The following is a 288,358-nucleotide window of genomic DNA, read 5'->3' on the forward strand; positions in this document are numbered from 1 at the left end:
TGTTTTAAGGTTGTTTAAAGAACTCTCAGATCATAATGTGACCTGGTGGGGGTGGGGAGATGGATGCACCAGCACACTCTTTCAAAAAAAAAAAAAAAAAAAGAGGTGAGAAAAAGCAATAACTTCAGTGTTAGGAAAGCCAGGTATCCACCCCTGGGAGGGATGATCTCTGTAATCCATTTGCTAACTCTCATGTTTCTGAGGACTCAAGCAGTAAACAACATGCTTGAGGGATGGCTCTTGGTGGAGCCTCTAGGAGTGGCACACCCAGTATGAGCTTAGCTCAGAAGCGAGGAGCTGCAAACCATCACAGACTACTAGCTTTTAGCTGAAATGAATGTTTTTTAAGTTGAAAATTGCTTCTTAGCCAGCCCTCTCAATCTTGAATATTAATACTTTTACCACCACCCTCCTTCCACTCCCAGAATCATAGACTACAAATTGTCTCATTTTGGGGGGCATGTTTGTAGGTGGTGGAAGTCACTGTTCTGGATTCCAAGCACACAGAAGCTCTTCCTTCAGCCAGACCTGCTACCAAGGAGCTTGATCTTGCCATACAACATGCTGCAGGGGATTTCCTTTAAAGACACACTGTCCTTCCTGAATGGGAAAAGAGTTCTCTCCTAAGTGAGCAAAACCAGCTGAGAGGAAATAAGATTACTCCACAGATAAGACTGCCAAACTTGCAGAAGACTGGCTGCAAAAACAGAGAGATATCAGAAAAACCCAGGGACTGACCTTGATTTTTTAAATCAACCTTCAGACTCACCTATGATGCATGAGTTTTACAGAATCCCATAAAAGATGTTCTTCCTTTCAATGAGAAGTTTATAGGAAGAGAACATATCTTTTATTAGAGCGGTACAGATAAACTCTGCGTACTCTTGAGAATCTCAGCTCAAGGTAGTGCTTTCCTGTCCTCAGACAGGGTCCATCTCTCAGTCTCTTTGATTAGTGGTGCACACAAGGTCCCAGGTGTGCCAGGCACAGCTCCTGCCTGGTGCCCATGCTGTGAGCTGTGACCCAGAACCATTCTGTTGGGAGCCACATGGGGGCTGTGGTGGCATTCCATTGCTCCTGGTGGCACATCAGAGCAGAGCGCACCACAACAGTGTTCTCCCCGTGCAAGAGAACACAGAGGGAAGCTTTCCTGTCAGAGGAAATCCCAGCTAGCTGATCACAGGAGGGCAGCAGCCTGTGACATCCTTCACAGCACTGATACCACACAAATGACAGAGAGAGGAGGATCCTCAGCGCCATCTGTTTTGACCGACTGTTCCACTCCTGTGTGCTGAATTACAAAAGCAGACAGAGCCCAAGGGGACTAATTAGTTCCCTCCAGAAGAGAGCTAGGAAGTGAATTAACATATCCACAAGCATGCACAATCAGAGAACCAGCAACCAGGTCAGGAAGCTGTGTTATATGACAGCAGAGATAGACCCTTCCCCATCTCTTTTTGCAGTGATATCCACCAGTCCTGTAAGGAAACAGAAACTTACAGCTGTTAGTAACACCAAGGTAGCACCATTTGCTCAAAAGAACAGATGCTATACTACAGTCTTTTTCTTTCTTATCAACCCCTCCTACCTGAATTAAAGAGATATAAAAATTTAGTCAGATCTCTGATTGCTATGAATGGAATACAAAGGCACAAGCAATAAGCAATAGGACATGGGGGTATGACCTCAAGTTGTGCCAGGGAAGGTTTGGGTTGGATATTATGAGAAATTTCTTCTCTGTAAGGATTGGCAACACTAGAACTGGCTGCCCAGGGAAGATGTTGAGTCAGCATCTGTGGGAGTATTTAAAAGCTAGAGAGATGTGGAACTTTAGACATCCTTTAGTGGTGAAGTTGGCAGCATTGGGTTAATTGTTGGACTCAGTCTTTTCAAACCTAAATGATTCCATGATTCTAAGTGATAAGCAGTGAAGGATGAGCAAAGCATCAAAGATGTGGGATTTCTTAGGAAAAAAGTATTACAAGTAGGGAAAACAGTTTTACTTAGCTCCTTGCATGAGAAGAGCATTTTAACTCTTCTATTGACTGATTCTGTAAATTGGAAGCAATACCCAGTAAAAATTGTGAGCCCAAGCATGGTGGGAGCTGAAGAATGAGGAACCATCAAGCAAGTTCCATGAGTTTTCATTGTGTTGTAACTGGTGAGCAAGCCTGTGAAGAAAAAATTATTAATCCCAGATGGAATTCACATTATTTCATATAATCTGGCAAAATACCAGTGTATAATCTAAACAGTCTGGGCCCTTGAGCATTTTTGTTACCTGCCCATCTGATGTACAGGTTGAAGGAGAGAGATCCAAAAACACTTTCCCTCCAAGATTTCTCTGCCCTGGATCTTCAGATAATCATGTTTACAACAGCAATTCAACTGTCTCTGTCTTACAACAACTGTTATAAGCAAAAAAAAAAAAAGTTGTGTATTAACATTTTTATTACACAAGGGTGCTGTATTGACCCAGATTAACTTTTTCTGCATTTTCCCTACTGATTAAAGAGTTTGAAAACTTTATACCCATGTGGTTGTTGTTTTCAGTACTATACCAAAGTTTCAATAACAACACACAGAGAAAGCTAATTTATAGAGAGTTAGCACCACAAGTTTGTTTCTTATATTTCTACTATTTAGAATTTATAAGAGCACTCCTTCTCTAGGAAAACACTGTATCTGTCTCCCCCAAATCTCATTTTGGTTGGTTTACTGTCTGATAATCATGGAAGACATTTATCACACCCTTACATTTTTTAAATACTTAGCTTTTTAGAAAGAGAAGCCTGTAATCCACAAGCTGTAAAAGCTGGTTGTATACTGAACATAAAGACTTTTGGGAGATAAATTACAATACTGAATCCCCCTCAGTATAAACACATACACACCCCCCCCACACACACACACAATAATAAGAACTGTAAATTATATTAAAGTTTGAACTGAATTAGTCAAATATAATTATCTCATATATGACAGCCAGAGACAGTCTTGTCATTCTTAGAAAAGTGAGAGAATTTCTACTCCTTCTTAGGCCAAAGAGGGAACTGGCTTCTGAATATGATGTGTTTCCAAGGCTAAGGGATTTATTTTTATTTTTTCCCCTACCAGGCACTGAAAGTCTTTTTTAGATGTAGCTCTACTTCTTGATTAAATCCAATCTCACAAACAGAAGATAAACCTACTGAGGGGGAAGTTAACTAAACAATTAGATACCTGGAAGTCTCTGTTTGATAGATACCTCAAGTTATTTTATAATCCTGAACTATTTAATGAAATATGGGGAGAAACAAAGGAGTCATTTTGTCTCCAGAGAATGGGAGGCATTCTTGTGAACTATTTACACCAAATTTTGAGCAAAATTAGTGGGAGTTAAAGACTCCCTTCAGCTCCCAGGAAAGCTCAGGATCTTGCAGTAAACCATAAATGAGCAAGAAGATAAAATATCTTCCTTACACTGTATTTCAGTGCATTTAGAACAGTTAAATATAGGCATATTGGCTAGATAGAATAAGAAATGCATGTTACCTCTGCCAGTGGAATGAAGACTGTCAGTTTGGCAGCTTCCAAGGGTATAATTTTGTACATGAACTTTTATCAAGAAAGTTTCCTATCCTAGATCAACAGTAGAAACAGTACACAGAAATACATGTAGTCTCCAGCATCTCTGTACTTTCTTATCTGTGTGACTCATCTCTCAAAATAGAAGATATTTTATGCCTCTGAGATCCTTGGGCTTTCTACTCTGAATTTTCAGCTTGGATGTCAAATACAATTAGTGTCAAACATATGATGGCTGGTTTTGAGACCATGAAGGTCCAGTCAACTGATCCCTAACTTTTAGTCAATTTTTTTCACTGGAATTGTTGGGCCTTTTACATCTTTCCTGAGCATATAAAGCTATTGGCAATTTGTGTAACAGAGGGGTGGTCAGGACCCTCAATGAGGTAACACAATTTATAGGGTACCTGTGTAGAAATAGATGTGAAGGCATGACCATAGCGATCACCAATTTCCAGATGTGGGGCCCTAATTTTCCTCTATATCTTTGCACCAGTCATAGCTCCTCCCTCTGGAGCCGAGAATTTATTTATTCCTGTAAGGTACTACATGTAATGCACATTAGTATATGAAAATGACAAATCTTGTAGAAAGAAAAAAGTGGTTGCAAGAAAATGCATTGATTTTCTACCCATTTCCTTCTTGTCATGGTTTAACACCAGTCAGCAATTAAGCACCACTCAGTTGCTTGCTCAATTCCTCCTGGTGGAATGGGGAAGAGAATTGGAAAGGTGAGGAAATTACAGGTTGAGATAATTTAATAGGTGAAAGAGATAAAGACAGTTTAATAGGTAAAGCAGAAGCCCCATGTGCAAGCAAAGCAAAATGAGGAATTAATTCACCCTTTCCCCTGGGCAGGCAGCTCTTCAGCCATCTCCAGGAAAGCAGGGCTCCATCAGCACAGTGGTTACTTTGGAAGACAAAATGCCACCACTGTGGACACACTTTCCTTCTTCTTGCCCAGCTTTATGTGCTGAGCTGGTGTCTCATGGAATATCCCTTGGATCACCTGGGATCAGCTGTCCTGGCTGTGTCCTCTCCCAGCCCCTGGGGCCCTCCCAACCTCCTTGTTGATGGGCTGAGGAGCAGAAGAGGCCTTGGCTCTGTGAGTAATGGAAACATCCCTGTGTTATCAGCACTGTCTTTGGCACAAACCCAAAACACAGCTCCATACCGGCCACTGTGAACAAAATTAACTTCTCCCAGTCAAACCCAGCAGAAATACATTTAAATTATCGTAAATATCCACTCATTATTAAGTGTCTTCAGCTCCTCAGACAAATCAGAGTGGGAAGGTTGGTTTTCAAGGGGTCAAATTCTTAGGATTTTTTTCACACAGTTACTCTCAAACTAAAATTTCATTACAAAACCCTACAAGCATTGTACTGTTTATTTTTCATTTCTGTTAATTAAAGTATGATCTCATTTTTTACTCTGCCTCTTTCATAGTCTTAATAAACTCATGCCCTGTGGTGCCAGTGACTTTAACAAATCAACTTCTCAACTATCCATCAATCTTTACACAGAGCATTAATGTTTTATTGTTCTTGTTCTGCTAGTAATTCCTTTGCTGATTTTTTTATCAAAAGTAATTTACAGCACTCTTCATCAAGATGAGCCTTTGCCAATTCTACATACATCATATGTGTGTTCTCTGCCACTTGGCCAATCCAGAAATTTGACTTATATCCTTTGCTGGTTTTAAATCAAGCCATATTAGGTATTAAATTTAAAAGGTCCTGTAGGAATTTCCTTAACCATTTATATATAATGAAAAATATTATTTAAGTCCCTTAAAATTCTGGAGGGTTTTCTGTAAAATGTTTTTGTAGGTAATTTATTTTAGTTACCACTGCATGAAGCATCTATGATCTGGAGTTTTTAAATAAAAAAACCAAACAGGTTTCTTAGTGCTTCCATATGATTTGTCACTATAAAACAATCACTTTGGAAATTACTAAGCTGATTCTGAATAACTTGAAAGCTGTTTAGAATCAATATGGATTAACACAAACACTTACCTGTCTTTTCATTTATTACCTATTCTACAAGAAGCAAAAGAGGTCTCTGGGACCTCACTTAACAGGTGATCAGCTTTGCCAAACATTGACCAAATAACTGGCATAAACATCACTTTCAATTCCTTCCTGTGCAATAGAGGTGAGACTGTTTCCTTTCTAACACATTAGTTTGTGTCTAATAAGATCCCTGGATAACTTTTTACTACAGGTATTCCTACAAGTATTGTATATTGTTGTTTGATTGGGAGTGATAGTAAAATTAATATTTATTAGATCTTTCCAGCAGTAATTTATAACTATTTGTTAAATGCTCAGAGAATAATTTATGTCTTTTTTTTTTACATTACAGCAACCAAAATGTCAGCTGGTTACACCCATCTGTGAATTTGAATGTACTTTATAACATTTTTAATGCATAAACATGCAATCAGTATTTGTTAACTTTTCTCAACTTAATATTTAAATTTGAATATAGTTGAAACATTATGTATCTTGGAAGTTTTTTAGAGCTGAAAGCAAGAAATTATCTCGTCCCTTGGCAGGGACATTGTAAAAATGCCCTTTTCTGTCCATCTCCCTGCTGTTTGAGAAATAGGCTGATTAGTGTTTCTTCCTTCAGACCCTCTTGCCAAAAAGCTTCAGTCTACAGAAGAGAGTTTCTTCTGGCAGTGTGTAATCCTTGAATTTTGAACAAGCTTGACATTTATACTATATAATTAGGAGTAGCAGCTATGTTGCTATGCTGCTTTTCCCATATGCTCCAAAAACGCAGCATCAGAGACGGCAAGTTCGTGACACCACGATACATTCAATAATCCACCTTCACTGAAACACAGTATTCCCTTCTCCTTTGTGTCAGACAGTTATCCATTTCCATTGCAGGGAGCACTGCCAGGTGGAGCAGCAGAGGAGCTGGAGAGCAGAGGCGTGTGGGAGAGCAGTGGTGCAGGGTGAACGCTCAGCCCACAAAGTGCAGCACGAGGACACAGAGTGGGCACACCAGACCAAAAACTGTGTTTGAGAAAGAAAAAAGCGAAGCAATTTAACAGAGAACAAACAAACAAGCGAACAAAAGCTAGCCTACACTGTAGCTGTGCACTTTTCTCTGAACGTCAGGCCTCTCAAAGTATTTTATTCAACAGAAATGGAAAGCAAAGCTGCAGCTTTGACCTACAGAGAGCAAAGACCTACAGATCCATATGCTGCCTCAAGCAGCAGCTGAAACCATACCAGTATCAGTCAGAAATGAGAAGAAAAGGAAATAAAGCCCCCATATCATTAAAAATCACCCTAAAAAACATTTGAAAGAACCTGCATGAAACCACACAACTTATCCATTAAATTATTCTGTTGTACATCAGAATGCATTTCTTTTATTTCAAAACTCTGCACAGATTTGCCACAAGGATAGTTATACATGATAAAAATATTCAAATCTCCAGTATTGCATCCAAACATGCTAAACCTTACACTGTGAAGACAATATTGGATATCTATTAAGCAAAAGTTTCATGGGGCATAAATCCTGGGGGAAGAGATAGGAATGCAAATTAGCTTGTTCAAAAATAGTCTCAATTATTCTTTAAAAAAGAATAAATTAAAAGTCCATGGTCAGTTCTCTTAAAAAAACCTGCTCCTCTCAAAGTATTATACCAAGGCCACAACTCAGATAACCTCAACTTTTAAATACTCCCTGAATGCAAAATACATCACTCAAGCATAACCTTGATGTGCAGCAAATGTATTTCTCATGAGCCCTTCGGCCTCCATACAACCCACTAAGTAAAAACATGATCCAAAGAAATAATTTTTTACCAGAAAAATAGAGAGTTCAGGGTATATTTGTAGCATTTGGATTATTTCACTCACTTTTACCACTACAATAATATTTTTTTTTTTTTATTTATTATAGCACTGAAGAATCTCAGCTCCTTTGGAGTGGCATTAACTGGAATTTGGTTTGGAGGACCTAAAACTTTTTCACATATTCAGGACTTGAAGTGAAAAAGAAAAAATAAGTAATTTAAAAGCTAAGATAGAAGGATTTTATTAACATCAGCTGCCCTTTTTCATGGCATACAAGGAAAGAGAGTAGGACTATGTTAAAGGCAAAATAATTAATCTAGCTTCCTTTAATATTCTCAAAGCACCAACAGGGTCTTCAATGATATTAAATGTTAGGGGAAATATATGTTTTAGAGCCTGCCTGTGCATAGAAAAATTGCTTTATTCACACCTCTGAGTATTGATGCAATCACAGCACTATTGTAGACTAATTACAAGATGAGAAGGAAATTGAATTATACCAGTGCAATTTCATTCAAATAACGTTTCACCAAGAATAAGTGAGATGAAGGAGAAGATTTAAAGATCATCCCCAGGAAGACCTTTTGTGCCAGGAGAAAAACTGTGTGCAGACCAAACCTTCAGTACATGGGACTTATAAAGTCTCATTAGTGCTCATTTTCCTTTTTTTTCTTTTAGAAAAATTAATGGAAGTAAATGCACATAAATGAAGATTTTGGTCCTAAAAGTCACCCTGATCTTTGAGAAAGCCATCTTCATGTCTCACTGCAGTATGAAGATGCTATTAAAGGAGGATAATTATTTTCATTAAGTCATATTATTTCATATGCTGTCAGTATCAGGACAGTCACAAGACTGTGCCTGCCTACCATCTCCCAGTGTTTGGCAGCTTCAGTGCTGAAGCACATCCTCTGAGCCTGCTGATATCCCCAGGGACAAGGTAGCACAGCTAAATACATAGATAAATAATTAAGGACACTGAAATGGTGGCACTGAGCTTTCTGAGACTGATGTAGGGTAACCAAAAAGTGACTGGTGTCTGGTAAGTGATGGGAATGCAGACTCAGGGACACCCTACAGTTTGCTGCAGGGTCAGGAATCTCACACACAGATCCAGATCCTTCAGAGACCCTCAGGAAGCCTTTGCGCAGAGAAAGAATGAAATGTAGGGCTCAGTAGGAAGCAAACCCCTGTGGCCAAGTGCTGGCAAAGGTCTTGAGCCCTAGGGACCACTCTGTTTTCTGAGAATTCCAGATACCTGCCTATGCCTCACTCTTGTTTCTCCCTCCCCCCAAAAAGGAGGGAAAGAGAATATGATATTTTGTCTAATGGCTATTGTGGGATGCTCTGGTAGAAAGGAGCACTTAAAAAGAAAACACATGTCAAATGTTTTTCACTGATTAGTGCTCAAAGTCTCACAGGACAGAAGAAAAAAGGGTTTGAGAAGTCTGCATCAGTCAACATCTAATTTATAAAGGGGAGCTGGAAAAATTGATGGAATTATGAGTGGAATGAATAGCAGGGCAGAGAAAGTAGACTACAACAAGCCATCAGTGAGCCAGCAGTTAGAAAAGCACATTACACTGCTCTCACCACAATGGTCTGCGGAGGGACTGAGCACAGAAGTGCTGGAACGATCAGAAGGGGGTACAGTCCCTTCACCAACAAGGTAAATGGGAAAGAAAACACACAATTATTTCTCTCTGAGCACCTGTAGGAAACAAAGTAAACACAGCAGCAGGGAAAAATAAAAAAGCTGCAGGATTGCCTGTGAAAGCTGTGATGATCTCAGACTGTGCCTAGCCTCAGAGAGCACCTGCTGGGTGAATTGCTTGGGCTTTTATTAAAACTTCAATTAATGTAAACAGTTGTAATAATGGAACAAGAACAGAAAAATGGTTCTATACAGCCAATACACAGTCCAATCATCCTGTTTCCTTTCTCAAGCAAAAGCCTAATAAAAACAACAGTCTGCTTGGAAAGGAGGGGCTGAGGGTGCAGCAAAGCGAACCAGGACATGCAGGTGGTCAGACTCTGCATTTGGAGCACACAGGCTCCAAACCTATGTACAGGTTAAAATCAGTCTTAAATCAGTCATGTGGCCAAAAAGCCACCTCTCACTCTGAGGCAGTTTGCTGCTGAATGCAGCTGAACACAGCAATTTGCTGCTGAAATGCAGCTGAACACAGCTGTGTGTCCTGTGCTCCCATGGTATCTCCCTGCCACGACTATTCGGTGTGTTTTGTCACCAGGAACAGGGTCCCAAACTGCAGCAAAGGACCAAATCTTCTGGCAGGTCCTAAACAGAAGAGGCAGGCAATGCCTCTCCACATTCATTCACATTCCTGAATTGCTCTCCTTCTCTAGAGATATTCAGCTGAGAAAGTTCTTCCTGCAATAAGCTCTTCCTTTGTGGTCTCCTGCAAATAAAGCTCTGAAACGGGATGTCAGAGGAGCTGCAAATGTCACAGAGGAAACTATGTCACAGGCTAAAGAACTTGGGATGAAAAACCCTCCAATGTCCAAAGCTCCAAGGAAAACAGAAGCTTCTCTCTGCCATCTCCACAAAATACAGGCAAACAAATTATTTGAGACCTAGCCTAACTTTACTCATCAGCACAGGAGGACAAAACCCAGCTAAACAACTAGAAACATCAGACATCTGCCATATTGTGTTGTCCAGCAGAAGAAGGTGATCAAAATAAAAATATGTGACAATTTCAAGCAATCCATAACATGTTGGGGGATTTTTGTTAGGTTTTTCCCCAAAAAATATAAATATTAGCTGTTGGTTGCAAAGCCTAGTTATCAAAAAAAAAAAAAGCTTTATCTTTCCAATTCATCAACTAAACAAATTAATTCAAGGCAGGGAAGTAATTAAAATGCAAAATTAAAACAGAGACAATGTTCTTTGTGTTCATAGCCCCCAATGTGGATTGGAGTTAAGTTCACATGGGTTTATGCTGGCATGATCAAAGGGAAAAAAATTGTAATTAAAAGTGTGTATCAAATCATAAAGCACACACAACTGGGAACAGCACTACTCAATTTGTATGTTGCCCCAAATAAAATATTCAATATAAAACGTGATCAGAAATCAGTCATGCCATTAAAGGGCAAGACATAAGTATTATTTTTGCATCTCACTATGTCTTCCGCCCCAATTCATTAGGTCCTTTAATTAAGAAAAAAACAAACATAAACAAACAAACAAAATCCCAGTTTCAGTATCTTTCATACCGACATAAACGAAATTGGAGCTAAAATTCATTTTTTTCATTTAGCAGCCAAGCAGGCTCATGAAGCCGTCTCCCCAGTACCTCGGCTGGCAAGCCTGCAGGCAGTTTTTGGAGAAAATCAGGATGAATTTCATAGTGCTTGGCAGTGGCAGCCTTTCCAGAGCCCAGGAAGGCAGGACAGCTTCCTTGGGGCCGTGCTGCAGACCAGGAGTGGTGCTTCTGCCTTCAGGGGGCTCTCAGTGTAGGAAAGGAAAGATTGTCTCTCTGTCTTCCCCCACACCCAGGCACATGCTGAGATGAAGAAAACAAACCCTAATAAAGAGCCCAAACCCACTAGATTATCATGTGCTTTCTATGATATTTATATTTTTACTGTTTAATCCCTGTACACATTACAAGTTTGCAACACATATGTTAAAATTTAAACCTTAAGAGAAGCCACTTGGGTCAGTGTCACCCCATCTCTCTCTCCCAGCCAAACACATTTCAATTAAGAAGAATTTGACATTCAAGAGCTCTCACTGGGATTTATGTGCACAAAATTAATCTTATTGATGGTGCCACGTGGGCCTGTGGCACCATCCTGTCTTGATTAGGGTCACTCTTTAAAAAAATTAGCTGTTTTATACATGGCTTAACACTTGCTCTTCCCAACACTCCAGGGTAATATATTTATTCACCCCTCCTTCTAATTCAGCAATATTGGAAGAAGAAAAAAGAATATTAAGAATATCTTAGGGCAACAATGCTACTATATACCCTAAGTGCTATCCCATAGATGCATTTCAATGTTCCATAAACACATGCATGCATGCTTCTGCCATTAAAGATTTCATTTTATGTCTAAACTTTTCTCAAGATTAACCATTCCCACGATGGTTGAGCAGTAAATATAAATATCAGCTGAGCCCAGTTCTGAAGTTTCTGTTGCATTTTTACATCCAAGATCTTGGCTTGCCAATCACACATTTCAGCTGGATTGTAAATGTGGCTAATCTAGCCTGATGTTATCCAAAAGAGCTGTGAGTAAACTGGAAAAGGGTTTTTTTTAACATTTTTAAGAAATCTTATGTAAGCTGTAACTTTCCTGCATGCATGGAATTTATAAAGTGCTGTGGTAATTATTGCTGTACCTAAAATATAATGAGACAAAAGCAGTTCAAAGTCAGAACTGGTGCAGGTGAAACCATCCTCTTGAACTTCATAAACCTTTACAGGATGATCCAAAGCTGGATGATTAGCAAACAACTGCAACAGTTCTGAAATTTGCTGTGAAAGGCAAATGCTGCTCTGTATTTTGGACATGGATTATGCTGAGAAACCATCCAGCCTAATCCTTCTGTTGCTGTTACGTCAAATGCACTGCTGCTAGCTCAAACTTAGTGCAATTTCCTTTTGCTGAATCTGAAAAACATCTCAAGAATTAAATCCATGCAGGAACTCTGAGCTCCAACTAGCTTAAGTGCACAGCATGGAATTGCACCCATGGCATTGCACAACAAAGAGCACCGAGCACTGAAGAAGCCCAGGAACCTCTGACCCTTGCCTTTCACAGCTGTTAAACTACAAAGCTAACAGGTTTGGAGGTTCCAAACATACAGAACCACAGAAAAGTTTTGTAAAGGTGAAATCCTTGTTTTCTTACTCCCTTCTTCAAAACAGAGGTCTTAATTCACATTACACGACAAAAATCAACAAATTAATTTTTTTTCTATTTCCAAGTCATCTGTTTCTTCTGGTTTTCAGCAGCTGTGATATATATAATCATAAAAAACAGAGTTCTTCACATCACAGATGAAATTAAGAGAAATACCGTGATAAGTACTTTGAAAATGAAAAATATTTTTTTTTTTATTTTGTCTGTAACTGAAGAAAAAAGGGATATTCCGGGAGACAACATACTTGAAAGCAATATGCAAGAACATATTACTTTATAAGGGACAGATATGCCTGTAAAACTTATTTCTCCTAAATAGCTTCAGCTTCTAGGCATAGCTGGACTTCCTCTAGAACTGAAGTTCATGTCCCTGTCCATAGTGACATTGAACCACTTGGAGATAAGAACATATCCATGCAAAAGGTGTCTGCTACCATGAGAAACAAAGCATAAAGTGAGCAGTTTAGAAAGGTTGCCAGGGAAGCAAATATGTAAATGGGGAAATAAAATAGGTTTAATCAGCAAAAATTCAAAAAATACGTTGCAACACTGAACATTTTGTCTCAGGGAATGGCCTGGTACACCTGTAGAGGGAGTGCAAGGAGTCTTTCTCCCTTACCTGGCTTCTTAGCTGCAGAGCTCCTCCCTCTGATGCAGCTGTTGGTGCCACTTGTAGAAAGAACTGGACAGAAACCTGTGGGGTTTAGTGTATTCCAAAACAAGCCATATGCCTAAATGCTTTCCCAAATGGCTCTCCTGGTCTCAAAAGACTATCCTGTACTTGCTGACAGCAAACACTGAGCTACAGATGTAGTACCTCAAATAAAGGGAACCACTTGATGTTGGGCCAATTCTCACTGGATGAGGCTGAATGAAAATAAGAACAAGATTTATTGTTTTATTGCACCTGATGTTTTGTTGGAGACCTAAAAAAACAGTACAGCCAGGTTTCACATTCCATGGCAATGTTTTATTGAACTAATTCATCATTAGTCACTTCTCTTAACAGTTTGAAGAGGTGTGTCGCACTCACTGTGACTCATAATTTGCATATAAACATATCCCATCTTGAAATTTCACTGCACTTCCTCTGCAGCTCACTTCACAGACTCTTGGCTAGAAAACAGCTGAATTTACCAATTGATTGGGACCAACAGCAAGGACAATGATGATGAATCCAGGAAAAACTCCAGAGTGGCAGCAGCAATTGAATAAACAAGTGGATGTTATGGAGTTTTGGGAATTCTTGACCTTGTGCTTGGCAATGGAATTGCTTTGTGCATCTCTTGGGCTTTTATAGGAACAGCTAAAGATCAAGCACCATACACCTCTTCAGCAGAATTGCTGCTGTCATTTCATGTGCAGTACAACCAAGAAAGAGAACTTTGGGTTTCCAAAGAAATTCTCTGTAGTTTTAATCTGTTCCCATTGCCTCTGAACAGAACTGGGAGTTTCACTTTTCCTGCTGTCATCACATTGCGCTGGTTATTTATAGTGGTTCATCTGCACCAGCAGTTGAATGAAATATCAAAACTCTGAGCCTCCATGTCACTGCCATGAAAGCTTTTCATTATGATAAATCTTGTCAAAATTGCATGCCTGGGCAATGTAAGATGATATATGGCATAAAACTTTGTTCTGGGGTTCTTTTCTGCTTTTAAGGTGTTTTCTTTGGTATTTTCTGCATCACCTTCAAACTGAAGCTTCTTGCTGAAAGGAACACAATCCAAAGAAATATTAAGTGCTAATAGGTATTGCTCTTTGTTTATTGTTACTCACATTGCCTGCTTCTTACTTCTTCTTCTTTTTGTTCTGATTGGTACTGGGGGAAGCATTACAAAAACTTGGTGTTGTTATCCTTTCTTCCTTGCTTCAGTTGCCTTTATATACCTAAACAATGTGTCTGAACATTATGCATTACTTTTAAAGGGTTCATAAACAGACACAAAAAGAAAAAAAAAAAAAAGAGGAAAATAAAGCTACACCTATTTAGAGAGCCCCCTGTGTTGAAAATGTGGGTTCAGCAAGAAATGTAGAACAAAGACTGCAGTCTCTCAAAGTATTAATATTATGGCAGTAAAACCACTTCAGAATTGTGCTTGTATGCCAGATGCAAAAATTATTCCTGAGTTTTAATTTACTAAATTAAAAAGGTGCTTTGGGGTTTTGAATACAATATGGGATCATGGATACATGTGCCATTTGTGTACAGTAAGGCATCATGGCCCAGCTGTTCAGAAAAAAAAGAAGAATGAGGGAGTCCTTGCTTAGCATTTATAGTCCTTTCCCAGCAGATAAAACTTGGGGCAAGTCAAGTGATGTCAGAAGGTTGAATTGGCTCCACTTAATTTGATATCAGTGTTCAGCTAATGCTCTGTTTGATTTTCTGTGACATTAGGGTCTCAGATGAAAGCTGAGTTGCCCAGACTTGGAGTCTAATCAGCACAAACAACACTGCAGTCACTAAAGAGAGCCAGCAGCACATCCATAGGGTGGTACACACCACGGAGAAGTGGACCTGTCTCCTTAGACTGCTTCTCTCCACCTAATGATTGCAGAGGAGATCTAGCATGACTCAATTCCTGACACAGAGACCTCAGCTAAATTGGTGATGGTAGGTAGGGTGAGCAGGAGTGGAAATGTCATTGCCTCTGGAGTGCCAATCTCAGAGGGAGTCAGGTTTCATTTAACAGGAGTGGGGAAATCTTTTTAGAAGAGTGGAGAACTAGAGAAAAATAAAATTCTGGCCAGGGCACCACTGTAAGCACAGGAAGTCCATCCAATTGTCTCTGTCCCAAACACTATTCAATCTTTCTCTGACAAATCCAGATGCAGAGAACTAAATCTGTCTCACAGAAAGCCAACAGAAGTGTTGTAATTATCATCAATTAATTCAGAATTTTATTTAGGAAACCAAAGTATGAAATGACAACCAAGGTATAATAAAGAAGTTTTGAGCAGCACTTTCAATGAGGAAGCAGTGTTGAGCAGGGCTTTAAGCAACCTGGTGCAGTGGAAGGTGTCCCTGCCCATGGCAGGGGGGGTTGGAACTGGATGGTCTTTGAGATCCCTTCCAACCAAACCATTCTACGGTTCTATGCTTGAAAAACAAAATGAAAGGGTGGTTGAAGCAGAGAACAGGCATTAAAAGAGCCCTGAGGTACGAAGCAGAAGACAGAATGATAAAGCAAGAGCATATGTGAACAGATGAGCACTGGCAGAAAAAAGAGGAGGAGTGGTTTGAAGTCAAGGGATCACTCCAGACTGACACTCAAATTCTAAGATCAGAAACTGCCTTCTTATTTTGCCTTGGTAACCAGAAAAAAAAAAATTCAGGTTTCCACAACTTGATTATCACAATCTAGAATCAAGTCAAGCTTCTTAATCCAAATAGGCCATGCTTTATATCCAGAGTAGAATGAACAGTGCACAAACTGCTTGTTGAATAACAGATTGTGAGAAGGCAGGTCTGATTCCATTGCTTCCATTATTACCTAATCTCTAGAAAACAGCTAAATAGCAAGACCAGTTTCTCTAAGGAAGCATTTATCACATTGTGTGATCTCATCTTTGAATCATGCAGAAAAGATGTGGGAGTACATTTTTATTGGTATCACTAGCAGATCCAGCTCGGGTTTCACAGGATTTTCCTAGAGCAGCATTTCAGTTCCATTAGCATTGATTAACCTGATATTAACTCAGTATTTACCTGTCACTAAATGAGAATTCTTACATGCCTCATTTAAAGATCACATCATCTCAATTTTTCATATGGTTGAACTCTTCTTGCCTTCTGAAACATTAGATATCGTGTGTCATCTCTTGCTTTACTGACAGTCAACATTGCAAATTCAAATGAAGCAATGTCAAATTATATCAGTTATGAATTTGGCCAAGGTTAAGAGTAATTTAAAATTTCCAAGCTGTCATAGAGCAGGCAACAATTGTGCAGCTGAAAGCACTACCACAAAACCCACCAGCAATACGGGGAAAATAATTAGCTTCACCTGCTTATTCTGGATCTAAATAAATGCACTTACTGGCTGGGAGTGGTAAGAAGAGCTTCAAATCTCAATGTGTTCTTCTTCAAATAGTCATGGAAAAATAATTTAACTCTGCTTTTTTATTTATTTTTTCTTTTTTAAATAAGGATTTCTGCCTTAAGGGGCTGCCATAAAATTAGTACCTTGATAGGCTTCAAAAAGTGGTAGCAGATCACCAGTAATTGTTATCAGAGAGCCTTATGGTAGATATATTCAGAATTATCATACAGCTTCAATTTTAATTTAAGAATTCCAGAAGGAAGAGTTATGCCATATTGCTACAAGAGGCTAATCTGGTCTTCTTTCAACTGAATAAAATCTGTGTTAGGCTGGTATCCTGACATTAGAGTCAGGCTCAATGCTTTAAAGGGAGAAGCTTTTTAAATATCATTATTAAAGTCCATTAGGGTTTTATGGTGAATTTCATTCCCTGCACTTGTTCAGAGCCACATCTGAGCTCCTTAAGCCCTTCATTTTTATGTGGAATGAGCCCCTTCCTTTCTGTATAAAGCAGTAGCACTGCAATATGAAATTCCCTCTTGTGGTATTTTTTGTAGCCAGACACTGAACAGAGAGAATCCAGCACTGTTTTCATTTGCTGTTATTTTCTGTGCCACACAGCTTCATAAAGTTAACCAAAGCAAAACTGATGACATGGAATCCTCTGACATTTCAGGTGTTTTAAACTGTTAAGAGGGACCAGTATTTGCAGCAAAGGCAAACCTCCAGGGAGAAACAGTCCCAGCATCTGAGATGATAGATTTGGAGCCAAATAGCACTTTCCAGCTCCTGAGCCTGACTGCAAGTGAGCCAGTGGCATCTGGACTCCTTGTCATCCTGAGACTCAGATGTATTTGAGTTGCAGAAAGGGAACACCAGGCAATGTGACTGTGCTAAGCTCAACTTATTGAGGGAAGCGAGCAAGGGATGAGCTTTGGCTGAAAAAGCCCTTCACTCATGCACACACCTGTCGCAGACATTTTTTCACAGAAATCCTTTCTTTCAGATTTCTGCGTCTTCTGGAAGGCAGAGGCTTCAGAAGAGAATGTAAACAATTGTTATCAGCTGCCGTGGAATGCAATAGGATGCACCTGATTGGCTCATGTTCCTATGTTTATAATTAAGGGCCAATCACAAAGTGCAAGCTAGGGACAGAGTCCCTGGACACAACTTTGTTATAGATTCTTTCTTTCTATTCTTAGCTTAGCAAGCCTCTGTAACTTCTCTCTTTATTCTATTTAGTATAGTCATAATGTATTATATATCATAGATCAATAAATCCAGCCTTCTGATCACAGAAACAAGATTCACCGTCTCTCTCTCACCCTCAGCGACCCACTCAGGTCGCTGTAATACACGCCAACCAAGACTAACCCCAGTTACCACCCAAGCAGGCTGGCTCAGTCTTGCCTGGGGCAGCACAGCACCCCACTGCATCCAGACCTAGGGTCAGGCTCTGTTCAGTGGCTCAGAACCAACAGTTTCACTCTGTGTCCCCGTCCTTCTCATCCATTCCTCATCCGGGGTGGGTGCCTGCATAGCAATGCTTCCCTGGATCTCACCTGAGGGTTTCACAGCCACTATTTGGCACAGGCTGCCAGTCAGTACCCAGCAATATCCCTGTCCATCTTCCCAGCAGTTTCAAATAATGCGCTTGTATAACATGTTGATCCATGACCATGCCAAGGCTCAACACACCCTGTTCCTGTTTGCACTTTCTTGTCAGCTATTACTCACTATACCCAGCTGTGAAACTAAGCACAGTCATGAAAGCACAGTGACAACCAGCTTTGCCCCTTTTCCCTCTTGATCTTCCCTTTAACAGTCCCTCTTCTGCATGGCAGAATCATTCATAGAAGTAAATCAGGAAATCAGAACAAAGATGTTCCTGCAACACACTCCTGACACCAGTCAATTTGTCTTACCCAGATACACCTCACACATCCAGACTCAGAATGCCTGTGCAAACAATCAAAAAGCAGCAGATCATCTACCTGGTGCTAAATCAAGCAAAATCTGATCATGTACCTCTTCCTAAAGCAAGTTCCTGTGCAAACCCCACCAAACATTGTCCCAAGAAAGTTTTCAAATTTGTCCCTCTTGGAGTAGGGATTTGACCAGATGTCCTCCAGAGGTCCTTTCCAACGGTTTTGCTGTGATATATGATATGATATGATCTCACTTCTACACAAGCTGTTTGCTGCTGACTTTGCTGCCTCTATTCTTTCAGTAGTGGAACCCTGAAGCAGGCCTGAGGCAATTTGCATGTACCAGGACAGAGAAATCCACAGCTGGAAGAGTCACCAGGAGAGTTTTCAACATCTCTTCAAAGTACAGGGTGGAAACAAGCTTTTGGAAAATATGTTTTCAGGGCACCTATTCATTGTAATAATTGAAAGTGTCACTGATAATGAATTACTGTTCTTGCTACTGGCCTAACAAGCCTTTTTTTCTATGGGGTTGCATTCAGCAACTGTAACATGTTGATTCAATGCTGCAACATACTGAAAATAAAAGCAGTGTTGATGCAATGCAAAACCAATCTATTCATCATCCTGACATCCAACAAATAACTTTTCTTCTTTAATCTGGAAATTGTGGCTGTTCCATGTTTTGCTAAATCATAGTATTGCTATTCTACAGAGGGTCCTTATTGTTCAGCTTTAGGGTTTGGAGATTTTTCTTTTCCACTGGTACATATTTCCAGCTTTCTCCTCCCATGTGCTATTCTAACATCTCCTTTACTTGGGAACATGAGCCACATGAGCTACTTACAGCATGTAGATCACACATTTGTTATTATCTACAGTTCTCATGAACTGTACCAGACATTAAAAAATTGTTCTCCTCAAGGACTAGCCAGGATAAAACCAGCACTACCTAAAGAGACCATCAAGTCAGGGCTGGAAATCCTTCAGGGATAAGAAACTGTATCAAATGATTTCAACAGACTGCCTTTCATCTGTCTGCTGGTACTCCTCATCAATACCAGTGAGATGTAACATTGATTGAAGCAATTTTCCCTTCATGCAAATGATCTATGTGCAGATTCTCTATTAACTACTAACTTGCTGCTTTTTGAGATATGAAAAAAATTACTTCTAGGATAAATCAGACCAGAGATTCCCTGCTAAGTATTTGTCATACAATTTCACTCAGCATTCACTGTTTATGCTTATTGCAGCTGTGCAGCTTCCACAGGATCCAATTCACACACCTTACTCAGCAAACCCCAAACATTTTCCATGGAGCATTCAGCTTGCTGAGCTCAACCACAGCACCTTTCCATCTCTCATTGCTAGGTTTCCTTCACCAATGGAAGAAAGGACCAAGGAAAATGTCCAGCATACTCATCTGAAGCTAAAGTTCATGTTCACAACTCCAATTCAAAGTCATGTCTTTTTACAAGCATTAAATGCAATTTCCAGTCCATTGGAATTAGAACGACCCTAGGCCAGTTACATTAGAAAAATAAATATTTGCCAAGAGTTGCCAATGCAACAGTATGAGAACATTAACATCACCAAAGATATTCAATTAGCTTCTAATTAGAAATATGATTTAATGTTTTACCACCCTTTTTTGTTTCCTTTTTAAAACATCCATATGTTTGGCATTTTGTTAATAAGAATATGAACAAAAATGAACAGAAATTAATTCTGGGTCCATGGCTTAGATACATAAGGAGATACAATTTTTTTTGTTTCAAGTGTAAGTCATTTTTAAAGCTTCATTTGTCAAGTAAAAACCAGTAATGTACATTCAGAATATAACCTGCCACACAGCTTCATTTTTAGTAACTAATGCTAAATATCTCACTAAAGAATCCGGTAGAAAAGACTTTTGCCAGAAAAATGACATTAAAATTTTTTAAAAGAGAAAAATTACTTCAGAACAAAATATTTCACTTCAGAAACATTGCCAAAGAGAAGAGCAAGAGGAAGTATCCTTCTAATATTTCTTATTATTAATTTTCCTCACAGATTTATCTTTTAGGTTGCACATTGTGTCACTGTTGCAGCATAATCTTTTGCATCATGGAGAAGCCAGGTATATCATGGAATTCTCTGGTCAGAATACATGAAGAGCAATTCAATGGAGCTTGAAATCTCTGTCTTATCATCTAAGAAAAGACAACCATGATTCCCATTATGCACTGTAGCAGAACTTTTTAATTAAATGTCTTATTATCAGTTCAAATACTGGCCTATGCAACGATTTCTATTTTTGAAAGAAAATAATAAATGCAAGTGAGATACTTGTGAAAACAATTTCTGTCAAAACCCAAAATTTTTCTACAAAATAGCAATATTGACTATGAAAAACCCCCACACTCAGACTATTTGGAGCAAATGGAAGTAAACACAAATAGCTACATTGGTTAGGGAAATTATTTACATATTTAACTTTGCCTTTGTGGTCCTCAACTATTCTATTTCTCTTGTCAAGGCTGGATTTCATGGCACCAGAACAGTGGCAGAGAAGAGCTGGGCTACAGCTTCCTCTGACACTGTGCAGGCAGAGTGAGTGACACAGTCACCTTTAAATAAATATTGCTGAGGAACCTTTGAAATATAGAAGCAAGATAAAGCAGGGAACTTTATTAAATGGAAGTTACCTTCTTTAGCCTCACACTTCTGCATGCAATTTCATTGATTTCTGTGGGATTGACTGCGTACATCTGGTTTGTAAGAACCTCTGGCAGATAACCTATGAATTGGAAAAAACCAAATTAGCTGTCTGAACTGCAGTTTTGCACTCAAAGCAAGTTATGTCTCTGCTTGCCATCTGCCATAATTATTATTGTTTCTTCTGAATGTTCATTGCATTTGAAATGTCTCTGAACAACATTGTTCTTACTAGTTATAAAATGATCCTTATAATGGGTTTACCAAATTGTTGATTCAAAGCTTTTTCATAAGTCAGCCACAGAAAACAACATGTTCCATAAATAATGCATTTTGCAGAGGAGTAGGGAGAAAAAGTAACTAGAAAAAAAAAAATTTCTTGCTTCTTTTACGTGACTTCCTCACCTCATTTCTCTCAACTCTATTGTCCATAGTTGATTCAAAACTATGACATTCCTATGCAAGAAGAAAATATCTGCTCAGTGTCAATTCTCATATCTTGAGTACTACAGTGAGTGAATTTTTGATGCCCAAGTTCCCAGAGTTCTGAGATTATATTAAAAATTAACAAACTTTTTGAGATAAATGGAGAGAGTGGAGAGGCTTGAGAATAAGCCTCACACATTTCCTCATGTTTCAGAGAGCTGAATGCTTTTTGAAAAAGAATTAATGATTTTTACTGACCCTGGAGGGCTTTTTCGAAGTGTAAGTCCATTCTGACAATTTTTTGTTGCAGGAGTTTGATTAGCAGTGCTTCACAAAAGAGCAGTCAGCTATTTAGGGTGGGTCTCTAATGCAGTTCAGAGCCCAGGTCTCATGGCATTACGTCCTGGAAAGGCACTTTTTCCATTCCAGACAAAGGAATGAAATTCTCTGCATTACAGAACATTCTGCTGAAGCAACAGCCTCTCCTTGACTGCCTTGTAATGGGCTTTGGAGGGTGATTTGTCTTGGGCCAGGACGCAGGGCAGGCATAAAGTGCTGCCCGCTTCCATTAGCAGCCCACGGGGTCTGGGAGAGCTGCCTTGGGCAGGAACAGCCAGGACAAAACTCTTCCAGTGATGGAAAGTGCATCAGATTTTAAAGGCTTTAGGAAGCAGGAGGCCAGGAAGGGCTCCCTGGGTACTGAAAACCCCCCTGTAAATCCTGCGTGTGTGCTGCAGCACACAAGGAGCCATCCCCCACCAGCTGCAGGGCTGGTTCCCCTGGGCACTGCCAGAGCCAGCACTGCAGCACCACAGCGGCCATCCTGAGAGACCCAGCTGAGCCACGCTCCTCCTCAGCAGCTCCCCTGGGCTCCTCAGGGCTCCCTGCTCCCACAGGTACTCCCAGCTGGAAGCCAGGGCCTGACAGAGTGCTGAGAATCCGCATTTCCGTCACCTTCCCTTTCCATTTGGGTGACCTGGCACACCCAACATGGATGGATGTGGCAGCCTGCGCCCAGGTTATCAGCTCTGAGTGCTCCCAGCTCCTCAGCATATGAAGAGTTCAGCAAGGCCCAGCTCTTACCAAACCCTGCCTTTCTTCCAGCAACAGATGCTTTCAATTTTTCCATGATCAATACCCTTAGATTGCACACCTGAAGCTAAGGTTGGTTATTTCAGGATACAGGAATTGATTTGCATAAATGTCTGCAGATACAAAAACACTGCATGATTTAGGTTGGAAGGGTCCTTAATGATGATCTAATTCCAGCCTTGCCTTCCCTGGGCAGGACACCTTTCACTGGCCCAGGTTGCTCAAGCCCCAAGGCTCCATCCAGGAGCCAGGGCAGCATGTACTTCTGAGAATCAACAGCATTTCACCAATAAAGCAGCTGTAACTATATCTCACAATAAAGTAAACTTCAAGTGGAAGGGGGCTTTATTTTTATTTATATGACTTTGAAGAATTAAAAAATTTAGAGATATCACAGGATAATTCAGGTTGAAAAGCACCTCAGACAAAAATATAACAACCAGCTCAGGGATTTAAATTTTTGTTTGCAACTGCAGTGAATATTTTTTAAAAAGTTTTATTTTTCCTAGTCTGTGTCTCTAAAATTTTTGCTTACTTTAAATAAGGTAGGAGACAGATATAGAAGCTTACAAAAAGTAATGCACAATGTGGGAGAGAAGCCATGGTGTGCAAGCCAGCACTTTGCTAGGACAAGCCATGTCTTGCTTGGCAAATTAACTGTGTTGAACAAAAGTTGTCTTTAAACAAGGCTCCTGGAATTTTGCAAAGAGATAATGCTGTGCTATCCAATTACAAATGGTCACATTGTCTACAAACATGGCCAACAAAAGGCATTAATTTTCCAAGGGGGAAATTAATGTCCAACTATGGCAGAACCATTCCCTTGCCTTCACTGTCACTACATGAAATAATTGATTTGGACAGATTCAAATGTGGTGTGGGGGAAGAAGATCCCCAACACAGAAGAGAGAAAATCTTTGCCTCAGACTAGCAGCAGTTACTCAGGCATCCACCTTACTGGTGGGAGACTGTTCCCAGGGGTTAAAATGGAAACATTTCTTGGTAATTACATTAAAAAGAAAATATTTGAAGCCAAGCTGATAATGTTTACTTTCAAAGTAATTAATGAATATTTGTTTTCAGGGACTTAAACTGTTTCTTAAGAGTGCTAAACAATTTTACTGTAACAAAAAATAGATGAAACAAGGAGATTGTTACCATAGTACAAAGATATTCACATAATTGTTACTTAATAAAAATTCTGCAAAAAAAAAGTGTGGATTGTTGTTGTATGCATTTAATACTACCATGGGTCTTTAAAGAAGGCTTTAAAAAGCAATTTTTGCAAAAACAAATTGCCTCAAGGACCTTGTAGTTTTAATGAACCAGCTTAATTATGTTCCTTTTATATCTAAAGATGGGGAGTGGATTAAATATTCAAGTATAAGAATCTAAACATATGAAATTAGGTGCTTCCATCCACTTTGAGATGTGCAGCATCTTCACAGACTGTTTATGACCAGACAAAATCACTGGATTAAAAACTTGGAAATGTAGAAAATTTGATGGGATTATTTCATTTAATATTTTTCTCTCTTAGTTTTTGTCTGTTTTTATGTTTTGACGCAAATAGCAATAAGAGATTATGAGATTCTACACATTGTGTGTGACAAGTTTGCTTCTAAGGAGCTTCTTGAGATCAAGATTGTAATCTCCTGAAAAAAAATAATTTGTGCCATAAAAATATCTAAACAGAATCTTAGTGTTTGGTGCAAGTTACTCTCATTAACAAAATTTTTTGTTTGAATTTTAAAACAAGATTTTTGCCATTTTCCTTTCTTTTCTCCCTGTAACTGGGTTTGGTTTTGGAAGCTGATTCTTTCATATTTGTGACACAGAAGTCTTCTGAAATCAAGAAATAGTTTGAGTTGGTTGCACACAACAGGGAAAATGGCTGAATACCTCCAGGAGAGCTTAGCCTAATCCCTCCTCTTTTCTTCCAATTCTCCCTTGCAAGGTGAAGGAATCAGAGAAGGAGATGCCAAGCAGCTTGACAATCACCATGTGTTGCACCCTTGAAGTTACACAGTCCCTACAGATCTAAAACAAGGACAGTTTCTTGCTGAAGGTGATTTCCAGAGTGCCTACTAATTAATTAATTTCTGTACTACCTCAGGTATTGACAATGAAAGAGTTTTTAAATTTTTTTTTCTGATGTGGGTTGTACATAGCCTATTAACATCTTTGTTTATTTCTTCTCAGACTTTTGTTGTAATATTTTCTAAAAATAATTAAATAAACTCCAAATTTAATTTTAAAATAGCAATCCAAATCACTTGCAGCAAATTCAATGGCAGTGACAAATGAAGCACACAGTCTTGAGCATAATTATCCAACTTTTTATACTCACCTTAATGTCTTTTTTTGCTACTGAGACGTCATTGAAAAATGTTCATTTAAACATGAAATTTAATGAATTATAAAATAAATATATATAAACCTAAGACACAAAGGTAAACAACCTCATGTCTGCTATGGTCTGGAAACGATGGATGAGAAAAATCAAAACTCAGAAAGGAGTCACCTACTTACAGGTAATAATTCTGAAGGCAGGACACTCAGATATTGGAGACTTCTTTTTTAAAAATCATTTAAAAACGTACTTTGTTTTAATTCAATAAGCTACTTCAAGGTAACTTGCTAGAATAGGAGTGTAATAAAATACAGCTCTAATAAAGCAAATAAACCCTGAGAAAAAGTTAAACCCAGGAGAAAAATTGCCATCACTATAATTAACTAGAAATACAGATCACAACCAAGATGGGAAAGTCTTTTAATGAATCCTTGGTCTGACCATCAGCTGATGAATAGGAAACAACATTGAAATAAAAAAAAGATGTATTGATTTACACCTACTCGGAGTCAGCTGTGGATCTGACATGATAGACAAGTCTGGTGGTGGAAAATTGAGTCAGAGCTCAGTGGTGACAAATATGCAGAGACAGGATAAGCAGCAAAACCCAGATTGATTGTACCTAGTCCATGATAAAAGACCTAAGGCTTGGATCAGTTAAAACTGGACCAGGACATTATCTACTGAAACATGGTAACCATTTAGTCCTGCCTCTTTTTTTAGATTTTGTTTATAAAAACATTCTTTTAAGTAGATGTATTCTTAGTAGAATATCACGAGTATGGCTACACTACTGTGGATTCTAGAGAAGCCCCATTCCCAAGTAATAGCCCAGAGTGAGTCACAAAATCAGAGAATATATTGAGTTGGAAGGGCTCCACAGGATCATGAAACACATCTCCTTGCCCTGCACAGCACCATCCCCAAGAATCACACCAGGTGAGTCCTTTCCATCTACTTGTCATTGACAAGTGCCTTATGGATATGAGGAAACACATGCTCCTGTTCCCCACTGAAATCTCTGGGAGTTTGGCCTTGATCAAAGGTTAGGAGCTGTGTAGGCAGGAAACAGTTTGGGGGAGAGTTTACCCATGAATAAATGACCCTCTGAACTCCAAAGAAAAGCAGACCAAAGCTGTGGGAGTGCTCTTGCACATCTTTCAGGTGATTATCTCCAGCAACTCTCTTCTGTTTTTCACATCCAGCCCAGAAATCACCCTTAATGCCTGAGGCACACTATTTTAAGGGTTCTATTGAATTAATAGATAAAAGATCACATGAGGAAAATATATCCTGGCATAAGGACAATTTCTAGTTCCCCTGCTGCCAACTGAAGCAATGCAAAGTTCAAGCAAAACAGTCACTGCATCACAGTGGCTTCTGCTGCAGGAACAACTCAACTGTTGATGCAAGAGGTACTGAATCATGGCTTTGAGTCCAAAATATTTAGCAGAATGGGCACTACAGTCAAATTACTTTCATATGCTGGCTTTTAAACTGTGGTAGTTCAGCAGAAGTATTCAGACAGTAAATATGCTCTCTGAAACAAACTACTTAAGTCATCCCAGACTACAGTTGTGCCTGATAAAGGAGAAGGATCTTAAAGCATGCACTAAAGATCTTTAGATAAGGCTGCTCTAGTCTGAAATGTCCTGATAAGTTTGCTGGCAGGGAAGTTGCTATAAGGCACAATTCCACTGAGTTACAGAATAGCTGATGGCAAAGCCTCTAAACAGAAAAATGAGCAATACATATATTTAAAGATGTTTGGCTGTCTATTTCTGTTTTCTGTTATCTCACTGATACGTAAGGTCATTACCCACAGAAATAACAGTTACAGACTAAAAAATGCATAGATCACAATAATGCCCAGACCCAAAGAGGAATATGATTAACAAAATCTAATCCAGTTGCTTCTGATAGCACAATATGCAATAGATCTTTATGGATAAAAATAGCAGTTAAAATTTTCCATAAAGGATGCTCTTCAACATAACCACAACCAAATATTAGTCTGCTTCTCATTTGGTCCTAATTTCCCTGTTCAGAATAATTTTCTAAACCCTCTCTGTTAAACTAAGCAATTCTCCTGAAACTGGCTGTTTCATTTTTATAAGATAAGATTTTTTTTTAAGTATTCCTGGGAGCTCTTTACAGGAGTTATTTATAAGGTGAGGAAATGGGAACATGCAGGTGTGTGGCCTTCAGACTCAGAAAAGAGGTATTCACTTATGAACAAAAGGAAATAGTTGAAGATTTGAGATCCCTGGCTTTGCAAAGAAAATAATAAATAAAACACCACCCAAAAATGCAGATAATCCTCTTGTTCAGTCTGACATTCCATCTTCTTTCACGAGATGTCAAACAATAATGAACATCTGGTAAGATGGGAACTCACTGAGCTCATCCTACTCATTGCCTTGAGTAGGATGGTACTTAGATGTGCTGTTCCACTAGCACACAGACAGGTGACTGGCTCAGGGAATGGGACCAGTTGCTGCTTTTCCCCCAGAATGAAATGACAGGAAAACAGCTACATTTTGAGAGAATTATACTGTACCTCTCAGGACACCTGTTCCAAAGCTGTTCCAGTTGTTGGGTAGGAACTCGGCGTGCTGGTGTTCAGACTTCACTGGCATCAGGCCAGCAGCTCTCCTCTTCATTCATGTTTTAAAATGTGAATGGTTAATTCTTCAACACTGAGACTGTGACAAACACAGCCCCTTTCAGACTGTGAGCTCTGTGGTGTAACTCCAGCTGGCCTCAGGCTGCAGCTCATGCTGGCTCCTCAGGTGCCCCTTTCTCATCCCCTGTGACATGACTGCCCAAGCTGCTTCACCCATCCATTTGATTCCATTTTTTTAAAGCAACTCAAGGAGGGAATAGGGCTCAAAGCATGTTTGTAGTAAACTTATCAGCCTTCAAGTATTACAAAACTACTGCTGAAGAAGAAAGGACTTAAGCCAAATCAAAGTGCTTTTAAACCATGTTGTTTAAGAAAAAAAGAACAGGTATCTCTGCTTGCAAATACTCCATTCAACAATCCTATTCAAAATTACAATTTTGATGAAAAGGCAGAATGGCAAGCATCTTGAACCAGTATTAAATGATAACTCCAAATCCTCTGTGAGATAGTGAGACCCTGCATGGACAGTAAAGCACTAATGGGAAGCAGTTCTTTTCCATGCTAAAAGCTTCAAAAGCTGGCTCTGCAAGGAGCATTAAAACACCTGAACTAAACTTTCCAGAAATTACACAAAGAAATGGAGAAACACTGAAGCAGAGCTTTCTAAGAGACAGCACCACCAAATTCTCTGTGTTGTGTGGTTCAGGTGAGCAAACCAATTCCAGCAGTGCTAGAACCACATGCTTCATTCTTAGCTTGGTGGTACTTCCCATACTGCATACCAGAGAGCAACGACTCCACCTGAACTTTGATAAGATTGGAATGGGAATCATGCCTTAGAGGAGACTGTAAGCCTTTTGATTTGTTGGGGGGCAGGAGGGGAGAGGAAGGTTGAATAATTTCACAGTCTTTATTAATCAATTTACTGCTGCTCTCTTCAACGCAGTCCCCCTTAAGGGAAAATAAGCAGTTCCCGTCCCTTTTCAGGAGCCTGACAAAGTACACATTTGTGTGTGCTTTTGTAATCAATTTAAAAATTCAGATCAGACACAACATCTGGTTTGTGGCAAGATTTCCCTTTCCAAAAGAAAAACTGAATTAGTCTATTATGAATCATTCAACAATATTGATATTACAATCTGAACAGAAATAAATGTCATAAAACTACCCAACAGTAAATACTAATGACAGTAGGGGAATCTAACTTTAAATTTTTTTTATCATTATTTTCATGAATGTTTGGAATTCTCAATTTCCTGCCATATCACTTGAACATACACTGAGGCACTCCTTTCTTCCTCTCACTTTATTTTCCATTTGGCATTTCACTCTAGGAATGCAACAAATGGCCAGAAAGGGAAAACTCCCTCTGCCTTAAGAGTTGCCCAACACTTCAGTGTCTTAGCATAATTCAAAGAAAAATTGTTCTGGGTGGAGGAAGTAATCCCACCAGAAGATCCTCCCAAAACCAGAGTTTACTAATGTGTTCCCTACATTGTAGGGTTCACAACTCTCTCACACACAAGATGACGAGCAGTTCAACCCCAGTGTGCAGTGGGGTGACTAGAGTGACAGTAATGCAGCTGTTATCACTTATTTTACGAACCATTTATTCTGAGAATTCATTTGATGTGTGCCTTTGGTGAAAATTTGTAGTCTGTGCTGCACTAGAGACCCTATGTCTGGGTTGCAAGTCAGCAAATGAGAGGTCAAGTTCAAAAGCTTCATCCAGATACAGCTATTAAGCTTTAAAAATTGAAGCTATTGATCTGAATTATTTCAGTTTAGAGACAGGTCTCATAGAAACGTTATAGGAGCAAGGAGCTCTAAATTTGCCAGAGTACAGCTGGCTAGGGATGTCTATTCCCAGAGACTTGTTTCAACTGAGAAAGAGAAATGCGCCAAATTAGTTTTTTTTCTTGTCTTAGTCTTAACAAGAAAACTTGATTCTTTGGGTACAGTTCTACTAACTTTGGCTTTCATTTCTGAGATTAAAACAATACTAGCTTGCATGCCTAAGCAGCCTTTTATTTTCACAAAATAATGGCAGCAAAAAAAAAACAGTAGATGCTCAAGTAGATGCTCCAAGTTTTAAAAATCTTGGTAACATTCCCTTCTTTTGCCTCTCACTTCCCAAAAAAATATTTCACTTGATGCACAAATCATAAGCTTTTTAAAGAAAAATCTAACAGTAGGTTTTGGTCTCCTCTGATTTTAAAACTAGTCAGAAGCCAGAAGAACTCATGAGAGCCAGAGTTCTTTCCCTTACCACAGGAACTCCTGCAGCAAGGGCAGAGCTGTGCCTGGTGATGGAGCAATGACTGATGGGTGAGTAATGCTCCTCCAGCAGCAGCTCCTAATCTTGTTATATGGGGGAATGTGAGGTGATTAGAACACGAGCACAAGTTGCTGTCAGAGGCACCTCCCAGTACAGGTGCAAACCAAATGTATTGCGAAGAGCAGAATTAATTTCCTTAGCAATGGCAGTGGCAGCTGGGCTGCTCCCAAAACTCACCATGGGCACAGGCTGCACCAAGCAATGCTAGCAGGAGAGACTGAAGCACGCTGAACTTTTCATAAATGCACTCACTCTGATCCAGGCATGCAGGAAAGATTCATCTCTGCCTGTATTCAAAGCCTGATAGATCTAGAGAATATCTGCCAAGATCTACTTAGCTGGAAGCCAGGGGTTTGGTGGAGCAGGCAGTATCAGCTTTCAGCAGCGTGCAGGACCCTGCATTTATATTTGCATGACTATACAAATGTGTGTTAGTATTTAGAAAAAAAACAGTTGTTGTCTGGGGTTTTTTATTTTTAACCTGCTTGCCAATAAATAAACTTATTTTTGTGCATTTCATTTCTTGCATTTATTTTAAGTGCAAGCAAGTGATTAAGTGAAGCACAAATTAAAAGGCAGAGTGGACTCCCAAGAATGTCACTTGAAGCTTGATTTACTGAAAGTTAGCAGGATGTAAGCTCTGATGTGCTTTTCTTCCTCTTGACATTGAAAATATGCCAGCACTTCCACTCCTAAGTGCCATAATGATCTGGCCTTAAATTTACTTTTAAAATTCTTTTTATCATGCACACTAGATGGTGCTCAAGTTAAAAAATGAATGGCAACTTCAATAGACTTTCCATTAGATTAGCAAAATACATTAACATACTTATATCCAGAAATCAGGGAAAACTGACTACTCACCTAAGCCTCTTCCTGATTGCTGATCATTTTACTAAAACTGCCTTTTTGCTGACTCCGTTCACAATCACTCCTGATTTTTAGTTGCATATTTATGGAATTTTTGCTGTGATTTATAGCATCCTGCCTTGGTGAGGGTAGAATGAATTACCTGAATATGTGTACACAGTTCCAAATGCCATGGAAATGCACTTCACCAGCCATCAGAAACTCAGTCTCTGTGTTCATGACAATACTGAGTTTGTGGAAACATTTGAAAACAGAACTATTTCTCTCTCAGTGATCATATTAGATTAACCTATTAGTTTGTGGAAAATTTATCATACTTCTTGACATTTCAAGCAAACTGTACCAAGTGTACCAAGTCACTGACCTTTATCCCAACCACAGTCTGAGTTTTGAGAAAATCAGGCTCTTTTCAAGTAATGCAGAGAGAAGGGACTCAGCAATTCAGAGTCTGACACTATTCAATAGGTATCCAGTCCTGATAGACCCTCCTGAACTGGCAATGTTGGAACAAAGTGGTCACAGACACAGGTGAGAATGCAAAACTGGTGAGGAGCAGACACTGACAGCAATGCTGAACTTGCCACAGGCATGCAGGCAATGAATTAATCTGAAATGTACAGATGCTTGAATCTGGATTATGACATTGCATTGATTAATTGGAGATATTTTCTACTTTTTCAATACCTTAATAGCTCTTCATGGAATATTATTTATTTCTGCAGGGTTGATAATTCCTTGGGCAAACCCAGAGGCTGACTTGGGCTGCAGACAGATGGCCACTTGCAGATCTGGCTGTGCAGCTGCAGATGCTCCTGGACCTAAGCTATTTTTCTTCCGTGGCCATCAGAGGTTTTCCCTACTTCCCTCTCTCATTGGCAGTGGATTTACTTGAATCCTTGTTCTCTCATTTCAGAACCACAGAGTTAAGCCTAATTTTCAATCTAACTTTGAAGCAAACAGCAGTCCATCTATTCTCTCTGCTGAGAGAGGGCAGGGACTTTCAGCAGCGAATTAGTAGCAAGCAGCTGTTTCAGGCTGACATCTCCAGCCAGCATGGCAGTTTGCAAAGTGAACACCAAGCCCAGAAACACCAGCTGGGCTAAAAGGCTTAGCCCAGACCAGATAGCAGCTCCACTTTTGGAAAAATCATGACAAATTATTTCAGAATTGCATATCAGTTGTCTAGGAGAAAAGGACATAAGAAGCAAAACTAATTGAATTTTACAGTACTTCTCAAATCCCCCTAAATATTTGATCACAAAACCCAAAAGTGATCTTGGTTCCTTTTATCCGACACCTGCTGCTCTGTCACAGATCAACATTACAAAACAAATGGCTCCAATCTGCTGGAAATAACAAAAGGTAAGAGAGTGTCAAGTGCTGTTTGCACAAAGAGGACTGTGCAATAAAGAAGTTCATAAAATCATGAGCAAAGTTCACCTTTATCCTCTACAAATAACATTTCAACTTCCCTGTGTGTATATAATGAAAAAAGCAATGTTTCATCACATACAACCACCCTGTATTTACAGTATATTTGCCCATCATTTTTTGCCATGAAAGGAAAAGCATTTAACAAATTGTGAACAGAAATCACCATGGATTTAAATGTGGGGAGACCATTAGGAACTAGAAACCCTCACCCAGCCCTTTATTCAGAGAAAAGAATGCATCTTTTTCTTCCTCACATCAGATTACAACACACATCCTCTGTAGGAACCAGTGACACCCACTGCTGCAGCTGTCTAAATACAGACCCTGTATACACTACCAGCTCCTGAATAGTCTTTTTTTTTTTCACCCCAGACATTGCCATGAGACTATAAATCTAAAAAGCATTTTTAAATAATTACAGGAGGATATTAGCCCTAACCTAAAGAGCTTACAGCTTAGCCTACAATCCTTCTTCAGGATTCTTTATTGCCGTCCAGGGGATTTGCACAGATGCAGCAGTTTGACCAGAAGGCCATTTCTAGAAGTCTACATGATTTCACAGAGATTAATTCTACAGTTCCTATGGTGAGCATGGGGTTGCACCAGAACATCCCCAGGCAGAATAAACTCATCTGCTCAGGAAACCATTTCTGTGACTATGCAACTCTGAGATATTATCACCCTATCACCACATCTGAGCATGCAGAGAACTGAATGGATAAGGAGGAGTTGTTTTTCTATAATCGCTCTGATTCTCTTTCAGGCACAACAGAGAATTAATTGCAAAGTAATGCCCCTTCTCTCATTGAGGATTTTAGCAATAAGAAAACAGAGAGTTGGAGTACACTGCAGCAGACAGTGCTTTCCTGGGTTATTTAGGCTGAGTGTCTGCCTTTGGTTATGTGCACCAGTGAGTTTAGGCACTGGATTTTGAACAGTACACGTAGGTTGGCCCAGATGGGCAGAAGGCTGAAATCAAATCAGCAAAATGAAAAGAGCTAGTGAATCAGATTTTCTCAAATTAACTGCTATTTAAAAATAATAAGCAACTGCAATTGATTCTCGTTAGTGCATCAAGGGAAGATGGAGAAAATCCAGAGCTAGGCAGTCACTTCATTTATATTCTTCTATTGAAATCTTGCACATTTAATCCATATGAGCAGTAAACAGAAGAAAGCTACTCAGCATTTAAGCAGTCAGTGTAATTACAGGCTGCCAAGGAATGTGCAATAGGTGCAGTTGAGCCAAACCCTAGAGCAGAACTCCTCTAAAAAAAAGCCAGACATCTTGAGATTGCAAGTCTGAAGCAGCCCCCATTTTTGGAAGGGGAAAATACAAAACTACTAGATCCAAATAGCCAAGAAACTGAGCAGGTTTAAAATATTTATCCGGATTTGAGTTCTGACTATTTGGCCAGTACACTGTCCAGGCTTATTGAGCTATAAACCCACATCATATGTTTGCTGCCTTCACCCCAATAGGCATAAATACTTTATTTTGAAGACTGTGTAATTTAAAATAAAGTCTGATTACCAGTAAATTAAAGACCAACAGAAAGAACGGTGAAAAGGAAAGCATAATGGAAAAAAAAAATGGCCTTAAATTGAAAAATGAAGGGGTGAGGGAGCAAAAATTTCTAGATGTTAATAGCATCTTGATTATAACCCTCCTTGACATCATTCTGAAACACGAGTTAAAATCCATAGAGATTAGGGTTCAACAAAGCAAAGAAAACATAATATGGCAGCTTAGGGCACCTGAGCATCGATGAAGCAACTTAGAAGGGGAGTGGATCCAAATATACCATTGGGATCCAAATATACCATTAAATAAGAGGGCTGGCAGTGTATTCCAGTTATGCAGCAGTGGAATGGGAGCATCTCCAGAGGGCTCAGCCTCTCTGAACCATTTGTTATACTCCAAGGAGCAGCAGTGCCCTGGAGCTTTCTTTAGCCACACAGTAAGACACTCTCCTTCTATGTGTGCCAGCAGCACCAGCCTGCCAGGCTGTCCCCACACTTAGAACTCCAGAGCAAGAATCAGAGTGGTCTGTAGTGCCCAGGACAGCCTGTGTGCAGAGGGACACCCAGCAGTGATCCAGCCTTTCCTTCTCGCAGGCACTCAGCAGCAACTGAGCCAAACACCTGGGAAGGGGAGCATCATCAGGCTTTCCTTTCCTCTGAACACTTACAAGAAAAAGGAAAGCAAGCAGAGACCATAAAAAAAGGAGAAAATACTTAACCATGCCTGAACTGTTCAGGTACAAATGGCAGGATGGAGCCTGGGCTGCTTGGAAAAGCCAATTAATCAATACTGGACTTACTGCCACTAATACAGAAAATAAACAATGTGGCAGGGTTATCCAACCACTGGGATTGAGTCAGGCTCCTGCAAGCAGACTGGGCAACACAACTACCTTACTATAGAACAAATGCATATCCTAAGGATCAAAGGCATTCAGTGTAACTTTTCTTAGATTCATTGCCTGATAAAAAGATTAAAATTCCAATGGAAATCATGACTGAAGGAAAGTAAAGAAATATAGAGCCTTTCATCAATGTTATAGTCTTTAAATTTTCATTGCATCTGCCCCAGTAACTTATCTTATTGAAAAGTTTAAGTATGAGAAGTTCATTTTGCCGGAGTGATGAGTGGGCAGAGCAGACAGCACAATGGAGGAGTTTGATGAGTACAGCAAAAGCAAGTGCAGTGTCCAGAGAGCAGTACCAGAAAGGACACTTCGAAAGGATGATCCTTCTGTCATGAACAGTTGTACCCATGTAACAAAAGAAAATCACATTCAGTGTCCTAGTCTCCTATATCCCGCTAGTTTAATGTTGTATACTCTTTGCTTACTTCTTAGCTTCCCACAAATGCCTGTGATTTTTTTTTTTTTTGCTATTATTATACAAAATGGATTTTTATGTGCCTAAGCAAAATAAACTAGGGAAAGAGCCACTTTTAACCCAAAAGTGATATGAACTGCCTCCTCCACACTAATAAAACTATTGATCCAGATTACTGAGGAGAAAAACTCCAAAGCAATAATATAGCTAGCCAGCAGGGGAAAAAATCCCTAAAAATAAATCAGAGTTGCCATGTTCCTCCAGACTCACTGGGACTTAGTTTTGGTGAGGAAATTCTGCAGTCATGAACTGACAACTAGGTAAGGAAGAGAATCAGCTCAAAATCTGGCTCTAAACCTTTTCTTCCAATTATATTACCCAAAGCAGTACAGATCAAGATTTATTTCCTGAAGGTGATTCTCTTCCTTAAAAAACTCCATTAAGCCATTTAAAAACAAATGTAGTTTGAATATCAGTGCCAATTTTAATGCTTAAGGAGCATCCCAGCTATACAAAGTGGACTTTGATTTGAGTGTATCTTATATATTATTGGCCACAGACCGTTCTTTGGCCTGGCATCTAGGTTTCATCAACATTTAAATGAGTAATAATTAGTTTTAATTTCCATAAAGATCCCTCTGCTTAGCTTATAAGGAGCACACTTTAGTGTGTACAGAAATAATGTATATTTGAAGAACCTTTGGTCTTGCCACAGGGGTAACGAGTGTCTGTAATACAACAGGGCCCTAAATCTCATGCAGGATTTTTATGCTACTTTGGTAACACTCATGCATCAACTACTTTCCTTGTTTTGTAAAGCAACCATGATTGCATCTGAAACAATGGAAAAGTGTCACCATGCCAGACCAGTCTCACAGAAGGCTTTTTGTATTTACAGTGGTTTACAAAAGTTCTGCATATACCATGGACCAAACCAAAACTCAGCTCTTAGCAAAATGTCTTCTCCAATAATTTCTGCTTTCAAGTAAACAGCAGAGCCATGGATTTTTTGTTTGTTTTTTTGGGTTTTGTTTGGTTGGTTGGTTGGTCTTTATTGCAGGAGTGGTTTTTAAGATATATTTTTTCTTTTTTTCTGACTGCTCATGCAAAGGAAAGAAAAAATGCTTTATGTCCTTTCATTGCTGAGGCTTTATATGTGTGATCAATACCTTCACAGTGAACCAAAGAACTGGGAGACTAAAGTTATCCCTTAGGTACCTATTTCAACTAGACATGGGAAAGGCTGTACAGCCATACTTTGAAAGCAATGAGTCCCTTGGACCTCCTCCTATTTTACTGAGATTCCTTGTGAGCCTGTCCAAGCCTGCTTGAAGAGATTCCCAGTTCCTCAGCTCTGCCAGCAAAGGACTGCTTCCAGAGATTATCCCCTCCCTGATACCAATGCTCCACACCCAGAAGGACTAGTGAATACAACTCATCTTGCCTATTAAATCCAAACACCACAGAAGAACTTGAGCTCTTCTACTTGGATCTACACAGGCATCTCTTTGGGGGAGATGGTGGAGGGAAGGGAAGGAGAAAAAGGTAATCCATTCTAAAACAAACATTTGAAACAGTATTTAGCCTGTGGACTAAACATCCTGCAATCCCCAGGACAGACTGGGGAATTAGGGGATGGAAACAGTTGACTTGAACAAACCTGTGAAGCAGCAGTCCTTACCTCTGTTCAGAAGACCTTTACAAGATTCTCCTCTGGAAAAAAAAATCCAATTAATTTGCAGAAATTAGCTTAGATGTCATTAAAGAAGAGGACTCAGATAATGTTCCATATTTACATAGAAGCCACAAATTCCAGGTGCTACCCAATGAAGATACAAAGTTTTTTGATGCTAATACCAACCTGAGAAGTTTAGATGGGCCAGTTCACTGGAGACTGCAATGCACTGTAGCTTCTAATATTGCTTTTGTGGGCTATGAGTCATCTTGCCTAGATTTCAGTTCAATCCTAAGCAGCCTTCTGGTGCTCCAGTGTAAGGACCAATACCTCATGTCTCACTTTCCCCAAATTCTGAGTCTTCTCATCCCCTCGTTACCTACTTGTGTTTTAAAATCTCATGTAGTTCACCAATCTTCAGTCTTTTGACTATTCAATAGTCTACTCTAAAACACCAATGTAGAAATTTTGTTTCCTGCAAAAAGGGCCAAGAGTCACAGAGTTTGTACACAAAGACACTTTAATGCAAATCAAATAGTACTGTTTCATTCTAAGGTGCTCCACATTCTCAAACACCCAACACTGAGCTTCCCAGTTTTACCATTCCATTGAGAAATTCACTATTAGTCTAAAGAGCAGAAATTTTAAAAGACAACTCTTTAATTTTTACTTTTTTTTATTTAATCAATACAGTTTTTCAATACCAACTGTTAAATCTTTATGAGCAACAGGAGCATATTCTGCAAATTTGTTGATCACTATATAGTACAACCTCAAAACTCTTATCCAAAACCCATGTATTCCAAAATTAGGTTTCCTCCCTCAACATGCAACATTTGAATAAAAAAGTCCTGACTTACTCCAAAAAAATCCACTATGCAGTTATATAAACTCAGATCTTTTGACAACTCCTCTGGCTTATGACGACACAGGTTTACATAAAGAAGCTTCAAAGGAAAATGAAAAATGAATATTATTTTGCTGAAATTTCCAAAGGATTCTAACAATTCCATAGCAGTACACATACATAAAGACACTGTGTCCAGTAATATAGTATTTCTGAAGGACTATAATTGTTCTCTGCAAAAGGTTGTGGCGTGTTATACTGTAACTATATCAGAAACTACTGTGCAGCCATTCCATTTTATTTAAGCCTTCATAATTAGGAAAGTATCTCTGTTGAAATTATATTTATTAAAAAAAATAAATCTTACTTTAGATTACTAAAAAAAGTGCACATTATGTAAGTGCAGGCTCCATTTCACCATTTCTACTCCTTGTTTGTTCTACATTTTACTTCCAATTCCCAGTTTTTCATAATATGCTGCAAGGCTTGGACTGCAGAAACAAAGGCTATATTTACCTTTAATCAAAATACCAGTTTTAAAGATGTTTTCATATGACCAGCACATTTCAGGCAATCTCAAGTATTTCAAAACATTCTTTACCATCCTACAGAATCAAATCTCCACCACTAAGTCGGGGCCTTTAAAAAATAATCTGAAAAGAGTACACACAGTACTTCAAGAAAGCAGAGCAGCTATAAAGTTGAAAATGGCAACATAGACATTTTAAACAGTAAAAAAATCCTCCTACATTCTGCATGAGGCCTCTGGACACAAAGACATTGTGCATTTCACATGTTTTTTTAGCCCCATATTTGTAAGTAGAGAGGCAAATTTTCAGAAGGATTTCTTATTTAGCTAACAGAAAAAGAAATCATATTGTAAATGCAGTGCTGTTGCTGCCTTGATTCTCTCATATCATGACAAGTACCAAACTTCTTGTCCTTATACTCAGTGTTGTTGTTGATGACTGATATATGTTGGCTGGTTTTAAAATAAGTAACTTGGGAAGATTGATAAAGAAGTACAGAGCTCCGATTTTTTGTGGATATACTGTTTCAGTTTACAGAGGAATGTGTCATCTTCGCTCACAGCCAGTGAAAAATATTTTAACTCAACAGAAAGCATGGAATTGCATGATATTGTGATGAGGAGTTTCACAATTCCTACAAAAATTTAAATCATTATGCCCAAACCCAGCAGGAGGAACACAATTTGAGCACATCTTCCATCTACACTCTCAGTCAAAATTCACGGGTAAATCCTGCATCCATCTCTGGAGAACATCTTGAGGGACAGATGAGGAGAGAGCAGGTAAAAGCTAAGGTGCAATGCCTGGTGTGCCGTTTCTCTGTGCACTGTGGGCAGTGTAGGAGAGAGGATGTCCCTCTGCAGCTGCATGCAGAACTGCTGAAGGACAGAGCAGAAGTTGTTCCAGCCATCAGTCTCCTCCAGGCCTTACCCACCCCAAGGCTGGGCTGTTGTGGCCTGGGGAATGGCTCTGCTGGGCAGAGGTGGAAGATTATTTCCAGTGTATCCAGAGGAAGCACCTCAGCTTAGAGCTGCAAAGGATTCTTCCTTACCTTGGCTATTTGATGCAAAAGATAATGGTACCAGGCAGCTGGCTGCTGACAGCTAGCTGTGTTACCAGGCACTCTCTCCTCAGAGGGAAAGAACAAAAAATGACTCCACATCAGACTATTACAGATACTAATACTTTTTGTCAAAAGCAGGAACACACAGATTCTACAAAATACTGTCTAGACACTGGAGCACACTGACTAAAAGAAATCATTTGAGTACAGGCTTAATAAGGCAGGGTAAAAAAATCTACCACCTTACAGCTAACAACACTTGGAAAATGAGTCTGCTGTGTGTGATTTCAGTGATGTCTGAGGGAGACAAAGCTCGTTATGTTCATGTTTTTCATACTTTCAGTCAAACAGATTGCTGAATAATCATGTTCTCTTTATTCTAATGGGTGAGGAAGCTATTATACAGAAGGTGTTTCCATATGTTGCAGTTAATAAAGGCAATTCTTACTAATAAGAGTAGGTTGTCTCCATTCAGCTATCTGGTAAAAAGCCCTCCTGTTTAGAGGAAAATGCAGATCCGGTGCCTAGAAGACTTCTAGAGCTGCACATTTCAATGGCTACTGGAAAGTACTGTAGGTAGATGAATCCCAGGTCTTCTCCAACTGAATCTGAATCAATGACATTCGCTAAAATGTTCAGGGCACTAGGAGCAAGCACTCCATGTCATCAACTTCTCCTGGTATCCATCCTTTTCTTGCTGGTGAAGGACAGTGGACAAGACCTGTATCCATCATTATGGAAAATCATCAGCAAGTCCCTTCAAGAGGTCAGAGTGCTTTCTTCTTTGAGGAAGCATCTGGGTCACTGTCTTAGGAGCTCAAAAAATCCTACATGGAGAGTATGGCTAGTTTTAGGCTGAGATCACAGATGCTCTTTCAGACTGAAACAATAAAATGCATGGGGGGAAATAATTTTTGGGCGAACACCCAGAAGCATGAGATGTCACTTACATCCTTGTCTTTCTAACCACAAAGCTGGGTGCATGCCCACAACTGGATGAAAACCTCACATCTGTACTATGCTGTTGGAGCTATCTGGTAAAGAGAGAGAAAAAAAAAAGTCTTGAAGCTCATCTCAGTTTGCTATGATGTGTTCAGTGTCTCACCACATCTTTAAAGCCATATGGAATCCAATCCTGTTGAAGGACAACTTGCCTCAGATGATTGATATATCCCTAGGTTCACACAGCCGTGCTCCACACTGGATTTCTCTGGATTTTAAAGTAGGGCAGAGATTGTTCACCTGTAAGTACCTGAGTAGAAATAAAAGACCTGCCTCTGTTGCCATTCCCACCTTCAGGGAGACTGACAGTTTCCTACAAGAAGTTACAAAAGGCACATCATCTCTCCATGGTAAGTATCCACCTGTAGCCTTACATTTATGAATTCAAAGCATTCTGCAAGACCTCTTTATCCAGACATATAAAAATGTAGAAATTATTTTGTGGAGAGACATTACTAATAGGAAATAAACTGTTTCTTCATGTCTTCTGGGAATGGTGTTCTGCTGGTTTTCACTATTCAGAATAGGCTTCAAGAAATGCAAAAAATACCCAAAGAAATAGGCAGATGTTTTCAAATACAGAGACAATGGGACCAGTTCCTACACATGCACCTAGTCTGGCTGGATATTTACTGTCACACATCATACTTTTCAGGATTTAAACACAGCTAATATGGCCAACATTTTCAAAATTGGACACTAATGATGGACATTTCCTAATTCAGTCTAAGTTTCAGAACTGCTGAACAATACCTTGTCCTTGTGGACATTCAGTATAGAAAATCAAACCCAAGGTGACTCAAGCCAATACTGAAAAATAAGAACACTCCAAGTTTGCAGTTCTGTTTGAAAATGCAACACCTCAAGGCTAAATCCCATTTTAAAGACACTGCAATGATTTTGAAAGCTGCATATTTTTTGTTGAGCGACAAGAAGGCATAGACAAATGTGATGGGTGGACTCTGCATTCATTCAGTGGGAGCAGTGCAAACTGCCCCTCCCTGACCAGCCAACACCGTTGTCTGGGAACAGAGGGAATCCAGGATAGGCCTGTACAGTGAACCAGAAGTAGCCCTGGCAGAGATGAGGGAAAACAAGGGCTGCTGTTGGATCCTGCCCAGAACACAGAACCCGGCCACAATATGTCCACACAACATTTCTGTCACAGAGATGTGGGAAGTCCTGTTACGTCTGGATTCACAATTAGACATGATTTTGACATTATTATGGTGCTGATGCTGTTATATCTTCAGTGTATGATGGGTCCTGGCTCTGTTGGGGCCTGCCTATAGTTCATGAGAGACTTTGTCTTTGCAAGGATCGGAGAACAAGGTGTTCTGGAAGCTCTTTTCAGCTGTGACCTGGTGAACTTCTTACGGATTTTTCTGTAAGGAGGGAAGGAGGAAAGGAGGGGAGGAAGAGAGAGACAACAGAAGAGATAAATCTCAGTCTTTAACAGAAGACTGCACAAGAGCCAATAACAAACATAACAAATACTCTTACCAGAGCAGGGAGGCTAGTTCATGGAAAAAGAGACTTGCAGTCAACAAGAGTCAGCCCTGTCCAGCAACTGATGATTCAGACTTGTCTGATAATGGTTCATCAAAAAGTGAATTGGTGTCAGATAATACTTGAATAATAATATTTGATTACATGAAATCTTGGGCCAGAATGCCAGGTAGTGAATCCTCACATGTGATATCGGTAGTGGAATGAAGGACCACAGGAGAAAGGACTGTGTTAGCACCCAATGACCATGCTATCTCTGTAAAGGTGGGAGCAATTGTTGTTATTTACACTGTACCTCTTCCACAGATAACACATGACCCACAGCTCTGGGCATTTTTACTAGGGCCATTCAGGGGCAGTAAATTCATTTTCACCTTTGACTTTCAGCTGATAAATGAAACATATTAACTCCAGGTGGCCATGTTGTTTGTATTGTAATCCTAACTATCCAAGGATAGTTAATTTTGAGGCATAAATACTTGTTATGTTTCAACTCCTCTGTCTCTTTACTAGTATAAGTCAATAACCACAATGCTGAGGGTATCCAGAGTATGGTATCAGAAAAGGCACACACAGAGTATGCCAAGAACCATCTTCAGTGGCAGAGACCTGAACATTAGATGCTGCTGGAAAATGACCTATTTTCTGAATTTACTGAAGAATCCCAGCCTTTGTTTTGGTAGTTTTACAAATTATAGGGATTTTGAGCTTATGGAAATGAATTAAAGCAAACTGAGGCCTCTAATACTTAATGAGACCAGGCTTTCTAATTCAAACTTTTTGACTTGAAAATGTGACCTACAAACTACAGGGTGATGAGGTGCCTACCTGTATCAAGGTTCTGAGATGGTAACTCAAGGAGTGGTTTTTCCCTTTCATCTAAGTGGGCTGTTACCTCTGAAACTGAAAAATGGTGGCACATGACATTGAAAATACATGATCAGCTGTAAATAAATTCTATTGAATTCTAAAATAGCGATTGGTATATTAAATTTCAAACATTAGTTTGCTACTAGTTAGTTACAGCTTGAGTGGTCCCCAGGGATGTGAGCTTCCATGTTAACTGGTCCACAGAAGAGCACATAAGGGGGAGAAAAACCAAACATGCAAAAAGCAGAAGAATATACTCTGCTATTAGAAGTTAAAGGGAGCCTGAAAAATACATCTGTTTTGGTTAATATATTTTAAAGGTTCAGAGATGTATTCCATTTTGAAAGAAGGATATCTTCATGTCCTGGAATACCAAATTAGGCTTTGGCACCATTCAGCAATAAGCAAAACAGAAGAAAAGAAGAGGAATCACCAGAAAGTTCGGTTTCAGCTTTTCACCCAATGCCACTGAGGAAAAGAAATTTATTGCTTGAGTATTTGCTTTATATGGTCATCTTAAATTAGGCAAAAAAAGATATTTAATTGATTGCAAAGATACTGCATATCTTCCAGAATGGTAAAAGCATAGAAATGTAATCTTAGACTGGCAGAAATGTTTCTATCTAAAATAATGAGATAGCCAGGCTTTATGAATTCATGTGAATAGACAATAGCTATTACCCCCACCGATCACTAAGGGGGACCATCTCCACAAAACCTTACAGAAGTATTTGTTTGCAAAACTTTATCTTTGTTTACAGAATGTGGTCATTAATCATTTGAGAAGCGTAAGGTTCAAGTAATATCAGATCATTGCTTACCCTGCTGAATTTTTAATAAGGCAACTTTATAAACTGCCTAGAGGTTCCTGCTTATGAAAGTAATTTGCAGCTGACACTACATGTAAGGACAGTAAAGGATTTGAGATTTTACTGTCCATACAAAATAATGACTAATTGTAAAGTAAAAGATACAGGTATTCCCATTAACCACTAGTTCAAAACCAACACAAAGAAAGGCAGGACAAAAAGATCATTACATTATTTTATCAAGCAAGCAACAAACAGAGAAAACTCCTCACTGAGTATAAAAGAAACTAGCTTTATATACTGTCAGAAAAAACTAATCTGCTAGGCACTCTTAAAAGGCAATCCAGCACTTCTGCTTAAACAGAATTGTGAAAATGCTTCCAGAAATTATCTTTCTGGGATACAGCCTTTCAGAAATAGAACTGGAAGAATGGAAATTTCCACTGACTGCATTACATGTTATATTTAAACAATCATTTTTTAAAAGCCAAAACCGTTCTTTTTACTGCAAAAATTATAGAAGAATTTAGCATCTAAATACAGTCTAGCCTTTTGAGACACATTCATCAGGTTTCATAATTCTTCAGAGTCTTTTTAACACTTGAACATGCAGGTTGCAATAATAGCTGACAAAAGACAGGATATTCAAAGATAAAATTGTTGTCACCCTTTCACTCACAGCACATTGCCCTCCCTCAAAGATACACTGAACTAAGGGCAGAGTCAATTTTAATGCTCAATTTCCTGTCCCTCTTTCAGTTAATACCAGCCATATGTTTTAATTACATCAAGCTTTTATCTGGCAATGGCAATAAATGGCTTTAATATCTGTATCGTTGGTAACATCCTTTGCAGTTGTTAGGACAGATTAATTGCCATTTTCCCTTTTTTTTTTCTTTGACTTTTGTACTAGTTCTTGAAGCATAATGCATTACAGGCTTGAAAAGTTAATTCAAAAGTATTTTAAAGCATTTGCTTTGAATTTCCAGTCTTCTTGAGACCAAAGGTATGAGAATGAGCTAAATATTTAATAGGGAATCAGTATGTAAAGCCCACTGTGCTCATTTTGAGGTAAAATGTGATGTACTGGTGTAATGTAGGAATAATACACATTTTTTATGTCTGCATGACACTTCATATAGTAGCTGCAGATAAAGATACACAAAACCCTTGGCACATAGTCAGGGAAATATGGAAATGTACATAAGCCTTACTAGAGGTCTAGATGAAAACCTAATTGACCCTGTTCAAGTTTCATACACAGACTGGAACCTCATGGGTAGAAACAATAGTTAGGCTGTACAGGGCATTTATGCCATGCTTAAATTTAATTGGGAGAGTCATTACAATTAACCAACCCTTTCTCAGGATCCAAGTGTGTTCCATGTAACTCACCATCTGCTGAAGTGAAGCACAATCCTATATAATCTATTCTGTCCAGATTTCTCCGGAATAGAATAACTGGGAGCAAAATTTCACATTTGCAAAAGCTGACTCAAAGTTCCCTTCTCTAATTCTGCCACACACTACAACAGCATCAATTTTTAAACTTGAGTCGCATAAAGAGAGGCCTCCAACTGGCATTAGTCAAGACTGTGTTTTCAAGCCTTTTCTGGTAGGACTGGAAGGCATTGCCTGCTTTAAGTTTGTTGATACAGACTGTTACGGTGTGCTATATATAAACTGTTGTGCATCCATGTTGCCTCCTCTGCATTGGACTCACAGTTGTGATGACTGCACTGACTTTGGTCTTATCAACTGTACCAACAGGATTTAAGAAGCAATATTAAATAAATACAAGTTATGCAAGAAGTTACACAGTGAAAGAAATTAATTGCATGCAAATGCCTGCTGATATTTCAGCAGATGACAAACCTTGTTTTGAAAGAAACCTTTTCCTAGGAAGAGGAATTGCCTTCAACATACATGCACTTGTGAGAAGCCCATAACTCCTCTTAAATATCAAGGTCCAGAATTGCTTTTGGTGCTCTGTTTCCACTAAAAATACACTATTACCTAATACAAACCTGGCTACAGAGTCTGAAACTCAAGGACACAGTTTTGTTTTCCTCACTCTCCCTAAATTAGTTTGATATTTTTGCCTGAGTCTTTCTTAGACTGATGACATTTGAGCAACATCCTCATATGTAAGGACTGGTGCTGTGGAAATGTATTGTTATCCAGTTGCCGGGAGCACAAGGAGCACCCCCAGGTCCGCAGCAGGCATAAGAAAACTGATTTCCTGCACAATCATAGTTGAAATTCCATATAATCTCTCCATTGGGGTGAAGTATTCTGCTACGACTTTCCAAGTGTAAACAGCAACATAAATGTGCTAGATGCATAAATACTGCCAACGCTGGCAGAATTTTGTGTTCTGGCACAAATTATGTGTGAAACTTGCAATCAGTCTAACCACAGAGCCATTCAGAAAGAAAACAAGGAAGAAAACGTATTCTACAGAAATGTTTGTGAAGTTGCTGCTGTTCCAGGGCAATATAAATTTTGTGCAATCTAAATTTTTGGTGCAAAATCAAGGCCACTTAGAAAAAACAAGTATTTAAAACAATAACCATAATTCCTTGGTGGTTATTAGATTAAATAATCACTTATTTCTCTGAAGGCTTCTCTTATCCAGAGGTATATTTTAACTATTCAGTGAATTAAATTACAGGAGGGGGTACTATCCTAGAAAGTTGATAGGCTTTTTATTAATTTCAACAGGTTTTAAACGTAGTGAAATGCCATAATGTGTGCAGTGCTGCCTGCTGAAAGAGAATTTAACTGGGATGAAGCTGTAGGCACAGATCCTTAGAAACCTGACATGTTACTGACTGAAGGACTCACAGCACTTCCTACATTTCTACCTGTGTGCGAATGAGAAGTATTTCATTTAACTCTTTGGCTTGCTGCTTTAGATTTTGTTTTCCCCCTCAACACTTTCAGGATGAAACTTTCCCATATTGCATTCAATTTTAAGCGAACCTCAACATGACAGAAACGATTTAAAAATAGTTTTGGAAGGCAGGAGTGGGTTGACACTGATACACCTTTTAAAAATAAGGGCCTTAGGAAGTGGTAATTTATAAAAACAAAAGGGAAGACTTTAATAAGCATGGGACTATTGGAAGGCTGTTGCCATGAGCCACATAGCTGCATTATAAAACCCATGCAGATGGCAGATAGAGTGATATAACCTTTATGAGATTAAAGAGGTGCTGCTGTAGACACGCCAACATTATTTAAATGTTTTAAGAGCTTATCTTATTTTTCTCCTCCTAGCAAGGAAATGTTTTCCTTTGCTAGTGTTTATCTGCCATTATTTTATCAATATTTATGGAGCAATAGAACACTGTTCTCTATGAACAATAACTTTTAGACACATCAGTTACTAATTACAGCATCAGATCTTCCTAAGCAGCTTAAGATAATGTATTTTTTCAAGTACTGCATCATCTTGAGGGGTTCTCCCATGTTTTGTGTTTCAAAGCAAGAGCTTATAGATACTATGTATGTATAGAAGGTCATTAATAATGGGGTTAAAGCATTTTCTTTATTGGGAGGAGAAATCCCAGGTCAAGGGTTTAAAGCACAGACTTCTATGGCTGTGCCATGCCTGACCTACTGTATGGTAAAAGCCACCTCTGTCTCTTTTTACCTGCTGCTGATTTCAATCAAAATCACCTTGGAGCATAAATCATCTCTTTATGTGCATTTCTAGAGTGCCTGGAACAACAGGTTGATCTACTGTTGAAATATCTACTGTGGAAATTATTTCGATAGAGTTTAATTGCAAACAACTGTCATGACTTTTGGAATAATCAACTAGTTCAATAGATTTTTCCATATTTTCATTTCCCCTGAAAATATTTCATTAATATTCTAAAGTGCTTTGGTAGAGAAGGAATTAAAGAAACAAAGTCCTACTCTCAGCACCACTATTCATTTTTCAGTTGAATACTGGAACTGAAAAAACTTCTAACCCCTAAGAAACATTATGAAGAGGTGCTGTACATCTCCATCCCAACAATCAGCAGTGAGATTGTCCTCACAGTTCACCTGTGAGCTTGGTATTTAGCACCAGGAGGCTAAGGTCACCTACTGCTGAGACAACAGAGGTGACACATCCGTTTGGGTGCAAGGCTGACTTCTCACAGAAGCCAGAAGCACAGAGGCCCTACCAGGGGTAGAAAGAGTTGGAAAACTCCATGATCTTGTTGGTAGGAATGATGGACACCACAGACTGAACATGAACTTTCCCTGTGTTTTGAGCTCACAAAGCTCAGCAGGGACAGCACCTCACACACAGCAGTGATGATGGCAGAGCCATGCACAGGGCTGTGTTCCTCAAACAGTCCTTCCCTCAAGGAAGGGAGAAAAGCCTCTCTTAGAATTCATGGCATTTCACCAGTATCCAACTTTTTAGAGTGCAATAGAACTACTAAGTCCTAGCAAAGGAAGCTTGATGGAATGGGTAAAAAAGTAAATTATTGATACTCCTTCAAACAAAACAATGGCTCAGGCTACAACAGACTTGTAACCTGAGCTACAGGACAGCTGCTCTGCACTTTATCTGAAATTCATTAGCCTCCCCTTAGTTACCTTACCCTGCAGAGCCTGCAAGGCAGGAAGCCTGCTTTATCCAATAAAGAGTTGCTTAACCTCTCCTCCTTGGGAAGGACACACAAATCACTGCAGATGTGTCAATACACTCTGGGAATCCAGGGAGCCAGAAATCCTTCCACAGCTCACAGGCACAAACACCAGCAGATTTCAAGGCAAATCCTTTATTTTTCCTAACTATATCAGCAGGGTGAAGATGAATTCCTACTCTACCAAGAGGAATTTTCAAAATCATCTATTTATTCTGCAGCAGGATGGCTATTCTGTATATTGATTAAACATCACCTGCTATGAGATGAAAAATTTACCCACCTGGAAGCATATAATTTTTCCTGAGACAAGCAAGAACCTAAAGAGAAGGTGCACCAGAGCAAGCTGGCTAACAGTGGAGCACAATGTTGTTCTCAACTACTCCCCAAACACCTTGCCTATTAATTCACAATTACAGCATTATCCCAGACTCTAAGATGTCAAAAAGGTACAGAACATACAACTTCTGTTTCCAGCCTTGAGCTACAAAAATTAAGTGCCATTTCCCCAGCAACATTAAATACTGCATGGAAAACTTTCAAAAATATTGTGTCAACTAAATATGCTTATTTAAGTCCAAGACAACAGAAAACTCCCTATTATATTTTTCATAGGAAAAAAAAAAAAAGAGATGCTATACTTCTACAATATTATTAGTCTTTTTCTGTCTTTCTTTTCTTACCTTGCTTATTCAATGAAGTTTTTGGCCTGAACGCTGTGATTTACAATATTAGAGTACACGGTGATTTACAATATTACAGCTTATAATATTACCTGAGGCTCAAAAAGATTGACAATATGCTTCCATTTTATCAATTATGCATACACTTTTCCTGGAATAATATATGTACCAATAGGGTATATTTGGAGGAGGTTCTTGGCATCCTGGATACTTGCTATTAAGGAAGGGCTGAAAAATAAAAATTATTCAGTCTTACCAGAAACAGTTGGAGAGCCAAATTTCCCTCACAAGCCCATCCCCTGGGGCATTTCTTCACACCATCAACCTCTTGCATAATCAGCATTTCTCTACACACAGAAGCTCCAGTGCAGAATATGGATTAGAAATCTGTAGTGTGACATCGACAGAGGAAAGCTTTGCCATAGAATGATTTGATGCTGATCTCTACCGTCATTTTCATGTCAAAGGTTGAAGATTTTTTTAAATTTTTTAAAAATATTTGTGCGACCAAAGGTCTATTCAAGTTCATTTTCTGCCATTCATCCTGTTCTCCGCATTTATGGCCAGCACTTCTCACATCAGTATCTCATAGTTCTTGTGGGACTGGCTATTTAAAAACTGCAGAGCATCCTAAAGAGTAGGTGTACACCAATATCACTCAAGTTTACAAAATGGTGGAGCTAGAGAAAGGCTGAATTAAATTACTGTCTGGTGTCTCACAACAAGAGGCAACCTCGGAATTTTAAAGTTTGGATCTGTATTTTCTTTACAAGAAAAACACTTGAATAGTATTTTGTCAAGTAAATGTTTTAGCCTCTACTCACAGCACAAGTTACAAAAACAGACAGTCAAATCTCCTTAGATGTTTGACAAGAGCTGTTAGTTATCTCTGTGATTGACTTTCACAGTCACAGTCAATATGTTCTCCATGGTATTTTATATTTAAAATGCCTGTGTAGTTACTTATGCAAGCTTTTTTCACAAAAAGAGACCAACTAATGCTTGTTTTTCCACAGCCTTACCTACATTTATGCCAGAAGGTCATGAGTTTAAAAAAAACCCAAACTGTCAGGGAAAGTATTGAGAATGAATTATTAAATAGATACAATGAAATATGGACTAATTCAGAATTAAATCCTCTATCTGTAATTTGAAATTAAGACTCTGATAGAGGACAACTTAGAAATTAAATTTAGTGGGCAGATCTGTGTGAATTTTAAGAATGTGAGGATCACTGACACCATATTTTTGAACATACCACAGTACAATTTTATAATCTTTTTTGCTATTTAACTTTAGCAACAATGTGTTCACCACAGGACTTACATGATTTTCCTGCCTACATGTACATTATTGCTGTGTATTTCTCTGCCTTTAGATGAAATAATTCTTAACTGTGTGTCCAGCTTCTATGAGTTATTGCTCACATAGCACCGGAATCATAAAAAGTGAAAAATATATCTGAACAGTGATATTGAACAGTATTTGAGGTTTACAATCATCAGTATCTAAGATCTAATGTGAGAAACTAATAGGGTTTATGCATAGGAATGGTGAGAGTGGACTAATTTTAGCCCTAAGCTGATGTTACTCTAGCCTCACTATAGGTAACAATTGTATAATTAATGTTATCTCTATCTTTACTTTGATATTAAGCATGTTGGTCTAACAAGTTTGCATTTTTATTTTGCTTTGTTTCCCAGAGAAATTGGCTTCCCATACAAAGATGCTTATTTATAGAAAAATTTCTTCTTGTTCAAAACCAAATTGGTTTTAACTCCCACAATAGAAGGCAGCCAAATATTACAAGATGACACATTCCCACTGGGTATGTGGATTTAGGAAAAAGCTAAGCAGCAAGCTAACAAAAAGCTAAGCCCAAAGACTTTCAGTTAAAACGTTCGATAAAGAGGATTGGGTTCAGCTACATCAAATCCTCTGTGCAAACACAAAAAACAGCTTCTGAAAAAAACCTTTTGAAACCTTGCCAACCATACTGCAGGAAACTCTAAATTTGTCAAGAACTTTAAGAAAACAGGTTAAAAGAACAGGTTAAAGATGCATGGCATCCCAATCTAACCTCAGACATATAGGGTGTATTGGGGACTACGTGATGTACTCTAGCTGATGGACTGAGCTCAAGATTAGATTTAAGGGCGTTGCTGAATTGGGTCTGGAAGGTCCACCAAAGAAAACATTGGTTTTAGAAAAGTCAAGTGCTTGTATAGGAGCTTCTCCAGCAACATCTATGTTTAAGGCAATCCTTAATGCATTTATTGTCCCTGTATTTCATATAAATTGTTGAGGTTTTGTTTCCCTCCCAAGTTTCCCAAGACAACAAAATTTTACAAAAGGGCTTATTTTGTAAATTGTATTTCCCTTCCCAAATATAAAATTTTCTGGCTATTTCTGCACCTACTGTATGAATGTGAGAGAACATTTGTCAGTGGCAGTGGAGAAGATTGCAAGTGGCTGAGTGACCGTTCTAAATGCACCTTTGTTTTTTAGCTGAGCCATGTGAATTAGCCACATTCAAGCTCTGACCTAAGATGCAATTACAAAGCAAACTTTGGTATCCAAGCCCCCCTGGAGAGGCAGCATATTTGAATTTCTGCTCACAACAGGGCAGGATCATTTCACAAGAGCCAAAGGTGTGACTTTCCAGGCAGCAGTAACTAGGTCATTTACAGCCATCTGTTCCTAGCCTCAGCCTCCCTGCGGTCATCACCAAAGCTCTGTGCTAATTAATTTTCACCTACTAATCAGCGCAGACAACCCTGAAACTAACAAATCATCCAGTTTCAGTCAACAGCTTTTGGATTCCTGTGGGTGGCATTTCCATGAGACTTCATTACCAATAAAGGTAAAGAGTTTTCTTTGAAGGAAGATTCCCTCTAAGGCTTCTGACCTGCTCCATGTGGAGCAGTGCTCTGGAAGAATGAGGAGGCTTCATCTGATTCTTCAGAACAGGTGTTACCTGTTCTTTGCCTCCAAATCTTCTAGCAAGCACTTAAGCACCTTCTTAATTTTGTGTCTGAGGAGTTAGGTATATAAATGCTTGGAGATACAGACTTAAAAGACCTGATTGACTTGTCATGGGAGGTCTGTGAGGAAGCAGGGAACTGGATCATGGTTTTCCAGGTCCTAGGCAAGACTCCAAGCACTGCAACATCCTTCCACTGCCATGTGGCTTTAAACAGGGCAAGCAGCTTACTGCAGTGCCACTGAAACTCCATTTAAACGGTGAGAAGATTAATCCACAGCTCCAAACCAGAATTGGATTGTATTCCATTTGCTCTGAAGACTGATAAAGCAAACCCCATAATAGTCTGTGTTTTTCAAATCTTCCAGCTCTATCCAGCAGCACAACTTACACTGAGCTCTGAGGGGTTTTTGTGAACATGTTTTCCTTGTATATAGCCATGATTCCCTACGTTAAAAAAATATTCACATTCTTCAAATGAGTTGTTTTAGTTCCATGGAATGAACCTGCTTTTAAAAACAAACATTTGCATTATCACAATAGTGCTACTGTGATTTAGTAGGTACTATAAAGGGTCCAACAGGAACAAATCATGTAGGTGAATACTGAAAGAAAAAAAGTCTTTAGATCTGTGAAAGCTGCTCAATGAGAAATGAATGGTAAGAGATTACGATCTAGTTTCTATACTGCTGCTTGTGATTGCATACCACAGTACCTCAGCTGGGGCTCAGAAAAGTATGGCTTAGAAGATGTGAACAGTGCACAGCATTCATGAATAGACCACACGAAATAAGATCAAAATAACATCTCATAGAAACTGTTATGCTCTCTCATGAGCATATAACAGCTTTGAATGGAAGTTAACCAAGTAGGATGGCTCCTAAGCTGTAGCAAGGACAATTCCTCCCCAAATTCTTCACACCCAGTATTGTCACAGACTGGAGAGAGCTGTCAGTTCACCTGGACTCAGACGTGGTCAATCAATAAGATATTTGCAATCCTATCAGCAAGGATTAAATGGAATTCTAAGGGATATATTCTGTAATCCCTGCTTTTCAAGATGCATGACAACTATATAATACAACAGAAGTAAAGGAGATGGAAAATTACATCCTTGGAGGCTGATATGGTTTTTTGTTAGAGAGCTGGTTCATCCCACTGTCAGGCTTGCAGCTGATGCTCCAAGTGCAGCCAGGCATCTTCCTGCAGCTGGTTACAGGACTAGACTACAGGGGTCTAAAGGCCATGGTGCCATGCAGGTAAGAAATGAAAATACACCATGCCCAGTACCCAAGTGTGGTGCAGTTCAAAACCAGGATCAAATCAAAGTGCCTCATCTTTACAAAATCAAAGGCCAAAACCACCTTTTTTTGTTTTGACACACAATTTTTTTTGCACAGTTGGGGCTAACTGTAAAGGAAAGAGTAAACATACCCGTGGACATTTGTGTGATAGGAATTGCACATGTGAAGAGGAAGGAGGAGCAGAACAGTTAGCACTGAACTCTGGCTCAGATGTAGACCTGCAGCTCTGCAGTGTGTAGCAGACCCCAGGCACCAAAGCCTTACTCCCCCAGTTTTCCCTTTTTTCCTGGCAACGAGCTGCAACTCAAGCACTGTGCATGGCCTTGCCTAAGCCTGGATTAAAACCTGTGGGAGAGAGAGGGGGCAGGGGCGGGTCTCCCACAACTCTTAACTTGGGCTTTGGTTCCAGCAGGCTTTCAGTTTGTGTTTCCAGGTACAGGGTGGGTTTTCCACGGACAAAGCTGCACTGCAGAGAGGGCCAGCAGCGCGTGCAGGAGCACGAAGGGTGATGGGCACCAGCGTGGCTCTCCCCCACTTCTGCATGAGAAGCAGACCACTGACAGCACAGCAAGACTCAGCATTCTGCAGCAGCTGGTTGTCAGCCTCACATTCTCTTCTTTCTCCACATGCAACTTTAGATTTTAAGCTTTTTTTGTGTGTGCTATGAGACATGCATAAATAAAAATGAGTGGTACCAGGTAATTATCACAGCAGTTGTAATATCCTTACACAGCACCTCAACAAATCAATGGAAGATTTTGCCTTTTGGAGACAGAACATGAAGTGAGGGATAAGAAAATTGCCTCTATAATGCTGCCACAGGGATGCCTCTCAAATCATTTTATCAGCAAAAAAAGGAAGCCATGTCTGCTGGTACCAGCTAAAGATCAGGTTCTAATTTTAGCAGTTGCAGTTAACTCATTCCCAATGGAGTTGCACTTACCATGAGAAGGTTTCTAACTGCTTCAGCACTGAAAGGAAACAAGCATTGAGTCATTCAACTGCAGATCTATATGCAAATATGCTTTTTGGCCCATGAAGGGGAAGCACATAGAATCCGCTGCTATAGCGCAGGCAGCCAAACATTTCCACACATTTCTTATAATGCAAATGCTGAAAAAAAAATCAATTCATTTACCAGCCAGTGTTTTAGCTGTCCCTACACAAGTGTGATCACTGGCATGCACATGCACTCTGTTAGGGACAGAGCCTGTGTATAGGAAATAGAGGCACACTGCATACCTAGCATTGGTGAGAAAAAGTTTTCATCAACAGATATATTCCCCTTGACATTGAATGGTTCAACAGTAATATTATTAATTTGATTCAAAGGTTATGTTTATATCATATATAACTCAAGATATATTAAGCCAATATATTACATTTTACTAAGGTTCTGAAGATGATAATGATAAATTTTTTTCAATTATTAACTCCCAGAACAGCAATTCTGTATAAAGAATTTAGTTCCTCACCATATGGTAATTCTCTGTTGACCTCTATTGGGCCTACAATAGAATCCACATCACCCAAAAACATTCCTTATAGCAAAGCTGATTTAGTACAAAGAAATGAATAAAATACTTCATAATTAGGAGACTTCTGGCTTATCCTAAAGCATGTGCGTAGTGCTAGGAGAATCCCAGTGACTAATATCTAAGGATATTTTAAAAAAGTAAGGACACTCTTCTGGTGAGCAGTGATAAACATGAGGCTCTTTAAAGAGTGACTTTTTCAATGAATTGTGTAAACAGATTTGCACTTCAGAATAAAATCTTGAGCAAGTTACTTTACAATAGGGAATAGGAATTTCTTTTTCATTTGAAGAGGATGCAAATAAAGAAAAATATAAAAATATTAAATCCAGTAAAGGTCAATAAAATTACCATGTAATATCAAAAGGTAAGTGTTCTCAAACTGCCATGTGGTTTTCTGCCTGATTAATCCCTGCTATGAGCCTGTCTGATCAGGGGCAGGGAAATCCCATGGGAGCTGGTCTCACACAGGCACCAGGGAGGATGTGGAATGAAGAGTGCAGGTTGTCACCAGAGATGAAACAGCAGAACTGGGGACCTCTGTATTCATTGGCAAAATTCACTGAGCACGCTGACAGTAGTCAGAAGACATCCACATACAGACACAACAAAACTCATGAGGGTGATCCCTTCAAGGCTCTAACATGCAGACGGATGGAAAAACCCTGTCTGTCCCCAAGAGCGGCCGTGGGCTGCAAGGACTGGGGCTCAGCACCGTGTTAGTGTGTAGCCAGCTCTGCAGGGGCATCGGGCTGGGAAGGTGGGAAACACAAATGGGAATTCTGCTGCTATTTTTTCCCAGATGTGCAGAAACTGATAAACAATGGGGCAGGAAATGGCTTGCAAATATCTACAGCTTAAAAACAAAAACAAAGCTGAAATGGATGAGGATGTGCATTACAACTGATATAGGATACACTCCTGTTCTACTCAGAAGGGCAGATTAGCACCCAAAAATATGTTCAACTTGAGATGCAAACTCCAGTTCTTGTGTTTCCACGATACACAAGCTCACACTAATTTTTAAGACTACCTGCAGTCATTGTTGAACTGCGGCCTAAGTGTAGAGAGAGGGGCACTGCCCTAAAATTCTAGGGTAACTCCAAGGGTTACCATGGAAAGTTCAGATGATATATAATTCCCATAGTTATTTTCACTGCTCTTAATATTTCACATCCATTGGTGCAAATATCTCAAATATTTGAGCAGTTAGATACAAAAGAGCTATACAGAAATAATACTGCTGCTTAAATTCAGAGAGGAAAGGGTGATTATTAAAATTAATATTAATAAGATTTCTTCTGCAACTGAGTGATAAATATTTAATAAATAGATATTTATAAATAGATAAATAAAAATAGATATAAATATATAATAGATATTTACCTTATATAGATATTTATAGATAATGATGGTATAACATTAATAATATTTATAGATAACAATACATATTTACCTTATCTATTGATAAATAATAAAATTGAGAATTCTCATGTGCATCTTGGGTTTGATTAGCATGAAATAGACTGGTGCCACCTGTTTTAGTCTAGGAGCAATATTATTACTCTTTTTTTTTTTCCTCCACAAATATCAACAGTCTATTATTGGCTTTTTAAGCTAAATTTCTGTGAAAATTTACCCTCTAGACTCCCTGCTTGATATTTTATGGAAATGTGCATCTTAAACATTAATTCACTAGACCAAAAAAAATATTTTAGGACAGAGAAATGAAAATTGTTGTGGACTGTTGCAAACGATACTAATAAATATTTGCTTTTTGCAGACTTCAATTACACTGAAAAATATTTTTCCTTTTTCTGTAATTAGCATGTGTCTCTCTCATATGTATTTTTAATGAACAAATTCACATGATAAAACAGACTGGATCCTGATGAAGTACAAAAAAGTTCCCTAAAGAACCAGTGGTGACCTTAGATGGCGTGATTATTTCTGACCTGAGCGTTCAGAACATGTTCAGAACCTAATGGCTGCTCCCTGGCAGCTTATTCTTATTTGTTGCTTTTTTTGTGGGGTTTCTTTTTCATTCTGTGTCAGGACTGGGTAAATTTTGTGCTGCTTTTTCAAACATCTCCTCCCCGGTCATCTCTTCCCATTGCAATTATATTGCATCCAACTTTGTCCAGGCAGTGCTGAGCTGTGATCTCCTATCACTGCCTGGCAAAGACTGCTGTCTGTCTCCAGCTGCCCTCAAAGAACAGAGCATTTACTTGTTCTCTTGGACATTGGGGCATTCTTAGCAGCAGAACCAGGCAGGGCTTTCCACTTGGAGCTCAAATGGCTGGAGACTTGCAGAGCCCAGAGGAGAACAAGCTACCCCAGATTTAAATAATCACTGAGTAAAGGTGAAAGGAATCAAAGGAAAGAATTGGAAAGGAGACACATGAGAGGGAAGGAGTCAATGGAGATGGTATGAGAACAGGAAAGCGCCAAAAAACAAAAGAAAAAATGGAAAACCTCTGTGAAAGACAAGGAACGGATGTCATGTGAAATAGAGTTTCAAAGGCTGAAAAGCATTCGCTGCTGTGCTGCTCCTGCACCTGCCAGAGTGATGTAGCAGCACATGTTCAGGCACCTCCTTGTCTGAGGAGTTCAGTGAAGTCCAACTTCCCTCTGTTCCCCATACCAGGAGGTTTCAAGTGTTACTTTGAACTGTCCATTATTTGGAGAAGAGGAGCAGACACAGACCGCTGAGCACTAACTGAGGACAAACCTTGTTTGTGCCCACCCTGGCCACAGAGCCAGAAACAGCTCTGCTTTCTCCCTGGCCTGGGCATGGGGTCTGCAGCCCTGGGAGTGGGGAGGGGGATTTCCTAGGATGGGAACAAGCAGAGCTATCACAGATGAGTGATTTGCAAATCCAGGACTCATCCCACTACACTTCAACCACCTACATTTTAAATGTCTAGTCCAGGAAAGTTGTCTGGGCTGCCTCCCAGATCAGTGGAGAGATCACTGCCTATGTAAGACTCTTCTCATCCTTTGACAGGCACTTCGCTATAAAACTGGGGAAAAATTAAATTGAAAATTCCAAAACTTCAAAAGGTAATCAGTCCCACTTTCAGGATCCAATTGCTAGGGATTAGTCTGATATTACTGAAGTCTTTGTATCAAATATCTCAAAATGCTATCAATCTGGGCTGGAATCAGAAGGCTAAGAACTCATCAGCTCAGCAGCCTCTTACCACTCTCTCTGAATTGTTCCTCATAAAAAAATCCAAAAAGTGCCATAAGGAATTATGTTGAAATAGCCACCAGATTATCATGTGCTAGTATGTTAACTTTCCTAACTGAATCTGCCATTAATAGGATTAAATGTGCATATTTTCCATGTTTATCTCTATATTTCCATATGTTCTTTCTCTTCCTTCTTTTTCTTATTTACATTTTTCTTCAACTACCAGATTTTCTAGGCTTGTGAAATAATCATAGAAGTGAGGAACAGTCTGATGTTACTTGCTGTAATTAAGCAAGATATTAAAGGTTTTTAAATAACAGGCCCTTAAAAAAAAAAAAAAAAAAACACATCAAAAAACAGACTGTAACTTCTTGTCTTAGTCTGAATTAAATCAAGGAAGGGCCAGACAGGGGAAGACAAGAACAGAATAGAGCAACCTCCAGAAAAATAGTGACTCTTCCATGATATCAAGCACTTTTGGGGAAAGCAAAAGCTTGTTAAATTTTACCAATTAATCTGTAAATGAAAGGTTGAAGGAGATTATAATCTCAGTTGCTTTTAAAGGAAATCAACTTCTAGCCCGGAAAAGATGCTATCAGCTGTATATTTCTCTGCTGTACACTATTTTTCAGGTTCTGAAAATTTCTGAGGATAACCTACACTGTAGATGCGTTTATATTTTGCTGGATGGTCAGAGGTGCCCTAAACCTCATTGTATATGAACTAAAATGAGTGAAATTTAAAAGTTCTAATCTTTGCCACAAAGAAGTAGCACTAAGTGTTATTAATGAAATGCTGATAATATTAGTAGATAGGAAATGCAAAGTTTGGCATGTGTCAAGCATGGCTCTTTGCTGTAATGCAACCTCAGATAATAATGTCAGAAACTGTTGTTGAAATAGTGGATCAGTAACACGTATGCAGTGAAGCCTCATTCCCTGCTAAGATTTCATGTTTTCTTACCTGGTCTCTTCTGTAGCTATAAAGAAACCATCATCTGAAGCATCAAGCCAATTTTGCCTCTGTCTCTTGATCACTGGAATGGTGCTGGTCTTAATGGCACTTGCACTGGCTTGCAAGGCCTTCCCATTAGTCATGTGGATGTGGGGAGCAGCATGCTGAAATCACAATGAAAGGGAAAGGTGTTTGTCTGAGAATAAGCATAATTCCATTAACGAATTCTGCTGCAAAGGGCAGCCTACACACCTCTCAAAACCCAGCTCATGTGCCTCAATCACTACCTGGGGGCAAGATAACTACCTACCTGTGCCCATTGACATGTTGTATGCATAGGTTTTAAAGCTGTTTAAAAACTGAATTAACTATTGCTAATGCCATTTATACAAAAAGATATTGAGGCATGAGTCGATGCTATGAACCAAGCAATTCAGAAACAGAAACCCATTGATTTTAGGAGAGAATTAACATTTTATGAGCAAAAAAACTAACCTCCCAAGCAATGAGACACAAGACCTATTTTTTCATCCAACTATGGCACTAAACTAATTTCAAAAAAATGCATACTTCTCAGTTTGCAGGTCCTTACTCTGCCTGTTTTTGTTTTTAAGTAGAAGTCACTGAATAAGATAAGTGGTTTGGTCCTGCTGTTCACCTGAATGGAAGCAGGAAAACAAAGGTTTATATCACCATGTTGATGCCATGGTTCTTAGGTTTACTCACTGGTCTTTGTCTAGTTAGAGCTACCTGCAATACATCTGCATTCAGTTCACAGCTGATAACATCAAACTGAAAATCATGCATTGATTTTCCTCTCAACCTTTCCCCAGAGTAATTGTGCAATGAGAGCAAGTACTCAGATCTAACAAGAGAAGCTGCCTTCTTACACATGAGAGAGTGGAAATGTTTTCTGTATCATCTGTAGCTAATGTTTTGGAAGAATACACCATGACAAAAATGTGAATCTTGGAAATCTTAATCTTGTTTCCCACATAATCGATTAGCAGCAGGACTAACAACAATTGGACGGAACCAGTTATGATAGAAGACATTTCACAAAGATGAAAATTTGCTTACTTTAACTCACATGGATTCAACATCATGTTTTCTTAGGAAGAAGTACTATTTTCTTGGTGAAATAACACCAGTATTCCACATTACTAATAGCATTTTGTAACATTCCTCAAGTGGACCCAGTGCTGCACATTCGTGGGTGTAGCCCCTAATTAGGGGACCAACATCACAGTCATGAGTAAGGAAGGGACTTGTAGCACCCACAAAACCAGCAGAACAGAGCACATAACTGATCTCTTAAATCATGTAATAAAAACATAAAATCCAGAAAATATAAACAAGAGCATAATTTTTTCTGAACAATTCTTACACCCACATTCAAAGCATTATATTCACATAATGACAAAACCCTGATCCACACCATTTGCTCTCTCCAGTAGGACAAATTTTATGCATCGGACAGAAAATTTCTATCTATCCATTATGTTATTCTGAGTAACTGAGCCATCTCTGTGATTCCTTAGATCTCATGTAACAAAACCAAACAAGAAGAGCAGAAGCAAGACATCATATTTGAGTGAGTCACATATAAATCTTTCTTAGACCTAAACTATTTTCCTTTGTCTTAAAAACAAAGAAGATTTAGGGTGAATTTAATTGTTGCACATAGGATCATTAATCTATCTTTGTAGCCCTTTAAAAATATTTACTTTTTTCCATTTTTTCAATCAGTGTCTAGACTGCAGTTTAGCTTTCACATATTTTTTCATATTGGCTCTGATGGGTAAAAATACCTAAAAGACATGCTACAAGAAGTAATTCAGCTGTTATTTAGAATAAATTCAGGATAAAGTACATAGCTACTATGAAATTAGAAATTCATGAAAGTTTTTGACTGCTGATCTCTTCTTGTACACAGTGGGTGGTGCTCAAAAAGAGAGTAAGGAGTCATGCGTGGAAAACATTGCCACACATCAGATTTCCCATTCAGTATTTGTATCTGGCAATTTCCTGTGCCACACACTACAGAGGAGCATTCAAGGGCTCCAATGGTATATTTTTGTTGTGCTTCCCTACTCAATAATGGGTTTAAGGTATCTCCTGTAAAGATTCAGATCTTTTCCCAGGCGCCTTTCTAGTACACCATTGAATGTCTCCTTTAGTCAAGATAAGAAATGCAGGCAAAAAACCTTCAGAAAATGTACAAGGTACAAAAAGTGTCTTTCCTGCGGCATAAACTCTGAAAAACAGTAAAGCCTGATGGAAAAAGTATTTGTCTTTTCACAACACTTTTTCCCCTAGCAGAGCCAGATACTGCAACTAATTCTGAACTTCTGTTTCCTTCTACTTTTATTAGCTCCCAACCCTCATTCTGGGCAAGAGATAACATTATAGAAAACGTCACAAGGCTTACAATATCATCTCATTTCTGTTGCACCAAATTGGTTAGAATTTTCTCTTTTATTTCCTTTCTACCCCAGCCCTTTCAAGCTATTTGAAGAAATTAATTACATTTCACAGAAGGACAAGAGAAAATAAGACCATTGTTCTCCAGTCTGTGCTAGGGACCACATTAATTTCAAGTTAATAAAAACAATTGAAGCTCTTGACCAGGAAATCAGTTCATTAGTTCCTCTCAAAAAATATATTCACCAACGCATATGAAAATGAGCATTCAATGGCACCGTCACACTAATATCAACACCAAGAGCAAAATGAACTTTCATACAAAGTACTCATTAAATGCTTTTCTTCTATGATGATGATGAACTCAAATATTCCCTCCTAGAGCACAGTTATGCACAGAAAGGTTATGAAAGCCTCAAGAATAACCCCTGTGCTACCACAGACGTCCTTCTCATTTAAAACTGCTTGCAAAAATCTTCTGTAATTTCCTCAGAACACCACCGTGTGCAATCAGCTGCTCTGCTTTGATTCTGACTCTGTACATCACTAATGAGCTGCCCTCTGAGTTTGCAACACAGCCCCTGGTGTTCAGGGTCTGCATGCCAGGGCCACATCAGAGCAGCACCTGAGCATCAGGAGTTTGCAGTGTGGACAAATCTTCCTCTGGGATGAGTGACTCCTTTCTCCCAAGTTCTTCACCTCAGTCTGAGCACATTCACTGAGATCTCTTGTTCCTCTGTGACAAAACTGTTCCACATTCAAAAGTAGAAAAAACTTTGAGAGCACTCGGAAGAAAAACTTCTCAAGACAAAGGGAGTTCTGATTCAGGCAAACTTCCATCCTTAAAAGAGCACAAATATTTCAGTGATCAGGGGGTTATCTCTGGGAAGAGTCTCACCTGTCAAATGGGTGGTGTCCAAGCTGCACAGTGAGTGCACCCTCACAGACCAAAGGCAATCCTTCCAAGGTCTTCAACTAGGAGCACTTTACATAAAGGCTGGTTGTTGTGCAGCTCCACCTGCCCCTTGCTGATCCATTCTCTGCTGCTTGCAAGTGCTGCTCATCAAAACTCACCTGGCAAGGGCATGAATTTCCCATCTGCACACAGTGGACAACCGAGACACCTCCAACTTGCAAGGAATGCAGGTGATCCCTTCACAAAGAAGCTACATGTCTTTGTCCCTGTGAAATCTTCTGGGAGCAGCAGTGCTGAGTTACAACTGCAAATCAGGTCTTTCAACACAAGCTACACCTGGCATAAGGCTTTGCTGTGGCAGGGAAACCAAGGAAATAACTGCATAGGATCACTATAACCATGATATGTGCTCTAGTGGCAGCTCTGAGTCCAATGAAGTCTGGATACTATGCCAAAAACACCTTAAATTAAAGAGGCAACTCAACATAACGTTTTTATTATCAAGAGTACATCTCCTGTCCTCGCTGGCTCCCAGAGAAGTACAAGGACACTGAGATGCATAATGGTAAGACAAGAGACGAATCCTATACAAATTCAGAAATGGGCCCCAGATCCTAAATTCTAGCCAAGGTTCCTGCCTATAAGTTGCCCAGTTTTTTATATTGCTATATAAGTGGTCAAATATTTATTCATTGAGAGCCACTAAAAATTCTGAAAAGACACTCAGGTCTGAAAAGACATTCAGCTTTGAAATAAATACATAACACTCAGTAATTCAAAGAGTAAAAATTAACAGTCAACCATTGTACAATGGCTGAAGGAATGTTTAACTAGACTACCATAAATTCCTAAGCGGATTTCTATTTATGATTTCTTATTTTTCCCCCATTATTTCTAAAAGGAAAACATTCCCTTTGCCTTAAATTAACATTTTTAGGGTATTTTTGTTGTATCTTTAAACAAAACAAAACAAAAAAAATCAATTGAAAGCAAGCAGAGCAAAAGATGTTCTCTACAAGGAGAAAGAAATCACTAGAATAAATCAGCTATGCTCAGATGACTGGAACTAACCCATATTAATTGGTTCCATATATTTTGCATTGACCTAATTATACAATACATCATTTAAAACAAGTTTAGAATTACCTTAAGTTTAATCAGGTATTGATTCTCTTTTGCCACACCTGAGGTATTCCTATTTCCAAAGGGATTAGCATTATACCTTTAATAAGCATCAATGGTTGGAGCTGGTTTACTTATTCATAGAAGTGAGAGATGAATGCAAAAATTAATACCCAAAATCTCCACACAGCATGAAGTTGCAAATGTTGATAATAGTATGCAGGCACACAACCACTTTGGGTATAGAATTTCATTAAAAAACCCAAGGGCTATTAAAAATGAAAGATGTTCAAACAACAGACCATATACAAGAAAATAAGCAAGTACTCAACACAAGTACAACTTCAGAACCTCTGGATTTGCTGCCAAACCTTTCACGAACACCTACATTAGTTGTAATGCTGAAAATTTTGTGTTTTATGTGAAAATGCTGAAAATGTAATGCTGCAATCACTTTTCTGTGCAAGGGAAACAAGCCCACCAAAAAACCCCGAAAGAAACAACCCTCCTAAAAGATGACTTTCCAAAGCTTCTGGGCCAAAGTACTGCAATGTTTATAGTCCCTGTTTGTCATATATGGCACACAAAACCTATATAACCTCTGAATACATCATGTCATAGAAGGTATAATTTTGAAGTAAACAGTTATTTATGGAAATCAGTAAATTAGTAATGAAAGATTAAGCTAGGCAACTATGCACAGAATAAAAGGAAATTTATTTTATAGTTAAAAGAGAGCATGCTCTCCCTCTCCCCTTATCACACAAATGCTTAAAATATTTTCTGGGTTTTTATTTTTATGAACAAGTATCTGAAACAAAAAACAGGCAACTATCATTGTATTTAAATACAGAAGAAAAATTCTTGTAATGTCCTCAGAAAAACTGGACTTTGTTTTTTAGCAGAGCACACTCTATACCTTGCTGGCTATGACTTCAGCAATAATCTGAATCTTCAAGGAACAAGATCAGATTTAATGCCTTACATTATTTCAACACCTATAAATGCAACTTTAAAGAAGTGCAAAAACTTCACCTTAGTAAGACAAAAGTTCTTTTACAGCAAAGCAGCCAAGGCAGTAACACAAATTTGCTGTGGTACCTCTCACATTCTCATGACTACAGGTCATGCTTTAACTTTTTATGTTACAATATAACTGTAATCAGTCAGAAAGAGAGGACTTCAGAGTAAGTATTTGTTACAGTAGCATTTTACATTGGCTCTCAGCAGCACTGCTTTACTACATCTGTATCAGATGTATCGTCTCATACTGTTTCTAATGCATGGAATACCATATTTCCTGCTTTTCCTGCCAGTTTCTATTTACTCACTGGGGAGTAAGAAATTTTCTTTTACACATTCAGTTATGCTTTAGATGCAGAGTAGAGCAGACATTGCTATAACAATTTCTCACTAAGAAGAATACTTACCTTTATTTCTACCTTTATTTATTTAAGTGCAATGAACAATTACTGCACACTGACTGCAGAATATTCACTTGGGGTCTGAGCCATCTGAGCTGTCAGCAGAGAGGTCTTGAGAGGTTTAAAACACAGGAACCTCAAGAAATCATGTTATTTAAAAACCTTTTCCTTCTCTCTTTAAAAGTTAGAACATGTTTTGGTGTGAGAGAAAAAATATATAGGAAAACTCCTCATTCTTTTGGCTCAGATTTTAGAACTGTTCTGATATATTAGTAGAAAAGAGAGACTGAGTATCTCCAGAGTACAATTAATAGGACAAAAAAGAGTAAAGGTAGAGTCGAGTCAAGGGTTCACCAGCTTCAACATAATTGTCCTGTTCTTTTTCCCAAACCAATGCAGTATGGAAAAAACATTGAAAAGTTTTTCAATCCCTTCCAAAATTTTATAGCAGAGGAATACACTTGAATAACTAAATATCTTCTTTTGAAATGGGTGTACTTAAAACAAATTCATGACCAAGAAGGATTACATCACATCCAGTAGGAAACAGAAACATCACTTTTCCAGACATCTCTACTGTTTTGAAATCTGTTGTGCTCTGTAGTCCTTACCTATTTATAATTCATTTGCACTGGATTATTAATGTCCATTGATGACAAAGGCAATGAACTATATTAACCCTTTATCCCCTGCAGAATGAAGAAATCCATGGGGGAATTTACCCATAAATGCCATACATAAAGAAGATATAAACTTGAAGGGACGCCCTAAAAATTGTAGGAATGGAAATAAACAAGCTCATGTCATGATTTGCTGAGCCTTATTCTAAAATTTCAACACTCCTCTCAAAAACTGATATTTTTCAAAAGCAGAAAGCCCTCTCCTCAAACACCCACAGGACAGGCATCTATCATAAGAGATTGAGAAAAGTTTTCTCTATGAGAATTGGTGTTCAGCCCTTACCTAACTTTATTATGAGTTTGAAAAATAAAAAGATCAACATTTCTCACTCTATAAAAATGCAAGATAGTTACTAACTGCATGACATTTTTTTACATAAAGCTTTCTAATCTCATTTTTGAAGGTGTATCTATCCTCTTAAACATTTCCCATTTCTGGAAACCAAATTATCAAACTCAAGGAGAAGTTAGAAACTAGCCTCTAAGGAATGTTATGCAAAAAATTACTCAACTATTGTTCTATTTAAATGTGCTCTGCCCCATGTGATATAGATACAATGCAAGAAATTTTATTGACATTAACTTGACATAATCAAAAATCACTTAAACATAGAACATAGAATTGTAGTTGAATTTTTCAGCTATTCAAACTGACAGCACTATTACCTCTTAAGCTCTTTAATCTCTGATTTTTTCCCCAAGATTTCTCATGAAATAAATACACTCATTTTATGTCTACAATGATATTGGAATTAAAAAAAAAAAATTAAAAAAAAGCCAATGGCTTAGGATACTACTATATCTACTTCATTTTAAAGGAAAAAATCATAGCTACAGGCAGATCAATACCTATAATTCCCTCTATACTTACCATGATTGTTCTTGTTGTATGGCTGGATGATTCTGGAAAATAAAAGAACCACAGCACATTAGAATGTTTTCTTTATCCACAAAAGCCCTAGGTTCTGATGCTCACCCTGAGGGCTAAGATGCTACTGCTCAGCTACAACAATCAACACATCAAAAATGCAGAGACTGGAAAGATTTCTCATGAAATGAGCATGAGACTCATCATTGGTCCTGAATATATATGGCATGCTATAATATGCTGTTAACTGCACTCGTTCTCTCTGCTTAATTATCCTCTTCTGCAAGAAAATATAAAAATGGAACTAATTCATAATTCATGTTTGAAGAAGTGAGGTTTTTTTCATTTTGCTTTCAACATATGGCATCATGAAGGGGTTAGCTCTGCAGACAAAAATACAGATAGTATCAACATAATTACTGTTCCCATTAAAAAAAAAGCTTTTATAAAACTAGGCAACCCTTTTTCTGAGAATTTTGAGGTGGATGTTCAGTTTGAAACTGACAAAGCTTTTTGAGAAATGCAACATGCACAAAAGTTAATGATTGTCTCCCATATGATAAATCAGGAGTCAATCAACTGAGCTCATGGTTATATTTATACAAATTGCAGAGCAATCACTACTAGGCCAATAATTAACATAGATTTCACCTTGCTGTTTAACTCAGATTACTTTTGCTTTTTACTTTCTCTAAGAACATAAATCACATTCTCTTTGGCTTAAAATGTTACAGTTCACATATTAGAGATCTTGTTCTTTTTCAAAGCAGTGCAACTTCAGTAACAAAGCATAAGTAGTTAAAAAACCCACGAGGAAACCCACTGCTGGTCTATAAGATGAAAGATGATACTACCACCAGTCTCACAGACTTGCTCAAAAATTTGGATAGGACACCTTGTTGGCTATAGAGAGTCCTTAAGGAAGGGACATTCATCAAAACCACATGTTTTTATAAAATGTACACAAGTCTGAATGAATTCAATCAGCAGAGTCTCAGTTCTGCAAGCAAGATAAATTCTAAATAATTACTTTTTTTTAATTCTTGTCTTGATTCCAAATTGCAACTTAGAGGGTTTCTGACTAGTATCACTTACACAAAGAATTCTTGTGAGATTTTATTATTGTTTAAAATTGTATTCGGGAGATTAAAAGGACATGAGAACAGCTGCATATCTCTCTCTCAAAAAAAAAATGTAATTACACCCTTAAAGTGGCATTTCCCTTTCATTTTGAGGAGTCACCTTAGTCTGAAGGTATAGTTCAATCACTGATAGAAAAAAGGTAAACCATTTTAAACATCTCAAACTATTTTTAAACTCCAACATTCAACAGAAAGTATATAGTTTACATTTACATTTGTACAAGTCTTTATCCTTAGTCAGTTTTAAAGAAGAAATATTTATATCACTAAGGTCACATTGACAGTACTGTAATGTGAATACCTACCGAAAGCCAGCAATATCTCAGTTGTGAGCTCCTCTACCAGCCCTCTTTCCCCCTCTTTTTTCATGCAAAAGTTATCATTTATAAATACACATTTAGGTCACTAGTCCTCAAGGCAATTTTTAAACTGGTAGTATAAGAACTAAATATTGTGATAATCTACTGCTTCCTGATACTTGAACATGTTTGGCACTATTACAGAGTAAGAGAAGATCACAGTAGAGTGAAGAACTCTGTAATCTGTTAAATTTTTTTCTTCACAGTAATTTTTGTTATTAAAACTTTTTTTTTTTTTTTTGGCATCGCAGTAAAATAACATTTCAGGACCTGAAAATTCCTGGGAAAACACAGAGACTGCATTAATGGAATAATAAATAGCTGAGACAAAGATTCATTTAATTTATAAGCATAAATATCCAGAAAAAAAAAACCCCACCCAACCACCTTATCTCCAACATCCAACCACCTTATCTCCAAGAGCACAACATTTCCTGAAGAATCCCGAATGTAGGCAGAATTATCCACAAAGTTTAACACAAAGAATGAGGCTTCTTGTCTCTTGAAATAGAAGAGAGATGCATTACAGAGTGCTTTCAGTCGCTCCCAAAATGATCAAAGCCCACAAACAAAAAATCCACTTTTTTTATACAGAGATACTTGAAACCTTCCCTCTTACTCAGGGGTGCTGTGCTGTTGGCATAGCTCTATATGCCAAATCTATAAAAACTGTGCTTAGCCATGATTGTCCCAAAATACACAGACATGCTCTCACTCAGTTGTCTGTGAAACTGAGAAGATCTCCCTAAAATGAGCTGAGGAACAACTGAATTTTCCTGGAAATTGTTAAACAGTGTATTTCTGACAAGAACCTGACAGACGCCGTTAATGCAGTGCCAGCAGCTGTTAACTCCAGGATATTAAAATATTGATAATCTAATAATAAAACCCAGCAAAGGAGTGAAAAAAGATGTTATATTTGTAAATATGCCTGTTATATCATGCAATAGACTCATTCTCTTTTTTTTTGCATGTATTTTCCTTGCTGTAGATACTGAAATATCATCTAAGTTGCCAAACAGCAGAGACTTGACTATATCCATAAATACAAAGGTAGGAAAAGAACTCTTTAATAAGCAGATAGAGTAAAAAGATTCTAGGATTAACAAAGACTACTAATTATGGTGCCATAGTTACACAATTTAAACTCTTATATACTCTGATACACAAATATTCAGACTTTAGAACTGAGCAGACACCAATTTCTTCCAGAAAAAAAATTATACCCTGACTTGGCCGGTTCTGAAAAACACTTATGCATGGACACATCAGCCAATTTTGTGGAACACTTTTAACTAAGGCGACTAAGGAAGGAAGTCCTTGCTTAAAAAGGCAGTCACACAGCATTAGAATCCTTTACATAGGGTCTGCACATTAATGCAAACTCCAGTGCAGCTCAAGGGCATCAGATATTATTGAAAAGCTACAAAATTCTTGGTATTGAACAGAACAGAAGGCGGAGCTTTGGATTTTCATTTTTATCTGCCAAGTTCTACAATGCTTTAGGGAATTGACATAATCTGGCTTGAATTTTAGGGAAACTGGCACGAGTGGACACTCGGTTTATAAGTGAGTTCTTACAGCAAGAACTGCGATCTGTACTTGCACCCCTTCAGTAGGAAGGGAATTCCAGAATGGAGACTGGTTCTCCCCTTAAGGATAATGAGTGCCAGGGAAGTGGATTGCCCATTTTGCAAAAAAACTCTACAAAAAACCACACCAAATATCACAGACCAGACACAGGATCTTTCCAGTTCCACTGCCTAAGCACTTTGTAAAGATGCCTTCCCTATTGCATTATGTACTAAAATTGTTAGGAACTATTGCTCTGCAATCACAGCTTACAAAAAATAATCAACCTACTTGCCAGTAATCATACACAGAAGCATTGTGAATATGAACTCCAGATCTTGAATCAGAACCCATAATTCAGGAGGTAATATGCTGCTAATCCTGTTATCAAACAAACAGGATTCTCTTTCTGCAACTGTATATCTTTAAAATAATACTAGGGGAAAGTAGTGATTCTAGGAATTAAGCTCTGGCTATTTGCATTGTGGTTTAAATGTTAACTTAATTACAGTGTTGTTTCCTGTTTGAAGAGCTGATTCATTCTGCCAATTAGGAAATCCAATGTTACTGCAGCTTCATGTCTACACAATACCTGTATATTAAAACAAGAAACACTGACTCCACAGCAGAAATGGAGCATTTTACCATGAAGCGCCCTTCCCTCCACCTGGGATCCCACTTGCCTTGCTCTTTCTGATCCCTGCTGCCACCAGTGGTACCAGAAACACGTGTGCACTGGTGAGTTCAGGGATGCAACGCCCCTATTTTTCATAAGCATTTATTTCCTTGGCACAACAAAAGCAAAGTGATCTATGGCACTCTCCAAGTAGTGCTTTAAAGCATGAATGTGACTCTAGATTTTTGCTTTTCTTGTGAATCAATTGTAGACAAAGAAGCCTTACAAAACCAAAGAGAGATTTTTGAAAGAAAGGAATAAGTGCCAAAGGAATCAATAATAGTGCTTTATTCAATTTCTAATGTACTTTCACCCTGGGAAATAATACACATTTCTCAAGACACAGTAAACCTGAGCATTTCAGTTGAATGGATATTGTATTTTGACTTTGGCATAACAAAAGTAATCGCTGTCTGTATTTTAAAAAATACACAACGTGCTTAGGAACAGTTCTTTCTCAGAGGAAATCCAAGGCAACCTGGGTTTGCAGAAATGCTTTTGCTCCTCCCAAGCACTCCTGTGGGCAAATTACACTGCTTACCTTTTCTCACTGAAAAATACCCTGCAGTTTAAGCAGTCATCAGACAGAGAAGGGAAGACTGTCCTTTTATTTGTACTCAAAGGAGCTCAAATACTTGGAAGATAACTGTAATGTAAATTCAATGTACATGTGAGATAATGTACATTGTGAGACAAGAACTAATTTTCTCAATTTTAAGAAATTCTAGGGGGAAAAGGTATTTCTCTTCTATTTTTTCAGACAAAAATATTTTCCTCCTACTTGGTTATTGTTCATGTTAAGTCACAACATCACTTGCATCACTGGGTTTGGAGAAATGAAGACCGACGAGGGAAGTGGGCAATCATCAACTCACTGTTTTATAACACAGAAATTTAAATAGGGAAAAAAATTTACTTGATACTTGCAAATATGAGATGCAGAAGCTTAGTTCTACAAATGATTGACAATGTCAGCAGCAACATCCTGGGGTAATTAAGGCCTGTGTCACTTTCCAGGCACATTATTTGGGCTCTGGAAATTGTCAGCAGTTCATCATCTTCAGTATCATGATTTGTATCTCTGCAAAAACAAGTGAATTTACTAACCACAGAAATGTAAGATTTAGAGCATTTTAGTTTCCTAATAAATATTTTAAATTATTGCTTCCAACTGCCTAGTGAAAATAGAGAGAAATTGGCTACTCTTGTGCAAGTTGCAAAATTTTAATGTAAAAAGGTTGTTAGGTCAATCTCTTGAGGGTCAGAGATGGTTTTAATGACTCTGTATAGAAAAGCAGGACTAAGCTCTTAAGTATTTCCCATAATGATATAAGCATAAAAGCAGTATATTTCAGGAAGTAACTAAAAGCCATAAGCACCTTTTCATATTCCTTTGCTTTCCTCAGTAAATGACAGTAACACAGCATCATTTTTTCCTGAGAGATCTATTTTCCACGTTCACATTTCCATCAATACCAGTGCACACATTTGACTGAGAAATCTGTAGCTGAATATTTTAAAGAGTTTTCTGGCTATATCAAAGACCATAGCTAGAACACGCATGAACTAAGCAAACTTCAGAGGGAAAACTGACTGTGGAGCAATATATAGCTTTTGTCTCTCACTTTTGGGAAGAGTGAATACACACAATCCAGCATTAATCATACCTTGTGCTTTAGGATGGAAGAAATGGTAAATTTTCACATAGCAGCTTGTTTGCCACAACTCATTTCTACTCTTTCAGTTGGAAATCACTGGTATGTTAAAGGAGGTTTATAACAATTTTGGTGGGTTTACAGTTTATTAATGTGTAAGAGAAAATTTATGGCTTTCTTTTTTAAAGTAAAAGAACACCAGAGGTTTTTTGATATGCAATCCATGCTGCTCCTCTGCCACCATAGCAGAACATCTGTCTCTACCAAAACACAGTATTGTGATAAAAATCAGACATCTTTGAGAAAAAACAACTCACTCACTGCTGAAAAATTCCAACCTAAAGAGAAACCTCCTTCCCTTTAATGTACTTTCACACAATTTTATGTGCATTCAATTATAATGAACTTAATTATAATAATATTATAACTATTTTCTCTGTTTCAGATAAAATAATTATAACATCATTATAGAAAGAAAATATATTCAAGAAAACACATTCAAGAAAATTTGGGTCAGGGAAGGTTTTAGTCTCCCTGTATGTCTGTCAGACTGCTGATGTCTTCATCTGTTTGTCATAAACTCCCCATGGAAAACTAGAAGTGAAATCTAAGGCTTTCTCCTTGCTCATCTCCTGAATAGCCAATAGTATCAGTCATAAGCATAGAGAGAAGGATTGACCCAAACAGTATCTAAGAGAGAAGGAACATCTTTTTGAGGTTTTTCTCCATTTGCCAATTTCTCATGTCACCTTCTCATCCTGCCAGGCCAGACACGTGTGGGTTCCTAGGAAAGCAGACCCCAAAAATTGTTGCCTCATTCCTAGGTACTTCATATATCTGCTGTGCACTTCAGTAAATTCCAGAACAGAAACTGGACTGTTGAAAGCATCCTCTTGAAGGCAGCAGGACATGTCAGACTGAAATACAGCACTAAAGGTATGGCAGGGAAGAAAGGAGGATCAGGGCTGTTAATTCAAGCCTCTTCAGCTGTGAAAGGCTGGCTCTTTTTTTGTCCAAAATATGAAAATGGTATCAACAGGCACAGACAGATTTCTGTACCTCATCAGTGACGCTGATGCCTTGGACATCCTGTGGATATTCTGATTCTCATGCATCTTTCCAAAGGTAAGGAAACGCATGCCAGATGACAGAAATTATTCTTGTGTAAAATGCCTCTACCTGATGTTTCCAAATATTATAAGCAAAATTATCATTACTCACCCTGCCAAAACAATAGGCTGACGTAAAATTTGACTACTTGGATGCACTGTTCCTCACAGTTAAGCAGCTTGTGGGAGAAAGTAATTGCTTGGAATAATTTCAGATGCTGTAATTTAAAGATCAGATTCAAAATATCTAGAGCACTTTACAGTCACACCTAAATCTTCCCATCATCAACTCCAGTAACAAAATTGGATACATGTAACCTTCTGCAACATCGTGATTTTCTGAAGATGGAATTTTCCCACTTGAAAGAGGCTATCTTCATGGCAGAGAACCACTTAAATATCTTATGCTGACTTTAATTTCAGCAGCAATTGTAATGCTGCATCTCAGAGTAGTTAAAAGCTCCAGTGTGTATATTACACAAAAGCTTCTCAAAGTACCTTGAGTTTTCCAGAGCAGCAAAATGCCAGTTCACTGGCACTTTTTATTACATCTCACGGAATGCAAGATTTGCTGTTGTTGGAAAATAAAATGAAAAACACTTTTCTAAGACCATCCAGCAAAACTCTTCCTCCCAATCAGGGACACAAAAACCTACAAGATCCTCTCTCTAGCTACAATACACAGTGCTTAAGCAAAGCAATTCCACTCACGTCCATGACTGACAATAACAAGATATCAGGGCACAACCTCCCCATTAAGAAAAGATTAATGAGGGAGCTCATTTATCAATTAAACCAAAACCTTTCTGGAGGTGCATCCATGGAAAACTGAAAGGGAATGTTGTGCTGCATTAGCTAAAAGCAGAACTCAAGACAATGTAAGGCTTGTATAAGAAATGCTAAACATATTCTTGTTTATTATTCTTAAAAGCATTTAACTAAATATTAATGATGTTTCTCATAATCTTCCCCCACTTCCCCAAAGAGGAATAAAAATGTGCCATTTCCATAATGTACTGCTATATTCAAGGCAAATAATTATTAATTTGCTTAAAAAGAAATTCTGCCAAAAATAAGGCACTCATCTAGACAGTAAGATTGACTTAAATCATGCTAATCTAAATATATATTTGCACAAGCCTAAGCAACATTTATTTGAATGCTGTGAAATACTGTACATCTTAAGCAAATATATTTATGTGGCTTTCTCAAAACAAATATCTAATACTGTTGGAGAAAAGGTAAACTTGAAAATGCAGACATTTACATGTAAATAATATTAAGATTATGAAAACAGCAAATGAGATTTAATATAAATTCCCCATGCTCCATTTTGTTTGCTCATTTCACCAAAGCATGCACTGAAAGGCAGAATCTGTCATCATCTCCATATCAAGCCTTCTGGATACTGTTAATTGATACAACACAATCCAACCTGCAGCAGTCAATACTATTTTGGAATCAAAAAAGCTTTTTAGTGTATTTATAGTAACACAAAAACTCTGGAGGCTGGCAAAACCTTTCACTGCACAAATAGCACACCGTGGTCAGGGAAATTACAGAAACCACCACTTCCCAAGCTGATCTGGTATTGAAGAGAAGCTGGATAAAACACAAGCAAAAAGAAAAATATATTTTATATTTACCACTAACCTGGGGAGGAGGTAAAGGGTGAATACTGAAGGTAATCAGTTTTAAGTAAGAAGAAATGGAATCTATGCTGTTGAGTATCATTACTACTGGTTCGTTATTTTTTCATATTTTCGTTATTTTTGCATTTTATTTTCACAGCTCCACATTTTAATCAGAGAGAGGCAAGAATAATAACAAAAATATCCATTTTTTGTACTAAGATACTTTTTGCACTAAAAAAATACAGATTTGGCTTATTTAGGATATATGCTTTCAAATATGTTGTTTTCACAGGAAACAGATAAGCAGAAATATTGTATTTGTGAGGTGCCCCATGACAGGAAGGAATTATGCATCTGACTCCATGTTCTTAGAAAGTTAATTATTTTAAGATACTGTATTATATTAAATACTATACTGAACTATACTAAAGAATAGAGAAAGAATACTTACAGAAGGCTAACAAGACAATAATGACTCTTTCTAGAGCCTCGAGACAGCTTGGCCCTGATTGGCCAATGAGTGAAAACACAGAATCACTCCAGAATCCAATGAAACTATCATCTGTGGGTAAACAATCTCCAAACACATTCCAAAGCAGCAAAACACAGGAGAAGCAAATTAGATAATATTGTTTTGCTTTTTCTCTGAGGCTTCTCAGCTTCCCAGGGGCAAAATCCTGGGCAAAGGAATTTTTCCAGAAAATACCACACAGAAATATCTCCTAAAGCAGTGACTTGCAGTTCTCAATACTACTTTTTCAAATTAGATGTTATTTTGTGCAAATGGCTTTAACACAATGTTTGATACACACTAACTGGTGTACTTAATAACTGGATTTACACACTCTTTACTTTGAGAACATCTATACTAAGTAGAAGAAAAATTTTACAGGTTTCCAAGCATGCCTCCTTACAGAGACATAAGGAGGGGTTCAATCATAATAATTACCCTGAACTTACTGCTACAGCCTTCTCTGCTGGAGAAATGTGCAGGTTGCAGCAAGATGGGGGTCAGTGTCTTCTCACAGATGAGAAGTGATAGGAGAAGAGGAAACAGCTTCAAGTGATGCCAGGGAAGGTTTAGGTTAGATATTGGGGAAAACTACTTCACTGAAAGCATTGTTGAGCAGTGGAACAGGCTGCCCAGGGAAGTGGTTCAGTCACCACCATCCCTGGAGGTATTGAACACTTGGGGCATGTTGGGTTTAGGGCTTAGCAGTGCTGAGTTGAGGGCTGGACTTCATCTATGAGGTCTTTTCCAACAGAAAGTATTCAATGATCATCTTTATATCCTAGGGAAGCTGATCACTCAGAGCTCTCATGGAGAGCCCAGTCTAAGGGCCAGCATCGGTGGAGGGGGAGGTCTTTGTTCACATTCTTATGCAGCAACCACTAAACCATCCATGCAGAACTCAGTGAAAAGCCAGCATTTATGGCTCTGCCTACCAATGCAGATATCATATTTTCTTCCAGCTGCAATATTTTCTCCCGTGTTGTCACCTTGGTCCCCCGAAGAGCCTGTGTTGCCATGAATGTTGTTTGTCTGTGGTGTAATAGCTGCATGCTGAGCAGAAGAGCAAGCAATCCTCTCTTCTGTGTATTCTCAGTAACCACTTCTTGTCAAAGGATGTCATGATTCCTATCTAGGTGTTATTAAATGTACAGTAGGTGTTTTCACTGCAGTACACAAGTAGTGTTTGCAGTGACAGAAAAACAAGATTATGGGGAAGATGATGAATAATGAATCAAGTTTTTATCCCTTTATTTGGAATACTATTTCTATGAGCTTGTCTGAAAGGCAATTCCTCTCCTTTCTACCTCAACCTATTCTGTGAAGCATGAAAGCAGAGTGTCACCTCTTTTGTGAACATTTTTGTGAACAATTTCTCCTTTTGTGAACATTTCTCCTGAGCAGTCTATTTGAGAGCCCAACGTCTGACAGATTTCTACCCTCAATAACCTTATTCAATTACAGAACAAATAAGTTAATGGTTTACAGAAGTTATATCTCACAAAGAGATATCAGGAACGCATGCATGCCTTTTCTTTTAGTGTAAACCTTATATTCTGCTGGATTCTCCTCTTATTTAGACAAGGTAAAATTGTTTTCGGTTAGAGTTGAAAAATCTTTCTGTTTGGTGAAGAAAAAAAAAATCAGAAATTTACAGTCACTTTTCAGGATGAAAAATAAAGATCATCTGAGAAAAGTTAGTCTTACCCAAAAATTTCCATCCTTTTTTTTTTTTTGTTGCTGTTGTTTGGTGTTTTTCTTTTGGGTTTCTTTTTTGTTTTGTACATCTTCATTCCTGCTCTTAGTTTGCACTGAGGTGTAACGAAGTGGCTGGATACACCAGGCATAAAAGTCACCTCTGGCACTGCACAGTGTACAGAAAAAGCCTTTCCTGCACCTCTGCGACACACTTTTTGCTTCCTACTCTGCAGGCACAGTGGCTTTCTAAGGTGCAATGCAAAAAGCCAAAATAAAACATGCTGCATCTCTGCCTTCTTTTCTTGTCCTTTTTTGGTAAATCAAAAGCAGTAAGAAAAATGGTAAATGGAGTTTTTGTAACAGATGGTATTAATATATCTTTATCCAACTAATAGGCACCACTATTCATTGCATGGATGCCATAAGCATGCCATCCATATCTTACATTTTTCTAAAGTCTGTACCCTCTCATTTAATGTTCCCTCAGGTTCACAGAAAGTTTTTCAATTCAGAGAGATAAAGAATATTTCATTTATACTCCTTCACATACCATCAAGCCCATTATGATGGCTGTAGTTTCTTTTCCCCAAAATACTTAATGAAGAGTGGTTGGAGGGTGCAAGCAGTCGTTTTGCACTTGGACTTTGAAGGCTTGGTGTTGACCTGATTACACTGGGTTTCACAGCAGGATGTATCTCTGTTTGAGACAAAAGAGAGAGAGAAATTATAGCTACTTGATTTTAAGATAAATAAAACAATCTATTCCACATATGAAATTAACTTTTGTTTTTCAGTGAAAAGAAAATTCCTTCGCACTTTTGTGTTTACAAGACCTTGAACAACACGAGTCCTCCTACCCACAGCTCCTCCAAGTAAGAAAGGTCTATTTCACTTTAGGTTACCCAAGCTCGATTCCACAGTGCAGACATGTAAGGATTTGAGGTTGAAGAGCTAATAAACACAAAACACTCTGAAATGGGTGTGTTTAGATTTTCCTACCCTTTTGAGATTTGTATTGAAGCTACACACCCACAGGTTTCAGCAAGCAAATAAAAGCATTTTACTGTAGTGAAACTACCTCAACACCTCAAGCTATTCAGCATTTTCTGTCATAATAACATGCTTTAGGGGATCTTCCCACACACAAGTCACAAGGTGCAGGAGTCAAGAGGAGACACCGTAGGGCTTTGCAGGTAAAACTACCCCAAAACTGCAGTGGGAACACTTCCATACTTCCTCTTCCTGGGGAGCTTCAAACATCCCAGAGCATCTGTTTCATGGAGCAAAACTATTTTGGAGGAAAAGGAATAAAGAGGGAATGAGGCAGCAAAACACATGTGGCCGGCACATTTCAGAGTGGCACCTGCTGTGTTTGCCAGGAGCTGACGCAGCTGCAGGGAAATTTCTGTATTCAGCCAGATAAAAGTGGCAAAAGGAAGCCTTGGCTGAGTCTGCTCGTCCCTCACCAGGAATTTGCTGAACCAATTAATTAATTCCCATCACAAATTTGGGTTTAAAATGCCACCACCAGGCTTGGATGGACCCAGTCTTGTGTGGGAAGTCAGCTGCCCAGGGCAGGTCCTGGCCCTGTGTCACAGTGCAGGGCACCAGCTGCCAGCACTGTGCAGGGTATGAGGCACCAGCTGCCCAATTACAGCAGCCTCTGATGAGCCCAGGAGGCAGAAGAGGCTGAGAAGGTGAGGGCAGAGGGGCTGGCAGTCAGATCAGCAGAGTCAGCTGCCCAAGGCAGGTGAGATCAGAGCATAAAAACTGAGTACTTTCCCATTTGCAACCCAGGTTTACACCTCCTGAAAAGTGCTTCTTTCTTCTTATAAAGTGCTTTTTATTTTCTGTTTATAAAATGGAGCAGAGACTCTGGGAAGATGCAAAATCTACAGTGAGGCCAAGTATTCAAGGAGGAGCCTCTACAGCCTCTGCCATCCATGGCTACCATTCAGGAGAAAGAGAAACCACTGTATAAAGTCAAAGCCCACTGCAATAGCATGTTCTTCCTCCTTCAGGAATGCCCAAAGTCTGATACCCAAGTGCTTCCCTGCCCTGCCTGGAGCTCTTGGTCTCATGGCCTTGGCCAGGCTCTGCCACCGTGCCAGGAGGAGATAACGCCTACAATTTTCACACTGGAAAAGACTGCTTAATTGTTCACCACTGCTTTGGTTGGGGCTTGCAATCACACTCTCCAAGCATGAACACACTCCCATGAGAAGCCTCAAGAGGGCCAGGTAAGAAACAGTAGGGCAGAGAAGTACACAGAGAACAGCTAAGAAGGAAGGCACAGCTAACCAGTCACTTCAGGGCAGAGCTGTAGATTTGATGGCACCAAATTCCCCACCACTTAATTAGATAAAAGCTTTTTACAGCCATTCACTGCAGAATTCATCTGCTTTTCACACAGAAAAGATTTCATGGCATGTCCTGTTTTTCTTGCTGTGGGGAACAAGCATCTCATACTTTGCTTTTTTACTAATGGGAACAGAGGCATGCTTAATATTATGAACACCACTGATTGCTAAGGTAAAACTCTAAACTGAAATAGATACACTTGTGCCATTTGCTGAAGGTAATTGGAATTTGCATTCTAAAATGTTCATTTAGCAATCTTTTCCAGTTTTCTGAAGGAAACGGTATATTTCCAGGGCTAACAACACTAAAAGCTTATTTTATTTGCCAAAGAGCTCCAGCAGCAACCACAGTAATCCCAGCAGTTGCATCGACACATGAGAACTCCACCTCCTTTCATCTGCAACCTATAGGAGAGGAAATTTCATATTTTCAGGGTGAGCAAACAGTTGAGGAAGGAAGCATTTCCTTCCATCAGCTTCTCTTCAGTTCAGAAGTCACTAATCCTCCATTAGTTTACCACAAAGGCTGTCTTTTCTCTTTCTGCAGTAGAGGAAGGTAGCAAGACCAAGCTCTACATTTAAGTTCTAGAAAGGAACTCAGTAAAACAGCCAGGATCACTTCCCAATGGACTGAGTCCTTCCTGTGCAGACCTTTACATCTTATTTCACTCCTCCTCTACATATAGACTTGCTTCAAATATTTTCATGCTTTAGATCAGCACTTTATAACCAGCTGCCTCATCACACCCAAGCAGTGTAACGAGGCATTTCAGGAGTTTTGCTTACTATCCCTTCATATAATTGTATTATGGAATAATAGCAATCAAAATCTTTTAATTCCTGCTGCTCTTATGCTCTTCTATTGCAGAGCACTTCACTGAAAATCTTTTAGCCAGCTGCACCTTGTTCTAACTCAGAGCATTCAAATTATCTCATGACCAGTAGCAAATAGCCAGTCAGCCACATTCTGAAATAAAAATAAATAGGAGTAAGAGATACTGTTTCAAAAACATATTAGTAACCCATTTCATAGGACCAGATTTCAGCCTCAAGCAAGTAAATAACAATAACAACATTAAAAATTTCTCCCTTTTTCATTATGGCAGTAGGGTAAAAAAATAAAATACCCCAAAGTAAACAAAGAGAAGCTGAAGTCTTGTACCAAATCACCTCAACAAACATCCTGGATTCCAGAGGGGCTTAGGCAGCTGCACCTTTCCCTCACCTCATCTCCTCAACATGTATCCCAGCTGGAGTGTTAGCCTGGTTTTCTCATAACTAAGAGATAATATAGGACATTTAATTAGCCAGGGGTTCACAGCAGCAGCTTTGTTTTAGGAAGCACAGTGATGACTGATGAGATTGAAGGGATTGGCCCCAGCTCTTGAGACGACAAGGCCTAATTTTAATGCTTGTCCTACCTCACCTGTGGAAGCCAAGATGCAGAAAGGGAAGTGATGACCCAGGATGTGCAGGGCACTGAAATCCTCCCTGCCTTAGCAGAAAGGTGGAAAACAGTAGTGCCCTGACACATTGTTAATCATATGCCAATAAATTTCTGTGAGAACGGCACAGCATGAATCTTAAAAAGAAAACAAGTGCCTCCTATATAAGTTGACATGATATATAATAATATTTTTATGAGAAAAATAATGCAAGATTTACTAATTTACTGAAATTGCAAAAATCACAAATAAACTAAAAAGATCACAAACAAACTAAACTAAAAATTTTCGCCAAGCTACATAGCAAACAAAAAGCCATTTTCTAGCCATCCCTATAAAGCTAATTCAGATGAATGTAATCAGCTGCACTGGGTTCACTTCACATTCCCATAACACATATTATTTTCCTCAGCTGTAGTGAGACACTGTTACTTCCCATACAGTCAAATTCTAAGCAGACTCTGCAGAAATCTGGCATATTTTAGGACTGTTAATCTTCTACCAGACCTTCATGTAAGTTCACAAAATGCTGCCTGACACTATTCATCCATTCACTCTCTTAAACCTACAGACTCAGACTCCCAGAGGGGTCGAGACAACTCCACAAAGGCTGTATAACATGGCACTAAAAACAGGTGCTGTCTTCTAAGTGTCCCCATGTTAGCACTTCCTCTTTAGATGCACAGACAGGTCAGCTGGATGAACCATCCCCTGTCCAGCTTCCCCCCTAACAACCACAACTCCACCAAGTCAACCTAAGTAGTCCCTTCAATACACATAACACACATAGCTGGGATGTCTGTAGGGAATTATTCCTGTCTTTTTTCTTAAACTCCAGGGTAGGAGAAATCAAAATTCAGTGAGAATGGCATTAATTCCTCATTACCCATATTCTTGAAGTTAGCATTTCGACAAAATTGATGTCCTGGAAGAACAGTTGTAACTACATTAAAACTGATTTCTATTTCAGTAAGGCAAGAGACTTACTGTTTACTTTGATCTAGTTCAAACCTCCTGCTGACTGAAATTATGAGCAAAACATCTAGACTAAACTCTACACTCAGTAGAGTTCACTTCTGTAGAACAGGATTAACACACAGCAGAATTACTCGCTGCATCTCTAATCAACTGATTGATTTCTATTCTCATTTGAGGATTAACAGCCTCTGGGTTATCACAACTCTTATATGACTGTGCAAATATTTAACAGTCACTGACGGCTCATTGCAAGGAATCATTATTATCAGAATTTTTCCTCTCCCCATTTACTTATAGTTTCATGTCCTCTCGGTTGTGAATTCAGTACAGATTTCATTGCACCTTTTAAACTTAGGTCATCAAATTACAAGGTATGCATCTTAGTGTGGCTGAGCTCCCCTGCTCTTAAGTAAAAAGGAGTATTGCAAATGGATACAAAGGCCACAGTAGAGCAGTCCTGAGAATCTCCTCTTTGAGCAGTTCTTCTTTATATTTAGAGAGCCAGACTATTCTTCACGTTCTAAATTACATCAGGTGTCACTCTGACACTAAACCAGTATCAGGAGGACTTCTGCCTATATCCTGAAAGTTCAACCATGCAGTTTTGTAACTCAAGTGGACCGCCATTATTATTAATTTATTAACTTCAGATTTTTTTCACATTACTAAAAGCATAAATTCTCTCTTTTTGTGCATCCCAGGTTACGATGCTTCAGTACACACTGAAAGTTTGTTTGGTTTGCTATTCTCCATAGGCAGATACGCACCTAAATACCCAATGATACATGACAGTGGCTTCCTGGTGCTTTTTATCTTCAGAGGATTCCCAGCAAGTTCACAATGTCGATCTGCATCTGAGAATTTTAAAGAATAAAACCCAGTTTAAATATTTTACTATTACCAACAGATTTAGGATATACCAACCAGTCTCTGACTTGCATTTTTAACACAAATTTCTTTTAGCCTAACTTTTAGATTCTCCTTTTTATCATCAATACTTCTAATCATGTATATTTAAAGGCAGAACATGTCCTCTTTCATGCAAGTGATGTTATGATTTTTCTTTTTTTTCTTTTTTTTTCTTTTTAAAGAAAGATAGTTTCAATACCAGCTAGACTGTAGTTTTTGCTTACAAAGTCTTTCTGGAGATAGACTTTGGCAAGCAAATGGATAGACAGCCAAGCAAATGGAACATAGATGAAAACATGCATACTAAAAATGCAGTTTTGGCTATTAAAAATGATTTTCATTGAATTCTTTTTTGGTTTCTACACACTTTTCTGTCTCTAAATGGGGCAATACAGAGTCAAGGATTTAAAGCTGGGACTACTGATTTTTGTCATACAACTCCTCACTGTAAACTTTTCAACAAAATGCTCAGTTTTAACCAAGTATTACAGAGCTCAAAGATCTCAAAGATTGCAACTCTCTGCTAAGAGAAAATTAGCAGTGCAGCAACTGCCTAAAATTTCCTGCTGCTACTGTGAATACACAAGCAAAGATTCCATCCACATGTCCCAAAAACAAAATGTTAACATAAAGAGGTTAATGCTTAGACAATGAAGTCAGTCAACTTAAGGCAAAAATTCACAAGGTTTCAGTAAATCATTTCAAGACAACTGGAAATAGATAATCTTTTTTTTTTTTTTCTTTTTAAGTATTCAGAATAATTGGGTTTCCTGTCTTTCAAGAGCACAAAGAGCTCCCATAGAGAGCTTCCAGTATCCCTAGAATACAGGTATTCTGTTCTGTACAAAATTGCATTCGTACAGTGATTATATAGGTCAGGAGGTCTCTCAAATGGAAGAGCTTCCCACAAATACCTACCTACAAGTTTTACAGAAGGGACACATTATATAGATTATAATTGCAACTCCTCCCTGTGTTTCACCAAACTCTTCCTTTGCTTCATTCCAGCACATGAGACACAGTAAACAGCAACAGCAAGAGGATAAGACACCATGTAAAGCATTTACAATCCCTTTAACAATTCTAATCTAGATCTGTGCAAAAATCATGAAGATGGTGAAGGCACAGCAATGACTGGAATAAGTATTTCAGATATTCAGGACGTTTTCAGTGCAGCAGACAAAGCACAACTTACTTTCATAGATTAAGGAACCTACATAAAATTGTGGAAATACCAATGGGTTTCAAAGGTTCCAGAGCCCTAATGCTGAGTACATTAAGTACTTTGTTACCTTTTCTTAATCACAAAATATACTGTACTCAGGAAAAAACCCAAAAGGCCTGGTGCCCAGAATTTTTTTAATATTGCAAAACACCTGAAATTATTTAAGTGGTGGAGCAGAATGATGTGTCTCCACTGACTCCCTCAGTAAAATAAGCAGAGGCTATATAGTATTTTATAGCTACTTTGAGAACAGCAAAACATCACCTAAGAAGTAATTAGCAAGAAAATTTTCCATCTATGTGCCTTCATTATAAAAAAAGATATTGAATCATGTAGTGGTATTTATATGCTGACTGGGAACACATACTGCAAGGAGAGCACAATTTTCATGCTTGAGATAAAGCATGTTCATCAAAGGTGAGTATTCAAAGCACACCTATCTATTGAAACAGTAAAGCAAGCTTAACAGCAGCAAACTTTGATCCACAACAAGGTGCTCCCATAAAAAGTATAATAAAGTTTACGACCTTTATGCAGAACACAGAGAAGAACATAGAAGTTGTATTGTGCATCATTCTCAAGTGTAAAACCAGAGAATAAAATTTGGGTAAGAAGATATCAAAACTCCCAAAATTTAAAGCAAGTCCTAAAATCAAATGTGATCTTTTATATGAGCAATAAAAATCTAAGTAAGACCAGTGAAATAGTGGAAGCTATGAGAAAAAAAATAATGACAAGAAGTAATCTGATATTTTTGAGTATATTTTTCAAACATAGCAAAAGCAGAAAGTGTGCTGGTGTCTGTAGCAATAGATTATGAAGGTGTGAGGAAAATACACAAGAAAATAAAGGCACAGCAGAAAAGCCAAATGCATTTTTTGTATCATTGTTCATTGCAGAAGCACTTAAAGAAGCTCACTTCCAAAATACTTTGATGAGGAAAGTGTGAGAACTGTGTCACATTGAAGTGTCCATAGGAAATATTACAAAGCAAACTGGTTAATCAGTAGAACCAAGTTACCAGGACCAGGTGAAATTCATCCAAACTGCTGAGCAGACACGCTGCTGGTGTTTAATGAATGCTTATATGTTCTTGGTTGAAGAGAACAAAACGAGGGCAAATGTGATAACATTCTCCAGTAAGTAGGTCTGCAGAGCGGCAGAAGGTTGCATTATTAATAGAAGCACATGGTTAAATTTGGAAACATCAAGGGAGCCAACAAAGACCTTGGAAGGGAAGGCAAGTTGAGCGTGTTCCCATGACTTGTGTTGTGGCGCGTCCTTGCAGCAGGAAGGACGGACAATGGCGCGCCGGGCCTCACGCGCGCCCGGCAGGGCTGGGAGGAGGCCACCCCTCCCTGCAGTCCATGGCAAACACAGCCAGAGCCTGTGTCCAGCTCTGGGTCCCCACCAGGGAAGAGATACAGGCACAAGGGGCAGGGCCAGCTGATGGATTGGGTGTTTGAGTGCAGCACATCCAGGGCCTGGGGAACTGCTCTGGGCAGCCCTGAGAGGGAATGACAAGGGGACACCTGTCTGGCACCTCAGCCTCCCAGCACAGAGACACCGAGCCAGACCCTGCTCAGAGGAACACAGGGACAGCACAGCACTGCTCCTGTCTGTGGCAGCAGCCAGGCTGGGGGACAGGAGATTGTTGGGTACAAGGATAAGATTATTTACTCTGAGGCCGACCAAACACTGGAGCAGGTGCCCAGAGGAGTCATGCAGTCTCCACCTGTGGAGATACAAAAAGCTCATCTGGCCTAAAGGCCCATGAGCATGTGAACCTTCTGCAAGAGGTGGGATCAGAGACCTCCAGGGTCCTTTCCTACTTGCATGTCCTACAAACCAGTAAGTGCCAGTCTCCTAGGCCTGCCAGGATCCTCTGAGGGGTCCATGACCTGCCCACATGCAGCTGATCTGGCATCCAATTTGGCACTTCAGAGAGCTTTTACCTAACTGAGTCACCAAAGACTTCTGCTGTCCAGCTGTTACAGAGTAAAAGAGGCTTTTTTCAGGAATTAAAACCTTATTAAAAATGATTGTCTATGTAATCCCCAAATGATCTGTGCTGATCAACATATAAAAGGGCAGCAAAAGAGGTGATTAGAGAGTTAAAATTTCCTGATAAGAAATTTCTAAGTATAATCAAAGCTAAAACTGATAGCAAAGGACAGGAGCAGCAGCAAGCAATGCATGTAAATGAATTCTGAAGGGGTAAAATCGCTGTAATATATAGATACAATGATAGCTCCTACACCATCACAAAGCAGAAGAGTATTCATGGAGTCAGCATCAACAGCTTTCTAAAAATATCTAGACAATACTATAAAGAAATCAAAATCAGAATGTTAGAAAACATGATAGGAAAATAGAAAACACGACTTTCTAAAATTATGGGAAATCTATATCTTGAAATGCACATAATATGGGGCACCATAACCCTAAAGAGAATACAGCACAACCAGAAAAATTCTAGGAAATAACATTAAAAACCACAGTGTGAAACACATTTTTTATGAGGCTTTAAAGCTGCCAAGCATGATGACTGATGTGGGCATTACAGAGGTGAATCAAAACAGTAATGTCAAGAAGATGATAACAAATGAGGCTGTGCTTCTAGATATGAAAGTATTTTCTAATTATTTCCTCTTTAAAAAAACTAGATTTGTAGGTCTCTTAAGCTTAGAGAGACTCTCATTAGCAAGTTATTTCTCTTTGACATTCCATCATATCTCTGTGAAAATGCAGATCATCTAATGAATGTACTGTATTCCCTGAATTGTATTTTTAGAAACTTTGGGAAAAAAATAATATGCTCAATATGTCAATTCTTTTGCTGACTATTAAAATCTGGCAAAAATTGTATTCAAAGATAACAACAGAAGAAATATTTTCATCCTAGATGAAAGCTAAAGAAAGAAGATATTTTCATCCTAGATGAAAACTAAAAGCTCTTCCATAGCTATCAAAATCAAGGATGCAAAATATAGTTTGCAAACCAATACACATAAATGTTACTCAATTCAGATGAATGGGTAGCTTTATATTAGTAAAATACCAACTTTATGGTTACAAAGACAAATCAGTAATATTTTGCATATTCTACTCGTTTCACTTGTCTTTGTTGCACCAAACTAGATCACTAGCAAGTACTATGCACCATATTTGTTAATAAATCTGAGGATTTAAATGTATAACAAATTATCATCATGATCAGCACACCCATTTCCAGATAACTATACATATATTATACAGATAATATATTACCATGCACTGAAAACATTTTGACAATCATGTCTACACAGACAACATGTAGTTATCCAGATCTAAATTACTATAATTAATATACATAGTTATAGTGATAAAGCTATATCCAAGCAATGAAAATAAAAAAAGTCCCTCAAAAGTCTCCTTTTTTGTAAAGCTGAAGCAATAATGTTTACAGACACATGGCTCCCTGCCAGGCATTTATCAACCTGCCTGTGAGCTGCAAACAGATCCGCTCAACAGTGACTGCTGAGAAGAATGCTCACTTTGCTTTTTCTCTAATTAAGAGACCTTTCTCAGACAGGATGGTCTTGCTTAACTTTCTAAAAAAAACCACATGCAATATATTCAAACTAAAAAAGGAGGTAGTGCATGAGATTTAGACCACAACAATTTCACCTTACCAAAGCAGTTCGCCAATTCTAATTAGTCCTTGAAAAACCATCAGACAATTTTATTGTCACCAACCACAGTGAGTCTATTAAGTTCAGACAGAACAAAGTTTGAGCTTTCCATGATGGGCTGTGCTCCTAGCAGGAGGTGCTGTGCCTCCTCAACCTCCTGGTGGCCATCCCGAGATTGAACTGGGATGTAAGTGCATCCTCTTCACTACCTCCTGCTGGCATCTGAGCAGGGGTCGTGCTACAGGCTTCATTAATGAGGAAAATCTAATTCTCTGCACTATCTGAAGGTATAAAGAACACAGAATAGGACCTTGCCTTCTGCCAGTGGATATAACGGGCTGAGGGAGAGGAGGTGGTGGATTTCAGTAAGAGAAAATATTCTGTTGAAACCTGGTTTTCAGCTAAAAGATGCTTGGGCCTTATCATTCCCAGAATCTTCCAACCTCCTCCAAGACATGAGAAGTACCTGCACATGCATTCAGGTACACAGGTGGAATTCAAAAACCAATTTATTTTATGACTGAGCTGTGACACGCTTGTTCAGACAGCCTTTCTCAGATCTGGGAAATCAGTTTCATTTACAACCTGGCACTTCAACAAATTGCACAAGACTAAGCGGGCATAAAACCTGGTATGCAGCTGGGATAAGTGCCCCACCAATCGTCTGCCTTCAGATTTTATGGTTTCTGAGTGTTGTTATGGTGCCTAATGCAATATAGTTGGGAAATGCAGTTACATTTTCAAGCACTGGTTTGGCACACATAGAGTCAGGCGAGTCTGACAAAGCATCTAAGCAGCCATTAGATTCAAGTTTCAGCAAACCAACATGGAAAACAAATTCCAAATCAGTTCTTGGGCCTCATAACCATCTCATGCCATGTCACATCATGGGTGATCTGGTACTCTGGCCAGGTTATTAGTTAAGCATGACTGTAATAGTTCTAACACCAACACAGATACCCATTCAATACTGTAATTAATCTGTGGATCCAGCACTGGAAATCATTACTGCTAATTAAAGATTTTGTTTAAAAATTCAAAAATCCAAAAATTCAAGATAACCTTAGAAAAGGATTCAGAACATCCACAGAAAAAGACAGACTATTTACTTATAACATTAAAATCTATAGAGTGCTCTGAGAACAGGTCACCAGTACAGGAATAAAACTACAAAATATTCTTTTTCACCTTTACTAGAGCAAGAATATGACAATGACAATGCAGGCAAGATAACTGTAATGATTCCACAGAAAGAGATTGCCAGAAACAGAACACGGATTGTGGATATGTGTATGCACATGAAGAAATGTGACTTAAATTAGTTGAGGTATAATTTGGTTTCCACTGTTAGAACATTATTTTAATGCTGTGTTCAAAAACCATCAACAATTGTGACTTTTTTTTCTTCAACCTATGTTAGGTCTAATCAGGAAGCATCAGAATTCAGAGACAAAATCACAAGGTCCAAAGTTTGCTTAAGCAAAAAGGAAACATGAAAGACAGACACTACAGGGGAAAAAAAAAATCTTTCTACTCTAGCTGTTAATCTCATGAAGAACTCTTTCACTCAAAGCAAAGAGAAAACACTCCCAGCACTGTCAGTTGAAGCAAGAATTACTATTTCCTGCTGAAAAGCTCAGCTTTTCATTCCTCTCTTTAAAGGCTGAACACATGCATAACAACAGTTGGATGAAATTATTTCTTCTGATGTTTTTTCTCCTTAAACAAAACTTTCATCTTTTGAATATTTTTTACTGCAGGGAGGGAGAAAAAACACAGATATTGATAAAAAGATATAAGGTTCAAGTGAACTTTTGAATTTTCCTGCATGATTCAGCAGAAACATAAATTTAAAGGTACAATACCTTTCTCTCAGAAAGTAACCTTTATTTTGGATTGAGGATTAAAAATATAATCTTAATCCATCTTTAGACATACTTCTTCCATGAAAAACAACTCATTTTATTCTCACAGTTGTCACAGGGTTTCCCGAAAAACTGAAAGTTCTTCCTGACTTGCATTTATATAAAAGAAGAAAGAAAATGGCCAAAATAACTAAAAAATTAGACAAGGACAATGAACAGAAATATCCAGTAAATTTTGGAGTGCTGCAGAAGTAGGTGAAAAGTTTGCATATGCATAACGGCTGGTCTTGAAGTACATAAAGAGAAAATAATTACTCAAAATCAGATTTTAATCCTCTGTGGAGTAAATTTCTTATAAACAGTGCAGACATCATCTGCATCCCAGATAAGTATGCTGGGAAAACATTCAGTGTTAATCTAATGAACATGCTTATAAACCCTACATCTAATGATCTTAAAAGTTCTCTTCAATTCTAATACAATTGACAGTACAATGAACCAGCATGCCTCATCCTGGAATACCAAGCATCTGCTCCAAGAACATCTATCTATCTATGGAAGACTGGGAATCATAGCCAGACAGTGTGAGCAGTAAAACAGATACAAAAACTGTTGAAATATTCAGCGACTTTGCAGCAGAATTTACACACATACGCAGGTGAAGAGACTTACTGTTGCTATCTACAAAAACCTTTCGTCATACTACTAGAAATTCATCAGGTCTTTATATTTTGGCTATAAAAAGAACAAGCATAATACAGAATTTTATTTAGAATTAAAATTTAAAACTGGAACAGAAAAAAACCAAAATTATGCAACTATGATGAATAAACGTGGCTATCACCACCACCTGATTGTCACAGTTACAAAGGACTGTATTGCACACCACATTTAAACTATTATGAAACCCCAGCTCCTGATTCTTTGACCAATCCCATTGAAAAAAATACAACATGTACAGATCTATAGGTTCTGCTAAGCAAATTATTAAAAGACCAACAACAGAAAAGCACAGTTCTTTCATGCTGCCTAGTGGGAAGAATGTATGTTGTGGCATTGATTTTCCCTTCCTGCCCCCATTTTTGTTACTGTCAATTTTTGAAAGGGAATGAAGTGATAGTTTTTTAATTAATTTGAAATGTTCCCACAGTTTAAGACCTGTTCAAGGCAACCAATGTGTCGGTATATGCTGGACAAATGAAAAAAATAAAAATGAAAAGCAAAAGCGTATAGACAAGAAATGTTTATTGAAAAAGAAAATAAAATTAAAAGACAAAAACGGGTGGGAAGCACAGCACACAGAACTAAGAATTAAAAAAACATCTTACATTCTGCCTTAATGGCAGCACAGTTAATAGGGACAAAGGGACGTCGCGCTGCCTGCCGCAGCCGGAGGGTATTTTTGCAGACCTGCCGGGCCAGTTTTGTCCAACAGGTGGTGTGCAGAAAGAACGCCTGCCGCGTTTTCACCGCCGACTTGGGGCTGCCCGTGTTGCGCACCGGGGTGCCCTGCGTGGCCTGCCGCGACAGGTGCGTTCGGACAGGCGGCTCCTGCGGGACAGAACACGGACAGCGTCACACACGGCTCGGCCACCGCACCCTAACAGCCCCACAAGTCAGGATAGCCTCGGAAAGGGATTCGGGACATCCGCAGGGAAAGAGAGACTATTCAGTTGTAGTCATATATAGTCAATATATAGTCAATATATAGTCATATATAGTCAATATATAGCATTCAAATCTACAGAGTGCACCGAGAACAGGTCACCAGATGATAGTGCAGGAATAAAACTACAAAACATTCTTTTTCATTTTTGCTTTTATCAGAGCAAGAATATGACAATGTAGGCAAGATCACTGCAATGATTCCACAGAAAGAGAGATTGCCAGAAATGGAATATGAATTGTGGATATGTGTGTGTACATGAAGAAATGTGACTTAAATTGGTTGAGGTATAATTAGGTTTCCACTGTTAGAACATTATTTTGATGCTATGTTCAAAAACCATCAACAATTGTGACTTTTTTCTTCAACCTATGTTACGTCTAATCGGGAAGCATCAGAATTCAAAGAGACAAAATCACAAAGTCCAAAATTTGCTTAAGAAAAAGAACGTGGTGTCTGTAAAAGACAGACACTTCTTTTTTCCCCCTATAGTGTCTATGAAAGACAGACACTACAGGGGGAAAAAAGAAAAGTCTTTCTACTCTTGCTGTTAATCTGATGTAGAACCCACAGGAATACATGAATAACCTGTCTAAGCACTTTACAAAAAACAGGCCTGTGCAGGAAGCCACAGAGCAGACAACTCTATTGAGAGTGGATATATAAATGCCATCCTAAATGATATGCTGTATAGTAGATTTAACATTTCAGAGATAACACACCATTGGACAGACAAAATGACATTTGTACACCAAAAATGCAGGAAGCACGTGCTTATTTATACAAGAAGTAGTCAAATAAAGATAGGGCAAGGCCTGACCACTGTACAGTTCTATTAACACAGAAAAAGGATTAATAAATTGAATAAAAGTTGAATACATAAATGAAAACCATTCCATTCAATAATCAAATCACAGCAGTCTTGTGAAAGCACCATGTTTTGTTTTAGAAAAGCTTGTCTACACAATCCTACCTCTGTAGGTTGGCTGGAAGACAGCTTATCTTCATCTGTCTGTGTGGGCATTTTCAGGCCACCATATTTCTTCCAATAAATCCAGCAAGATGCACACAACCTACACTGCATATTAGGAGGGCCCCAAGAATACCATTGGTGAGACTGTGGAGCTGAGGAGGAGAAAGCAGCACAGGTGAACTGGTGCAAGTTAAATTCACTGCAATCAATCCAAATGCTGTAATAGATTATTATATACAGCCATAACACATGGCAATAGCAGAGCATTGTATGGATAAATAGTTAATATATTTCACACTGAAAGTAAGAACTTGAATTGTTTGTTGCTTTATTTTTTTACAAAAGTGCCAGAGAGGTGAACTCTAAATGGAAATTTTGGAAATGCTTCTAAAATGAATTTCAAAACAGGGACTTTGTATTGCTGAGATTTTCTCCCAAAGGACTACCAGAAAAAATAACAACAAACCCACTATTTCTAATCTCACCCTGGAAGACAGGCTAATTAAGTTGGATTTTATATCTGCTCTCATATAACCTCTGTTGAGGGCTGCTATTCCAAGAAGTCCAACAGAAATTATCACACAAAATACTAGAAAGAAACAATAGTCCTCCCCATCTTTCCCAACAACAACACAGGGAGAAAAACATTCCAAAACCATTCAAAGAAAAAAAAAAAACACCTCAAAAACCCTGCAGCCTTAAAGAAAAAACAAAAATAAAAAGTAAATTTGAATCTAGCTTTGTGAAGGTAAAGGAATAATAGATCAATGCCATCATATTACACTACTTAAACTTTCTGTGCTTTATGAATTGTTTAAAAATAAATCATAAAGAAATTTGAATACTTTATTAATATACTGAAGGCAGCTCTAACTTTAAAGATATTTCTGCCATAAGAGCAATTGCAAATTATCCTCTGTCATATCCTAACAATATTATCTATCTTTTTTTTCTAACAGCACATATTAAAATTCACCCAAATTCTTGAGTCATTAAAAAATATATTTACTTACTATAGCAGCTTTCACAAGCCCGACCTATTACTGTGGCTTGTGCCTGGTAAGAAGCTCCCATTGCTCCGTTGACTGCAGCAGGTTTCCCATTGTTGCTGGATATTTGATTGGGATTTGGTTTATTGCTTTAAATAAATTTTTTTAAAGGTTGCAACAAAAAAAAGAAAAAAAAAAAGGTTTTATTAACTGGTTAGTCAACAGGAAGACAAACAATCTAATTCTGAAAATCTGATGTGTGCAGGCAACATCTACAAAATCTTCTCTAAACAAGAAGATAATTTTTGTACTCCTCTATCACTTTCAGCATTGTCAGACACTCGCTATGTTAGGAGCTGCTCTGACAGTCCAATTTGCAGCTTTTACTGTGCTCAGATTGTCTAAGCTACTTGGAAAGCTCATAAAAGACCAACTCTCAGAGGTCAAAGCATTAACAAAAGTCTGACAAAGTATGGAATTTAAGAAGGTGTTTCTAGTCAACAGATAAGGTTTACGAGTTGAGGATGGATTTTGAGTGAAGTATAACAAGAGGAGCAACAGTGCCTGTAATACTCCAAGGTTCTTGATCCCAGGAAAGGGTCAAACAGCCTCCTGTCTGAAAAAGCACACACAGTAATACAAATGTCTTATAACCACAGCAAAACTCACCCATATATCTGGTTGCTCTGTCTCAGTTATCTTCTAAATTATTTCCTCTACGAGAAGGCTAACCGTTTTTTGGATATTTTTGTTTGGCTTTTGAATATTATTGTACTATATCATTCTCATAATTATTCTAGCTTCTAATACTTTAGTGAAGTAGGACTTTACAGGTCAATTAATTCAGAGAGCATTAATATAACTCCTCACTAAGTGCAATATTTCCAGAGTTTCAACTTTGTGAGTGTTAATTACCCTCAATACAATGCAAGGTTGGATACATTGATTCCTAAGATAATTATTTGTCATTTTAGGCAGCATAAATTACATTAAAGAAAAGTTAAAATGACAATTGAAGAAACCTTTGCTGTATCAAGTCTCTGTCTCCTGTCTTTTCCTTTTTCACTGTATCAGCAAGAGACAATTTTACAATTTCCAATATTCTTTATCCTGGGCTCAAGGTACAGAAGAAGAGCTTGAAAGACAATTAAGTCTTCCACATTATGATCTGTTGCTTAGTTACCTTTCAGAAATGCCATGAATTGAAAGGGACTCTCTGGAATTAAGGACAGAACCTTGCAATTACAGGAAATACCTAATGATCAAGTTCAAAAAGGTACTCAGCTCTGAGAATCAATTCTGCTCAGATTTCAAATGCAATAAATAAGTCTTGAAGCAGAGCATTTAGCAATCCCATCACCACCACAGATACCAAAGCCTTGAGAAGTCCTACCATCCTCCTGCTGTTGACTAGGGATTTTGTCTTGAAACGGAGGCAAAAGACAGGCAGTAAGATAAAAATGCAAATATCCCACATTTTGTCATCCAACACAGCTGGTCCCTACTGTGAGCTAATTGAAAATCCATAATTGTCCACATGGACCAAGGAAATTAAATTGAAATGCATAATGTAAAGTCTGAACATCTTATGGTTTTCCTAAAGCAGCCACTCATCTGAGAAAGTTAGGGAACACTCATACTAGAGTTTTTAGCTTCTTTTAAACAGTGTAATTTGTTAGAGACGTGAGCTTCAGAACTCACAAAATTTGTTCTAAGATTAAAATAAATTTAATAGTCTACTGCTTTCATTGTAACATCTGTTTAAGACACAAAAGCCAGTATGAAATATGAAAATGAAGCTCTATTGTATGTAATTTATACAAACCATCAAAAATCTTTGTGAAGTACTTCCTTTGTTATTACATTCTTCTGTTATACAAACACTCACAACAATGGGAAGTTCATATATAAGTAAACTGAATATACCCACAGAAAGCTTAGAAAAAGGTGATTTGGAATCCTTTCTCTTGTCATAATATTGAGGAAATTATGAATGTGTAGGAGGGATTTTATCTTTTTTCTACAAATCACATATCTGTTAACAGAAGCAGATATAGCATCCAGTTTAAATGTAAAAGAAATACAGATCAAAAACCCCTCAGAAGAAAACAAGATTGCATTAGTAGCATGTGGTCAAAGATAGAAGATCTGGGGCTGCGTGCTACCTTTAATTTAGAACCAGAACATCTCTTGTCTCTAGATGAAGAACAGATTATATCAGCCAGATAAAACTGTAATGGGAAATTATTTTATTTTATGAAACTACATTAAAAACTGCTTCTACTTTGACATATTGCATTTACACAAATATAAAGTGTTGTGCTACAGGGATTTGGAAGAGATTGTTTTGCAAAAACTGCTTTTTGAATTAATAGGCTCTTCTTGCATGTGAACAGACCACAGGTAGCACTTGATCATCCTTTGTAAAACTTCTTATTCCAGACAAAAAAAATTGCAGGTAAAAAACAAAGATCAGTAAAGTAAGAAAGTTTCACTTAAAACAAGAGTTTCTGGCATTTTCGGATTATATCTCTGAATATAATAAATCCTGTAAAAGTAACCATTGGAGAGATGACTAGGAAAATAGCATGCATGTAATTGCATGTTACTGTTTCAATTTTACCTGTATATTATTAAAAAAATGAATTTGTTGTTATACTCACTAGGTGGGGATGTATACTTGTTTCAATTTACTTTCTGCTTCAGCTGCTTTCAGACGTTTCTAGTTGAAAAATAAACACATTAAAATATTTTATTATATTAAGGTATGACATTTCATAAAACTGCACACAACACATCTTTAAATTATTTCTGTTTTGTGATTTCAGAAGAGCTTCCAAAACAAGCACAGAAACCTACACAATGAAAAGCATGAAAAACAAGCTCTTGATTTTTAGTGTTAGTTTGAAATCATAATGTGCTGTCCTTCCTAGTAAAACTCACAGGCCTCACATATGACACCATAACTGTAAAAATGCCAATGACAACTTACATAAATCACATCTATATAAATATGTATGACACTGTGGCTACCCCTCATTGCAGAATTAAGTAAAAATTAAATGAATGAAATTGTGTTCCTCACCAGTCATCTAATAAACCTTGTCTGTTCTGTCCAGAGTGAGGCTGAGCCTTAATACCAGAGTACTAGTAGCAATAAAGTCCACTGAGTCTTAGAAATAACTAAACACTTACTAGCAGTAAATGCCATCAAAACTGTGGCTCAGGAACACCACAGTGACAGCACAGCTATACTACTGTCAACATAGTCTGTGAATTTACTAAATCATTACTTTCTTCATTCTGGCAACAAACTTAAACCATTTTGCATTTCTATAATGTTGAGAATTGTTAGTAATTACCATATATTATACAAGTAACTAAGACAACAATTTTTTCAGCAGTGGCACAAGAAATACAGAGTTCAGGTGTCCACAGGTTTTCCAAAACATTTGTATGTAAAAGATGAAGAAAAAACATTATTTCCCTGCATTTTCTGTACTCAAGACATTACTTCTATTCACCTGAGAGAAAAAAAGGAAAAGCAAGAGAGAAGAGCATTTGAATCATGGTCAATTTCATTACAGAGGATAAAAAAAAAGGAGGGGACAGATTTATAGTCAGCAATAATAAATCAGTACTACCTGTCTTTATAAGGTGATTAAAATTCAGTCCTTCATTTCACCTGCAACAGCCACTTCTCCTCTCTGCTGTACTCTTATTTTTTGATATCCAACTTTTGCAAGGTTTATAATCCAGGAAAATATTTCCCACCTTGAGAAAACGATCATGAGATGACTCTGCTCTGAGGGTCCCTTGCCTGAGCCATGAGGTGAGTTACAAGGTAATTCAGCTTTACTGGCCCAGCAGTCTGACTGAACCTCCTGGTGTAAACTGCTGTTCTTTTCAGTTTCATTAAGTTACCTCCGTGTTGTCCATTTATAAAACTCTCACTTATAAAATTGCATCTTTAAGGAGTAATGTGTAACAAATAGACTTCTAATCAGTCCATGCCACCATTAATTAATTCCTGTGCAAGGAAAGCTCTTTTCCATTTATCTCCAAAACAGGTTCGGGTTTTTTTTTCCTTACAGCTTTTTACTGTTCAAGATGCCCAGTTTGGAGCTACAGAAGTGAATCCCATTGACATTGCTGGTACAGTTGAAATCTTTCCCCAGTGCCAGACCTGGCAACACTGCTCTACCCTCAGCAGGCCCACAGAAAAATGCAAACAGGTCAGCTCTGCCTGCTTGGGTCAGTTTTTACAAGAGCAAGGAGAAAGAACAGCAGCAGCACCATGCTCCAAGTCTCATAAACTGGTAGTTTTTAATCTGAGAACATTTCACAGATCCCAGTGGTGAACTCCCTCTGCTTAACAGCAGGACACATGTTTTCCACAACTGTCTCTCATACCTTTTCTTGTTATATCCAACAATATAGAACTTGTTTGCAGCCTGACAGAAGCATGTGAAACTGCCAGGCAATGGGTTACCACATCCCTCAGAGCTCCCTAACAAACTGGTCATTCTACAAAAATGAGTAAATCTCACTGCACACCTACCACAAGCAAAAGAGAAAATACAATAAAGGGCAAAAAAGGATGAAAGTAGCCCTGAAGCAGTGTCAGAATGTAAAGGCATGTGTAGGAAGCTGTGTTAAGCCCAAATGGCAGTGTCAATGAGAAGTGACTATATTGACATTGATTAAATTTTAGCACACTTTTAGTACTGGCATGGGGGTTGTAAGGAATGCAATTTAACAATTGCTTTTCTCCTTTATTTACTAAAGGGAATGATATACTGTCTTCTAAAAAATAAATGATGCAATGATATTTCAGTATAAGCTACATTTTTGTACACTCAAATTATGGCTACCATTGGTCTCTAAAAGCAATAGAACATGTCACAGCTTGAATTCTCACTGACATACCAACTTCTATGTACAGAGAGAGAGGAAAGGACGCAGAAAGAAAACTACCAATAGTTGCAGTTTCTGAGATTAAACCTCTGTCTATTGAAATCTAGAGACAGAACTGGTAAAAGCTGGAGGCTGAAACTGAAAATATTTAGACAAGAAACAAAGCACCAGTTTGTAACAAATCCCTGGAGCAATGTAATAAATTACTGGAGCAATGTAACAACGAGAGCTGATGCTTTACCTGGAAAAAAATTTACATCTTAAACAATATTTCAAACAGGTTTTACAGACTGCATTGCAGGAGAGGACCGACTATACTAACCCAGTTTTTCATGGGGTCTAATGCTAGCATTGAAAATGAATGTTTATGGGTTTTAAGAACTTTTGTTAAGAATATCTACTTACAAATATCCCAAGAACTGACCACTTTCCTAAATTAGTACTGTTTTCAGCAGTGGAAATAAATAAATGAGAGGCTAATATATTATACTGTTGCAGAAGAACAATTTAGCCACCATTTAATGTGTTCACTCTTTCCCTCTTACGAAGTCTCAGTAAAGTCTTTTCCCATTGAATCTGACTTTCAAGGAGAACACCACAAATAAGTTTTCATTCTGTAGAAGCCATCCATCAAACCTGGCGTTCCTCAAACACTGTATGTAGCACAGTGGACATGACAAGTGCCCTACCACCAGGAATTATTACCCAAGGCTGAATTAGTTTTGCTAGACAAATTCAGAGAACTTTAACATATCTTCCCTTCAGTTTGACTTGAAAGGAAGATGCTCTCAAAGCAAGGTGGTAGCAGTACCTCCACTGCCATTAAATCACCACATTTATAACCTAGCAAGAATAACATTTAGTAAAAATTATGATAAATAAACCCTTTTTATGCCTGACACAACACATCCAATTCACACAAAGAAATGAAGATAATCAAAAGCAATTTTTAATACTAAATCACACTGATCTAGAACTCAGAGATTGTATTTTAAGATTCAAGTATGTGCAATGACCTTTTTCATCTTCCCATTCCCACAAGTCCCCCTGCCCCTCATGCATGAGATTTAGAGAAGAATGACTGAAATTTCCACTTTATTACTGAATGCATTTTCTCCCTGAACTACATTCAATTATCACTGCTTGTTCTTTTTGGAAAAAAAAACCTTACAGATACTGTTTTGACTAAACTGTATCAATTTTTACCATTCAAAAAAAAAAACTAAACAAGGGCATGATGAAGTTCTGATCCCTTCTTAGGAAGGATTATAGAAATGCTAGCCAGGATAAAAATTAAGCATTTGGCCTACACTGGTTTTATTACTGAAGATCACATACGTGACCCTGAAAGAACATGGCTAAAGAACTCCATCCTGAGTGTATTGCTGTGGTCTGAGTAGGATGTTGGAAGTTTATTTAGTCACAAGTGAAACACAGGCATTTACCAGAGCATTCAAGTTGCAGATAACCATAAAGCCTATGTGATTTTTCTGTAAAAACCCTAATCCTGTGAAAGGATATGCAATCTTAACACATACACTTTGATCATTGCAGCAATAGAATCATAAAGAGCTCTAAAGAACTACAAAAGGAATCTTACTCTTTCACCGACTACTCCAGAACAAGTATTTCAGAATAAAAGCCACATTTTTATCTGATTCTTAAAGATAATCTGTTGCCCAGCCATTAAGAGCTGACAAGATACACAGCAAATCTCTATTGACAGCACCTCTCTAGGATAAAAATCAACAGTGGGGAAAAAAAAGGGGTTTAAAGTGAAAGGAATAGTGACAAACCTAGAAAAACATGCCTTTATAGGGAACATATTATATTCTATTTGTATTATCCATAGAACTAAATTGTCCTAGTGATACTCCAAGACACTACCATGCAGTAAAATACTGTAAAACTCCTGTCCCTTACTTTCCATGCCCTAACAAAATGATGTAGAAACAATTTCAAATAAGCCAGAACAACCTGAACTAATCATCCCTCTGACACATTTAATTTGAAACAAGTCCAAAGATCCATCTAATTTTACAGCTGTAGTTATTACAGCATAAAAATTATTTTCAATACACTGTCCATAACATCACCATCAATTTTGTGGCAAATAAAGGAGGTACTAGCTTAAACATTAAATCAGCAATTAAAATGGAGCCTTTTCAACTATTTTATGGTCTAAACCAAGGAGTAAATATATAAGGAGTACAATATATAAAAACCATCAACACTGACATTTTGCCTAAGCCTGCTAAAAACATCTCAGTATTTGTACCCAACATAATCTTGATGTGTTTTTGCTCCAGAGCAACCCAAACAGTCGAACATTCCATCAGAAGGATGAACAAAACCACTTGTGCAGAATGGTCTCAATTTTGAAATGCTGGTAATGCCAAAGTAATGCTTTGTCCAGAAGCACCAATTAAGGGTTCATAACACCAGCAGCCACTGTAACACAATGGATTTTGTGCTTCCTTCAGTCCCATGGCAGAGCTTCACAGTCTAAAGCATTTGCTCTGCAGCCCATTTCCATCTGATCCCCTACTGAAGGAGGAACCAGGAGTCCTACTGCTTCAAACCAGCATAAAATACAAATAGGCTAAAAAGCTCTTCACAGCTATGGGATGTACAGCAGAGGATTCAACAATGCAGCCTGTAACAGCACTGGTTTATACCCCAAAATATTACCTTAGGCCTCCCATTGTATATCTTTTCAAGAACACAAACAGATTTTTATGGTTTAACAAGATCACTTTTTTAAAGAGTATCTCAGACTGGTTCATTCTGAAATAGTCATTGAATTACCTGCTGCACATATCTGTCAGTGGTTTTCCACATGTAGTAATACTCAATGATGCTAGTCAGTGACTTCCAAGGCAGCTGAAAAACATTTGTTACAAGTTAAAGTGGTTCCAAGAAATTGCAATGTCCACTTCTTATTAAACACGTTAAAATCAAGTATAGTTGAGACAAATACTAAAACCTGGATGTGTTAAATAACTGCATTAGAATCCATATGCAAAATAACACATATTGCAATTAATAATACACAACCATTAACAAGTATGCAGAATTATGGTATCATACATCCAAATCCAAATGTAATTTATTCTGTTTAAGTCATAGTTAAGCAAAATGATCAAAACAGAATGCAGATTTCCATCAGGAAACACAGAAGGCAATATCTTTTGTAAAGTGTGTCCATTGGAGAATAACGTTAGGACTAAAAGAAATCATCTTGACAAGACTGTGCTTGAGTCTCATGATAATTTTACTCTTAAAAAATACAAAGGATACCATACATAGCTTAGATTTTTCATGTCCCATAACAACTCAGCAGCTCATACATTACCACTAGTTTTGCATAAACTCCCACATGCTCTCAACTATTATCAAGAAACAAAAGGATGTGAGGGACAAATGTTACCCCGAGCAACACGAGTGATACTGACAATAAATATTTCACAAAAATCTCTGTACAAACAAGGTGCCTTTGATAATGACAATTAATTTGGGTGCCCACATTCACCAGTAAAATAAAAATGTGTTAACCTAAGTGTAGGGAGAAAATTAGGCAATCATTTCTAATTATCACCAAATAATCTATTTAACTCCAGAAGGTCTTTCTATAATTTAAATTAGGATGTCTCATCGACAATTTATGCAAGTTTTCTTCATAACTTGGAAACGTAATTTGTGTGTTATATTTTCTAGAAGCACACATTAATGCAAATATTATCTGCTTTCTAGAAATGAGGATGATGTTTAGGATGTTCCAGAAAATACAGGTGTGGAAACTGTTCTTTCCAACCATACTGACCCCACTAGGCAGCTTTCTGCATATTTTAAGCCAAAAGAAGAGTTTCCTGCACCTTTGGTTAAATTCCTAAAACACCAGAGAAACATCTTCTCAAACTCCTCTCCCTGCGTGCAGGAGCTGACTACAAAAGGAATTTTTCAAGTTGCTTGATTCAGGTTCAGAGTCAGAAGTGTTCCACAGTGTGTGAATCCCTGAACATTTACATTTGATCCAAAACCAGCAGTGTATGAAATGCTTATGCTGATGTCTCAATAGTAACACAATTCAGGTTCATAAAATCCTTTTGCTTTCTCAGGTAAATTATGCCTTGAGAGAAATCTTCCCTCAAAAAGGCCAGTGACAAGATGTGTTTGATGTGAGGTGACAGATAAAATGATTCTCAGTCTTCAGGTCCACGTTCCCCTTGGCATCCAGGTGAAATGCTGTCACCCCAACTACCTGCCATTGACAATTAGTACATTTTAGCATATCCATATTTAGTTTCCTTTCTGAATATTTATTAGCATGTTCATGCTACAAATGTTTGTAGCATGAACATGCTAATTTCTCTAGAAAATACTTTTATCTGTTTTAACTGTAGCTGTGGCACCAGTATGTTTATTTATTCACTAGGTATTTACAATTAAAGGAAGGTAATTAGGATGTTTGGACCAAATAACTGTAATCCTTTTATACATTGATTCAAAACTTGGAAAAGGTGTTTGGCAGACTGAGTATGGATAACCTGTATTCCATTTACCTATGCACTTAATGCTTTGAACTGCCAGTGAAGCTGTGAACCACAGATTAATACATTGTCATTACCAAATTCTGTTCTTGAAAGAAGTAAATATGCTCATCTGCACAACATTTTTGAAGGAGAAAATTAGCAAAAACTATCAGCTCTACAAAAACAGAGAGAGGGGAGTTTTACATTTCTTTAGTTTCCCCAGGCTAAAAATAGACCAATCAAATTAGATCAGCAAAAAAAAATTAGGATTATAATGCATACTAAAATGAACATGGTAATTTTAAGGCATGTTTTCACAATTTTCTAAAGCTGGAAAACAGTTGCTCCTGCTTTCTATAAACAGTCTCTATTCTTGATTACTAAGGCCTTTTTTGCCATATCTGAGATGAAATAGTTATAAATTTGTGAAAACTGTTGATAATGAAAAACTAAGAATTAACACGTATATCATCTTTGTCTTACTTTTAGGTAAATAGTTACATTTGGAGAACATAGAATAGCCATTCTTTTTCCATTCTACTACTCTGGGATGTGAAATAATTCAAGCACATCAAGTAAATTGAATTAGCTTATAAGGTTTAGCTTGATTACGATTCACACAGAGTCTTAAAGATAGAAGAACCTCTCCTACAAGAGTCAATGAGTCAACAGTTGATGAAAATTATTATTCACCAGCTAGATTGGTAACTTGATTACAATTGAGCATCTCCTAGCCACGAAAAAAACGTAAAGACCTTTACACCATTTAACTTATAACAATCTTGTTTACTAACATTTAGTGTTTGTAGCTTAATACTTGAGCTGCACATTGAACATCAAACAGTGGCAGTTCGCAGTAACTGCTGGAAAAGTAAATTAATCTGCCCTTTACAGAACTGTCATGTAAGGCTGCAATTGCAGCAGCTGTGCTCTGCAAATCTGGACTGACACAGAAAAGGCAACTCCTGTGGGATGTAATGACTCAGGCAGGTACCACATCACCCTTCTGCTTCAGCAGACTGTTACCAGCCCCTTTCAGCCATGCAACATGACTTTCTTGCCTGTCCTGTGGCACCACTGTGTGACTGCTGAGGTTGGAGTTTAATCTCAGGCACTGCAGATTTAGTTTTACCATTAGATCCTACCTGGAGACCCAAACAAGTTCACACCTACACTATCAGCCCATTATCTTCTTTGCCCTTGCTCTTACAACACATCTAATAGTACTTAGATACTTATCAGACGTAAACTTATCAATGGCTTGCCACTGAAGAGAGGGAGGATAACAGATGAAAGTACGATGGTGGAAAATCACTGCTTACATGCTACATAGTTCTACCTACCTCACCTTGCAGGAACTTTTCACATATCCGTGATCTAAATCTCCAAGGACTATTTTCGATGATTACTTAAAAAGCAAATGTGTGTTTTCAAATCCCTGCACTTTTAGATTGCTACATAGGAAGTGAGAACACATAAATTTTACACTAGAGAAATTAAGAAATCCCAAGACTACACAATGGCTAACATAATTGAAAGCTTTCAAATTACATAGAATTAAATAAAGATTGTGCACTGTTCTTAGTACCATATAAATTGAGATATAAAATAGATGTTTTCTAAAGATTAAAAAAGTGACTAATAGATAATATCCCTGTTCTAACTAAAATAGAGCCCCACATCCATTTGTGCTGGACTGACTCATGGTTAAGGTTCCCTCAGTAGGCTATGCAATCCTATCACCACATCTGGGTGTGTCTCCTGCTCTGGGAGGTGATCAAGGCAAAATAGCTGCATTTTGGGAAGGAATATTCAGTGAAAGAGGGCTGGTATTGGGACAAAATTTTATCAGGGTATCCAAGACACAATTTTAACATTGTAAACAGTTTCTATGAAAGTCATTCAAATATCTAGCATTTGAATATTACAAATGCAGAAGCAATTCTTGCAACACGTTACTACACTGCACCACTTTAATGCAGTAGTAGGTAACACAAAATTTATACAGAAAATAAAAATACCACATAAATACCAGAGACAAGCCTTCTGAATGCTTGGTCACAAATTGTGTTAGGACACAACTTGTAAACAGCCAATAAAATATGTTATATGCTTAGGGCATTTTTAAAAGCCAAATATTATATATTAGGAACCATTTAATTAGAAGACATAGCTCCTGAACTATTGTACACTTACAAATGAGACCCATTTGTCTGTATAAGAAATAATAAGGAAGCCAGTTTACCTTAAGATTTCTGTTCTAAAATATCTATAAATACTGTTTTCCAGTAATATTTTCTTGAATTCAAAAGAGCTGTTTCAGCCATGATGCAATGTTCAACCTTATGTCATCAATGTAATGAACATTTTCTCCCTTAGGAATCTCAAAATTAAGCATGCAGATGTAATACACCTATTAAAATGTCAGTTCCTTAGAAAAACAATAGCCTTCACTTCCCACCTATATTCAATTACCTGTTCCATTCCAAATCTGTGAAAATGAAGGAAAGACAGCTCATTACCAAGCCTCCTCCCACTGTCCTGTAAGGACTTCTGTCTTGTAAGGACTTCTGCATTTACCCTACATTTTTCCCCCTCACAAAGACTATTAATAAACTTCTGTAAAGAAAATTTAAAAATCTGAGTTCTCAGAGTCATGCAGTATGAGATGAATGTGAAAATGTTTCAATCGACTTCAGTCTCAAAAAGTTGAATTATTTTGGTTCAAATCTTAACTTTTTCATGAAACCCAACTTGAACATGGTACAACAGAGGAAATATTTTTCCTTGAAAGGAAAAGGCTCTCCATAAAATATGAAAAAAATTGCAGCAAATTGCTAGCAACTCCAGCAATCCATTTAATTTCATTACTTTGCATTAGAATTAGCAAATTAAAGGTTTACTGCCCTATAGTCTGATACTTCAGTACAAAAATAATTGTAGTTAGAACATATTAGAAAACATTTCTTTTACTTTTCAGAACTGCCAAAACATCTAATATGTCAAAACAACTCCCTGTGGTACATTTTAAAACCTATCTGAATTCAAATTTCTCTCTGCTAATCATAGCAGGAAACCCCAGCTTTCCAAAAACACCCAGGGGAGTCAGCCATGTAGCTGCTAATGAATTTCACTGGAAATTGTGGAAACACACTGCAAAGCTCCTGGACCTTTTTCAGATGCTTGTAAGATCGTTGTAAAAATCCTTATTGGAGTGTCTCAGCGTGAGACGCCGTACCTGATATTAAACCACAAAAAAGATAATCTTCTGTCACCATCTTTCCAAACAACAGCACTGAACAAGAAAGCATATTGACTTTCAGCCAGATAAAATGTATAGATATGTTAATCACATGTGTCAGCTACACAGATTTCTCCCCTAGCTAAACCTTCCAAACCTACAGAAAGAAACTACGCTCAACCATGGCAAAACACAGCTCCAGGAAAGGGCACTGCTTTCATACTTACAAAGTCTTGTCGAATGTCATTGAAGTCCTTGCCATACTTTTCCAAAGCCTCTTCAAATAAGCTAGCTTCTGATGCTGACCACTCCTCCATTTCATCTCTGCACAAGACAGGCCCTCCCAGGGGCACCAGGACACCAACGGCACTGCTCAGGTCATAGTTGTGCTTATGCAGGGTGTCCATTGCATGAAACTGGCAGGGACAAGCAGAGAATAAACACATGTTTAAATTAACACTAGTCCATCTCAGTTAATGCAAATTCAATATATTATTCTCTATAAACCAAGCAAGGAGACTCAATTAGTCCTAAAATTAGAATATATCTTGAGATCGTATTTTTCCGCTGTGGAATATGAGGAAAATAAACGGTTTATTACTTAATCTGGGAAAGGAAATTCCTTGATAAAATGTTTACCAAAAATGACATTAGTTTATTAGTTCCTGAAAATTACTAGCAAACATTTCTAAAGAATCTCTTGTTGGCAGAAACTGGTTCCGAGAAACCCAATAAAGACAGTGGCATATATTGACTGTGGGTCCATTTTTAATTAACAGAAGCTCTAACTAATAACTAAACAGCTGCTCAGACATCTATGAGCCCAATATTCTCATTGCTGGAGAAGGAAGACATTTATTGTTTTCATTATCATCATACTGAAAGAGCAGCAAGATTTTTGTCCTTTGCTCAACACACTTATCCCAGACTGGTAAATAAGGTTTCTTTGGTTGATTCCCTTTCTGTTATAAAAGGGAAAAACAGAAAACAAACATATTAGAACAATCTTCCCACTGAATGCTCCCATTGGTAATCAATGGTGGGGAATATAAAAAGTAAACTAATCCAACTGTTGGGAAAATGAGCAGCACGCAAGACGCACTTCCGACTCAGGGTCCAAAAAGACCCCAGCAGCACAATCCAACTGGCTGTGCTGAAGGAGATATCAGAGCTATAAGTGTGATAATGTCTGGGACTCTATCAGTCCCCTCCCAATGTATCCTGCCACAGTGCTGAGCTCCATGTGTAGCATGCAAACTCGCACAAGGCCACAAAACCAGCTATGAGAAAACCTTGCAAGGAAGGAGCACTCCTGCATTATGTGCCAGTAGAGCAATTCCAGCTGAGCTTCTGCATCCAAATCTAGTGCAAATAATGGATTTTTCTTGTTTTTTTGCCATCTTCTAATCAATTACTATTGTCTTTCCCCAGGGTTTACTATAAGTTTTTGAGTGCTATCAAGCATCACATTCTGGAACTGTTTTGTTCTGCAAGAAGCAATGTCACAATTATCCTGCAAGGCATCATTTTACTTATGGTTTAATCAAATTGACCAGCCTGGAGAAAAGCCATTGTGAAAATCAAGCATTCTTACAGTAAAGTATGTAACATAATGCCTAAAATCCATCAGCTTCATATTAGAGAATGTACAGAATGTACATTGAAATCACCGATTTATTATTTACTATTCAGGCAAATGAGTAAACCAGGTCTAAAAATTGAACTCTTACAGTAGATGTGCTACTGAGGTTTAAATCTGTTTAAATTGCAACCCTCATAGAAAAGCAGTACACACAGGATGTCTTCCAAGCAGCTGCTGAATCCAGATCTATTCACTGATACCAACTTTCATAAAAACAATAGCAGAAGTGAATACATTGGAACCTTGCTCTTGCTTTACGTTCATTTTTCATCTATAATAAACACCTGACTTCATAATGCTTTTTTGATATTACTAAAGAAAAGATTTATACTGAACTCTGTGGATAATTACTGCCTTCCCTGAGCTGTCCTGTGACAGAAGACCACTGACAAGTTCTTTGATAACAACTCTGCCTTCTACAGAGTTGAAGTTCCATCAAAGTTCCACACTGCAATGCAAATTGTGGTAGCAAAAGCATGAGAAGCCTGAAGGCATTAGAAGCGGCTGAGATAAAGTCCTGGGACATCTTTTTATCTGCTTCACCTGAAGAAGCAGGAGGCTGGGAGACCAGCATTGCCTCTCCCAAGCAGGAGCCTGAAGGACAGAGAAAGAGCCACCCTTCCCAAAGAACTCTTGCCCAGAGCATGCTGTTCAGCACAGACATGGGGCACATCAGAGGAAAACTGTTAGCCATGCAGCTAAATGGCAACTTCAAGTCCAAATATAAGCAGGTAGAGGAAGAAACTTTCCACCAAAAGCTAAGGAAGGGCTGCATGGAGCTGGAAGAAAGGGCATGAGAGGGAAGGAGTCCTGCAAGCAGCCACACAACACAGCTCCCAAACCATCTGCCATTCCAGAGTGAGCTGCCTGCATCAAAGCACTGAAACTGGAAACAGAGTGGATTCTGAATTCAATCATACTTTAAGTGTGTTTACCTTAGAAGCCACATATATGGAAGGCTAATAAAAATAATTAAAGAGATACCATCCAAAATGCAAAAAAAAAAAAAAAAAAACCTGCTCATACTTTTCATTTGGAAGAGACATCCAATATCAGATTTAGGTCCCTACAGTAAGGTCACTTAAGCTCTTCTGAAAAAACCCAGCACAAGGAGCAAGTGATGCCCTCAGCCTGCTTTGCTTTAAATGGCTTTCATGGTGAGTATATGCACTATAAAGTATTTAGGAATCTGAAACACAAGGTCTTCCAAGTCTCTTTCTCTTCTTAGAGATCAATTTTCATTATGAAATAAAACTCTGTCTTTGAGAAGGCCAGAAATGCAAGTTTTAGTTGGTTGCCTCACTGTAATAGAAGCCCCTTATCATCTAAGAAGGTAAACACACATTGCTTCACATCTTCTGGATGGTTTTCTAAAAGCAGGGAGTTTCCTATCTTGTCTCATTACCTTCCCTATGTTTTCAAAATAAAGGAGCCTGAAAGCAGCCTCTCAGTTGTTATTCATCCGCAAGAAATATGTATATCAGCCCTGGATTTATCTACGTTCATCATCGAGGCTTTTGGTTTTTGTTTTGAGGGTTTTTTTGATTTTGTTTTGTTTTTAATATCACTCTGTTTACAGTTATCTCTGATTAAAACTAAATAGGATTAAAACTTAATTAGGAATACTGGAAAGCCACAGGTGTGGTAAGCAGAAATCCCATTAATATCACCTTAGGTGGAAGGGTTATCTGCCTTGCATTAATAAGATAGATAGTATCATTTTCTTAGTGTTATGCACCTATATGAGAAGTATAAATGAGAAACACCACAAGTTCTGCAAATGTCTCTACCAACTTTAACTGCTGCTGAAAATATGCTCCCAATTAACATGGAAATGTCTGAAAAAGTAACTATTATAATGACAAATATGTCTTTTCTTAATTTAGAAGGAAGTACGTTGCCAAAAAGCTAAAAAAGTAGGGTTTTAAAAAGCTGAGGGGGTAGGAAAATGAGAAGAGACAGACACAATAATTAAGCCTAGGGTGGCTCCTTTAATGCCTCATTATAAGCTATGCCTTTCATTAAGTGTAATGGAACTTAATGGATCATTTGCAATGGAGAAACATTAACATGGCACTCAAACAAAGTACCCCTTTATTAGCAGCATTGCACATGTACTTTCAAATGAGAAGTTGCCATAAGGATAAATCCACACTATTAAATACTGAATACAGGATGCAAATAAAGAAGGGATTTGCAATATGTGAAATTTATTAGAAATTCTTAATCCAATGAAATATTAATATAATCAAAAATGGTAAGAACTATTTTGATGAACAAAATTAAGTATTTAATGTGAACAGAATTGTGCTGATAAAAGTCATATTAGCAACTGTGAAACAGAAAATTCATTTTGAGTATTACTGAAAATATTACATTTTGCCCCTGCCTTTACGATGCTGTCATAGTCCAGACTAAATCAGTTTTCTGTTCAATAGCCTTTAAATATACTACAAAAGTGTACTTAAGAAAGAAATTAAATATTTTTCTCATCATAATAAAAAAATTATTTTATCTGAAATACAAGAATTGTCCGACTGAATCAGACCAATCACCCATTTAACTAAGCATTGTGTCTCTTACAGTAGCACCAAGGAATATTAGCTAAAATATTCAGGTAAGTCTAATCACAGTCTGAGGTCAATTCCCATTTCACTCACCAGCAAAGCTTCAGAATGAGGACATGTAGAAGGTACACCTTTCCCTCTTCTCCTCAGTACTAATTTATGGCCTATATGGCTACATAATTTTTCTAACCGTTTTTAATCCTGCTGGTAACTGCCCATTCCCACAAAATTTTGTGCAACTGAGTTCTAGGGGCTCTCTATTCACTTTATAAGGCAGTGCCTTAACTATTTTGAACAAATCTGTCAGTTTTATTGAGTTTCCTCTAATTCTAATACTCCAGTATCTGGTAAATAGCAGGTCTTCCTTAGCCTAATCTATGTGATGGTGAAGCCTAAAATAATAAAACAATAGTTGATTTCTTTGGAAATCTAAGTCAAACTTGATTCACTGAAACAGTAATATTTTTGGTCCCACATAGTGTTCCTGACATACTTTATTTACTGCAGCACACCTTCTCAGCTCAGCTAGTATGATTATACGGAAGCAAACCTGCAATCAATATATTTTTCACTTTCTCTAAAAGACACAGGTGCTTACATTAACAGCATACTAAGGAAACATAGCAGAAATATGCTAATTGAAATGTTCTTAAAAAAATATACTTACAAAGTCAGATTGCTTACCCTTTAGAAAATATGATGACATATACATCCAGTAAGTACAAAGCATTATCCACACAATTTTTAGTCCACTTTATTACCACAATAATGACACTGCCCTGAATGAATCCCTATACAATGTGTATTATCCATTCTGCTGTGGGTGATCCACAACTAAAGCCAAGTGTTGCACAGTGTGATTACAAGGGCAGCACCGAGAAGCTTAAAGAAAACACACAGGATTTTCTAACACACACACACACCCCTTGCTTGCAGGTATCTAAAGACAAGTGGAAAATAGGGACTTTGGAACACCAGATAGTGTTGAATTCATGGATATAGAAGTTGTAGGATGTTTAAGAAGCCACCTACCAGTGTGATGTCTCGGGAAGCAGCAGCTGCACTCATGTGTAAACTGGGTTGCCTGACAGAACTGCTGCAGTCCAAGGCTCGAGCAAAGGTGCCAACCGCACTGCAACAGAGGAACAGGGAGCAGCAGTAAACACACAGAAAGATGTAACCCCAAGTACCAGACTGTGCCATATCTATAACCGTGTCCTTTTCCACATGCAAGCCACATACTGATACTATTTTCAGATCTTTGGTAACAAAGAACAACTTGATAAAGACAAATCACTAAACACTACAGCAAAAACTCCGACCTTCTGCCTCCAAAAGTAATTACATACATATAAGGAACAGCAGCTCAGAAACAAAAGATACTCAGAGAATTCTCTTGTACCAACCTCTTAATCTATAGAATTTTAAATTAATTATGAAGTCAAAGGTTCTCCATAGTTTGAGGTTTACAATCAGGACTATTATTTCTAAAACTCCAATGATATAATAGTGCTTAAAAATTATAAATCAGATTAAAAAGGGGGTTCACCACATCCATATGAGGAAATCAAAAACATTTCATTCCCTTCAGTAGTACATGTCTTCTACTCCCATCGTCTACCTTTCATGGCAGTGAGCCTAAAAAAGCATGTTAGCTTCATCTAAGGTACTCCCAAAATTCCTGGTGTTGTCACAGGTTTCAAGCAATAATTAAATAAATGGGTCTCTCAACATACTTAAAGCATTCCATTATTGAAATGGAAATATTTTTTCCAAAACTTCACGTTCTTTTCAACTTTTGTTGATGAATTGCACATGACATCTATTATACTTAGACTGTTCTAAACTGTAAATATTTCTTGGAGAGAGGTAAATATTTCTTGCAAGTACACCTATGTATCATGCACAGTGAAGGAAAAGGTGCATAGAGAATTTGACTGGGCCCAGCCTATCATACAGGAAATGAGCAAAGATGCAATGACACAAAATATTATCAATAAACAGATCAGAAGTTTCTCCAGTACCTGGATTTGTATAATGACTCTTGAGGTGCATTCAGAAAAAATCTATTTGTTGCAGTTATGACATAATCCCTTTTAAATGCAAAGACCCAGTTACAGATGTAATGCAGAGCAATCCACTGGCGTAGGGACTCAAGCCTCACTCAGCAATTGTACCCCACACAACTTGCAAGTGCAGAATTGTACCAGTGGTGAATGTCACTGACAAATAAATACACTTTGCTGTATCCTATAAATCTGATATTCAACAGTAAAACAATGTGCATCAAGACTTTAACTCACTGAAGTTATAAATGATCATGGAGAAACAGATAATAAAGTACGTTACCACAATTTTATCTTTAATCTCAAAAAATTTATTACTGAATGCATGTTTCAGTACTTGCTGCCACAGTCTTACAAGCTAAGATTTAACAGCAGTGATTCAGACCCCCTGATATTAACTGCTTTTCTAAAGGCTGTGGAATAAATAAGTGATATTGAAATGTTTTTCCACAACCTTTGCTCCCTCTTTGTGGAGATGGTAAATATGAGAAAACACATACACGTTCTATTCCCCCCCCCCCCAAGCTTGGCAGTACATAAAACAGTATTTGTGCACAAATCCCTCCCAAGAATAACGCTCTATTATGAACACATTTCCTGATAGTCTGTCAACCCTTTCAACATGCTGCCATTGATAAGGGCTGTAGCTAAGCAGTCTTTCCTGTGATCCTTCTGTCCCTATAGCTCAAACCAGTGAATGTGGCATGACTGCATTTCCCTTCTGCTGCTACCTGCCAGCTTCTTATCTTCCTTCTTCATAATTAAAATTATTTTCTTTTGACCATATTTCTAAAATAAAGTCTGGGTATGTTATGAACACTACAAAGAACATTCTCACAGTCATTCTCTGGCAGATCAAACTTGTGAGGCTGACTTCAGAGCCCAAGAGTATTTTGTTGCTCAGAATGTAAAGCCAAAATTAAGAGACAACATAAATAATAATGTAATTATTATATTATTATTAATAATTATTCTGAATAAGTGATAGAGAGGTAAGAACTGGTGCATCAGTGGGCATTGCTTCCAGTGCTGCATAGAGAAGGAGAAGACTGCAGCTCTCAGAGAAATGCTGTATTTTGGAGTATGTGAGTGCAAAAACAATTAATAATAAATAAAACACACAAAGACAAAATGAAATAACAAAAACAGTAGAATAAAATATAATAAACACAGTCTCAAACATAAGGAAACAAATATCATAATAACAATATGATAAAAACAAATAAATTGTACATAATAAAATGCAGGCAGTGTACCATTTGGGGTGTCAGTAGTGACAGCAGAGGGGGTGTGGATGGTAAGGGACAAATTGGGGGGCCTAGAGGTGTGAGACATGTCTGTGGCTCTCTGGAAATCAAACTAACTTCTAGTTCTCCTTTCCATAGAAACTTGTGAAAAGCAGTGAATTCCCAAATAAGTGTAGAAATTCTAGAGCAATTGGCTATTAAATAGTAACTAGATTCAAAACTAAATAGTGAAATATAATGTTTTATATAACCTAGGTATGCAATTCACATCCAAATTCAATATTAATTTTAGAAATCACTAAAATACCTTATTTTTTACGTTTTTCAATTAAAAATACAGATATGAAGTATATATTGATGCAAATGTCAAAATCTACATTGGCCACTTTTCCTTGCATGCTTTTCTTCTAATTCCACTATTTGATTATTTTAGAAAAGGAACAAAATAAATAACTAAACAATGTCAATTCCAGAAGACACAGTATTGTCTTCATCTACTTAAAATAAAACTCAGTATTAAGCCGACACAAGTTAAACAGTTACAGCCTAACCACTCACTTTTCTTAACAAACTTTCAGTATTAATGTCTTGTCAAGTTTGCACAATTCAAAGAATAATTGTAAATAGTTAACTGAAATTATATTTAATTCAGTAATAACAATAATAAACTGTCAACGCAAAAAACTGTGCTCAGCAAGCTACTTACGAATTATTCAATGTGTAATTAAAATACTTGAACTCCAAATGGAAACCAACACTCCCCACATTTTCCAAAAGAAGCTAAAGCCAAAAGTCACACAGACAGTGAATTACACAGGTGGCAGAGAGATGGACGAGACAAACAATTGGTATTATCAGCAGGGAGATCACTCCCTGCCCAGCCTGCATCAGCAAGCAGCTGTAAGAGCTTTGAGAGTTAGACCAAATGATCCAGCGTTACTTTAATTTGGGTTTCCTTGGTTTAATTATCTTAAAGAGCAGAACCAAGAAGATTTATAACAGATTGCAGATGACAACCATACAAACAAAACAAATGGACATAGTTCAGTGCCAGGATCTAAGATTATGGAATAAATCCACAAGTTCAGCAAAACTCAACAAGGTCTATGTCCAAAAAACTTGAGAGATTGCTGCAGTTGCTATGCCTGTGTGCCCTGCATTTAAGCAAAATTTCAGATTGGAATTTGAACACAGAAAATACATTGCTCCAAATTACTTATAGCTCAAGTCTAAGGCTTTAAAGGAAATAATTGTTCAAATTTTTGTTTAAGATTAAATAGTAGTAGTCAAAGAAATTAAGATGCAGCAAACATAAGAGACTGTCCTAATAAGCTTCCAAAGATGTGGTGGCTCATCAGTAACTAGTTCTGAAAAGAGCTATTATTTATCAAAGAAAATCTGGAACCACTGCAATTCTACATCAGGATAAAAAGCCTCTGCTTCTCCCAACAGCAACAGCAGTCCAGCATCAAATCAGATCCAGAAAGTTCAGGGCAGGCAAGGAACTCTCAATTTCCTTCTGCCTTGTACTGTTGAAAATCCAGCCAAGACATACATCCTTCTCAATCTGAGGATGCTTACTTCAAAACTTCACTTTTTTTAACACTGCTTATCTGTTTCACAAGCAGTGAGTATACTCTGGACAAAGCTGTTGGAAGTGAGCAGACATGAATTTGTAAATCCACAATTCTCCACTGATACTTGCAAACTAATGAATGAGACCTATGCCTCACCTCTGAGCTAATATTTTTGAGGAAAACAATTAAGTGATCTTTGGTGGTTTTCTACATATTAAGAAAGAAAACCTTCTGTATTCCTTGTCTTTACTCCAATGTTCCTCTTCAAACTAAATTTGAAACAGTCCTAAAAAATGACATCTCAGACTGGTCTGAACTTAAAAACCAGCCAATTAATATCTGAGTGCTCTATAAGAGATTATTGTGATACTTAAAATATTGGAAAGAAGGGGAAAAAAACCATCTTCAGTAAAGACACATGCAAGCAACAAAAGAGTAATTTAAAACTGAACATACACATGAGATTTTTACTACTCAGTTCTGCAAGTCTGACCTGCAGAATGTATTCAAAGTAAAATGATGCTGTTAAAAAAGATGTTTTCTTTGCATTTCTAAGCAACAGCCTGTACAGTGCTATGCTTCATTATTATAACTTCAGGTATTTACAGCACAAAAGGAGATGGCATTATAAACATGAAAAGCCACCTGCCACTATTCTTTTGCTGAAAGACTCTCAAAGTTAGAGTACACATGACATGATATATAGATGTATGATACGACCATACATTTCATTGCTATATGAATAGAAATGAAACATATGTGAAATCTTTCTTATTCAACAGAAATAGAATCCAATAGATAAAAGTAGTTTAATTCACAGGATGTTATTTAAGGCATCATCTCTATGACATCCTGCAATTCACAGTCACAGAGGAGGAGATGTACAGCCTCCTAAAAGCAGGTCTGAGAAAAGTCTGCTATGGAAATTTATTCTTTATACTGAAATAGATCAAAGGTCATGAAAAAAAAAAAAATCAGCTCTAAGTCTGAATTAGTTCTTTTCAAATGAATTTGGGTCAAGAAGTCCAGTAATACAAAACACACAAAAGAATAAACATATACTAGCCAGGCATGATAGACAGGCAGAAACAGAATTTTTGATACACCTGGTAAACTTGATGTGAACATATTTTTCCTTTTTACTGCCAAACCATCTGCCTACCATTAGATGCTGTAATTCACCTTGCTAGCAAACAACCAGTTTTGTGAGCACAGCATTGGCATCAAGATTTTTCACCATTTTCGCTGCATAATTTTATGTTGCAATTCTGCCATTAAATTTAATTACCTCTTTTATGAACTTCAATTCCTTTTACTTCTCATCACCTCCAGAGAATTCAGAAGCATTGTAATACCAAAGACTGCAAACCAATATCTTTTATGTATTTATTTTCATTTATGAGCTTTGGGAATCTGGTCTACTGCCACTGACTACATTGAATTATTTCACAAGAACAGAGCCCTACTTTTTGATCACACCTGTAAATGTTTTTACTCATGGTTCTCAGTTAATGAATGCATTATTTTCCTCTGTATAATGAAAGACACCTTGCCAGTTGAAGCTGCATTGTGTTCCCTTCCCCACTGTAAGATAAATATAACAATTATAGAGCTTCTCCAACTACTTCAAAATACTGTAAGCACTTTTAACATAGTAGCCAACAGAAAATAATTATAATCAATGTCCTACAGCAAATGGAAAAGTGGGAACAACACAGGAAGGATAAAGCTTTAATTTAACATGACTAACAACTAATTTTCCATTCTTATATGGTTTTACATCAAAAAATAAGCAGGCATTCAAATGAAGAGAAATATGTCAGATAGAGATATGTAATGCCATTTTAATGTCATAGAAATCAAAGTACAAAATTTTAAGGTAGAGATGCAATGCTTCAAGGCTATTTTAATTAGATTTCAAAACTCTGGTTTAGTTGGGAATAAGCTGGGACCACAAATGTCTGTTAAATAGCTTCATTTAGAAATATATTCCTTCCAGAAGACTATGTTAGTAATGTAGTTAGATGAAGCAGAATAAAAGAACTACATTCTTAATGGTTTCACTGAATCATCAAGCACATAAATGGAACCAGAATGTACCACAAATGTATCGTGCAATGAATTGTAGACCAAATTAGCAGATACCAAGAAGATTTTTAAAAATAAAAAAAAAAAAGGGGTCATTTCTTGAGCTCTCAGCATCTGTCCAGACCAGAGCCCACACCTCCTATTGCATTTGAGACTGGGCAAGATATTTTTTTTACTCTAAAAATCCAAAAGAAGACAGGACTCTTATGTTATATGGTCAATAGGAATGCTTCTGTTTTAGAACACTGCGTCTTATGTTATATAGACAATAGGAATGCTTCTATTTCCTAACACTGTGCAGCTTGGGACAGAATCAGAAAAAGAGCATAAGATCTGGTAATGAAATGAAGTACTCCTTGTATATTAGAAATTATAAGCGATTGATGACTGGAGGAAACAGAGTGTATCTAAATCAGCTCAAATTAGGAATGCCATACCCAGTGTTTTTATCTTCTTCATTTTGGCCAACAAAAAACAAAGTATCTCAATGCATCCCAGCTGGGTTCCTGTTAAAAGTAGTTAAACACACTCACAGATATTTAGTCCGCAGGACTTGATTAGAGTTATGCCTAAAAAAAAAATCTGTTCAAAATGTGCAGTGGGACACTGGGCCCTCAGTGCCAAACATGTCAATTCTACAAACCCATTTTTTCTATACTGAACTATTCCCTAATGTGGGCAGATCTAAATGGCTGTGGCAGCTTCTCAAACTCCTGTCCTTTGAAGCTGGCAGACACAGAACATGGCCAATGTACAGGACAGGAGGCAAACTGGTTGGTGCAGTTGTATCTTATTTGAATGCAGTACAAAATGCTGTTGGACTTTTCATTGTCACAGCACAAACATTACCCAAAAGACAACTCAAACCCAGAAAACATTAGCCTCAGGCTTCTCCTAACAGATGCTTTTGCTAGTTCAAGCAAAAGTCTTTACCCAAATTATGCTTCAGTAGCAGCAATAAGGTACTCCCAAGATTTGTGTGTCAGGCAAGACTACTTGGGGAGTCCAAGTTTACAGATCTTTCCACTTTTTTCCAAATCTCCACCATTTTTTGGGCACTGTTACCTCTAATTTCTGCACAGGATAGGCATATTCTTCCTTTCTTCACAAGAAATGATGGAATAGTAGGGCTCAGTGAGAAGCCCAGACTGACCAGGCATATAAACCTAGAGAAAAAGGCCTCTCATTCCTGAGGCAGTAAACAAACCCTGTAAGACCAGGAAAGCTACGTGCCCAAGGTAGCTAAAAATATAAATATACTTGTAAATGGGCAACACAAATAAAGAGTATTTAAACACCTTCTGAAAAAACAACAAAGCTGCCTGTGAGATTTAAAAAGCTAAAGGATTTAAGGACAAAAGCAACTCTTCTTTCAAACAGATCAGACTGGGGAAAAAGAAAAGAGAAGAAATAAAAAACTCAGTTCCTTCTAATCAGCATCTAAAAGGGATCACTTGAAAATGCTTTTAAAATGTCAAGCACAATAGCATTCACATACTTAACAAATACCACACCTGGGAAGGTACTTAAGAAAAATTTATTCTTGTCATATTTTCAAATTTTCAGAACTAAACATAACCAGAGAAAGATCATTCCCACTGGAAATCCAGCAGGCACAGCCAATGCTCAGAGAACCTCAGTTAGCAGAGGTGTCTGTAAGCACTGTTCAGTACATCATAACACCAGCTCTCCACTGTTTCTCAAGCAGCTTTTAATGGTCCTGTATAATGGCCCAGTATAAATCCTGTACCCACACAACACCCTGAATTGAAAGCTGCCACCAAATCATCACAGAACAATTTCTTTAGAAATTCACAAAAATCTGTCTCAGAAGCCACTTAGAGCATCCTGTGAATACCAGTCTATAGGAGCTTGGAAACAATTTCTGTCAGCTGAAAAGCAACTTCTAAAGATGAATGGAGCTCTGTGCAAGAACATCCACAAAGCTGTACCTGAGTAATACCTGATGACAGATCAGGTACTACTCTTGTGGTATCCAAGTACCCCAAGACCTTGGATAGTAATAATTAATCAGCCATGATACACTATAACAGAAACCATCTTTACAGAAATGCTTTGACTTTAAAATAAATGCAGACTTGGTCAGGGCACAGCATTGCAAAGGATGTCTTAAACAACAGGAGGAGAGGATATTCTTTATTTATTTACTTATTCTCTCTTCCTTCCCAGCAGGCTGCTTACTGCTACATTCCTCTGGGAACATTTTTGGCTCCACAGAATACTGCTTCTGCTCCCCAGAGTGGCTGAGAAACAGCAAATAGTGCAATTCTAAAGCAATGAATGAACTCTTCCAAAATTCCCAGTCTTTACACAGATGTGTCTTTAGGGCACACCATAATAAACTGGCCATACATCTCCAGTTATTATATTGCTGGTGAAAAAGCAGTTTGGATTCTTGGTTACTACGGAACATCTACCAGACCCTGTAACTTTTTGAACACCTGTTAACACCTAAAGTCCTCTGTCTTGCTTGAAAATTCAACAAGGGCAGGTTAAAAAAAAAAAAAAAGTTTTACTACTTTATAGAAAGGATACAACATTTCAAGTGGAGTAAGGAAAAAAATCAAGTGAATCAGCACATGAACTGTAAATGAGTAAATCAGCATCCCATATCACTATACACATAAGCTGGAAAATATAGAGCAACTTTTTTTCTGTTTTTCTTCCTGATTGTTTTTTCAAAAGGGAGAGAGAAAAAAATCCCAAAAACTAGAACCCATGTAAAAGGATTATTTGCCTAAAAAGATTTGAGATTACATTCAGCAAGCAGGTCACATAAAATAAAGGAGATGGATTTTTTTCAAGATAAAATCCATATGTGAACTGTGTTCTCTGCTATCATTAGAACAGAATCTTTGTAACTATGAATCAGAGGAAAGGCAAAACCTGCTATATCCTATGAATGTAGAATTTCCCTTCAGTAAGAAACCTACGAATTTTGGAAGATTTTTTTTTAAGTAGATACATAATTTTTAAGGTGTTTATTAATTCAAAGCACTTTGATGTTGTCTTCATAAATATGCATAATCATGTTAATTTATAAAATTGAGCTGACTTGATTTTTTTCACTAATGAAATACATTACTTCAAAACTTTATTTCAATATTCATCCAAAATAATTAGTCAGCTTACATGCATATGTGACAAGTTCTTCACTCATTTAATTTGTTAACATTTTCTTTATTTCTACTCTTTACCTTTATTTTACACCATGAAATTCCAAGTACTGTAAAACATAAGACTTTATTATTATTATTAGTACTGAAACAATTTATTCTGAGGGGAAAGCAAACCGATATCTACATTCAAAGTATCAAATTCTACTATAACCTGAAATACAGGGAGTGTATCATTATTCCAAAACTCACTCTCTTTTTCTGCCTCCTGCATTGGTAGCTTCAAGAAATTACAAAGGGTCATGGTCTGATTTTCTCTTTTATCTAACTGTGGGAAAGAGAAGGGCTCACAAAATGGCAAACAGGATGAGTAACACGATATAGGGGAATGAATAGTCAGTAGAAAAAGGAAAAGGATTTTTGATGAGAGGATTTTAATCTTACCGTGCTACAACTAAAAACTGGTCAATCTGACGGTCAGTAAGGGGGCTATCTGGATCCCATACTTTTACTTCCAGCTTTGCCTGTTCTCTGTCATCTAATTCTCCTGTCAAAAGGTAGATGGGACAAAACACTTATTACTCACAATGTTTTTCTTTGTGTAGTTCTTGCACCATGTTTAAAAGAGACATTGTACATTTTTAAACATATACACATACACACACATGATTAACAATCATCAGCAGTTATCCAGTTAAATTCCATAATGCAGCATCATCAAAATAAATACCTTCCCCTAACATCAGCATTTCAATTTAAGGAGACATTCTTAGGAGGTGAAATACCAATGAACCTTAATAAAATGTTATTATAAAGTTGAAACCATACCCTAAGTAACCAACCAGTGGCTTCTTTAAATTGCTTGTCTAGTATATCAAAGTTACTGTCGCACTTAAGCTGTACTAAATTTAATTTTACACTTAATCAACTTTAGCAATTAAATTCTATCCAATTTGTATTCTATGCCCTGAAAAAATAAATCATTATGCAAAAATGCTGTCTACTGTATTTAAGCCTTTTTTAACCTCTTCAGCCACTACATTATCTGTACTGTTAAAAACAAGAAAGTTACTATATACTGCACCATCATTTACCAACTTCATTTATGTCAACAAAACAATTTCTGTACATGCACATGGCTGAAACAGTGGGGGTGGTTTCCAAAATTTATTTTGCCCTATATACATTGTTACAAGAATATGATTTGTACTGCATGGAAGAACAGTGAAGTGTGAATTTGGTACAAGGATTCACATTCATAAAACTTGATCTTGTCTTGCCTACTACACCAATAACTTGTCCTGTAAAATAAGAAACATTTCAGAGGCTGATGGAGGAAGCACCACCTGTGCTACCAGTACAAGGAGATTTTCCCGTGGGATGTAGCCAACACATTTGTGGCCACCAGAGATGACAACAGTCAAATCAGAATCACTGTCTTTCCCTGCTGTTTTAGAATAGGAAGGTGTTCTTCCCTCAGCCAACATGCAAAAACCACTAATGTTTAGCTGGTTGCCAGTACTTCTCTGTGACTTTTACAATCTACTGCAAGAATGAAAACCTGTTGTCAGATGCAGCCATTCCACTCCCTTTGAAAATCTGGGCTGTATAGATCCCTCTCTGATCACACAGAAGATTACTCTATTCTGTGCTGTTTCTTATGACTTATGACAGTCTTCTTATGACAGTCACATTCTCAGAAAAACAGCCAGTCTAAACATGCACAGTATCATCAAGACATGAAACAACCTGTACACTTGAGAGACTGGAAGCAGACTGCAAACCAAGTACTGGCTCTTCTCAAATCACATAATATATGATGACTTCTAGCACATTGATTCTGCAAAGAAATTAAAATGTGGTATATATTTATCCCTAGCAAACACACAAGTTAGAACTGCACCATGCTGTCTGGCTAATGTTTCAGGAACAAATTTCACAGTCACATTCTCAGAAAAACACAGTAAATTACTTTCTTCCAATACACAGGCAATAAAGCACTGGCTGCCTAATGGGACTTCAGCTTCTGTTCAAGCTAATTCACATCCAATACTGAAGACAAACTGTTAATTTCTGGCATCTTGGAAAGGATTTTAGAATTATAAACTTATTCTATCGATTGCACACCTGTCAATACATTCATTTCTTCCATCTGTGACAGACACATTGTGGGTGATGTTCTAAATTTTATAAATATTCTCTGAGCACTTCATTTCAATCTGTTAATAGTTAGTTTTTAAATACCTTTAATGTTAGTTAACCATTTCAGGACATCATAGTCTGGGGATCAAACATTATTCAGGTAGATTATACTTCTCACCAAGAGAAAACATCATACAAACACAGTACCAATATTCAAACAAAACATGTCTTTTGAATCAAGTTTTCAAAAAGAATAAAAAAACTGCAATACTACAGTTCTTACTTTAATTAGATGAAACGAAACAATTGCTACTATAAAGTGTTGTAACTCTTCATAAATGTGAATGTCAAAGATTGCCAAGCAGCATTTGTAATGGCAGTAGACATAAATAGGATATAAGCAATGGAATATCTATACCAAAATAATCTATACACATCTAATAATTGCAATATTAAATATCTGCAAAAATGGTAGAGGTTTCGAGAAAACAGGTGGAGTCTGCCAAGCTGCACTTTCAACAGCTATGTAATTCCTGATTTTCCACTTACATGGCAGGATATAATCACTTAAACAGGGAAAGTAACTTAAACAGACCAAACCATGGAGGCAGTCAAACAGTGCTGTAAAAACCTCAGAAAAGTTCATTTCAGGAATAAGTATTTTGTTGACTTCCTTTGCCTGTGCTGAAAGCATTAGTATAGGAGGATCACATAATATAAGTAGGTCTTTGAAAATAATGATTATCAACCCTCTGTGTTTTACTTGAGCTGTCAATCCTTAGCTGATCATGCCTGTACTGCATCCCATAGGATTTTTAACTTAGCAAACCACTTTAAGATGCAATTTCTCTGTTAGCACATCAACATTTATCTTATACATTGTTGAATTTGACACCAAAGTATAAGACATTCAAACTGAACAGATGATAAAGTTGTCATAGTATAAATTTGTTATACTGCAAAACCCAGCTCACAAAGGAATGGGGGAGTTTAACTTTCACCATTTTCAGTGCATCTGAGAAGTTCAGTTTAAAGGTGTCAGCTTCCCTTACCACCAGCAGCATTTCAATTACAGCTTCTGAGAAGTACTGAGAAGGAAATTTTTTTTAATAACTGATATACCATACCAGTATATACAACTTATACTAGTCACTGCTTACAATTTTATTACAGCCTGTCTAACCCTGATGACTAATTGGAAAACATTAGTAGATTGTCAGAAATACATCTGGTTTACTCTTCATCAATCATTCAATTCCTTATTTCTCATTGATGTCTTCTAGTAAAAAGTAAGAATTTTCTTTAAAAAAAAAGTTTAAGTCTTGTATATCAATTAGTCATTTTAGACAAATGAAAGCATGATGTGCCCCTCTAAAAAAAGGAATAAAAAGTTTACTAAACAAAAATAAACTAAATGTATTTAAAATGAGGAACATGAAATTAAAGATCTAAGTAGTCTTTTAGATTTCTCTTTCTGCAGGTATTTATCTGTAGGATAACTAGTACATCAGATTCAGCATGATTCTATGTTCTTCTTGTATCCAACTAAAAGAAAATTACTTTCAATACAAACAGCTTCTTAGAGTGAAATTCTTTGAATTTAAACATGAAAATACTGCAATATAACATATTAAGAAACTGAAATATGAATCTCTAAGCTAGGTTTTATTTTAAAAATTATTGTCAATGAAACAATACAAATCTAATTTTTAATGAAAAACAGTTAATGAGGTGTCTGATTTTAAAGACACCTTTGATGTATAAAGTTTTATTTATGTATTTTGCACAATTTGCACTATTTTTCAAAAAGCTTTTATTCTCCTTCTCAAAAAGTAATTCGGCCATTAATTCAATTCAAACATGCAAACTGAACACCTGCAGTACTCAGTTTGCTGAATGAACCCAGATTTCAGGATATGCAAAACAGAGGTGCCAGTTGCTGGATCCTTAATTCCACAGGACAGAAAATCTGTGGCTGTGGGGTTTTGGTCATAGTAAGGCAGTGGATCTCTCCATGGACAGAACTGGCCACCAGACCAAGAGTTCCAACCACAGAGTTCCTCCCAGTAAGCAAATTCATTTATTCATCCAATCTCCTGAAATCAGCCAGTTTTGATGTGTGTGTCAATTCCTCAGGCTCACCGGACACCTAAGCGGATAAATGTGGAGGCATTTTTAAAGGCTCACATTCTTAATGCTTAGCACATGTATCAGAGTTCAATCCAGTGTCTTCACCTCTGTGGTTCAGTTTTGTACTTGTGGAACAGAAATATCTCTTAGCTAACATTGGAAGGATGAGGAAGAGAGGTACTTGTTGGTTCTTATCCTCCCCTAGATCAGTTTAGCATCCAACACAATGAAATTTCTTTCACTGAAATATGGATTTAGCAGATCAAGCATTTAGCAGGTTGTTGCCAGAACTCTTTGGGAGTATACTACCTGCAGGTAATCCTAAATGTTTTTTGAACATAGTTTCCTGTGCTGTTTGTGTACCATTGTTTTAAAAATAGGCAACAAATCAGCGAAAATGAAGTTTCAGTTCATGAATCACATTCTCATGCTGCTATTTAGACAGTCTGCAAACATTTTCTCTGACTTGCAGAGGAGAAAAATAGAATCACATTGAATTTTCTTGTACTGTATATGAACAAAGTTCCAGACATTAAGCCTCTCTGATGCAAAATCTGAGCTTTCTCGTTGGATGAAAAGTACATTAGTTCCTCACTAAAAGAGTCAGTATATTCATCCTGCATAAAATTCTTATTACTCATTTTTATTTAATCTTTTTATCATTTGAAATTCTCACCAGTACAGATTTAAAAATTCAGAAGAAAAGTTCAAAAATTAACACTTAATTCTTCAAAAAATATAATGGAATTATGTGCAAATAAGTTCTCTGATCAAAATAACATGAGAAAGCTTAGATGAAAAGCGTAGGCAAAAGAAAAATTGTTTCCCTTTCAATTTCAAACCAATCTCCCCTCTGCCTTAGCTTGCCTGACAGAGGTATATTCAGCTTTTAATTATTCAGGTAAGGAATTATACGTTTATGTAAATCTCGTGGTAAAAATTTATGAATGCAAGACACGTATAAGGACTAGAAATTAAAATCAGGCTATGCATAGAGACTATAAATGAAATATATTATGTGATAAAGGCCTGTTACTTGTCTATAATCATTTAAGCTGCTACTGGGCATTTTTAAAGCCAATAAAACATGCATAGTCCAGTCACCACTTATCCTCTAGAGCTTGAATGTATAAAAACATTTAATCATTCTGCACTTGAAAAATCCCTTTTGAAATAGAACTGCCTCCTATGACCTTAAAGCTTTCTCAGTGTTCAGCCTTGCAGTACTTATAATCTAATCACTGATGATCAAAAGACAAGCACTCATTAAACAGTCAGAGCTTCAATTCATCATGTTCTAAATTCCTAGAAATTAACAGAAAGAATTGCACTTGAGCTCAGAACAAACTGAACTGCAAACACACATTAATGACCAACTTCTACATAATGCAGCATCAAGGATGGCTGGCTTATGGAAATGCTCAGTGCTGGAAGGAAGGAACAAGTGAGGCTGCCTCTTTCTCAAAACCATACAGAATAGTTTTCAGTTTTGCTGAAATTCCTGAAATAACAACAGATGAGGCAATAGGGTTTTCAGGAAAGCATGGTGAAAATTATTCTGAGTGCAAATAAAAGAATAGTTGAACATGGCATATGAATGTTAATAGTATTTAAAATGCTTGCTTTTGAAAAAGGGATACTATAATGCAGAGACATTTCTTCTCAAAATAAAACAAAAACAAACAAACAAAAAAACCAAACCAAAATAAACTAAACAAACAAAAAAAATCCCACCAAACAAAAAAAAACCCACACCAAAACCCTGACTAAATTAAAAGGAAATCTGTGGTCCTGCAGTTTTGGGTTGTGTTGTTTTTTTGGTTGTTTTTTTTTTTTTTAATCCCTAATGTTAAAAATACTCAAATTCCTTGTTACTTCAGCATTCTAAAGAGAAAAAAACCTTTTTGTGTAAATAAATGTAAAGAAAATCCTTTAGACAAGAACTTTTTGTTTAGGATGAATATATTTTGACTTATTAAAATGTAAAAAACCACATTTCATCTGCTATTTGTTTTTTCATCTTCTACAGAATAAACTTAGAAGAAAAATCAGACTTGCAGTAAAACAGCAAAGAAACAACATTCTGAACTTACACTGAGTCCTTTTAGGTGAAGTTACTGAGGTAGAAAATACCAGCAAAGTCAATTAAACACTAAGACTTGCTGTTTGAAAAGTGATTGGAGTGCCCAGGGGGATAATAAGCACATACACAGCACACAATAAATAACTGTACCCTTCATAAGGCTGACTACCTGACAGAACTCATTTAGTATTTGAACAATCACAGCCAAGGCTCTACAGCTATTATTAGCAATAAAATCTTTCTGACAGCAATCATGCCCAACCTGCCACACCAACAGGCAGCACAGACCATTCCGGCTGCACTGCAACCACTTTAACCATTTCCTTCAAGCTGCAGAGAAATAGGAGCTTCATAACAAACACAACACTAATAACAGAAGCCTAAGTCTCCTCAAGGAGCTAAAGACAGCAGAGTATCATGGCTCTTTTTTTACAAAGACCAAAAACTTGATTGACCTCAAGCATAAATCAAAGTTGAGAAAGGCAGACCTGCTTTTACAATTCAGAGCGAAAAATAAACAAGAAACCAAACAATACCAGAAAAAACCCACTCCAACTATCCCAAACAGGACAAACCAAAGAATTCATCTCTGTAAAATCTAATTGATAAACAGCACAATTTCCAACCCTTCTATCTTATCCTCCACTGCTAACAATAGGAGTTGTGAATGATCCGAGAACTGAAGCTCAGAAATTTCCATCACCACAATAATTTTGATCTGTTTGATCAAAATTATACATGCACTTAATACCTCAACAAATTGGACCAGAAGGCAACAAGTATTTTTAAATAACACCACTGAAAACACTTCATAAAACACTATAGTTTATAATGCAAAGTTTCAAATACCTAATTGAGCATTTGTAGTACATGTGGCTGCAGCCCTAAACTACAGATTTTCCTTGCAAACGCATGATTAGGCTGAACCAAATTCCTTCCTGAAAACAGGAATCAAGAGGCCATTTACATGTGTTTTGTTTAATTTCTAATAAAACTGATAAAATTAAATAAACGTGCTTTTAATTGTCCAGCACACAAATCAAAAACTCAGCTCCCTACAAGTGAGATTGGCAAAAGAGATGTAAAGGACATCATAATCCTATTAAAATTTGACATGAACGACATTGTAAAGTGTATTTTACTGTTTGTGATAATCAAGCATTTGACAGTTAATTATGCAAAATTTACTGTACAAGCTTAATAAAAAAAAAAATCTTCAAATCTGACAAGGGACTACCATATTTAAATTGCCTAACCCCCAACAGCTCCTACTTTTAGAAAGTACCATAGAAAAAAAGTTCATGTAAACTCAAAATCAAAAGTGCAACCAACAGAAAGCCCATTTGAGAACAAAATATATTTGAGCATATATAACGAGGAATTTTATTACTTGTTGAGATTCATTTCATCTAAATATCTGATCAATTTTAAATATCCATTTTCAGCTGAGATGAATAAGTCTCAGCAACATTTTTTTTTCTATTTTGACCCTAAAGGTGAGTCTTACTGGTTTAGCACCATCACATCTGTTATGTTTGGTGTTCTACTGCAGCTTCTACAAACAGGAACTCCTAAATCTACTTGTTATATCTTTTGTTCCGTGCATTCCTTCTGAAAAAAGCATTGAAAAAGAAAGCCATCATCTTAGAGTTGAACCAAGATTCTAACCAATATTTTGAAGTTATCATTTATTTTGCTGCTGATTTACCAGATTTTCAGTCAAATATAAAAATTCAATGCATTTCACACTGAACTTGGTGAAATCAATTTCTACAAGGTCTCTAGGCATCTAGAAGCAAACCTGAGTTAGGCATACCCATCTCCTTTTGTACTTGCCCCTAAAAGTATTTTTTTTATTTCAAACTTGGAGCTTTGCTTTCTGCTCTGTGGATCCCATAAAGTCATCTTGAATTGACAAGAACCCTGGTTTGAGACACTGACTGTGAACTCCCAATTTGCTGTATGTGGAACAAGGCAGGTATGCAAGCGAGTAGACACACTGGTTCCTCAACCCCATCCAGAAATAACTTTATGGTTGACAGCTTTTTCCACAAAATCCTTCCCCTCACATACTGTTCATGGAAGAGCCTAAAGGTGCTGCTGTTGTCACCTTCTGTGGGTGCACAAGAAAAGCAACTCTTCCTTTGATCACACCTAAGCAGCTGGGTTTACTCTAATTCTACTTACTCATTTTGTAACAGCACTTTGTTTCACTCACAAAGGAAACACTAACATGGCCTCATAATTATGAGGCCTCATGATTTTTTAAAGCCAGTTAAATACAGAAGGTTAGACAGATAATATTTGTGAAACACTGAACTCAGGAAAAAAAAGGCAATATTTTCTGAATTTTATTTTTAAGAACTACTTACTGTATTAATATGTCCAGTTAATATCCAGCAACTGTCAAAAAAGTGATCACTTAGCACAAATTACAGACCATATTTTCTGGAAATCAATAGGACACTAAGACACAATATTTGTTTATCCTGTCAGATATTCCTCACAAACACACATTAGTCTGTCCTCAGAGTATCTGGCTGTCCAATTTTTAACTGAAATATTTGAATACAGAACCTTCTAAAACTATTTCATATCAGCACTTTTTTTTTAAAAAGGACTGATTATTATCCTCTCACAACAGCATTAAAGCATTGCAACTGCATCAACACTAACAGAAATAAGCCAGCACACAGACTTTTGACAAGAGAATCAGATGCACCATTGAAATGACTGCTGCAGGTCTCTGGCTGTGTGAGTGACTTTCAAATTCAGCAGTGGTTCAGATCATAAATGGGAGAATTATGTATCACGAAGTAACAGAACAGATCCCTCCCCATAAGATTACAGTTGAGTTTCACCATTCTAAGGTATATTTTTATCAATTAAATAAAAGAAAAAAAAAATTGATTATATGGGAAGCATTTATAGAATCAGAAAACACAATACACCAAGTCTAAGCAATTCTGAACTTTCATAATATTAAAAGTCCAAACAGATTGCAAATGAGTTTCTGATCCGCCTCTTTACCTGTAATCATGTTTAAACTTTAAATCCTGAAATTCCAATATTCCCAAACATTAAAAGGCTTGGACTGAGTTTAATAGTTTCCATTTGGTATGTTTGGTGTATTAAAAACAACATACTCTTACAATGGAGTTTCGGTAAAAAGAACAGAAACAGTGAAAACTTTAGAAACCACCCTTAAAGGAATTAAGTCATTCTTTTTGAAACAGAAGCATTTTAGAAACGTTTAAGTTTCTCTGTATGCCATCTAAAATTTGCAGCTTAAATTTGCCCAACTGCTCCCCTTCTTCCTATTAAGAATTAATTAATTGAACTGCATTAATTCTAAAATGCCTTGGCTTCAAAGATTAAATCAGCCGCACAGCAAATGCTATTTCTAGGCACTCTTTGGGTATTTTCAGGTGTGCAAGAGGGACTCCAGCACTTAGTTTACAATTTTATTTACTAGAAGAAAAAAAATGCTTTGAACAGACCATTTTTGCTACAGGGTGCTTCTTCCTCCATTTCAGAGACCCTAATTCCCCTCCTGCATGTCTTAGCAGGGGGTACTCCTCTTCCTCGCCCACTCCACACTCTTTGTATTGCTTCAAACGGCCAGAGAGAACCCAATTGTGTCAGATCCCCGCTCCATAAGGAATTCCCTAAGGTCTCCATTCAAACCCAGATGCAGGAGATAAGCAGCACCGGGCTGGCAACGGGACTGCAGCCGGGAGGGGACCATTAGCATGAGAGTCTGAGATCACCCCTGCAGGCTATGAAAACAGCAACTCGCAAACAGCCCGGAACTGGGCACTCAACTAGGACCAGCAGCCAGTTCCCAGATAAACCCTTACACCACAATCATACTTGTCAACGCCTTGCTGCTTGGTTCCTGCCGCACACTTCCGCACAGAAACTGAGAACTCGTTTCCCAAATCAAGGCTGACCCCTCCTGCACCCACGCCCCATGTCCCTCTCTGACGCGGCTCCGTCGTGCCCAGGCAGGGAAGGCAGCAAACACTGCCAGCAGACGCTTCCCTGTTGGAGCCCGAGCTGCTGAGAATTTTTAACTTTCTGCACTAACGGTGACCCCCAAGAAAACACTACATTTAACCTGAAGTCATAGAGAAAGTTTCCAAAGTTGAATGATAAAACTGAGATTATGAGTGCGTAGTTTGAATAGAAGTGTCTAATATCACATAGTAAAAAAAGAGTTTAAAGTTTTAAAATATAGTAATCTATATAAAACAAGATAGAAGTTTTAAAGCAGAAGCTAATCCTCCTTTACCTTTTTTACTTTCTTCATGAGCTTAAGTAGTATTGTATAATTTTAAAAATCCACATTACAAGTCACAGTTTTAAATTAAAAATAATTTAAGTATGTCCTCTTAATTAAACAATTTATCCTTAAAAAAACCTTATAAAAAGAGAGCTACAACTCCATTTTATAATTTATTAATAAAACACTATACAACTCATAATTATAAGACTACAATAGAAATAAAAACTATAAACACCTAATTCCAAACAAAAATACCATCTCATACATTTAATCCGAACCTTAACAGAAAAAAAAAAAAAAAAAAACAAAGAAAAAGCCAGAACACACACACCAAACAAAAAATCCACACTTAGTGGTGGATTGGCGTATAACAATTACTAAAAAAAATAACCAAACTCAAAATAAAATTTAAAAAATCATAGTTAAATAATCTGTTTATTTTACTAAACCTCCCACCATTATAAAAAAAAAAAAAACTTTTAAAAAGAAACACTTGCCCTGCTCAGATAACCATGCATGCGGCTGGCTGTGGATGCTGCCCAGGGGAACACCAGACCCCAGTAATGGCTGACACCCCCTCCCTGCCTGTCAGCACCACAGGACTTTATCACAGAGCTGCTTCTCTCAGCCTCTTCATTCCCAAATAAATTTCCTATACTTATGGAGAACAATTATACACTACGTACAGCAACGATCTACTTGAGTTTGGACAAGAATCCTCTCCAGATTTCTACAGGATTTTAGGAATACAACACCTACCAATCGAGATACATGAGCTCAAACCAAGTTGTGTTATACCTAGGGTGTGAAGAAGGGAATGGGAGCTAAAGAAAAAATGTGGGAAACTAAGCACAGTGAAGGCTCACAGTCATGCTAGCCAAATCAATCAAAATTGCAACCAAGACACAGTGGTCAACAGGCTTTTTATGAAGAAAAATCCTGAAGTAATAAAAAAGGATCATAGAGGTTCATGAGGAAGCTCAAGATGACAGCCTACTGGATTTCTAATAGGCTTTAAACAAATTTTAAGAAAACTAGCAAACCCCAAGTGACAAGATTTCCTGTAGGAAGAAACAGCTGATGGTTTGATTCACATAGTCCTTCCTCACTGCTGGGCTGGTTTTTTGAAATTCCTGATTTCAACACTTAAACATCTTACATTGCCTAGCACCACACTGTTCTACTACATCCTGGTAAACAAAATCAAATGCAGCAACAGAAAATTTATTTTGATAAATCACTTTTTTAATAAAAACATAGGAAACTTATTCCAAATTGTAATAATTTTCTCAAAAATACAATTGTTTGGTTGGGATATTTTTTGTCAGAGAATTACTACAGACAGTTTCACAAAACTTACATATCATGCTTATAATGCAGTCATGATAAATTTTTTTGTTAGATTTGTTTAGAAAATATCCTTTGCTTTGTAAGTTTTAATAGAGATTTGACAAACAGAAGACCTTTTTTTGACTTGGTTGCAGCCTTTCCACTTGATTCACAACACCATGAATGAATGAAAGGAAGCATTACTTAAGAAATTACTGATTTGGCCAACGAGGTTACTGTAAACAATTGGCTTCCTTTTTTGCAACATGACTTCAATTGTGTTTGTTTAGCTAAGCTGCCATGCATTTTATTTTGTGTGAATCCATTTAAATTGTGTGACAGCTGCAGTTAGGCCTATGATGGCATGCATGAGGCAGAAAGAGCAGCGCAGGCATGTGACAGGAAAAACAATGCATTAGAAGCACCCCTACAGAACAAAAAAATTTCCCGTTTCCCCCATTCTTAAGCATTATCCTACTTCATATAAACTGTATCCTTAATGCCATGCTAGCACTTTTTCCCTCTCATTCTCTGCTTTTTTAGCCAACCATGTAAAACAAACTGTCACTGCATCAGTTATTGCACTGCATGAGACACTGGTTGAAATGCCAGAATTTTAAAAACATTTGGATTTTAAAGCTGTGAGACAAGATTCAATGTTATATAAAAGTCTACCAAGAATCTAAACCAGTTTGCCTGAGTGTATTCTCCCTGCACACAAAACATGACTAAATAAAATTTGCTAGTTAAAGGTGACAAAAATTTGATCATATTCAGAACAATTTATTAAAGTGTGCCTTGTAACCAAGTAACAAAAATAATAAAGACTTGCCTATACCAACGCTGTAGAGGGTTTTGTTCTGCTTGCTTAGGGCTTTAAGCTTTGCTTATTGAAGTTACTAGTCACAGATTTTACAGGTTGTTGATCAAATACTGTAGGTGAGTGCACCACACAGCAGCTTCTGGCCATCACACGCAGAGAACCAGATACCTCGCTGCTGTACTGAGGGGCAGGGATGCTCCACAGAAACAAGCCACTCCTTGCCCAAATTCATGCTCTTGATTCTCAGAGATAAACCTTTTTATTCCTGCTCTGCACAGAGGAGAGGAATGTTACCCCACACTGGAAAGAGATGTGAAACAAGCTGCGACATTCACAGGATAAGCCACTGGAGAAGGTGGTGTTCAAACAAAGAAAGGACATTCTTCAGTACCCTGCTAGCCAGAATTTCAGTCAATGCTGTACAACAGTCTCCTCTCTATCAGCATATTTAAAGCAACAAAAAAGACTCAAAATCTCCAAACTAGAGTATAGACAGACTGTAACACTTGGCACTGGGGGGACAAAAGACTTCACACAACCATAAAATCATTCAAATCTGACAACTTTTACTCCCAAGTTTTACTCCCAAGAATGGTGTCAACAAAAGTCAGAAGAGACTGTGGAAAGAAATCTGCTCTGGTCTTTCTCCAAAGTTACAGTCTTTACTAAATGTGTGATCTAAATGATTTAGCTACATCATTACAAACAAAAGTGGCATGGATTTACAAGGCTTATGCATTTTCAACCAAATTTAAACTTTTTTTACATTTGTTTACTGCGATTGTGAAAGGATTTATGATTTAACATATCCTAAAGTGGAAAAACAGACAACAGCTGAATCTGGAAGACTTTATCAAGCATCTTGATTTTAATAAACCTTTCAGTCTTTTGAAAGTAAATGCTCTTTTTGTTTCAAAAATTAAAGAGCAATATAAATTTATCCAATACACCTCTGGGGCAGGGAGAAGTAGGTATGCTGCATTATCCAAAGTTGGACCTAATCACCTGGGTTTGCAGTACATTTTACTCAAGGATGCAAAAATGGCATCATCAATGCAAGGAAAAAAAAAAAATCTGTTCCTACAAAAATCACAAATAGTTGTCCAATAGGCACAAAAAAAAAAAAAAATCAAAACAAACACAGCATAGTCTATTTAGATAAAACATAAGTTATCACAATATGGAGAAAGTACAAGCAATTTGAATTTTTAATCTACTAGAATTCATCACTGGATTTACAACAAATTAATTTCATGTTTGTAGAATTTCTTTTTACTTTTCAGTCATGTTGTGACTGGCCTTCTGAAAGCTAATCTAAACCGTCTTTAGTCATTTGAATTGGATTTATATACCAGTAACTTTGAAAATAAAACAACTGATGGTGTGTCAATCTTGGATTTGTTTATCTTTTTGTTTGTTTGGGGGATTTTCTGTGAATATAAAATATGCCCACCATCCACCTTCAAAGAGGTATTCTTCCTTTAGCTTAAAGAACAAGTTTTATGTGTGAACAAATTCAGAAATGCTTTTTATTTGATATCATCTAAGAATACTATTATTAGATGATATAAACTCTGATTTTTCTCAACTGACAAGATGTTACCTAAACTCTCTCTTTTAAGTTCAGGTGACGGCTCTACACTTCTAAAGAGTTACCCATTAGAACATAACAATTTGGAGATAGAGATCACTAGGCTGAAAAATGTACATAAAGACAAAAAATCTTTACAGAAGCCCATAGTTTCCAAATATAACTTTTCTAATCTATTAATTTTAAACATTGTTTAGATTTTTTTTTTTATGAAAGAAAAGGCTTGACAGTGAATGGATTAACTTCCAGGCCATCAGCTTATATAAAGACACAGCAACAGCTGAATCATCTTTTGTTTTTACTCCTAGGTCAGAGGGCTATGGAAACATTTAGAATAAAATCAATCCAAACTACCATAATTTAGATATTTTGATCCTCCCAAAACCGAGCTCTTTTTCCCACCAGCCACTTGAAATAGGTGCAGATTAATCCAACCCAGCTGCTCTAGAGCTCCACGTACCAACAGAACCTTGGTTTGTGGGCAGCCTCGTGCTTCTCTCTCTGATGGATTTATCATTTCCTACTGAAGGCAGCAAGAAGACTGCACCACTAATTCCATTTTGGGAGTTAGTGGGGTGTGAGGAAAAGAAGACAGTAACACACAATGAAATCCTATTTTCATGATGTACAAGAGAGATTATCTACTCATTTTAACTAAACCAAGGACTTAACTCAAAACGTTAAGCTCCAGAAGAACTGGGTAACTTCAGTTTAAATGAATATGGACTTTAAATTTAGAAAAAAAATCAAATAAGTAAAATTTGAACAGGAAAAAAAATTGCTTTATATTTAATATTCACTGTTTCATAATTAACCTCCATCTTTAGAAATTTAAGTAAGAAGAATTCAGAAGAAAAATACTTCCTGCCCGGCAGACAACCCTAGCTTATCCTAAAAACCCTACAGTTCTACCAGGTACTTGGGAATCAGATCAGAACTTCCCAGTTGCCTCTCACACACATTGAGACAGCCATTTTCACATGAGCCCTCTGGCAAGCTTTCCTCCTGAGCATATGAACATCTACAGGACTATTTTTTCCCTATGGCAGGTACATTTCACAGCAAGAATAGCAGTGGGTCATAATCTATTCATAAACCTGTTCTGAAACAAGTCTGTACATTTGATAAACAAACCTGAAGTGACTTCCTATAGTCTATTTCTGGTTATTAAATGAAAAATCAGAATAATAATGCAGGTGATCTATTAAATAGCATTCGTTGTAAAATAATCAGCCACTTGCCAGAAATCAAATTATTCTTGTTTCATACATTTATTAAATAAGGTCTGTAGAAATTAGAAATAATAGGGAGGTTTGTTCAAATAAAAGTATAGCGGCAAAAAAAAAGTAGATCATGATGAATAGAAAATACAACATCTAAGGTTACAAATATATCTATTTGGGGCATTCAGAACTCCTTGGACTTACTGCAAGTCATGCTCTTTTCACATAATCCTTTCTTTTTAAAGAAGAAATACCATGACTCTTGAAAGCAGTATCTAAATCTAGATACTTCCAAAGAAACATTTTTCTTTTTTTAAAATTTAATTAGCAAATATGGTTGTAAACATGACAAGACACAGTTACTCATGCTTCTTAAATGTGATCCAAATCAAATAATTATTTTACTTGAAATTTTGTTTAAAATAATACTTCTAAGTAGCAAAAGAGGCATAGGTAGTTGTGCTAGGTTATAAATAAATAAAATAAAATTTAAAAAAACATCAGTGATTTTAAAGCTATGCCAAGGCTAGAAAGAGTTGTTTCAACCCTGCTACAAAAGAGAAAAGATGCTTTAAAAAAGGCAGTATTTTGAAATAGGAAGACACAAATACCTGAATTCTCTATGCATTGTCTGCTTTAAAAGGGAAAGAAGAAATATCTTTTCCACTTGTTTTACTACAGTGTCAATATTTTATAGATGGGTTGGTCCTTAACATCTTTTCTCAATGCAGCCTATATTAAATAACTAACCAGAGCATATAATTAAATAAACAAATATAAAATGCCTATGCACAGACTGGAAATTAACATATTTTCAACAGCTATTCAAGTATCCTTTCTTTCTCCATAATATCTACTGGTGTTCATAAATTTTCTCAGACCTACCATCTTACTTTGTCTGCCTCTGTGCATTAGCTTAGTTCAGAAAGTCAGCATGAGCAATAAGGCAATATGACAACTTTTATTTTTTTCATTACTCAGAGATCAAGTATTTACCTTCCACAAGCATGTCTGGCACATCTGCTTGATATCTAGGCCCCACTCTGATTTCTCCCTTGTCTGCTAAAAGTGTTTTCAATGATGGATCATACACCAGTGAATAAAAAAAGGTATCCTAAAAAAAAAGGAGACATGTTTGCAACAGTATAATAATTTTTAAAATTAGGTTTGCAAATTTGTAACAGCTTCCATTTGGAAATTTGCATGCTTGACAATACACAGGTTTGGTACATAAATCTTCATTCTATATAATACAGATGTTTGATGAATGCTTTTAAAAGGATTATTAAGACTTCTCTCATTGTTAGGACTTACTTCAGAACAGAGCAATAATGAAAAGATCCATACACAAAAATATATCAATGGATTTGAAGAGAATTGATGTTAAATGCTTACTGAATTTAACAAGTTTGCACTCATAGGTATCTCAACCATACTGACTTTCCATTATAAATTAATCTCAAAACAAATATAACACTCTTTGTAAACCCTTCTCAGCCACTAAAACTGCATCGACAAATGTGGTATAGTCACATAAGCATAGGCCAAGTCCTGCTTTTAAAAATATTTTTACTGATTATCAGTGGTTTGGTGTAGAAATTTAAAAATAAAGACATGCTAAGTTCAGTTAGAAAACATTGTCTTCCTGATGTTATATTAAGACACTCCAAAGAAAAATATGTTTATTTTAAAGGTATTTTGCAATCTTTCAAATTCTTGGGGAATTTTCTTCCTCTCTGGTAAAGCGAAGCATCCTCAGTATCTTCCAGAGGGTGACCAGGAGATACTTTCCATACGATAAAAGGAAAAAATAAGGAGGAAAAAAAAGCACCATGTGATTTCCTCCTTCAGTATCTGCTACAGAAAAACATCTCTATATTTTCAACTGTAAGATGCCATATTAATTATTTCAAATTAATTTTCTAAATACAAACAGATTCATAATAAACCTATCATTTAAGTGTGTCAATTAAATTTTTATCAAATAATATTGTTTAAATCAGTGTTGTGAACAACATAATTTTTTTAACATATCGTCCAAGGTGTGATTTTCAAAGTATTGTTTGCCCATTTGTTAAAAATACAGAAAGAGAAATAAACTTATCCTAATATTTACTTGAACAGAAATCACAATTACCTCTTTCTCCAGGTATGACAGCACAGATTCTGTCTCATTCAGAAGTGCAACGCTGCATTTTCCCCTACACAAACATAAGCAACAATAGTTACTTTGTAAAAAGTTCAAATTTCAAGTAGTTACTTACAAGAAAACAATCTAGATATATTTTAAACTTCCACACTCCACACTAAAAATAGAAAAACATTAAAATATTTAAAAATTAACATTGCCATACTTTATTAATACCAAAATTAATATAAAAGCAACAAAACAAATGGCTGTACTGAACTAAGCATTCAAATACATTGGAATTCCATCAAACTGGGAAATAATTTCAGTAATGGAAAGGCAAAAGAAAAGAAGAGGTACAGTGGCAAACAATAAATGCACACACAATTAACAAAAAGGCCTGGATTATAGAAACATCACCTCCAAGTGATTTATCTCCAGTAAGTTCAGTGTATTATTTGAAAAAAAAAATAACCCAAACTGGAAAGAATATAAGGCTTTCTTTAAGGCTGTAAAAACAAAGCACTTTTCTCTTTTGAATGGAAGCATTTTTAATAATCAATCATGGAATTCTTTTAGTTTCTTCTGTGCCCACATTAAAATGCTGATGAACCACATTTCTGTGCAGGCTCCTGTTGCCCAGTAGTGGTACAGACCTGCCCACTGTAACATAAGCAGTCAATGCAATGGGACTGGGAAACCAACACCCTCCTCCCCTTCTCATCCCATCTCCCCCAGCATTGTCTTGCCTCAAATTTCTCTATCTCCAACTTCTCCACAAGTAACCTGCAGAATTATTTTCAAAAAATAATATTTTAAAGAAGCACTCATGGATATGGATGAAAAATGTTAAGTGTGCTGAATCACCTTGTTAGCAACTTGCATTTTTATGGTATAATTTACAACTCAACTACCATTTTATAGATACACATGTATGCATGCATGCACATATATATACACACATATATATGTATATGAAGATATATTTATTACCCCTTACATACAGCACCTTGCATTTCATGCACCAAAGTTTTACTCAATTTAGTTGGTACTTGCCAGGAAGTTCTTGTGGCCTTATACATCAGCTACAGGAAATAAGTCCAGAACACCCACCTCCCATCTACCCTCACAGAACAGACCAGAACACAGAGAAAGAGTACTTGTTTGCAGAGACCTTCTTGATTTTAAGATAACACCAAAATGAGTATTGTAAAGTTATTCTGTCAGGGAGAGCTGACTCTAAGCTCAACCACAGGCATTTGAAGCCAGTTGCTAATGGCTGATCATTAAGTGAACATACCCAGCTAATGTCTTATTCATTGCCACTGCACAACCTGAGAAAGGGGGGTAAGGCACAAGTTACTGTCCTGAATTTCTCCTCATTGTCATATGTCAGGAAAACCACACCACCCAAGAAAAATGGGAAGAAGAGGAAGAAAAGTCTGACCACAATACACAACAGCTGAGGAAAATTCTCCCGCAGCAGAGAAGTAGGAAACCTTCCAGACACCCGATCATGTCCTTCTTTGAAGGTTTAAGCTTTTGGCCTTGATAATTCCCGAGTGTTCACTTCCAAAAATTAATCATGTTATAGCATGAAGTCAGTTTTCCAACTTTATTTTAATATTTTATTTTGTTTTTTAGTGTAAAGAGCTAACCAGGAGTTCACCTTTCCAGTCTGGTTTTATTCCATACAGCTCCAGTGTGGCCCCTCTCTCCATTAGAGCCTGCCCTTATTTAACTTCAGTTACCACAGAGGCATTCATTGCTCCACTGCCATGGTGACTGCAAAAGTATTTTATTGACCAACCTCATCTTTGATTGCTGGTCCGCTAAGAAATTCATTTTATTTCATTAAGATCCAAGATTAGTCCCTGCAGCATGTCTTCACTCACTTCTGAGTGAGTTGTTATTTGATGCTAAATTTCTTCATACAGCACTTTAACCATCTAATGGCTGGAGTCACACAGAGGGAACATTTTGTATGCATACATGACCTCTTGCATGGACTTGTGTCTCAATATAGACAGCACTAGAACTACAGTAGACACTAAAATAAAAAAAACAACAACAAAACTCACGTTTGAAAACAGATAAATTACAGAAGTCTTTCTACTTTTAATTCTCTATTTCAGTTACCCATTACTGTAATCTAGAAACCTGCAATACCTAAGTGATTTAGAATCTTGACCAAATCGATAAAAGCCTACTGTTTATATAACTCTTCCTCTCCTCTCCCATCAGAGGAAAAGCTTCTCTGTATAGTTGCAAGAGCTCAGCTGGACTGAACCAAGCATCTAGTTCATTGCAGCATGAACACTGGGCACTCCTCAATCATGGATGCTAAGGTGAGAACTTAAGTCAATATTGATTTGTAGTAATATGCACCTTAATATTCTCCACTGCACTTTTCACCCATTCTTCAATATTAATAATCAAACACCCTGGAGAAAAATTTAATGTCATTTAAACCACATTACAAGGCAACTTGGGATTAAGATTTTTAAGGGTTGTATCTGAGAAACCCTTAGTTTCTTTGGATTTAAAAATATTTTCCTCCTTACAGTGTTCTGGAGCATTATTCCTTAATGTTTTTAAATTAGGATAATTGAGAAATATAGAGCTATATCAAATAAAACATCAATATAACAGCACACAGTCTGACTCTTCCAAACTAGACAAAGAAAGGGGGAGCTAGCTACCTACAAAAATAAATGAGAGTGTATGCTGCATTTAGCAGATTATAAAATCAGTTACACACTAAAATAAAATTATACTCTATTTTTTCAGAAATCCCACTGTCTTTACATTTTGAGTATTATTTACTTAATGAATGTCACACATTCATTGTTCTGTTGGAGTCTCCTGCCTAAAATGCGTCATTAAACTGAACTCGGCTAAAAATTACAAAGAATTGCCCAGTTTTAAAAAATACATAAATAAAGAGTTTTCTACTATTTTTCCATATATGAAACCTTCCTCCTCTTATGTAACTCTGATTCCCTGATTTAAGCTGTATTTCTCCAACAAGTAGCGTTCCTGGCTTAACTGGCATCATCAAGGTGAATTATTAGTTAACAGGATCAGAAGGTCTCAATATTAAGATGATTGATCTTATGTCTCCAAATGTCTGATTTTGACCTTCTTCTCAAATTAAAAATATTCAGAAAATTGGTTTTTACATCCTACAGAATTAGGCAAAATTTATCTTGTAGGAGTGTTGCGGGAAAGTTTAAACAACCTCAGCAATGCACAAATAACAGTAACCAAAAAAGTAAGTTAGCTTTTATGTCTTCATTTAAACTTGATTTTGATGAGATTAAGTTGTGCCTTCAGAATCCTTTCTGCTCTTAGATTTACTTCATATTTAAACTGGTCACAAATAAAGGGTTGTTCCATTGAGCTGACAAGAATGCCAACAAAACTTATTATATAATTAAATCAGCCAGCAACAAAAAGTAATTTAGAGGTCTTGCAGTAAAAGGAGACAATAAAACTCGCCTGTAAATATATGCTCATGGTATTGCCAGCTTCTATCATATAAACCACTTAGGATTCAATTTCTTCTTCTGTCCTGATAACCAGAGCCACAACTCATAACTTTCTTCTTTAAAGCATTAATCATGTGAAAGCTCTTTTCACATGCTACACCTTCCTTCACTCTCATTTGTTTTGTCTGCTTGTAATTTTTTTCCTGTACGTTCCAGGTGACTTCACCAGTGAGTGGACAATTTCTGATCATTTACACCCCTCTGCTAAGGGATGCCTGACAAGCTATTTTTCCACACCTACAGCCTACTTCCATACCTAAGGGAAGCCCTTCTGTTACCATACAGAAATGAGAGTCACACTCTCTCCAGAAAAAAACAAAAAACAACCAAAAAATTTTAGTTCTAAAGTGCCTTAATGATTTTGTAGGAAAGGATTTCTACAATAGCCCTAGCAGAAACCCAGAACCATACAGTCCCAAAACTAAAACTCTAACCATTGACAGCCAAAACCTCAAAACACAGAGACACTGATGAGGATTATAAGGAAATGGCAAGAAATACCAGTTATCATGGTAGATAGAAGTGTCATTGAGGGGAACATAATGACCCTTGTTTTATGGAATTATTTTTCCTGGGATGGGTGGGAGGCTGTTTGCTGTGGAACAAAGAAAAGCAGAATTAAATTCTAAGAAATAAGTGACAGTTTTGTGAGGCACTCATAGGTCAGACTGTCTTGGACGAGTCAATATGGAGTTCATGAAAATCACCACTCTGTGTGAGATGTCAGTTACCATACCAGCCCTGAAGGACAGATTTCACAGACAGTAAGCAGAGGTAAGACCTAAGAGATCTCAAAAACTAAAGATAAAAACATTCCATGTTTCAGTGAGACCCAAGAGAGGAATGAAAACCATATAGGAACTTACTTCAGACAAGAATGTGACAACAATCAGTATTTAGATGAGAGAAGGATAAGACTGACCTTAGTAATCTGGTACAATGAAGGTAAAATATGATGACAACCAGCTCAAGAGTTTAAGTTGCAAGAAAAAAGTTGTACCAAGCTTATTATACCAGACAATGTTATCAAAAGATCTCAATAAAGTCTGGTTAAACAACCTACACCAAAACACCAAATTGTCCAAAAGATCGAATGAAATGCCTTCTTGTTTGCACTGCTAGGCAATTGCTCTTTAACGAGCTTTTTCTTAAAGTAAAAAAAGGTTGGTTTTTTTTTTTACTTTACTTTTATCAAAAATATAGATTAAAACCTTTATGAAAATTTTAAAAAGCTAATGCAAACACTTATATTTTAAAACTATCAAAATTAATCAAAATCAACAGCAACTGCCTCATCATTTCAGCCTTAACTTATATACCAGTGGAAGCTTCTACAGTTCCAGTTCTGCTGCTCTTGCAGGCTATTTCTTCATGTTTTCACCAGATGAGTAAGACAGCCCATGAGATAAAAACTTTTAAAAATAGAGATTTTTTTTGGAAGAGAAAGTATGCAAAATAAAAAAAAAATTACAGAAAGAAATCACAAGAAACAAAATACCTGCAGCCTTTTAACTAGTATGAATGATAAGACAGGAAAAGGCACCTTCATGGGTTCAGTACCATGCCAACAAAATCTCCTATTGGAATGTAGATGTAGCCTGGGTGAAAATGATGCAATGCAAGAACTCTTAGAACTCATTGCTCTGGGTTCCCACCAAGTCAATGAGACTTTATATGGCTTGCTTATTCAGATACAACCTCAAGAAAAAAAAAACACATGTGCAGGCACAACCTCAGAGACTTAGAAATAACAATTATCAATTGCTCTCCAGAAAACAACAGAATTATGTTGGATAATTTTGTACAGATATATACCAATTGTATCTTGATGATCTGCATCAAGAAATGTTACTGTCTCAGTAGACATTTGGAACACAGAAGCATGAGTCACTAGCTAGACAGTCTGAGAATAAAATAACAGGAAAGAATATTAGGAAATATTATGCTGGTGAGAAACATCTGATTTGATTTTAACATATGCTGTTACTTCAATGGCAATCAGAGATTAAACTCCAATGAAGGTACATAATGAAGAGGGATAGAAAGGAGCAGGTGCAGGAGTAGAACTCCAGAGAGATCTTTCCCACATCCAGCATAAAGGGAGAAAATGGGAGAAAAGATAGCGAATTAAGGAGGAGAGAGCTACCTGAAATAACAACACTTTTTTCCCTGAACTGTCCTAAATGAGTAAGTGTTCTGAAGATTTCCAATCAAACACCCACTTTGAGCCAAGTCTTGATCCCTTACAAGCAGCCTACACTGCAATGCTGATCACCAAACCACAGAGTGGGAACTGCAGAGTCCAAAGAGCTTCTACTAATTACATGAAATTGATTCCCCAGTCACAGCAAGACAGCACTAAGAGTACTTGTGCATTTTACTTTGAAGCACGATTTAAGGGGCACAGAATGTGCTGACAGACTCATACCAATGTCTTTATAGCAAATTTCAAGTTCCCAAGACTACAAAGAGAATAACTGGGGAGCAAGCTACTGCATAACACTAAAAACAAAGAAAAATCATCATGGTGATTTAAACTTGTAATAGATCCCTAACTACAATCTTTTAAAATATTCAATCAATATCTAGAATTGACAAAAAAAAATCTGCATTGAATTGATTTATAATTAATTGGCTCAAGTCTGTCTCTGTCCATTTATAGAGCCATCTCAAACACGAGGAAGAAAACCCAAACAAAAATTTGATAGGCGACTACTACTGGGATCTGTGCCTCTGACAAAGTAATACCAATCTTCTAAAGAAAACAAGATTGTGTATCTGTGGCCAAAAGATTAATCAATTTGGTATTATCTAATTAACACACACTTGATCAAATAAAATCAAAAACAGAATGCACAGCAAACTAATTTATGCACATCTAAATGTACTAGTAAATGCCTGGCATTTAAACATGTGTATAGATCATATGGATGAATGGCTCAGGATTTTGATGCTGCATGTGGCTTTTAGTCAAAAACTTCAGAGTTTTAATTTTAATTTGAGCTAGAGTACTAATTTTGTGCACTCCAAATTGGTAAGATTTACAGACAGTCTCCTGAAGCAATCATGCCCTACTGACTTGAATTTAAAAGTAATTAAAAGGTAAATATTTTCTCAACATGGCCACAGTAAAACTATATATTTTGATATCTCAAAATAAGCATAACTGTAGATATACTTTCTGTAAACTGCATTGTTGCAAACTCAAGTGATTGATATTTTCTCTCTAGGGATTAATTCATGCTAAAAAGTAAAAGAATTGTTGCCTTTTAGCACAGCAGCAGTGATGCACATGAACTGAACAAAACTACAGGAAGCTGGTTAGGAATGATTTTCCATACATTGATTAAACCATTTAGGTTGGAGAACACCGTTAAAATCATCAAGCCCATTACAAGCTGTCCAGCTCAGAAGCAACACACATCACTCCAAACAACTGAAAGTAAAAGTTTTGCATCTTATGAAAGGCTTCTACTTTGTAATTATGTCACTACAGAGAAATATGTACTGATTTTCAGACATTTATGTGACAGTTTTCCACTGATAAATACACCTTTTCTTACACTGTTTCTAGTACTGGTTATAGACCACATATGAAAACAGGATTCTGTCCTGAACTGAATTTTTATTTCAATTAAGGTAAGAATAATTTGAATTTTACTGGAAAAGGAAAAAAGAAGAAAATAGTCAGACATGCTTCAAAAGTCCCTTTGTTAAGCAAGGTATTCTTCCCATCTGGAATGAGTTTATTTGGAGCAATCTAAATGATTAGGTAAGCACATGCCTATGGAAAACAAATTCACTCCTTATCCAGTCTGATTATGCCAGAAAATAATCAGGCTTATAAGGATCATTGTAAGCTTTTAAAAAGTAGGTAAAATTTGTATATACACTCACACACCTTATATGCAGAAGCTTCTAGTTTGCCAGGAATTCCAAAACTAGAAATCCCAAGGTAATACCACTAAATTCTAAAGTGCTCTGTCTTGAGAAGTAACACTATAAAATGACCTGCCACATCTGTCTTGAGCTTCAGAGCATTCGTTGTGTTTTGAGTTAAGGAATCCTATATTCAGAAAAAAAGGGATTTCTCTACACCTTAGTTGTATCACACAACTTTCTTTTTTGCTGTTCTTTCTTCTGCATGACCTCATCAGGACTCACAAATATTGATACTTGAAACAACTGAGTCATTTATAACACATCTAAAGAGCACCACAAGGTTACAGTTTGTAAGCATGACATATTCATATAAACTTCATGTTCTTAAGCTACTTTTTCTTCCACATCTACAAAGTGGTACCAATCAAAGTTTCTTTAGTCTACCCAAGAGCAAGGGTACCATTTGAAAACAAAAAAACCTCACCAAAATAACAAAAAATCGCCATCACCAAATAAAGAATTAAAAATTAACAAAAAACCTAACTGAAAAAAAAATTAATGCTGTGTCCTGAATTCCATTAATGTTCAGAATAATGTCAAAAGAAGGAAACCAAGATCCTTATAGACTGGTACTTCAGAAGTTTAAGTATACTTTTTTGTACATTTACACATAAAAATATCCAGACAGTTCAAATTGCTTAATAAAAATTGAAGAACTCTTCTCATGATCTGAATGTTTGGATGCTTTAACATCACATATGCACAGGCACATTCTCCCCAGTCATATTAATCAGCTTTTAATAAAACTAGCTTATGCAATCACAATTTTTAAAAGGCTCATGGAAACCTTTCTGTGATGGAACAGAAGTAATAAACCAAGCCATTACCATCTTAGGATAGTTTTGAGGGTTCTTTTCTTGGTTTTGGCTTTTGTTTGTCAGTTTTTAAAATAAATAATATGTGTAACAATATATCAGAATCAATGCTCAGAAAGTTTTTCTTCCATAGGTGCATACAAAACTTGGATTTGCTGTTCATGTCAAACAACAAATAGAATCCTCTAAAAAACCTAATAAACACTTAGTTTATCCAATTGCAGATTGAATAAACAGTCCCCATTAAAGATTAAGGTGTAAATTTACTGCAGTTGTTTGAACAAATCCCATCATAACAAACATCTATATAATGTACCGATATCCTACGTATGTAAATTAAAATGCAAGAAAAATGATATTTTCTTTTTTTTTTTTTTTTCCCTGAAGCAAGTGGAGGTTTTTATTGCTGTATAAAGCATCCCAAAAGATTCCCACCTGCTTTTATTATGACATCTGAGAATGCCTGGCTTATTTATACTTTCCAAACACTTAAAATATAATCATCATCACCTACATAAAAACTCCCCAGTCCCAAGACTGGAACACCAAATAAGCAAACAAGATATAAGCAAAGATATTGAAATGGTAAGATTAACCTTGATGTATAAATAAATTCTTCTACACCATTCATAAGAAATATTTAGCTTTAGAGCAATTACAAATTAACTTAGACAACAATGCATTTTTTACAACAATCTAAACATGTTTAATACCTATTAACACTTGAGAGCTTAAGAATGAAAAATAAATTTAAAGCTCAAAGCTCATAACCTAATGCATCTCCAACAAGATAACCACCAGCAGATTTTTATACAAGAACCCACTTTTAACACATGCTAAGTTTTATGGTGAATTTTGCAACACCGGCAGATAATTTCAACTTTTTGACACCTTTCACCATTCTTCACCCCGTAATTTTTCATGCCTTTCCAAAATGCTGCATTTGGTAATGCTCAAACCCCTGAGAGCCCAAGTAGCCAGCACTGGCTCATCAGTCCCTCTCTGGGATGCTCAGAGGAGCCACCTGCACCGACCCTGGGGACACTCCCTGTGTGACATTAATGAAGGAGAGCGGCACGGAGAGGGCGGCGGGCGGGACAGCTGTGACAAGGACACCGGGATTACAGAGCCTGGCAAAACTGCATCTGCAGCATGCAGGGATTAGGCAGGAAGGAGATAATCCACCGGAGGGGTGTTACTGCCTGCACACATTTGAGCAGACAGAGGAGGCAATAATTTCACTTGTAACCTGACAAGCAGGCAGGAAGGTAACCAGCCTTGTCTTTGATCCCCAGACTGAAACGTGAGCTTGCTCTGGGCCACACACCATGACTCCAGAGCAAGCAAGGTAATTCCACCTTCTATACACATTCCACTGCGAGAGCTCTGTCCACAATGAACCAATGCCACACTTAATTACTACATTACCCACTTCTAATTATTTTCTAAATCTGGCTCTCCAGGGGGTATTTTATGCCAAAACTTTTGCTGCTCCCTGAAATGGCATAGTGACAACTAATTTAAAGGGGAGACAATATGAAGTCTAAAAAAATCCCAGCATTTCTAACAAAGCAAATTACATATCAAAACAGTTACATATAATGTATATGTAACAAAAAAATATCAGAATGCGGGATAAAACACTATTTCGCTAATACAAAAGCAAACTGATTACAACAGAATTATTCAAAACCCAGAGCTGAGATCAAAAAGCTCCAGAATTAGGCATGCACATCAAAGAAATCTAACCCAATAAATTACTGCAAGGTAGTTACTCTGGAGCTTCAACTATGAAGTAACAGCAACAGGTGTATAAATGAGATATCACTGTATTTGGAATTGTGAACTACAACAAAAGCAACCTTAGTGACAGTAGCAGTAATTTCCTCTACCCTTCAGTTTGAAAAAAGGGTAAACTTAAGAAAAGAAGAAAGACTAAACAAAAGCAGTAAAATCTTATACATAAATGTTTTATTTATACTAAATAAAACATACTAGGTAAAATTCTTCTACTCCTTCAATTTCAACAAAAATACAGTTAGTCTCAGATACTTTTCTTGGTTGAAGACGTCAGGAAAAGCCCAAGATCTGTAGCTGTCAAAAACCTCCTCCATTCTCTTAAAATCAGCTTGAATTTTCTCCTCTTCCTTCCAGAAGGGTTGAGTTTTTGTGCTCTTACTCTGGAGAGAACTGATTTCCAACCTCCTATCTCCACTCTATACCATTGTACCATTTACTCCTGTAAATCCAATTTCTCCTAAGGGCTACAACTCTAAGTGCTTAGAGCAAAGGCCAATATCATGGAGCTACCCTGGCTTTGATTGCACAAATATCCCCTAGCTTTCTATACGGAGGCAACTGACCAGGTAACCCGGCTAGTGGATGCAGGGAAGGCTGTAGATGTTGTTTTTCTGGATTTCAGCAAGGCCTTCGACACTGTTTCCCATAGCATACTCCTACACAAGCTCGCTGGCCGTGGTCTGGATAGGAATACCCTTTGCTGGGTTCAGAACTGGCTGGATGGCCGGGCCCAGAGAGTGCTGGTGAATGGTGTCACATCTAGCTGGCGACCAGTCACCAGTGGTGTCCCTCAGGGGTCTGTGTTGGGACCAGTTTTGTTCAATATTTTTATTGACGATATGGATGAGGGCTTAGAGTCTTTTATTAGTAGTTTCGCTGATGATACCAAATTGGGAATGAGTGTAGGTCAACTAGAGGGGTGTAGGGCTCTTCAGAGAGACTTGGAACGGCTGGACATATGGACAGAATCAAACGAGATGAGCTTCAATAAGTCCAAGTGCCGAGTATTGCACTTCGGCCATAATAATCCCCTGTACCGATACAAGCTGGGGATGGAGTGGCTGGATAGTGCCCAGGTGGAAAGGGACCTGGGGGTGCTGGTTGACAGTCGATTGAATATGAGCCAGCAGTGTGCCCAGGTAGCCAAGAGGGCCAATGCCATCCTGGCCAGTATCAGAAATGGAGTGGCCAGCAGGAGCAGGGAGGTCATTCTTCCCCTGTACTCGGCACTGGTGAGGCCTCACCTGGAGTATTGTATCCAGTTCTGGGCCCCTCACTTTAGGAGGGACGTCGAGTTACTTGAGCGTGTCCAGAGGAGGGCAACGAAACTAATAAAGGGCTTGGAACACAAGCCATATGAAGAGCGACTGAGGGAGCTGGGGTTGTTCAGCCTGGAGAAAAGGAGACTAAGGGGTGACCTCATCACTCTCTACAACTTCTTGAAGGGTGGCTGTAGTGAGCTGGGGGTCGGCCTCTTTCTCCGGGCGACAACGGATAGAACAAGAGGACACAGTCTCAAGTTGCGTCAAGCTAGATGTAAGTTAGAAGTAAGAAGGAAATACTTCACAGAAAGAGTGGTCAGAAACTGGAATCATTTATCCAGTGAGGTGGTGGAGGCATCATCCCTTGAAGAATTCAAAAAAAGACTGGATGTGGCACTTGCTGCCATGATCTAGTTGAACAGTTAGAACATCGGCTGGACTAGATGATCTTATAGGTCTCTTCCAGTCTTGAAAATTCTGTGATTCTGTGACTTGGTAGACCAGTGACAGCAGAGAATGTCATTGAACCTGACTTCAGCAAGGCCTGCAGTGTCCTTCAAGAGGATTGGAAACATATGGACTGGACAAGTAGACAATAAGCTTGGAAAAAACCACCAGACTGGAAAGGCTGTGGTGAGTGATACAAAGTCCAGCAGGCAGCTGGTTACTGGGGGTATCCCCCAGTTGCTGACCCTGGGAAAAAATACACTTTCAACATGTCGGCAGCTGATATTAAATTAGATTTGTTCACTCTTAAGGTATGACAACTAAAGGGAGAAATTCTGCTGCTTTGTTCAATTAGCTAATACAAAGATAGATTACTAAGATGGCACCAGGCTCCTTTCAGAGAAGTAGTGATAGGACACAAGGTAGCAGACAAAGTTTCAATAAGTGAAATGCAAAATAGATGGCAGGGGAAAAAAATCACCATAACAGACATCAAACAGCAAAACAGACACCCAGAGAAGCTGTGATATCTGCATCCTTGAGTATTCTGGTGTACTAATGGAAGAAAGCTAGAGGAATATCACCTCCTCAATATTTCTATCCTCTTTAGAGGACCAGCTAATTATTAAAAGTTAAAAAAACTACTGAGAATCACAGAATGTGAACACAAGTAAGTTAAAGACCTAAGTAAGGAACACCAGGAATTAGTGTATTTGCTTTGTTTCTTTTTAAAACAGTTTTAAAACATTGAAACATCAAGCTTGTTCCAGAATTTGTCTGCTAAAGGTCTTAGTAACACGTGACAGCACAGTCCTACAACATTCATCTGTTCTGAAAAGTAGATGCAAGTCATCACTCTGCTTTTGCCTGCTGTGCTGTGTGGCATGTACGATGAATTCACGTGTTTTTCTGCCTTCTTTGTGAACTATGTACTGGAGAACCTCTATTGTATTTGCTCCCTGAATTGTGAGGTGAGGAGACATTTACAATACTTCTTCTATGTAATCTTCCCTCTGCAAGGAGAATACCTTATTTCAATATCTAAATGTCAAAGTAAGTAAAAGAAACTGCACAGGATTATTATCTCCATGCTATAGTTGGAGCAGCAGAAAATTGACAGTTAAATGACTTTCTCAAAGTCAGTAAAAGGAGATGAATAAAGCACAAGAAATTAATACAAAAATTTCCAACTTCCAGTTTTTGTGTTGTCAGCAAGAGAGATAAGCAACCTCTCATCCCTGTGGTGTCCAGTGACAGGACCCAAAGGAATGGTCTGAATTGTGTCAAGAGAGGTTTAGGTTGGATGTTAGAAAAAGGGTTTTACCCAGAGGGTGGCTGGGCACTGGAACAGGCTCCCCAGGGCAGTGCTCACAGCACCAGCCTGACAAACTTCAAGAAGCGTTTGGACAATGCTCTCAGGCACATGGTGGGATTCTTGGAGATGGTGCTGTGCCGGGCCAGGAGCTGGACTCAGTGATGTTTGTGGGTCCATTTTGTGATTTGCCAATAACAGAGAAAATAAACATAAACATATAATGTGCTTCTCCTGTTGGACAATATGTACCTCTTTTTTGGCAACTTCTAGACACTTATGGTCTGAAATAGCTGGGGGAAGCTAGATGTAATAAGAAAAGGAAAACTCCTTGAGAATGCAATGTAAGAATGCATTTTTTCACACTAAATTAGACTCCCCCCATCACTGTGCTATTTCTTTTCCATTTCTAGATTCATCATCTCCTCATTCCAACACAAAAGAAAGTTTTTCTGACTGCTAAATAGAAGATGATGTGAGCACCTACATCATTAACAGAAAGAAGTCGACAAACACTTTTTGAGCTTTAGCAAGTCTCTTCCTACATTAGCATTAAAGGCAATTTAAAACAATACTTGAAATGCTTCTGTAACATTTAGACAAACTCAGTCATGACTCTTCACATTTAGTGAAGATGGGGTAATTTTAATTTTACATGCATGCAGCCCTAAACTGCAGATCTGACCAATGAGTCACTGCCTCCGTTCCAAACACATCTGCTGTTTTCCAGGCCAGACAAAATGGTCAAGCTTCCTTTGGCCAGCAGAATAACTAAAAAAATTAGCTCTTCAAAACATAAGACTGACTTTCCACTGAAGTATCAACTGATGCTATCAATTGGCGAGCTAGAGCTCTGACATTCTTGTCCCTTCTAAGGCTCAAACATCAAGCAACAGAAGGGAAAAACAAAGGTGCTTCCAAAGCAGTTCATGGGATAACCTGGCCCAACTCAGCTAAGATCAGTGACACCTTTTTGCAAGGCTGTAGCAGTCCAGCAGATGGGCTATGGGCAGGCAATCCACACAGATAAATTGTATTTACTACTTCTTACCTGATATGCGTTGCAGGTAGGGACTCATACTGGCGAGAAAGGAAAAGCTCTCTGTGCTTCAACTGATGTTTCTGTTTATCAGTCAAATCAACCTCAATTGTAGTTTCAGACTCTTCTTCAACTTCTTCTGCAGAGAAGCAGAGCGTAGGTCGAAATTAACTGTGTTGCATAACATCATTGCAGCCATTTCATTTGACATCCCCCCCACCCCTTAGCAACCTTCTTTAGTATTTCAAAGAAAAGATGAGTTTAACAAGACTACAGTTTATGTAACTTGACAGAATGTTAAGTATTTTGAATTATACACTTCTACTTCAACCCTTTAAAAAATCATGCTCCTTTCCTCTGTACTACGCATTGATGTCTTTCACACTGTTTAAGAACAATCCTGTCAACATTACTCATTCTTTTTTCATCTTCTTTCCTCTGTTTTTTTCTCTTGCTTGCTGACCAGTTTTGCGGTTGACTTTCTCTTGCCAATATTACTAGTACTAAAACTTTTACAGAAGTCCTGGAGAAAAGCACACTTTCTATGAACTGAAATTTACTAAACATAATTGAAGTCCAAGACCGCAAAATCAGTCTATGAAAACTGAAAAAGTCTAATGTCTTCCACTATGTTAACCTTCTTCCATACTGACAACAAATGCAGTGAATTTGCATATTTAAATAAGATTTAAAGTTGTTTCTATTTTAAGCAAGACAGGAAGAAATAAAAGCAGACACTAGAAAGAGTCACATATAGAATTGAAGGGCAATGCTCCCAGTGCTTGCTAACATGTCACACAACGGCAGGCTCTCCAACAGAGCTACCCTGGGATCTTGATGTCTTAAATCTGCCTTCCTAGTGGATTTTTGGGACATGTGGAACTTGAATCTGTACTTCCTCCAGCTTCCCAAAAAGGGCAAAAAGTCTCTCTGAATAATGGATGCAAAAATACAGACCCTTTAAAAACATCTTTAAGATCTGGCAACTCTCTACCTGATAAATTATCCATCATCTGCAAAACCAAGTGTAGTTTACAAAATGTTTCTCAGAAACTCAACAACGGAACCTCAGCATGAGATAGTATTTCATGTAACTACCTACAACAGAGGACCTCACCCTCTCTACTAATAATAACCATTTTTACAACCAACCTACAAAGACTATTTCAAATTGAAGCCTGCCTGCATCCTCATAGCAACCACAGTTCTCTCCAAATGCAACACTACTACTTTTTTAAATCATGCCTGTGTGTAGTTCATTCCACTTCTAATAGTTCTTTTCACAAAAGTGATGTAACAACATACCCTGGTATAACCAACTACTTCAAACCCAATTCCACTTTAAGTCTATGTTGCTGTAGACACCCCCATCCCCTTCCCTGTTTTGGCATGTTTTGTGGAGAAAGAGCAAGAAAACAAAAATGAAAACAAGAATTTCATCCTTCTCACTTGACAACCCACAGCCTCACCAGGCATATGTACAGGTCCAAGTCAAACTATAACTCAATTCAGAATTATTTTGGCATCTATAATACTGACAATAAATAAATCTTAAAAGAAATCTATGCCAAGGTGAAGCATTTTTTAATTAGGCAAATAGTTAATTAAAAATCAGAAATTAATATTAAAAGGTTTATGTTTGTGCTGGTTTTGGCTGGGAGAGGGTTCATTTTCTTCACAGTGGCTGGTACAGGGCTGTGTTTTGGATTTGTTGATAACACAGGGATGTTTTTGTTAGTGTTGAGCAGAGCTTACCCAGAACCGAGGCCATTTCTGCTCCTCACCCCATAACCGAGGAGGCTGGGGAGGCAAAAGGAGCTGGGAGGGGACACAGCCAGGTGACCCAGGGGATACCACATGGCATCAGGACCAGCATATAAAGGTGGGGACAGAAGAGGGAAGTGGGGACATTTGGACTGGTGATGTTTTGCCTTCCCAAGTCACTGTTGTGTGTAACAGACCCCAGCTGTCCTGGGGATGGATGAACACCTGCCTACCCATGGGAAGCACGGAATTAATTCCTTGCTTTGCTTTGTTTGTTAATTCCAATTCTTATTCCACCTGGGCTAGTGAGCCAACAGCTGTGTGGTGTTCTGTTGCTAGTTGGGGTTATACCATACCAATGTTTCCAGCAATTAATTTCTACAACTGTTTATTACAGTAAGTGACCATTACAAGCCACATTTTGATTGTCAGGTTCAAGCATTAATACTTCTTCCAGTTACCTTGGTTTTGGGGCTTTTTTCCTAAGTAATTTAGGCATCCAAACACAAGTTTGGTCAACATATCAAAAACACCTGACTGCAGATGAGGCATAAAACACAGGACAATATGGGCCATTTTAAAGTTGCTGCAGGAAGCCAGAGATAATATTCCAGGGTTTAAAATGGCTTAAGACACCTATGCTCATCACAATATTCTCCTCAAGTAAGAATTTAAATTTAAAAAATTAAGAAGAAAACCCACCACCTTCAAGCAAATTTATTTCACTCATCTTATATAAGCCATGAAAATGTTGATCCAATAGCCTGAAGCTGAAACCAAATGTCTTAGACTCATCTCTTAAAACACTCTGAACCTAAATATGAAACAACATAAATTCTTCTGCTGTATTTTTAGAAATAAAACAGATGTTTTACACAGGATAATCTGACAAGCTAGGTAATAAGTAGAACACACCATGACCAGATACAGAACAGTTCCATCCACTCAACAAAATTTACCATAAGGAAAACGTTACCCTTTCCCACTTCAGCATTAAGATCTAAAACCAATGTTCACAGTAGGATTTAGTAAAACAAGTGATAATTTGTCCCAGCAATTATACAAACCTGTACCAGGAAAGGAAACTGGATAGCATAAAGAAGGGAGGAAGATAAGTTTGCTTGATAGCAACACAAAGAATTCTGCATCTGAAGAAACCTTCAGAGAGCTGCTTGTGAAGCAGGTTTTTGCAATTATCAAGCCTTAATACCCATTAGAAGAAAAGTGGTAACAACCTTGCTGAACTTTTAGAGATCTCTTCACATCTTTGACTTGATTTACAGCACATGTGAATTTCATTTGCTATCCAAGGAGAGAGTATTTCTATCAAAAGGAGTGAAACAGAAGGTACCTACAGGAAATCATAAAGTAGCACCATGCTAAGCACATTTCAGCACTCTGGAAGGGAAGAAAAAGCAATAGCTCAGAGTGAGCAAATATTTTTATGCAGCAATATGGTGATGACATACACAGACCTCATTGTTCCATAATTAGAGAGAAAAAAAATCAATTTAAAATTGCTCAGCTAAAAAAAATTTTGAATCTTAGGTATGACTCCAAAGATTATCACTTCATACAATCACATTTTGAAAATTACACACTTCCCTTTAGGCCTTGGGCAAAATTTAAGATAATGCTGTTTTGTGGCACTTCTTCCAATTTACAAGAAATATTTCATTATTTGAAGGAATAAATCTTAGTGAGCAAAAGTAGGCATCTCCAGCGAGCTTTTAAAACTTGTGGTCTATGATATGTGGGCTTTCTTATCATCAGTGGTAAATAATTACTGTGATCCTGAAAATCAGAGTGAGCTGGTGGTGATACTTGCAGGGACAGTACTGCAACTTTCCCATCTGATATAAATAAGACTTAACTGACTCAAGCAATGGACACCAGAAAGAAACTGTAACCCTCACTAATTTTACATATGCATCGCCACTTTTAAATAGCACGAACGCTCTTTTTTCCCTCTTCCATTTAATTTGTGGGATTTACTGTTAGAAAATTGTAGTGTTAGAGAGCCTTAGAAGAAAACTGTCCATCCTGTTGTCATCTTATTGCAAAGGTTCCAGACTGCTGTCTCCTTATTGCAAAAGTTTCATACATCCTTGGTGTTTCTCATGGGCATCTCCTCAGAGCACTGACTCTTTCTGCTTCACAAAGCAGCCACTGACTCCAGTTCCCCTCTCACCCAGCCACCCCACTCTTTTATAGCACTCTTCTTCTCACTGGTTACAGCTGTGGCCTGTTAAAGTCAGGCCCATTCCTAATCTTTGATAATTGGCCCAACTGCAACTCCTTACGGGTAAGATTACTTTCCACACTATCTTTATTTTCTTATATTCTATCCCCCTACACATGCCACCTAAACTTTGTATACAGTATCTCTGTTTATAATTACGTGATGAGTCAAGCTTGCAATGAGGAAGAATTGCTTGTTTCTGCAACTAAAATTATAATAAACTGAGGGCAAGTCTCTAGAAATGCAACACTCCCATTTAATAAAAATTTCTTTTTTTAAAGTCCTGAAAGACATTTAAAAGTTTAAATGCAGCTCCAAAAACTGTATGGTTAACCATCAGCTAGCAAAGCAAGGTCAATTCCTTGGACATACTACTTTCACTTAACTAAATCTAAATAACCCCCCATGCGCTCTCCTTGTGTACTGCAAGAGAAAGAGAGATTAGTTTAAACATTGAGGACTATCTTCAGGGAGAAGTAATTCTTCAGTATTAAAAGAAAGGAGGAAGTTATCCCTGTATTGCCACCAAAATGCTGATAGCACTCTTTTCAGCTAGAGTTGGAATCTGGAGATTCAATCAAAAATCATGGAAACAGAGTAATTCAGGCTGGAAGAGGCCTCAGGAGGTCCCTTGAAAAAACTATACTTCAAAATAGGCTCAGCTGTGAGGTCAGTCCCTGGTACTCAGTAATTGAAAATCTCTGAAGACAAAAGACCACATAAGCTCTCCATCCCCCAGTAATGGTGAAAGGCTTCTACATGTATTTAATTAATCTGGATCACTCCTGTTTCAATTTAGTCACTGCCAAGAGTTCAACTCCATCTCCTGGTCTATAACCCCCATAGGCACTGGGAGTCCACCTCTTCTCCAAATTGAGAAGGGTCAATGCCAGAAGACTCTCCTAGAAGGGCAAGTGCTCATAATGACAGATTTTGCTGAATGCATTCCACTTGATCAGCAACTTTCCTTTTATCAGGAACCTAAAACTGGATGCCTTGGAATTCGATATAATGCAATGGGTGCTGAATAATCAGGGAGGATAATCTCTGGCCTTGATCGACTGGCTATGTGCCTGGTGATACAGCCCAGGATACTCTTGGCCAACTCCCTTCCTTGTCAGGGCCTTTCCTGCAGAGCTGCTCCCCCAAGCCCCCCTGCTCTCAGCTCATGCTCCTGCCAGCAGCTCTTCCCTTCTAGAGCCATTTGTCCCTGCTGAACATCATCATGTTCTTGACAAAGCACTCCTCCTGCTTTCTAGGAATCCCTGCATACCAGCCCTCCCCTCAAGCCATCATCTGGCCATCCCCTCCACGCTTGTGTCACCTGCAAAGACCATAAGAGTGCAGCACATTGCCTGCTTCAGTCACTGCTAAAGAAGATCCCCATGGAGATTCCCATGAGACTCCACACACATAGTGGACACTTCACCACCACCCTCTGACTCAGGCCACGCAATCAGTTTTTTATTCGCCTAGCTGTCCCTTAATCCAGGTCAATTCCAATTGCTTGGCCTGCTACAAAGAAAAAAAATAAAGAAAAAGAGAAAGAGAAGAAAGCAGAAATAGGAGACTGAGAAGACATAATGGGAAAACACAAGACTCCTTCCAACAGCAGCACAAACCAATGCTGGATGAAAACAGCAGAGTACCCAAAGTTACAGTGCATTAACTTCCTACCTTAATTGCTTGAAACCATACCTCAGTTTAGCTGTATCCAGCTTATGCAAACATTCAAACCACAACCAACAATATTTGTGGAGTTACAGCCATTTCACTGTTTGTTAAAATACTCTTAAAGTTGTATTAGAACAGTATGAGATCAGAATTTCATGTTCAAAGAAAATCTCACTTTCAGAAAATTTTCCAAACTTTCTTCCTTTCCTGTACACCTTTTTCTTCGACACTCAAACTAAAACATTGCAGGTACATTGCAGGTATCAACAACATATTTTCAAACCTACAGATAAAAAGCTGGGAATGCTGAAGAGCAGCAAGTTCACCACACACATCAAAGGAAAAGTGGCTTTGCATAAGCCTCTTTAAGCTTAGATGGTTGTAGCAAAAACTTCAAATGCACATTTGGTAGTTAGATGCTACAGCAGTAACAATTATAAATATAGATTTTGGGGGAGAGAGAGTAAATCTAATTACTGCCAAATTTCATACAAAAGAAAAACAGTAAGTCTAACCATCTGAACAGCTTTATTCAGACTGTGAATGAAGAGCTCTCTTAGGTTAGCAGTTGGCCAATTTGCTCATCTGCATGAGGCTTCTTGCCACGTTTCATTGTACTAACTTAGTTGCAATATTTAATCCCCTAAAGCTGTAGTAAGGCCGTTTAATCAACTTTGTGAGCTAGACTATGCACAGTTACACTTTCAATTTGAGTGAGGAAGCATTTCCCAAAGCTGAATTAATTAGCTTTACTTATACCACGTCTGTTGCAATGTTCAGATGACTTAGAATGTCTAACATCAATTTGATATTTGCTGTTACTTTTAGCTAGGATAAGAAATCCAAAGAACAGTTTGTATGTATTACAAGTCATGTAAACAGCATATTGCTATCTAAAGCATGAATCTGAGCAATGAGCAATTTTGCAGATAGGAAAAAATGAAGTGACCACTTGTGTTTACAGGGAACAGGTCTACTTTTAATTCCTGCTGGATAGCATGGGTATACATGTGGCCTCTAAGGGATTATCCAGTTTTCCTACACAATTATCCAGGTGATCTTCCCACACTACCTCCTCATTATTTTTCTAAAGAAGGTCACAAAACAAAGAAATAACTACTGTGTAGCCATTAAGAACTAAAATGGCACACCTACTGTCCAAAAATAAAAATTATTTCCAAAAGAATGCAAAATGGTTGTTTGGATACTTCCAAGTAGTGTGTTATGATAATAACAATTTCCAGGACAATAGTCATTCATAAACAATTGGACAACCATATCACATTTATCACAGGTCTGTAGAGCAAATATTTTATGGAAACCATCACACCTTCCATAGCAGAAAAGTTCACCTTCCCAAACTTGATGGGTGGGGGTTATTTGATAGCTGGTTCTGGAGATTTTTGAGAGCTAAGAGCTTGTGGGTGGAAAGCAAGGAAGGATTACCTCCATAAGTACTATGAATCATGATGTGCTACATTAATAAATAGATCCTAATAAATTAAATATAACATGAATAAATGCAAAAGCAAGCACAATAGTTCTTTAACCATTTTTCGGCACTGCAAGCTAGTTTGTAACAACACTAGAGAACAGAAGGTCCTACAGAAGCACGAGATCAATAACAACACTGGCAGTAGTGAAAAAGCTGGTTTATGTATCATAAACTTCAACTAGAATTTTCCCCTTTTACCCGATTTCTGTATCACCTATTCAAATGCAAATTCTCTCAAATGAGAAAAATATCCTGTTACAGGGCTCAGGTTGTGTTTGGTCATGTGTACATCTGTATAAACTACAGCAAGCTGCTTCAGGATGTGAGAAGCAACAGTCCTGGGTGGTGTTTCTGTGAGCAGCTCATCAGGAGCAGCAAGCAGCAGACTCAAAACTGTGCCATGGACACTGGTATTTGCAACATGATGAACATCCAATTATGGTTACATCCAGCTCATCAGCTGAATCAGAAGTCAATTAGTGGTTTTTCCAAAGTGGACATATGTTTAGAGCTGTGTGGGAAAGAAAGGAAATTTTAGTTCTACTCTCAAATCCAGGCTGGCAGACCCCCATGAGCAAAAGGGTACATGGGTAATCTGACAGCACCCAAGAAACAATTTTTAAATCCATCATCTGGCTCAAGAAATACAAAGGCTACCTGCAACACTGTCATGTAGCCTGCCTGAATAACTACTACACCTGATTTTAATAAAAGGGAGATTTGTATATTCCATTTTCCTGAGATAGCTGCTATTAATCATTTTTCCCATCACTAAGATTTTCACCATTTTTTCTGTGAATGTCCTGCTCATATTTTGTTTTAACAAGATTGTCTTTCCTTTAGCATAGGCAACAGGTCTGTTTGATCTAGTTGGTTAACAAGCTCCATGGTTGTCTCTCCTTAAGAAAATGCAATGTTAATATATAAAAAATAATAAATGTACCATGAGAAGAACAAAGCACACAAAAAATGTCCTCTTATGTTTTTTATAAGAATCCAAAGTCCATGTTTAAGATATACACTGGCATTTTCTTGCACTGTGTGACAATAACCACAGAGTTTCAGAGATCTAAACTGCTTTTCTAACATTCAGTTCACATCCTCAAAAGCCGATAAACAACTTTTCAAAATTTGTTGGCAGAGATGAAAAGGCACAGATTGTACAAGAACTCTCCTACCCCTACTCAGAATGGCATATGATTCTGCTTATAAAACACAAATTATTTATCTTCTACAGCATCTCCTTACAGAAGGGATGAATTTTGATGGATTTTTTGCAGGAAGGAAAGATGAAGTAGGGGAAAAATAAAAAGAAAGTAAAGGGAAAAAAAGAGAAATAAAATAAAATAAAAGGATTTGTATACCCTATTCTTGGGTAAACTCATTCAAGGTATATTAAAGCTGTAGGTGTGGGATTAGGAAATAAGAATATTATCCAAGAGAATGCCTGCTCCATGCCAACATGGTAAGAAAGCTTTGCTGTCTATAGACCTGACAAAACAACCAGGAAGAAGAGTTCATTCACTCTGATGGTCTGTGCAAGACTTAAAGGATGATTATTTCCCATTTGCTATGTTAGAGATTTACCTTCCAGGATACATTATTTCCTTAATGCCTGTACAGAGATAATGAGATCATAATTTACAGGAACTATACATATGAACTGAGAAAAGTATAAAGAGATATGAATACATGTATTACTTTAAATAATTAAAGCATTTTAATTTATTCATTCTGAAGCCAGAAGGAAAAACAAACAGAAAAAAAATCAATGTAGGAATACAATCACCTTGCATTAGCTATTCAAATTTTAATACATATGCCTTCCCAAGTAAACCAACAAAGTTTTTCTTCTACTCTCATTACTTTGCTTTGTAGACAACATGTCCAAATACCATTTTTTGTTGCAGCAAGTAAAATATCAAAAATCTTCACTTATTCATCACATATAAGGTAAATCTTCAGTATTTTGATTCTGGCTTTTTTTCCACTTATTAAAAACAAAAATTAAAAATTAAAAGAAAGGGGAGAGCATTATGAAGGCAGATGAAGCTAGCCCCCATTTGAAGGCAAATGTAACTATAAAAGCTGTCCACATATCAAAACCTTTCTTCTTGTATAATACTTGGCAACTGAGTCCTTGGCCTCTTGAGGGCCTACTGAGAATAACTGCATCAGGATTTCACTCCTGACAGCAGCATCAGCCAAAGGATCTGCCTAAAGGCACTGCCATATGGCAACGGGCCACAGTACCCTGTAGGGTCCAGGTTACAGGTCACTGACTCTGCCAACACTATTTCTACTCTTCTACTCTTTAGTTCAAGCAAAAACAAGGCTGCACTTTTAATACAGGAAACTGAAACATAGCTCCCTTCATCATTGCATATCACTGTCACAATCCTACACAAAAACAAGAACAAATTAAAAATTAATTCTATCATTCAGCATATCAAAATCAGGAAGAATGCTAATTTAGTTGTGCTGGTTTTGGATAGATGTTTAACCTGTTGTACAAGTAGAAAAGGCACATGCACTCACATAACCCCTGGATATATGCATATATAGTGCTCTATGCACAGCCCAGCAACTCTGCAACCTGCACAGAGACACCCTATGTACTGTGATAAATCCTCAAACAGGTTTTGGATTCAGGCAGTAGGCGACAGTCAAAATGAACTTCCTGAAGTCTTTTAGGAATTTGATAATGTAGAACAGGCTTTTAATGAAAACAATTGCGCTTTTTACCACTCAAACTTGTTTTGCTCATGGGAGTAATGTATTCTACATCAGTACAAAAAAATCTCTCTGCAAGGATCACAGAATCATTTGTTGTATATCAAAACCAGAAGCAAAGCAGATTCACACTGCAAATCTTCACTTGATCAGAGAGGGTTACAAATAGTAGCTGAGGTAAAAACCAAAATACTGATCAAACAGACAAACTGTACTGTGAAACAGCACAGCCACTCTGGCCACACACTCCATGTGGTTTGGGGCATGACAAACAACATACTTGCTAACTTTGAGTCCTGTTACTTGTGCAGACTATGTTTAACAGCGTTTACAGACAAATCACTCAGCTGCTTTGAACATTCATCTTATCTGCTACTTCTACCTAGTCCATAATACCTCGCACCATAAATATATATATATATATATACACACACACACAGAGCACTGCATGAATCAGCTGGGGTAGCAAGCACTACACTCATTCTCACACAGAGCCTTGCCCAAGCTGAAAAGCTCCACCTCCACCAGCACGTGTACAGTTACAGGCATGCATGAGTATTACAAGGGCAGCTATTGCACACTTCATTCCACTGCAGAATACAGACATTCAAGAATTACTGCTGGTAAGCCTTTAAATCATCAGACCTGATTCCCACATCACACATATAATTGCCACTGCATGATGGGAAAGTCTTTCTATATTAATAGTGAGTTTGCATCATTCAAATTTATAAATTACATAAACGGCTGATTCAATTAGACTATCAGAGAACTCTTGGAAGATGTGAAATCCATTTCTTATTAGACCTTTACAGACAGAGATAACCTAGCAATATTTTTGTAGGCTAAAATTTATGCCTCAAGTGCTTTGGTACAGTGTGGGTGCACTGAAAGGAAAGTGGGAAAAGTCACTTAAAATTAGGAGCCAAGGGAAAACAAACAGAAGTAGAACTATTTGAGGTCATGGAAATCTACTTATCTTCATGAGACAAAAAGTTATGATAAATAATATCAATTTAAATACTACAAGCATTTTAAGGGTACCAAGAAAACAGTGTAGGATCACGTGCATGCACAATTAAGAAACGTGAAATAGGCAGGAAAGCAGCTGAGAGAAAACAGCTACATGTTTTCCACAAATCAAAAGAAACCCTGAACAAGTACACTAACAACAGTATTTGTATTTAAACGTGACCATGAGGAAATGAATCCTAAGGAACACAGGGAAATAGGGGAATGCACAATGCTTTGGCAATTTTCTGTGAATACTCTCTCCTTCTTAAGACTCAAATGTGAAGAATTTATTTTGGGAGTAGAACTCAGAAAAGTGACACCTTTTGTACCCTACTGAGTTCTTTACCAAGGAAACTTACTAAATAAATACTTCTGGTATTTAAGTAATAAAAATAAAAACTGAGCTTCATATATCTTATAAACAGTTTTAAGCATAAACATGAACTGATATTTTACAGCTTTCCACTCTTAGCAGCAAATTCACAGAATTAATCCAGATTTTAGGTTTAGTTTGTTTTTACATTCAGAGAAATTGGCAGCAATGTATTCAAGCCTCTTAAATTTTGTGCTCCAAGAAGAAGATTGATGAATTTGAAAGAAAATTAACCTACACAATGCTTGCTCAAAATTTTAAGTTCATACTCTGGAGGTCTAAATATGAAGCTAGCAAAAAAAATCAGGCCATGCAAAAATTCAGATGTAGTTATACAAATTGTACAGAGCAGACAATTTTTTATATGTGAAGAAGCCGCACATGATCCAAACGCAGATCACACACACATAAGTGAAAAAATGTGTTTATGCAAGTTTTCCATAAGAGCTAGGAACTCCTAAAATTATGAACTTAGCTGTAAATCCATTCATCCATTAGAAGAAGACCATTAACATTCACAATCTAACAAGCCATTCTACACCAAAGGAAGAGCCTGACCAGACACTGAAGTTAATAACTCAACAAGATACTTGGGGCTGACAGTAAACTTGTTAATGAGACAATATAGCTACTAATTCCAAATGTCAGTCATAAAAAAAACACTCAGACATTGTCAGAAGCAAAACACTCCTCATTACTGCTTCTTTATTGCTTTCCCTGTTGAGGAGAGAAAACATTCACAAGTTCTTGAACAAAAATCAAATGAAGAAAACACATAATTTATGACACTACCCAAAGCACCCTTGAAAAGAATAATTGGGAGTCTTGAGACAAGTTTTTCCTTGATGACAAGGAAGTCGTTTTCAACAGGGCTTTCTGTATTTCAGCAAGTTCTGAATTTTCTCCCCCTTTTCCAAATAAATTACAACTGATGGCATTATCTTGGGTAAATGAAGGAAAACTTGATGTTCCTTTGTCTCAGGAGATCAAAGAGATCATGTCTTCCCCACAAAAAACCCCAAGCTCATTTTCAGTGAAAACGATAGTTAGACTAATATAAATGCCTCAGCATAAAAGCTACTTTGCCACCGATTAAAGAATTTCTTATCTGTATCATCCCACATCACAGACTTCAGGATTTCCAGAAGCAACACAACATAACTGAATTTGCTACTGCTTCGTTTACATGTCTCTATGAGATGACTGTAAATAACATCAGCATGTTATTCCAACAAAAGCAACTTTCCAACAAAGGCAACTTTGGAACCTATACACCCAAATTTCCTGTCTTACTATATTTGGGTTTGTCTCCAAGAGCCTTCTGATGAGCTGCTCACAGACAAGGACTTCCAAAGAATGCCTTGTCCTCAAAGAGAAAAGGGCAACTATGTGAGATCAAAACTAATTTTCTCCTAATTTTTGGGGTGGGGGTGTGTGTGTGTGGACAGAGATGACAGCACCAGGGACACTGAGCTGCAAACAAACACCAGTTTATATTTACAGAAGCCTTGAGATTAACCAGGCAGTATCTCACTGAACCAGTTACACGAGTCTGCTCACCCACTCCTCAGGCATATCTAGCAGCCAAGCCTCCTTCCTTATATACAATTCAAGAGACTCTCCTACCCTTCATTCCCAGCTCTGTCTTTCCAGCACTTAGCCCCTTTTTCTCCTGTCTAACCAGAAAAATGGTATCTTTCATCACAGGGTGATATCAACAGATCTCTTTTCTTAACAGCAAGCAAGAGAGGTCTGCTCACCAGGCACAACTGAAAAAATCAACCGTAATCTAACAGAAAATTTTCCAAAAGCCACAAAATTCCATGAAAGTGTTACTCACACTACTGTAAGAGACACAAATGAATTGAACTCTTAAGCTCTAAAGAACTTATTTTGTTTTGGGTTTTTTTCATCAACATGACCATAAGCAAGACCAAAAAAGTATTGACCATGGAGTTGATTTTTGTTGTTTGGAACTTTTTTTTTAGAGAAACTATGAATTACTTCAATATTTAAAATTATCAAGACTGAGAAAATTGATTGCATGCAGTAGAAAAATTAATATTTGTCTCTTGGGTTCATTTCACCAAAGGTGCTTTTAACTGAATATAGCCTGCAAAGACAACAGGTATCAATGGAAGTAGTGAAACCAAAAAATAAAAAAGACAATGTAAGATTTCAGATAAAATCTCCAGTCAAAACAAACTTTTTATGCTAAGATATTATGTGACTTGAATCAGGGAACAGGAAAAGTCATCTTAAAGTGATTTTTTCAGAAAAGAGATTATGGTTAAAGAAACACTGTATCCTTTATGAGAACCTGCTTAGTTTGATATACAAGAACTACTACAATGAAAAAGAACCAGAACCAAAGAAAATAAAATCCACCAAGTTTCTGGTTGTGTTACAATCTCATTGGACAAAAATAGTCCAGCTATAGTATTTTTAAAAAGTTTTGAATTCTACTGAGTCAAATATATGACTGAGATAACAGAACACTGAAGAACACAATGTGTTTTGAACATTTTACTTTGGAGCTCTTTCCTCAACCCCAAGGGTCTCCACACCCATAACTTTTCTCGTACAACTTTCTAAATGGTATTATTTTTTATTGTTGTAGAGGGCAGGAAAAATTCTTGTGTTTTTCCTGGAGTTGAGTATTAAAAATATTGCTATGCAACAGCAACCATATGTTGAAAAACCTGATGACACACAAAAAGGAATTCACATTTCAGTTTTGTGTATCTTTGGGAACATCTATGAGTAATCTGCTAAACACTACTGCTCAAGTTAAGCTCATTTTCTTAACATCTTCAATGATACCTGCTAGCCTGCAGCTCTACTGAAATAAAATCAGATGGAATATTAACAGCTTCATTCTCTCGGATGCATCTGGAATGTTGGCAGTTAACATAGACAATATGCAAAATATTCCTCCCCTCAAATACAAATCACCTTTAAGTGAAGGTAAGAAGGTTCAGCAGCAGCTAAACTGCTCTGCAAGATCAAGCTATTTCCAGGAATTCTGGAACATTCTTGATATTATATAGAAAATAAACTACGAGTGTTTGTAAGGCACTCTGAGATCTTTTAACAGTAACTATAAAAACATATTGGCATATTAAATATTTTTCACCAACTTTTATAAGAACTTCTAATAGGAGCATTGTTTTACAGGCAAAAAAAACCTGAAGTACAGAGAGAATACAGCATTTGTTTCTGATTGCAACACATCAAAGTCATACAAAGGCAAGAACTGAGTACAGACTCCAACATCTGATGATAAAGTTCAGTGGGCATGGCAGTGTTCAGTCAAAGACTGGATCTTGGAGGTCTTTTCCAACCCTAATGATTGTCTAACCAGGAATCCCTAGCAGGACTCTTCCCCTCCTAGATATCTATTGTATACAAAAATTCTGTACCAGAAACACAATTTTACAAAGCAATGTGACATGAAACATGACTGATCAAGAGCAAAAGAATAGAAGTTTTAAAAATGTGCAACAAGTAATGCCAGTAAGTGATCTCTAAAAAGAACAGCTGAGATTGAACATGATTTTTTGTCAGCTTCTGTAATCTAGAAAAATTTCATTTTACCTTTCATCTCAGTCAATGAAACAAATATCTCTGAGTAGTTTTTTTTAATTGAGTACTGTCTCATTCACAAAACATATGAATTCTGTTAATGAGAAAAAATACATTCTGCATGGGCTTTATCACAGGCCCAGAAATATTCTTGGCATTTAGTCAGCATCTCAGCACACCTAAATGAAACAAACCCTCTTTAATAAATCAGAAGACGAAGGACTCCAACAACAGTAATTTTTTTTATATCCTCACCAGATGGTTGGCTTGGCAAAAGCTGGCTGAGGAGTTGCAACAAGAGAATGACTTCAGACATAGTATTACATGATAACACATGATCAGATAAAGAATTTAAAGTGCAAAGATCTGCAAAAAATGGCATCATGCACTCAGGTCACCCCACTCAGCTTCAAGAAAGTAGTAGTGAATATACCTCAAAAATGGTATGGTCTGTGGAATGGTCCCTGTGCAGGGCCAGGAGTTGGACCCAATTATCTCCATGTGTCCCTTGTGATACAGGATATTCTATGATTCTTTGCAATCTATTGCAAAAGAAGGAAATAAGAACTTGAGCCCTTTGCTGTAACCCAAACCCAGTGCTGGTACAAAGCTGACACAGACTCCTCCCCACAGCTATTAAAATCTTGCCCGAAAATAGTTACATTAGTTTTTCTGAAGAAAAAGAATCATCCACATTTTATAGATTCAGCTACAGCTGGCCATTTCTCAATCCCACCATTTAGTTAGGAAACATCTCTATGTCACCCCTTTATGTTTGCTTCACCCATTTTAATGAGCTGCATGTTCCTGTCCCACCTCTCCAAGCTCTCTCGCTTGCGCACTCGGGTGTCTGTTGCAATATCTGTCTCTTGTCCTGCCTGCCATCCTCTCCTCATCTCTCTTCCTTCTCTTCCCTCCACAGTAAGCCTTACTCTGCTGCTGGTCAATTCTTTGATGCCAAGAAAGGAACAGCCCCCTCACAGGAACCCTTGTGGTGATGACCACAACCTAAGAGAGTTAACACCAAAAACAACAACCTGGCCAGTGTTAACGCCCCATAAGAACTCCCTTACTAAGCTCAGGAGGCTGCACAGGACCAAGAAGATGATCCTGGACAGTATTTTGGTTTGTATTTCCAGCTGACCTTACCATAAACTCTATTTTATAGTAACATAAATTAACAGTGAAAAAATACAAAGTCCTCAAGTGCCCATAAAACATTCCAAATCCCTGGATTTAAGTAGCTACAGTCAGCTTCTAGAACTATTCCCAGACCACACTTGATGCTGGTAGACAAATAAAAATTTGTCTTAATTAAATTCCACCTGAAACACGAGGGAAAGAAAGAAGGCAATACAATTTCCTCACAGATTAGTGACATTCTCTGAAAACAAGAGAGCTACTCCGTACCTGAGCATTTTAGAATGGCCTAATGAAAATTTGATTTCCCCTCCCTCAATTTGTTTCAATATCTTGAAACATTTTGGAAGACAACTTAAAACAAAAGCAAACAAACAAAAAAATCCCAACCAAATTTAAAACCCCAAACAAACAACAACAACAAACAAAAGCCAAACCCAACAGCAACAACAAAAAACACCCTAGGAAAACAATATACCAAACTCCTTACCAGTGATACAGGCATAGATTGACTTTATTTCATGTTTCCCAAACATTCTTTAGAATAATTCTGAAATGTTTTCAAGTTGCTGAAATTTTCTTTTTAAAGTTCCACAATATTTTCTTACAGAGCTCTTTTCTTCTTTTAGTAAATGGGACCATATCTACATCTCAAAATGTAACCTTCAGAAATTGACATCTCAGAAAACCCCAACCAACTGGCAAAATCTTGAGAAATGAATAACTCAGACCAGTTTTGTCAATCATAAAGAAAAAACAATGCTATCCAAAATATTCCAAAATATCATTGGAAAAGACCAAGCAGATCTTATACTTAAAAGAGTTCTCCAAACAGGCACAGAGAATAAATCAGTGGCTGAACTGGAGTTTCTATTCCTTAAGAAATTTGTATTTTTGAACATTTATTTTATACCAAACCAGGTAGAAGTGTTGATGTGTCAACACGTTTAGCTATATAAAACATTTCCAAAACATACAATTCATAAATATACAAATATTTTGTTTACACACACCATATTTTTAAACAGAACATTGTGTTATCCCAGAATGAAAGCCTTTAAATTGAATTGACATTTAACTACATCTGCTCTACAAGCTATAGGAAGCTCTAGGCAAGCAATCCTTCACTATGTGCTGTCCCCTGTGACTGTAACAAACATCTCCTAAGAGAACTTGGCACTACAGATTCCACAGATTGGTCAGAACAAACAGAGACATTGTGTCCAGAGCAAATGTTCATAGAGAAACATAATTCCTGAGAGCACTGGGTTAGAAAGCTCATAACCTGTGAGACACAGCCATTCTAAAGATGTTTGTTGAACCAGCTGGAAATCACATTTCTGTTTCCTCGCTACAGAACCCCAAGAGAATCCCAATAGACAAAAAAAAAGATGGAAGACTCCATGGCATTCCTAGTGACACCAACAAACATCTAGTATGCTACAGGAGGAAAGAAACAGACTATCAACAAATCCCTTCTATCAAAGTGCTGACAAAATGGAAATCTAAAACTCACATAGGAAATAGAAAAACCTTACTCACTTTTCCAGACTGAATGATACCCACAGGACTAACATACCCTTTTCTAAAAAATAAGCCAACTAAAAGAAAATTTACAAGCTTCACATTTTAAAACTCAGTATTAAAAAAAAAAAAATAAATAAAAAAGTATTTCCAGTAAAATTGTGATCACTTTATTACTTTTTTGCCCCCTCCATTAGAAAAGAAAAACAAAAAAAAGTGTTAGAAAGTTTAGTGAACTTTCACCTAAAGTTGTATGTTTCAATACATTTAATCGGGAAGAACTAAAAAGACTAATGATTGTGGGGGCTGATGATCATGATCATAAATAGGTCACAAATAACTATAGAGTGTACCCAACTATGTAACAAAACATTAAATCATTTTCTTAGCACATAAGCAAGATTTATTGTTTTCCTATAAACACCAAGCTAGTACTTCATACTATGTACTCAAATCACCCCCACCTCTCTAAGACCAATAAAAGAATAAAACAAAAGCCAAAGGTTGGCTGTTTCTCTTCACCCACCATACCTGGATGAGCAAAATTACCAGAGCTGGACATTAAACAAATTGCAGGGTATTTTTAAAGCACCTAATTACACCATCATATATCTGCATTAAAAAGTTGGCATTATCTAATGTCTTTCAAGAGAATCTCTTGAAAGATATTAGATAATGCCAATTTTTTATAAAATAGAGATTTATTACCCCTACATAACTTATTCACAGATTCATTTTGAAAACTCAAGCATCATATACAATCAAAATGGTATTTAATAGCATATGGCAAGAAATTTAAGAGATGTTGACACACTTCACATTTCAGTTATTTACAAATATGACTGGAGTATTTTGCAAATTACTGTCTTCATCTCGGATTTTTAGGTTCTGAATTATATTTTCAGAATTGCATTTTTTCTCTTCAGAATTATATTTCTCATCAAAAATTATGGAACATTATTATATTTCACTTGTATACCAAATGGCAGATACCAAAAAAAGATTAGGTTCACGTAGAAAAATGCAACTTTTGTCACCTATTACCATTTGTTGTTTTTCTGAGTAAAGGAAAAAAATTGAAAAAAGCCCCAACCTCCACTATTTTTAACTAATAGCTATATTTAGCATAAATGCACATAACAGCTCTTTTACAATCTCCAGTGATTTTCAGTCCCCAATGATACATTTCATTCTCTACATTAAGCAATACGTGTTTATGTCTAACTCAAAAAAGTCATATCAAATGATCACAAGTGCTCTTAAGCTTAAATTGACTTACAACCAAGAATTACTTTTGACATAAAAAAAAATGCAGCTGTATCTTCCAGATGAAAAGATACATTCTTTTTTTTTTCCAGATGCAATCTCAATCACATGGATACAGCTTAACTTAATTCTCAGATGCAACTAACAGGAGCAGGAGATTATCAGACAATACTAAGCAACTAACTGGATATTAATAAATGCTTTACATAAATATATATTTCACATGCCAAGAAACCCCACAATTTTAAGCAGCTGCAGAAATTGATCAGGCTGTGTTAGTAAGGAAAAATGCCCTATCCCATCTACTTACTAGCATGCTTATCTGCGAGCATTATGAGGCTGTTAGAAATATCTCTTCGCCTGTAAAAACACACCACTTTGGCTTCCACGTTCCCATTGGCAGTCTACAAAAGGAAGAGAAAATCAAGTCAGGATGTATCCCTCCTCAGCTGAGTAACACCAATTAAACTCTGCTCTCTGCTTGGAGTGCTCACTCATGTCAGTAGTTCTCACATGATCAGTCAAGCTGAAATCAACAGAATTACTCCAATAAATAAAATCGCCTTGAGAGAGGCCAGTATCAATTTCAGACCAGACAAGAGGATTAACTACAATTATTGAGTCCTCTGAATTTATATTTTGTTCAGGTGTTCAGAGGTGCAATGACAGTATCATGCTAATGTAAGAATCCTTCAGAAATGTTGGAATCTTGTGAACGTTTCTTTATAATCCAGCTTTAGACAGAAATGTATATTGCAAAGTACTCTAGCATTTTTTCAGAATCTCATTTAATATAGGATTTATTGAAAAAGTCTTTTTCAAAGACTTCTGAAAAGTTTATTTGAAAAAGTCACAACAGATCCTAAAATAAAAGATCTATTTAGTTTGGTGTTGTTTTCATGACTCATTATGGGGACCATGATCTTCTATAAAGAATTTACTAATATTTGAAAAACTGCATACTCCTCCTTTTTTTTACCTCAAGTTACTTATTTAATACTAAAAAGTATAATGTTTTGATAAACTTTCTTACAAAAAAATATTGTCCCTGGTAGAACAATAGTCAAAGCATTTCATTACATATTTACTTAACATCTCCACATTTGCTCGATGCACACGAAAGCAAACCATTCACATTCAAGATGTCTGGACTACAACCTCCAGCCTCTCTTTAGGAAAAAAAAATCAATACTGCTTTACCCTGCATGAGTAAGATTAAATTATAGCAGTGCAGTTTAAAGATAATAAACATTACATTCAATTCATGATTGGAATCATGTCAATTACCGTGAATAAAAAATTTTCTTCTTCAATAAAAGTCAAAAATTATTTGCCATGCACAAGTTCAGTGGATGTTGTGTTGGACAGCACTAACATTTAATGTGGTTGATGTCCGCTATGGCATAGTGCTGTGTTTCATTAATAAGAAGAAAGCCACTTGCAGGTCACCAATTTTTTCATTTACTTTCTAACCACTGGGGAAAAAAAATATCTTAATCATTACTTATATCATGATGGGCATTTTAACAATTAACTTTTGATGTAGCACATCAGTAAGCTTTAATACTGCTTGAGGGAAAAGTAAAAAAAAAAAAAAAAATTAAAAATAATAAAAAATTCCATAGAAACACCACATTATTCTTAGTAGTGTCAGAGTGAAGAAAAATCGTCATGCCTGCCCCAAAATGACAGTCAATAGAGCCTCCATTTTTCCATTTTTTAGAAAAATACACTCAGGGTAGAGACAGAGAACAGAGTCTGCACTTTATTCAAAAGCCCATTCTTCATTCACAGCTGCCAATAGGCAGAGCAACAGACAGCCACAGAAGTCACATATTCTGTCATTTGATCACTGCAAAGTCTTGCTGGCACCTTCCAGCTCTTCAGATGTCTATCTAAAAGCAGACACATTATATGATGGCTGTCATTCCAGATGGATTCACAGTGTCACTGTCAGCCAGAGAATTAAATTCATTCATTTCTCCAAGAATTCATAGAATTTGTTAGAAAATTTTTGCAGCAGAGTAATCCTGTTCACCAGGAATTGGGTGTTTCCTTAGGTAACAGGGCAGAATTAGAGGATATCACACAGGAAGTTTTCAGTAACCACCAGAAACCCCCACTACAGTAAAAATCTTAAGGGATAGAAATAATTCTCAGGTTTTAACAAGCACTGTTGCCAAAGGTTAAGAAAGAGTCTTAGATATTTGTACCTTGTTAAGTTCTTCAATTCTCCTAATGAGATATGGATTGCTGGAAGAATTTTCAAAATAAACATAATCTGCAAGGAAAAAAAGAAAAGTCACTGAAATACCAAAAGTTATGTAAAGGCCTATCATTATTAATGCAAAACTTTTCTTCTAAACCTAGAAGTTTTCAAAGGGCTGAGATTTCTTCATAAACGTTGGGATCATGATGTATTTCTACACTGAGATTTAATATAATTTGTTCCTAAATTCTAGTTTTAACTGCACTACACCTGCTTTAACAACCATGCTGGAAAAAAGTTAAATGTTTTGTGTTGAAGCTCACACTGTAATCCAATAATCCACACACTTCATAAATCTTGATAGGGAAGGAGCAACTTCTCACAATAAATTAGGAAGATTTAAGACCTGAGCACTTTAGTGAATTTCTGTATTATGGAGATTAACATTTCTGTAAGAGATGACAGGTCATATTTATTATCAGGTGCTGTGACAATGACCAATGTCCCAGTGAATAATGTATGTTTTATGATACTTACCCTTGTTGTTATCTCTGTCCAGTAAAATACAAACCATATTAAGCAGAAATTGCCATGAAATTAGCAAAGATCTTGCAGGACAATGTCTCTTTCAGCATAATTAATATAAACATATTTTCATAGATTGAATGGAAATTTACTAATGTCCTGAAAGCTACTCCCATGCAACATACAAAGAATTGACAAGTAGCACATTTCCTTCAATAGTTTTTTGAAAACTTGTTTTTTGTCCAATGAAAAAGTACCCATCAAATGTCAACCACACTTTAAATTTGATGTTGGACTTCTGCACTGTGCACCTTGCAAACTTTATTTTTAAAAATCGGATGAGAAACCGTAACAATGTATAGAAGTCTTCTGCAACACTTTGACACTACAATACAATGAAAAGGAACTTCAGGAAGTTCTAAGGAAAGAATACGATCTCTGGGTAGTGTTCACAATTGCTCATTAAGATTACAACGAAAAAAAAGAGAACTGGTGACCTAAGAGGTAAACCGTACCCGCTACCTGCTCAGAGAAGGATTATTTTCATGAGTAAAGGCTGATGGGACTACAATCTAAGTGCCCTAATGAGGGAAGATTTGTGGCTCTATCAGCACATCTCAAAACATTAGCAGAAAGCGATGCGTGGAAATGAGGGGTTACATTATCACCTCTCATTTCCAGGCATCCTCCGTCTCAGCTCTGGCTGTTGAGAGCAGGAGGATGGAGCGATTTTTGAGCACCCAGTACTGCACACCTAACTTGAGAGGTGCACCTGAGCCACAACACCGGGCACACTGCCACGTTCGTTCCCTCCGTGAGCGAGCCAAAGTTATCCGTGTCATTTTCGCCAGGCTCGGGGTGGGAAGACAAACGCTTGCCGTGTTTTTCACCGCCTGAACGCCCTCTCCCCCCCGCCCTTCGCCAAGCAGTCACGTATCAGGGAGCTCCTCAGGGGTCACGGCGGCAAGCAAGGGAAGCTGACAGAAATCCGCCGGTTACACGGCCGGATTAATTTTTTATCCCCGGCAGACCAAGGAGGGCGCGGAGAAACTCCGCCGTGAGCGGGAGGCGGGCGCGGGGCAGGGAGCGGCGCGGAGGGGAGCGCTCCCCGGGCCGGGCTGGGGCTGCCCGCCCCGCACGGCCCCGCACGGCGCCGGCAGGGCCCGCCAGGCCGCGGCGGAGCCGGCCCGGCCCGGGGGCGCTCGGCCGGGCACCCGGCCCCTGGCTGGCCCGCGGGCCCCCCCGCCGCTCCCCGGGGAAGGAGGCGAGGCGCAGGGGCGGCCGTGCCCGGCCGGCGCCGCGGAGCGGGGGCTGGAAGCCGGCGGCGCCTCTCCCCTCTTCCCTTCCTTTCCCCGCGGAGGGCGGCGCTGCCCTTCTCCTGCTCGGCGGCGGGGGCCGGGCTCCCACCCGGCGCACGGGGCTGGCGGGGGAGGAACCTCCGTCCTCCGCCCCGCCGAGGGCCCGGCGACCCTTCGCCGAACCGGCCGCCTCCTCTCGCCGCCCGCCCGGGCCCGGCCGCCCCGCTCGGGGCCGCGCCAGCCCGAGGCCGGGGCGCCGCTCTTGGCCCCGGCGCGGCGCGCACGGCCCGCGGCCCGGCGGGACCCCCGGCCCTGCCCGCGGGGGGCTCCGGGCGGGCGCCGCCGCGTCCCCACATACCTCCCACTCGGTACATGTTGGCCGCCATGTCTGCGCTCTGCGCCGCCCTCCTCCTCCTCCTCCTCCTGCCGCCTCTGCCGGGCCGGGCTGGGCAAGGAGGGAGCGGCTCCCGCCGCCGCCCCCCCGCGCCGCGCTCGCCCCCACCCCGCGCCGCCACCCCTCCCCGCCCGGGCGCGGGACACAGCGCCCCACGGGGCCGCCGCCGCCGCTTCCGGAGCCGCCGCCGCCAAGGGGTTAAACGGGCGCCCCCGGGCTCCCCCCCCGCGCACCGGGCCCGGGGCGGGTCGCGGGCAGGGCCGGCCGCAGGTGGGGTGGGGCGGCGCCGGGGGAGCCGCGGGTGCGCGGCCGCGCTCCCAGCCGTGCCCGGAGCGCGCCACGCTCTGCTGGCTCCCGCCGCTTTGTCCCGCTCCTCTCCGACCCTCTGCGGACCTGGGGAATTTTTGGTGTTTGCCTCTTCCCCGGGGCGGCCGAGGATCTCCCCTTTGGTGACTCTGTGTAGTATCCCAGAAAAAGTTTGTTTCCTGCGCAGCACCTGTTGGTGGTGGGTTTGGCGGCCCCTTTGTTCGCCTCCGGAGCGTGGTCCCACGGGAGGCTCCGGCGCCCCCAGCCCGCCCCGGGCACGGTGCCGCTCCGAGCTCTCCGCCGTCTGCAGGACGCAGCTTGCTCGCAACAGGCAGCACAAAACATCTATGACAGAATAAAGATAAATCTAGCAGCTCGTCTCGGAGGCAGGAAGCGTTGAAAGAGATGCTTTCAAATCCTCCGATGAGAGAGATGCTTCAAAAACATCAATATGATGTAACGTGAAGCCATTTCCCCCTGTTTATACAAAGTTCACACCATAAGAAACAATCCATACACCTCACAAACAAATTGATCCAGCTGCGGCATGCTTTCTTGGAAAAGAAATTCTTGTTATCATCTCCCTGCAACGAAAGGGGTGATTTATTATTTGTTTCATGTCCTGGATATTCATGTGTGCGTTCCAAAGTTAAAATTTCACTTCATCCTCAGCTACAGGAAAATGTGTTGTTTAGAAGGAGGATGATCTTCCCTGGTGTTTCGAACGATTATACCCTGTCCTTCCTTTCTTCTCTAAGCAAATATGGGACTATCAAGTGTCCACTTCTAGGACACTTTTAATTTCTCCAGTGACTACAACTTGTGTCAAAACAGCAACTGAGAAGCGAATTTCTGAAACACATGTAACAAGCATATGATACAGTAATTTACTTTTCTTTTAAACACACCGGCACATTCAAGCATTGAAAGGAAAAATGGGGAATTGTCCTCTGTTGAACATCTGTGGAAGCTGAAAACAAGTCAGCAGAAACTCCTTGGGAAATACCAACTCTGTCCAGCTGGGTATTTCCAGAGGCACAATAACATGACTTTAGCAGAGACCTGAGGTGTTACTTTTACTCTCCTGTTTTACTGCCTGGGTAAATGAAACAGGTTAAACTCTCTCTCAGGCAAGAGAACAATTAATTCAAACAGTTGGTTTGTCACAGCCATCACAAATTAAATAAAATGCCTCCAAGCTCTTTCCCTCATTTTAAGTCTGCACTTAGGGGGATGGGGAGGATTGCCCTCACTAGAAATTTTACAATGTCCCCCTCATCCCACAAGAAGTGGATTTGGACAGAAACAGACCAGTGCTTCCATCAGCTGAAGGCATGGCCTGTGGAAGAGGAACGCAGCTCCTGAAGATGCAGAAGGTGAGAGAGGAGCCCATGGTCCCAGCCTGTCCTTTCAGGTGGACAGCCTGAAAATAGTTAGGAAACCACCCTTAGTTCCAGCTGCCGGACTGAGGCTGCACCACAGAGCAGAGAAACAGAGAAATAATGGTGTTTACATACCTCAGTACCGAATCACAGTCACTGGGCCCCCTTTTCACAGTGCCGCACTCACACAGTCAGCACAGCACAGCCCGAGGCGTTCAGCACATCCACAGCTCAAGGTCACTGCCTTGGGAGCGGGCACAGCCAGCTGCTGGATACAGAGTTGCAGCACTGGCAGAACATTTCACTTTGGTGTAACATATACAAAAGCCTGGATACAGTTTATTTTCGGTGTTCTCTCAGTGTACAGAATGGGAAAAATTAAACTCATGTGAACGCCTTCATTTTTCTAGATTAAATAGAATGGAAAACTCTCATTTCAACTACAAGACTGTTAAGAAAAAAAAAAAACCCAAAACAGATAAGAGCCTTGTCTTAACCTGGTATATGAACTGTGTTTATCCATAGACTGAGATTACTTGTGCTGTTTGAAAGAAACCACATTTCTGTAGCAACTTAAATTAAGATGCAAGACAGATTATTCCTGTTAGAGACACAGTTTACCTGAGAGCTTCATTTTACAGTTTTCTTTGTTGTGCCACCCTGAGCAGTCCATCATTCCTCCTCATGGTCCTCCAAAGAAAAGCCAAAGAAAGAATGGAGTGTTAAAAGGATATTTTAAACTAGTTCCATGGTCCAGGCTGGGCAGCTGCCCCATGGTGAGCAAGATCAGCAGTCCTGAAAGAGATGGACATCAGGCACTGAGAGAAGAGATGGTCAAGAACCTTTCACAGTATTCCCAACACAATGTCTATTGACTTTTCTAGGCTGCACCCTCTTTTTTTGGCTTTTTCTCTTTAGCCTCATCAGATGCACCTAAATCATGTCTATTACATATCTATAAGGTTAACTTGAGCTATACAATTTTCTTAATGTATTTAAAAGAATGCTATTATGAAATATTCTTTTTCCATTATAGATAGTACAAAAAGTTTCACCTTTTCTTCATAGGCAATTTAAGGTTTCTTTATTACACGTGGAATTACTTGGACAAAGGTAATGGAAATCTGCTATAAGAGAATTTTATTCCTGCATTTTCATTTTTCAAATTGAATTTTCTTATTTTCCACTACTGCAGAGCCAAGACGAAAGTTTTAAAAAGTTCTAACAATTTCATCATTTCATGAAGTCAAAGTATAAGACAACTTCCATTGCAACTGTCATACAGCCTCCTATTTTGTGTCCATAGAATTAAATTTCAAGGTTTCCCAATTTCAGAAGCTCCTTAATTACATAAAAGCCTGAATCTAAACAACACCAACCTCACCATCAAAACATGTCCAACCTATAAGCTTCTTCACAAAAGATACCAGAACTGAATACAAATCTTCCTAAATTATTTGATTGTTGATGATTATACTGACAGTCAAGAGGACTAAAGTAAAACATAGTGATAGAGGGGTGTGCTTCAGATTGAAATACTTCAGAATCTTACAGGTAGGAACATCTTTGTGAAATTGACAAAAACATTGAAGAATGAGTTGCTTGAACCTTCATAAAATGTTCATCTTCCTGTAGAGCTTTCACAGAAACTCATCCTTGTGCTAATGAAATGGAAAGGAAAAGACCTCTCCCATCCTTGGCCCTTACCCATGGGACTCTAGAGGGTTTGTTGGTCTGTTTCATTTGCACGTGTAATTTTGAAGCACAGGAAACATTCAGCTGTTCAAGTATATGAAGTTACACCAAGGAAATCCAGCTCCCTTGCTAGTAAAACTTTCCAACAAATAAACTGGCTGCATGCACATAATCCATGCAAAGAGTTAAACAAATTGCAAAGGACTTCACAAACGATCATTTCTTATCAGCTTAAACTGCTACATTGAGAGTAAATCACCACCACGGAGGACTTGGGTACTTTATGGACTTGTCCTGTAGCTGAAAAATAAAATGTAGTCTGTTCAAAGCCACTTTGCTCTTGTGTGAAAAAACATGCCAGCTAACACAGTCACACACTGATCAGACTCACAGACAACTAACAATACAGGCAACTAAGAATACTTTTATTATTTTTAACAACACCAATATGCACCATAGCTTGCAAAACCTCATTAATGAATTTGTAGCAGAGACAGACAGACAGCTTGGTGTCACTTAATTAGTCACAAAACAAAAATATTTTTCCACACCAATATTCATGATTATATTTATAAAAAAAACTTATATAACTGCCATTTGGCAACAAACATTACATAAGGTTGTGTTGTGGGTTTTTTTTGTTTACAGAAATACAAAATTCAGCGTTTGTTATCACAAGCAATAGAAACTTCTAGCTGCCTTTACAAAACAGCAACTAGGTGCAATCTGTAAGAGATGCTTTCACACCAACTTCTCTAAATCAGAAAAAAACCCCAAATCTCTCACAAGAGAAAATCATCTGCTCTTGGCATCAGAAATAACATTGGCTTTTTATTGACTCTGAGTCAGATCTCTCAAGAGACTCCTAGTTAAATTTGTCACTATTTTCATTAAATATTATTTAAACAATAGCTTAAAGCTAATTGCTGAATTACTAGTAGTCTGCAGATTTAGATGTTGAATCCAAATCTTACAGTCATAAGAATTCTGCTAAATCAGTGTGCAGATAAAAATGGTTCTTAAGGTTGGCAACAAGTTATTAACTGAGAGGGTAGTAAAAACACATCTCAGGTAATGGTTTTTCAATAAGCATCATAGTGTTATATAGATTGGTGCTATAGGCTACCAAATGGCACTTCTTTGATAACACATATAATTTCATATTTCATTTCCTATAAATCATACCATTGAATGGAGGTTTTCTTTTATTTTCTTTTTTTTTTTTGGGGGGGGGGGGGTGGTTTGTTTTTTGGGTTTTTTTGTGCAAAATAAGTCAGATCTGAACTTCTATGTACCTGTCTTCTTGTTATGACTGAATTTGCTTTAATGAAAACCAGTCCACTGCAATGGAAAAATTGCTTTAGGTTTGAGGGAGGAATGGTAAAGTAGGGTTTATTATTAATCTTCTACTAGAGGCCAGATGTATTTCTTCCACTCCAGAGGCATAACTCACTCTTTTTTTAAAATAATCTAAATAACAAAGTAAATCTTATATTTCTAATCAGATTAAAAAAGAAAAAATAAGATTTACCAATCTAGAGCTTTTGTTAGAACTACCAATTTACTTTCCAGTCCCTATCTTAATGGAGAAAAAGCCTGCAGCTCTAGAATTCAGTTTTGTACCCCATTCTGTTTGCCAGTTTTAGATGACCCTTAGGTTTATGTCTAGTTTCTGTTCTGTGGTTGACTCCAGTGGAGCTAAAGCAATACCATTATATAGTTGTTTTTTTTTATCTTTGACACAAGCAAGGTTGCAAATGAGAGCAGTTGGAAGCACACTGGAGCATTGCAGACATCTGCAGCACTCTGAAGTGAAGCCATTTTGGGCTTCAACACAACACTGGATAGATATTAAACACTCCAGAGCAAATTTACTCTTTATCTCTCCCTTTCTTTCAACTGATCTATTTTTTGTGCTTAACACCTGCTAAAAAGCTGTGAAAGGTGCTTAATGACACCTATTTAAGTAGAGTACAGTACATTCATCTGAGCAGAATTAATTTAAGTCAAGGACTCAGCATCTGTTCAGTTCAGTTTTTCTGGAGCTTGAATGATCTCAGGCGAGCAACACCGAAGTGTGACTTATTGAAATGTACCCTCAGTGCCTTGCTTTGTCTCTAAAGACTGCCTGGTGTTTCCATTACACATGCATTTGACCTGATATTTTCAGGTAGCAGTTCTACCTCTAGTTTTGAAAAGCAGAACAATTTCCTTATGCAGGTCTCCAGCTCAGTGCAGGGAGAAGATGATCACTCATTTTTCTGTTGGTAGGAGAAACTTCACTTCTGCATTCAGGCTGGATGACTCTCAGGGACACATTTATCAGTGTTGTATTGCACACACCTTGCTCTTAAATCAAGGGCATCATTCCTGCTTACGCAGAGTGAATTTAACTTTGTGTTCAAGTGATCTTTATTTCTAACAACAGGTGGTATGACAGAGGAGGTCATACCAGGTCAGCTTGCCTGCATGATAAACAGGTGTCTGACTGGATGACTTACTTTCAAAAACCACTCTGGGGAATGGTGACAAAGAGCAGCAGCACTCAGCACAGCAGCAGTACTGCTGGTATTTCAAAAAGTATTGGCATTGCATTTAAGTCTTTTACCTAGAGACAATCCAATACCTGTCTCAAGCCAGTGAAGTCCATGAAGCATTTTCTCAGGATGAGTGGAAAGAACAAGCTTGAACATATCTCTAGATGGGTAGATTAGAATTAGTATACCAGGCAATAGGTGCTAACACAAGAAATACTGCAAGAACTAGAGAATCCCTAGTTGCAAAGCTGGCATGGTTTTTATTATTGTTGTTTGGAATTATTTTGTTTGTTTTAAATCAGCTATGTTTTGCTTGGCAAGAAGAAACAAACAGCTTGAAAACCCCCTTCCCCACAGTACACAATGGGCTGAGTGCACACTTGTGCACTCAAAATATTCTGAGTATTCCTCCAATACATGAAGAGAACAGAAGATTTTACATAGTTCCTATAGCAATAAGCCTAACTGATATGTCCTGCAAGTAAATTCTATAATAATGGCTGTTTGAGCCAAATAGGGCTCAAATTTGTCTGTTTGTACCAAATAGGCACAAACAAAAAAAACCCTGATCATACTACCTACTTCTGAAATATCCACATTCAGTAAAAATGCCCCCACTATTGCAATTGCGTCTCTTTTTTGTCAGAAAGGCAAATTCCAACTCTGCTATCTGAAGATCTGTCATTTCCATGCTCAGTCTGACCAGTTTTACCTTCTCTATGGCAGACTGAAGATTTTTGACTCTACAGTCCTCACACCCATTTATCAGATGAGCCTTTCACTATTTTTTAACCTCTGCAACTAAGCCCTTTTGCAGTTACAGTTAGGAATGAAAACCTGTAAAATCTGGATAGCCAAGATTAACAGTCTGAAAGTGATAGTGGAATCCTGGAAAAAGTTAAAGATAGAATCTAAAATGTTAGGCTTTGTGCTTTCCCAGATCAACTGCACCTGCGTAAGCAGTATGATAAATTATATAATTGTTAGATGTGATGATTGTTTAGTAATTAAATGTAATTATTATATAACCATAAGAAGAATAGTGAGAAACTATGTTGGAAATTCAGAGAGGGGCTAAATTTATGTATACAATAGAACAATATAAGTTTAATAATTAACATGAAAGTTATGTAACGATAGACTATAAAACATGATCATTTCGGATGTATGGTCGGAGTCAGATTTGGGTTGAATATACCCTGATTCCCAGAGCTCTTAATAAAAAGCACCGCATATAATCCCCTGTGATTATGTGGTTTTGAATGCTCACAAAAGTACCTGAGTTTTCATATTCTGCAACATTTTCTAGAACACAAAAGAATATCTTACATCCTTGCAAGCAAGTTGATCATATTTCAATATGAACAGAAACCAGGGTGCATCAGCTCTCTTCTCCTTATGAAGTTCCTTTGGGATGCAAGGGTATAACACACATCTGAGACTAACAAAAACAGATCCAAAAGTTGATGTTTTCATTCCCCTGTCTTCCTCAAAGCTATCCAAGCAACCACTCTGATATAGGGAATCAGTAATGGAGAGAACTGCCAGAGGAAAACACGATTTCCGGCTCTTCAAGATGAATATTACCAAAGAAGTGTCTTTTATAGCATGCCCTTTGGAAAAAATTAGATTCCTTCATGGCAGTGGTTCTTCCATACAACTCTGAAAATATTTTAAGGTCCATCCTGCAAGTTTTGATCTGGGACAAAACTCAAAAATTCTTAAAAAAAGACATGTGATAGCAGGAAGAAGTCATGGACTCTCATGCATTCAGTATGCTTGGTTTCCTTTTCTTCTACACAGAAGAATTACCTATACTGGAATAACCCCTTTTTATATTGTTACAGCTACTTCCCCTTAAGGATCTGTAGAAGTTGTTAAGTTCATGAATATGTGCAGAAATAACAAAACCAAAACCACCAGAACCCCCAAAAAACAAACCAACCAACCAAGAAATCAACCAACCAACCCCACCGAAAAAACCCAGAACCAAAAAAACCTATCCCAAAATTAGTCAGCAAGATAGCCAGGATTATTTTCACTGAAACCAGTTCCAGAATTTCACCAGAATAACCCCCAGCAGCCAAATAAAAGTACAAACATATGGGTATGTGAAATCCCAGAAGACATCACTGAGAAAAATAAACACTGCTCATACTGCTAAATCACAAATGCACTGGGACAGAAGCAGCCTGTTCACCCATTTTACTCAGATCTCCTTTCAGGAGTTCTGGACTTCTTCCCAAGTGGATACTCCTATCCCTTTGAGGCCTGGCTGTGTCAATAAATAAACCATGGTCAACACCCAAGCCAATGACAGAGAGCTCAGTTCTAACCTATGCTGAATGCCATCTGCTTTCATGGACATCCATCAGACACAGAACACACAACAAAGGTAGAAGGCCCTTCAACTTTTCCATGCTGGAGAGCAGTCACACAGGAAGTACTCACACTGTGTAAGCTCTCCTAATAATTATCCATAACATCAGTTCCATAGGGACTGCTCCCTTAAACCAGTTGAAAATAGTACACCATGACAGGGATGACTGGGAGGGGAAAGTTGCAATACAAATATCCCAGCCACAGTGACTGTCAAGCCTTTCTGGATATAATATTTTTAATGAATATTTTAAGATTTCATGTTGTGATAGGAGTCCTCTTCAGCAGCTGCCCAAAATTTTGGGATGAGAAAGGTTATTTATGATTCTTTGAGGACTATCTTCTTCTGAACATGAGTCACTGCATGTTTTGCTGTGATTGCTTTCTGTTTAGAAAAGAAAATAATAAATTACTGAATCCAGCACAATGATCTGTTGTGGTGGGGGAAAGAGGAGGAAAAGGTGTCTGGGCAGGGGCATAGTGTTGCCTTGTGTAGGATGGAATCCATGGGCTTTGCTCTACTTAATGTGATGTTTTACCTGAGCTCTTACCTAGCTCTTTAGCAAGCCTGATGTAATCTATAAAGCACTGAATATATTAAAATAATCTTAGTTCTATTTTTAAAATTTGAAGAGGCACACCACAAGAGGATTACCATAGTAATCATGACTTAAAAGGGACCAGTCTTTTTGAAGGTCCTTTTACACATTTCCTCAGACATCAAAATGTAAAAATCAAAGTATCAACTTGTAGTTTAAGTCTCTCCTTTTCTTTATAAAACAAACTCTGCTGCTGAGTATCATTCTTATTCACCTAGAGAGTTCTCTGATGAAAGCATCACAAGGACTGAAAGCAATATTTGCTGCTGTGTTAGTCCTTAACAAATTCAAAAACTTTTCTGAATGGAGTGCACAGTTCAAGAACTTTGTTGTTCAGTAATGAGCCATTCCCTACAAATGTTTGGAAACACTTACTCTTGCACCAAAATTACTTCCCCACCAAAGAGGACAAAAGTAACTATAGTTCTTCATGATCTTTCTGGAATAGTGTATTCACTTTCTGTTGGAGTCTGCTGTTCTAAATAGCAAAAGGCAATGATGCTTTTTCAGACACACCAATCTTGGAATCCCCCACAAGTGCAAAATTTCAAGGCACAGAGAATCCATAATATCACCATTCACAATTCTAAAATATTCTCCATTGCTATTTCCATTACCAGCCCCTGTTCCAAGGTCTACAACTCAGCAGTAAAAGTTCATGCTAGGCTGAAATTTGGCTTGTGAGGTTTAAGGAACCCAAGAGCTATTATATTTTTTTACTACAGAATCACTTCTCGGTTGTAGGAGACAGAGAGGATTGCTTTTGTATCAGAAAATACTCAGAGAATCTAACGCCTGCACTTGTATCAAGCAATTTGTCCATGAGACATAATTATTCTGTTACTCACAACATCTGTCTCTTGAGCCAGTTGACCTCAATGGTCACAATTTCTGCAACATAGATTTCTTTCCATGGAATTTATCTCCTCAATTCATTATATACACACAATACTGGCATATAGACAGCCCATCATTATTAGCAATGCAACTGTATTACTTTATTTGCCTACAGAGACCCAGAAATTCTGATCCATTATTAACTCTGTCACACATCTGTAAGTTCAGAATAACTCTATTGGTATGGTTGAGTTCATCCACTGGAATCACATTCTTGGGGAAGGCAAAAGCACGTGGTTACATAATCACAAAATTCAGCAATAGGGTGAATCTTTTAAGACCCAACCCCATGAAAGGAGGACTGTGCACCTCTGTTCTGCCCTAGTATGGGACAGAAATCCATAAGCTTCAGATTGGTAACTGGTCTGCCAGGCCTCTCTGGCACACTGGGAGGAGGAATACAGGGATATTCCAACATGCTCCCTCCCACAAAGCCACTGAGAGGTGCAGGGGTAGGAATCACAGCTCCACAGGCTTGTCTTCCTCACAGCTGTCAAGGACTGCTCCTCAGGAAATAACAGAACTGTAAGAGACTGCAAAAATCAGCTGTGTGAGCAGACAATCCAAATACTCATTTGTCTGAGTATATTTCATGTTCTTTGAAGCCACTAAAATGCTGAATTTGAGAGGTGAGGAGGTTTTAAGGAATATTTTCCAAATAATCTCTGCAAATAAGGAGAGCACCAGGCTCTGGCACATCCTTAATTTCTGCTGGGACCCAGGCCACAGCAACTGCACACATCTTAGAATGGCTGACCACAGCCCATGCTGAGTGGGGAGCTCCTCACCATCCCCTTTTTAGAAAAAAGTGTTTGGTTCTAAGAAGAGAGAAGGAGAGAGGATGAATGTATGACTTAATAGTTCCTAGAACAGCTTCTGGAAGTCTGAAAGACAGAAGCACAAGGATTTCAGTCCAGTGTTTTTATCAGTGTTTAGAAGTCTTAATTAGGTTGTGGGGTTTTTGGCTTTGTGTTGTTTTTTTTTTTTTGTTGTTTTTTTTTTTGTTTTTTTTTTTTTTGGTTTTTTGTTGGGTTTTTTTTTTTTTTTTTTTTTGTGGGTTTTTTTGAGGTTTTTTTTGGGGTTTTTTTTTTGTTTTTTTTGTTTTTTTTTTTTTACTTTTAGTTCTATTTTGTGTTTCGGTTGTTTTTAAAGATTATTTTTCCTTTTCTTCTATTCTAAAAAATAGATTTTAATATATGAATTACAAAATGAGTTAGGAAGAAAACACAGAAAATCAGTGATATAAATTGGTGAACTAAAGACAGATCTCCAAATTAAAGATGTAACTATAAGAGGAAAGCAATAGAACAAACTGCAGGGCAAACATGAGATGTTGGTTCCCAGTCTGAAGTTTGCTTTGCAGCACAAATGTTTAAACAGATGAAATTTCTAAACAAGAGAGAAGAGAAAGAGTCACATTTAAATGTGTTAATGATTTGATAACAATTCAGAAAAATAAGAAAACACATGGTCTTAAGGCCATGTTTTGAAGTATTCAGCATAATACCACAATATAACATAATAAATAATTAAACAAGAAGTCCAAACCTCCAAACAGAAAGAAGTTCCTACAGCTAAGGGCAGAGACTTCCAGATAAGGGGCTGGAGTCTTCTGAAACAAAGTCTTGTACTATTTACCATAATCTTCCACTTTTGAGAGTCAGGCCAATATCATATTCACTGAAGTGCAACACAGAGCAGTGCATCTCATTAAATCATGCTAAGCTTTTCTAAAGAGACGTCTACAAATTTTTCCTCACTATGATTATAAGATTAATGATGTCTCCTGCCTTGTTTGTGCAATAGTTACTGCACAAATAACTATAAATTAAAAAAAAAATAAAATAAGAAGAAACACAAACTCACATGGATCAACGGAAATAATAATTTAGAATTTGCAATGAGCAATCTGTTTTATTCTGGCTCCTGCAAAGGCATATCTATAAACCTGCCTGGGCAGCTTAATATGAAAAAAAAACAAATTTACCAAAATTTTTTATTAGAATAAGTTTGCATGGCTCTGCAGACAACATTATCACTTTGTTTCCTAGCCATCATTTCCAGAAAAGATCTGTTTTGTCATGGCTGTTGTGATGCTTGTTTCCTCTCTCTCAAGGCTAGAGTCAGCCCTAACTAGATGGCAAAGAAGTGCCAAAGTCCCTCCAGCCTCAGCAGCTCAGTTTCACCGTGGGAAGCAGGGAAATTAGGGGCTGACTAAATTGCTAATGCCGGTTGATTAGCTTTACATCCTGCAGGTACATGGGCAGCTGAGTCAGAGGTAGAGGCCATTACAGCAATGCAGGCGGCCCCCTTGCCGTTCAGTTTTGAGCACTGCAGAGCCCACCAGCAGCACTTCCCAACACAACCCGGGATAGTTCATTTTCAGCCGCAATTTCACTAAAATTTGGCACATATTATAGAAGGATACCCCAGGCAAACTGCTCCTTCTCCAAATCCCACTCCCCTCTCCCCAAAGAGAAGGTGTGGAATTTACCTTCCCCTCCTGTAATTAGCAGGAAAAGAACAGTTAGACAACATATTGCAGCTTTCCCCAAAATAAATAACTAAACGAATAACTTCCACTAAAGTCACACGAATCTGTGACTTTAGTGACACTTGACTTAAAATGTGGAGGCAGGTCTGCATGTAGATAGGATCTGCAGTTTCCAGTAGAAAAACAAAAGTACGTTGAAATAGGCAAAAATACGTGTTATAGAAAACCCCAAAAACATGAAATCGGTACTTGGCCAAAATGAAGCTGCAGTAACTTATACCAGAGAACAATACAGTATAAAATCTGTACACAAATGAATATTTACACAGTGTGAAATAAATAAAAATATGCTCTCATGCAGTGTTTTAATATTGAGAGTCAGATTGTCAGATATTTCACTATCTGTTCTGTCTAAATGGTGCCCAACCTACCAGATCATTCTGGTGGATTTTGTCGCAAGGATTTGTACCTGAACCAGACCATCAGTGGTTACATCTTGAAATCATAATTTAAAAATGCCCTTTTGAGGGACACTATTTCTTCTTAAAATGAAGGCAGAGAAAGACTCATTCTGGCTATGAGACATTTCTAGCTATGTACCAGAGATAATGGTGTGCTCACTTGAACTCCCAACTCTGGGACATAACCCAGTCTCTTGCATCATTTAGGAAAGAGCCACTTGATGCAAATGCTGAGAGGTTACTGCTCCTGAAAGCAGATACTCACTCACACCAGTGAACTTAGGGAGCATCTGTGTAATTTGCTCAGATGTAGATGGTGATAATGTCGGCACCCGGGGAGACCTGTCTACAATTGCCTACCTGCAACCCAGTTTGGCAACCTATTTGCTGGAAGCCAGAGTCCTCTCCAATATTTTGCAGAGAAGTTACAGAAAGCAGCGAGGGATCTCTGGCTTATTTAGGCCCAGCCACGAGGAGCAAGCTGCCATTTAATGTCCTGTGCTGCGAGCTCGGGATAGAGCGGCTTTATTGGCTCTCCTGGAACTGAAATCGAGCCATGCTCCACTTGTTCCCAAAGCTCTGATAACAGGAAGGTTTTAACACCTCGTTGCACTGCAGAGCCAGGTCTGCCTGTGGCCTGAAAAAGGGTAACAGCCTCCTACACTCCCTCTAATGCTTCAAGAGGCTCAGGAAAAAAAGGTATTTTGTAAAGACATCTGATCTCATTTTCTCTAAGAATCAAAGGATTTACACTAAGAGCTAATGAATTTTGAGTGGATGAGTATTTGACTGCAGATTTAGTATTTTAAGAACCTGAGCATCCTCTTCGAGTTCTAAATAGTAACCCAAATATTTATCTAAGTTATCAAGCTTGATCATTTTCATGAACTATTACAGTCAAGAAGAAGAGTTTTTGGGACCTCTGAAAGAACACGTATGATAAAAAAAGATGAATAATTCTTTTTAGAAATAAGTGTCTCCATGTAAGGGGTAAAATCTTTGCTAAATAATAGAGACTGGATTATGTCCCAGAGTTGGAAGTTATAGTGATCACACCATTATCTTCATTGCACAGCTAGAAACACTGAATTTTGTATGCCTGAGTATTAGGTAAGACCTAATTCTGCATCACTTATTGTAGTTTGGTACAATCAAATGGACAGTAGTTAACAATGTTGTATGTGTGAAGAGCAGGAGAAGGAAATATTTCCCCTATTCATAATGAAAAAAAAGGAAATTGTTTTCAAAAATGCTTTACTTAACTTTATTTCCTCTGAAGTGTGAAGTTTAGAGCAGCATAATAGCAAGACAGAGTTTCTAACTCTCCTCTCCTTCCCCTAGAATTTTCAATATCTAAAATGAAGAATTATAGCATTTCTCACTAAGGAATAAAAGAAATTAACCAGCATTTCCAGAAACTTCACTTTAGAATATTTTTTCCATAGATCCAGCAAAACCCTACTTGTGAGACTCTAACTCACTGTGATTACACCTCACCTAATTAGACCTCCAGGCTTATCACCTCCTTTAAATAAGCAGTCAGAGCAATGTGTGCTGTTTTCAGTGGCTCTGCAGAAATCTCCAGCAATGGGATTCTGGTGTCCCAGCTGCCTGAATTCCCTTCCCAAAGGCCATGAATGACTCACCAGGGCACCTGACCTGAGACCCAACCAACACAACTTCCAAGCTTCTGATCCTGTGATCCGAAGAGGCCTGACAGATGCTGAGGGCTCCTTTCAGTTCCCTAACTGCAGCATGAAGTGTTCCCTGTATGGCACCCTGGACATCCACAGGGGCTGCTGGACAGGACAAGAAAGGCTCGTGCACTGCTGGAGCAGCCTGTGGAGAATAGGGTAAAGCACAGAATCACGGAATCACTAGGGCTTGAAGAGATCTGCTAGGTGATTGAGCACAACCATTACCCCAGCACTGCCAAGTCCACCACTAAACCATGTCCCTAAGTGCCACATCTACTCCTCTTTTCAATACTTCCATGGATGGTGATTCAACCACTTCCCCAAGCAGCCTTTCCAATACTTAGCATCCCTTCTGGCGAATAAATGTATCCTAATATCCAACCTAAACCTTCCCTGGTTTCAGGGGACAATGCTGGGGACATTTTCTCTTGCCCTATAGCTAGTTACTAGGGAGAAAAGGGAGGGCACCTCAAGCGGTATGTTTAGGTGACTGAACTGAACTCATGGCCTTTGCTGAGAATGCAAGTGGGAAAAAAACTTCTCAAACCACAAAGAAACCACCAAAAAACGACAAAACAACAACAACAAAAAAAAAACCAAACAAAACAAAACAAAACAAAAAAAACCCAAAACCACCCAACCAACAAACAAACAAAACCCACCACAAAACAAACAAACAACAAAGCACAACAATAGCTCTTTATGTTAGCTAGTGCAAAAAAAAAATAAAAGGGGGCAAGATTTTAACAAAATAATGTTTATATACATATAGCTGGACCTATTCTTCCTATTCTGGGAGCACAGTTAGGATTCACCCACACGCACGGCTTCTCCAAATCCTGTTATTTCTATCCATCTTCTCTTCAGGCTGTTTCCCTTCTCCTTGGTAGGAATTTAGAAAAGAATCTCTCTGGTGTGAAAACACATTCCCATGTTGTACTCTCCTGTGAGGATATGTTCATGCCTTTGAATTATCCATTAGCAAGTCTCCCTCTAATCACCTTCCTCAGGCGAGAAATGTCCTCTCTGGGCTTTGTATCTGCCTGCCTGAAGTTCAGATGTAACAAAGTGGCTTATTCTCTCAGTTAGTAACCATCTCTGCCCAAAAGGCCTTCGTTTGATTCAATGATCTCAGAAAATGTAATAGTCCTCATAATTAGCCCAGGATCAGGGACAAGAAGTTTTCCTGGGAGTTTCTCAATATGGAGATGAAGGAAACAAAGAAGGCAGCTGTCTCTCATGTTAAAACATTTCACAGTCTGACCCACAAATGCATGAAGTCTGCAGGATCAAATCTTAATTGTTCATAGCCAAATTTCCCAAACAGTTATCACGTTTCACAAAGTTAGTCTCATTATAAATGTCAACTCCAGATTGTATTCTGAGCACATGTATATATATGTGAATACCCAGTTCCCTACTAAATGTCATTCATCCATTTTTAGAAACACTTATATTCAAAATTATTCAGATTTTTATAAGTGCCTCAGTGACAAGGGAACTTGTACTCTTATGTCAGGTGCCACTGACAATCCTGCATCTGTCATTAGAGGTTTGTTTGGTAATTACATGTGGCAGTAAGGTTTTCTACAGAGCACACAAACCAGACTGAAGTAGAGGGGCTTTGGTGCAGAGAAGCAAGATTAAAAAAAAAATTAAAAAAAAAAAATCTATTTGAAACCATTTTTCCCAAGCCCTAAATGAAAGATAAATGCAAGCCATAGTCCATCTGTGCATGCAGAACCTTTTAAAGCACTTGTTCTGTTCTTTATATATTGCCTTTCCAAATAACTAAGAGAGAGATGGCTAAATGTGGCAATATGCTTATTACCAAAAAGATTGGGGTTTTCCCCCCACAATTTTACATGATATATACTATATACTCCCTAGCCAGGAAGATTTTTTTGTTCTGTGTTTACAAGTCTATCATCATGGCAACCTGCTCCACAACTAGAGTTGCTACATGTTGTAGTCATAAAAATAATCAAGATTCCTGACAAGACAGCCCACCAAAAGCCAATTTTGCTTGCATTGAAGTCAACAGCATTCAGTAGCTACCTCAGTAGGAACAGAATCTCATCCCAAGTTATGAAAAATGCCTGCCATCAAAATATACCACTTTGTTCACATAAAAAAATACAAGTAAAGACTCTCTTCTCTAAAAGCAAGCTTAGAGCTGCACTCAGAACACACAGCAATGGTCTCAGCATGGAGCCAGAAGGATTTAGAATCTGTAGAAAATATTTCAAGTTCATTAAATACCCCTAGGACGCAATAGCACAGTGCAAGCCATGAAAATAAATGTTGACACAAAGAAAGCTAGTTTTACATAATTACTATTAATTGTGAAGTTCCTCCTGGGCAGCAAAGGATAACAACTATAACACCCGGAAAAACTTAATTGCTTTGATTCAGCATCCCAGCAGTATATCCAGAACCTAAAAATTCAAACCAAACCAAAACCAAACCAACACTACAACCACCTGAACACAAGCACTTGAAAGAGGTCTTAATTATGTTTTAGATCATTAGCCTGCTAAGTCCTCCTAAACTTTGCCTCTATGCCTCATACTTCTTTAACATATAGGGTGAATACTCTTTACTAATTTCTATGCTGACCTCAATTAATTTATTTGCTCACCTGAGATTTTCTTCTTTCATACAATTATGTACCATTTTTAAAATCAGATGGAACTTTCAAACACAATTTTTTGTTACCAGAATTGCCTTTAAAAATATCTTTCTCTTAATATATTACTAAATGTTTTGCTTATGGTCGCACAAAGTCTCCAGTATTTTGGGTCTCCATCCTATTTCTTCAAATTTCTTGAGACATTAAGTTGCAAAATTAAACATCACCAAAAAAAAATAGTTTACACTCAGTGAAGTCTCCTCAAAAATTAGGCAGTTCTAGTAAAACAACAAATCTGCTATTTCACAGCCCCAAAGCGCTAACCAATCTCAAAGTTAAGAAATAGGAACCCAATTCTTTTTTACTCAAAACTTGCAAATTCTGCCTAAAATCTGAGGTTTTGTTCCTGATAAATTGCTGCTCCTGCTCTGAGAACATGCACTTTACAGTTGTTGGCACCAGCCCACTAGAACAAATCTCCTCAATTGGAAGACAGCAGTTATAACTACAACAACTAATGAACATGCCAAACTACAGAGGAAAAGAAAATATTAGTTTCCAGGTTAGCTTTGCTTATATTGAATATTTGATGGCATAATTCTGAAGGAGGAAATAATTATATTCTATATTTAAAATAAACTGAAAACCAGAAATAGGAATTAATCAACTCACAATGCCTTATCAAGCAATGCAATTTAAAGATAAAGTCTCATCAGGCCAGCATTTTACCTGTTCTGCCAGACAGCTTCTTAACACAGCACACAAAGCTTTGTCCCTCTTGAAATAATTTTTAGAACATATACTCACAATATTTCAATAGAGTTAGTAAATATGTGTCTTCAAGCTGTGTTGTTTGTACTCAGCTCTCTTTCTCTGCAAGCTCCCTGTGAGGGATGGTTAGAACATATGGAGCAGGAAGCTGACAAATTGCAAAGTCAAAAGCACCTGGGTAACTCATTAGCACTGTCAGACTTCTAGTCAGGTTTAGCTATTTAATTTTTTAAGCAGATTTTCTAGTGATTGCTCCTGAAAGAATGAAATACAGAGGGTATACATCAAAGAAGGGAGAAGAAGTTTAGTGTTTGCTGTTAAAAAAATTAACAAATAGCAAAATACACTATAACTATACCAGGGAAGTGGCTGAGTCACCATCCCTGGAGGCATTTAAAATATGTGTAGATGTGGTGCTTAGGGACATGGTTTAGTGGTGGACTCGGCAGCGTGGGGTTAATGGTTGGACTCGATGTCTTAAAGGTCTTTTCCAAGGGAAATGATTTGATGGTTCTACGAACGCAGCTGCTGGAAGGAAAAACCTTTCCAGCCATATGAAAACAGACATCAGCGTGACTAAGCAGACATCATAAAAGACCGTACGGTGCCAGAACACGCTGGTGCGCGTACTTGACAGCATTTCGGAGTTCGGGTGGGTTTCTCGGGAAAACCGGGAAACAAACGGGGAACGACGACTAACCGCGCCCTCTCGTGGTGGCACTGCAGGACAGCCAGAGACCGCGGGATTCTCCCGCTGGGAACGGGGACATTCGTTACAGTCTCTCCAGAAGTATGTTTTAGAAGATGACAAATAGGCTTAAAAATAGTAGCGCTTAAATACCATTTTCATTAAAAAAAAAAAAACCCTCAATTTTTACTACACAATTAGACGACTATTCATTTATTTTGATACGCCTAAATGTGCCTTAGAAATCTCAGCTGATAAAGTAACTTGGCAGCAAGAACAACCCATGAAGTGCATACGTCTAGAGCGACTAAGAACGGGGATAGGAAAACACTGGTTTAACCTGGATGCCCTTTTAAAGACAAAAACCTGAGTGACTAATCTTTGGCATTGGTTTGGAAAAGACATATTTACCTACTTTTTCTCCTGATAACTTGGAAGCATCTCATTGAAAGTGAGAGGTGTGTCTCGCCTGCTTTTAGCCCAAGATATTCCAGATGTTAATGAGCCTAGAAAATACCTCACTTTGGAGAACTGTCATATTGAAATAAAAAAAATGAATTTCAAAACCCGTCAATAGCGGAAATTAACTCCCTGTACTTGATGCAGCCAAATGAAATAGAAGCTTTAGAGCGCAGACAGGGTCGGAGCAGCTAATAATTGCTTTAATCTTGAGAAGAGGTGCAGGACACAGGAACATAGGAAGCTGCGGGAGCAGAGACCTGAGACCAGGATGGGCAGAAGCAGGGAAGAAGACTGCCGATTGCACCTGGTTCTTTCTGGCGTCCATGCACTGTCTGAGGAGCAAAAAGAGAAGAGTCACCCTGTCCAGATGTGCACGGCGGAGGGCCGGGGCGGATGGGCTGTGACAAGGAGGGGAGCCCGGGGCGCTGCGGCCAGCGCTGCCCGCCGCCGCCCTGCCCTTACCGGGCACCGGGACCGCCCGGCGCCCCGGCGGGCAAACAAACGAGCTGGGAGAGACAGGCGCTGGCCGTCGGCTGCCGCGAACAGGGAGCGAGCTGCATCGGGCTCACACACTTCACTTCGAGCTTTCCTTGAGGGGGGGAAAACGCCCACAAAGTGTTACTTGCGTTCAGTGGACAACTTGGAGCCAGCGCCGCTTGGCGGGGCGGACAGCGGGGCCGGCGGGCCCCGGCGCTGCCCAGACCTGTGCCGGGCGGGGTGCCCGGAGGGCGGCGGGCAGCGGGAGTCCCGCTCCGCTCCGTGTGCGCGGGCGGGAAGGAGGCGTGTCCCCACCCCGCCGTCGCCGCACCGCCCCTCGCTCGCCCGCCCGCCCGCCGGCACCGGCGGAGCGCAGCGGAGCGGCGCCGGGCGCGGAGCTCCCCGGCCCCGCCATGCCCGCGGCCGCGGCCCCGCTCCCGCCCCGGCGGGGCCCCGCGGAGGCGCCCGCCCGCCGGCGCTGAGCCGCGCCCGCACCTGCGAGCGGCATCGCCCCCTGCGCTCCTGCGCGGCCGCCGGGGCGCCCGCGTCTCTCCGCTGTCCCTCCCCCCCTGCCTCCCTCCCCGCCCGCTGCCCGCCCCGTCGCCGAGCGGGAGCCGCCAGCGGTGCGCGCAGAGCCGGAGCCGGGGCAGCCGCTGCCGCCCGCGCTGCCCCCCGCCTCGCCGCCCTGCCCTGCCCTGCCCGCCGTTCCCCTCCTCCGTGCCGCCCAAGCCATGAACTTTGGCCGCGGTCCCTCGGTGGTGTTGAACGTCGGGGGCACCCGGTACTCCTTCTCCCGGGAGGTGCTGAAGGATTTCCCGCTGCGCCGGGTGAGCCGCCTGCACGGCTGCCTCTCGGAGCAGGACGTTCTGGAGGTGTGCGACGACTACGACCGGGAGCGGAACGAGTACTTCTTCGACAGGCACTCGGAGGCTTTCGGCTTCATCATGCTGTACGTCCGGCACGGCCACCTGCGCTTCGTGCCGCACATGTGCGAGCTCTCCTTCTACAACGAGATGATCTACTGGGGGCTGGAGGGCTCCCACCTCGACTACTGCTGCCAGCGCCGCCTCGACGACCGCATGTCCGAGACGTTCACCTACTACGCGGCGGAGGAGCCGAATGGCGGCCCCGAGGGCAAGGGCCGGCGGCCGCCCGGAGCCGAGGGCAGGAAGTGGCTCGAGAGGATGAGGAGGACTTTTGAGGAGCCCACGTCTTCCGTGGCCGCCCAGGTCCTGGCCACCGTCTCCATCCTCTTCGTCATTGTGTCCATGGTGGTGCTGTGCGCCAGCACCCTGCCCGAGTGGCGGGCGCCGGAGAATCGCAGCGTGGAGGAGCAGAGCAGGTACACAGCAGAGTCAGTGAGGGAGCCCTCAGGGTAGGAGGATCCTTTATTTTCCCGCTGTCCGGTCCCCGTGTGTCCCGTCCAGTGTGTCCTTCCTGCCCCTTGTCTTGACGGTCCGTGGCTGTCGCCTCCACCGGCGGAGACGGTCTGCGCGCCTGGACAGCCCGGCCCTGAGCTGGGGCCCGGGGGGGATGTCGGGGTGTCTGTCGGGGCAGTGGCGCTGCTCCGCAGCTCGGCTCCCCCGGGCTCTGCCGGGCGCCGCGGCCCCGAGCGCAGGGGACGGGCGGGGGCCGGGGCCAGGCTCGGGTCTGGGCAGCCTGGAGCGCAGGGGACATCGGGGTACGGCTCCTGTTCGCAGGGAGGGTCCTCCCTCCGTGAAGGTTCTTGGAGCTCTTACTGTCCCCTCTGAGGAGACACGGGACCACACAGAGAACTTCAGACACTCCGGAAATCAATTTATGCCTTACGACTGTGAACAGAAAATTAAAAAAAAAAAGAAAAGAAAATAATCCCCCAAAAGAATGCAATTCCCTTGTCTTTTCCTTTGGGAAAAGACAGATCCTGTGAGTACTCTGCATGTATTCGTACAGATCCTTCTGCTAGAGCAGATGCAGCGCCTGTTACGATTGTGCTCCGGTAAAATCCTGGATGTGGGAACAGCCTTACTCCCGCTCCTCCCTTTACATCTCAGATTGTCTATGTGGGGAACACAGGAGATGATCAAACTGTACATCAAGCTCTTGCAAAGGCATCATTCAAGCACCCCAGTGTATAAATGTAACAGATGCTTACATTTCCTTTAAGCATAATAAACACTGCAAAACAGTTGCAGAGAACAGGACATGGGGTATAAGGCTCAATCCTGAGCTTTACTAGTAAGAGCAAACCCTTTTCCATCTTCTTGTGACCTCAGATTAGAATTACATTGATGCAACTCTTGCACTCTTCTGTTCCCTCTCTCTCCTTCTTCCCTGTTCCCTAGAGAACAAAATTGAGATCAGTCTGGTAGAATTTCTCCCATAAATAAGACTGACATATAAAGAAAGAAGTAAACATTTCTGGTATTTGCTAGCTTCTCCCTTTTTTAAAAACAGACAGGATATTCAACAAAAAGTTTTCAGCTTCTGCTCTTCTAAAAGGGCACTACCGTGAAATTGCAGCCTTGTCATTATGAAATCATCATCTTTTACCATAGAGTTAATTGGAATGTGATATATTATATCTTAGTAGCCAGATTAATTCCTTGGAAAGTATTTTCATAGTTTCCATTAGCTTAATGGAAAACTGCACCTGTATTTCTCATTGTAGTTGAGCCAAAGAATTAATTGTATGAACAAAAAGAAAGCAGATGCAGTGTGAGAAGCTGTTGATTCCTGCTTAGATTCAGATATGTCAAAAGGGGATCCTAAAGGCTCTTCCAGTTAAAAGCTTAGCAAGGTCATTTCAAAGAGGAGCTGCTGTGGGTGACCTCTGTACAGCAGCAAATTGCTGAGATACTCCCAAGAGGCATGGGAAAATAGATGCAACACTACAACAGCATTAACCACATAGGTCATGTCTTTGTTCTTGTCTTCTTGGTGTGGGAATCAACCACAAGTTTTCTCTTGCAAGAAAGAGTTCAGCTTGGAGAGGAACATGGCATAGGATGTGTAATTTTTCTTTCATAGTGCCTTTGTCTTCAAGATCTTGATTTTACTCTTCTGAACAATTGCATTTTGTACACCAGGTGTTAGAAGAATAAGATCCTAAGTACTTGTAGGTGCAGTGTAGACAAACAGTTCCCAGGGCGGTGAAGGCTCCTTTTAGAACCAGGACAACTACCAATGATGGGGCGAATTTCTTCTGTACTAGCTGTAGTACTCCATGTTATTGCAACAAAACAATAGAAAAGTTTCTACCAGCTGAAAAGTTTCTACCAATGTCAGAAAAGTATAAACACCAGTACAGACTGGGTCATCTAAACCATGCACTGACTGCACAGGAACCTATGCCAGTCTGATGGCAAACACATGGGAAACAGACACAAATGTGTGCCCCTCTGTCCACAGGTTACCACCAAGGTGGAGCCACTCCTCTCTTTTGCACATGCTGCTTCATTGCTAAAAAGTCTGTTATAGCTGGAAAAGAGTGTGTTAGCTACAGCTGCTTTTAAGTGAGCTGTCCAGTTTAGTTGTCACTACTGACATGTGCCATAGCATTGGACCTAACATGCCCAGTTGTCATCTGGCCTTATGTGCTTATGATTACTTTGTAGTTATTTCATTTAAAAATAGTTAAGTTTGTAAAATTTAAGTAGCTAAATGGTTTTATTTGAAAATCTGACCACAGAAATCCTATGAAGTTTCTGGGATTGCATACTCTGGCAATACAATCCCTCTTAGGTGAGAATGTTTTTAAAAATCCATCCACTTGTTTCTGACACATTTTAAAGTTTGAAACCAAATTCTGTCATTTGTTTATTAAGCAGCGTTCCTCATCAAAATAAAGAAATTCTATCTAACACAGTACTACAAAATATTTTTTTTCCCAAGAGAAATTGTTACCTTACTGCCGTACACAAGTGAGTTTTGACTTGCATGGCACTGTAATTACTAGTACAAAAATTGCACGTTATTAAAAAAATGTATTTTGAGAAGTTTTAGGAGTGAAAATTTAATGGGATAATCTAGAAATGCCTGATCTGTAGATTTGGATGTAATCAGTTATTCAGCTCAGCATAAGCCACGGAGGTGAGGAAACCCAGCAACTCTGATATTCTCTATCTCTCACAATAAGCCCTCCTGCCCTTGCCTCAGTGTGTTATGTCAGAAAGGTGCCACATGGACAACTTCTGTGGCTGGCTCCCGTGGTAACCATTCCCAGAACTGCTTTGGACAGCTGTACTGAAAGCAGCTGACCAGCAGTGTGCCTTCAGCTTCCCTGGACATCATCTCAGCAAGTGAGGGGATCATGAATTCTGGCATCTACAAAAAATGAGGTTTGCAGTGAGGGCTGCTGGGGCTGCCAGCTAACACCAGATGTATTTGTTTTTCATGTATGAGCACGCTTTCAGCAGAAGAAGAATTAAATCCACCAAACTTTTTTTCACAAAACACTATGATGTTATGTCTTTTCATGGTGACCATGCTCTCAAAGGATGAACAGCCCATGGCTATTTCTGATCCTTTGGGATAACATGCTTTAGAAGGCAACAGAGAAGTCCAGGAGTAAGCTTAATTCAAGGAGAGAGGGATGGGAAACCTCACCTCTGAATTTCACAGATATTACAGACACTGAAATACAATTCCCTGATTGCAGAGGGATTGCCCTTCCCAGGCCTGTTCTCGGGATGAGGGATGAGCTATTAAATTTATTTCATTCTAAGATTTTTGCTCCGTTCCCTGCCTTGGCAAGTTCCACTTATCGGAGCCAAAGATTTGCATTAGATTTGCAGAGTTTAGGAGCAGACAGCAGGAATGCCTTCTGTTGCTTCTGGCAATTTCAAGTCATCTTTGCTGTCCTCTGAACTGTGCCAACAGATGCATACTGTGAGTCTCTGCTCAGGGACCTGTCCATGCACTGATTGGGAGCGTAATCTTCTAGGGAGAGCTTCTCAAGCCTGTAATAGGAAATCATTTGAAGCTGCTTGACTTACTGGCAGCACAGTTCTAGCTACCTGCCTTAAAACTATTTTTCTAATGCTGAATACAAGCAGCTTGTTAGCACTAAGAAGAGATGGTTGTCCCCTTTCCACTTGATAATCATGATTAGGTTTGTACTGAAATAATCACTGACTTATCAAGCCTACATGATATGTGTTCTTAAGCAAAAGCAAATAAACATGGTAGTTTCTCCAAACAGCATCTCTCATCAAGAGCCTGTGGACTTTTTTTAATCTTTGCAAAATATCAGCCTAAAAAACTGCATGTGAATTTTAGACATACAAAAAATATTATTTCTTTATAGTAGTGGAATTTCAGAACACCTGAATGTTCATGCTTAACACCTCTTCAAAAAACAGTAAGAACTCCTTTCCTGGACAAGATCTAACTTGAATATCACATTTTTGCAGATTTTAGGTTAAAACAGTGGGCTGAGGGTAAAGAATGGAACCAAGGACCTAGGTTAAAAACACAGGCATGGATTCTTCTATTGAATTTACCAGTTCTTTGAAAAATAGAGGTGAAACAAAGAACAGATGTACATCACTGCCTGGGCACAGCCAAGCCTTAAACTCACCAGGGTTAGGTGGCAGTCATGTCCAACATAGAGGGTAAAGGTGCTGAGGATCTCAGGGCTCAAGATGTTTGTATCCAGGTCTCCACTTGGAGCTGTGAAAGGTATTTGCCCCTTCCCTGGGGAGTACGGGTCATTACAGCCTCCCACACAAAGAGTTTAATGCATGACAACATATAATTTCTGCCAAAGCAGGGGCAGAATGGGGAAAAAAAAGCCAGCAGGGTTTTTAATTCAGGGAAACCGGCTGTTCTGTAGCCTTTACTCCACAGTTTGTAGTGAGAAGGAAGCCCTTGATTTCAAAAGGATTAAAAACCTCCGAACATTTGCTGAAATCACTTAGGAGTCTTCCTGAGCAGGAATTTGATCATTCTAGCCACTACTTGGACATTTTTCCGGTTTTATGTGCTTTACATGGAAATAGGCTTTAGCAACAATTTAACAAATCAGTGCTGACAGTCTTTAATCCTGTCATATACTGTCTTTAATCATATCATCTGTTTTCCTCGTGTGTCCTGTTGCTGTGTATGTTTTATTTACAAGCTTAATAGATAATAATGCCACTAAGGAATATTTTGGCTCGATTTCAGCTAACTCACCAGGGGATATTGAAAATATATGAATTGGCAAGCTGAGGCAAAGAATATTGCTAAGTTGAAATTCTAAGACAGTTACCACATAGTTTTCTTTTTTAGTAATAACAAACTAAACTTGTTAGTGATTGAAAAAGATGATTTCTGAAATGGTTTAACTTGTTGTACATAAAGTAGCTTATTCTGAGTAAAAGTTATCATATGGAACAGAAAACCGAACAGTGGTGGGATTACAGTAGGAATGAGGCTAACAAAGGCTTGATTTTCTGTTTATGGACAAAAGATTCATTAGAGCAATCTTGAAAGACTGCTAAGCACCAAGCAGCTTAAAATTTTGTGAGGAAAAACTCTTTCATGTGCTTTGGTCTGGGACAATGAACAGTAAATTGGAGCAGGAATAGCCTGTAACTGAATAAAAATTAGTATTTTCTGTGATTATTCATAAAATTTGTGAGGAATCTTCAAGGAAATACTTCATGGCTTTGTTTTTGATTCCCCCTCTCCTTTTTGGATACCAGCTATTTTAAAACTGAAAAAACCCAACCAACAAAAAACCCAGATGGAAGTTTATAAAGTAGGTACTACATTTTTACCAAATAAAGGCACTATTTCATTATATAGTTAGGGCACTATTTAATTATATAGTTATAGATTTTAATACACCATTATTCCAGACATAGGCAATAAAAGCAGTCTGTCCTATGAATATGCAGAAAATATTTTAAGAACTGAATATGAAAAATACAGGTACTTTGGTCTTCTGAGTATATGCCTTTAATGTGGCTTTAACTTCATACTCTGTTCTCTTAAGGACTAACTGTTAAAATTGCTTTCCTTATTAGATGTTATTTATCCACTGATAAGGTTAACTATAGAGATAAGTCGCTGCAAAGAGAGGGAGACTTGATCTGAAAGTAGAAATGTAGAATGTAGCACTCCAGATTTCCCAACATGCCAGAGGTTTCTAGTTTTTCTCACCAAAGCACTCATTTTTGTATGATTCACCAGTACTGCCAAAATCCATCTACACAGGCAAAAAAGGAGTGACAAGAGAGGAAAAATGAAAAATGTTTCACTTATGGCTGAAAAGTAAGTAGAGGAAAGAAAAAAATAAGGGACACCCTTCATTGTCTTCTCCCCAGCCAGGGGAAAGAAGGATGGATGCAAAATGGAGAAGTGGAAGTGCAAGCTAAAATGGAATGGCATTAATGTATCCCCCACTGCCTTGATCTCGCATTGTCATTTCTGCACCAATGATGTTCCTTAGCTCACTTCAAATCTGTTCTACAAGAAAATACTTCTTCAGTCCTTCCTACTGAAGTATATCTGATTTACAGTATTTCTTGTCCCAGGAACTGCCAGAGTAAAGCAATGGATTGATCATATTTCATGGACTTTTTTACTTGTACAACTATTCCCCAAAGTTATATGACCACTGAATCGATATTGATTCATGAAGAAAATTTCTACTGTATCACAACAATCAGGACCTAACTTCCTTAAATCTCAACCCAGAGATAACCTGTCTAAGGGGTTGCAAAATGGAAGAGTCACGTTTCTGACATTATCAGGGCATCAGGAGGAAATAGCAAGTGAAAAAGCTTTAAATTGTATAATAACAAATTTCTTTTTCATTTAAATGCTTCGTGTCATAGGAGACAGACAACACTACCAGAGAAATCTCATAAAATGCAAAGAAATAGTCTGTTGGAATTGTTGAACATTCCTGATTGCAACTTTCTATTCTCTTTTACATGAGATCTCAACTAGACAACATATAATTACATTCGGACATCATCAGTTTGTCCATTACCATGATTTTGCTGTTTGATTATGCTGGGGAAAACTTAGGAATTAAAAAAGGATTTAAAAAAGGATTTAAGAAAACTTACTCATTTAGCCTTTTTCCTTGGTTTTTTTTTTCCTAACAAAAAGGAAGTTTCAAAAAGCCTAATTTTTAAGAGAACGCCTAATTATTAAGAGCAAACTGGTTTTGAATTTCAAAAGTCTTTCCATCAAAAGGTGCTAACATGAACTAGTGTTGTCAAAGCCCTTTATGAAGAAAGACCACTTGCTTTCAGAACTTCTATTGTTATTTGTAAAAAAAAAGAAAAATATGGTCCAATTTTATCTGACTAAATATTTAAGCAATTAATTTATGTTCATTTAAATTTACTGTGGCTAAAATAACAGTATACCTTATGACTTTACATCAAGTGACTGTTACTGTTTTTTCCAATTTTAGCTTAAAATTAAAGAGAATTAATTTTTAAAATTAACGAAAAATAAACAAAATTTTAGTGTGTAATATGTCTATTAAAAAGTTAGTTTAAAGAGTCTATAATTACATCAGTTAGAGAATACTGTCTTTCTAACAGGCCACTATCTTATTATTAACAATAGATTTCAGAACTGGTAAGAAATTATGCAGATGTGTTAGAGAAGAAAAATTTTAGGTTTGAAATGACAGTTGGATTTTCACTTGCAAATCAAAATGTTTCAACACACACTACCTTGTCAGAGTCCTTGCAGTAGCGAAAAACTCTGGTTGTATTTCCTGGCAGTATTTTTGAGTCTCTGATCTCACACCAGTTTGGTTTCAGAGCTCTTGATAACAGCAGGCATCAGTGATGAGCTTTTTCTTTGCTTAAACTGTTGGTTAAAAAGATAAATGGAGAAATGAAGGGAAGGTTAGCTTCCATGCCCTCATGTATTAAAAAAGTGAGCACAGTCTGAAGTCTTAGGGAGATTTGTAACCACATGCACAACAGTTAATAAGTAATATTCAAACAACATTTTTATCTCCTGCTTTCTGCTTTCCACTGGTTTCTGCTTTCCACTGGTTTCAAGCTGAGATATTCTCAAATCTCATTCAATGCAGTGGGACTTGAAAATATTTAAGAATATACTGAAATCCTCTCCCAGGATTTCTTCTGCATTTGGCAAGAAGAGGATCTTGCCTATTACCTTAACATCTGTTTACCTTGCATTTTTGCTGCAATGTAGTTCAGGTGGACTTATATTTACAGCAAAAGAGAAAATTCAGTAATGCAGAGCATAGTGGTAAATGGAAGGATACAAGCGTAGTACTTTATGGATGCAATACTGAAAATAAAATACCATCTGTATTTAGTGGCAATACCTGTATAGGTCTGACTGCAGGTAAGCCCCTGTTTGGGATGCAGATCAGATAGACTGGTTTAGGTTAGTTCCTAAAGAATTAATATGCATGAATCATTCAATGCAAATACTTATATCTGCCTGTTCCATCTGCACTTCCATTTTATTTTAGCAGTCTGGTTCTATACATTACTGTTCATAACCAGGCAGTTCACTGATCTACAACCCTTGGCATTCCCAAGTGAATCAGGCCTCACAGACTTAAAAAAATTTAAAAAAAAATCCCCCAAAACTCAATCAACAACAGCAGCAAAAAAACCCCAATCCAAACCCAGCTGTTCTAGATATGGTTGCACATTGACTTTGATGTCTTATTTCCTATAGGATTCCAGTTTTTGTGGGCATATTTGTCCAGTACTATGACTAGTAGCAATCCATAACTCAAAGAAAATTACCAGTGAGTGAGTTCTTAGCAATTATCTGTTCAAACTCTCTCTAGATCCTCAGGTTAATTGCTGAAATCCAGTGCCAGGTGCAGGATAAGGATGGCATGGCTTTCTGTTTGTTGTCTGTGAAAGTGTCACTTTCGTAATATCTGTGAACAAACAAAACATCCCCTGAAGACTTTGCACAGAGTATAAATGCTGTCCTCCGTTTCTTTTGGCAGGATAATTGAAGCTATCTGCATAGGCTGGTTCACTGCTGAATGCATTGTGAGGTTCATCGTCTCCAAAAACAAGTGTGAGTTTGTCAGAAGACCTCTCAACATCATTGATTTGCTGGCAATTACTCCTTACTACATCTCTGTTCTAATGACAGTTTTCACAGGGGAAAATTCACAGCTTCAGAGGGCTGGAGTCACCTTGAGGGTCTTAAGAATGATGAGAATCTTTTGGGTGATTAAACTGGCCCGTCATTTCATTGGCCTTCAAACACTTGGTCTGACTCTGAAGCGTTGTTACAGAGAGATGGTGATGCTACTTGTCTTTATCTGTGTTGCTATGGCAATTTTCAGTGCACTTTCACAGCTTCTTGAAAATGGGCTGGACTTGGGAACAAAGAATAAGGATTATGCCAGCATTCCTGCTGCTTGTTGGTGGGTGATCATCTCGATGACCACGGTTGGTTACGGTGACATGTGTCCCATCACTGTCCCAGGAAGGATTCTTGGAGGAATTTGTGTGGTTAGTGGCATCGTTTTATTAGCCCTGCCAATCACTTTCATTTATCACAGCTTTGTGCAGTGCTACCATGAGCTCAAGTTCCGATCTGCTAGGTACAGTAGAAGCCTCTCTGCTGAATTCCTAAATTGACCCAACTTGCATTCTGTTGTACTTACTTGCTAAGCTTTGTCTTAGAAGAGAACGGTGGAAGGTCCCTTCGCGTGTCCTCCTTGACTGGATGGTCCTGTGGAACAACATTCTCACCAGCCCGGAGAAAGCCCGTCACCATTCAGACAGGAAGGATGGCCATCTGCCTTGAGCACCTTGCAAGGACAGGGAGTGATGTTTCAAATTTGAGAGAACAAAATTAACCAAAGAGGATTCAGAAGTCCTCAACCAGACCAGTTTGGTGTTCAGTTTGCCTTCCCTCAAAAAAAGCAGAACAAAAAAATGGGTGCAACATTGAGATCTGTAATTCCTGTAATTATATCGTAAACCATTCTAAGCAATGTGTAGCAGAAGTTTTTCAAATATTCCAATATCTAAATATTTCACAGAGGCATTTATAGCTTCTTGCCTGAAGTATCTTCACTTTTAACTCAGATAACCAAATTATATGCTGAAGGAGAATCACTGCTACTTTTCACAGTAGAGCTGGTTCTGTGACTCAGGAAAGATGAAGAATATAGGTCTGTAGGACAAAAAAAACCTTGAGGCCTGATTCTGATCTTTGAGGAAGCACACAAATCTTCTGTAAACCCAGTGAAGTCAGTGGCATTTCTCTGAATTTGAGAGTTCACAAAGAAGTGCAAGAAGTGAACCTCTGAATGTTGTAAGCAAGGACTTCTTTAGGTCACAATTAATTTCTTCTCTGGAACCAAGCTGTAAGTAGAAGCAAGTATTGTATTTTACAAAGATCAGCATAAGAAATCAGGGATTGATATGTATATATTTCCTGGTAGGTTAGTGGGGGAGCTCTCCAAATTTTATATACATTCAGCTCAACTCCATCCACCTGAAGTTACATTCTCATAAGCACAGATTTTCCCTCCCTAAACTCCTCCCTGTCCCACATATCTTAAACATAGATATCATAGTGAAAGTTCTCTTAAAACAAATTGTAAGATTTCATCATTTGAAATGGCCTGGAGCAAGCACTGGAAAACAAGAGTACCTGCTCCCTGTCAGATGGGACTCTTCATCATCTTAAATTCTGCAATCCTTACTGAAGGATATACCTCAATGGAAGTTTTAAAAACAACTGTAAAAAGCCCAGAGCATACCAAAGAAAGTAAAATATAGAAGTGTGAGTTGCACTTGGCAAAATGGTGTATTCTCCAACGTTACTAGAAAATGAAAATGAATCAAGTTAGGTTCTGAAATATAGTTCACTACATTTCTTGTGTAGTACTGCTTAATAGCATTGTTCAGTATAATTCTGAAATGCTGCTATATAGAAATGTGCAGTTAGATATTAAAATACATCAAGGTACAGCTTTATAAATTTGGGTACCAATAAACATCAACAGGGAGCTTTCATGCTAACATGGAAGTTCAGAGTCATCAGCACAGCTGGAATTTGTGTGCTTGCCTGAAAATACTGCATTTACTCTTACTGTGCTGTAGAGGCATCTTTTATATCTGTAACTGTGAAAGGCTTTAGAAGTGAAATTAGTACCATCTAGAAAACACATCCCTGGAATTGCTCACTCAAATAAACCTGCCACATTGATCAGTAACCAATATATTGAAGGTTCTTCCCTAAGACCTCAAAGAGTCATTATTATTTTAAGTGGTCTTAGTCTTAAGTAGTCTTAAGAAATACATTGCAATTTTTCTGAAGACCTGGAAAGAATTTTAGTAGCCTTCTTACAGACAAGCTTGACTTTCCCTTCAAGACTCCATTGTTGAGTGCTGTTACAGCCATACCTCTGTTTCTTGCCACTAGTGTGTTCAAAGGTTAGCTCTGTAGTTCCCTACACTATTATATATTTATGCCTTTTCTATCAAAATCATGTTGCTCAGAAACCTGCTCCAGCATTCCACAGAGAGGTGAATATGAGATCAGCAAAAATTCTTTCTTAGGTGAGATTCACAGCTGATGTTAGTTAGGCAAGTTGTGACTTCAGAGACACTTAGATGTTTTACAGCCGTGGAGCTGCTGGCTCTGTATTCCTGCATGTGTACCTATATATATCCTGCATATATTATATATTATAGTCAGTTGAAACGTTTGGGGTTTTTTTATTCCTCACAGAAAATTTCCTCCTTGACAAAATTAAAATTTCAGACTTTAATCCAAACATAGACATTGAAGAAAATGACATTTTCATCTTCTAATGAAAAGTTATTTTGACAATATCAAAACCATTTCTAAGTATAAAACTGCTAATTTTTTTTTTTGCTCCAATTTTTAATTTTTTAAATTTATTTTTAGCTAAAATAGGTTAAAGACCTCACGTAAGAACTTAGCCCTACAGATTTTCATGTGCTGTTTGAATGCTTGGGAAAAATACCGTTTGTCACAAAACTCCTTCAAACTTACTTTGTCTTTTGTCCACATATTGTATTTAACCAAACCAATGCTCTAAGATACAACCCTCCTCCACAAAACGCCCAAACCATCATCATGGTGACAATAACCTAAAATCCATACAGAATGTGAATAAAAAGTATGTTGCAATCTTGATTTCAAGACAAAATAAAATGTGTTTCAGCACAACCTATAAATCTAATCTTTAGATGCCTGTACAAAGGAAAAACATAAATTAATGCACATAATAACTTGTGAATACCAATTTGCACCATGAATCATTTTTGCATAAGCAATTAAGGACAGGAAGTTTTCAACGATCCAGGCTATATATGGTATACAAACAAAATGTTTATCCTTTATGAAGTGTTTTTTAGATGAAGAATCCTTTCCCAGTGTTAAAACATAAATCTAATGAAAATAACTGTGTAAAGGACTAAGTCTGTGGAGATTATCTTAAGTCATACTATGTTTTTTTGAACAGTTTGTGTTCAATTTTTATATGGCAAAATGTGAACAGAATGACCTAATGTTCTTTTTTAATTTGAGTTATAATAAAATATTTTCAAACTGCTGTATATAAGCCCACAAAGGAGAGATCCTGCAGTGGGTTTTTTGGTGTTTGTTTGTTCGTGGGGTTTTTGGTTTTTTTTTTTTTTTTTTCTTTCTCTTTTTATTGTTGTATGGTTATTAATGTAGACTTTATTTTCCTTATGAACCAAGTTGAAATAAAGTAATCTTCATGGTAGCCTTAAATAAGAATTTTCTAGGGTAATTAGAATGCCTGACTTCTAGTAATGTATGTCATCTTATTTTCAACAGACCAGTGTTTTTTTAGTGAAACCTTACAAAATATGAATTATATGTGTAGTCAAAAATAAGCACATTTTAAGACAGTTAAAACTGTTTTATAAATTTTTTTGGAAACCATGTGTATGCAGACATGAGGTGCAGCACTCTATTTCAAAGTGCAGCATTTCAAAGCCAAAAGCCAAGTGAGATGAGCAAGCAAGCTGGCTCATCTCTAATCTCTCTATGTTTGAACCCTATACAATAAAAGATTTGACGGGCAGTTTCTCTTGGAAATATTCACATCTGGAACAAATTAGATGAAACAAAAATAGAGTAAAAAAATAAATGAAGACAGCTTGTACAATTGTTATCCAGCATTTTGGTTCATCTAAAATGGAAGCCAATGTCAATGACTTTTGAACTGCCAAGGTTAATCATACATTATATACTAGGTTCAAAGCCTAGGACTGATTTATTGGAAACGATACATTTGCTGTAATCCTTCAAGGTACTGTGTGTCACTTTAAAGTACTTCATCATTAATGAAGTCCCTGAAATGGAAAGCTCTCTAGGGTATTTTCCTTCTAAAGTTTTACATGAACCATCATGCCAAATATCACACACAATGAATGGAAGATTATCCTTTCCCTTGATGTAAAACTTGAAAACAATATTGAAAAAAATTAGTTTGGTTGACTGATTATATTAAACAGTCCTATCAGCATAAGGATGAGCCGTATAAAATGTGATATTCTTATTGTACAGTGACTTATACTGGTGTGCATTGCAGCAAGTTTGAGAAAGATTAAAATCCTGGTGATGGAAAGTTCCTATCTTGATATCCATGTATTTAAAAGAAAAGGCACAGTGTTTTCATATAAGGTATGCAATTCATGCCTGTAAAGAATTGATGTTCCTGTTCCAAAGTAAAACTGAAGTCATCATGGGTTCAAAACACTTGTCTCTTCCCTTTTGGGTAACAACTACAAAACCCTTATCAGATCTGAGCACCTTCCAGGAAGTGGACAAATGCACAATTCAGCAGCCAAACCCTTTTGGTTTCCTGGGAACCAGCATAACGAACAAGGTCTGCTGTGCTCTGAATTTTATCTCACCTAAGAGGTCCAGGATCACTTGAAGGTTTTAGAATTATTATTTCAGATGAGCTACTAAGGAGACACTTGCTGGAAAGTTAAATAAGCTGTGCATAGCAAAAAAAGATACTGCTTTATAAGAAAGTTTTCACCGATTAAAAAAAAAAAAGAGGAAACTGGCTCTCATTATCTGTTCTTTGTTTGTAAAGGCAAATATGCAGGTCAGGATATGTGATGATAATTAAAATTGCTATATAAAACAGATACCTGTTTAAAATACAGAAACTCAGTGTGAAAAGTCTTCCAGCTTTGGTAGAGCTATACCAGCTTCCCGTAGCTGAAAAGCTGCCCCAGCCCACACAGAGGAACAACAAAACACTGGTTTCACTGTAAAAAAGTGCAACACAAATTAGGGAGTGTGTATCGGACAACAGACAGGTTAGGCACCAACAAGCTGCAGTGAGCAATCAAGACTGACAATCTGCTTGACAATAAATGTTATAAGAGCCACAGAAGAAGAAGAATATAAATCTTTGGTCAAATTAATAAAATACAACAAAACACATTTTAGAGTCCTTTATTCTTTACAAATGCAAAGGTTTATCATTTCACAGATCCTTAATTTTATATATTGTCTGATTATCTGTAATGAAAAATGTACTCTATAATTTGAAAAGGTAATAAATGTGAAGGGTTTTATGTGAATAAAGAATTAATTAGATAAAATAATGTAATAAAATTTGCTGGTCTTGTTGCCATATTTCATGGCCTAGTGCTTAAAACACAAATGTTTATAAAATGTGTTCTTCTGAACAAGTGAATTCTATGGCTATTCATATTGGTACTGTACCTCTGCAAAAACTTTTTCTTTAACAATTTTTGGCTACTGAGAAGTTTGCCATTTACAACCCAGGAATTTTAATCAATATAAAATTTCAATATTTGATCCAGAAGTAAATTTGAAACAAAAAAATTAAAGTTAAACATCCACAGGATTATTCTTCAGCAACTGAAGATCTATCATAATTATGGACTGTCAAAACAAATGAAAAGCAGCCATGTAACACATATATTATTCCTTAGGGATTATTTTTAAAAATGAATCTGGAAAAATTGATTGAATTTGGCTTCAAGTTCACTGAATCTTTTTAATATTAAAAAATAAAACCCAAAACCAACCCCAAACATCAACATGGTATTCAGTCTGGAATGTCAACACAACCAGAAATTTCAGCATTGCAATCCTTGCATTATTGTAATGGATCTGAGATACTCTGTTGATGCTTGAAATGCAGCCCTTTCAAAAGTACTTCCAAAAATTAAAAAAAAAAAGTATTTCACAACTAATGTTCTTGTAAAAAAAAAAAAGTTGAATATTTTAAGAGATCACTGAATTATCAATCCTCTGCATTATTATGAGAATGAACAGACTTTTCATTTGGAAATCATGAGCATTTTTGCTTCTGTTATTTATTAGTTTTAAATATTTTACATAAAATCAGACAGAGAAGAAACAGAAGGAATAAAGCAGATGTCCACATACTCATAGAAGTATTTTTGAAGTGTTTTTCCTAAAAGGACTACTGAAATATTTGGAAGCAGAAGGGGTTTTTTAATGTTTAAACACAGTTACTGTTTGGCAGACATGCTCAGCACTCGCCCCTTCCATCAATTTCTGATACAACTGTAAATGCATAGAATCCTCCAAAGGAAGATTGATTCTTTCTGCCTTGGGGAACATTTTATACATTTTTTGCAATAAGAATTTAAAAAAGAAAACACTAAAGAGGATCATGGAAATCTAGAACTTCAATATTGGAATTCTTACCCATGCACTCCAGAAATACTCCACTCTGCTTTAAATTTTTTGCACTGCTTTTTTACCAATACTGTAGTAAGAGCCACAGAGAGGACCAGTTGTACTAAGAACTCGACAGCTACAGATCAGAAATTACAGTGCTGCTCCCAAAACCCTACAATTCAATACTGAAAAATGAATTAAAGCACTTAACAGCACAAGCAGGCAAGATGGCATTTCTCTGTAGCACAAGTGTAGCTTATCTAGTGAGCCTGATATACTGTTAAGTACTAAGTGTTGACATACATTTTTTTCTCCTCAATTTAGAGAGCCTCACAGAGAACACAGCACTTGGAAGACAGTGTTTTCTCTCTTTCTGTTGCTAAAGGCCTTGACAGCTGCACTGGCTGTGCCAAGACAGCACAGTGCCTAATGAGGATTTCTGTCATTAGGGTTTAATATTTGAACTTGATGACATTTGATGAGATGTTATGAATTAGAAAAATTGGGGCCATTTATTAAGATAGCATCTTGAATCCTCAATGCTATAAAAGGATTCTACTATACACATGCCATTAAAAATTAAAAGAGGAAAACAATCCCAACAATGTATTCACTAAGTACAGTCATGCAGAGGGTAACAGAAAAGAAAGGCGTCACTAACAAAATTACTTAAATTAAAATAAATACACATCTGGCGTCCTGCCAGAGATTCTTGCTTATAGCCCTCAAACTTATATGGATTCCTTGAGTATCTCTGCCTTTGGGTGCAGTGTCTTTGAGCTCTACCTCTTTGGTTCTGATAGAAACTCAGCAGCCTTTTGTTCTCCATTGACTCAAGAGGCTTGAAAACCAGGTATGTCTGAAAGGAAAAATCTTCTTCAAGGGAGCCAGGTAACCAGCAGTGAATGTAATTTAGCTAAGATGAATTTTGTTTTATTTTAGAAAATCTATTTGTCATCTGGGTTATGGAAGGCAAAGTCTTGAATATAAGTACCAAATTGACCTCAACACAAGACCAAGGACCATGAACTCATCTGCTCCCCTTATTATAGCAGACTTCAGCATCTCTACCTTGTTTTCTTCAACCTTTCTGCTTTCACTAATCCTCACTCAAGAAGCATCAAGGTTAAACATTAACATCCACAGACTAAGGCTGCTACTACCTTTGCCTTCTCTTCATACAGACTCCCATTCACATTTGAAATGCAGTTCAGATTAGATAGCTTAGAATAAATATCCATGCATTTCTCTGTCTCAGTGCAGGATAAAAAGCTCTCTCCTCCTCCACAATAAATGTCACGTCTAGTAGGAAAAAACAGTCATGAAAGCAAAGCTTTTACAAAGCAATACAAAATATTCTAAATCATCCTCATTCCATTCTTGGTCCAGAGTCTTACCCTGGTGCTTCACATCCCACAGGCCATTTAAATCCCTTCTCAACTCTGCAGTAATGTCACCTATCAGCCTTTGGCCACCTGCTTCTGCCAACAGGATGGACTTGAGAGCTGCATTACCAGTGGGATGTTGCAGTTGCAGATTTGCAATTCCTTGCTTTTTTTGGTTGATTACTTTAAACTGCTATTTCTACCAAGAACCTGTAAAACAAACTGGCCAGGCTTGGACAGAACACTTTCAGTGGCTGATCCACTTCCACCAGCATGTAATAGTCATGTTCAAAGCAACTATCAACCTTAGAAATTGTTAGGTTTTCACTGCTGTATTGAAGAAACCAGTTTAATATAGGTAAGACAACTTAATACATTTATGTTCCCTGTTTGGAGACATATCCTTATTAAGAGTTCAGGATTGTCATGCCAGCTACAGGAATATTATGGAAAGCAGGTGGGAGACTAATGTAAAAAGGAAATAAAGCAGATGGATAGGGAGAGGTCAAAAATATTAAACCAAGCAGTGCAAATGGCTCTTTGCAATGAAGTCCTTTCTAAGCGACTCACTTTCCATCCCTTTTTCTTCACCTTTTGGTTTTTACCCTTTTACTAGCTACCCCATTTTTTTTCTGCTGCTGGCCACACTTGCAGTCTTCTGTGCTGCACTAAAGCACGTATCTGCCATCCCATCCTGCCTGTTCTTTGCTCTCCTACCTTCATTGCTATAAGTATATTCATATTTAAGTCGAGCATCCTGTCCCTCAAGGACCTATGCTAAAAACAATTCACCAGACCATTCACACATGGCAAGTGTAAACCAACTAATACCTGCCTTCTTTGCTAAGGAAAAAGCTTTCACCTATTTCTTTGTATCACACACTGTGACAACAACTTGTATCACCAACATTTATGATTTACTATTCCCATCTAAAGCTTTCCTGAATGTGTCTCTGTGCAGATGCAGTCTCTCAGATGAGGACAATGAGAGAGACTCTGGCACTGTCTCATGCCACTCAGAAGTTGCTTCCGTTTCTGTGGAGTGCTAATGACTCCCAGAAAGCATGAGGCATCCACACTAAGGGGCCCGAGGGACTGAATTCTTCAGGCAACAATTCAAAATGCACACAAAATTCAACAGAAGGCTTTGCCTTAATACCTCCCCAAAAATCACATTCTTTCAGAGATGACCACTGGAAACTCCCATGAAAGTGTGCCATGTCAGCATGGAGAGCCCCTACACTGCCTTTAATCATGACAGCCAAACACAACCTTCTGCTGCTTACACAGACTCAAGTTGCGGCCAGCACCATGGCAGCCAACTCCTCATACTCCAAGGCTATCAGTAACATATGCAGCAAATGGTCCTGTGCTCAAATCTCTAACTTGGCTTTCAAAGTGACATCCTTATTCATTTTCTCCTACTATTTTAAACAAGAATTTACTACAAGCAATACTGACTATTTTGCTATTCAAAAAGAGAATTAAACAAAAGCTCAGCTAGAATAACATAAATTTTCTGAGAGACTGGAGCAAGAAAATAAGCACAAGAATTTTCTCTGCTCAAATGAGATATAGTTCACCTGAATTAAAAGATACTCAGCTTGAATGTTACAGTTCAGAGGAAAAATTAAGTCCATCGTAGAAACCTGAACTTATTTACCAGTAGTAATTCATAAACTCTCAACTAGGTCTTTTGTTTCCTCTTTATATAAGAAATGTGCAAATCATATTTTATGGTTTCTTCTTTTTTTTTTAAACCCATTTTAAGAAAGGTTTTTAAATTTTAAGACTGATGTCATCCAAAAAGGAACAAAAGGAAACATAGGTATTGTCCTAAAGTTCAAACTAGTTTATGTGTGAATCAATGTCAGCCCTTAGATTACACTGAAAGTATATGGGATCTTAAATAAAGTGCTTTTAATAGCATTTCGAGACTGTTTCCCTTGTCTCTACCCATGAAACTTTCCTGTAAGGCAAGCATGTGGATCACCAAATCACAGAATATACTGAGTTGGAAGGGACCCACATCAATCATGAAGTCCAACTGCTAAGTGAATGGGGCTTGCACAGAGATCAAACCCACAATTTGGTTATTAGCACCATGCTCCAAATAGCTGAGCTCATCCCAATTTATTTCTCCCTGAAGCCCTCCTAACATGGTTCTATTAATTTAATAACCTGTGAAAGCAAAAAGAGAATTTGTAGCAATTGAGTTTCTATTATGTTACTGTAATCTCTGCATTACAAGGCAAGTGTTTAGCAAATGCTAAGAAGCTTGAGTTTGTAGGTTCAAGTTATAATAATCTCACACTGTCTGTTTGGTGGCAACTGGATCTAGGACAAGCAGTTTAATGGAGTCAAAGTGGTGCCTCCAGCAATTCTGAGGATGCATAGAAGCATTTCCCTTCAGCCTTTGAACAGTGAGCAACAAGCCATTGCCTAAAGGAGATAGGGAATCCTTCAGGAAAGCATAATTACATCAGATCCACACTGCAAAATCTGCAAAAGAGAACTGTCAGAAGGGGAAACAATCAAGAGTATGTAAAACAAAAAGCATGTAAAATCATGGTGCCAAATCTCTATTTCTACACCTCCTTACCACTCCTTTTCAGCTCCCTTGGGCTGTAGAATAGGAAACAGCACTCTAAAAAGAACATGCCTGCCCCACCAATGGTACTGCAAGCTCTGATATTCCCTGTGAAAACAGAACTCAGATTTTCCCATTTTAAAAGCCTAGGCCGCTACATATTGAGCCAAATGAAACTCTCTGTGAGCAATTGCCATCACAGAACCTACGCAAGACAAGGGAGCCAGATATGGTTCAGCAAAATTTACTGTGAAAAATCTTTAAGAAGGAGGATATTGTCAAAAGACACATTTCCAACAAAATTTTCACTCAGATGTTGTGTGGTCAGCAAGTGCTTCCATCCACCTACAGACACCTGCACTCACACAGGTCATATCTTCCTTGGGAGGAATCTATAAATAGAGATGCAAAGCACAGCATGAAGAACCCCAATCTATCTATAGGCTCTGTGAGGCTGTGTGTGTTCTGCCAAAGAAAAGTTCCTGCACAATGCAGAGGCAGATGTTGCTAGCAGCATTTGCTTGGAGGGCTCCCTATTTCTGCAACCCTTTAATGTGTGCAAGGACTTGGCTCAGGAACAGTTCCTTTCAGCTTTCCCTGCTGTTACTCTACTCACTCCAGCACACTTCAGTCCTCTTCCCAGCAGAGCTGTTACTGAGCTTCCCTCTTCCTCTCACAAGGGACTTCACCAGTGCTCTCCCACGCTGTAACCTGATCTTCTGAACTTCTTTCTCCTATGCAGGGAAATAGATATAGAGATAAGGAGCTAGATAGATCTTTCATCTGCTTGTACTCCCAGTTTTACAGTATCCCTCTGCTGATGGCAGTAAGAAAGCACAGACAGGTATACAACAGCAGACAGAGTATTTACAAAGGAAAGCCATCACTGATCATGAGGCAAGGCAAAGGGGAGACACATCAAAACACCTTCAAGACTTCCTGAAACAGGAGTTACACTACCATCTGAAGAGACTGATCCATAAATGGAACATGCTTACAGAATGTCACTGAGACTACAGGATGCTGCAGGAAAGATAATTAGGAGACTGTCAGCTGAAAGATATCATGGAGTAATGGTTCCTGCTGCTGGCAGAATACAAGCCTCAAAAATAAATGTCATCAAAACTGTGCATGATTTTCAATGTAGAAGACACTGATCTCATGGCAGAAATTAATTGTTATGTTATATCTGATATGCTAAATGATTCATTAATAAAGAATGTTTTCTACAAGAAAGATTTCTCAAGTAACCAGACAACTGACATTGGTATTACTCAACTTAAGTGTGTCTGTTTTGGTTTTTTTTTGTGAATAGTCAAAGAGAAACCCCTTAGAATACAGCCTGCTGACAATCAATCAAAAAACCAAGATGTTTTGCCTGAGTATAGTGATAAGTCAGCCAGCTCTGAATGGCTTTATCCCACAGCAGTACTTGGAAGAAGATCTTATAGATAGTAGCTGTGAAAGGGATTCTAGGCACGTATTAGGACCTAGAAAAATCCATCCTTGCATCCCATCTTCCACAATTTAAGCTGTATTTACAGGAGTAACCATACTCCAAAAATACTCCAAGAAGGAGAGGACAGAAGAGGAGTGATGTGCAGAATGAAAGAGATGATGCAGAGAATCTGATACCCACACCATGTGAAGTATATGGTGTTACTTAAGTGCATCTTACCATCAGCCATGAAGCCCAGATTAATCCAAAATGCTATCCCATTTGTGAGCTCCAAGCCTGCTCAGGGACACAAACCTAAAAACAAGTATGACCTGGAGGTTCACTCCAAAAGCATATTTCTGATTAAAGCCTCTCTGCTGAATGTATCTAGAGAAAATGTCTGGTTTTGCCCCTTATATTTCAATTTCTCCTCTCTAGCACACTGGACAGCTTTTGTTTTACATTTATAGATCCAAAGAACTTCAGACATTTCACCAGAGTTGCAGGTCCAGACTTTTCTTAGACTGTATCTTGTCTGAGTGGCCATGGCAGACACACTGCAAGGTCCTGGTTTCCTATTCACTCAGTCTAGAGACTCAGCCAAAGGCTACAACAGCTTCCTTGCCATGGAAAACTGTGCCCAGGAGCAACCCAGGAGATGACTCTTTGGCTCTGCACCTTAGACACATCCTTAGCTAAAACACAACCAAAAGACTTCACAAGATGTGCCTAGTGCTCTTACAAGGATGCTTAGGTGTAAAGTACGGCTACTTGAAGGCACCAGCTGTTGAATTGGTAGGAAACAGGGATCCTCTGGTGGAAAAACTTCTGTTATTCCTGCTCCTTCCTGAGCAGCATGAATTCACTGCATTCTATCAAAGAGTATTGCCTCAGCACGTACCCAGAGATCACTCTGCCCTAATTTGAGGGTGGAGCTCCAACAGTTTATATCTTCAGCACATTAGAACACAGAAGTTTCCAACTTTTGCCATTTATTACTTATGAAAACTGTTACTAAAATTCATCAAGTGAAAGGTGACTTTCATCTGTGCATGTTCCTTATAGCCTGAGGCATGACAGAGAAGTGGTAAAATGTGACATGTACTAAAATATTAATAAACTGACAAGTTTTTAAACCCAATCTCATGATTTTTGAGCAGCTGGTGTTGACAATCCTACATGTTCATTGATTATTGCCTTCTCCATGGAATTGCTTGAGTAAATACAGAGCAGTGCTATTGTTGGGAAAGGACAGATTAAGTCCAAATATAGCTGTATAGAATGCTCTGAAATGTGTCTCATAACAACTGAAATTAAGCATGACTGACAAGTGGGCACTGGGCCAAGAAAGCATAAGACTTAGGTATTCAAGTCAAGTGCCTGGCATAAATTGTCCTGTTCGGTTCCAACACAATTGTAACTTAGTTAATATTGAGAAACACTGCATGGCATCTTTGTCTAGTCCATCACAACACCTTACTATTGATCTTTTTCAAATGAGACATTTGTACAGAACATTTTCCCTAACACAACTGCAAGGGAGGTTTTTGTTGGTCTGGGGTTTTTGTTTATAACATAATCTTATTCAGGAATTTTTTTTATAATACTGCACTGAGGATGTGGTTGTCTCTGGACTCCAACCTGTGAATGCGCACATGAAAATGCTGAAAAGAAGGAATTAAATAGAAGGACAATGAATCTTCCTCCAGTATCTACAACATATCTGAGAAAAAGAAACTTTTGCTGTGTACTGTAGATTATTTGAGAGAGAAATGCTTACAGCCCAGGGAGGGAAAAGGAAGAGGTGACAGAAGACTGGTAGCAGTCTTTTACCTCTCAAAGTCCAAGGATATCATTCATTTTATTTGGGAACTTATTTTCCTACACACACAGTGTTTAAAGGAAAAGTTCAGAACAGTAAGATACTGCAATCATGAGATTTCACTTCTGGTTATAAAAGAAGAAAATGTCTTGCAGCAGAAAGCATAGAAAGCATGCACACAAACTGTGACCTCTGTTTATCCATGCCAAAGTCAGTAGCCAGAGGCAAAATATCCAACCTTGCAGTGCAGCATTTCAGAACTGGGAAGTCTTAAAAGCCTTAGAGATAGGGCCTGGAGATTTTGAAATTACTCTCTCAAAACTAGAATGAACAGGGCTTTTATGTGATTATTATTTTACTGACAGCCAAAATTGAAGTCTCAATCAGATGAAAAAATTACGTTGCTTCTGCAATTCTGAAAATCAAAGGGAAAAAAAAAGCAATGACAACAAAGCTGAAAAATAGTGAAAGCAATATGTACTGTAGGTTCCTCTAATGCTTTCCACATCTAGAAACTGGAGCATAAAAGAATATACAATAAAATGAATTGCTCACCTGGAATAAAGCATTGTTTTCACAATTTCCATTCTGCTTTTATTCAGATAATACACAGTTGCAAAGAAATGGTCTATAAAAACCATAACCTACTGCCCCAGAAGTGTTATTCATTCTTCAGGCTTTACAACAATGACATCATAAAGTTTGGAATTCCTTAGTTTACTTCCTCAGACAAGTTCTGCATGGGAGCCTGAAAAGAATACTAGACATATGTAACAAGAGGTAGATACCTTCAGATAAGATTCAACCCCTTAAAAATGATTCCTGATCCCCATCATACAACACTGAACACAATGCCTTTATTGCCAAAATTGCTAGTAAGTAACTATTGCTATGAAGTATTTCACATGTAGAAGCCTTATCTCAATACAAAAATGTACCCAGGAAACAGAAGTGAAATACAGAATTATTTCTAAATTTATAGAGAAGATATAAATGGCTGCCTCCCTAATACCATCTCCTTCAAAAAAAAAGGCAAGCATTCTGTTATGAGAAAGTTGCACATTAAAAACTTAGGTTAAATTTACGTTAATATTTTAAATCTACTACTCTTTTAAAATACTCTACAACTTTTATTAAAGATTATGAAAGAGAAAGCTCTTAGTTGTCAATAGAAGCCTATTTCTAAGTCATCTCTGCTGTATGGAGTACATATGGGCGAAAAAGCACCAATAAATTCAGGTGCAAGTTTTAGAGGTAACTACCACCCTACTGCCTATATAGACTTGATTTATTTCTTTCAGTTGATAAATCAAATGGAATGTGTTTGCAATATCAGCCTCTTGCATTAATAGAGCTTGTCTTGGTGATCATCTCCTAGTTTGGGGATTTGTAAATATTATGTATACACACACACACAAAGCAAATATTAAGCAAATCCAATCTAGTACTCTTAAAAATGAGTACTGCATAAACAAAACATAAGTGCACATGGCAATTTTATGTTCTACATCCACCCACACAGTTGTTCTCAGCAATTCAAGAACAGAGTTGCATGGGCAGATTGACAGAATTTGAGTTACAGACATCTGTGCTGAAATAATGATCAGCATATGATGGTTTTATTCATTAAGCAACTGATTATGGTCTTGTTTTTTTATTTATTTTATCCTCAAAAAGAAAATAAATACAATAATCACAGCAACAACAACAAAGTAAAATAAACTCAAGGTACTCTGCTTCCTTCATTCCCTCCCAGAGATCTACTCATCTTGAAACAGAATCTTAGTGCTATTCCAGGAACAAGCCATGATAAAGAAACTTGCACATATGAAAATGGTGATCATAAAAATCTGGGAAAAAATGGAATAAACTGCCAGATCCTGTTTTCCTTAGCTGCTGCCAATATCACAGGGATCCCTAACAGACCAGATGTCCAACTGACAGCCCCCATGAATTGTTTGGCTCAGTGTCTAAAAGTGAGACCTCAGGTTAAAGTCCAAAGCAGAAACTCTTTTCCTTCCAGGATATTTTGTTTATGCTAACTGTACAAAGTTTTATGATCTTCCAAAATGCCTAATCTTTCTTTGAAGACTTCTAGGGTGAATGACCTCATTTTGCCCCAGTAACTTCCTATGGCAGCAAGTTTTACAGTCTGATTATCCACTATGTCAGCAGGCCTGATAAGCAAAGCAGTCTTGGCAAAAGTCGAGAGACTAAAGCAAGTGATGAACCACAAGTCTAAGACAAAACCAAGTTTCTTCCTTTAAAGGAAAGACTTTATGCTTTTTTTTTTTTTTTTTTTGTCATGGAATGTTCTCATGCTCCTGTGGTACACAAACAACAGCAGAACTTCAATTTGTAACTGTAATTTTATTCATGTCATCTTCCCATGCCTCTCTCTTGCAAGGTAAACAATTCCCCATCTTCAATTTTGTGAGCTAAAACAAGAGAGAGATCACACCTAGGTTTTTTGCCAACAGCTTGCGGCAGCAAAGTTTCACAGCTTACCTTTAAGCATCAAGACTTAAATTGATTAACTGAAAAAGAGGATAAATCTGTACCTTTTCCACAGCTTCCTTGGAGTTCCAGGGCACAAACCTTTTCTTTCTCTGGCTTTCAGTCAATACTGAATGACTTTTCAAGAATTTTATTCAAGAGCAACAATGAAGCAAGAACCAGGTACACAATGGTGTTATCTCAAGGCATGACCCACCCCAAAACCTCAGGTGGAACTGCAGCATGCATTCCTACTGGAACAAAAGGCAGAACAGCAAAATACAACACAACTTTAGGTTGGCACACTATTTCTTCCGGCAAATGCTGGTAGAACTGAACTGGAGGAACCTGCAGACAAATATACCCAGGATCATTATAATAAGAGCTAGATCCCATGGATTTCAAAAGGTCAGGACTGTTACCACACAAACCCACCTATGGTTCATATCATTCTACTAAAAGAATATGTGTCCCACACCTCCAGGGTTGTCTGCTCCATTACAGACAAACCTGTCATCAAACCATTTTTAGTTTATTTCTCTCAGGAATAAACAGAATCCTGAGCAGCAAATTCTTTTCAACCATAAATTATGCAGCGCATCTTCCAGTTCTTTAATACTGCCTAGTCTTGAAAGCTACAGGGATTTCACAATTCTTCCTGTAACATTTACAAAATATTTCCATAAATTTCCTACTTACTGAGCAAATAACATATCCTCTCCAGTTAATGTTCCTGACACAGGGTACTACACATGGAGCACCCAGCTGGTTCTCTCCATAGGAGAACAGCACAGACAGAGTTTGTAGGCTTGAAATTTCCCCAAGAAGAAAACCTGCCTTCAGGGCAACAGGCACAGGCAAGAACTGGTGCAACAGAGACCCAGGGTTCTGGGTCATAGCCCTGCTCTCACAAGTGAATGGATGTGCAAGGCTCCCAAGGGCTTCCCCTGTACTGAGCAGTGGTAATCCTGTATAGGTTGATATAGAATAAATCTAAGGAAACTCAAGGCTCCCTTTTGCCACCACCAAACTCAAATTCTAAAATCTAAGTAGAAGGCGTTACACGGGTGGGTAAAGAAATCATCTCACACATTTTATATGGGTATTTTACTTTCTAAAATATCTCCTATGAATAGATCTTCCCCCAGTTTATAAGCAAAGCACATTTTAATAGTTTTCACTCAGTGCATGACCACAGATATTTTTATAGCACACATATCTTCAAAACTGCATGTGGGACTCTCAGTGAGCAATGATCTAACTGATGGAAGTCACTAATGATTAAATATTACCAACAAATGATCCTTTTCAGCCAGGCCTCAATATGTTTAATCTCAGCCAGCCCACAGCATGAACTCCAGCCATGAATTCATGCTGCTAGGCTTGTCACAGCAGGATGCTCTGGGTCACTGACAGCACGCCAGCTGGCACCTGCCTGGGATCCAGAGCAGGCATGGAGGGATGGAGGAATACCACAGCCCAAGAGCTCTGTGCAGGGCAAGTCTGTGCCATGGCCCACGGCAGATGAGGGGCTGCTGGCTTCCCAGGAACACTACATTCACAGACAGAAGCAGCACTGTGTCCCAGTCCCCCGGTTTAGGATGCTGACTTTGTTTAGCAAGAGCCCTATTTTACTTTATTTTACAACTTTAAATATTTCAGATGTTTTTGGAAGATGGCAGGAGAGAAGGGAATCCCTTGATAAGAGACGTGAATTGCTTGTTAGAGCGGAGACACAGAGATTTAGCTCCAGAAAACAAAACCACTGTTGGATCTGTTGCAAAATGTGAAATATGTATAAATTTTCTTAAGAAAGGATGTTGTTTGATCTTTGTATACATTGCAGCCTAATCAAAAAGAAAGGAGAGTTAATCTGTGAAACAGATAGCAGCTTACAAGCAAACTCTCAGAGGTGTCCTGGGCTCAGAAAGACAAATTTCTTGTTGGTAGAATTGCCTTATTAAACCTTATTAAGATTTAGGGCTTGACATGACTCAGTGATCTCAGACCTAGGGGAAGGTTAACAAAGTTTTAGGATGTAGGAAGAAGGATGTACCAATGATAGCGGACACAAAGAATGCAGAATTTACAGACCACAAAGACATCTGATGGAACGCCCAAGATAAGGAAGCCAACTCAGCAACTGTGCTGAATCAGCTCTGACTGGGTAAAAGGCATTCTGGGGAGAGGGAGGTGGCAACCACCGACTCAGACCATCAATAAACCCACAGACCCAAGAGAAGAGGAAGACTGAGCCTGTGGACTAATTAGTATGGGAAACAAGAAAAAACAAGAAAATTATTGACAAATAGAAGAGAGTATACTAAGTAATAAAAGAACTAGGCAACTTCTAGCCAATTACTATTCACGCCTCTGTTTGCTAAAATACATACAAAGTAAAAAGTTTTGGTAGTTGCTGCACTGGATTTCTGGAACACCACTGAGGACCCAGGCTTGCACACCTCTGAAATAAATATTCCGTGTGCCTGTATCAGCAATAGTGTGACCAGCAGGACCAGGGAAGTGATTTGTCCCCTGCACTGGTGAGGCCACATATCGAGTCCTGTGTCCAGCGCTGGGTCCCTCAATACAGGAACGACATGGAGGGGCTGGAGTGTGTCCAGAGAAGGGCAGTGGAGCTGGGGAAGGGTCTGGAGCACAAGCCCTGTGAGAACAGCTGCGGGAGCTGGGGGTGTTTAGGGAGAAGGGAGGCTCCCGCACACCACCTTGTCACTGCCATTCCCGAACGGGGCTGTGGCCATGTGGGGGTCGGCCGCCTCTCCCAGGGGACCAGCGGCAGGATGAGAGGAAATGACCTCAAACAGCCCCTGGGGAGGTTTAGGTAGGAATTCCTTCACATAAAGAGCGATTGGGCACTGAAATGGCGTGCCCGGGGGGGTGATGGAGTCACCGACCCGGGAGGTGTTTAAGGAAAGCCCAGACGTGCACTCAGTGCCCGGTCTAGTTACACGGGGGCGGTCGCTCATAGCTGGGACGCGATGCTCCCGGAGGTCTTTCCCAACCTAAGTGACTCTGTGACGACACCCTTGCGGCGCAGCGGGTCCCCGCTGGGTAAGACCCAGCAGAGCGGCGCTCCCGACTCGGCGCTGCCCTCACGCCGCGGGCGGCGCGGACGGGCCGGGCCGGGCGGGGCCCTGTGGGAGGCACAGCCCGCGCGCTCCGCCCCGGCACCCGGTGTGGGCGGAGCCTCGCCTCCCGCCTGCGCCGATTGGCTGGAGCCAAGCACGCCCCGCCCGCCCCGGGCTCGTATCCTGCCCCCCTCCCGCCCCGTCCCTGCCGTTGCCGCCCCGCCGCTCCGGGGGCTCGGCTGCCCTGCCTGACTGGAAATTGCCGCCGGCCTCGTTTTTCCGGGAGCGGCGGGCGCGCTCGGGAGAGGCGAGTTCGCACTGCTTCGGCGCAGGCCACTGTATTTTTTCGAACTTTTCTGTTTTTCAGTCTCATTCTTTCCGCGCCCTCCCGCGCAGGCGTCCCTGCGAGCCGGCGGGGCCCTTGGGCGTTACGGCGGCGCAGAAAAGCCGGCGCGGGGCGGGGCCTTTCGGCCGAGCCGTCGCAGCCGGTGCCCGCCCCGGCCCGCCATGTACTACAAGTTCAGCGGCTTCACGCAGCGCCTCACCGGGGCCACGTCGTCCGCCGCCTACACCCCACAGGTAACACCCGCACCCGGCCGGGGCTGCGGCACCGCGGGCCTTGGGTGAGCCGGGCTGGGCTCGGCCGCCCCGCGGGCACCGAACGTACCCGGCCCCGCGCGTGACCTTGGGCGAGACCGGAGCGCGCTCTACCTGCAGTCGGCTTTGGGATGTTACTGGGGGCTGTGGCAAGGAATTAACGCGCTTTCAGCACAGAGGACTGTTCCAGAGCTGAGCGGTGCCTGGCGGGGTTTTAAAATCAGCGGAGCATGGAATCAGTTAGGTTGGAAAGGCCTCCGGGATCGTAGAGTCCAGTCTGTGACCGAGCGCCTCCGTGTCAGCTGGACCACGGCACCGAGTCTTTCCTGAAACACCTCCGGGGACAGCGACTCTGTCACCTTTTTTCTTTTCATTTTATGGGTTAGGGTTTAGGGTTACGGTTTGGGGTTAGATAGAGCCCTTGCGTGGTTGTGGGGTGGCAGCTGAGGCGCTTTGTGGTGGAGCTGTGGAGGGGCTGCCAGGCAGAAGCCAGCAGCGTCCCGGCTGTATCACCCTGTGAGCTGCTGATGGAGGAAAGCATCACTGTCCCAGCTCAACACTTACTGGATCACATCCAGGTGCTGTGTCCAGCTCTGGAAATGACAACTGGAGTGAGTTCAGCCGAGGTCAGCAGCCAGCCGAGGTTAGCAGGATGGAGCCAGGCTCTGCACAGGGGTCCGTGGTAGGAAGGCAAAGACACCAGGCATAAACTGCAAGGAGAGGGGTTCAGGCTGGACAGAAGGAAAGACATTATCATGGTGGGAAGAGTCAGGCAGTGGAGCAGCTGCCTGGGGAGGGAGGCTGTGCCCTCTGTCCTCACAGGCTTTCAGGGCCAGGCCAGACAAAATCCACAGCCGCCTGCTGTCACCTTGCTCTGGACCAAAGAGCAGTAGAGGGCCCTTCCATCCTGAATTAACTTAGGATCTTAAATAAACATCGAGGTAACAGAGTTTCTGTCCCAAGAAGGTTTTTTGTCCTTGTCTCTCACCATCACTTTGGAAGGCTTCCTGGATAGCTGTTGAGGGTCAGGGGTGCAAAAAAGGGAAGACACCAGAATAAATAATATTCGAGTATGTACAGCACTTACACAGTAGCAATACATCCAGCACTGCTGCAGTGATTGGGGCACTTCTTACCTCTCTAGACAAAGTTATGTTTGGAGAATAAACATTGCTACTTCATTTACATAGTGGAGAGCAAAGGCTTGGGGGAGGAATGGGGAAGGACTTCAAGCCTAAACAGTAAAGAACCTCCTACATTTTTAAAAGTTACTTTCAGTCCCTTTTTATAATGTTATAAGACCAGATTTTTGGTAGAATTTCCTTTTTTTTTTTCCCTAAGCTTGACTGAATTCCCAGGTCACACACTTAGATACATCAATCTGCTAAAAATGTTTTCAATAAAGAGCAATTGAAATATAAGGGTAATCCCATGAGTGGTAAGGTGTTAAATTCAAAACAAAGTAAGATATTTTTTCCTATTGATTTCATTGCTCCGTTTATTAAAACTATAGTTCAGCATGTAAAGTGGTTTGCTCTTTATGCTTCTGTTTATTTTGATGTTTCTTGAAAAGTGAAGACATTCTGCCATTCAAATTCTCCTTGGTAAAATATGCAGTATACTAATTGTCTTTGTTCTGTGCAGTTACATTCTGGTGCTTCCCAACAGAACACTGTTTTGCTGCAGCTTTAAGCTTACTGTGGGCTTGCAAAATATCTGTCTAAGTGGATTTCAGAAATCATTTTGCTGACAATAACATAACTAACAGCTTAACAAAACAGCTAACTAACAACAGTTAACTAACAACTAACAAAAAACAACCTCTCAAGTTTGAAATCCATATTGTTCTTTCCATCTCAAACTTAGCATGCGTAGAAGACTTAATTTTGCATTTAACAAAGTTGTATAAAGTAGTCTGAACAATTTATCTTGTTTGAATAAATGGGAACTTCCTTAGCTAGTTGAGGGGTGAAAACTACTCTTCATATTTAGGAGGATAATGACTGCCATAACCATTACAAATTCAATAAAAATATTAAAGAGTTAGCTTATGTTTAAAGTACAGTCACTGGAACCAGTTTCACAAGGTGTCAGATGAGGACAAGTACACGACCTTTTCCCTAGTTCTTCTATTGAACACAAAATAAATTTACTAGCAGGAATTTACTTGTACTACAGTATTTTCACTTCATGCAACTTATTTTGCTTGTAGCTATTTAAAGCCTTCATGAGCCACAGATATTTTGATTTTAGCCGATATGAATTGCTTAGAATCTATAATATGTAACCTTTTATGCCCTAGATAATACTTAATAGGTACACAAAATCACTGTCCTTGGATTGTCGTCCCAGTACAAAGACTCAAGTGGTTTTACCTAAGAGCCTTGTGTTAGTCATAACAAATATATTTAACTTAAGGCAGTGAGGTGTATTCTCCTGTGAAGGACCTGCTACTTAGTTTAGAAGTGTCTAGGTTCAGTAGGTTCACAGAAATTGTTTTAATGCATGTTCTGCAACCTTAATTCTCAGAGTAACTTCCCCATTCCCCTTTGGTCCTTACCTCAGTTTCCTCTCCTTGCTCATTCTTGGATCTGTTTGAGCAACTCCCCTTACATTTAAAAATTTAGGAGTGGTGCTATCTCCATTAAATTATGCTCCAAGTCCTTAACTGTTTTTTACTGTCAGGAAAATGTAAATCTAACTTGCAGATTCATACTAGCAAGGTGTAAATTTGTTTTAACTTTGAGCCTGATGGCCAACCAACAGATACCTTGGGTCCTAAGATCCTCAGACCTCTGACAGGAAAATAAACACACTCTGCAGAAGGGTAGGCAGAGAACTCTTGTTTGCTCTCTTGGATTAGCTACGTGTCCTGACCTTTCATTGAGAACTTTCAGGACTTTGAAAAAGTCATTGCTGTAGCATGCTGATGAAATCAGCTGATGTTGACTCTTCTGCATAACTACATCTGCTGTACTTTGTCCAAGACTTGGAAAAAAATCATGTTATAGCGATTAAAAATAAAAGCTTAACGCCTTAATATCAGAAGAGGAATTATTAATGATTAACTTTTTTTTTTAAATGAAGCATAGGTCAGATGTGTAGAGGCATTAATTCCTCAATACTATTCTGAGTGTAGTGAGACTCTGATACCAGTCATTAAATAAACCCATGGCTTTAGTAATGTTAAATACAGTGACCAAGGGTCATTTAAGATGTGTCAGTTCTTAAAAAATTTCTGCAGTGAAATTCAGCCTTTACATTACACTGTGGATTTCTCCTCAGCCATGCTAAGCTTAGTAAACTGGATGTGAGATAAAGCACTTGCCACTTTCTCTCAATAACCACAGGCAAGTAACAAGGTGGAACAGCCCCCCGTTTGCACTAATTTAATTGGGCTTGTTTGGGGTTGGCTAAGACTCAATTCACTTGGAATTCAAGTGAAATTTTTCATTGGTGAGGAACCTTAATTAATGCAGTGTTTGGGTTAAGCAAACTGACCTGTCTCCCTTCTGCAGCATGTGTTTGGTTGTACTCTTTCCTGAAGCCAGTGAACAACATCAGTGTTTTTTATTTAAATTGCTGTGTGATGTCCTGAAGTGGCACCATGCTGCTTTGGAAGTAATTTACACCAGTACATGGGTGATTATGTGAGTTTTCTGAACTGGTTCCATTTGCTTTCACAATGAAGTTTGTCTCTTGAGTGGGGTCTGCAGAAGGGGCTCTTAAAAGCATCTTAACAGGAATGTATTTCCAAAGGCTGAAAGAGTATGCAATAACCTACAGTTGCTGATTTACTAACTACTGAAGTTATTAGAGGGCACTGCTCCTGAAAACATTGGGCTTTCAGGAAGGCAAAAGGGAGATTCAGAACTGGAAACTTTAGGGCACAGAAAAGATGTGCATTTTCACATTTGCTGTGATACTAACAAGCAAGAAGGCAGGAAAAGGTTTGGAGAAGAAGTCACCTGCACATTTAGTATAAACATCTGTTCTATAGTTATTTCTGTCAAATCACCAACTTTTTAAAGACAAATCTAATTAAGTACTTAAAGTTCCTATAGACAAAAATACTTGTCCAAAATTGCTTATTGCTTTCTTCAAGGCCTCTGATGTAGCTGGTACAAAGCCTTGAATATATAATTAGTAACTTCACCTGGCTAACAATAGTTTCCTAGATGCTTGCTTCATTGCAGTGTGGCCAGAAGTGGTCACTGGTCTTAAATGATTTAGTGCTTGCCTTCTGTGCGAGCCTGCTCAGTAGGAAGAAAGAAATTCAGTTTTGCTGCTGCCTTTCAAACATAACCAGAAGGGTCACAAGTGGATTCTAACATTCAGTCAGGCATTACAAGAGTGGGAAGCTGAACCTGCATCTTCAGGGTATAGCTCTGATGACCATTCCAGAGGCTATTTTGGGAGGCTGAGAAACCTGGTTTTTCTGCTGAAGATTCCTGTTGCAGCAGAGAATTTGCATAAGCAAAATACATCTGGTCTATGGCTGGCACAAAAGAGAGAGTGCCAGTCTGCTTCCAGCTCCAGTTATTGTCACACAGTTCTCTTCAATATAAAATGCATCAACTAGTCCTTTGAACAGAAACCAGAATTTCAGTGCAGTCTTGACCTGTGGCTGCTTCTGTTTGTAATAAAAAACTGTTGCATTGAACTGACTGTACCATGCTTTTAATTTCTGTGGCAAGTTAGGAAAAAAAAAATTCAGCTGTTTTGAGAGACACAATGTGAAACATCACTGCTGCACGTCCAGATGTAATTTAAGTTTAACTACAGTAATAAAAACAAGGAAGCCACCTCATGTTGGCTGTGACTTTGTGTCCTTTGTCACAGAACTGAATTATGTCGTTTCTAGGTATGGCAAAGTAGAGTACAGAGTAGAGTACAACCTTGTGAACCGAAAGGAAGTTGAGCTGTGCTTCTCATGGGGCGTACATTGGGGTGTGGGAAGTTGCAGCAACATCTGAACTATAGGATGTAGTTACACCTGCACAAAATATCTGCTATATCAGGGTCTCTGAAGGGCCTTGAGCACCATTTACACTTCTGTGTGACCCAAATGATCCTCATACTTTTTTTTTTAAATCCCCAAACTATTCATCCAAATTATTTAAGGCTTAGTTATTTATGGCTACTGCTTGCAGCATTCAGGAGGTAGAACTTATTCCTCCTCACTCGGACCTTAGCATCAGGGATCCTTGATCCTAATACTACTTCTCAGAGAGAGTCCTAGATAGTCTCTGTGTAAAACAGAAGCGGTAATTTGGACCAAGTACCAGCACAGAAAAATAACAGCTATAAATTCATGCCACGAGGAGATAGGAAAGGAGGCTGCTATTTTCCTTGCTAAGCTCTGACCCCAAGTTGTCACCAAGATATCAGTGGACCACCAATGTATTTGTCACAAGTCTTCATACCAGATAAATACTCTTTGTAATGTATCCTTTTAATGTCTGGCAGTGTGCCTGCCTAATATAACAATTGGTATATTTACAAGTGATACACCTTGATATTTTAATCTCTATTTATGCAGGGACTCAAACCATTAGCTCCCACTGATTACCCACATCTGATTTTTGGGACAAGTAAACCTGCTCCAGGTTTATCACCAGCTGATTCTTTCTTGGGTAGAAACAAAGTGCCAGACCTACAGAAAGTTTTTCAGGTAATGACAACACTGGAGAGTGGGACATTTCTGTCCTTATTTAACATAGCTAATAACTACTTTTGCCATCCTACAATACCTGAATTCTGTAAAGTCTAGTCAAGAAACTGTCACCTACAGTATAACCTGTGTACTTGTACTATACTACAAAGTACATAATATGCCTTGAATAGTAGATAAATACAGAAAGTGGTTAAATGCAGCAACATTGTCTTTTTGCTGAAATTGGTTGTTGTACCATTTGACTATTGGAAGCACTTTCTCTCTGGGAATCCACATGTCTGCCTTAAAGCAGATGTGGAAGAGCAAAGCAAATTGTTACTCTTTTGTGTATAATAATTTGAATGTTGCTGAAGCTGTTTATAGTGCAGTATAAGAGCAGCACAGTAAAGTTTTCAAAGCCAGTTTGTTAGCTATGGAATTTCTAAACGTAGGACTTTTCTTAAAAAAAAATGAGTTAAGCTTTTGTTTAAGCCTCAAGAATGTGCTTTATATAATGTTCCCTTTTCTCTCTTACATGCCACTTCCATTTGGAATGTGTCAGTCTGACTCGGTGAATAATTTTTTATATATATCTTTTCACATTCTGTTGTTAGTGACACTTCTCCCATCCAGGTCCTCTTGAGAAACATTTCAAGATACATTCTTTCTGCTTGCACTTAACAGCTTTGGCTAACAAAATTAACTTGCCTTGCATTTGTCTTGCTAGACAAAAAACACTTGGTTGTAGTGAGCCCATTTGTCAGGAGGCTTCCCTCTCAGAAGTCTCTTAATTTACCTAAGTAGCTTATTCCTTAATGACCTCAGTATGGGTGTTAATTTCTTTTTTGCTTGTTTTCTCCTTGAACTCTTCCCACAGAGATCAGATGGACTGCCAGTACACCTGAAGCTAGGATATCCAGACAAGCTGCTCTATCGGACCACGATGGCTCTGACAATAGGAGGGACTTTCTACTGTCTGGTAGCACTGTTCATTGCCTCACAGCCAAAGAAACAAAAATAAATGAACCACACCTCATGGGACTCTCAACACTCCACTGAAGGATATCCTGCATGACCACTTTGCACTTAAATCTGTTCCCTGTGATCACATAGGGATCGTTATTCCGATCGGATTTCTTGGAGAAAATGTTTTAAAATCTGTTGCCTTATGTATTCTAAAACACCAATGTAAACAGAGAAATACAATATTTTAACATATGGTTGTAGTTTTTCTTGTCTTGCAGGAGTTAATAAACAGTTGGAGAAAGTTAAGCTTTTCCTTCCATCTCTCCCCCAACTTAAACAATGTTAGAGAGAGGACAGGACAAATAATTTGTGAGCTATGCACCACATTCCTTAGTGGAAGGATGCTGCTAGTTTCCAAAACACTGAAAGCAAAAAAAAATAATTATAGCATACTGGGAACCTATTTCTGTCCTATACTTTTCCAAATCCTGGAACATTAGTAAATAATATTCCACCTCTGGTGGTAGGACAAAGGGCTTGTCTCTCTGGAGCATTTAAAGTGGATTTATTCCATAACTGTAGCGTCACTGTATGCAGCAGAGTGCGCCATTATTATAGCATCAGTTACACCAGTTTCCTTTGTCCAGCTGTATTGCCATGCAATAAAGATAGCTACATGAACACTGAAAGAGTCAAGTCTCAAAAGTTTCAGAGCATTTCAGCACACCTGGTAGTGAAGTAAACATATTGGTGTACTTATAGGTTCAACTTGAAGATCTCACATAATAAAATTGATTCAGCTACCTTGCTGTCATCTTTTTGAGATGGAAGAGCTCTTAAAACCTCTCCCAGACCGCACTGTGTGTTTAACTGTAATTTTTGGTGAAACAGGTTGCTGTCATCATTCAGCTGCTTACTATTTCCAGTGCCTGCACATAGCTATTTATGTACACTCATTTCTGTGGATGAAAGAGAGATAAGCCAATACAGCCCTTTATATTACCCTTGTAATAGCAGAGCCTTGAACTGCAAGTTTCATACAAGTCTTCACAAAATGCATCCTCTGATTTCATAATTCCTCCTCTGCCCCTGAACATTGATTTACTGACCTCTGTAAAGACCCATCTGTCTCAGAACTGTGCAGAAACAACCTTCAAAGTAAATAAGAAAAATAGTTGATAAAGGAAATGAAACTGCCTTTTTTCAATCTTTGCTAAAAAAAAATTGGTCTTTTTCCATTTAAGTTACATCAAAGCCTTATTACTGCTTTATAGGCAAGAGTTGCTCGTACTGTGATCTCAGGTTTCAGTCAATGTTGGTATTTCGGGATGGGAGAGATTTAAGTCAATGAAAAATAGTTTTGTAAGGACAGCAAGAGTCAAAGAATAGCAGATAAAAATACTTTATCAGTAGAGGCAACATAACTGTCAGCTCTTGCAGAATTTATTATCTCCTCAGTAGCCCATGCTTCCATGGCACTCAATCTAGTGCTGTAGGCTGCTAAATACTACAAAAAAGAAAAAAAATAAGAAAAAAGAGAAAACAGCACAGTAGGTTGTTGTCTGTCTTCCCTACATACCACCTATCAAGGACTGCCTACAAGAATTTTCTAATAAAGGATATTGTGCACGTAAATTTGACAAACAGATTTTCATGAAGCTGAACTCTGTCCAGAGTATTTCCATGCTCTTAGTTTTCTGATTTGGTTTTGTTTTTTTTTGGAGGGGTGTGTTAGGGATTTTCTCTTTTTGTCTGTTTTTGTGATAGTACTTTTTTTTTTTTGTTTCAAACCAATTATTTTTAACACTCATCTAGCAGGTAAGAACTTTCTGCTTGTTGCTAAAGCAGATGTGGATAAAATAACCAAGCTGTTATCCCACAGCTCATTAGGCAGTGGGAATACTCTCATGGAAGGAATGACAGCCTTAGCACTCAGGCCCAGCTTGCTTTCAGTAACTCAGCTAGGACATTGGGTTCATGTCTTGCAGTTAGAGGTCATGGCTGAAGCCACAGATAGCAGAATGGCCCTTGGCCTCCCTTTTTCCAGCTCTGTGTCAGCAGCTGAGAACACGTGCCAAAGGCACAAAAACCACCCGTCAGATTTTGCAAATAAACAAGAGACTACATAATCCATTGCAATTTTCTCCCCCTTTCACCCCCCAGTGTCTTAAGTTTTGAAGAACTGTGTTCACTTTGCCCTTCTCCCAAAAGCTGACCCACTTGAAGCAGGATGAGAGTTCTGCTTCAGCTTGTGAGATTCAAACCCATGGTTCAGCTGGGGGTTAAAGAACAGAGGCTTGTCTGCAGCCACTGAGTACTGCTCCAGGTCTGAGGGAAAGGCCAGACTGCATTTCTATGTTCCCTCAGCAAAGTGCTCTAAAAACCAGGAAAAGTTTCCAAGCTGTAACCTCATTAGTCTGTGGCAGCAAAGTTTTGCCCCTTTCCTCAAATAGTTTTGAGATCATCGTGAAGAAATCTCAACATGGTAAATCCTTTTTCTCCCTAAATAAAACAACTCTTAAATACATCTCTTTTAAAATACTGACGCCAGACTTCTGTGAGGATTCAAAAGGGTCCAAGTGTTTTGAATTATTATTTGTGACACAGCCACCTAATCATCATCTTAAGCCTTCAAGAACACTCTTATTTCTAAAAGGAGTAGTCTGACCCTGGCCTGATTGTTAAATAAGGGCTTAGATAAGGAGAACCAGGGGTGACTTGCAGCATCAAGGCTACTTCAATATTATGAGTTGTGATCCCCAGAAGTAGGAATCTGATGGGAACTGCAACTTCATTATAGTGTTCATGTTTTATAAAGACCCTCTCTGCTTTCTCATAGAAAATATGCAACCTACCAGCACAAAGGACTGGGGGGAGAAAAAAAGCCTTTTTAAATGATAGCTTATACTCTAGTGTTTTGGGTTGAATGTATATTAGAGAATAAATTATAATAAGCTCTCATACCCCAAGGTGACAAGTTTGGAAGGGAAAGCAGCTGAGATTTAGAATACACTGGAACAAAATTATCTCATGGATAATCATCCATCCCCCGTGGCATTATCTCATTGTTGAGAGACAGTGGTTTTGCTTCTTAAATTATTTCTGTGGCAACCTGGATTCAATAGTTATATCTTTGTAATGGTTTTTAAGTAAGATCTCCTCCCCTACCTTTTGTGTGGGAGTAGTAAAATAAAGGCATTTGAGAAGACACTGATAGTATGCACATATGTCTTACAGCTGCTTTAAAAATTAAAGTATGTTAAGGAGAGGATTCCTCCACAGTACTGTAGTGTGACCCTACAGTCCCAACAGACTTTTGCCTTAACATCTGAAATTGTCAACAGACTGATTATTTCCATACTGAGACATTTAACTGTTTGATCTTGCCTTAAAGCAAAGCTTTCTAATTAAAAGACGCTGTAAAGAACAAAAACATGAGAAACTTGAAAATTGGGAATCTAATCTTACAGAACTAAAAAAAGCCCAAATGAGTGTTTAACAGTTTCTTTGCATACAGGTACACTGTACTTATTCTGTCTTTATCCTCCTTTCTGCCTTCCAAGAGGCTTTAAGATCACAGATCAGATGGGGAATTTTTGGTGACTTCTCTCATAAACTATACCCCTGCAGATCCTAAAATTTGAGAAATTCAGATACTTTTCTACAAAGAGAAAAATGGGTGTGCATTGGCTAAGTTGTGTGTAAAATCATGCTAAACTGTTCTGAAAAAGGTGTAAGTTATCTGCATTTTATGACATAGTAAATTTCTCCCCTTTCCTGTCCTTCACCTCAGTGAAGAGTTTCACAAGGAAGCCAAAGCTTGATCTCTGTTTTAAAATAGTGGGAAGAATTTGCCTGCATTCTAAGCATTAATGTCAAGCAGTAGGCAGAATAAATAACATTTTAAGCATTTTGCATATTCAGTACTAATTGCATCTTCATTTATAAAAGATCATTATTTTGAAGCAATTCCAGTTAGCTGCAGTGCAAGTGATGCACAGATTACTAAGAGACAGAAGCATATTTGCTGTGAGAGGGAGTACAGGCATTCCTATAATCAGGAAATAAGGTTGATGCTGTCAAGCAGTGTGGTCTCTCACTAACATCAGATCTTATCTCCTGGTGCCTCGCACACGATCCCAGACTGCTTTTGGATATGGCACTAGACAGAAGGCATCACTTTTTTTGGACATTAATTATCTCAAAATTCAAGAAAGTTGAGTTCAAGGGTCTGTTTTCTCACACATATACTGCCCAGTCTATTGCAGGCAGCCCAGATCTACAAGCTTAGGGGCTACAAGAATGCATTCATCATCCTCTGGCTTCAAAGAGACATGATACTTCCTAATAAAATGTTTTTTCTGAATGATTTTTCCCATTGGATCCAGTGCTGCAAAACTGGGGAGGTGGGAGAGAGGGGGAAGTATTTTTCCTCATTTCATCAGCTGCATACCACTCTTGCTTTTCCCCCTTCCTCACTCCCACATTCTTATTCTGAAGACTATGAAAATTTTTCTAGCTCTTCCTTTTTTACATAATTTCTTAAATATTCTGTCCCACAAAAGAAATTGAATTGTTTCTAGCTGCTTCAAAATAAATTCTCAAATATTCATATAATCTGTCACATTATTTTTTCTCTGCAAGCTAGAACAAGCCCTGGAAGTCTCCTTTGTCAAGTACATGATCCTGCCAACCCACTGAAAGTCTTACTTTAGTGAGAAGTCTTTGAAGAAGCTGTTCTACAGGTGTGCAAACATAGAGAATCAAATAACTCGTTGCTTATAAGCACCAAACTGTATTTCAAAGAAAGAGAGGAAATACTTCTTCTCTGCAACATTCTTACACTTCAAGCTCTGTTACCTCAAATGCATTTTTGTAACCTTTTTCATATCTTCCTTACAATTCAGTCACACATATAATTTTACTTCAAGTGCTTTATCTATTTATGGTGTGGCGCTACCTCAAATATCTTGGATACATTTCACCACTGAGCCCTAATTTTGCACACCCCAAATTAGAAATTTAAGCATCAGTTATAGTGTGTGTCCATTACAAAGTTCTCACTTGAGGCATGGAGACGGCTGACAGCATCCATGGCAGAGTTCATCACGCCCTGCCTGGGTTAGCCAGATGCTCTTCCAACCACAGGAAACCATTCTTATCCTTTTGAAGATTCTTGTTACATGTGAGGAAGAACACCTGTGTAATCTTCAGTTGCTTACCTACTCACGAGAGAAGGCTGTACATTGTCTAATCCACGATACTGCATAAATGCTAATTGCGTCTTCCCTTAAACTAAAAACAAAACAGCACACTGGAAGAAAACAAGGGAAACATGTTTGGTGGAGTGGAGAACTTGTAAATGTCAGTTCCACCAACTTGATCCTGACTTGCAGCAAAGAGAACAAGACTAATGAAATTCAGATTTTCTAGCATAAAGAGCAAGTGCTACATAATAAAGCTTGTTCTTGCATAAACTTTAAGAAAATGTATTAGTTTTCTAATTGGAACTGATTAAGCAATTCTGCTCATATGCAAAACAAAACCCACACTTCATCATACTCATTGTCAGCAGCATAACCCTGCAGAATTAACAGGAGGCCAGACTTTAGGCTCTTGCAAAACAACAGCAGCTACAGGAAAGCCCTATTCTGCAGTCAAGCAGGTTGGAGTCCACATAAGGTTCAGAAGGTGGAGGCACCAAGCAGCTTGGAGCACTGTATCCTTACACTGTCTTTTCAGAGATGGACATTTTCAAAACAAACCAAAAGAGAGATTTTTGATTTTTCACTCTCAGAGACTTACAGGTTTCACCTGGAGCCCTTCCTGAAGCTCTGTAACAGCTTTCCATGGCCACTGACGAATGGCTCACTAAACAAAGGGTGCTTTTTTTCTTAGACACATTCCCAGCTATGCAAAACCTCCCAAACCATGCCTGTGTAGTCTGCCCACAGAGAAGCTGTGTATTTGATCTCTCTGTACTGCAACATGTATAAAATATAAACATAATATCCAGATGTGACACTATTAAAATGCTAGAATAATTCCAAAGTACACATGCCCTTCAGGAAATTAATCAAGAGTGTAGCATATCTTTACTTTCACTGACTAACAGCTTGCAATAAAAAACTGGTATGGATTTCCTGGTCTCAAATCCCATCTTCTTAATTTAAATAGTATTGGATTAAACCAAACTAAAGGAATACAGAAAGAACCTGTCAGTCACAGTATTAACTAGATTCATCTCTTCACCCTGGTTTTTGCATACTGTAAACTGAAATGATCACTTGATGCATCCACTTTATCAGGATCATTGATCTGTGTTTATCTTTTAATCTTTTTAAATTTTAACTGGCTGCATAAGAGTCTTCAAATGCTCAGTCAAGTCCAAACTGCTCTTAACATCCCTTGCTTTTATAAGTATTTCTGCTAAAGATCACTATTGTTTCTTATCTTGTATTAGCACTTCTGATCCTGATAACTGAGCTTTAAAGCTGCTGAACTCGGTGCATGAATGAGGAATTATGTGCTTTCTTTCTTAGAACTAATACACAATGCTTTCAAGGATAATTCTGGTTTTCAGTTGTACTTCAGGAAAAATATATTTCCAGGAAAAGAAATAAATCAGTAAATGGAATCTAGTACCTTTAACAAACCTTTTGCCTGTAACATGCAGGTTTGCACCACTGGCTTGAAGAAATTAATGTGAAACTCAACAAAATATGTATTCACGAGACAAAGGAAAAGTTTAAAACCCCCCAGGATTTTATCCAGCATTTGAAATCCACTTTAAACAATTTGGAGTTTAACTCTTACCACACTCTCAAACTTCATATTTTAACATCTATTAGGCAAAAATGCATCAATAATGCCTTGCTACTCCTTTTCTCACTAAGTAATTGTTTCAGTTTTACACTGTGAGCATGACTACTCTCCTAGAGCTGCAAATGCAGAGGCACGATGGTCTCCAAATGAGCTTGTGGTCTCAAACAAGTGGTTTTCTATTTATGAATTTTTGTGTGGCGAAATTGCAAAGATCCTATATGCTATCCTTTTTAGAGTCAGCTTTGTTAGTACACACAATGTCAGCACTAGAAGAGCCCAGCCAAGTTGCCATAAATCGGACATGTCCTATCTCATGGGGCTGAATCAGAACAAGTCTTGTTTCTGGCAAGGTATAAACTCATTTTTAGATTGTCTTTCCACACTCTTCACCATTTTATGAGCACAATTATATGTTGCATAGCAACCTGCCCAAGTTTGATTCTTACTGGCAAAATCCAGACCAAAGTGGAAGTGGTACCAGTCAAAGAACAAAGTTCTTTATGTTTGGGTTACAACAATCTGTTACACAAACATTCAAAGTTAGGGTGAAGAGCAGCAGGGGAAGCAAGAAACAAACACCAAACCATAAAACCAAGACACCTGGCAGAGTTTCTGTCCATTTTTACAGATTTTGACAGGGAATACCCACAGGTTCCTCCCCTCTCAAGAGTCCTTCCATGTTTCATCTCTCCCAGTCACAAAGATGAAGTAGCAGAGAGCAATTTCTTTCCCATGAAGCTCTTTGCGATAGGCCACATCCTTGCAGCTCCAGACGCAGAAGTTGGGCAAGATGCCAACACAAGTGCCAACTGACAATTTGTGCCAGTACGTGTGACCCATCATGGTGCTCTTTCAGGACAGTAAAGTTCACAGGATGCAGAGTACAGCCCAAACTGTAGAGCAATTATAATAAAATTGTATTAAATAATAAAATAAATAAAATAATTAAATTGTCCTTTTACCATCTGAGGTATCCACATAAATCTGTGTTGTCATACTAGGCTGGTGAGATCATCTGCAGAGATAATGTAACTAGAAGCTGCAAGATGGGTGTCAGGGCGGGAGTTTAGATCTCTCTCTTGTGAAACCAGAGCATTTAGTAAAAATACTCCTTATACATGGTAGACTCACAATCTACTTCCCACCAAACACTGTTACAATGACCAAAAGGTTTGGGGTTTTTTTTTGTTTTTTTAATTTGAAAAGAGTTACCACATTTTTCACTGAGTACTACATACTTTATAGACCCAAGATGCTGATTTGACTCTCCCTACAAGGACAAATATGCTTGCCTGAATCTAGTTCTGCTACTTTGTGCTAATTTGTTTTTATTAAGTAGAAGAGTGGTATGAAAAATCTACTTTTGCTTAGTAGTGCAGAGTGAGCAAGAGCTAGTCTTGTATAATTAAGACTGAAAGTTCCTCACAGTCGTGTTATAATCTATTTCTATAGATAAAACATCCTTGGAGATTTAATGTTATATTTTTATATATTACCCTTTGCAATTTCTGATTTTGATCTAAGTATTTTGATTTACTCACAGCACTAATTACAGTACAACCAACTCTGTGACTGAAGCCAAATATTACAGTCCACGCGAGTCTTGGTTGGAGTTTCACCTAAGACACACATGAAAGGGGTGCAGAAAACAATGTAGAAGTAATGGTGTATTTGCTACAATGTTTTTGCAACAAAGAATAATTTATGGCCAGACACACTGGAATTAGTCTTGAGTACATGTAACACATATCTTAGATTCACTCTGAAACCACCTTTATCTCATACAAGGTCAGTTTTCTGTTAGGAGATAAAGCAGCAATTTTTATTATATTTATAATATATAAATTATATATAATAATATATTTATTATTACTGATGGCACTAATGACTATGACCAACTTTAGAGCTGTGTTTGTGGAAAGCAGCTGGGTTCTGTGAGCCTGAGGAGTCCATTGGACCTGGCAGTTTGAATGGCTGTGGCGCATCATCTTGTTGCTATAAATTTTATTTTTGTAGAATTTAGAACAAGCTCTATTATTACTTGCAACAGCTCCATTCTTAGAATAGCAAATTGGTCCTTTATTTGTAGCTATTTGTATCATTTTGGTTACAAATCAAGTGTGATTTACTCTATTAATCCTTAATTTTAATAACATTTTCTTAGAAATGAACTGCGGTATTTTCATTTCAATCCTGTAACAAAAGGTTTGAAATGTATTTCACAGCTTGCACAAGAATTGGGGGAAGAAAAAAAGAGGTGTGGTTCTCATTTTATCTGCTGCAATTGTTATATCTGCTCAAAGTAAATTTAGGATAATGACATTTTAATTCAATGGCCCTAAAGGGGTAAGAAAAACTCTGGGGCATTTCTATTTCAAGTTGATCTTAAAGGAGTCCATTTGCTTTGAAACAAAAGCTATTAATCTCAAGTCATCTAACCTTGAGAACTTGTCAACTTTAGAACAAAATAACATACATAATGTTTCTGAATCTTTAAAGGACAGCCCATCTCCCCTCACCTCCTCAAAAAAACACCCACCAAAGAAAACTAGAGCAGCAAAAAGCCCCCACCCCTCCCCAAAACACAGGAGGAAGCCCAAGAATCTAGAATTTAGAATTATCTAGAATTTCTGGGATTAAACCATTATACAGAAACGCATGCACAATTTCTTAGAGGTCTCTTCATCCTTGTGTAGATTAGACTATTCACTGAATTTAAGCCTAGTTTGCATCATTTGTGTTCCATAGGAACTGACTGCCTCAACAGAAGCTTTTTAAGAAAAGCTTTGTTTTAAGAAAACAAAATAAAACTAAATTCGTCTGGCTCTTAGTGTAAATGGCTTGATGATGTTCTAACAAGCACATTTACCTTTCACAGAGATGAGTGAGTGGAGTTAGCACCGTAGAACAGAATGTATAACACAAAAAAATAGAGGGAAATCAGGATGGAGACTAATTTTAAGGCTAATTAAATTAACGAAGACTGAAAAATGTACAGAGGAAAAAAATTGGAGTGAGGTTTTACAGTGAACCATTACAGATTTTAATAAACTTAGACCAGTACACATGACATGAAACCCCAAGTCTGTCAAAGCAAAACTTGAAATGGCATCCAAAGGACAGGAATTATATAAATTATGACACTGAATTTCCCTGCAGCATTTACCTAGAATGTCCAAACTACTATGCAAAGTCAATATCCAAATAGTTTTAATTTTCACCACTGCATGAGGGCTAACTACTTTTCCAAGGGAGATATTTCTCTAGGAGTGGACAGGAGAAGGCAGACCTTCCATTAGAAACCATTAAGAGTTCTCCTTGAGCAAAGGTGATTCCTCTCAGAAGGCAACGAGCATAGTCCAACATCTCAGTAAAGAGTTTGTTTATAAGTGTTTCTCAGACAAACATATATGCTATATGCTAAGAATATAAGCATCGAGATGAAGAGGTCTGGGGATGAGCACTTGAAAATTACTTAAATTTCTACCATTTAGTGGAACTTTGAAGATATAAAACACTCCAGAGTTTAATAACACGACATAAAGCAGTGCTTTCTGTCTGGTGCTTAAAACTCAATTATTAATTAAAGTGACTCTTCTGCTTCTTGGAGCTGGAATGATTTGAAAACAATTTCTGATTCATTGACCTTTGTGTTTAACCCCAGATATTGAATTTGGATGGTGCAACGCTTCATGTAAATATATTTCTCTTTTCCTTGATGATGAACCTGTCCTTCTCCTTTCCAAAAACATGGAAAACTTAAGATAATCATGTTGTCATCTTATTGCAGGGGCTCCATATTGTCTCCTGATCACAAAAGTTTCATACCTCCTTGGTGTTTCTTGTGGGCATCTCCTCAGAGCACTGACCCTTTCTTCTTCACAAGGCAGCCACTGACTGCAGTTCCCCTCTCACCCAGCCACCCCACTCTTTTATAGCACTCTTCTTCTCACTGGTTACAGCTGTGGCCTGTTAAAGTCAGGCCCATTCCTAATCTTTGATAATTGAGCCAGCTGCAGCTCCTTAGGGGTAAGATTACTTTCTACACTATCTTTATTTTATTATATTCCATCCCCCTACATAATAATATCTTCAAAATATTTTAATTTTAATTTGATAAGTGCCCAAAATTGGTGCAGTATAAGATTATGCTGAAACTGATCCCCACTTTGAAAGGAACACATGGCACTGGGAAAAACACATTTCTGAGCACCCAAAGGTGACCTGAGGCTTTAAGAACAAGCAGAAATCAAAATCTGTTTCATATAGGGATATATGGAAGGGAAACAAGAATGGCTGGTGAGATGGAGTGTTCTCCTTGGCTTTCTGCTGTGCAAATATTTTCATTTCTGTAATAGGAGCTTTACTGACAATCTCCAATATTTTATTTCACTATGAGTTGATGATTTTTCCCTTAACTAAAATTCAATTATTGCAAAACCAGGACAGAGCCCTAGCATCCCTAGCCAACTCTTAGTTTTTTTGTCCCAGTGAAGGGACAGTGGCTCTTATAAGAGTATGAACACTTGCAGTTCAGCTTTGCAAAGGGGACAGTGAACATTCAGCATTTGCCAGGGTTGCAGCATGGTGGCCACCACCACAATTCCATTGCCCAAGGCTGACATTGGGAGTTTTTCTTGTTAGTGAAACATGGAGGGAGGAGAGGAAATAAGATCAGTGCCTGCTTTGATCAGGCACAATGCAAAGTTAGGGACCATCTGTGGTCCCCCACCTTTGAATAACAAAGCTTTGATTTTCAAACTGTAGGAATGGATTTTGTTTCAACACACAGTTGTACGGATGTTGATTACCTGCCTTAGGATCCCACTGGTCACAGTTTCCCCAGGGTTATTTTTGTCAAAATCAAATCCATGTTATATATTTGAATAAAGCCCTATTAAGTAGTTACTTAGGAGTAGATATTTCCAGCTAAAAGTGAGAGGACACTCTACATTCATGGGAAGTGTGAAAGGATCCTGATAAGACTAAAGATAAACTTCTCTGTGTGCAGCAGAAGAATTCATGCCTGCTCTCCTGTGGCAGTCACACTTGGTCTGTCAAACCTCTTCCCTCCCCTTCAAGGTAACACTTGGCCTGGATCCTCTTTAATATTTTAATCAGGTAACAGACAACATAGAAATAATCTGGCACTACCGACAGTCTGGCAGACAAGATTACAGGTGGCAATTTAGCCCCAACAAATCACAAACAGCAGGTGCATTCTGCTGCTTTTTCTGACACTAGGAACACAGATCTCTCAGCTTCCTACTCTGTCAAAGCATCAGTTTGAAGATGTCTCCAGAAATTTAATTCTCTATATTGTGAAGGAGATCAAAAACGCGCATTTAAATCATTATCAGAGAGGGATCTATAGATGGAGAGTAGATTAAAACACATATTGCATAACTGACCTCTATGTTTCAGTAAACCTTATTCCTTATTAAGTAAAACAGAGCTCAAGACAAGTGCTTTGGCCAAAGCAAAGGGGGGCAATATCACTGCATCAGACACTAATACTTTACAGGATTGAAAGGATATCTTGGGATGGCCCACAAGATCCAAACACCATGGCCAAGTTGGTTTGAGACTATGACTGCCCTCTTTGAGGTGCTCTGGCTGCATCACTGCACTCATCTGTCAGAGCACTGAGATTCAGCTGCATCTGCCACCAGGCACAGAGTACCATGGGGTCTGCATTCTTGTTTTCTAAATGAGGCATTGTGGTCAATCTGAAATTCGATATTGCACTGAAAATGTGCATTTCTGATAGTAATGTCAATTGCCTATCTGAAAAGAAGAAAACCTACAAATGTGAAATTCAGTATTTGCCCTAGGCAAATATGGAAATCCTGACTAGGAAGTAGTATAAAAAGGGAGGAAGAAAAGTTCATTTTCATTTATGGAAAATGAACTTTTCCATAAATTCTTTTCTGGTAAACTCCATATTTTTAAGCAAAGGTACAAAGAGGTGCCCAATATCTTAAGATATGTAGCAATTTAGTGTCACATAATTGTCACAACACTGGAAAACCCTACTACCCTAAAAATGCTACTACCCCTGGAGCACTGTCATCAGCAACCAATATTGAAAATAGTCATGCTGCAGTAAAATGCTCTTTAATAAGCCCCTTAATCAGGACAAGTAATGTGAACAAACACTGCAAAGTGCATCCAAATTTGTGGGTCATCAAAGAGTTTTTGTGATCAATAAAATAATAAAAGGATTTAGCAAGTTGCCAACATGCCTTAGGCATATCCTACCACACAGAATTCACCATGTGTCAGGCAGCACCATTTCCTAGCAACATCAAGTGTTATTATTAGCATCCTGAGACCCAAGGTTATTAGTGAGCTCTGAACTCTCAATACTCAGAAGGTAAAAATCTCTAATAATTTTATTGCCCTCATTCACCAGTCGGTGTTTTAATCATAATATGTTGTCTCATTAAAAATCATTACATTAATTCTGTGCGTGATTAGAATCCACAAAGCCTGTTGCACGCTGCCTTTAAGATAAGGAAAGGTCAGCTTCCTGTAGTCTCAGAGTGCTTTTGGGCTTATGTTAAAACCTTTTTTAAGGACACAGTATAAAGGAAGTGCAGTACATATGAGTGTTTTCCCCAAGGTAGAAACAAAGCCTGAGAAAACAAAGGTCCAAGCTATTGAAGTGGGTTGTATGCTGGCTTTGTACAGTTGCAGATGGAAGGCAGGCTGTCTAACTTTTAGTTTAGCCACCAGGCTCTGAGTTCCCAGCTCAGTGAAGCATTTTTGCCCCGTTTTCCCCAGCGCAGCAGTGTCTCAGCCTTATTCTCAGAAATGCTTCGTGCTTGGCTGGTATTTGCTATGTTGGACCCACATGCCCACTAGGGAGTTTTTAAAAGTTCATTATTTGTATTAAAAAGAAAAAAATAAAGTAACAGCACTGCTGTAGAGTAAAATCCTCCAGTTGCTGCAAAAGCAATTGGGAACCGCACCCACCTGCTCCACAAGCACATGGGGCAAGGGGACACCTGGTGCTCTGCCTTTTGCTGCATCAGATACAAAGTGGATGCACTGACAATGGATACTAGCTCCTTCAGCCTTCAAAAGGAAGAACCACAGCTTCCTCCCAAAACCCTGAACAGAATCATGAGGCAAATAAGAGTGCCTCAAGTCTCAGATCAGGCAGGCAGAGGAGGAAACCTTGACTCAACCCATCTCAGAACTTTTTATTGAGGGCACCATGAGTCTCAGCCCTGCTGTCCCACCACCTGTGCATGGTCCTGCTCCAGTGACGAGCAATAGCTGTCAGACTGATACATGGCCAGGCTCAGACATCCACACCAACTCCCCCTTGCTGGCATGGACCAAATAGCTGGAATTCTACATCACAGTTTTGCCAGATCCCTGCCAATACAATCTCACCAAGCAGTGTGGATGGTATTTGTTTGCATTTAGAGACATTCTGAATCTTATCAGTCCAAACCACAGCATTTCTCACTACCAAGTCTCCCTCTCCACTCCTGATGTTTAACATTTTCATTTTGTCTTCTTGGGGTAGCAAAAGTACTCAGAGTGAGATTTCTTTGGTTTTGCAGTTTTTATTTCAGAGGTTCAAATTCACAGAACTCACAGGATGTGGTTCACTCTCAATCTATCAACACAAAACACAGGGTTATAAATTTCCCTGCAAATGGAGAAAGTTGTCCCCTGGAACCAAGGGAGCCCCAAGAACCAGGGCAACAAGTTGGTCTCAGTGCAATTCAGACTATTCCTGTGTTTGCAAATAATCTGAAAAAGAAGGTTCTGGCTCACCCTCAATACCAGTCTCATCCTTGTGTCCCTTGCTCTCTGTCACTGAGCCTTCAGCAGAAATCTGCTGGGGCTGTTTCTAAATTAGCTCGCCAGTCAACCTCCTGTTCAGCATGCAGCACCAACTTTCCAATTAGCAGCTATTCTTTCACTGTAGTCTACACTCTAAGAGTCATTATTCTAAATTCACCCACAAATTGAACAGCCCTCTTTGCATCTCTAATCAGGCCAGGTACCAACATGTTCTAAACCCTCTCTCATCTGATTACATTACTGCTCATTAATTTTCTTCTTTATTGCTGTTATTATTCCAGCTTCACAGTGCTGGATTGATGTTGACTATTGACAGAAACAACTTCAGCTGTGCAACTCAACCCCTACATATCTAGTCTACAGTATCAGTAAAATAGGCACCTTTATATTCACATTTATTTGCAATGCTTAGTCACGTTCACAAAAGTATTATGTACCACTATGTAAGAACATCTGCAGAGAGGATTGTACAAACATTTACAGCTGAATTCCAGTTCTTAATAACCTTTTCTTTTGTATTTTTCTAGTTGGAACATAACACATTTCTATCTGAGGCTACATTTAAGAAATAGAAGCACCAGATATCTAAGACAAGAACTGAAGACAAAAGAAGAAAAAACTTCTTCTCGCAGGAGAATATCAAAATGACAAAATCCCTAGAAAGTCCAAAAATATTCCAGCATAAAATAGGGTTTGAAATAGGAAAAGAGACAGGCACCCAGTGGAGTAAATCTCTTGACTACATGATGAAAACATGTAATTTCTGAAATTTAAAGAAACTCTACCCCAGAATGTAAGAAACATTCATATCCATGATTCACAGACTCTAGATCTGCAGCCAACCTGTTTTTCCTAGTCCCCTTTTTTTCTTTTGTTTTGAGACTATTTGCACTTCATGAACAGTTTGTGACTCTCCTCCCTTCTCGTGTTTGTGCACCAGAGCCCTGGGTGAGCAGAGGCACATGGATATAGCCAGAACCAGCATCTCCATTGGCTTTGGACACATCTTTGCCTCTCCTTATTACCCTTCCCATGCAAACAGCAAGGGTGCAGAAAAATCCAACCAAAGGCAGTGATGGCACGCAGCATGAGCTGCACAGCTCCCCCAGGGATTCTCCCAGTTAACACTACTCTGTGGCTTCACCTCATCTTGCCAAGCACTTTTCTCTCCCTCATACTCTGTTTAAGATCCGAACTTTGAATCTAAGCCTAGTGTTCAGCAAAGCCCTGTCACCTGCACAAAGTCACCTCATGAAACAGAAGGTGAGTCCTTGCTACGGTCCTTGCCCAGCTGCCCCCTGGGCTACAGTGCCTGGCCACCTGCAGATGATTTTAGCAAGCAGGAAACCATTCTTTGTCTATGTACCATTCTCAAAAGCATCAAAAAGCCTTTATTAAACTATAATTTTTCTTTCTGAAAGCTAATTAACACTGATAACAGACACTGTAACACTCCAAGGTTTCCTCTGGCTGACAATTTTAAATAGTTTCCTTCAATCTTCACGGACTGCAAATTGAACACGTGCTTACACTGCCAGTGAAATACCATTATTTAATCACATTAAAATGCTTCTTCTGGTTGTCATACTAAAATTTCAAGCTCTTGTATTCTGAACCATGTAATCTGTTATAGCCTTTATCTTCACACTAGCTATGTCAGGAGCAATCTGTGGATATCCTAATCTTTCCCTTTTTAACACCATAATCTCCTGATCATTAATCAAAAGAGAAAAAAGAAAGACTTGCAAAGCTGTTCTGTGTTTCCTGTTCCATGTCAGTAGCTGCTAAGTCACTTGGCAAAACTAATAAGCAGCCAAGATTTTCTGTTTTATTTGAAGTTTTCTTTTAATTGTGCTCCCTCTCTTAATCTTCTCTGTTGCTTTATTATGCATCACAAGCTTCTTCACTTCCTAGATTAGATCCAGTTCTTTATTACTCCTTGGCATAGCTTGCAACACTTTGCCTCAGTGCCCCATTTGTGACTGGCATATGATGCTTTATTGAACTAGACCAATGTAATGTGAATGCAAATGATTCATTTTCTAGCACTTCCTAAGTTTCATGTTTTGCTTTTGGAAATGAGAGCAGTTTAGAAGAAGTCTCATTATACCAGATGGGACACTTACACAGATCAACCTTTTCTAACTAACATTAAAGTGAGGCCTGTTCAGACAATGAAGCTACACTATGTGAGATTCAGAGGTCTCTTCCAATATACAGTTTTCTTGACTTTTATTCCAAACCTACTCCTTTTTTGGCTCATTCTCATGTCTTAACACTAAATTTTTCTTTTGCCGCATGCATGAAGTCTTAATAGGAGTATGTGCCCACATACTGTTGAAGGGGTACATTCACAGCACAGCAATTCGTGTTCAAATTTTTCCTGCCTGCAACCTGTTCTCTCCTGTTCCACAGAAATGCTTGAAATATCTGCCAGAGATTACTCAGTGGTTTGCTTTCTCTTTCTTGATGCACTTTCACTTTGCACAGAGTACACATCAGTAGCTGAGGCAGAGGTCTACTTTCTCCCAGCGGAGTGTCCTCCTCTCCATCTTGTGCACCACATCCTCACCTTCTGGTTTGCTCTTTATCACCTTCTAGGGGAATACTCAACTACTTCAATGTAGTATATAATAGATTACAGGGGTAGAGATACTGGTGTTACCCTTTCTTTGTTTTTAACAAGTTACTTTAACTGTTTCATTTGAATGGTGTGTGCACACACACTGCGATCTCTGTCTAAAGGGAAAAAAAATAAGTCAAGAACAAAAAATTCCTCCCTCCCGTGTCTTCCTTCTAGGTTTACAGAGGAAACCAGAAATTTTTTTCACAGCCCCAGCAGACTACAGGCTGATTATTCCTCTTGCATGGTTCTAAGCCAGTGAAACAACACTGATAACTGGTTTTAAACCTCATTAACCTCGATAACACATGGGTTGCCATGTAAAAATTAGCTATAAAGCATAACCTCTGCATGCAAACAGGAAAAGTTGCCACTAATGCAAAGAGGCATTTTTCCATCTATCAGAACATGCCGCATAGGAATAGCAATTTTTTTCTACCTAGATACTTCTTCATGGTCTCTTCTGGGGAGAGAGAGGAGTGTTGTGTGTTTCTGTCCTGTTTACAGGGTCAAGTACAAGCATCAGCTCACATGGGGAATGAAGGAGATTCTGCAAGCTTGTGGCTGCCACTGCATCATGCGATTCACAGCTCCCAGCAGTTCAAGAGGAGCTCACAAGAAGGCAGGAATGACACCTCTCTACCTCTGCAGATCCTGCCCAACACTTATTCCACATCCTTCAGAAGAAGGGCTGTTCTGCACACAGGGTGAGACAACCAATTCCTTCGCAGCCTTTGGACACTACTGCCAAAGCTGACAACAGAGATCATGGTGAGAAATAAACTGTAGCCTAAAAGCTTCATAGAAATATATGAAACAAGCATTAAACACCCCCCCCCCCCATTTTTTTTAAAGATTAATTTCTTTAGTACAAACAACCAGATGAAGAATTTGAAGGAATGTGCGAGAACATAAGTGGGAAGCAAATGAGTGAGCAGGGTGGTATTACCATGCCCCAAAGTGAGTGTTATCTCTGCACTATGAAAGAAGTTAAAAATGATACCTGTCAACTATGGAACATTTGCTGTTTGAAGAAATAAGAGATTAAATAGCTTCATGAAATGCCAGAAGAGATGAGTAATTATTCAGGGAGGCACCTAGACCAGATGAATTACAGCTTGGGAAGAGAAGTCTTGAAAAAGATGTTTCTGCAAGGTGGCAGCACTGAAGGAAAGCCTTTATGTTCTAGTAACCAACAGAAAAATAATAACAATGATATAAATAAGAAAACCCATCACAGTAAGAACAAAACAATAAAGCAAGCAAACTCCCCCCCAAACCACACATGACAAGAAGCATTACTTCACAAAGAAGGATCTAAGAGCTCTTTATCTGTGTCTGTCTTTCTGCTCTACGCCAGAACATCAAGCTCATATATTTTAGGGTAATTTTGAGGTAGTATTTTTTAGTAGAATATTGAGTATTAATCTTGCCCATAAAATAGCGTACCAAAATATATAAATAACTATGCAGAGTCTGTTACAAAAAGCGTAAGTACAGAAACTGTGAAGAGAAGAACACTGTGTATCATCAAGGAAATATGAAGAATACAATTCCCTTGAAATTTTAGAAGAAAAGTATTTTTATTCCTCACTCCTTCTATCATCTCCGTTCCATAAGGTATAAAATGGTGCTAAAAAAGTGATTTTTTTTTTCTGTTAGGGGAAATCTGTTGTTCATAGAAATCTTTCTTTCTGGAGGTATAAAGATTATTTGGAGAAAAATTACACTAATCTCAATTGCACTGAGTGACAATTGCAGTCAGAGAAGCCCTGTGTCACCAAGTATTTTATCAAGGAAAATACCATACACTTCAAGAACAGAAGCTCATCAGATTCCTGTACTCAAAATTAAGCATGCAGTTTCCACAAGCTTTTTGGTCTTATACAAGCAATATCAAAATATACCATGACAATTTCTTTAAGAATAACCCCAAGAGCCTTTTGCTTCTAATGAAAATAAATACTAAATTCAAGTAGCACCCCAATTTACTGTCAATGTAACTTCTCAGCTGTACTATATCACAGAGCATGAACATCTTAGAGGTAACACAGTTTTAATACCTTTGCTTGTAGAGATAGAAAGTTTGCTTTGGCTCACCCAAAAATCCTTCCCTTTGCTCAGTCTGCAGACAGAATTCATCTTTTCAGTTTCTCCAAGTTTAGTTGCAGTTGACCAACACACAGCACATTTCACTGTGATGAATTGCTGAATTTCACTTCAGAATTGCTTGGATCTGATCCCACACGGATGTCATGCCCTACGTTAGCAGGATAATGTAAAACCCTTTAAACTCTCCAGTTTGAAACTCTCCCTCCTGGGTGAGCACTGGCAGGCCCAGGTCCTGGGCTCCCATCCTGCAGCCATATTCCTACAATGGGCTCCTCTTGTGCCTTCAGGATCTGAGGTGGAGCTGGTCACCACCACCAGCCCATAGGAACCACCAAACCCAACCCAGAAGGTCTTCACATACCTCAAAAACATACAAGCTCCTCCAGCACTGCTGTTCCTGGAATGAGGAAGGACTTTCAGCAGGGAAGCAAAGCAGGAAATATTGCCAGCAGGAGCAGGGGAAGAGCAGCACCAGCCCCCAAGCAGCTAATGAGGACAGCACCCAGCTGATACTCTCCACCACCTGCTGATTGGGCATTTATTGCCTTGCTCTCTTCCCCAGGCTGGTGTAATTTACTCAGCCCAGCACTGCTCTGCCCATCCTTCCACTCCTCTTCTTCTTCAGGAGAAAATCCTTAGTCTTACCGTAACAACTGGAGAAAAAAAAAATCCCTCTGAAAGCCCAGTGAAATCTTCCTTTTTAAATGAAAAGAAAAAGTAATTTATTATCAGAAGAACAAGCCTACCCCTCCTTCAGTCACATTGGTTCCTTTATCTACATGTTATGCATGATTTTCAATTCTTCCCACTCCAAGTTTTCATTCTTTGGAAGGAAAAGAATTTGTAGTTACTCTGTATTTGCAAATTTTTTAGTACACGTGGGTTTGGTTCCTGTTTGGTCCTTAATTCCATCATTACAGTAGAAAAAGTTGAACATTAAGAAATAATGCAAAAATAACTATTAGACAGAAGACTAATTATCAGGAAAGAAACCCAAAAATATAGCTGTTTTAAGGTCTGTGCTGTTTCAAAATCTTTCTTCCCTAGCAGTCAAACTGTGAAAATTAGACTTTGCAGCTCAGTTTTAGGTGTGAGAATTGCCAATTGTGCTGAGAGCAGTCTGGCAGATGACTTAGGATGCAACACACCTGTATTTGCAAGAACAAGTTAAGCAAGCCTAGTTTTCTTCCTTTGGTCTGAGAAAATTTTTACTTAGAGATCTGTAAGGAAATTCAACTATTTAACTACAGTTAAACATATTCCATTTTTTCTTCTCTAGTTAAAAGTGTACCCATTGGTCCACAAAAAGGTTTTTGCAGAAAATTTTTGACCTCCTTAGACACTGTTATAACTCTTAGGGAGAAAAATTATTAATAGCTAAAACCACAAAGGAACAGACTGTAACCTCTTTTCCAAGCAGTTCACTTTTTATAATTAAAAAAAAAACATTATTTTTCTAACATTTAACCCCTCCCATATTTATAGCAATCTTTTTCTTTTTTTTTTTTTTTTTTTGTCCAGGATTCTCTTATAAAAAAAATATTTTCTATTTGTTTGCTCTTTTGAAATCATACTTATGCGAATGCACCATATTTTGAAGTTCTTATTCCAAGCCAGTTCACAAAGTAGGTCTCCTTGTAGTTTTTGCCCTGTTTTGACAGCTTTTTCTGCCTTTCTATGGTTATGCAGGTAGGTGGATTTTTGCCTTCAGCCAGTTCTGCCTTGTGACAGCATGAGGTGGGTTCACAGCTCTGTCAGTAAATTTGACATTGAAAAAGGGACAAGGTCAAAAAATTTTCCACCAGTCACACTAATATTTTCATAAGATTAAAGAAAATTCTTACTTATGGGCATTATTAGGACAAGTTTAGGAAGAAATCAAAAACCTTCAAAGCTATTGTACTGCGCTGTGAGAAGTATCTTCAGGCACAACCAACTTTGGAGAACAGTATAGACAGTTTAATTGCTGGTTATAGGATCTAAATGTGTTTCGTACTCTCCAACAGGCACTTTCAGCTGAGCAGTCCAACAAGGATTTGCCTGAGCTAGCCAGTCAGGATGTTGTTAATATGAAGCTGTGAGTAACACACTGAACAGCTCCAGATAGCTCAAGGCTGTGTCCTGCCTGAAGTGCTGTGCTCCACACCTTCCTTTTCTCAGCCAAGAGTATTTACAAGAATTAACAATGACTAAAATCATCATATAAGACTTCCCATTGAAGCAATGGCTAATTGACTCAGCCAGCAGGAGCTGTTTGTCTTTGTTATCCTGTGCAGCTGCCTGGCCACATTGCAGCGCTGAAGTGTTGATGCTGTGTAGGCAGGTGCTAACAAACAGGAATCCACTGCAATTTCCTTTGAGTAAACTGAAAATTATTAAATGAATACAATAAGAATGAGAGATGTAAGTGTCACTGGAACAGCTATATTTGGCAATAAATCTACCCTTGATTACTTTGCTAGTGTTCATTGGCTTAAGACAGTGAGGTGTCTCAACTTTGTGTTTTTAGAAAATTTCTGCCCTGGTGAGGCTTCTCAATGGTACAGATTATATCAGGGCATCTTCTCAATCACTTGTAATTCTGGTATCAAGTACAGTTCAGAAATCTATCAGACCCAAGAAGTCTGTCTTCTAATCAGAAGTTCTGATGAAAGAGTCTGGCATTTTTAGTCCTACATGATTATTTTTGTTAAAGAGAATGTCTTTGCAGTCAAAAAACTCCTGCAAGCACAAACCCAGCCTAGGTGTGAGCACATACTCCAAAGCCATGCTTGAATTACTAGAACTGCGCTGAGTCTGTGCTGCTTCTGTTGCCAGAATCTCTAGAGAAATATCTTGCCGTTACTGGTATTGCTCTAAATCACTTTGAGAGTGCTTTGTTAAGAAGACAAAAGTTCAAATCTGCCTCTGAGAGACTGTGGCCAAAGCCATCTCCATTTTCATGTTTTTCAGCGCTCCATGAGGTAGAATTTAATCCATTATTTAAATTCCTTTTAAAATAAGGTTTGTTTGGTTGTTTTGGGGTTTTTTTTCTGATGATTTTCTGAAGGGTAAAATGTCCCCTAGAAGAAATATAATCAGTGTTTTCTTTGTGGTACTAATCTGGTCCTTTTTAGTCATTTTATTTCCTTTTCTTATAAATTAAATTTATTTGCAGAGACAGAACTCTTCAAAGATATTCCCAGAAGATCTCTGGTTAGATTATACCACTACTTCAAATGATAATGAATCTGTTTCTGAAAAACAAATGTTTGTCTCTTCCAAATTGTGCCTTGAGTTCCCCTGAGCTTTACAATTCAGTGAGCATTAATGTTACATAGCACAAATAATGGGACTTTTTCTGAGAAGACAGGATGCAGCTGCTGATGCTTAATTAAAACTTATCAGATTTGTTGTGTTGCTTTGATCTGTTGCTTTTTTTGTTTCTCCACCTTCTGAGCAAAGGTTCTATCAAAGTCTAAATGTATGCTGCTTGTTCATCTCAGTGAATGTCATGCATAGGACCTGTCTCTGAAGCTTTTGAAAGAAAAGGACAATTCCTTTCAAGGTGCAAATATTGACAGGTTTAACTGTGTTTACATTGTATTTTTAGATCCATGTTAGCAATATACACAGCTTATATATTCAGATGGTTTCAAGCGGGTGACAGTGACATACTTTGTACGCACAAGTAAATATGTCTGGAATAGTTCAAAAAACATGTGGAGATGGCATTTGAAGGTTGGGTTGTGAACTCAGTTGCGATTGAACTTGATAATCTTAGAGGTCTTCCCCAACCTCAATGATTCCGTATGTGCCAAAAGCCCTAGAACAGGTACACATACCTCATTTTGATGGACATCACTTAGGCAGGAAGCCTATACCACGCCATATACAATATGCAGCACCCTACATGTGCTGTGGTGATACAGACATTGGGCAAGACAAGAATTAGAGGCAGCTTAAGATGCTGCTGGAATGGGTCAGGGTCAATACTGCTGCATGATCTATGACAACAAGGACATCATAGTTTTCATAGCTGCACAGGAAGTGGCACAGGACAAAGACATTGTTTGGCATAATTTGAGGAAAAGAAACTATGCTGAACCAAACCAAACCAAACCAGAAGAAAAGCAGATAAACCTGCAGTTCTCCCCCTCTCCTGTCTGTCTTTTGCAGATGTTATGTGCATTTGAGCATGGGGCAGAACACCTCAGCTAACAAAGACCAGGGGCAGGCTGGTGTGTATGAACTAGCTTTACCTTGTCTTTGTGCCTAATGGAAACTACTACATAACCATTTATCTTTCAAGATTTATATGGATTATTGCCACCTAATTTAAGTACCAAATAGATCACTTTTCTCCCTGTCAGATTAAAAATATTTAGGGTGATGCCATAAGAAGAGGACTGAAGAGCTGCAGAGAAAGCTTAATCATACATGTAGTGGTGTCAGTGATGTGTACTGCTTAAAGCTCTTAGGATAAAACCAAAAGTCACTTTTCATCCACAATCATGCCAGTGAAGGTAGGGAGCATCCAGGTACTGAATGAGTGCCACTGGTACCTCTTTACCCGTGGATAACAAGAGTTTTGGTGTTAGGGTCCCAGGTTACTATTATGGATTCTTAAAAGGAGTCTTTTCATTCTCCTGAAAGAGAAATGTGATGTACAAAATCAGACTTTGTGCTGCTTTTGCTGCCATCCAGAAAGCAATGCCATGGCATGCTGCAGGGAGAGCATGACCACGCTGTCTTTGCCACCTGGAAAGCCAATTTGGCTGCTGCTGTGCCAAGAGATGGTTGGTCATGGAGGTGGTGGCTATTGCTAGAGGAGCACATGGGACAAACACCAATGACTTTCCAGGATTCAGCTGTGCCTGAGCTGCTGACAGCCATCTCTTCCCAGGGATGGCAAGATTCAGCATTACCTGTAGTAGTGGCAAACCTTGAAACAGCAGCTATGAAATTGGGACAGAAATTAATTGCATCCTTTGCTCCATCTAAGCAGCTACAAGCTTCTAGAAGTTGGAAGGTCATTAGCAATAAATAATGCAGAGGATGGAATTTTTAGAGGATATAATGTGCCTGAGAGCTGCTACCATGCTCATTACTGATTTCTGCCAAAACTGTGTGTGTCTTCATAGATGAAAGTAGTCAAACACCAGATCTTAAGATCTTGATTTGAGCTGGCATCATTTTATGTGGTATTTTCAGTCTGAAAACAGCACAGATATGTTACAAATTGATGCTTGTGACTGGCAGGTTTCAACAGGAGCAGAGGAACTCATCTACTCATCTCTCCATTTGGATTTATCTCAAACCTGCTATGGAGTCTGACTCTCTTATTCTGTGTTACTTGCCATACAACATAGATTTGATTTAACCTCTATTTCAGATAAACCTCAGAAAGGTTTGAGAAATATAAATTTACCATGCTTTTCTCTAAGAAGGACCTTGTCCTCTACACTCCTCATTCCTCTCTGCCCCAACATCCTGCTCAGAAATCAACTCTTTTCACTTAAAAAGGATAGTCCCTACTACTGTGTAATCTGTGCCACAGAAAAAGAACTGTTTGATTTATATTGAACCATTTTAAATAAAAATTGTAAAGATTGTGTTAAAGGACATATCCTCCTTCTGAGACATTTTAACTCCTTGTTTTAAACTCTCTACTTCTCTGCCACATAATTGTCAGCAGACTTCTAACGCACTCTTTTAAAATGAAAAGTTTTATTTTTAGGATTATGGCACAAACTTCACGAGGTGGAAGGTGGCTTTGCAGCGAGGAAAGCTGAACTGATGGATTATGAAAGGCATTAACATATTTAGGAAGATTAATCATTCTGTAGGTCAAGACTAGAGTTAGGTTGCTAATTTGCTGGCAAGGTAAGCATTTTAATAAATGAAATAATTAAAATTCTTTTCTAGGGCAGAGAAATAGATGTACACCTGCAAAGAGTGTATATGAAAATATAATAGTCTGGGCTTTTGACTGGGGAAGTTTTGAGAGTTCAAGCAGCATCTAATATTTATCTAGCAGCCTGAGCTGCTTTGTCATTTTTCAAAGTTACAGATAAAAAAAATAAAGGCCCTTGGACACCCAGATTTTTTTGAAACACAGTATGGAGAGACCTTGAGAATGTATAGGCAAAAAATAGATTCAAGGAGTTGCATTAATCAGGAAAAATCTGTCTTCCTGCTGAATGAGGCAGACATGCTATCTAGCAAACTGTTTAGAAGTATTGCTTAGGGACTGCTTGTGCTATATGAAAGCTGTTCAGCTTCCTCTTTCTGCCAAAACAACTTCATTTTGATATTTTCACAGCTGTGGTACTTGTTGTTTCAATTTGTTCCTTATTCCAAACCTCCTTCAGAACAAGGTGGTTACCTTTCAGACACCTGAAGAGACACCTTCACATTTTGAGTTTCACTTTGCTTACAGTGAACAGAGAAAAAAACATATCAAAACAAGTGGGCACAAGTGTTTTGGGGGTTGTATTTAAAAGAACAGGAAGACATAGGCTCCTTTATGAGGCAGCTCAACCTTTTACATTGAAATTCAGTTGCATGTAACGAAGCTAACCACACATGCCAGGCCCCTCAGGAAGTCTCAAGGGGGTGTGTGTTGCTTGTGTAGGGATGGAAATGTGTGGGTAGATGTTGGCATTCCCCACTCAGTTTTTCAGGTTTCTGATTGAAATCAGACGACCAGACAAACAAGATGCAAATCACTCTGAGAGATTAAAGATAAGCTTCTAGAAGGCTGGTGGGCCAAGTGCACAATCACAGAGGCTACAAACTGTGGTCAAAGAAACAAATCTGCTGCTGGTTTATTTGACTGCATACAGTGAAATGAAACCTTGGACTTTCTGTTCAAAGAAATATGCTTTTATCTAAGACAACTCTGCATTGCTTCCCAGAAAGAACTAAAGCAATGTTTGCTTCATTATTCCTGGTTCATGGTGGGAAGGGCAGTATTATTCAAGTCTTTACTAACTGTATTCCTTTCTTAATCCTTTTTAGGAAGCTCTTAATCAGATAGAGAGTCACTCATTGCACAAAAGAGCAAAAAACAGCAAATGCCAGGTAGAAGAATACAGAATACTATTGGTAAAATATTCAGAATTGCAATTATTACCTTTCAATTAATATGGTTCACTTACAACCATCCTTAAGAATGTATACTCTGTAATTCTTCCTCATAATGAGGAAGGAGAAGTTCTGTTTATCTTGAGACCTTTGGACCTGGAATTACAGATGATACTGAAACCACAATAAATGGCTTAGAACGTGCATCAGGAAATAACATCACCCCATACCAAAAATAAGCAGCTGAACCAGAACTTTTACAGACCAGATCCTCAAGATTTCAGAGCTCTGTATTCAGATGGCCAATGCTGCAATTAGGATTTAAGTTTTCCTGACTGTCCATGCTGCTAGGTGAGACCATGTTTTCTAACTGCACTCATCTGCTGATACTGACTGAGCACACCTTCATGATTTTAGCATTCCATGTGGTGAGGTGTTTTGGAAGCATACCTTCTATATTGGTGCTGAAGTGGGAGCTGATGGCAGGTGTGTACATATTAATATTTGGATCCTATCAGGACAGCTTTTGCAGTGGATCTCCAATGCGTGCCCGTTTCTTATGCTGTGTCTCAGTGTGCAAACCTGGCTCTTCCCAGATCCATGCTGACCTGAAAGATGGGACCAGGGGCTGGTCTGAGCTACCCCTTCCATCTCCATGAATACATGCAGTGTGGGTGTTGCACCTGCAGCACCAACTGTTCTGCTCTGCAGATCTGCTCCTATTGCACTGTCCTACTTGCTAATACACAGACATCTTTAGAAAAATTGCCTCTGTACTCTTGGAAATTATTTTAGCCACTGTGCAGACAGAGGAATGGGGCAGAAACAAAGCCTGGAGTTGTTTCATCACTGAGGAAACTGGGAATAATGTGGCTAAAGGTTTCTCCTGCAGGAGATATAACCCCATGCTTATCTAGCCTTGCTGCCTTCAGCGTGGCCCCAGTTTCAGCACTGGCTGCTGCACCGTGCCAGGAGATGGCACCAAGGCGTGCCTGAGGCTCAGAGGGCAGCTCTGCATCTTGCTGCTCTTCTCTGTCCTGCTCTGTCCCTACTTCTGCAGATGATGGGGGGCACAACAGCTTCCCAGGACCCTGAGGCAGCCAGAGAAACAACTCTTTTTGTCTCTGGTGCCTCCTGAAGTTAAGAAAGTAGCAATCATCACAGGGGTCTATTCCAGCTAAAAGAATGCTGGGGAATGTAGCATTCAAAGGGAAAGGTAGAATTTTCCAGTGGAGGAGGCAGGGGGGAATCAAGCAGAATGTAAAATGCAGAGAAAAATTAATTCAGCTTTCAGCATGCAGTATACAATTGCTACTTGTACATTGAGCTCAGGGCAATATATCATAAAATTCGTTTCTCTGACCTTGTGCACATTTCTTTCTCATGAACTAGGTCTTTATGTTTGATTCATAAAAGCACAAGGGAAGTGCAGAATATTCAACTGTATAAAAGCAATATGTAGGACAAACTTTGCTGTCAGATGAATGATGAAACTTTTGCACAAAGATGAATAAATTAGGTTTGTGCAAAACAGTGGTCTAATAGTTTGAGAAAAGTATGTGGGAACAATGAAGTTTCTTGTTCTGTGGCTATCACCATGCTATTTGGGCACTTTGTGTGGTAAATAGGACAAGTTTTGGGGCTGGTAGTGGTTCTGATACTTGTTTCTATGGAATCTGTGAAGTTTATAAGAAATGCATATGGGTATGTACAAAGGAATTATGACTCCTGCTTATTAGGGGTAAAACCACCACAGAGCTGATGTTTTACTCCAAGCATCAGCATTTACTCTTAATGCCTTCCTTCCTTCCTGGGGAAATAATTATAGTATGAATATCATTCAAAGCCAGAGGAAATCAGTGCTATTTGTCCAAATATATTAACTTTTGCCTAGATTGTGTGGCTGCAACCTCCTGTCTTGTGGAATTAAAGCATTTAACAGCTAGGGCAAGTTGGTTTTTAAAGCAATACCAGGTCAGGACAAACTGGGACAACTTTTAGTGCATCCTGTTATATATGGGACGGGTCCCTATCCGTTCTAAGTCCTTTCCCTTTCCCTAAGTCCTTTATTTATTATTATTTATTTATGCATTGCCAAAGCAACCTTGTGCATCAGTGATTAAATAGGTAGCCTAGATACCTGCATCACACTCTGCATTTTTTTGTGTGACTGCACGTAGACAGATGGTTAAGGGCTTTAGAAATTCCACCCGGAACACTGTCTCTAGTCCTTGGCTTTGTTCCTTTTAAAATGAAATCAGAAAACCTATTAAAACTTGAAATGAGTACAACTATTAAATGAAAAGAGCTGCCAAACAGCCAAGCAGGGCTCAAAACGAATTTTGCATTTTAATGCACAATGAATTAGCAATCCTATCCAGATATGTATTTAGTATCTTATTTTTTTGACATCACAGACATCTAAATCATTCAAATCCTCACAAAGGTAGTTAATACATTAAACCAACGTATAGAAGAAGATTAAAATACCCAAACAACAAACCCAACCAATCAAGTCACACATCAAAAGGAAATTTGCTGCAGAAAATTTACTTGAGGACAAAAGACATATAAATCCTTTTGCTATTTTTGATCATTTTTAATAAGTACAATAAAGAATTTCCCTCCCTTTTCCTAATTATATCCAAACTAACAATGAAAAAGATGGGGAGCAGAATTGCCATTTTCAAATATGATGATATAGGTTAACCTGAGTTTAATTAACTATCAAAGTTAAAAAGCGGCTACAAAAAATTGTAAAATTTAAAGATTCAGGAGAAGAAAACCAAATCTCCAAAGACACACGTGCAAAAATAAGCCCAGCATCTAGATTGAACACTATCTTCTAAGTCTAAAATGACTATGACTAAAAATTCAAAACAAGCAAGATGAAACTTCCAGAAGAGAAAGGAAAGAATTCTTTTGAGTTTGGAAGTGCACCAACATTGCAAACTCTACTTAAAATCCATGGAAAGGGCTTACTCAGAGCTGTTTGTTCAGCTGAGGTGCTGGAGCAGTGAGTGCTTGGCTGACACATTGCCACAGTCACACACAGTGCCAGATGCAAGGCAGGTTAGGCTTGGCAACAATAATTCAACCTGTCAGCCCCAGGGCAGGGAATGCTGGTGGCTTTAGTGACCATCCAGAATTTGTTCCTTTTGTAGAATAGTTTGACTTGGAAGGAACCTCAAAGATCATCCAGTTACAACTCCCTGCCATAGGCAAGGACATCTTTCACTAGACCAGGTTGCTCAAAGCCCATCCAGCCTGGACTGGAACATTTCCAGGGATAGGAGCATTCACCACTTCTCTGGACAAGTTGTTCTACTGCCTTCCGAATTTTTTCATTATATACAATCTACACCTACCTTTTTTTCCAGTTTGCTGAATTTTGCTACTCTTTTCTATCTAGAAATACAGCAATTGCAGAAAAGACGTATGTAAGCTCACATATGGAGAATACATTACTTCAGAAAGCTTAGGATATAGCTTAAAGAACTCTGAAGCTACCTGAAGTCGTGTCAAGAGATGTGGCTGAACTGCTGGAACAAGGCTGCTGCCTACACCCAGCTGGGAAGTCTCCATCCAGCTGGGATATCCATGTGCGTTATACTTTGCACAGCTCAGTTCTTATAATGTTAGCTTTCCCTTCCCCAGCCAGGGCACCTGAGAGGACTTGTCTGGGAACTTTCTTTCTACTCTTGCTTGACCTTGTCTTTTTCCTTCATCTCAACCAGAAATTTCAATGGGAAAGGCTTTATGGCAAAGGTGGTATTACACAGCAGAACTTGGAGGGAGAATAGAGCATTCAAAGAAAGTGGTTAAGGATTGAATTATGAAAGGTTTCCATTTGCTGGAAGAGGGGGAAGTTTGTCCTGTAGCTTCACAGAAACTAGAAAGTTCAGATGAGCCAGAAATAGGCAGCAGACAAAAATTTAAAAAATAATCAGTTCCAACACCCATGGGGAAATGACCTCTTCTATACTTTACAGAGTCTCCACATTAAATAGATGAAATGTAGTTCAGAGTTTCTAAAAGGTGTGCTTTTATTCTTTTCTATTTTTTTTCTAAATAGACTTCTTCAAATAGCTTGTTTTCAACACATCCTTAAAAGGGCACCCCTGTGTGTTTGTCTGAGAGGGTGGAGGGCGTGTTTTGTGCGAGCCACGCAACAATGGCACCAGCCATGCACAATTCAGTTCCTCAAGAGAAATTGGCTCCTGCCTTTAATGCAGCTTCTTTTCGACTATGCTCTGGGAACCACACACCATTATCCAGTCACAAAAGAGTAATAGATGTGTAATAATTATGTGGAGGAAAACTATAATGTTCAGAAAACCGTGCATTTTGATTTCTTGTTTTAAATGCATTTGAAGCATTTTCAGCATAAGATAGACTAAGATAAGCAGGCAATTCTCATGCTTTCCCTTTGTGCCATATTCAAAATGAAGTTTCCTTTGCTTCTGTCAAGGCAAACTCTGTTAGGCACAATGGTGGGGATTTGTATTGCTTTGAACTGGTTTAGGTCACTAGTAATGCTATGTGTTTCATACAAGTGTCTGGAACAGAGATCAACCTGTAAATCCCCATCAAAGCTATACTCATATTTTCCTTAAGCACATGCCTGAGCTAGCTATAATTATGTTAACTTCACTATTGGTTTCTATTTATTTATTCATCTTTCTTTGGAAGCACGGCTTCTTAAGGAGCTTAACATCTTTGCACTGTACTTCTCCATGAGCTACATGGATAGAAACCCAATGCAAAACCACTACAGTGGCTCTCCAATTTTACTCATGTAATTTACAGACAACGTCTCATTTACTCTACATCTGTTGCTAATGATTCATAGATTTGAACAGTATTAGTAACTTTCTGACACCTCATGTTCAACTTCTCTCTTCCAACTTGTCTTAGACTTGTCATAGAACATGATGATGTTCCAAGAAAAGGACATTTTGTGCTTTATCAGATTTCCTCACTTGAATTTTAGTACAACAATGGAAGAAACACCATGACATGTCTTCCTTATGAAAGCTATTATGCTGACATATTGAAGACCTTCTCCTCTTTCCAGATGCTAAAGAGCAAAAGCTTTAATTATTCTATCATTAGTTAACTAGACAGAGCAGAAATCATCCCACCATGCTTTTATTTTATTCTATTTTATTCCTAGCTCTAAAGGTTCTGCTGGCATTTCCAAAGCATAATTGGATTATTTCTTGAAGTCTTTTTATTTGTGATTTTTGCATCTGACAAACATACTGTTCCTTGTGTTAATGGTACATTATGCAACACCCTAACTTCTAGTATGTTTGAGGACTTCAAGATGGTGTGGGCTTTACCATCAGACACAGAAGTAGCAATTTTTGTTAAAGAATAAAGCAAATAAGTCATTGTTCCCGTTTTTTGCCCCAGGCTCACTCTCACCTCCTAACAGTAAGTCACACAGGTTTCTACTTTTGAATGAGAGCCAGAGCTGGTAATGAGCCACACGCATCAACTGTATTTACAGCTTTCTTTCAGAGCAGTTGGTGGCTTACATAAAAATACAAAACATAAGCTTCATGTGGAAAAAACTACTCAATGAGATTTCCCCATTTTCTCATTCATAAATTAACAATTTCCTAATTCAGGTTATTATTTAGTCAAGTAGTCAATAATTCAATCAAGTACAACAGATCACGATTGTTCTGCCAAAGGCATATGAGCACTTCCAGAGCATGGAAGGCAAGGGGCAAAATTGCTTCCAGAGAAGTTTTTCAATCTTGAAGGTCAATAACCACCAAAGAAAAAGAGCTGAAGCTGAATGAAATTCCAAGTAAAGGGTTCAATACAAAAGGCTGTGTGTTGACAACATATTTACTGAGTGTAAGCATGCAAGAGAGCTGAGCCTCCAACAACATGGACTGGGGGCAGACTGGTAGCAGCACAGCTGGGTAACCCAGATTTGATCTTTGCACAAGTGTATGGAACACAGACCTTTAACTTCTGCCACTTCTGTGTCAAAAAGCTTCTCTATCCATGTTGGCTGGTATAGAAATAGCATTTTTTTAAATTGTAACTTGGTTTGAATGAGGAGTGGCATTCAGTTGGCTGTGGCACTCAATATGTGTGGGCACAAAGAACTGCATTCAGAGCTCTAGGCCATCCCATATAGTTAATCTTGAATTAAAACACCTGCAGATGATGTGAGAACCAATTCTAAGCAGCAAAATGTCTTCCAGGGAGCAGCAGGAGGCAGGAAAGCCCTCTGGCATGCAGAAGTGGGGAATAAATAAAAGTCCTAAGTGTTCTGCAACAACATTTTTATTGGTGGGGGGGGGCTTTTATGGGCCATCACCTGATAACAGCAAAGGATTGGTTTAATGGAATATTATATGTTTTAGACTTTTTCCACAGAAAAAGAATATATTTTCACATCCTTGTTTGGGAATATGTACCAACCATAGAAATAATCTATGACACAGCAGAAAGTTTATGATAGGGGATAATTTAGAGTTGTCAGATACTTTATATCTTTCCCCACATTTTCCCACTTTTGAAAAAAGGGAATCTGCTTGCTGACATAGTAAGTTGTGAAAAAAAGTTTGAAAATGTCATGGAACTTGTTCTGATTTTTGGAAGACTTCAAGGGCATCAACACCACTGTTGTGTGATGGTCAGTGTCCCTAGCTACCTTCTGCCAACACATGTAAAGGGGCTTTTTTTGTTAACTAAAATCTCAGGAGCAACCAAGTCACATGAATCATGAAGCTTACCCAGTCCCAGCCTGAGTAACATAGGGGTATCCTCTCCCTACATATGGAAGTTTAACCAATTTTTAATTACTACTGTATCTGCAGATTGAATAGCACAGATATTTCTTCCACTTTTTCCTCCAGGATAGAAATGGAGTGGCAGAACAAAGGACGGACAAGAGAAAAAAAAGATTTGAAAATGAATGTCCTTCTGCACCACCACAAGGAACAGTGAGCTAACAAAATGATTGTTTTAAAATTACTGGTTGAACCTTGAATGAACTTGTTAGTTAAATGTTCTGCTTGGCAATTTTAGCATAGAAAATATTGGAAAATAATGTGTTTGACTAACCATTATTATTTACAGTGGAACATAAAAAATTCAGTCTAAAGTGTTCAAACATAAAATTTGTTACAGCCCTCATCATATTAGAAATAAATGAGCTGTGAAAGGTTCTGTAGTTTGTTTCTTTTTTAACTTTTATTTCTAATTTTATTTTTGCATGGACCTGTTCTTGCATTCAGCTGCCCTCAGTCCTTTTACTGACATGCTTTGGCAGTCACAAACACCCTTACTCTCCAACCATGCCTTCTTTTTCCCTCTAATGAATTTTCTTGTGTACGAGGTGTCTACGTGATGTGCAATGTCTGAACTGCTCTTATGGTTCCAGATTCCTCATTTCTTCTAAAAATTTATCAAAGGGCCATTAAACAGCTTTTAGGTTTTCGTGATTAAGCCAGCAAGGGAAAAAGGTAAACACTGATATTTAATTTATTGCCACTATTATAAATTTGCATGGAATGTGAAGAACTATATTACTCCACTGAGTTTTACACATGCACATTAAATTTAAAAGAAACTGTTTACAAACCAATTACATTATCTTTATAGCCCAAATTTTGTCCATATTCCTTGCAAGATACACAAGGGCTTGAGATTTTAATGATTTACACAGCACATGGTTAAAACATTTCACTACCACTTCTTTTCTCTACCACATACCTTCATAAAAAAAGGTATGCTGGTATGTGCATGCATTAGGAGGAAAGGCTTATAAAATTGACGTTAAAAACCATATATTGGTTTTTAACCAATTACCAGATATTGGGTTTTTTTTTTCCTTAATGTTTACTACTTGTTTCCCCAAAGATTTGGATGTACATCATGAAGCTTTTCTACACAAGCTGCAGTTAGATTTTTTTCAAATATCTGGTTAAATTTTTAAAGATGCTTTCAACTGCAAGTTCACCTGTGGTTAGAGCTGTCAGAAAAATAAACTAATGAAGTAATTAAAAAAAGACTTATGATAAAAAAAAATCTCAAGAACTGGAAACATTGATATCTCAACAGTGTATCCATTCAAAATTCAAGTGATAAATGTTTTAATAGGATTTTGAAGTTCTTATAGATACATGTAGTACAGTAAGGATGACTAAAGTTGGCCATGTTTCATCTACAGATTTGAAACTGCCAGCCCATCTCCCACCCCAAACAAAAGAGTATGTGGAATCAAACCCAGGCATACGGTGGTTTTGCCCATGGCAAACCCAAATAATATCTGAGAGTCAGAAGCTCAGGGTCTTTGTGAGAGGGAGGCTTCAAAGAGATGGTTGTACTTAGGTGTCAACAGAACTATATTCTATGAATTCCATATGATTCTCTTCGGAGGCTATTTATGCTTTCAACTTTTTGTGATAATGAGAATATTAGAACATCTGTTACTCATTCTGATATGAGAAATGGGAATAAAAGCCCCAATTCCCCTTCTGCCTAGCCTTAATGATATTATATACTTTCAGTATACATTATTCTAGCTGCCTCTTTTTCAGGCTGGAGTGTCCTCTTTTCTATTTCTGCTTTTGACTCTGATTTAATCTTGTCTTGTGTGGAAGCTGTGTCACACTTCTACAATTTTTTAAGACCAAGGGACTATAGAATCTTAGAGGTTGGAAGATCATCAAGATAGGCCTAAAGAACATTTAGTTCTGACCATCACTGCCATGGGTAGGGAGACCTCCCACTAGACCAGGTTGCTAAATGCCTTATCCAGCCTGGCCTTGAACAGTGCCACGGTTGGGGCATTCACAACCTCCCGTTCCAGTGTTTTACCAACCTCATAGCAAAGGATGTATTAATATCTAGCCTAATTTTCCCCTCTTTCAGTTTGTGTTCCTTACCCCCTGTCCTGTTCCCTGCAGCTGCTGATGAAGAGTTCCCTTCCAGCTTCCCTGCAGGTCCCTTCAGGCACTGGAAGGCTGCTGTGAGGTTTCCACACAACCTTCTCTTCCCCAGGCTGAACAGCCCAGCTGTCTCGGCCTTTGTAGGGGAGCTGCTCCAGCGTTCTCACCAACTTCATGGCCATCCTCTGGACCTGCTGCAAAGTTCCATGTTTTTCTTACACTGTGGGACAGAAGGTAATGCTATTCCTATCTGCCAAGAGAGGGCTTGGTCCAAACCATCCTCCTATAATCTCATAAATGTTGCACACATGTGCTGCACAATATTTCTTTTAAATTTCATTATTTTAATTGCTTCAAACATTTAGTTTAACTTCTCTACCACTGATGATATTTCTGAAGAACAAACACCAAGATCACAGTGACTCCAGGATCTTTCTCTGGCAGCTAAGGGCTAACACAGAGCCGATTACTATGTCTGTTTATTTTAACTCAGGTGCACTAATTTGCATTTATCAATATTGAAAGCTGTCCTCTGGCATCAGGAGAGCCTCCTGCAGTTCCTCAGGCAGCTCTGCTTTGGCTGTCCCCATTATCCCTGGGGACAATTGCAGGCAGTGGCACCCTGTGACCGCCTGCCCTCACTGCCCACGGCCTGGCTGTGCCCAGGGGCGCCAGTCCTGAGCCATCCCTCAGAAATCCCCCTCCTCATCCTGCTCTCCCCTTTCAGAAGGGACTGCTCATCTCCTGCTCTCTGCCTTTTTAAGGACAGCTCTTCCCTAAATCCTGACCAAATTTGGAATGGGTCCGAGAAGCACTGCAATGGAAATATTTTCTTGTCCACTAGGGGGAAGTGCCTCCATAATTAGGACTTGGTGAGTGACCGTAGGGACCAAGAAAAATTGTGTCCTGTGTTTCTAAATTCCAAGACAACGGTTGTTTTGAACTTTAATACTAATCATTTAATGCACAAACGAAAATCCACTTTTAGTGAAGACATTGACACATTAGGTACTAAATAACCTTTTCAATTGAATTGTGTTAAACTTGCTTTAATGCAGACTTCTGTTCAATAAAAGCTATCGTATGACTTAATAGTTTCACAGGAAGCTACTGCAGAAGAACAATTAAAGCAAATGAAAGAATTGCATTTCTAGAGAAATCTGTGTGGTATTCAACTCTCATAAAATAGAAATACCATTAACCTTTAATGAAACGACATTAAACTACTTTCAAATAGTTGTCACTCTAAAACTGAATCATAAAGAGAAAAAACCTGAACAATGTTCTGTTTATCTCTGCAATGACATATGTAAACCATTCGTTTTTCAATCTTCTGCTATTTGTATGGCACCATAAAAGAAACACTGGTTAAGGTAGAGGTGCACATCTACTGAAACATTTAAACTGATCAGTTGTTTCATAAGAAGAGAGCATGCTAGAAACTTGGTCTGCCACAACCTGAATGGTTTATTTGCACAAAGTTTAGAAATTTATGTATGAGAGGGCTAGGTTTTGTACAGATACAGTGTGGCCACTTTACATTCTGATTTTATTCTTTTCTTACTCAGCTCTAATAGAGACTCTACCATTTTTAGAACATTTTAGAAAGGCATCCACAAAAGCAGTACTGATCACTAAAATTCTCCAACCGACTTAGCAGCTTACAAAATTTTCAATATTAAACTCTTGTGCAGTGTTCTACTGAAATTGAATGAGGTTTGAGCTCCTACTTCGCCGTAACTCTTCTTCATCACTGTTTTGAACATTCATGAACAAACAACAGTCTAGGAGAAATTTAGTGGGAAACCAAATGTAACACTGATGTAAAGTCACTGCCTGTGTTTAGGAAATAGTGCAGATATCTGACCTGAATTCCTTACACTGCCATTTCAATACCTCCTGAGTGAAGGGACCCTCTTTTCATTTTATCATGAAATTACTGTTCTATTATAAAAGGGGAAAAAAAAACCCCAACCAACCAACCAACCAACAAAGCAGAAACAGGTGTCAAAATGCTATCACTGTGGCTTTTGTTCTTGTCTGCCAGACTTCTGCAGCCAGTTTCACGCAGAATCAGCCCACCAAAATTCTCATGGCTTCAGTATTCTGGATTTCACGTGAATCCTTCATTCTCTTCAGCATATCTTCCTATTATTTGCTCCTATCAGTTAAAACACTTCAATATATTGCCAGGAAAGGACAACTTCTGCTATCTTGAATCATTTGTGGTTTAGGATAATGCTACATGGAAGTTATCAATAAAAAATAACAACAATAATAAAGGTTTCATGACTGTTCTAGAAATTGTCACTTCAGGTTTCCTGAGGAGAAAGCAGGGCTGCATTATCTTTTCCTTCCCTTGTGCTGCAACCTTGTCCCTCTGCAAACCAGAGCCTCCTTGATGCTCCCCAGGAGCTGCTCTGGTCGGGGCAGCAGTGGGAATCCCTTTCCCTGCCCAAAGACACGGAGCCGAGGGGACAGGTCCCTGCTGCAGACACAGCCCCTGCACAGAGCTCTGGAGGAGGGGTGGGTGGCAGCGCAGTGCCCCTGCCTGCCTGCCTCCCTCCTCTGCGGGATCAGCATCCCCTGGGTGCAGGCAGGAACACCGGGGCCTTGGCCGCTGCATTCCAAACACACCACAAAAACATAAACCTGCAGCATCAAGGTTTTTACAGATCACTTCCTTGAACTTCACGGTAGAAATGGTTTTTAAAAAGCAAGACATTGCACTTGTGTTGTGGGGTTTTTTTTAAGTTTAACACAAAGTGACAGTTGACTAAACAGTTTTACATAAAATTTCCATTTCCATTTGAAAAGCTTACATTTGCAATAAACATCCCTTGCTGGCTCTGATCCCAAACTCAAGCTTTGCTCTGGAAAAACCCTCAAACACTGAAATAAACATTATTTCCAAACTGGCTCCGCCACCTCACTTCACAGCTCCATCTCTTAGATAACATAAAGAGCTTCAACTTTACAAGGTGTTTTCCACTTCACACCAACATACTGTGAAACAAATCACTCGTCTGCAGAGTGAACTCTGCTTCATGAGGTTTTTGCTTTAGGTTCTGTTCTGAGCACAAACTGAAAAAGAAGATGTTCACTTACCACAGAAGATTCGCTGCTGGGTTTTGAGCAGCAGAACTGTGAATGAGTGGTGCACAGAAGAGAGCATTTAAATGACACAGCTTTCCACTGAAAAATGGAGAATTTTGACCCAGCTTACTGAAGTCTAAAACCTATAATTAACAGTGACTAGGCTGCGTAAGGCTAATGGATTGCCTATGTAGACAGCCTATCATTTTATTTAAAATATAATGGAAGCAAAACGTTCCCTCTGCAATCAGCAGGTTGTAGCAGCAGAGCAGAAATGAACACAGAGAATAGGTGGGTGTTCTTTCTCTGGGTATCAAAACCTTGTTGAAGAAAACACATTTCTTTTGTGAGACTACAATGGAGATGTGAAGAGAACAAGGAAGGATTTCAGAAATAGAGAGCGTGAGCAGAGTTGCACACTGAACGGGTCAGAAAGGGGTCCCTGCTGTCTGAGGACACACAGAGCTATGCCTGGCTGTCTTTTTTTTTTTTTGCTGCATGCTGCTTTCAGACACATACACAGGCTACCTGGTGGAGAGTGGGATGAGTGATGTGTTAGACTGCTCAGAGCTGGCTCACCACTTAACCCTCAGCTGTCCTGACAAGAATCCTCCTACTAACAGGTAAAATTTTGACAAGTTGCCACTAATTTGGTGCCCTTCAAAGGCTTTTGTGCCTGCCTCAGTGACAAAGGGAGATGTCCAAAGTTTTGATTCACTATTTTCCAGGGTAGACTTCCCATTCCTGCATAGTTTGGAACAGCATGACATCAAATAAATCTGATTTCTCTTTTTGTTTTAGTAACATCATGCTTCACAACATTTCTAAATCCTGGATTCTGCACCTATTGTAGCTATAGTAAAACCAAACCTATAGTGATATGATTAGCAATCTATTCCACATAGATATTTATTTATAAAGACAAATAATATATTTTTTTATAATTGCTAAATAAATTTAGGGTCAACTGCTAGACAGATCTTTTTGAAGGTGCATTATTGGCAAACCTGTTCCTTGACCTTTAAAAAAATAAAAGATAGCATATTCAGTTTATCTCAGGTGACTAGACATAGGCAAAATGGACATCTGCTACCACTGCAGTAATTCAGGCAACATTATTTCCAGTATAACTGTATTTCCCTGTTATTTTTCAGGCATTCATAACTTCCTGAAATATTAATAAGTGCTGAGATTTATAATGCACCTAGGGCTCAGTCTTGTGATGTATGTAGCTCTATGGCCCTAAGATGGCACTAGAGCTTGTATTGACATGTTCTTCTAGAATGAAATCAAAACAGAAAATAAGGCTGGAAGGCACCTTGAGGGTTCATTGAACATCCCCTGGCGTTCCTACCCCAAGGATGGACAAACATACATTTTTCTAATTTATTCTCAGCAACCTCCAATGACAGAGGAGGGTGCCTACGTTCCCCCTCTCAAACCTCTCTGAACTCACAACTGGGACTTCTGCTGAAGTTGAGCCTTTCACTGCCAACCTATTTGGGAATTTTTTACATTCTTGGATGGAGAGAACAGCTCTTTTGGATGGAGAGGATCAGTGCTTGAACAGGACCTAACAGCAGCCTTTGAATACCTATGGGGAACTTCTTTAGAAGATGGAGACAGGCTCTTTACTGTGGTGCTTGGCAGGAGGCAATGGTCATATATTAAAGAGGGACAGGGGAGGTTCTGGCTGTCCAGAAAGACAATATTTTTACTATGAGGATCATTATGGACTGAGTGAGACTCTCCCTCCTTGAAGGCTTTCGAGATCTGACTGTTCAAAATCCTGAGCAACTTAGTCTGAATTCACTACCCCTGTTTTGAGGGAGAGGTTGGATTAGAAACCTCTCAAGGGCCCTCTTAACCTGCATTATTCTGTATCTCTAATTCTATTTCTCCTTACAGAAAACCCTTGCAACTAAACTGCTTTACTTCTATCTAGTTTAAAAATGTATCCAGCCTCCCTTCAGAAGGTGTGTTTGCCATGAACCTGGCTGTTATTTCTCCTGTCTCTCCTGAAGGGCACTGAGCCTCTGGTTTTATATGATGAGAGCACTTCTCCAAACTGAGGTCAGAGATACAATCAGAGGCAGCACAGAGACTCTCAATTGCTTCATAAAAGCTGAAGCATCATTTGAGATGGTTACATAAAAGACAACAGAGCATGGAACATTATATACACAATAGTATGGGAAAACTAGTGTTACCCTGAAATTCAGCTTTGCATCCATCTCCTTCTCCAAACGGTGAGACCATTTTTCTCCCTTGGAGTTTTTGTGCTTTTTTTTCCAGAGTAGTTTCAAATTCACCATTTTCCTCCAGAAACCTTCAGATTGGCACCAAATGTTAATGTTGTGCCCAAAGATGAATGAACTCAGAATATGATTTTAGAACAGAAGTGCATTTGCAGCTTTAAATAATGGGTAGTGCTTTGACAGCAGTATTTTTATTTTTAATTTTTGCAAACAACCGCATCCCTATAGAACTAAAAAATGCCTTGTAATAAGTCCTCTTCAAGAAAACATGGAGCAAACTGTGTCTTTGTTGTTTATGTGAAACAAAGAGCCCAAACTGTCAATTTTCTTCCTTACTCTTTTCTTTTGAAGACTCAGAAAATCCATAAAACTACATTTGAACAATAATGACCAGAACCATCTAAAACTATTTACCAGGAACAATCTAAAACTATTTCTGCAGTCCATGTCATGCTTTTTTTCCCACAGCCTCAAAGCCCAAAGCAATTCCTTGCAGGCCCTATTTTTTCCTGTTTCCCTGTGCTCTCCCCATAGCCATACCCAACTTTCAGTCTGCAAGGATTTTCTTTTGTGCAGGGAGTTTTCCCTAGGGTCTGTTTTGATGCCCTTGGTGATTTAGGACATTTAAGTATTTCTGCAGCCCCATGGCTAACTTCTTCCCAGTCTGGAAAAGTACCTGCTGACCTTGGCAGAACGGCAGTGAATTTAAATATACAGACAAATGTAATTTTTTACTATTGTTCTTGAGCACATTCCTTCCCCCTTTCAAGAAACTAGTATAGTCAAAAGAACAGCTTGATGACATGAAGTTTGCTGGTTAATTCTTTCTTTCCAAATTATGCAAAATATCATCTTTACAAAGGCCCATACCGATAGAAGATTGAAAAATGGCTATTTACAAGTGACAGCTTTATGAGAATCTTTATCCTGGCACACACCCTTTTGATTACTTAGACACAGTTACAAGTCAAAAGACCTCAGGCAATTTGATGTCATGCTTAGATTTAATAATTTCATTTATCAGTTTTTCCTTATGGTTTTTGAGAGGTGATAAACTGGCAAAATGCATATTTAATCTGTATTTGCTACAAGTAAAACTGCCTCTGAAGTACTGGAGTACTACATTTATTTTTACAGCTGGTTCTGAATTCAAATACACTGGTTATAAATAATTTCTGAATGTCATGTAATATTTATGCTGGAAATCTGAAACCCTGTGTCATTTTTGGAGAAATGAAACACAGGGAGAAGAGGCTACATTTTCACTGAAGCAGTGCAGGCTGTAGTGTCTCACACAGTGCTACCAGTGCCCCTGCAAGAACCTGAGAGCAGCAGTTGCTGTCCTGCCATTGCTGAGGAATCTGAAATTCCCCCTTGACCAACATAAGGAATGAGCTGTAATATCTTCTCAGCCATCCCCCTCCTCCCTGCCCTTTGCCAGCTGATTTATGTAAGAAAATAAAGTGTATTTTCTCAGCTCTATCCCAGTGTTTGCATCCACATGACAGAGTGCAGAACATCAACTGACTTAGATGTGTTGCTCTTTTGCCAGATTGTTTTTTTTTGGTGGGAATGGTCAGGCATGTACTTATTACATCAAGTTGTTCAGCTATAACCATGCTCTGGTTACTCCTTTGTGTGCTAAATTTAACTGTCCATCTTTCAGGTGAGAGCTGCCTTACCTGACTTTAGGAATCTCCAGTTTGGACAGCTCTGGCTGAGCTGCCTGCCCCATACAGCCAACAGAAATAAAGAGAAACAAAATGGATAACAAACCTGCAGATGACAAAGGCTGGAAGGAAGAACATGATTGCTTTCAATTACAGTTTTGAAGACTTGGGATGAATGCAAGCTTTTGTGCTGAAATGGATTTTACTGGTTGCAAATTCAGCTAGGTAGATAGGCTGCCTATGGGTGACACTGGATCACAAATTGAACATGAGCTCACATTCAGGTCAACGTGATCAAGCTGTCAATAAAAGATCTGGCAGTATTAACCTAAGAGATCCTTCCCACCACTGTGCCCTGTTACAGGAACAGAAATGCCTAATGCCTCTTACAGTCAAGGGTAGAGTGTGCATGGGAGGGGGTTACATATCCCAAAGATGATGAGAAAACCCAACCTAAGAAAGAAATAGGATGATTTCTTCTAAAGAAAAGACTGAGGTCTTTTCAGAGTCTCCAGTCTTCAGACATCCTAACTTCAAAATGGAAAGGAATGGCCTATTGTCCTTTTTTATACCATGGACAATAGAGGGCAAGAAATTATTCACTTGAAATGAATTAAGATCTAGTTGAATTTTCAAAAGACTTCTTCATACTAAGAATACTAAAGAACTGGAATAGATGACTTTGAAATGATCTCCATCTCAGGAAGTCCTTAAGAGGCAGTCAGGAATGTTGTGGGAGAGCAGCAGACTCTGTAACTTGCCAAACTTTTTCAGCTTTATTTTCCTACAGTTTTGTGCGTAAGCAGCTGATGCAGAAGGAAATAAATGCTTGTGTGGCATACCACAGGCAGCAGGTGATCCAAGCACCAACTGGTTTGCAGTTTCATGGACCTCAGGTTTATCCAGACAGCTAGAACATCCCACAGCACTAAAAGCATAAGCAGCAGGCTCTGTTAAATTAAGCAAGGATTTCAGGTGGTCTTATTGCAGTACTCTAAAAAGCAGCTTAAATGTCAAAATTAGGCTCCAGTGAACAGAATGTTGTACAATAACCATTCCTCATTACTCAGAAGCACAAAGCTCCTCACATCATTAAAACTTGCACTCAGGTTATTTTAGAGAAGATTGTGGCCAGAAACCCTAAGTGTGTTTATAGAGAAGAAAGAATATGGCAGTGAAAATGGCTATTTTGATTCAGCACCATAAAACTGCCCCAGATGAATACTTAGGAGCAAATAATATTGCTTAAGTCATGAAGTCAGAACAGAAGAAGCAGCAAAGGAAACATAGTATATCATTTTAAATAAGACAGGGAGCATTTTTAGTTTCTCCTGCCCCTACTTTTTTTTCCCCCACAGCCTCCATTATAGTCACACTTTGCCCAAGCCTGATTACCTTGGAAGACTAATAGTACTGCTAAGGCAGGTCAACCTCAGCTGAGCAACTAGGAGCTAGGAGCACATAATGAAAGACAAGCTAAAAAAATGAATCTCTTGGAAAAGGTGCAGGATTGGAGTTGAATGTTTAGTGCAACAATAAATAAAATAGTCTCATTAAGATAAACCAGAAACTGAGAAGATGGAGAAGAAAAGTGGATTAAGGCTTTGGCTAATGCAAGGAAAACAGTTACAGAAAGCAAGGACTTCAAAGTGCTGACATAAAAAAGGGAGAGGATTACAAATCAAATTTTTACAAGTGAAAAGTATGCTACCTGACAAGGAGGGTGAATGAAAAGATTCAAAGTATGTATCTTTTTGATACAGACATTTTCTGATGGCAAGATTAGGAGAAGGAAAGTCCTTTGACAATATTTGGAAGCTTCTGGGGCAGCCTGTATTTAATACATGAAGCACTTAAGAATCAATGAGCTCCTTTTCTGCAAAAAGGCATTTAGAAATGACAATATTACAAATGCTAATCTTTCAGGAAGGAAATTTTTGAAGTGCGCTGTAACGTGATAATTCATGCAAAAGAAAAGATAATTCTAATTATGGCTAGCAAAGCAAAGACCTGAAAGCAGGAATATACTAAGAGTGGGAGTTACAAGCCAGGGCTTAGGTAAGTGTCCAGAAACCATGCTATACCTATGTAGAAAAACCCCTATGAAAAAGCTATACCCATAAGCTTGGGTATAACTTGAACCAGTAAAAGACCCAAAACTGCACTGAGTAGTACCTCAAGGGAACCCTAAATCCCTAGCTAGATGCCTAGCATTCCTGTATAAGAAAAGAGAAACAGGAATTCTCCAAAAGTTAGGGATACAAAAAAACCACTGAGCAGAAAACTCAGTGAAGCTAGCCAAGAGCCACTATAAGGAAGACAGGACTGCAAATGAGTTTCTGCCCTCTTCAGAGGTTTCATATTCAACCAAACACTCCTTTCCCTAGCAAGAACTTCCAGCAAGCTCTTTGGGAAAAGTGATCATCATTCCTGTTCAATCTTAGCTGAGGCAGAGCCATAATTCATTTTTTTACAGCCTTTAACAAAGCAGAACCAAGTGGGACTTTAAGCCAAACTCCAAAGGACATTTTTAACCTCCTTCAACAGAACCAAATTCCTTCTTGCTTATCTTTAAGTCCTGAATTTTATGTACTTGCCTACATGGTCACAGCTTTAAGAATAAATATCAAGTACAAAAATCATGAGGAACAAAAGTTAGCCTTGCATTAGGGTATATCTGTAGGAAGAGAAAATCAAGAGTAATGGAAGGGAACTCACCTTTCCCCTATACACAGACAAGTGTTCTTAGAAGCCCCTGGGCTACCATGAAGGATTAAGACTTAATCCACAGCTGCTCCTGCTCAAACATTGAGGGGAAAATGTTCAACTGCTCTTTGTGAGGATCCAAATATCAATTTCTAAACAGCAAATCAGAGCAGTTCTGAAACCTTTTTGGTGCTGTAAAGTCATGTTCGCTGTTTGGTTTGTATGTGCTAAATTCTCTCCAGGGCAAAGCTAAGAGCATCTGAGGGGCTTGTTAGAGAAGTTTCCGACATGTGCTATCCCCCACGCTGCCCTCCCTGTGTCGTCTTTGAGAAGCAGCAGACTATCAGAGGCCAAAACTGAGTTTCAAAATGTCAATCGTTAAGCAGGGTGTGCGATTCTGATCTGAAAATCCCTTTGGGAAGTCAGAGATGCCCCTCTGCTTGCTTTACAGAGTCCAGCTTTTCAGGCAGAGGCCACTGAGGATATTTGTATGGCCTACAGCATTTCTGGAACTGCAGGTAGAATGGAGAGGCCCTCAGTGAATTTAGGCGGTGCCAGGACCAGGCAAAAGATTTGGATCACAGCTCCTGACCCGAGTGTGTTAATCTCTCTGAATCCAGCTGCTCAGAGTGCTGTTAAATGAGGCCATTATTTCCCATCCACTTCCTAAGGCTGTTCCAAGGCTAACTGCAGGGCTGCAATCAGATACTCCAGCGAGCTGCTATCGGCACCCCTGGGGACCTCCTGCCTCTCGTAAGTAGAAATCCTGGAGGAGCTGCCAACAGGCAGAGCTCTTCCTCAGGCTTGCTCTAACAGGCTGTTGCTTAGCCACAACACAGGCTGGCCAGGCTGTGGGGTGCAGATGTCAGCGTGTGGTTAATCCCGGTGCCGGCGCGAGGCCAGCATACAAATGTCCGTCTGTAATTACCCATCTCTCGTGACTGAGCACCAGCCCCTGCCCAGATACACGAGAAAATGTTCACAGTCTGGAGCCCTCCCTGCTCCCTGTCAGATCAGAAATTAGCTGATCTTGTGACAGTATTTCAGTGACTGTTTTTGTGTGAAGAAGTGGAGCATTAAGTTACTGTGCTAACACCATGCTTTAAATGATATTTACTCGCAAGTGGAGAATGCCCTGTGGACCGGGGCAGTATGCCCAATACTCTTGTTGCAGGAATATAAAATTGAGTCTTTTTCCCCATAGTTTTCACAGTTGTGAAAAATATATTTCTCCAAGTGAAGAACAGGAGAGCCCTCGTGTGGCTAATTTAACATCTGAGATATCACACAGATGCTATGCCTGATAGTAAAAAATACATTATAGGTAAGTTTTCTTTTGTTCTTATTTCTGATCTCATCCCCTTTAAACATACTTGATTTAAGGAACCTCAAATTTGTTTTCCAGACATTTGTATCTCAGACTGTTTTTTCCTTCCACTGAAATGAACAAATCATTCCTCATACTAAATCTGTGCTTCATTTCCCAGTTTTGACAATAGGAATGTAAATTATAAAGTAACCCTTTCTGAAATGTTTCTCTTGTGGGCTGTAGGGAAGAAGAGAAGCATATGGGGGATTTAATATGCACAATGACCTCATTCTTTCCAAGTTTCCTCATTCTCAGGAGACATATTTGCAATTCACACACAGAGTTCAAAATTGGAGTAGGCTATGCATCTGCTGTACACACTTAACACACACACAGTGTCTTACACTCCCAGAAGAAAACAGATGACAAAAAAGTGTGAGTGTTCACATAAGTTTTGCACTAGGGCTCTCCTTGAAGATAAATGATGCAACAAGCATCTCAAGTAATCCCTAGTTTCTGTGTGAGTTACTCAAAGGCACTGCAAACATCAGACAAGCAGATCATTCAGAGTCCATTTTCAAGAAAAAAAATTACTCATGCCTTACACATTCTTGGCATCAAATGTATAAGTTGGAAAAAAAAAAAAAAAGAACAGGGGAAAATTAACTGGGCAGTCATAAGCAATTCAGGGATACTTTATTCTAAGCCTTGTATGAGTCTCTTAATGTGTTTTTTGACCCTGTGCTTAACCCTTAGGAGACACTCATTACTACTCAGTAACATGACACAGACTAAATCACACCTCAAGGAAAAAAGTCCTCAAGCGTCTCAATGCACCTCTATTCTGTTCTGTCAGAAATATACACATCTTATCCACCTCCTCTTCTTCCAGATCTATGCAATGTTTGTTTTGTTCCCTTCCACATTATTCCTTTCCAAACCAGCTTGAGTAAATGCAGGGCAGATGCTGCTGGCCCAGGAGGTGGAGGATTGTGAATCCTGAGAAAGATTAGCGCAGAAAATAAATGTTTTCTCATTTGGTTACTATACACGTCTTTTCCTGCACCCGAATTCTTGTTTGCATAACATAAACATGTTACATTTGAGAAAGCAACTTGCCAAAGTACCAGGCAGCAATACAGCTTTTGGTGCTCCTAGCTGGCCAGTCAGTCTAATAATATTGCAGAAAACTTTATGAATGAAGGCTCAACAGTTCAGAAACTTCTGATGAGGTACAATGTATTTGCAAGCAATAACAACCTAGGAGAACCCACTGGGGTATGTGTCTGACTTACAGGCAGCACAAATTTTATTCTGAAGCAGAACAAACAAATCCTGAAATAATGGATCTAGTGGTTCCATGTGCAGAACCAGCTCAGATAAACCATCATGGAAACTTAGCCAAACTGAGAGGATAAGGTCATTTGAAGACGTACTCTGAGTTTTCAGAAGATGAGACTTTCCCCAAAGTTACAAGGAATGTTACTGACACTAGATTGCCTTCTAAAGTGGGAGCATAGACAAATTATGTTTAAAAACATTGGATTTTATTATAGACCTAGAAGTAAAAAAGTGGCTTAGGTACCTATCTTTCAGTCCCAACCTTACATTCTTTCCTTTACAATGACCTGAATTTAATACCATAAAGGGAGACTGTCCTTAACTCAGATAAGATGATAAATCACAAATAGAGAGTTTAATAAGTGTTTTGAACCAATTTAGCCTGAGGCAGATCTCTGGGCACAATTAATAACCTCCCTAAAACACCTGGCACCAGTCTGATCACGTTCTGCCTTGTTTAATAACAAAGAAAGATATGGACCAAATTGGTGCCTTCTGAAGTTGTGGCACGTGCTCCATGGTCTCCCTGCTAAATCAATGCTTGGACTACTGAACAATTTTTCATTTTGAAAAATAAATGATAATTGCTTCTTAGTTTGCCTAAAAAAGCCATATTCTTTTGCTAGATGTCTAAGAAATTTGAAGTCAGACAATCTTTATATTTTTTTGGTATAAATCTCTTCATCAGTTCACTTGGGCAGAGGTGACAGGTAAGACACAAGTCAACCTTCTTTGAGAAAGGCCAGCAGTTAATTTGAATGCCTGGAGACCTAAGGGCTGGGACAATTCAGTTAATCTGGTTTTGGAAAAAATATATATAAAGAAATGTTCTCACCTTAAACAGCTAACCTCCTCAAATACAGAAACTTGCCATTTAACTCAGATATTGCACTATGACATTCTATATACCTGTTTTGTTTGTTGGTTTTTTGTTGTTGTTTTTTTTTTTTTTTCTATGGCAGGTTTTTTCCCCACAGTGAAAAGCCAGACTTACTTATAAATATTACATTCTTTTCCTGGTCTCTGGTTAGATGGCATGAACAAGATCTCACTGTGTTCTGGCTACAGGCCTTGGGCACAGTCTCATATATCCAAGTATATATACAAAAATATTGACTATTTGGGAGCATAACTTGCCTTTGAAGAATAGAAACAATTATTTTAATAGGCTGTCCCTGTGTGTAAACCTATATTCACAATGAGAATTAAAGGAATATCTGTATTTTGTTCGATGAAATTTAGAGCTTGTTCATCGAAATTTAGAGCCATGAAGTCTAGAGCTGAAAAAATTAGACTGAAAGTGGTCTTCAAGATAAAACAGAATTAATCTCAGGGACATAGGAATAGAATGAATTTTTTACTTATTTACAGGGATCTCTGTTAAAAAGAAAGAGCTATTTTGCTTCCTCAGGTTGTAAGAGCAAGACCTGAAACATCAGGAATTTTCCGTTTCACTCATTTCATGCCACCAAGCATAATTACAAAAGGTTTAATATTCAGATATTTTTAAACACCAATAGGTTTTCCCAGTTGCTTACAAAATCTACACCTCTTCATTTTAATTCAACCATTTAATCTTTAAAAATCAATTTAACTTTGATGTTTTTATTACTCTGCTGTTATTTCAGTAATTCAGATCTTCAAAGGTAAGAACACATTAGCCATTCAAAGCTAAAAACCAAATAAAGTCACACTCCCTGTCCCCTCATCAGAGCTTTCATCTGCACATTTATATGATTTCAGGAAGATGCCAAATTAGTCCTAATTGCCTCTAATTTCACTTGGCCACTCAAATAGGATATGAGATCACATTTCATCGTGCAGATATGGTGAAATATCACACATCATTCAGATAGTTCAATCACTAGTGAACACAGACTGGAGAGTTTGCTCTACACTGAAAAAAGTCTATCTTATCACATAGAAGCACAGCCATGTAGAAACAGACCTGATTCCATTTTCTTTTAAAAGTACAGACTTTAGACAAAATGTGTTACCTGTTTGATGTACATTTGATGTTTTAGGTTGATTTATGACTGTGTGCTGGAAATAATTTTTTAACATTTGGTGGTTTTTAAGCCTCAAGTGGAAAAAAGTAATTTAAATTACTTCAGTATCATGCAGGATTATATGAGGAGAAGTCCTTTTGCTTAAAGTCTTGAAGAGAAGGCAGCTGCTGAGGGATGGGGCACCTGGGAGCAGCTCAGGCAGGTGGATGCTCCTGGCTGTGCTGGGGGTGCAGCCCCTGCAGCCTGCACAGCAGCAGGGTCTGAGCAGGGCAGTCCTGCCTTCAGCTCCCACTGCAGTGGCTGCTGCAATTCTGTAGGAAAACTTGGAGATCCCTGAGGAACTTGGAAATACAGTCAAAGAGAGAAGCAAAGGTATTTTCTTCAATGTGCTGGGTAAGCAGGAATCAGAAATTCTCTAATTCGCTTAGCATACATTCATTTTGTTTCTCTATTCTAAGTACAGCTAATTACCACTTCAGTGTTCTTTGCCCCTTGCTCAGTTATCTCTCTGCTTATATCTGATACTATCCTTCAATTGAAGCCTGAAGATCAAATGTAGTTAAACACATTTTAAAAATGATCTTTCAGAATGCTTATAGCTGTCTGCTCAGCAATGTTGTGGGATCCTCAGAGATCCCACAAAGGCAGTGGCAGGTTGGGAATGCTCCTGACCACAAACTAGAGAGGGAGCAAATGTTACACATTTACTTTCAAGCAGAATAGATGGGCACGAGAGGTTTTGTAATCAGAAACCTTAGAAATGGCAGCCTATTTCTAAAAGTTATGTGTAACTGGAGAGAGAATGTGAATGCCATGCAACCTCTGTATTTAATAAGAGCTAAAAATTGAGTGATTTTATTACTAGAAATGATTGGAAAAATCTACAGACTGAGCATTATTCGTATCAGTTATTTGGCCAGTAAATCTGGATAATCAGACTGAGCATTATTTGTATCAGTTATTTGGCCAGTAAATCTGGATAAAGGAAGCACTGAGAAGCAAAGGAATCACAGTTGTTAGTTATTGGCTATAAGTCACTTTCCTCCCCTACACAGAGGGGCTCAGGCAATTTCTCTGGCTTTTTTTAAGGAGGATGTTTTCAGCAATACAGCATCACAGTTCAGAGCCCTGCTCTGTGGAAACCTAACTCCCTCCAATGCTTGGAGTAGTGCCTCTAAATCAAACACATCATATCTGCTGGGCAGACAAACTGCTCTGGGACTGGGAACTGGAGTGGCTCACGCAAGCATGAGAAGAAAACTCTTTTCCATCAGTCACCTGGATTGATGACTGCTAATTCACCTCCTCAGTGACATGGAAACCTGAGCACATGGACATGCCAGGTGATTTTCTTTAAATAAATCAGGGATATTTCTTCCCTCTGTACAGAGCAGAGAAATCATCTAGAGAAAAACAGCTTTTACTTTTGCTTTTTTCATAGGGAAAAAAAAAAGGTACTCCAAGCATGGAAACAACTCCCATCTGTGTTTCAAGGTTGGCAAATGCACGTGGCACCAGGGGGAATTTTTCCCAAGGTACACAGCATTCCAGCAGTGCAATCTCACACCTTCATTTATGCTGGCTCAACTTTTATTTTGAGCATCAGCATTCTAGGACAGAGCAAAACACCCCCAGCTCACACTAGGAGTAATAAATAAGACAATCCAGCACTGTAAAAGCCATTCTTTCAGAAAATTGTGAGCGCAGCTCAGAGTCAAGGCTCACTGTCTGATCAGGCCAGCATTCCATGAGCATCCTGAGGGAATGAGGCCATGGAGCCACTGTTCTGCAGCAGCCATGTTAATTTGATGGGAGAACATTAGATAGGTGTCTGGGAGAACTGAGATGAGAAGATGAGATATAGTTGCAGCATTCAGTCACTGAGTTATAGACTATCTGAACTAATAATTTGCAAGTGTGAGTTTAAAAATATCAGTATTTGTATTTGTTATATACTATTTGGATCCCTTAATTTTGTCCATTAGGCGTGAACTGGTTGTGGCTTTGCCAGCAAAAGAGATTTTTCAGTTTCAGACAGCAAATCCAGCAAGGATCAGGAAAGGAAAATCTTTAATGAAGACAAATAAAATTACTAGGGAAATAGATAAAAGTGTTCTGTGTTAGAGCCTTGGAAGGGCAGAGTAGGAGCTCTAGCTCTGGATTGATAACTCTGGGATGAAGTTAAGTCAGCTTAGTCAAATTAGCCTTTTGACGGTCACATCTGTCAGAGCAAATATATATCACAAGAGGAGGATGTGTCCAAGATGGAAAACAACACAGTGAGAAAATGGATTCTCCCTCCCCCAGCACTGAAGTGAATAGCCAGGTACAGGTTTCCACTCAGAGGATTCCTGGCTTGCAAAAACAAGGAGATCTCAAGATGATTAACTAACAGTTTCCCTGAAGAGTTCAGTGCTGAGGAGAGGGCTGAAAGAGGCAGCAGCCACAAGGCTCATGGCTCAGCCTCCCCCATTTGAGCCCACTGGGTTGCCAATGGGGAGCAAAGGCAGTTGTCAGAACACTTTCCAACTACTGCTTCTCATCTGGTGGAGTAAGCCAAAAATATTCAGTGCCACTAAGGTCTGCTAGTATTAAGGACAAACTAAGAATCTTAGCTTTCCAGATTTTAAAGACATGTGAATTCTTGTTTTTAAAAGCAAATTACTAAGAAAAGTTTGGATGTTTCTTTATAGCTGAGGGGAAAATATGACCACCTGATTCCAATTTTTCCTGAGAGTGTTGGGTATTTTGGAAGCAGAAAATCTTCTTGCTGAATTCTAGCAGAAAAGTGACTTTGCATCAGATTTAACCCCAAGGCTCCCAGTCTTCTCATAACCAAGAAGAATTAAGATGCAACATTTCTTCTAATGAAATAAAGCATAAGTTTGCCTTGTTGTATAATCTCCATTGCATATATTGGCCTTTTGAATATATGAAACAAAATTTAGATACAGTTCTGTATCACATTTTTTGCAGTCCTTGGTGGTTTTTGTGTCAGCATAATGACTGTGTTGTATATTGTATATTTTATTGTATATATTGTATAATTACTGTTGTTGCAGGTCTGAGAGAGTTTATTTACCACTTATTTTGTTTACTGCTTTGCATGGGAAGACAATCAAGAACCAAACACAGAGACACATCATGAATGAAGGAATAGCAGAGAATAAGAGCAAGAAGAGCCACCATCTCCCTAGTCACAAGCATCTCTCTTCTTTTCTTGAGATCAGAGGCTTAAATGCTTTTTTCAGGTGGAGTTGGATGAGAATCTCCACCACACATTTAATTTCCTGGTTGCTAGTTCCTGACTGAAGGCATTACAGCTGAGTCTGTAGTAATTTGGCAAATTTCACCTTCTTACTGCTCAGAGCATCAATGAGACAATTGTTGACCCTGATTAGTTGTTTGCATTCTATTTCATGGGTCTTAGTGTAAAAGTTCTCCCTGACCTGCAGCTGGCTCAGCAGCACACCTGCAAGGTGCCACAATTTGTACCCCTGTTTTGGGGTCATAGGCTCCATTTGCTCATCAGCATCCCAGCCAAAGATCTGAAGGGAACCTTCAAGAGAAATCCTGCCAGCTGAAAAATCAGACTCCTGCCTGTGTTTCTTAAGCTGAGGCCCTAAGCCCTCACTTACAGGTATCCAGTAAAACTGAAATGCTATCATAACAATTACATCATCTGAATGTTTATGCATGATAATTCACATAGATGTTTGGTTTTGAAGTTATTCAGAAAGAATCTACAGAAGAGCAAACAATACTGAAACAGAACTGCCACTCTGAAGCATGAAAACCACCATTTCAAAAGTTTTGCTTCTTTCTAAAACACTTTCATCCTAGTGAAAGAGCTGACTAGCCATACTAAATCCTCAAGTGCTTATCCCTGCTCTTCTTTCTGCCAGGATGGCTTTTGTAAACTATCTGCTAAGCTGGCTCAGGTAGCTGAACCAGCTGAAAAATGAATGGGGTTCATTGACATGCTTTTATTTGGGTTTGGGAGAAGAATCATGTGACTAACAGGATTTCTGCTGCATAAGAAAGTCAATAGAAAAACCTTTTCTGGTAATCTATAGATAGGGACAGGAGCAGAGCTAATCCTTAGGCTGCTGCACAAGCTTTGGCCAGATTATTCAATTTTGTAACCCCAAAACAATATAACCCAGCAGCTTTTGGAGTACAGGAATTCTTCAGTTCTGCCTCTGCAGACTCTGCTGGCTTGACAGGTGATTTTCAAAAGGTTTTGACATCCTAGCAGTGGAAAGACTTAGAAAGCTTTGCCTAAAGTGTTGGCCCCACATGGCTTTTATGAGATCTCCTATGCAGCATAAGTCTGACACAGCCAAGAGCCAAAACATTTCCTGTGGTCAAATCAACACATAATACCTGTGCCAAGAAAAAAACATGACTGCACAGGGCCAGCAACCAGGGCAGAAGGCAGTGTCTTTTGTGTACAGACAGTAGGTACTCCTTTCAGTGATCTTTCTTAAACTGCTGTAACCATGCAGGGCTAAGCTTTCCCCCTGAAAAGGCTCTGGTGGTTGCTTGATGGTGTAAAGCTACATTTATTAGTGCCTCAGCAGAGCTATGGAACTGAAAATGAAATGTATCTATATTCCGTTAACACCATCACATTAACCGAGATAATTCATCCATGGCTGTTTGGCTATAGAGTGAAAAATATTAAAGAATTGCATGAAACCTAAGAATGAACTCTACTGTGGCTGAGGTTTAAAGAGGAGTGATAAAAGTGTAAAATCAGTCTTTTAAATAAGCCCATTGTAAAATAAAGTAAATGGACTAGCCTTCTGTTCCAGGCGTGTTCTGTTTTCACAAAGGAAGAAAGAAAAAAAATTTTAACAAAAATCACAAGTTTAGAGACAGAAGGTTCCAGGTTAAGGTCCTCAGGTCCAAGCTGCTATTTGCATGGTTGTTTTCTGGTTAGAACACATCAAAATCATGCATGTGGCTGCACACTTGAGGGTCTCCTCTGTATCTTTAAAAGAATCAACTTCATTCATTGGATCCTAGAAGAAATAGCCCTATATAACTGCTATGGTTTTAATTTTCTGCCTTGGGAATGCTGACTTTAGCCTTTTGCAATTGCTTTCCCAAAACAAGAATTGCTTAGCTAAGGAAGAATACATGATGAAAATATTTCATTTAAAAAAATATTTAAACCTCACTTGATGATTAAATATCTTATTACAGGATCTGAATGCTTCTAGTTTCCCTAGGAACTACACATGGAACATTTTATACAGGGTTGTATTCATTTTCATTCTGAATTCTATGCATTTTTTTCTTTGCAAATTTTTGATTAATTGTTCCATCACTTCCAATCACCCTTAGGGGAACTTGGCCAGCAAACTCAGTAGAGAGCTCAAACTGGGAATTCAAGCTGACAGCTACTGAAATTGTAAGAGCTGTGAAGTAAAAGTAAACTGAGCTGGAGCCAGTAAGCTCTGAAGTTCTGGTGAAGGTTTTGGCTCCATATAGTTTAAAATATGCTTAAAAGAGCCATTTAATTGTATTAAAAATACTATTTCCTTGTGCTTCTAGAAAGTGTTACTTTACAAATTGTGTTAGGAGAGACAAGGGTCTAGACAGGAGAGACAGACAATCTTGTAAGAGAGGTAGGAACCCAGAAGCCAGGACTTTAAAGGAATGTGCATTTAATAGCAGCATTTTGGAAGAGACAGCATTTTTACACGAGGCTAAAGAGATAGAGAAGTCATGGGGGAGAAGTGGAACTAAGGCATGTGTCAGGAAAATTACACCAGCCCTGATCAGAATTATTATAAAAACAGAGAGAAAAAAAAAAAAAACAGCTAGAAACATGGATGTGTTTCTGACAGAAGGGCTAAAGCTAAACCACAGTGGTACTGACACAGAGGACAGCTTCAGAGTGGTAGCCCTTCAGTTAATTTCTGCTTGAATGCATAGAAATCCTTAACTGACTTGTCATTTGGATTTTTTAATCCTTAGTTCCCCTGCACCCCTTCATTGGAAAAGCTTAGGTGGGGTGCTGTGTTTCTTCAGCTCTGCTATTCCCTGAGAAGTGGCTGATGCCTAGAGCCAGACAGTGGGAATTCCTAACAGAAATATCAGCTGGAAAAAGCACAAGTGGAAATGTGAGTGTGAAAGTGATACACATTTGTTGCTACAGAGCCCGGTCTGTGTGATTTCATTTTAATTAACAGATACAAGTAATGAGGCAGCCTAATGGTGAGAGGACAAGAGGATGAAGAAAAGGTAAGGCAAAAAGAATGAAGAAACACAAAAATTTTGCCCAAGGCTTAAAAGGTCTGAAGCAAAATAATGAACTGAAAGAAATCCAGACATCATCCACACCTATGGGGCATAAACATTCAAAATATTGTCCCAAAAGAAACAAGAGAGATGAGGATGCAATAGTCAGCACTCCTTGTCCAGGCCAAGCCCCGTGGGTATGTCTTGGCAAAGCATGAAATCCAAGTGGAGTGAGACTGGTTTTGCTTAAAGTAGCTACCACACTCCCCTTCCATAGTGTCTCACACTAAATTATTTTGTGCTAACTCCCTACAATATTAATCACATCACTGTTATACACCGTGGGACCTGCAGAGCAGAGGTCTCACCACAAGTTGTAATGATGCCAAACTGCTTTTTGCTTTTATATATATTTACAGCCCTGTAGACTATTATTGTACAGTTACATAATTCTTAGATAGTCCAGTACTGATAGACAAAAAGAACACATTCCAAGGATCCCAATCCTATCTTGCTGCTTCTTCTTCTGGGAACCCAGAATGAGCTACTCTCCCAAAACACGGTCTCATAAAAAAACCACAGCTAGTAGCAAGAAAGGAGGGCTGCAGAAGAGGCGGAACAAAAGGGGAGAATTACCTCATTACTTGTGCTTCTAATTGGGAATTCTTGGTAATTATGCTAATTTGTTAAACTTACAAAACTGTATTCACCCTCTGTGGGCTGGGCGTTTTTCCATACCTGTCTCTGGAGACATTTTCCATACCTTTCCAATTAAAGACCAGCTTTTGTATTACTTCCTGTATTAACACAGTCTCCAAAGTGTGTTGTTTTATGTCTAGATCTTGAAGGCATCAGTGTCTGCAGCTCCTTGATGTCTGATGGGGAACTTGGCACCAATTTAATGCAGAACTAGTTCCTGACAGCATCAGTAATTAGAGCAAAAGAATAGTTTTGCATCAGCTGCCAATGACATATTTTCATTGTTTTGTTCCTCTCACCACCAATCAATAGTGATTTTGTTAAGAGCAATGGGCTCAGACACTGCCATGCCTTTGAAACTATGAGGAGCCATAAGGAGCAGAGCTATAAAAGCAAAGGCTTCACATTGTTGGAAAAGAGCACAATTAATGTGAGCGTACAGTGTTTTATAGGACAGTAGAGCCCCCATCCTATGCCACTGCTGCAATTCCAGTTTTATCTACTTTCAGTGGTGATCCAAAAAAAAGTCTGTGCTATTTCTCAAGTAATAAAGGCAATTGGCAAAGAGTCACATATCTTAATTATCAGCCAGGTGCTATTGTAAGGGGATTTTCAAATCTATGTAAATCCCATCACACCTAACAATACACTGAAGGGAATTTTACAGGCCAGCCTGAAGCTGTGATAGGGAAAGGAATTAAAAGTGGGAAATAAAACCCCTGTGTGCAGCAGAGTTATGGAACATTTTTATGCCAGCTGGTGTTCACAGAGAAATAATTGGCTGAAACTCTTGGCTGTAACAGGCCAAGCTCTTAAACTCTGCTTGCATGAGAGGTATTGCTGGTTACTCTTTTTGGTTATTTAAAGTGAAGCAATGACCCATGTGCTC

General features: G+C 38.6%; 3 protein-coding genes across 7 annotated transcripts; 2 read left to right on the plus strand and 1 right to left on the minus strand.

Moving 5' to 3' along the window:
- Nucleotides 1-20,957: 20,957 nt before the first annotated feature.
- Nucleotides 20,958-174,655, minus strand: MTA3 (metastasis associated 1 family member 3). 4 transcript variants are annotated; one of them, XM_063152092.1, is made up of 20 exons: nt 173,650-173,822; nt 172,375-172,442; nt 170,472-170,565; nt 151,364-151,490; nt 137,193-137,256; nt 136,052-136,169; nt 119,891-119,993; nt 110,364-110,463; nt 105,350-105,538; nt 100,158-100,232; nt 95,096-95,154; nt 92,457-92,581; nt 91,444-91,595; nt 90,133-90,355; nt 81,899-81,985; nt 76,899-77,045; nt 65,996-66,027; nt 58,568-58,722; nt 53,817-53,844; nt 20,958-21,043 (listed from the first exon to the last, which is right to left on the minus strand). In XM_063152092.1, the coding sequence occupies exons 1-20, from the start codon at nt 173,735-173,737 to the stop codon at nt 20,963-20,965; spliced, it is 2,115 nt and encodes a 704-aa protein (XP_063008162.1). In that variant the 5' UTR covers nt 173,738-173,822; the 3' UTR covers nt 20,958-20,962. The 4 variants fall into 4 exon arrangements, with proteins under 4 accessions (XP_063008162.1, XP_063008164.1, XP_063008163.1 ...); XM_063152094.1 differs by lacking the exon at nt 20,958-21,043 and adding an exon at nt 37,276-41,448 and having other exon boundaries at nt 173,650-173,819; XM_063152093.1 differs by lacking the exons at nt 20,958-21,043; nt 53,817-53,844; nt 173,650-173,822 and adding exons at nt 37,276-41,448; nt 174,552-174,655.
- A 20,089-nt stretch (nt 174,656-194,744) lies between these two features.
- Nucleotides 194,745-208,777, plus strand: KCNG3 (potassium voltage-gated channel modifier subfamily G member 3). Of its 2 annotated transcripts, none has more exons than XM_063152095.1 (2): nt 194,745-195,439; nt 204,002-208,777. In XM_063152095.1, exons 1-2 carry the CDS (start codon nt 194,796-194,798, stop codon nt 204,645-204,647), a joined length of 1,290 nt encoding a protein of 429 aa, XP_063008165.1. In that variant the 5' UTR covers nt 194,745-194,795; the 3' UTR covers nt 204,648-208,777. The 2 variants fall into 2 exon arrangements, with proteins under 2 accessions (XP_063008165.1, XP_063008166.1); XM_063152096.1 differs by having other exon boundaries at nt 194,745-195,406.
- A 15,200-nt stretch (nt 208,778-223,977) lies between these two features.
- Nucleotides 223,978-231,062, plus strand: LOC134415999 (cytochrome c oxidase subunit 7A-related protein, mitochondrial). The gene is made up of 3 exons (XM_063152097.1): nt 223,978-224,116; nt 229,677-229,808; nt 230,668-231,062. Exons 1-3 carry the CDS (start codon nt 224,045-224,047, stop codon nt 230,809-230,811), a joined length of 348 nt encoding a protein of 115 aa, XP_063008167.1. The 5' UTR covers nt 223,978-224,044; the 3' UTR covers nt 230,812-231,062.
- Nucleotides 231,063-288,358: the final 57,296 nt, after the last annotated feature.

Source organism: Melospiza melodia, chromosome 3, assembly GCF_035770615.1.
Source record: "Melospiza melodia melodia isolate bMelMel2 chromosome 3, bMelMel2.pri, whole genome shotgun sequence".
Classification (NCBI taxonomy): Eukaryota; Metazoa; Chordata; class Aves; order Passeriformes; family Passerellidae; genus Melospiza; species Melospiza melodia.

What these genes read in the sequence shown, in the direction of transcription:
- MTA3 (XM_063152091.1), bottom strand. Translation starts at nt 173,737, where the DNA reads ATGACACGGATAACTTTGGCTCGCTCACGGAGGGAACGAACGTGGCAG. An exon ending in CTTCCCGAGACATCACACTG is followed by an intron (nt 105,539 to 110,363) that starts GTAGGTGGCTTC and finishes TGTCCCTGCCAG; the next exon opens with TTTCATGCAATGGACACCCT. An exon ending in TGCTGCCATTAAGGCAGAAT is followed by an intron (nt 81,986 to 90,132) that starts GTAAGATGTTTT and finishes TAAAATTCTCAG; the next exon opens with ATGCAGATCGACATTGTGAA.
- KCNG3 (XM_063152095.1), top strand. Translation starts at nt 194,796, where the DNA reads ATGAACTTTGGCCGCGGTCCCTCGGTGGTGTTGAACGTCGGGGGCACC. An exon ending in TCAGTGAGGGAGCCCTCAGG is followed by an intron (nt 195,440 to 204,001) that starts GTAGGAGGATCC and finishes TTCTTTTGGCAG; the next exon opens with GATAATTGAAGCTATCTGCA.
- LOC134415999 (XM_063152097.1), top strand. Translation starts at nt 224,045, where the DNA reads ATGTACTACAAGTTCAGCGGCTTCACGCAGCGCCTCACCGGGGCCACG. An exon ending in CCGCCGCCTACACCCCACAG is followed by an intron (nt 224,117 to 229,676) that starts GTAACACCCGCA and finishes CTATTTATGCAG; the next exon opens with GGACTCAAACCATTAGCTCC. An exon ending in ACCTACAGAAAGTTTTTCAG is followed by an intron (nt 229,809 to 230,667) that starts GTAATGACAACA and finishes CTCTTCCCACAG; the next exon opens with AGATCAGATGGACTGCCAGT.